At 38.1% G+C, this 209,306-nt stretch overlaps 3 protein-coding genes and 1 long non-coding RNA gene across 13 annotated transcripts; 2 read left to right on the top strand and 2 right to left on the bottom strand.

The window, feature by feature from the left end:
- Window positions 1–7,787: 7,787 nt before the first annotated feature.
- On the bottom strand, window positions 7,788–12,717 carry LOC5578233. The gene is made up of 2 exons (XM_001663707.2): window positions 12,407–12,717; window positions 7,788–7,932 (listed from the first exon to the last, which is right to left on the bottom strand). The coding sequence occupies exons 1-2, from the start codon at window positions 12,664–12,666 to the stop codon at window positions 7,887–7,889; spliced, it is 306 nt and encodes a 101-aa protein (XP_001663757.1). The 5' UTR covers window positions 12,667–12,717; the 3' UTR covers window positions 7,788–7,886.
- A 141-nt stretch (window positions 12,718–12,858) lies between these two features.
- LOC5578232 (chondroitin sulfate N-acetylgalactosaminyltransferase 1) lies at window positions 12,859–196,392 on the bottom strand. Of its 6 annotated transcripts, none has more exons than XM_021840970.1 (7): window positions 195,599–196,392; window positions 191,426–191,585; window positions 164,592–164,706; window positions 70,925–71,323; window positions 14,653–15,934; window positions 14,432–14,580; window positions 12,859–14,360 (listed from the first exon to the last, which is right to left on the bottom strand). In XM_021840970.1, the coding sequence occupies exons 5-7, from the start codon at window positions 15,839–15,841 to the stop codon at window positions 13,776–13,778; spliced, it is 1,923 nt and encodes a 640-aa protein (XP_021696662.1). In that variant the 5' UTR covers window positions 15,842–15,934; window positions 70,925–71,323; window positions 164,592–164,706; window positions 191,426–191,585; window positions 195,599–196,392; the 3' UTR covers window positions 12,859–13,775. The 6 variants fall into 6 exon arrangements, with proteins under 6 accessions (XP_021696662.1, XP_021696665.1, XP_021696663.1 ...); XM_021840973.1 differs by having other exon boundaries at window positions 14,653–15,930; XM_021840971.1 differs by having other exon boundaries at window positions 191,426–191,525.
- LOC5578234 (synaptobrevin) lies at window positions 24,501–100,763 on the top strand. Of its 5 annotated transcripts, XR_002499637.1 has the most exons (5): window positions 24,501–24,706; window positions 44,525–44,572; window positions 47,334–47,653; window positions 69,625–69,799; window positions 69,865–70,823. XR_002499637.1 is itself a non-coding variant. In XM_021840976.1 (4 exons), exons 2-4 carry the CDS (start codon window positions 44,544–44,546, stop codon window positions 100,583–100,585), a joined length of 378 nt encoding a protein of 125 aa, XP_021696668.1. In that variant the 5' UTR covers window positions 24,502–24,706; window positions 44,525–44,543; the 3' UTR covers window positions 100,586–100,763. The 5 variants fall into 5 exon arrangements, 4 of the variants coding, with proteins under 4 accessions (XP_021696668.1, XP_001663759.1, XP_021696669.1 ...); XM_021840976.1 differs by lacking the exons at window positions 69,625–69,799; window positions 69,865–70,823 and adding an exon at window positions 100,557–100,763 and having other exon boundaries at window positions 24,502–24,706; XM_001663709.2 differs by lacking the exons at window positions 69,625–69,799; window positions 69,865–70,823 and adding an exon at window positions 100,557–100,763 and having other exon boundaries at window positions 24,503–24,706; window positions 47,367–47,653.
- On the top strand, window positions 47,660–49,258 carry LOC110675594. Its single transcript, XR_002499638.1, has 2 exons — window positions 47,660–48,825; window positions 48,966–49,258. It is a non-coding gene; the product is annotated as an uncharacterized LOC110675594 (long non-coding RNA).
- Window positions 196,393–209,306: the final 12,914 nt, after the last annotated feature.

Genomic DNA, 209,306 nt, shown 5'->3' with positions numbered 1-209,306 from the left:
TATTCGGCTTCAGGGGCCCTGATTTTAGTAAGTAACGACATTTCCAATATTAGCGAACGTTGTTTACTTGGGTGATCAATGTTACCCCATATCAGCTGAATCAAAAAATCACTTAAAACATTTATTTGAACATAATTAAATCTTTCGAAAAACAAAATAAAGTACATAGCTAGGAGCGGTGGGTGCCAGTACTTGTTTTAAAAATATGAAACTTGTAACATTTGTATTGTGAAATGAAAAATTTGAGAAAAACTAAAAGTAAGAGGTTGTTTCCAAGATACGACCGCCAAGTTGACGTTGGATAACGTTAGCTTTTTCTATTTCGCGGCTTGAGACCGTCACGAACTTATGTAAGATTTCTAGGGGAAGAGCACCAATTTTCGACCCAACACTGCTTTTCGACCTTTTCATACGATTTTGGCCTACTTTGTATCAAAATCCGAAAATGGTCACAGAATTCTTGTAGGTCAAAATTAGTGCTGATACTGATAAACATCTAATCATTTTTCACACTATTTCTCGAAAACTTATTCATATAGACTCAAGTCAAAAAAGTGTGCAAACTTACTTTATCGATCCTACTTGTTTCGCAGATGAAATTCTACACGTTTCGCTCTGAACCAACTCGATTTTTCACTTTTAGAACGTTTAATTTCCGAATTTACAAAACGACGAAAGTAAGATTATCAACTTTCGCAACCAAACCACTACTTTCGCTGCCCGGCTGTATGGAGAGACAAAGTGACTTAACCACGAATCAAAACAAAACACTACTTGAGTCGATTTTACACTGCTAGAAAAACGTCGCAAGTAACTGAATAAAACGGCTTATTAATTTGTCATAAAATTCTTGTGTGAAATAATTGGAACTCCACAGTTTTTGAACGCGAGCTCATTGTATACAAAATTTGACAGCTTGTGGTTCTTCTGAATTAATTTCCTCAAAACCGTATGGAAGTTACTTACGTCGATTTGAAAAAGTTATCGAGATTTGTTGCATGTCAAATCTGACCTATTATGGACATTGTGTGAACCAGTCGATGAAAGAAGAAGCATGAGCGGTAACTTTTGCTCTCCAGACAAATATTCCGGTTGAACGTTAGTTCCACGCATGATCCATTAAGATCGGTTGCTTTAGTGCGTTCCGAAGCCAGTTTGAGGTTTAAGTACTTGTCCATGAAGTCCGGTAACTCCATGTTCTCCTCTTTGCTCAAATCGATGTTGAAGTTTCCTGTCACGATGATTGGCATGGTCTCCTTTAGGTATTCGAACAAATTCCGCGCCATGAGGAACTTCTTCTGCTTCTTCGTTCTATCCGGGGAAATGTAAAGATAAACCAGTAGTGTCCGACAATTCATTGTAGTGATCTCGGCAGCGTAGATGTCACCATAATCATCTGACAAACCCAGCTCTACATTATAACTGGTGCAGTGTTTGCGGATCGTGTGCGGCACAGCTGATCCGCAAGTTGCCATTCCAGCATCTGGCCGTGAAATCGCGCAGGACTTCTTGATCAAGACCGATCTGCGATTCCAGAGCTCGGCCATCATGGCCCTGCAGAAAGCGAGCGTGGCCTAACTGGTCGGTTTGTTTGAGGGCACCAACCTGTACGCGATCCACGCCGAGCGTGTCACCATCATGCCGAAGTACATCCAGCTGGCTCGTCGTATCCGTGGCAAACGCGCTTAAATTGCATTGAAGCACAATTTCAAACAACAACTTTTTACAGAGCCACAATTGATTATTTAAATAATTTAGTTATCAATTGTAATTTCGAATGATAAGTTTTCAACGGAGATAAATGGCAAACAAAGTTTTATCTAGGTTCCCGTCGCACAGGTCGGGCGGCGGTAGCATTTTTGCAGTCTTCTCTCTGTGTGTATTTCGATTCGACAATTTCTTACCAAATCAAAACGTCAACAAAGCTGTTGCTGATAAGTTTTAGTTCTTTGTTCGCCAAGTTGATACTGTTCGCTCTAGCATGCGACGACGAGAACGGCATCATTCAATCATCACTAAATGCGAGGCAATGGATTCTTCATTCAAGTGCCGTTCGCGATTTATCCGACTCATGCACACACTGTCGACGATTGTCAGCGCGCGCACAATGGGAATTTTATTTCTTAACACTGTGATTCTCGCGAAGCATTATTTAGCCGTGATAAATGATTGCATGCAAATTACTGACCAAAATCTGAATCAATCACATCCAGTCACCAGTAATGTCGCTCTTCACGGTGGAAAATTCTCACAACTCTTTCAAAATGAAATGGTCGTCCTGAAAAGGACGGTTGGGGCTAGTCACCGTCGATCAAACTGGGTTGTCAATCCATTGTTAGACAGAAACACACCAAAAGATTACCAAAGACGATTAAATCGAAATGCGGTCGGTAATTTTGTGCTTCCTTGTATTCGTTGGTTTTCTCACTCCTCCGACGGCAATTTTCAAGGTTTCTAGACGCGTTCTCCACGAATTTAATGGTCTAGCTGGATGCCCATGGCCATGATGAGCGATAACACGGAACCCGCAGCATTTAGCTTTGATTGGGAATAAACAAGAGCAGAAGCAGCGGAAACGACGAATGTGTAAAATTTATTCCGATAGGAGTCCTTCATCAATTGCTGGTCGACGATTGACTGATGTGCGCGGGGCTCATTGAAGCTCGGTTGGCATTGACTGAAAACGATAGAATAAAGAGGAGTAAGAAGAAGACCGAAAGGGGCGTTTCCCTTTGCATGACGAAAGTGGTTAAGATATCGAGCAATGATGTCTGTGCTAGGACTATACAAGAAAAATGTGCTTTTCTATGGAAAATAAGACATGCTTTGATATTTATCAATTTTTCAAAAGTTTATTTATGAAAATCAATAGCTTTGATTATAGGAGCCGATTCGTAGAAAGATTTCCAATATTCAATGGTTAGCTATTGATAATCAATAGTTTTCTTTAGTATGAAGGAAAATTTCTGGAGCCAAAATGATGAAAATTGTTCTATGAGAATTTCTTTTCAGAAGCATTCTAATATGGCAAGTCTAAGAAGCTGTTGGAAATGACACTCTATTTTACAATCTTTGTTAAATGTAGAGCACTCGCCCCGACGGCACTGCAGCTGCGTCCGCGAATACAGTATCAAATTGTCGTGCCATCAATTATTCATGACAAATTAAATTTTGTTTGAAGCTGTGAGATTGATTGAGAAATATAAGATGTAATAAGGTCGGAAATATTATTCTTTTAACTCTTTTCAACACATTTGATGGCCCTGAAAAGCGCCGATTTGCTTATACGACGAACCAGCTAAATGTTTCAAGACGTGGATGGCGCACAAGACCAGCGGGTTGTGGATCCCCGGGCATAAGTCGATATCTGGAAACGATGCTCACTCTTGAAATCTTGTGCAATTTCACCAATCCGACGCTCGATTAGCAGCAGCTCCTTGGATCAGCAACTCAGAGGGCCTGTGGTATTTCGTTCCTAGCGGGCTTACTTCTTGACCACCGAAGCTGAATTTATCACGAGTCGAAATCTGCAAGCGCGGATAAATTTGCGGTGGCAATGACGATGGCTTGGGCGCTTTTCCGAGCGGCAGTAGTTCGCCGCTCGGAGAAGTTCCAAAGCGATCGTCATCGCAGCCGCAAATCAATCTTGCGTCTTCCTCTTCCGACGACACAAATTGAACTGTGAAGCGGGTGCAAAGGCAAAGCGAAAATGACTCGCCCGACCGTGTTCACAGTCCGACCGCGAAAAGAAGAATGAGGGAAGAAGCAGGGTGCGGTGCGCTTTTATAGTGGGAAGCGGAACCGAAAAATGTGCTTGAACGTGATTGGTTAGATAAGAAAGGGGTCAACGTTTCACGATTTTTCAATAGTTTGTTGCTAATAATCAATAGTGTCTTCAATTTGAATCGACGCGTAGATAAATTTCCAATCGATTCATGGATAAATATTGAAAATCTATCGATAAATGACTGAGTTATTAGCGGTCAAAACCTGACCATTTTTCGTTACATGCTCAATTTTTCGTTTTTCTGAATTGTACCCCCATATGTTGCCGTAAGACGTTATCCAACGTCAAAAAAAATGATCAATGTTACCCCGGATTACGGTATTTGAAGTTGTTAAAATTTAAGAATTTTAGTAGAATATATGCATAGTTTTTGAGATTTTTCTAGGCTGTCCAAAAGATCTATGTTGATATTTTTGAAACTTCTCCCAATCGTACGTAGTTTAAGCAACAAGCGGCTGTATAACTATTTTTTTTGCAATTTCTCATCGTAATAGGCTGATTTTCATCACGCAAACTGTCACGAAACGGCCTACTTTCCTGCACTGAAGTATGCAGTGCGGGAATAGTCATTACGCAACTGAAACCAGTGCTGTAATGATTCATTACGCAACTGTTTTGAGTTGCGCAATGAATCATTACACAACATTTTTTCAAGAATTGTAAAATAATGGTGTATGCATCCCGATATAATTTCTGATACCCTCGAGTGGTCTTCCACGAAATTGCAGAAAATGTTGTACGTAACTCGTTGCGTACGACGTTTACGACTACGAAGAAATTCGTTCTCACTTCTGGTTCTTACATAATCTTACAAAAATCTAGTAAAAAGTTAAAAAAAATTTCATTTCATTGCCGTGAACCCTAACCACTCGGCTATGGAAGGGATACACATGTTTTGGAGTTTGATTTCGTTTCAATTATATCAATATATAAAAAATCTAACATAATGATAAATAATAATTAACCCTGCAGCATCTGGAAGCTTTTCCGACAACGAGTTCAACGGTTTCTATACCACTCAAAAAAGCGTCCAACAACACCCCATCGTTTTCGTCGACGTTCTTAAGACTCCATGAGAACAAAGGAGCCACTTAGCGCAAATATTCCACTTTATGAAAATTAAGCTGCTTTAGCGAAAACTCTTCTTCCCGACTAGAAGTACCTATCTAGGTACTAGAACGAAAGACGAGCAATAAGAATAGGTAAGGTACCTTGGTCACGGTCGTCGAGCAGCAGTTGCCTTCCGATAATGGCCTCTTGGAAGAAGCAATGACAAAGACCTGCCATGATGATTTGTTTGTTGGGGACAAATGTCGATGACATCGTTGCTGAGAACTGTATCGAAAAGAAGTTGGCAATATTCAAGATTCTCGTTCTATAATTTTTGTGTAGCAAAAATTCAGACAAACCTTCAATATTATATATAGTTTGAGATAGGACAAAAATGTTTGAGGATTGGATTTAGATTCAACTCAACATTTCTGGGACACTTAAAAATCTTGCTAATTACTTTTCGATACAGTTCTTGCTGATGAAGAATTGTACTGAGTGTAACTATGAATTGCACGCTTCGATACATCCCACCATCGCGTCAGGAATCGCATCGCTCCTCTATTGGCGTCTGGTTGTGGTGACCGGTGCTGGAAAGGACAATGGCCTTATTTCCGTTTCGCGATATTGCTTGAATTTTTAATGTTACAATAACTTAGCCTCTCATATATGTAGGTGTATGCCTTTTTTCAACGTTATGCTAATTTTCCACCACCGGTCCAATTCGGCAGATTCCTTCTACATTATCTTTCCACCATGCGCAAGTGGGATTTTTTTTTGTTCCGGGAGGCATTTGAATATTTAATTATTTTCATTCGAGAAGACCCGTCGTACGGGCAGTTCGGTTCGACTTTTTACCGTTTTCTGCCAGAACCGTATCTCCGGAAAATTGAAAAGTGCCCACTCTTTTATCACCTGAGTGGTTCGGTCCGGTTCTCTTCGGCAATGCTGATGTAGAGCATGACTCGCCAAAAAAAGTCGTTAAACACAATTTGGATTAAACATATGAGGAGGGATACTGTATCGGTGCAACGACCGTAAATTTGTGTTTCAAGAGAGGGTTTATACTGGGAGAATAGGAGAGTTTCAATTATTTTAAATAATGAAATAATAATATACATTGGCCCTTAGGATACCGGGTAAAAATTAAAATTCAAGAATAACTGTAATTTTATTTTTTCTGTTATTGCTATTCATTCGGTATTTATTTAGTTCTTTGTTAGTAGGGGAAACTGTGTAAACTTGATCCCTCTCTATTTTCTTGAAATATTAAGCAGTATTATTCCAAGTCATTTTCTGCAATACTTTGTTTTTACAAAAGACAGAACTGGACACTCATCAGATGCAACAACGGATACTGTTTTTGCAATTTCTCATCGTAATAGAATGTTTTTTATCACACCATGGAACGGCCTACTTTCTTGCACGGAATTATACAGTATCGTAATAATCATTGCGCAACTGAAATCGGTTGCGTTATGATTTTTTTTTTGCAATTTCTCATCGCAATAGGCTGTTTTTTTATCACGCCAATCTGTCATGCAACGGCTTACTTTCTTGCACTGAAGTATGCAGTGCGGGAAATGTTATTACGCAACCGAATCCAGTGCTGTAATGATTCATTACACAACGCTTTCTCATTACGCAACTGTTTTGAGTTCCGTAATGAATCAATACACAACAATTTTTCAGAAATTGTAAAATGATGGTGAATGCATTCTGATATACCTTCTGATACCCTCAAGTGGTTTTCTACGAAATTGCAAAAAATGTTGTATGTGACTCGTTGCAGAACTCGATTTTTACAGCACTTTACGACTCGTGCTGTAAAAATCATCATTCTGCAACTTGTTCCGTAATTGTAGTTTACGCAACAAGTTGCAGAATGGGATCATGCACAAATAACGTCACGCTCCAAGGGGGGGAGGGGGTTGAGCCAAGCGTGACATGCCTTACAAAATTTTCGCAGGACTCATACAAAAAGTGTGACAAAGGGGGGGGGGAGGGGTTCGAAAATGTTGAAATTTAGCGTGACATAATTTGTGTACCATCCCAATGATGATTTTTACAGCACGAGTAGTACATTTATCCAACGAGGCTTGCCGATTTGAATAATTACGGCGAGTGCTGTAAAAATCTAGTTCTGCAACGAGTTACGTACAATGTTTTTTTTTTGCAATTTCGTAGAAGACCACTTGAGGGTACCATAAACCATATCGGAATGCACACACCATTATTTTACAATTTCTGAAAAAATATTGTGTAATGATTTATTACGCAACTCAACACAGTTGCGAAATGAGAAAGCGTTGCGTAATGAATCATTACAGCTCTGGTTTCAATTAGGTAATGTCTATTACCATACTGCATAATTCAGTGCAGGAAAGTAGGCCGTTTCATGACAGATTGGCGTAATGAAAAATAGCCTATTACGATGAGTAATTGTAAAAACTACTATTACGCAACTATTGCACAGACATTTCCAGAAACTACGAAATATTGGTGGATGCATCCTTCTATGATTCCTTATACAATTAAATAGTCAAACTCGTGTTGTAATAGTAGTTTATTGAACAAGTTGCAGAATTATGATTTTTTGCAATTTCTCATCGTAATAGGCTGTTTTTCATCACGCCAATCTGTCATGAAACGGCCTACTTTCCTGCACTGAAGTATGCAGTGCGGGAATTATCATAACGCAACTGAAACCAGTGCTGTAATGATTCATTACGCAGCTGTTTTGAGTTGCGTAATGAATCATTACACAACAATTTTTCAGAAATTGTAAAATGATGGTGAATGCATTCCGATATAATTTCTGATACCCTCAAGAGGTCTTGGTTAAATTTACGACTCGTGCTGTAAAAATCACCATTCTGTAACTTGTTGCGTAAACTTTTATTAATTAATCAGGTTATCTACGATAAAATAATAAAAAAAAATGCAAATCAATGCGGTGCAGAAAGGTGCTCTTTATTAATTACTATATATAGCCGGGTCTTTACTTCTTTATTGGGTTCTTTCATTGATACATATGCATTTCCTTCATTCATTGTGGTGTTTCTACGTGCTGTTGTTCTGTTTCGACATCAGTGCTATTGAAATAAACATAAAAAAATATAAATAATAACTAAAACATTCAGTTGAAATAGGTAATCTATTTATAGTATTTTGTTGAACTAGTATACTAGTATTTCTAACTAAAATTTCTAAAAATTACCAAGAACTCATAAGTGCTTATTTGAGGCTGATATTTTGTACAACTCATATCACTAGGTGAATAGTCAGAAAATCATTCTGATAGAAATTTCATTGCTATTATATAACGAGGCTCTCTCAACTTGGTATTTTTTTTCGAATTTTCTAGAACAATCTTACAGATTTCAGTGAGTTGATCGAAAGTATTTATCATTTGATGACTCTACATGGTATTAACTCCAATTTGTCAAAAATGTCGAATGTGACTGTTATGCAGTTATGGGCAGTATAGTTTGTATCCTTTGGCAGAAACTGGGATTTCGATCCCAACTGTAAGGTCAGTTTTAGCGATCGCGGTCTATTCTACACTGAACAAAACTCCCCGCCATGAATTTAATGATTTTTTGCCTTACCCGAGCCCCATACCGATTTTCAGACAAATTCAATATGATTTTCATCCGCGTGGAAATCATCTGTTAACAAATCACACCGAATGAAAATCATTCAGTCTTGAAATGATTTCTATTCTCCTAAAAGATGTGTAAAGTTGAATGATTCAACTTCTGGGATTTATAAATCATTTTTTTTTAAATGCTTAACTGCATAATAATATGTATTGTTTTGCGGAGTAAAACCAAGGGTGGAGAGCGACTGTCAAATGGGAGTAAAATTGAAAAGAGTTCAGAACCAGTTTTAAGGCTTAAGGTGATTATAGAAAGAAGCCACACCTCAAATTTTCAAGAGCACAAGACTTGAGAACCAAACAGCGCTCCCCGTTAAAAATTTATCCCTTTGGTTATCACCAGCCAGCAAGTAATTTGATTGAATTTCAACGCAAACGGTTTTCAGATTATCCAGTCTTGTGCATATGAAAATTCAAAGTTTGGCTTCGTTTTATAACCACCTTAACGTGGAAAAGTAACTATCAACATTCGCAAAATTACAGGTAATCAATGCACTTGAAAGCTATTATTTGCAAGCAGTTAAATACTACGAGCTACTGCAGTGCGCTGTTGACCTTTTTTATCAGCCAATTCTGCTAAATTCATGAAATAAATATTTTTGAAAAAAAAAACTGGTTACGCCATCACCATTGTTTGGTCGTTATTTAGTATGGTTGTTTACTTTTTATAACCACAGACACGTTGGGGTAGCAAGAAGAAGCCGCGGGTATCTCCCTTGGGTAAAACGTCCCGCTTGAGTTAGGCGTTCATCGTACTCTAAACCAGGGACGAAAAAAATCATGCTCACTATACTCAATTCACTGAATTTATGCTACCATCAGTCTAAACGTACGCGCACAATCATGCTTGCTTATATGACGCATACATCCAAGCGTTTGTTATCTGATCCGAAATATGTACATTTGCAAGGTTCCAATTTGCGCGTAACTTCAACGTGGCATTACGTTTGCTATGGTGTTATGAAATAGGGCTAAGCGTTTTGCCTCCACGAGTTGATTGAAGTTGAGGTCCTTCAATAAGTTCTTTAAGAACAAATTTAACATATTGTTTGCACGTAATACAAAGTATTCCAGTGCACAAGTTGGCTCTCGGCGATAGTTTCAGAAATTTGGTTTTTTATCGACCTAAAAAATGACCTCGAAAATCGCATAAAATTGCAACGAAAACAGCGAAAAACGTACCAATGAAAATACATACCGAGGTGAGGAAGAAGCCCTTTAGTGTGCGTGACAACTGTGTACGGTGCAGAATGTTTCACAACTACAACCAAGTGAGCTCCCATAAGAAGCCGTGTAAATTAGTGACGTAGTTATTTTTGTTTACGCATTTTCTCTTTAATAATACATAGGCATTGCTTCTTCTTCCACACCTTATTTAGTATATATTCTCATTGGTTTTATACGTTTTTTATACGATTTTCTAGGTAGGATTCCATAAAGTTCTCCAGGAGGAATCTCCAGAGGAGGGAATCAATGGAAAATTCCTGGAGGAGGATTACCTCAAATAGCTCTTAAAATAATGTCTGGAGCGATTCTTTGGGAGGGGTTTTGAAGAAATTTCTGTGGGAATTGGTTAAAGAATAACAGGAAAAATCCACATAGAAAATCCAGGAAGAACTTTTGTAGGATTTGAATGAATCATTGTGAGTTTTCCTGCCAGAACTATTGTTGGAATCTTGAGAAAGTCTCCAACAGTAACTACTGCAGAAAACGGTGGAAGAATTACTGGAAGAATCTCCTTGGGAAATTCTAAGCTTTCCTCGAAAAATTATTGGAGGAGTTCCTGCTCAAAACCCTGCAAGAACGAGTGAATGAATTTCTAGAGGAATTGTTAGCGGATCCTTGGATGACCCCAATTTGTACTCTTGAAGAAATCTTGAACAAAACACTTTACAAGTTTCTAAAGCTTTTCCTCGAAAAATCTGAGTTCTTGCGGAAATTTCATCTTGTTTAAGAGAACCCAAAAATAAATCTTTTATAAGATTTTCGCCGGAATTTGAATTAAAAAAATTGAAATTTAAAACTTCGGTAAGGTTTATTCGGAATACACAGTTTTTTTTTTCAAAAATATTTCAATTACATATTTTTTTCAATAAAATTCTCAATTTACCTTTCTTTAGCTTTGGCCAATTAACACGGTAAAGAAGCAACAACAAGATATAGATCTAAAATTTCCTGATTTCCAAAAAACGATAGTCATCTTTCGTTCATTGCACTAAACCTGTAGCCCACTTAGTGAAAGACTTTCACTAATCGTCACTAATCTAACATAGAATAAAAGAAAAACAGAGTTGCCAACATTGATAAATTGCCTCTTATGTCAGAAAATGACGTTTGCCTTCGTTTTAGGTGGGCTATAGCCCAACTAACGGGAGCCCAATCAAAACGTGGCCCACTTGAAGATAGTGCAACGAACGAAATTCGACTGTATAACGAGCTTCTGCTCGGGTATGCACTCTATAGTTTAAGAATCTTTTATAGAAATCCTGATAGGTTGACTCGAGAAAACTGGATGAATTCCTGGAAAAATCCCAGGAGCAATTTCTACTGTAAACACACTGTTGTCATCTCGCGTCATACAGAATCTAGAGAAGAATTAAAAAAAAACAGATGGAATTTAAGAATATCATATCATTTTCTCAAAACATGTAACTACTGAAATCCAACCCAGTGATTCATGTATCGTATGAGAATGTGCTTTAAAAATCACATATTCATACGTCAAATATCAGATTTTTCCCATTTCTCCTGGAATTCCAAAAGTAATTCCTCAAGAACATTGATCAGGAATTCCTGCAGAGATTCTTTCTTTCAAAAATGTCGTAAGAAATACCTAAAGAATTTTCTTAAAGGAATCCTTGAGAAAATTTACCAGAGATTTCACCGAAAATTTTTTGAACAGATTTTACAGTAATTCCTCAAAATATACCTCCAGAGAAGCCCCCAAGAATTCCACCAGAAAATCTCCAGCATTATCCTTTGATTATCTCTCAGTACTTTTTTAGGTTCTATCTCAGAAATCAAAAACTCTTCATAGATTCTCTTTGAAAAAATATCTAGATAAATTCTTTGACGATATTTAAGTGGAGTTCCGAAAAGAATATCTGGTAAAATCCTTGGAGAAATTGGAGAAGCTTTAGAAGAACTCCTGGAAAAGTCCATTGACAAAATTTGAGGAAGACAGTTCTCTGGAGGAATTATTGAAATAATTTTCTGGAGAAATTGCAGAGAGTCTACTGGAGGAATCCCTGGCGAAATTACTGGTGAGACTCTGAGAGAAATCCCAGGGGTGATTCTCGTTCGAATCTCTCAAGTGGTATTCTTGAAGGAATTTCTGGGAAATATTTGATTTTAATTCTTGGTTAAATCTTTGAAGAAATTCGTGAAAGAAATACTGGAATGCATGTATAAGTTCTCTAAATTATGACAGCTATCCAGCTTATTACGAGCGCCAATAGGCTTGCTTTCTGGTAGGTATCGGTCGATTTGACGTTTGGCTTGCGTCCGATCAATAGGCCTTTTCATGTGACAGGTCCGTCTATGCATTTGTTTACATCGGTGGAGGACCGGTGCAAACACGAGGCTGTCATTTCCATAGAAGAACTGTCAAAGAGCTTCCCGATCAGCTGATTTGAAACGTCTTGTGAATAGGCCTATAGTCCATTTTACGAAACGACAACATTGATGATATTGCTGTTACTTTTAAACGATACGCAACCGCCTACTGTCAAGTTCTCATTCTTAAATGTGCGATCAGCTGATCCGAAACGGCTCGTAAAATGGACTTTATAAAACGACCCAAGCCAAACGTCAGATTGACCGATCCCTACCAAAAAGCGAGCCTGTTTGCGGCAGCCATTAGCGCTTTTAAAAAGCTGGATAGTTGAATACAACACTTGGATTCTTACTTTGATTCATGTACTTCCGCATGACTTTCGGAAAGGCCCGCTTCAGGCTTGGGATCTTTCGGTTTCGGTCTGTTTTGTATCGGTCCTTCTGGTTTGTCGGGATCCGGTCCCTCAAGCTCCCCCAATGAGCTAACTTTTGCTGGTTTTTTGAACTCGGGACTTTCGATTTCCGTCAGTTTGAGTTCGTCGTCGTTTGCTGTCGCGACTAGAATTAGGGATGCAACCACAAATGCTACGAGGAAAAGCGCCTTGGATGACATTGTGAACGATATTTTGCTTCTCTTCACGAACTCTGTACTTACAATGATGATTTCAGTGGACCAAGTATCGCAATTATATAGCTAGTTCAGAAGATGCAGCTTGATTACGACGAAGAGATCGTGACTCACGAAACAGGAAAAATGGATGTCATCAACAATGGAAATGAATCGTTTTGGTCGTAAACTTTCTAATACTGCAAAAGTAATTAGTATTTTAATTTTTTATTAGCCCTCCACGACTTCGTACATATTGACACTTTGATAAATAATTCCAATGGTAAGGAAATCAAATTTTCTCACAACCAAATGTAACCAAAGGTCATTTATATGTTAACAATCTCTTCCAAACTCCTCGATCATAATTCCTCTCTCATTCGATGCTGATTCAGCTTTTTGGCAATGGAACTAATGAATGCAGCTACGGTTCGCTTCAGGTCGCTGAAAAGTCATTCTCGCTTACAAACCAATTACAAACTAGATAACGCTCGTACCGATAAAAATTATTCCAACTCTAATGACACTATTTGGCGGATGATCTTCAAACGAACGCGTTTGTCATCGCTCTATTTACTCGGCCAACGATCATTTCCGGCCCATTCCACTATCATTTGCGTACGGGTCAGAGATAATCGTTTTACGCATGACACTGGTAATAAAATTCTTGCGTTTCTATATGTGGAGGTGTCAGGGAAAAATTATTTAATTGCCTTCTGATATTTACTGAGCGCGCTCAGTGACCGTAAACTTTTTACTTCCCGTCCATCTGGTTCTATTCAAAAAGTTGAGCATTCTGCTAGGTTCTTATTCGTTCCTCAATTTGATCTAAAAGTCTTTATTTCAATTGGAATCCTAATGACTAGGAAGGGGAAATATTATTGTTCTATTTATGTACAGTTGGTTTCTTTTGAAAACTCAATGTCAACTAAAGATCGTTGCGATCGGTGAAGATCAGAAGTTTTGACTATGTCGTTTTACGAACATCAGGAATTTAGTTTTAAACCTATGTCGCGCTTCACCTACATTACTAGCTGCAACTTTTGGTCCTACTAAGATGGTCTAACCTAGAATTCAATGCGCCAAATGCTTTCCTGATGCTGTATCATGAAAGATCATGTATTTTTCTTATTGTGATCTGTCGTTGTAAGCTTCTTGTCCGAGTCTTTACTCGTTTTATTGCCACCGCCGCTACCACTTTTACTAACTTTATGACCCACCTTGCTCGAGTTCCCGAGCTTCATTCCACTCAATATCTTACCCTCGTTTGCCACGATATCGTCCCGGAAGGCCAGGAATCCCAACTGCGCATGGGACGCTTCATTCAACGCTCTCGATCGGATACAAGCTCGGTACTGATCGACAGAAAGCTTTTGTCCCGCCGACACACCTGTACAAATCTTCGGATGCCAGATGTGAAATATACCCGGATCCGTCGCCCGGATAACTTTGATGTGAGATCGTACGTACTTCCGGTACAGCATCACGTCTTCACCTCCCCAACCGATAATCTCCTCATCGAAACCTCGCACCTTGAGAAAATCGGACCGATACTGGCAAGTCATGCCATAGCCAAAATCTCGCCAGAAGCCGGAGTCCTTCGAGATGAGCAGCTGATCCGTTTCCGGAGGCACTTCCTTGCCCTGCAACGTGTACACCACATGAGGATTGTACAAGCTGAACACCACCGGGTAGTAAACCTGTCAGTTACGACAAAAGAAAAACATTTCTCAATGTCAAGCTCATTGTTGATAAGATTGAAATTGCAAACCTTCCGGTTCGGTTTGGCGTTCCAACGGCATCTATCTAAGAATTTAGCGCTAAATACTATATCTACATCACACATGAACAGCAGCACGTCCTTGTCCTTATTTACATTGCTGCTCCACACCTTTTCAGCACCAACTCGCAGGGCTTTAGCTGTCGAATAAAAGAACAAACAAACACAGGTCACCATCCCGACATTCCAAACCAATCCGCCAAACAACTCACCCCTCGAGAACGTTTCGTTCAACGCCAGCAGCTTCAAATTGGACGAATTCCCACCAGAGTTCTTCATGCCGATCACCCGGCTCATGATCGACCGCGCCTCCGACAAGCCGTCCTCGCCGAAGTAGATCACCGTTAGGTGCACCCGCTTGTCGTGCTTCAGCGCGATCTTGACGTATTTGTCCATAAAACTCTGGAACGTCGACGTTCGCCCGGACAAAGGCAATATGATATGGATCAGTTCCTTTTCCTGCTGCTTCGGAAAGGCCTCCATCTGGATCGTCTGCAGCGGTGCGAACGGTCGCATCACGATCAGCTTGGTCGTACCATGGTTGCCGTGATCATGATGTTGCCCACTGGATGACGCACTCTTGTTGACTTCCTTCGTGCGAAAGTAGAGCTCGTATTGCGTTCCCGTGGTGGGCTCATTCCGGTAGATACCCTCCGTAAAGTCATCCAGTGTATACTTCATCATGTTTGTGGTTATATTCCGATTCAGCGTCTCGATCGCTTTATTCAACGCCCCTAGAATATCCCTACGCTTATACCCAATTGGCTTCTCAACTACGCGTTTCCCCAACCCCAACTCGATCGGGTAAACCCGGCTGAACGTGAAGTGATTGAACGGGATCAACTCATACTCGTTGTTCAATGGAAGCCCATGAAGGATCTCCGCCGATCCGACCTGACGTCGAATGAACGCCGAACAATCGTGAATGGTAGGCGTTTGCGGAGAATTCAATATTCCACCGCTGGTTAACCCAGTCCCATTTGGAAGCAGCTCAACCGGTTGAACATTCTTCAGCTGCAAGATCTGCAGCTTGAGTGCCTTGATCTCAGCCGTAAGCTTCGCTACCTCTTTGAGATTTTCCTCTTCGCGTTGTTGCAACATCTGCAGATACCCATTTTGCTGTTCATCATTCGTGAAACGACTTGCCGCAGGTAGCGCAGCGGAAGACTCTCGAGCCCCAGAGTTGGGCCCAGCAGCGTACTCTTCATCGCCACCGACGAAAGCTTGCGGAGCACCGCTACGTTCTCCAAGGGAAGCACTGCCTCCGTTGGAAAATCCGTTTTCTGTGGCGATGAGTCCGCCGAGGCCGCACCGGGTCAGCGCCAGCAGGGAGACCAACGTGACCGACGAAATTAGCAGTAGCAGTCGTGCCAATAGCTTTGAGCCTGCCATACGAACCATGCTGTCGTCGTTCCTTCGGTGGTTACCGCTGCGAGGTTCATCGAGTAAGGACGAATGACACAAGGGGAGGCATGCGAGAATGAGGCAAGCTATCTGAAAAGAAGAGAGAAATCGTATGTTTGTAAATACAAAAGTTCGTTCGTATGGTAATTTGGCAAAAAGAAAAAACCTTTAAAATTAATTTAAGTTGTTTTCGTACATTTTTGTATTGTATCTCCAGGATACATGTTCGTTGAATCAAGTTCTGTCTAGTAAAGAGCAAATGATTTTGAATATTTCCGAATGCTGCGCTAGTAAGCATTAAATATCCAAGATATCAGGTGCAAACACAAACACATGTTTTAATTGTACCATTTACTAGGAAAAGGAAGTTTAATCTGCAAGTGTTAAAGCTTGGAGGACTGAAAAATCATCTAGGTAAGTAATAAAGATGGGCAAAAAGAATCGGAGTCGTCCAAAAGATCCGAATCACTCAGAAGAACGAGTGATCCATGGCTCTTTTTTTGGTGAAAGTCGGTTCTTTAATCAGCTCGGATCAGACCGTAAAAAGAAAGAAACGATTCTTTTCCCCTAGAATTTATTATAGCGCTTGACACGTGTCTTGTTTTGTACGCCACAGTACGCATGGAAACACAGTTTGTTGCAGCTCCGCATTCTCAACATACAAACGGTTCATTCACAAATTTCATAACGCCAAAAATCACCATTTTTGAAACCGACTCATTCCCTCATAACACTTTTTGTATGAATATTCTACAAATTTTGTATGAGCCGTAACTTCGTTGGAACACCCACCCACCCCCTTCAGCGTTATGAAATTTGTGAATAAGCCTATAGCCAAACAACTAATGTGGCCCTTTGCGGCTGTCCATTTATTACGTTAAACATTTTTCTGGGTTTTTTAACAACCCCCGGCTCCTCAGATAAGATTTTTTTACATGAAAATTAATAATAAATCATATGGCGCGTAAGAAATCTCAGACAATCCCAAAATACATAGTTCGATGCATCTGGTTTTGATTTCTGACATTTACCATGTATGGATGTGTTGGTCAGAAATTGCAACAATTTCTATGCAGACTGAGCGGACCAAGTGTCGAAAAGCAATAAACTGATTGATTATTGCATCTTTTAAGTCGATTCTTGAGTCTGATAGAAATTTTTGGTAGCTATATGGTGGTAGTGGTTATCACGGTCAATGGTATGCGTGCCCTACCCAAGTAACCATCCCAAGTAACCATAAGCACTAATAATAAGCCCTTAATCAGCATCATAGATGCGTACATGCATTATAATAGCACCACAAATGCTTACACACCTTATAACAGCACTTCCGCTGCATAGAAACCCTATTACAGCATCATTAATGCTTCTAAGCCTGATGCATATAGGCTTTAAATAAGCACTATATTGGCTTTATATTCGAATACAGAGCATGTTTAAATGCCATCCAGTGTTTTGACAGATATACCTCGTGCTTTGTGTTTGCATATAGTGGTAAGACGGAGTCAAACATAAATCTTCTCACTACTACAATTGCAGGTTTTATGACGGGGAAAAGTGATGAATTAAATTGGTCACTTTTCTTTCCAATACTATTCATCTTATGTGGCCGTAGGAGCAAAGGAGCAGGACAAAAACTCAACAATACGGGTGTCGCAGGTTCGAGACGCAAAATGAGGAATTTCATTATCATAAAACGAGGATCAAAATGTGGCAATTGCAAATCCTCAAAAGGATGAAAACTACCAAAACGAATATGTCTGATACGGAGAAGTACTATCTGTATCATTTTATTACATTTTTTGCATACTTTTAGAGGTTTCCGTTTTCATTCATTCATTTATTTACCTCGTGTACCAGCTGCTTGGCCGCATACGCGAAAGCTCTCTGGCTGCGTAGGCGAAAGCACAAAATATTCGCCCTGAAAACCTGGCGAAAACAACTGACGTTTCTCACGTGGTCTTATATCAGCATTAGTGGTGCAGAGAAGCACGGTTATATCTTGGCACTATAAAGGCACGCTATTTCGCCTTTTCTGGCATTATAATAGCATTATATGCGTATATAAAACTGGCATGCATCAAATGATTACCCTATATGCGCATATAATGCTGTAAACGTGCCGCTTTATAGTGCTTACTGGTTACTTGGGTAGTGTAGATGTGGTTGTGGACCTTAGAGGAAAACAATATGCACTCTGCCTAGGAAAACACCCACAACTTGGGTGTAAATATTTCAAATAGGATAATATTTCCATGTGCATTTTGACGAGTCTGGAAAGCGTGTGCAATAAACTGATGCAAATTTTGAAATGTTTGCTCCCCTATGCTTAAACGATTTTATTTATGGTAAATAGCATCCTCCCAAAGTTTGAAGTGATTCGGAAGAAATTTAACTGTGCACACGCCATTTGAAGTTTATATGGAGATTACTATGGAAAACGCCAACTTTTTGTGTTCAGGCCTCTATCTCTTCGACATAATACTTTATGGAAAAGTGAACAACCTCTGCTCATGTGAAATCCTTTCAGCTACAACTTTGCTGAAGACCACATTTTGATAGGACTTAAGAATAAATTGCTATTCTTAATCCTAAACTGGGTTTGCATTTTGCATGCTTAACAAACTGCTCGGCAGGCAACAGTGGTGCTCCTGGCGGGTAGAATAGATCAAAGTAATCCAGGCTACTATGTTCTACAGCAAAACAGCAGTGTTGCTCTGAAAGTAATTGAATGATCATCTCAGCATGGTTTAGACTTTGTTATCACTAATAACAAATTTTCCTTACGTCCCACCAAAATGTGGTCTTCGGCAAAGTTGTAGCTGGGAAGATTTCACATGAGTAGAGTTTGGTCACTTTTCCATAAATTATTATTACAAGCGGTTAGAGGACTGAACACATAAGGTTGGTCTTTTCCATAGTAATTTCCACAGAAACTTCATATGGCCTGTGCACAAACAAATTTCTTCCAAATCACATCAAATTTTGGGAGAATGATTTTCATCATAATTAACACCGTTTAAGCATAGGGGAGCAAAAACTTCAAAATTTGCATCAGTCTAGTGTGCAAGTTTCGGTGAGGAAAACAAAAACAAACTGTGTATGATGAGCGTATGCAAGTGTTCGTGTGTTCAAATGTCACTAAGCTCTATGGGAGATCCTAGAACGCGCCTTTCTTACAAGTATATTTTCACTTGGTCCGCTCTAATTGAACTCATATTTGTAACCAGTGGTGTGTCTGTCTGTCAGAGGTTTTTGAGATTTTCGCGATTCAGTGTGATTCGTGTTTTGTTATGTTTTAAAAACCAAGAAGGCGTTTGAATATTTGTAGGGGAAGGGGTGGTAAAATGAACACCTTAAGGAAATCATCTTATTTCTGATAGAAAAACGAGGAATTTGTGTAGTTTTATCGCACAACATTGGAAATAGGGATGTAATCTATAGCAGCGACATGGATTCAGACTAAATAGCTAAATTTTCACAGATTTTCATCGCTATCAAAAAGCGATGCAAATGTTCATTTTACCTGCACTATGTGGGTAAAATGAACAGCACTTGATGGTAAAATGAACACCACGCAAAAGACCTGAGCAAAACAAATATTTCTGAAAATTTCAATTGCCCCACCTAAAATACATCCATTAATGATTGTAACCCATTCAAAAAGAATTATAAAGGTATCAGATTTGACATCATATCGTAACGATATTCACCTCCCTGAAAAACTTCAAGCCTTCCGAGCTTAAAGTTACGTCAGTTCTAATTTTCAAACGTGGTTTTCAAAAATCTTAGTTTTCGTTGATATTTTCACTTCAATTGACCTCCGTATCAACTCGAACACTCAGATTTATGCTCTAAATTGTCCGTGCGTGATAAAAATATATCGAAATTTGTTTTTCTTGGTAAAAGGAACGGTGTTCATTTTACCACCCCTGTTCATTTTACCACCACTTCCCCTAAGCATCACCAACCATCGACCACTGGACAGCATGCAGCCAAATAGAAGTAAATTCCGCTACTCACCACCAGGCATCGCTGGACGATCAGAATGGGTAGCCATTGGGAGTGGTGTAGAAGGAGAATAGAGGTAATAAACTATAGAGGAAGAATGTCGCTGGCGTCACTGTCGGAACATCTCTTGCTGGCGGAGATAGGCGGGGCTATAAATGTCAACGCGAAAATGTATGCAGTTTGACATTTATGTACCCGACATGTTTTTGAGCGAGAACAAAGGGAACACCAGCGACATTCGTCCTCTATAGTTTTCTATCTCTATTAGAAGGAGCCATGATGGGGCGAATTTTTCATACTGCGGGAAACTCTAGGTCGAGGGTGCTGAAAAGGACATCACCATTGCTCTGGATCATTATCGAGCCATAAGTTAAACGAGATAGACATCTGTGACAAAATTAGAAACTCGAACCCAAGCCAGAGCAAGAATTTTAAGGAGGTAGACAGTGGGATAGTGGGGGACCGAAATCCGTACAGGCTCAAAATTTGTACACTTCATACAAATAGTAGGCGTTTTGTATAAAGTGGACGGATTTAGATTCATTTCTTAGGTGTACGGATTTTGATCCCGCACGGTAGACGTGAAAAACTCCGGAACATCCAGGTAATAGTCCTTCGACCAGAGCCCATTCGCACCCATCATTAAAACACCCCCAATTTATCCTCCAAATACCCGCAGGACCCTTGGTTTTACCCTTAGTGACCTTGGAATGACATTGGCCGTTTCCTTGCCGTAGATCGTAGGCTGGAGTGCGAGAAGTAGATTCGAAGACCTTGAGTGGTTCTACACACCAAATTTTCATTTCACCTTCCAGCAAAATGAATTGCTGAAACGGCTTCAGCAAACAACATTTTACTGTATAATCAGTAATATCGATAGTGTTTGCTGAATAGTCCAGCAAATGATAAAATTACTGAAACAATCAGCAAAGCATGTGTCAAACACTTACATTTTTTCTCGATGAATTTCTCAAGCAGTATTCGCAATCAATGCATACTCATAATGCTGTGTTTTTCCCATGAAATATTAAAAATAATCTTTAATTCGGAAGTTCTTAGCGTCAGGTAAGCATCACAATACATTTTTGATGAAAACTACGACATAATTGTGGCGTCATTGCTTTCAGATGAATCCGGTGAAATATCAGGGGAACTCCTGCGGCTTTGTTGACAACCAAAGGCAAACGTTTTATAAGCGAACAAATAATCAATTATGAGAATAAAGTGCATATAATGTCTCGTATGAGGTGTAAAAAGGTCACCTGTGCTTTTATTTTTAAATTTTCTTTCGAAAAATAGTCCAAATGGAGTAGAAAAAACAAGCTTATATATTTACTGATTGATCAGCAATAGCTATGATCCGCGTGATGAAGAAATTGCTGAAAGCCAGCAATCGAACTGTCAAAATACATTGCTGTAAGTTCAGCAATGTTTCACATTGCTGGATGAATTGCTGGATTTACAGCACAAAAAAAATCAGCAAAATTTTGCTGGCTACCAGCAATACAAATTTGGTGTGTACCACCTCGAAGCACGCTGCAGTACTCGTACGTCACGCTCGAGTCTGCAAACGGGCGAGAAAATGCTTTGGGCCGCGTCGGTGACCGCCATTTTGTTAGTTGCGACGCTGTCCGAGGAGAGTGAAGGAAGGATAAGAGGAACAGGAAGCCAGTGGTGAGAGGAGTCGCGGTCGTAGTTCATCCGAAAAGAGGAGTGAGTCAGCGGCGACAAGGGAAGGACGGGAGGTGAAGTTGATGAACGGAGAAGGGGCCCCGACACCAGAAGAAGGGAAAGTACACACCAAATTTGTATTGCTGGTAGCCAGCAAAATTTTGCTGATTTTTTTGTGCTGTAAATCCAGCAATTCATCCAGCAATGTGAAACATTGCTGAACTTACAGCAATGTATTTTGACAGTTCGATTGCTGGCTTTCAGCAATTTCTTCATCACGCGGATCATAGCTATTGCTGATCAATCAGTAAATGTATAAGCTTGTTTTTTCTACTCCATTTGGACTATTTTTCGAAAGAAAATTTAAAATAAAAGCACAGGTGACCTTTTTACACCTCATACGAGACATTATATGCACTTTATTCTCATAATTGATTATTTGTTCGCTTATAAAACGTTTGCCTTTGGTTGTCAACAAAGCCGCAGGAGTTCCCCTGATATTTCACCGGATTCATCTGAAAGCAATGACGCCACAATTATGTCGTAGTTTTCATCAAAATGTATTGTGATGCTTACCTGACGCTAAGAACTTCCGAATTAAAGATTATTTTTAATATTTCATGGGAAAAACACAGCATTATGAGTATGCATTGATTGCGAATACTGCTTGAGAAATTCATCGAGAAAAAATGTAAGTGTTTGACACATGCTTTGCTGATTGTTTCAGTAATTTTATCATTTGCTGGACTATTCAGCAAACACTATCGATATTACTGATTATACAGTAAAATGTTGTTTGCTGAAGCCGTTTCAGCAATTCATTTTGCTGGAAGGTGAAATGAAAATTTGGTGTGTAGGAGAGGAGGCTGTAAGGAAGTGGAAGGAAATTAAGGTACCTGTGTGAAAGAAAGTAAATAAAGTGGGTTTAAGGTGACACGGGAGACCGTGTTATTTTCCCTATCTTTTGTCTCACTCTAACAATTATCATCAAAACTTTGCCGAAGCAAATCTCGAGTTTTAGTGAACCGATGAAGCTGAATGGGTTATACGTTTCATATGCTCAATGGGTTATACATAATACATATGAGCAATTCTCGCGCAACGTTTCTAAAGGACCTATCTAACTTTGAGAGGCTCTTTTGTTTACTTTCTCTTTCATTCACATTAACTTTTTCTGTTGCGTTTTTTGTATGAAACGCTAGTCAAGAAAAATCACCTTTTTATCTATAGTGAAAAACTTCCCAAAATCTTTAGTATTCCACTGTTATAATCGAATGATAACGAGAGAATCTCTCATTTGTACATAGGGCCTTTAGTAATGTTCAGCGAGAATTCTCGCTGAAACCAGCCGCCATCGGCACCCATCGTTAAAATTCCAAATTTATGTCACTGATCGCTAGTATATGCTAAAACTGAAAGGGTGGTCGTTTCGGTTTTCTCAAATTGATGGACCCCTCGTACTCCAGCTAGCTAAACAGTTTGCGAAAAACCCCATTTTTTGATAAATCTTTGGTATTTATTCACGCGATATGTCCTATATTTCCCTTAGAACACAAAGCAAACTTAGTGGCATCGTATAAACTATAAAGGAAGAATATAGCTTTCATTTGAGACTTGAAAAATTTGATCAATCATTTTTAATTTGGCCGCCATCTTGAATTTTGTTAGAAAAATCGTTTTTTCACCATTAGCGCACCACTCGTTTAGAATTCTTAGGTCACCATCAGAAAGCTGAGAAAAAACGGAGTTAGATAGGCTACAAACATTAGGGAGGTGGTATTTACCCTATGAAATGAACGATTCTCAAAATCATGTTCTACGATTTTGACGAATATGGCGAGTCCAAACAATAAAAACATATTTTTTTTAAATTAATTAACTCATTACGCGTGGTAAAGATGGACAAATTATGGGTGAAATTATGAAAAAAAATCCACGTGCTCGGCTGGTATATGAACCCAGGACTCTTGTATGCTAGGCGAGCGCTTTACCAACTAAGCTACCGAGCCACTTGGTGCCCCAATAACTGAGTTGGTCACAAGTTTAGAATTCAAATCCCTACAGACCACGCGGACCCCTTTCATAACCAATATCCATCCATCTCATGTTCCTACACACGCGGAGCGAGCGACTGCGATTTATTTAGTGTTGAAACTGTTTGCCTATCGTACCTACATCGCTTCCACAACAACTGTATTGTGGAAGAGTAAAGATGTGGGAAGGCTATAGGCGTTGATATATCAACGTGTCGTTCTCACTCAAGTGACGTTGGGTGGAAATTCCTTATAAAATATCCGTACAATATCTCAATTTCAAGGATCATATAACAAAAAGTTATGAAATTTACCCCCGGTATACGGTATTCATGCTAGCGTTGGGCAAATTTGTCTAGAACATCGATGTTACTGAATCGATTCATATTTGAACTGTCGAATCGATTCACCGATTTAATCGAATCGTTTGCATCGATGTTTTTGAATCGATTCGAATCGAATGCAAATTGAAATTCATAAAGTATGAAATTAGACCAAATGCATTTGCATTTGATTTCAACATGTTTCAATCAAATCAATTTTGAAAATCAATCGAACAGATTTACTACTTCAAGGCTAGTTCAAAATTTGAATTCTCTTCCACCAGCTCATAAAAAAATATTTATCGAATACATAAAAATGAATCGAATAAAAAAATCGAATGAAGAGAATCGATTCACCCGATTTCAGGTGATCCAAACATCGATTCAAAATCGCCCAACGCTAATTCATGCATCTTAGGCTTCGAATAGAAATTTGACCGTGCGCGGAAACAACGTGTTAGTTCAACCTGTTGCATACCAGCCAGGCGTTTGCTGAGTTTATTGTCGTGCGCCGAAAAGACTGCAACTGCGCAAGCGCAAAATGCGCAGGTCTTTCTCGCTCGCCCAACCGGTACAACCGGTTCCGCTTTGCGTCGTCATTTCAGTCCGTATCTGTCAAAACAAACCCGATTCACATCAAGAAAAGACTCCTCCCGTCCCGTCAAAGTGCAGCAGCAGCAGGAAGAAAAAGTGCCAGTCTCAGCAGAATATCCGTCGGAAATTTCGTGTTTTCCGGAGAAAAATCCAGTGTGTGCGTCCCGCGGCCAGTACCACCTGAAACCAGCGCAGTAATTGTTGCATTTAGCTGAGCTTCAGCCCCTGCGGTAAGTTTCGTGCTCTTTGTGGGTGGCTCTGCGGGAGGGAGAAATTCAGCACAGCCGATTGAGTCACTGCTTCTAAAGCTGTTTTTACGTGTCACTAAATACCGTTCGAATTCCCAATAAATTCCCGTCCCATCGCTGTTGCCCCGATACGTCTTCCGCCAGAGATGTGATGGGAGTCATGTGTGTTAGTATATAGATAGGAGAAAAAATGCCGTAACTAGAATTTTGATCGGGAGTTCGATATCAACATTGTTGCTTCCACAAATTGCATTGCGTTGCATGGGAGGTAAAACGGGTAAAACACAAATCGACGGGAAGTGCAACAGGTCAGTTTGGATGCATCGGAATGCGTCATCAATTACCTGTAGCATAAGCTCGCGTATTGTTTACATCAGTGTTTCCCAACCGGTGGTACGCGGGCCCCTAGAGAGCCGCGAAGCCATCACGAGTCGAAATTTACGACAAAAAGTGATGATTTTTGACGAAAACAGTAAGTCAGTGGCTCCCAAATTTTTCGTCGTGGAGTTCTCAACAAAGTTTTTTATATATTTTGAAAATTTGTTATTTACTGGTACAACATGACAATTTGATCCAAGCCAAAAATTATCGTAATGTGCATAAAAATCCTAAAAATGAAATGAAAATTATGAATAATAGTATGTTTCTGTGTTTTTTAGGTAACACTCACTATCATTCTGACTTTGTTGAACTAAATTACAATTTGTTAAAAACATTTTACATTTCATCTGCCATCAGTTCAGAATTTTCACAGATGAATTGAATTCACCTCCTCATTAGAAAAAAAAAACTTTTAATTAATTTAACTTAACTTATAATAATAATATAACGTATTTATCGTAGGAATAGAAGATTGTAATTGATAATTTTATTCGACATTTGTTCCAATGTTTTAACATTGCATATTCTGTGTAATTCATTAGTAGTATACCAGGGAGGAAGCTTCAGAATCATTTTCAAAATTTTATTCTGAATCCTCTGCAGCTTTCTTCCTGGTATTACAACAGCTAGTACATATTGGTACAGCATACAACATGGCTGGCCTGAAAATTTGTTTGAAGATCAAAAGCTTGTTCTTAAGACAAAGTCTCGATTTCCTATTAATAATGGGATAAAGATATTTTACATATTTGTTACATTTTGCTTAAATTCCCTCAATATGAATTTGAAAGCTATTTTTTTATTTAGCATGAGCCCTAGGTACTTAACTTCAAGTGACCAATTTATTGGAACCCCTCTCATCGTGACAACATGTCCACTTGAAGGTTTCAAACGAAGAGCTTTTTGTTTATGTGGAAATATTATAAGTTGAGTTTTGGAAGCATTTGGAAATTTTCCATTTTGACAATTATGAAGAAAAAAATATCCAAATTTTTGTCCTTAAGCGGAGAGACCTGTCTATTTCGCAAACAAATATTTCTGACATCCTTGAGGTAACTCCGGTATGTCAGATGTGAAAATATTGTATAATATTGGTCCCAAAATGCTGCCTTGAGGAACACCAGCCTTAACAGGAAGTTTTTCAGACTCGGTGTTCGAATAATTAACCTGAAGTGTACGATTTTAGAAATAACTTTGGACTAATCTAACAATGTGTGTTGCAAATTTTAAGCTCTTTTAATTTTATAATCAAACCTTCATGCACAGCACTGTCGAGTGCCTTTTATATATCCTGAAGAGCAGAGGCGCGTCCACGTTTGAATCCATGGGTAGGACAAACGTTGGCAAATATTTTGTGCACAATGAAGCTAAGAATAATTTCAACTCTGAACTGTAAATTCAAAGTTTCTATGTTTGAGGAGCTCAAACGCAAAAGGGTGTAAGTGACATTTTGGTCGATTTTGAGTTGATGAAATTCTACTGTTACTGTACAAAAAATTTGTTCAAGATCCCACAAGAATTCAATCCTGATTTTCCTAATGAGAACCACAGAAATGGAATTTTTCCAACGATTATTTCAGAAACCTTCTGAAGAGTGTTGTTGAAAGGCTTCAGAAATCATTCCTCCAAAAATTATTTGATAATTCCTAGTCAAAACATCTTCTAAACATCAATCAATAACTTCTCCAGAAATTTCTACCAATTTCCTTTAAAGTTGTCTATTACAATTTATATAAGACTGCAAGTAGGGATTTCCCTTAAGATACCTTCAGCAACTGTTCCAGATATTCCTTCTTAGATTTCTACAGAAATTCTTCCAGTAATTCTTTGAGTTTTTCTCAAGTAAGTCTCGAACGATTTTTGTCACGAATTCTTCTAGGAATGTCTCCAGGAAAATGCCAAGGAAATTTCCCGAAAATATAAATCCGTGAGATATTTCTAAAGAAAATCCTAGAGTAATCTCTGATAAAACTTGGTAAGTTTCAAAGTCACCATTAATGAGCAAGGATCATGAAATACCTCCCTAGAAATAACTTCCTAGATAATCTAAAAAAAATCAATCGAATCTCGGGATAGTATTCCGCAGAATTTTCTAAAGGAATTTCTCGAAAACCAATGGACAGAATGTCTTAGAAATTTGTGTAGGAATGATCGAAGGAATAATTGGAAAAAATTTCTGTAGTATAAACTGGTGTGAAAACTTAAATAATTTTGAAGAGTGCATGAGAATGTTTCGTATTGAAGTAATGTTTACTAAAACTGCAGGATTACTACCTTAGATAAATGCTGGAAAAAAAATGTTCAAACCCCTCAGGGAATTACAGATTTCTGGGTGGAAACGTAGATGAAATTTTGAAGGAATCCACATGAGAGGAATTTAACGATCTCCTAGAGAATTTGGTAGAAGGATTAGCGAAAAAACATCTGGAGGAAGTTCTAAAATAGTTTTGGAAAAACAATCAAAGTAATACCTGAGGAAGTTACTGGAGGTAGTAGCTTTAGAGTGCTCAAGGATTCCCTAAAGCAAATTCTGAAGAAATTCTTCTAAGCGTCCTTTTGACAAATCGCTTGAAGAATTTCTGGTAAAATTGGTAGAGAAAACTCTAGAAAAATGTCTATAGAAATTCCTGTGGGAGACCCTCAAAGTGTTCTTAATTAAATCACTATGATAATTCATGAAGTTTTTCCTCTGGGAATCTGAGACGAAATTCTTCAAGAGCTTGTTGAACCAGTTATAGTCTCTAAAGGTTTCTTCGGAGCCTGTACAATTCAATGCAAGCAGGATAAGTAAATAAGAGACTTTAGAGACCATTTTGGTTACAATATATACTTTAGAGACCTTCCACTAAAAATTGGTACTTGCATTAAAATAGAGACCAAGTCTCTATAAAGAATCCTACTACCAGTCCTGTCTTTAGGATTCATTGTATCAACTTTCGTTATCCTTCATATTAAAAAATATTTAAATCCTTTTTAAATCAATTTTTTTAAACAAATTTGACAAAAACAGACCAAACTGCTTTTATTTAACAATTAGGTTGTTTAGCGATGAAAAATTCACGTTTTTTTGTAGCTTGATCGAAGAAGCACATTTTCCCATGTGTAACACTATTTTATTGCGCTTTATTATCTTAATTTTGATATAGTAAATGATTAAGAAAGGTTTCATTCCGTCGACTCAATGACATTTCAATTTACATAATGACAGTTCGTCCCGAAGTAAACTTTGCCGAGGGGTGATTCAAACGCTATTTCCATACTAAGTTCAAACGTGTTTTGAAAATAGTTCCAGGGCACGGAAAATTATGAAACTTTGGATTTTGGCTTAGTTTTTAACGTAGAATCAGAATATGCAAAAAACAGGATACCCCTAAACAAGCCAATTAGTGAGGTTGTTCTAATTTCCTCATCTATTTCTAAAATGGATAAACAGCAAATATTCTGTGAATTTATATAGTTTTTTTTTCTTTGCACAGCAATAACTCGTCTAATTGCAAAAGTATTCAGGAGAAACTAAAAATGTTTCATCGAGTCATATATTACGCAGGAATTTCTTCAACAATACTCAAAACAAAATTTCAAAAAATCGTCATAATCTGCTCTAAATATGTTAAGGAATCAAATCATTTTTCATGAATTTACTACGAACTACTTCCATAAGTTTCTATGGATTAAGCCAAGAACTTGTAGAGAGTTAGAGACTGTTATGCCATCAATTTTTCAATATGGGACTACACTAATTTTATATTTTCCACAACATTTTCAAACAAGGTGTGGTAATTTTATGTGCATAGTAAAATATTTATCAAAACATGAATGTTTCAATAAAAAAGAGATGGCACGAAAATCAATATGGAATAGTTGTGCTCTTGCGCTGATCTTGATTTTTTTTTTTTGTAGAATCGTGGGTAGGACAATCCTTTGACTGTCCTACCCAGGCATTTTTGTGCGTAGTACATGTCCTACCCACTTCCCGCGCCACTGCTGAAGAGCAAGACTAGTGTTCAGATTTTTTGGGACGAACCAAATTCGTTACACTTAAAAGTTAATGAGTGGTCGAATGTCCGAAACGACGAACAGTTCATTGGCAAAAATTGAATTTTCGTTGATGTGGGCCATCATTCTGATCAAAATGACTTATTCAAAATGTGTACTGATTGAGGAAAGGATTTTTGTCCGGTTTTTTTAATCGGTACACCCTTGGCATTTGACCGACTGAATGTAAAAAAAATATAAGTATTTAATAGAGATGGTCGGGGTCGGGTTTGAAAATTTTTATTTTTTCGGTTTCGGGTTCGGGACGGGTTTGAAGGTTAAAAATATATCGGGTACGGGTCGGGTTCGGGCTTGAAAAAAGTCGGATTTAGCTGGGTTTGGATAAGGTGGGATAATTGTTCACAAAGTAACAACCGGAAAGCTTTCCTTTGCATCAGAACGATGAATTTATCACCTTTTCGAATTCGAGTTCTCGGGTTTTTCTTACAAAACTTTTTTCGGGTTTCGGGTCGGTTCGGGTTTGAACAGCGAAAATTTTTCGGGTTCGGGTTGGGTCCGGGTTTGCTTTTAAATTTTTGTCTCGGGTTCGGGTCGGGTCCGGGTTTGAAGGAATAAAATAAGTCGGGTTCGGGTTTGAAAAATATGAATCTCTAGTATTTAACACTTGGGGGCGGGGGAACGCCATTTGGCATAAAGTCATTTGGCATAAAGCCGTTTGGCATAAAATAACTTGGCATAATGGTCGTTTGGCATAATATTCATTTGGCATAATGGACATTTGGCATAATCATTGAAAACTGAGTTTCTAATTTGTTGGCGTTACCATTGCTAATATTCTCGTATATGATTTTCCCTTCTTTTAGTCATAGGCTGTTCTTTCTCATTACGTTAATAAACTAGTGGTTTGCATTGTAACTACTAACATTTTCATTAACAATTTTTCCTTCTTTCCTACGTTGGCGTTATGACTACTAACTTTTTCATCGACGATTTTCCCTTCTTTTGATTACCAGATCTTCTGTTAAGTAGCACTAATTTAAATTTATATTTTTTTCTTTCATGCCAAACGTCCATTATGCCAAATGACCACTATGCGAAATGACCATTATGCCAAAACGACTTTATGTCAAATGGCTTTATGCCAAAATGACTTTATGCCAAATGACTTTATGCCAAACGGGGTAGCCCCCTTGGGGGCCTTCCTTAGCCGAGTGGTTAGAGTACGCGGCTACAAAAGCAAAGCCATGCTGAAGGTGTCTGTTGCCATGTGAAGGTTCTTTGACTTCCCTGGGCATAGAGTATCATGGTACCTGCCACACGATATACGAATGCGAAAATGGCATCTTAGGCAAAAAAAAAGCTCTCAGTTAATAACTGTGGAAGTGCTCATAAGAACACTAAACTGAGAAGCAGGCTCTCACCTAGTGAGGACGTTAATGTCAATAAGAAGAAGAAGAAGAAGAAGAACACTATGATTCAGTACATCAATTTAAGATTCTTTCCTTAGTTTTTTGAAAACTGACAAAATTTTCTACAGGCCGCGGAATGGTTCAGTTATCTCAAAGAGGGCCGCTGTTCTGAAAAGGTTGGGAACCATTGGTTTACACAGTTCTTTCTATGTGTTTCGTTTGATGTAGAACAAAATTGAAACTCCGGGTATGGTAGAACTATGAGAACGTCGAGACTAGACGAGCTTTCCGTTTGTAGGATGAGTCACCCCGAGCGCGCTAAAGTGGGTAAGCCGTGATTGTGGGTCGATGTTAATTAAGTCTTGTCTCTCATGTGCGTTACTTGCTTAGATAGGAAAGACTGTCTAAAGCAACTACCGGAATGTTGCTAATCATCTCACCAATTGCAAAAGCGATATCTACCTATAGCTCCCATGTGAGGCGCTTTTCAACCGCCGTGTAATCGTCTTGATGTATTGCTCGTGGACATGGAAATGTCTTATTTTTTCCGTCACCTCGGAATGTGCAATCTATTGGCAGCAAGAAACATATGGGATCAACCTTATGGGGGTGCAATTTTTTACGGCCTCAAGGGCAGGCAAGTTCAACGAACTGGAACGCATTGCAAGTAAAACTTCGACTCGACCGATTGGATTAGTTCAGAAGCGCGACGTTGAATGTCATCGGCCGTGGCTTTAACAAATATGAAGTCATAATAATAAGCCCTATTTATTTAAATATTGCTACTAACTATTTCTGGTTTTCTATTAGAAGTCATTTCGAGGTTTCAAACTTTTTGACTCACGGAGCACTTAGAACTTCAACATTGTCCTTTTTCACGACTTCGTTTGATTCGTTTAATTCCAACGAAAACCGCGTAGTAGGATTTGTGTTGGTCATATTTTATGTAAGTTAAACTCAAATTAATCCCATTTCTAAAAGATATGCTTTCTTCGGGACTTCATCTCAGGTTTAAATTGTGACAGTTCGGCATCAAAATGGAATATTAGTCGATTTTTGACAAACATTTCAAATTTCTATTAGTGGGAACGCCAGAAGATCGTCATTGTTTTTGAAATTTTCCAAATTTTGTTCTCGGTTCGGACAACTGAGCGAGTGTTCTGTAGCGTAGTTGTCCAAATTTGTCTAATATTCTTTAGCAACTGTGTCTTTCTTGTCATCCACCATAAAGTTCTTTCTAAAAAAAGTTAGGGTCAGGCGGGGCAAGATGAGCACCCTAAGGATAAGCACGATTTAAGTCTACTTAAACGTTCTTATTTTGTGTAAAATTGGTAACCATCCTTATCTTTTACATTATTAACACGTTAAAAAATAGCTTTTTTATCATCGATCAAAAAAACTGCGGGGCAAGATGGGCACCCCCATAAAAAGATGCAATTTACTAAAGAAAACCATTATTTTTCAATGCTGGGAATATCCCAAGACATTATCTTTAATATCTGATGGTATTTATCTTCAACTAGCTTAGTTTTTTAAAAAATTTTATCAAAAAATAAATAACTTTTCATAAATTGCTACGATTTTATTAAAACAAGATTAAATTTGTTGTTTGTTTACATATTTTTTAGAAAAATTGTTTTGTGCAAAGAGGATACCGTAAGTCAAGCCCACAGCTAAATGTGGTTCTATAATTTCACACTTTTACTTAATTTTGAACATGGTGCTCATCTTACCCCAAGGGTGCAAATTTATTAATATAATCAAAACAATTGAAATATTTTTTTTAAATTTGATAAAGGTTTTGCTCCTGATTATCCACAGAAGATTATTCTATAACTATACGGCCAAAAACGTATGAGTTAATTTGTTTACCCAACGAAAATATTACTTTCAAATGAACAAATCTTATATGAAAAGGTAAATTTTTGGACTTCTATGTATTTTTGACAATATTTATGTTGTGCTGTTGATTTTTCAGCTGAAATTTATGGCCATCATATCAATTTAATAGTATTCATCAGAACCCCAAATAATTTATTGAAAAAAAATCGGTAGGAACGACACAAACTAGAGGTGCCCATCTTGCCCCTGGTGCTCATCTTGCCCCGGGTGCTCATCTTGCCCCACATTCCCCTACATGAAATCGGGCTCTTTTGGATAAACATACTAATTGTCGCAAATGCTGAAAAATCTATTTTATGCTGATTTTCGCCTAATTCCCTCAAATTTCGCGACACACAGAGAAGCTTACGAACGCATAGAATGGTGGAGGTTTTCTTCAAGGAAATTCATAGTAGATTTCTTCTTATACTCTTATAGCTGGCCGAATACATTTATATTCGATTGGAATTAGAAGGTTTTCTAGAAAGCAAGAATTATTTCTATAATTTAACAAAAATGGACGGTTAGATCTGGGTTACTTATGGACAGATTTAATGAATTTTTACAGGCTCGAGATATAACTTGATTGTCAAATTATAAGTTTGAATAATGTTTTAATTTACGAGTTCAGTAGAAATAGAGCATAGTAATTTTACGACAATTTTTTTTTATTGAAATGACTGTGACGTTATTTTTTACATTTCCAGAAAAAAAAAATAGTTCTCGATATTTTTTTTTTTCAAGCCATCATTACTATTTGTAGGTACAGGCGACAACTTTTATTGCGACGAATCTCCACAAAACGACCCTTTAAATTCCCATGCTAACTTTAACTTTAACATATACAACCTATGAACACTTTATTATAAAATTGGCTTTTCAAACATAGGTAGTTCATTACAAGTACTTGCAACGTTTCGCGCTCGTTTTATTATTTTAGTACACATGGTCGGTGTTCAGACATAGTTGGTAGTTCGACTGCAGTTCCTTGTTGATAATAGATTGGCTTTTCAGTCTTGACAAAATTTAAAAAAATAAAAAGCTGTTACAGTCAAACCTCCACGAGTCGTTATCTGAAGGGACCATCGACTCATGGAAACATCGAGTCGTGGAAACAAATTCCTTGGAAAACTGTTTGAGGGGACCATCACAGCAACCATGAAATTTTGTTTTCAGTATGGTTCCATGAGTCGATATCGAGTCATGGAACATCGACTCATGGAGGTTTCACTGTATTTTTTTTTGTAACCAAGCACGATCTACTGATAGTCGGGTTTTATTTGCTGAGATCCCAGTAAATTTGTTTGCCGACTACTCGGCTGTGCGGATGTCGGTTAAAATTAGCCGAGATTCGGCATTCTGAATTAAGTGTGTGTTGTGTGTATTATAATACATTTTTATCGTGGCAATGTTACTTTTATGTAATTTTCAAACAAAATGGGTGATTCGTCTCTTCAAGTGTCTTTTTTTCTACTTATTCATGGATCGCATCACCAAAGGTAACTTCCAAATCTCTTCCCTCCCTCACTAATCAACACACTTCCCGTGATGATTGTAAAGATGCAGAGGTATTCTCGGTCTTTAGAAGCAATAATCATTACTGTTAGACCTTGGTTAGCCTTGGTAAACATTCTTATGCATTCTTTGTCTAAATATATTAATTCTTGTATTGGTCGTTAAACTAGCAATAGATGTTTTATTTTTCAAAGAGGATGGAAATGGAGAAAGGAACGCCGTGAAGAAGTTGACCTGTCATAGTTGCGGCAAAAGAGGACATAAGTAAAAGAATTGTTACGCAGCATCAGATTCGAAATTTGGAAAGAAGAATCAAAGACCTATTGATAAATCGAAGAAGGAGAACCCCTATGCTTTCGTGCTGGATGATTCCCGCGACCAGAAGAAGGAATAGATTTTTGATTCAGGTGCTTAATCGCATGTTTGCTGCAAATGTGGTTTCTTCGAAAACATGGAACCTACACTCGTCAGAGCGTATTCATGGCCAACGGGAAAGAACGCATCTGATCTGTTACAGCTCACAGCGTGGACAAACATGGATATCGAACAGCTATGACGCTATCTGACTTTTTTTTGTACCAGGACCAGGCTTGGGAACTGTGACCACTGTTTACCACAGTTCATTGATTCTGCCAGTCGACCAAAACACAAAGCAGCAGCAGCATCAATACCATCAGGCGTTGCGCTGCCAACGGTTCACACACTGCTTGAATGTTTTTGTCTTTCCTCTATGATCGTTTTCGGGCAGCCATCTCGAGGCGAATTTAAAAAAAAAAAAATAATTAATTCAATCGCTAATATTTCGCTTGTATTTTCAACTAATTGAAATCTATTAGCGCTAATAGCAAGAGCACAATCATTCCGTTGCGATACATATAAACAAGTTCAATTCCATGCTGCCTTTATCGAGCAAAAATGCAAAACCCCCGAAAACCGGAAAAATCGTGTCACCACTGTGCTCGAGTCATTTCGCATTCGGGTTTGAAAAAAAACGTTAGGAAGAAGAAGATTACAGTTTTGAAGAGCCGTGACATTTTTTTGTTTTGAACGGTTAGGGTAACGGTCGTATTTTGGACCCCCTAAGGAAGTGATTTTAGTTTTTTGTCCCAATTAGTTAATTGCACAGTGTAACCACGTCAAAGAACATACCAAAATGTAGAGAAAAACTTCTACGAGATAAAAATGCCCATACGGTCATGTCCAACCCAAAAAACGTCGAAAATAATTGAATTGTGAAGCACTGTTTTTCATTATTTTGGACACACCAATACATTTTGGACCCTCAAAGTATATATTTTGGACCTCCGGCATTTTTTATCGTTTGGCGACTAAGTCCATGACACTGTATGTATAATATGCTAGCCCGTAGTCTAATCAATCGAGTGACAATAGAAAACCGAAGAAATTCTACGCTTTTGGTTCAGAATTTTGAAAAAAGTTTTGTTTACATTTGAAAAATTTCTGACGGCTTCAATTTATGTGTGTAACGTGTTGTAACGGTTGCATGGATGACCCGATTAAATTAAATTAATTTAAGATAAAATAAACACATTTTGGATGTACAAACGGTTGATGCAAGTGCGGTATAGTCCTCTCTTTCCAAATGGCATTCGCATTGAGTTGATCTTCCGATTTAAACTGGGAAATTTGCAAGAAAATGGCTCAGGGAGTCCAAAATATATAGGGGTTCAAAATGATTGTGCTACTCTTTTCCGAATGTCGTTTCCCCGAATGTTGGTTCCCCGAACGCCAGTTCCCCGAATGCCATTTCCCCGAATGACCCAGTTCTCCGAAAAGTGGTACTGTTCGAATAGGAGCTCTAATAGTTTTTAGTTCACTTACCTGAAATGTAAAAAGTTATGACAATTATGATTGCCAAAAACTGTTCGGGGAAGTGGGTTATTCGGGGAAACGGGATATTCGGGGAACAGGCATTCGGGGAACCGACATTCGGGGAAAAGTAGCACAACCGTCCAAAATATATTGGTTTCCTTTGGATTTTGATGGTCGTGTAGAAAAATGTAAATGTCGAGGTGGTAAATGTTTGCTACAGTACATTTCCCATCCCTGACCAGGACTGGAGATGAATTTACTACCCGTGAGTGAGCTGATTCTGTGAAGGGAGCGGACGTACGTTTGGATAAGCAAGGTTGTCGGATAATGGATGTCAAAGATGTAGCAGCTGTAGCAGTCAAACGTGACGGTCTGTATCGTTTGAAGGAGCGCGGTGAGAAGGTAATGGTCATGGGCCATTCACACACCAAGAACTGCCAACATACATGGCACAAGCGCTTCGGACATCGTGACGGAGTGGCAGTGCAGAATATCATCGATCAAAAATTGGCGAATTGACTGACTGCGGCGTCAGGACTGTGAATTTTGTCTCGTGTGAAAACAGACAGGAACCCTTTCCCCAAATCGACGGAGAGGAAAACTTCTGATGTTCTGGACCTGATACACACAGACGTATGCAGCCCGATTGAAACCAAGGCACTAAGCGGATTTAAGTATTTCATCGCACACGATCATAGCAGATACTGTGGTCTGTATTTTATTAGGAACAAGTAGGAGGTTGTTCAAAAGATTCAACGATATGTCAAGATGGTTCAAACGCAATTCAATCGAACACCAAAGGCAATTCAATTGGACAACGGTGGGAGTATTGGGGCCCAAATAGCCGTAGCGGTAAACGCGCAGCTATTTAGCAAGATCAAGCTGAGGGTCGTGGGTTCGAATCCCACCGGTCGAGGATCTTTTCGGGTTGGAAATTTTCTCGACTTCCCAGGGCATATAGTATCTTCGTACCTGCCACACGATATACGCATGCAAAAATGGTCATTGGCATAGTAAGCTCTCAATTAATAACTGTGGAAGTGCTCATAAGAACATTAAGCTGAGAAGCAGGCTCTGTCCCAGTTGGGACGGTAACGCCAGAAAAGAAGAAGAAGAAGGGAGTATACAAGCGAGATTTTGCAACAAATTCATCGACAGAATGGAATATTACCGCAGTGCACAACAAGCTATTCACCTCAATCGAATGGAGTTGCAGAAATATTCAATATTTTATTTCAGAAATATTCAATCGAAATGGCAAGATGCATGCTGGTGAATGCGGACCTGGATGATCGATTCTAGGCATAGGGAGCTGGTTCCTATTCTTGGCACTCTTCGGCAGTGGGGGTTTTTGAAAGCTATAGAACTCATACTTGGCCACAATATGCGTTGCACTGACGCCTTCCTTATTGCATCGTTTCTGATAATTCGGTCGAGAAAAACCCCCCAATGTCAAAGTGAATCATGCAAGTGCCCAAGTGGTTCTGCACCCTATTTGTAAAATGTTTTACCATCGATGTCAGTTGAGTCGATGCCTCATGAAGTATGGACTGGAAGAAAATCGGAAAAGGATTACCTGATTGTCTTCGGATGTCCAGCTTTTGTTCACATTCCGATGCAACAGAGGAAGAAGCTTAGTTCGGTATCAAGAAAATTGACGTTCGATCGATATCGATACGGATCATAAAGGATGGCGATTTTTGGACACGATGTCACTGAAAGTGGTAATTAGCAGGGACGCACAATTCGTCGAACTTTCAAACATCGAAGATCAAGAGTCGGATCCACATCGTGACATCGTGTCGTATTAGCGATTGCGGTTTCAATTTTCGAAAAAAAAAAAGGGTCGACAATCCGACTGTAGCTGATTGGAACGAAGCCAAACGAGTAGAAAGATATACCTAAACGCCACGAAAGACTTGAAGTTACATCTTGGAACTACGCCGAGCCTTTGAAATGTTATGTAGATGCTGACTGGGCTGGTGATCGCAACGACCGAAAATCTAACTCCGACTATCTGATATTCTTTGGAGGTGAACTCGTATCATAGGGAGCCAGAAAACAGAACTGTGTGGCACTATCATCAACTGAGGAGGATTTCGTAGCGTTAGCTGATTCCTGTCAAGATCTGCTGTGGTTGAGAAAGTTATTGGTTGATTTTGGAGAAACTATAGAACCTATCAAAATACTGGAAGGCAATCAGAGTTAGATACATCAACTGGATTGCAAAAAGATTGAGAGAAGGTCGAAGCATATTGACACCAAGTATGCATTTATTAAGTATTTGAAGAAGCAAAATATAATTTCTGTGCTGTATTGTCCAACCGCTGAGCAAATAGTTGACGTGACGACGAACCCGCGTTGAAGAATTAAGCTTCAGCATTGCTGGACGAATGCTGGGCTAAAATAATCAAGATACAGTATTGGACAAAACATTTGCAACTTTTTCGATTTTCCATACAAAATGACCAAAATGCTAGGTTATATCTCAGTCATTTATAGACCGATTTGAATGAAATTTTGACAGAACATCAGACATAACTTGAATTTTAACATATATTTTTGAGTAATTTTTCCAATCACAAGTTCAAAAGCAGTATTTTTTTTTCAATTTTTTGACGATTTTTTATAAATGACATAACTAAACATATTGAAGGAATAGCTTCATGGTATCTTCAGCAAAGTTGTAGATTTTAACGAGGTGAACAAGTTTGCTGAAGTCAGTTTTTGTGTAGGGCTATCAGATATTGAGATAAATAGTTTTGAATTTTTCGTTGAAAATTACACTTTAGGTAAACCGTTATAATTTATAAACCCGTGATTGGAAAAATCACTCAAAAATATATGTTAAAATTGAAGTTATATCTGATGTTCTTTGAAAATTTCATTCAAATCGGACGATAAATAACTGAGATCTAGCTTACCAAAGTTGGTCATTTTGTATGGAAAATCGAAAAAGTTGCAAATGTTTTGTCCGATACTGTATACCACCTGTGAGGAGGAGTGTTAGACTTATTCATCCTTATGTATTCTATTTCGAAATATATTAGCAACACGTGTTTTATTGTCAACTATAAGAATTAAACACTAACATTCCTTCCCCATCCCAACCTACTGTAAGGGATTGGCCGGCTACGGTATTGGTGAGAGCTGCTAAAATGTGCATTTCGAGAGTAAACGGAAAGTCCCATCCCTTATTCATTTGGATCGAAGTGCAACTTACTAGCACCGATCAATCACGGAGTAGCAACCCTTTATTGATGTGCTTGAATTAATAAACCACAAGTTCAGCACCCATGAATGTATTCATAATTTTGATAATATTCGTGATATATTCTCAATTTTGTCAACGTCACATGTTCCTCAGATTTTTTATTCGGCGAGGATAAGTATCCCGACAAAACCTTCACACTCTGAAAGTTTCAAAATATGCTGTCAGCTAAAATTGGATTTCTTAAATTTTAAGGATTGTTTTCCGTACTTAATTCAAGAAAACCCTATTATGCAGCTAAACTATGGATATTTTGACACCGTGTGTATAATACTCATATGGTGAATATAATTTAAAGCACCTATAAATTTTATAGAGCTTAAATCTATAGAACAAACCAGAGGTCTTGAATGAAAATTTGATCGAATGCTGGCCACCAACAAGTCTCCAAACAATCAAATTTTCAGCATGATCGGTTGTCTTTTTTCTCTAAATTTGTGCTTTTGAAAATCCTAGACATGCATTGGCTTGGTATAATTGAAAACATATTTAGAAGCAAATACACTAAGGTCTTTTTTACACGGTCCCCCGTGCCGTGCAAAAAAAAATCCGTGCAAAAAAAAACCGTGCTAATTTGTGTAAAAATAAACCGTGTTAATTCCGAAATCCGTGTAAATAAGGAGAAAAAACCGTGTTAAATCCGAATTACGTGCAAAAAAGTACCGTGTAAATTCCGAAAGGCGTGTCAAAAAAACCGTGTAAGAAAAAATTTTAGTGTAGTTGAGATATTTAGCGTTGGTACAAATTTTCGTAACTGTCGCGGAGCACCGGCCAAGGCTTTGCGAAGCACCAAGTACTCCGCAGAGCACGATATGAAAACCGCTGGTCTATGCTATTGTGTATTACTTTCTGAATGAGATAACATAAAGTTAGACGAAAAAATGATTCATTCTTCATTACGACGTTCAAATCATCACGTCATTCATAGCGATATCTCCATATAATGACGTTCCCTTGCAATGTTGCTATAACAAGCTTCAACAGTATACTCATATCGTTTACTTTCAAGGTTGTATAAATATAACTATTAATAACATGTTTGAATTCAAGTTATATTTGAAGAGCTGCGAATATTTCATTCAAATTCCATCAATAACTGGCATCTAACCTTTCAATGATAATAATTCCGCAGAGAAGATCAAATAAATACTCCAAAATTGTAAATATAAATGAAGCATATCTGTGACAAAAGGTCGAAGAACAAAAAAGAATGACAAAAGATCGAAAATCCGTTTTCAAAGATGGCAAATCATTTTCCTCTTTTTGTCCAGAAACTAAATGAAGTTATATGAATCAGGATCTCTACAGCCTGTGTGGCTTACAACTACAACGTGGGCTCTGTTGTATACGTATCGATCGTAACAGCAAACTAATTATCCGTAGTGTTCCTAATGGACTACACACTTAAACGGTTTCGCCGAGAACCCAACAGCTGATATCTCGGTAATAATTTGACGATTCTCGGTAAAACTTTTGCCGAGATCTCGGTAAACGTTTACCGAATCTCGGTAACGTTCGCCGAGATCTCGGCAAAAAATTCGGATTGCCGAAATCTCGGTAAAATAAGTACCGAGATTCGGCGTTAACAATTACCGAATTCTCAGCTGTTGGGTTCTCGGCGAAAAGTTTTAATGAGGTCGGTGAAATAATTTAAGTGTGTATCAGCAGGATGCTCAGGTGCATGTAAGCCTTGCCTGTATCAGTATACATATATGTGAGGAAAGACGAAAAGACAAATTGACTAATATGGGCTTATCTAGTGAAGCGTGCTGAGGTAGGTCAAGCTGCTGATGATGTGATGCGATGTGTATCTATCTTCATTCCGGTCTATTTTTCTTGCAAAGGCCTCTAGAGTAACGATAGAGGCTTGGAGAACGAATGGATCCTAGGAACAGTGAGGGAGTTGAGTGGGGTGGTAGAGAGAGACATTGTTTTACTTTAGATAAGACATGTTTGTGAACTAATTGTACCCGAGTTGGTTCAAGTACCCACTATAGTGGGTAGCCGTAAGAATCTGATACACTTTGTACGACTATTTTTCTTTATTCGATATGGAAGCTGAAATGCAAAATTTGAATTCGCGCAGATCCTATTGAATCTCAGACAATCGATCCGATTGACGAGGTGAAGCGAAACAAAATGTCTTCATGAAGCGCAATTTCCATAATTAATTCGATTGATTTAGCACCCAGCAGAAGCGAGCAGCTTCGCAATTGATGAGCATCGAAACGTGCGCACGCCGTCTGTGTCCGGATAGAGCGCGTGTAGTAGGTACAACAAATGAATGTAGACATTCAGCCGAGGCATCCTAACACAAATGCCCATCACGTAACAATTTACGCCAACGAAACAAATTCATTATATTGGTTGCTCCTTGGTCGTTAGCGGAACAATACCGCAAGGGCTAACGACGGGGTGATGCCTACATATGTCTGGAAATTGAGTCACGTTTCGGATGCTGTATTTTCATTTCTCTTCCAGTTCCAAATCCTGAACGGATCCAAACACGTCTTAGCCGATCGACCGAGTTAATGACTTCCGTTTACACTCAGCACACGTGGTTGCATCGTAAATCAGCAACGACGAAGGCTCATATTCTGGCAAAATTGTTGGACATTTTCCGCGTTTGGAATATGGGTTCGGCGCAACTCATATTCCTAATCACCGCCATGAGGTTTCTCTTAAGGACCGAAAGCATCGGAAACGATGACGGATTGCTTTTACCATCTTGAAATTCACCATTTCTGAAGTACTTCAATTTTAACGTAAAATATGAATAATACAGATGTTTGAGACACGTGATATGTATCACTGAAGGACTTCAAATGCTGCTGTTGTTTGTCTGCTTTTTTGTGCATAATACCTACTTCTATAATACGACTTCATAATGCTTAAGCATTATGGTGCATGCCACCAGGAAGCCAACAGCGATAGAGAACAAAAATGAGTGATGATTCGAACACATTTTGCTTGGGATTTCATAAGCTGGAATACAACCAAGCAATCCTGGAAAGAACTTGAGGCGATGAATTACGTCCAAAACCTTAAAACACCATTCCTGTCAAAATATACAAGCTTGAACCCTTAAGAGGCCTTATTTGTAACAAATTTCCATCTCCGTATTTACGTGAGACATAAAAGCTTTTTATCTGAAATACAGAACAAGGTTATCCGGAAGCCTCGGAGTTATAAATAACCCGCCCCATACACGTACTCCATTCGCATTCAATTTGCCGCGCCAATTTGATGCTTTGTTCGCACACTTGACTCAAAATGATTTCCTCTTATATTTTTTTTTGGGAAAGGAACGTGTACCGGGGAAAACACGAATGCATTAAAAGGTTCTACCGAAAGCACAACCGTGTGTCTGGCGAAACGAGCATCCCATTCTCACGCCATCTCTCATCACACGACGATCCTTCAATCAGTCACTTCCTCCCAAGCACGAACAGATAGGATGGCACTCAGCTGGTGACTTTGTAAAGAATGCGTGCACGCGCTTCGTCCATCTCGGTATAGGATTTTTCCACTGCTGCCTACTACACTCAAGAGGAAGGAAAATTGATTCGCTTTATGTTTCATTTTCCGCCCAAGCCATGGGTGCTGGTTGTTATTCTATGGCCGATCCATCTCTCGGTAGGTTTGACGGGGGCTTTCGATATTATGAGACTGGATGTGCTTTTTCGTTATTTCCGGAGCAAAACTGCCAAGGTATACGCAACGCATTCTTTGAGTGTCATTTGACTAAAGTGCTCCGACAGTGACGAGTAACGAGCATCGGTAACAAGCGCTACTCCGATCACGGTTAAAGTAGGATGAAAAAATTGATGTTCATTTGATACTTTTTTCTGAAATTTCATACAAATTAAGGTAAAAACGAATCAAACAACAATTTTCAAGAGCACAAATGGTCGGGGTTCTGCTAAACCGCACCAAGTGCCAAAATCTTTGTTCCGAGATATTTTACTTTAAAGTATTTTCCTGTACTAGTTTATCGCGGACGATAATTTTAATCTTTTTATCGCTCACATGCGATTACCAGTGTTCAATAAGTACACCGAAATCAAATATACTAGTAAATCATCCAAAATTAACGATGTAATTGAATTTCAATAAACAATATGAAGCACTCAGTTCACTCTGGCTGAACAAAAATTGAAAAATATGGTTCTTGGTTCGGTATGGTTGGATGTGTTTCACAGTTTTCAACAACACAAGCAAAATTGGAGACAAATGATGCTTATCATCACCGTGCATGTAGGAATTCATGTCACAAGTGTTTATGGGAAGGAAATGTATGTATTGAATCAAGGTTCTCACGTGTTCATACATAAATCCTAATAATCGAAGAAAACCATGAATTCGCTCTGCTAAAGCGCACAAAGCTGCTCCCATTTGGTGCACCTTTGCGATCAACTTCACAGTTCAATACGTGAAGTGTTCACCAGGAATGACCATCATTTCAGATGTACATTGACCTGCTGGTGTTTTACTGCAATATAAAAATAACCACAGAATCTAAAAGTTGTTTGATTTCCATCACCATCAGATAGAACATCAGAAAAAATGTTTCATCGGGATTCGAACTCGTGCCTTCTGAGTGGTAATCTAGTGTGCTACCACTAGGTCATCTTCACTTCTTGAAGGAATGATGATAAACTTGAATCAAGTAATGTGCACTTTGTCTGACGGGGTTTTATGGCGAAAATGCCATTTTCCTAACAACTAAAGCGTACCAAGTCCATCTGAGTTGTTCACACAGTATCAGATTAAATTATTTCATTATTATTTAATTACGGCTTCTGTGTGGATTGATAAACGTGTTACGTGTTACGTGTGTTGTAAATGCCTTTACTTCACGTATAAATGTGATTTTCAAATAAACAGTACTTAGTGCGGTGTGGCTGGATAAAATTTCAAAGAAAATAGATCAACGCCACCGAAACAATATTTAATTTTAATAAATCAATTGCTGCCCAATTTCACTGGCCTCTGTTTCTATGAGTTGCTTGGAATGGATAAATAAATGGATAAATTGTAAGAATATAGAAGGAAATTGGAAAAACATAGCTTTATATCTGGAAAATGAATTCCCTCTGATGACGTGCGTTGGTTTATGGTTCACTCTGGCTGAACAAAATTATAGTTTTCCTTCCAAACAAAATTTATGATCTAAGATTACAAGGGATTGTTCAAACCACTCGATATTTTTATGGTAGAGAGGTTATGATTATTTAAGTCCTTTGGTGTGAAAAACTCAATTTGGGAAAAAATGGCACTTGGTGCGGTTTAGCAGAACCCCGACCAAATAAAGATAACATGATAGTGATTGGTCACCACAAGCAAGCGATCAATCAGATTAAATAATTGTGTCGTTCTTCAGACGTGTGCTTCGAAGATTTAAGGTGTAACGTCGATTTATCTTCAATTCTTCACCTTAATTTTTTTTCCATATTTCAGAACCTAATCGTACGTTAACACTTTAATAATAAATACCTTTATTTTTTATTGCAGAAATCCATAATCATCCAAAATGTCTGCTCCTGAGGGATCATCAAATGGGTGAGTATTTTACTAATATGCGTATCAGTATGATTAATTGTGTGTTTTGAAAGCAGTTAGTTGAGTAGGTCAGAAATGCACATGTTTTTCAATTTACATTTACAACGCTAAGGTTTCTATAATGCCTATGAGGAGACAGGAGTCACTGTAACTGGCAGAACAAATTATCCTTATCAGTCGCAAGGACGTGGCCAACACAACTCTTTGACGTTTGAGCGGTGCCGAATTCACTCGTTGCCATGGTCACGTAAATAACACGGCACCGCTCAAACGTCAAACAGTGAACTCGTGCATAGGTCCATCGCTGGCAATGTTCCGACAACTGTTCGAGTGTGACGGCCATTCGCTCTTCTACTTTCGACAGCAATCTCGTTCGCACGTTTCCGTTTCCTTCCGACTTAAGACCGCAAACAAACATTAAGCATTTAAACTGCTCTTCCGACATTTTGCTCAGTTCGATCCAAGGTGTGTACATTGAGCTTTCGCCGAGCGGTGTCACGAACACGTGCGCAGATTTGCTGGTTGAAAATACTGCGGTTTGATTTTGCTGGAAACAGCTGATCTTTGTTTAAATTTTCCACCAGCACTCTTTAAGGCGAAGTAGGCCGTCATTGAAATTTGTACGCACCGTTGATGATTGTTGCTAATTCGTCCCACGATTTCGAATCAAAGAAAATCAGTTGGTTTTGCACTGACACAGCTGAAAAAGTATCAGCATACTTTATGTATGTTGGCGCGTACAGTGATACTTTGTCAAGTCAATATAAACTATCAAGAATAAGTTTTATCACTTTGAAATTGCACGCAGCTAAGTCATCATTGCTGCCAAAACGAATGACAGGCTACTTCGCCTTAAGTAGTGTTGGTGACATGTAATGTGTATGTACACGAGCGCAGCAACCACTATTGTACTCTGTAGCTAGAGTGAACCCGCCTTGGTTCGAACACAACACCCTCAACACAGTTCTTGTTGATTCGACAGGCAAATGAGATAGAGTCTTCCATCGGTTGTTTTGCGGTTTGCAAACACCGATATCGTTTTGCTCACGATGGACTCGACTGCACCGAAAAGCGTTTTCAGTTTTTGAACGGTCTCGTAGAATAAAACATCTTTCGGAACCTTTGATAAGATAAAACTCACATAGCGCTACTGTTCCGCACCTCCTAATTTGCGCATGAGCACATGAACCTTTGCCTCGCCGTCGAGACGAGCAGCGTCTTTCTAAAAAGGTCATCATACCTGGCGTACCAAGCAGCGAACGTGACATTCCCCTCCGGTTCGTACCGGAACTCTTTGTTATTGTTCGCCAGCGAATCAAGAATGACCTTAGGATTAACCTGCACTCGAATTGATGACAGTGCTTGATGAAAGAGTGTTTCTACTGCTGCATGAATTCTTGCTGTTCCTTCTTGAATTGATGTGCGAGCACAATCCCTTCGCATTCTGTTGCTGGAAGAGATTGGCAAAAATCGCTTCGGTTAATGTCGACTGCTGATTGTGGAGGAGGATGACTGTCGACGTTTTGCTGCGGATGGTGATTTTGCTGTGTTCCGGGAAGTTACGATTCCCTGCAGGTGGTTGCTGACCACGTTGTCCGTTGACTCCTGCTGTATCATTCTCAGATTTGTGGTTCTTCATCCATACTGAGAAGTCGTATTTCCCGCGTTGGTGGTAATTATGTGTCCCGTGTTGCCACTATTTCGGTCACGCGAATCCGAGGTGGTTATTCGGAATGAGAAAGATTAAACGCGACACCTCACGTATTTTCAGCAATTTCTCTTAAAATTTCTGAAAAATTTACTTGACATTTATCTGGACCTTGAGACATTCTTGAGAAATATCTAAAAAAAATACTGTAGGAATTCCCGAAAAAATAAATAAAAGCGATCTCTTGAATGCTTGCTGAAAGTATTCTGAGAGAAATCCCTAGTTAAAATCTTATAGAAACCCTGAAAAACAACTTAATACGATATCTATAGAAATCCCTGGAGGCATTTCTGGAGAAATCTGGAAATCGACAGAATAAACAGTGGATGAAATTCTGAAGGACATGGTCCCTTTTCGGTATCTTCTTGGATCTTTTTTATGTATATATTTTTTTGCATTCTATAGGTCTCGTAAGTTCCTTTTTTTCAAGGCACTCAAACTTTACCTGCTCTACGCTTGCTGTAGTATAGGTAATAGTTAATATACATATTTTCCGGTTTTCGAATTGCCAGAAATGCTACAGTAACATCGTAATAATCCAAAAGAACATAACCAAAGGGAGTCTTTTTTTGCAGATTGTCTTACTAAAATTAATTACATTTGGAGTTTTTCCAATGATTATGGGAATACAACTTCCTCCATCTTTGACTACGCTCATTCATCAAAGTTTGAATGATGTTCTATATCTAACGAAACTGATTCCCAACTAGAAAGTAGTTTTTAAATACTTATTCTGACCTACTCAACAGCTAGTGTAGTTAGTCTTGATGCCCGCTATGAAGTTCTGTAACTAACCATTACCTCACAAGCTATATAGTAGGAAACGTTGCAACTCAACTGTCACCATGTTCCTCTGCACATCGCCTTCCAACTTTGTATAGCCTAGCAGTATGTAGTTGCATTCATCCGAGTTCAATCTACAGCGCACTTGTGTGTAACTATGTTGTTTGTTTAGAACTAGTTTAGAATAGAGTTTTAAAGTTTTAACACGTTTTTCTCAATCATAACCCGCCTCGCACCACCGCTCGTTGGTATCATCTCTAATATGTAAAGTTTTCCTAAATTACCGCCCCCGCCGACCGGTAGCACCCAGCCCGCGGCCAGCAGCGCCAACGGAGCGGCGGCCAACCGACTAAAGCAAACCCAAGCCCAGGTGGACGAAGTGGTCGGCATCATGCGCGTCAACGTCGAGAAGGTACTCGAGCGGGATCAGAAACTTTCCGAACTGGACCAACGGGCAGACGCACTGCAGCACGGAGCGTCCCAGTTCGAGCAGCAGGCCGGCAAGCTCAAGCGGAAGCAGTGGTGGGCCAACATGAAGATGATGATCATCATGGGCATCATCGGAGTGGTCCTGCTAATTATCATCATCCGTGAGTATCCCCTTTACAATTTTTTCCTATGGATGAACTACCCATTGTTCTATGTAGCAACGGTAGGAGCAACTAATGGAGAAGCGACATCCTAATTATATGCACGTTGTTCATACTAACCTACTAAAGCTACCCGTAATGGTCAACATGTAATCCGAGTAAAACAGCACAGCTAGTTTCCATTAATTATGCCACCCGTATTTTTATATGCTCGCTGCGCAGATTACCGCCACTCACAGATGCTGCAAAGTGGAAAAGCTAATTTAAATGCTCGCTTCCATACCAGATTGCTATCCTTATTTTTTTTTTCTCGCACTCCAATGTCTAAATCTGTGAAACAGTCCGTAAATCATTATCACGCAGCTTTTTCACCGGCGCTGAAGAATCAGCGTTCCGTCGAATGTTTCAATTTGCGAATAGCAACGGACCAAACGAGAAAAGTTTAACCTTTCCTCAAACGAAGTTTTTCGTTGTTTGTTTATACGTTTTTTCCCGCATCCTGTAAGCACCACACAGAGTTTTGATTAGCCGAAATCGTGAACTCAATTCATTAGCACCTATGAACGTGATTTTTTTAATGGTTTCTTCGGAAGAAAATGTTCTAAAAATACAGCGCAAATATTCTTGGTAAATGTGAGTTCGCAACTTAGACATAGGCAGCGCTGTAAAATTAAACTTTCTTAAATGACGATTCAGGGGTATTGAAGTTAAAACTATAATGAGATTTATTGTTTCCTTCTATTTTTCGGATCAATTTGGACAAAAAAAAAAATGAATGTTTTTCTCATGTGAACCACAAAATGTTTCGTAAAACGGTGTATAATTCACTGTGGCTACATTTTGAGATATGGCCAAAACCCTTCAACCCTATGCGCTAATGGTGCTACTGAATAAAGTTCACGATTTCGGTCAATCTTCAAACTCTGTGCACCCGTTCCCCCGTTCCGTATTGCATCACTGTGTCGTCATCGGCACCAACCAACAACGGCAACGTGAACGCTTGGCCCCGGCTAGCTAGTGCCAGTAGGAGTAATTCATGCCCGGCTTAATTACATGTTAACGTTGTTTGGAACCAGTTTGTTTTCCTTCTGTTTTGCGTCGGTTTGGGGGGGTTTGCAGGAGGGGAGTTTCCTCTTCCGCTTTTCTAGTGCTCGGAACATCCGGTTCTGGCGGTAGGTACAAGATTCATTTACATTTTAATTAATTTGAATTCATTTAGAAACATTTTTTCTCCCGCTTGTGCCTTGTGCTTGTGTGCTTCTGCTTGGATGTCCTGTCTGCTGTGTCTGTGTGTCCGCGGCATTCCCGTTAGGAGGATGAAGGAAAAATATATGTTGGCTCTTCCGGCTAGCAAAGTGTGCACTGCGAATCGGGTCACATTAACGGAGCGAAGCAGCAGCCATTTATTTTCATGCACAATCTGAAGGATTATCTTGCACCCGTGGAAGTGCTCTGCTTGTTAGGATTAAACGAGGACGTAGGTACGGGTTGAGCTCGGTGCCGCAGTACGGTTGCGAAATATTTTAATTTGTTTTGCCCTCCGTATCAACCACCGGCCGATTCTGGTGTTGGTTCAGGTGGGATAAATATCGATAGGAGCAGAATTAAAAATTCATGGAACATCCATGAATAATATTAAACCTCTTCGAAGCTGTAAAACATCTATAAGGATGGATCAGAAATCGTTTGACTGATGGGGTGAAGCTAATCACAAATGGCCTCCAAGGTCTATAAGTTCTATAATTATTTTGAAAGAAAAAATGCTCTGAATAAAAAGTGCTACAAAAATTGTCTAGATTCATTTAAATCGTAAAAAATGTTTTGATTGTAAATCATAGCTATTTAATTTTCAATCGATAGTTACATTTTTGGATCAATAAATTAGTTAACAACAATTAAGACCAATTGAATAGCCTTCAGATTTGTCGGAACGAATCAAATTCGTTACACGTAAAAGTTGATGATTGGTTTGATGTTCATGTCGAAATCCGAATTGTTTATTATCAAAAAAATAATTTTCGTTGATGTGAACTATCGTTCTTATTATAATATTTACTGATCGAGAAAAATAAGCTGATTGAACGATAGCTTCTCCTGAGAATAGTCGAAAACGTTCTCTTGATTGATTTTTTTTTCTTAGGAAAAATGTTTATTTTTAATTGTTGGCAAAATTTGCCATATAATTTTTATATCAGAATCGCGAGTAAATTGCCTTTTTCTCACATTTTTAAGAGGAACCAACATTCTCGTTGTATATAGTCCTACAGGGTTACCCAATAATCGGACGACAATACAAGAATTTGTATATAGATTGAACACATTTAACACACTATAAAACCTAATTTTGGATCATTCTTTTGAATTGCGTAAGATTCTCAAGGTGTCCACGTCGTTGTAGCTCTCGTTGTAGGTCCGGCATAAACGAGATAAAGGCGCAGATTTACCCAAGTTTGTTCTTGACCTGGGAACGTAGAATAGATCCACGTGGCGAAGACCTTTTGTTGGAAAGCGATATTGGAGATCGTTGGTAAGGCTGCAGTGGATAGATCCATGCACTAGTCGGTGAAGCGTAGACATGTCAAGAACGCGCCGTCGGTCACATAATGATGTCATCTGCAGACGGCTAATCCTAGTCTGATAAGGCTCGTATGGAAAATGAAATTTTCTGTATACAAAACGAGTGAACGTATGCTGCACTGCTTCAATACGTTCTACATACTGCAAATAGCATGGGTTCCATGATGGTGATCAGTATTCTAGAATTGGGCGTACGATACGGTTAAAAAGTGATATCATAGGATCAAGTTGGTTGAAGCTTCTGCATATCCTCATCACGAACCCAGACAACCTTGCCGCTTTTCGTACAACCATGTCAACGTGTGGACTAAACAGTTTAAGATAGCCGTCTACCCCTTCACATTTTGGATGCAATGCTTCTTGTTTCAACAATGGAATTAGATAACTTTTAAATCTTTATTTTTAATGGAAGGTCTCTAAAGTCCCTTTTTTAACCAAAATGGGTGCCAAAGCTACTATTTTCCTTCTTCTTGCAGTGATTCGAAATACCAAACCACAAATTTCCATAGGAATAACTCTGAAAATTCTTCAAAATACTACACCAGTATGTTTCCACCAATTTTACTTTTCCATCGATTTTCCCAGTAACTAATCTAGCAGAATTTTCGATTCCCACAGCAGTTCTTTAAAACCCCCAACGGTTAATTTATTCCTTAGCAAATTCATACAAGTGTTATCTCAGAAATTGCTCCAAAAATTCAACCAGTAACTAAGTATATGTGGAAATCTATTAAGAACTTTTTTAGGAACTTCCCAAAAAATTTTACCACAGATTCATCATTTAGTTCGTTTAAAAATTGCTATAAAAATTTCTCCAATGATGTTACAAACCAAATTTTTATTCTTCATTTATTTATTGTTCTTTTTTTATTTGAGGATTCACACCGGCGAATACTACATCATTATTCTGCCCATTTCTACAAAAGTTTCTATACGGATGTTCCTAAAAAAATCTGCAGGATTTTTATCCAGTGATTCAAGTGATTATTTGATTGAGATTTTCTCGATTTAGCAATACAATCTGGGTGAAATTATGAAAAAAAATCCACGTACTCGACTGGGATTCGAACCCAGAACTCTCGTATGCTAGACGAGCGCTTTACCAACTAAGCTACCGAGCCACTTTACCTCGCGTAATGAGTTAATTAATTTAAAAACCATGCGGATTGGATTACCGAACAGCTAAATATAAGCGTCAATTTAATAAGATCTGGACAGTTTTTTTTCAGTAATTTTTACAATAACATTCTTAGAATTTCCTCGACAATTCCCTTGAGAAATCTCTGGAAAAATTCTTTGAGAACTTCCTTGAAAAATTTCTTAAGGAATATCTTCTGGACATTCAGTAATAAGCATAGGAGGTATCTCTGGAGTAATTTATGAAGGTATCCTCTGAGAAATTCTTGGTTGAACTGTTGGACAAATTGAACAACAATTCTGAATTTATGGAAATGCCCTAAATGGAAATATTGGATGAAATCCTAGCGAAATCGTTTGAAATCGTTGAAAAATTTGGAGGAGGTATATTCGAAATAATTCCTGAAAAAAATCATGGTAGAGTCTCTGAAGTATTTTCTGAGGATACCCCTTAATAATCGAGGTTAAAATCTTGGAGGTACACTCCCGTGCAAAAGTTTGGGTTCACCCCCTCAAAAACATGCAAAAGTGTTCTGTCCATATCTCTGTGATTACACGTCCAATTGAAACTCTTCAAGCCGCATTCGAAAAGCAAAGAGTTATTCTTACTTCGTATGTATTTTTTCAAAAACATTTTTTGAATTTTGTATACTAATTTTTTACTTAAAGTTGTGACATTTTACAAAAAACACACTGAAAAATCATATTTAATTTCCTCAGGATTGGGTCGACCAAAATTTTAAATCAAAGTGTCATTAGAATCGTAATCTTATATTCTTTGAAGAGACCCCACGAAATTTTGGCGGAAAAATCTGGAAAGTATTCAAAATCAATGAAACACTCAGTCAAGTCATCGTGCAAAAGTTTGGGTTCACCCCTCAGTATGATGCAAATCGTGCAAAAGTTTGGGTTCACCTGAGCCGCACGCCCATCATTTATGTCAATATCTCTGCTATTTTTCAACCGATTTTAATAGTTTAAAGCTTTTTTGAGCGCAAATAATGGCGCGTACATGATTGGTTTGAGATTTCACAGATTTAGGTAAGTTCAGGTGAACCCAAACTTTTGCACGATACACCATACTGAGGGGTGACCCCAAACTTTTGCACGATGACTTGACTGACTGTTTCATTGATTTTGAATACTTTTCAGATTTTTCCGCCAAAATTTCGTGACGTCTCTTCAAAGAATATAAGTTTACGATTCTAATGACACTTTGATTTAAAATTTTGGTCGACCCAATCCTGAGGAAATTAAATATGATTTTTCAGTGTGTTTTTAGAAAAATTTCACAACTTTAAGTAAAAATTTAGTATACAAAGTTCAAATAATGTTTTTGGAAAAATACATACGAAGTAAGAATAACTCTTTGCCTTTCGAATGCGACTTAAAGAGTTTCAATTGGACAAGTAATCACAGAGATATGGACAGAACACTTTTGCATGTTTTTGAGGGGGTGAACCCAAACTTATGCACGGGAGTGTATGTTGAACTAATTTCATGGAAAATTCCTTAAGAAGGCCGGAAAACAATACATTGATTCTTTGGGCAAATACCAGAATTAGTTTTTAATAAAATTCTTATCAAATGTACTGGAAAAAAAGCATATTCGGACATATCATATCATACTCAAGCTGCAATTCATGCTTATAAATGTTGAATATAAAGCTAATATTAATGTATAGGTAATTAGACCGATTATAGGGAAGTTCAGCGCTCACCAGCTTATGAACGAAAACGACCTTAGATTGATTGATTTCGCCGCCTCCAAAAACATGGCCATACGTAGTACCTACTTCCAGCACAGCCTCCCGTATCGGTACACCTGGAAATCACCCCAACATACTGAATCGCAAATCGACCATGTTTTTGATTAATGGAAGACACTTCTCGGACATTATCGACGTCAAAACCTATCGCGGCGCAAAGATCGATTCGGACCACTACCTTGTTCGGTACCGACGCCCGCCACGGTACAATCTAGAACGATTACGCGCAAAGCCTTGAAGCAGCGTTGCCGGAAGAGGGAGAGCTCACCGAAGCCCCTCTTGGGGACTGCTGGAGTAGTGTCAAAGCAGCCATTAACAACGCAGCGGAGGGTGCCATTGGGTTTGTGAAAGGAAATCGACGGAACGGTTGGTTCGACGAGGAGTGTCAAACGGTTTTGGGCGAGAAGAATGCAGCGCAGGCGATTATTCTGCAGCAAGGTACCTGTCAAGAGTTCCTATAAACATTTGATCAGTATTGATTTAACAGATTTCCGTTTTAGGATTTTTTGAGCAATTACATCAGAAAATTCTCCTGGAGTTCCACCAAGAAATGGTTCAAGCGTTCTTCCAAGTATTTCTGTAGGAGTTCCACCAGAGATTATACAAGGAATTCAAAGAATTTCTCGAGTTGAAGTTTTTTGGGTTTCTCCTTAACTGCCCATAAATGCATGTCAGTCCCATGTTTGCTGGGTTTCCTATGCACATGGGACAGTTATGCGTTTATGGGCAGTTAACATCTTAAATTAAAAATCTCATCAAGCAATTTGTCCAGCATTTTAAATGGATTCTACAATGAATTATTCTAGCAATCCTGTCTATGATACCTTCAAATTGTTTTCGAAGTTACTGCAAGAATTTGTCTAGAGATTCCTTCATAAATTAGTCCAGCAATTTTCCATTAATTCTGTCAGAGGACTTTTTTAGGAAAAAAAACAGTTCATGGCATGTTTTAGGAACTGCTCAAAAAACATTAAACAAATAAGCAGGTATTCGTAAAAACCCTGAAAACAATCCTCTCGGAGTATCTCCAGCAATTTTATTATCAATTTATGCAGGAGTTTCTCCAAGGGTTTATCCAAGTACCACACATTATTTGAAATTCTTCTTTTTTTTTATTTTTTTCTTTCTTTAGATTTTTTCACGGATTTTTATATTACAAAAATTTATTTAGGGATTCCTCCAAAACTTATCAAATGCCCCGAAGAATTTTCTCAGAACAACGCAAATAGTTCTACCAGGTATTCGTTCAGCAACTTTTCAATGAAAAATCCTTCATATATGGGTTTTGATGAACTTGTCTAATGATTTCTTCTCTTATACATTTAAAAAAAAAATACTGGAAAATTTATTATGATTTTTTTTTTACTATGAATTCCTCTTAGTAAAATTCTTCAATTTCCATCATTGTCTCCTTCATATGTTTTTCCAGGACTCCTGCAGAGAACCATACATTTGGTCGAAATTGGTCACAATGCACTAAAAATGTTCGTGGACTGCTCCTCTTTAATTATTTTTAAGATTCCTGAAAAACCTCATCTTGGTATTGCTTTTAAAGTTTTAAAATCCTTGAATTGATTTTTTCCCCGGAGTACGTTAATTTATTTCTTTAAGGATTATTCTTGGGGTTTCTAGCTCACTTTGAAATAGGTTTTGTTTTAATAGGACCGTAAATATACAGGAAAACAATATTTCACAGAAAACGGGGGTGAAGAACGTTGAATTCAGAAAAGCAGTATAGGGGCAATGGGGGCTATATGAACATACGGGGCAATATGAGCCACCCCGGTTTTGACCTCAAAAACAGTGTTTCAATGTCTAGTGTCATTATGATCTGCTAAAGGATGCCTCAAATAGCCACCACAATGAAAACCGTAAGAATATTCGTTTGAATACTTAAGATATTTACAAAAATGTACAAATTAGTCCTTCGTCATGAAAAGCTTATAATTTTTAAAGGTTTTAAATAAGCCCATAAGAAAATTATATTTATAATTCTGGTAAATTTTACCAATCCATTGAAACTTCTGATCATAATGAACAGTTCGTAAGCGAAATTAAATTTGTTCGTAAACGAAATTATTGAAAAACAATATATTATTTTCAATATGTAGGGGCGGGGCAAAAATAGCCATCTAGATTTAAACAAAACAAACGATGTTTTGAACATAAAAATGCATTGCCTAAATATACCAGATTATTTTTTTACTGCATAGTCATCTTTATGCACCATTACAAGTGGAATACTTTGCTAGGAAATACATTGAACCAAGTATCGCAATTTAGTACTAGTATAACATGGTCGATTTACTATGTACCATCAGTGTACCAGTATCCGCTCATGCCCCTATTTCCGCTCACTAGTATAAACATTGATTTTTCGTGTCAAAAACCATCATTTTTCGCACGGATATATTCTAGCAATACTAACCACTTTCAAACGAAGTCGTCTGACATTATTTTCATTTGATAAAATCCTTCTTTATATTGAAAACACAAGACCTTGTGAGCGGTTATTGGAACACTAGGTATTTTTGTGTGTTCCAATAACCGCTCATGCAAAAAATTAAACAAAATTTCAAAGAAATGTCGATTTTGGTATACAGCCTTCTTTATTGTAGTAGTAGCTATGGTTTGACCATAAAAAATATCAGGAAAAATAACGAAATTTGAAATAATAGCATTTTTTAGTAAGTTCGTCCCGAACTCTGTTCACCGTGAGCGGAAATAGGAACACTTAGATGCAATAACAAATGCAATTAAATATTTTTTTATGAACGTTTTTCAAATTCTTTTTATCTTGCCGCTGATAACCTATACTTGGAGCAACATTGTGACATGAAAATAGTTTTGATCGACTCAATAGTTATTTTATAATAAACATTTGGACACATAACTTCCCTTAAATGAGCGGAATCTGGTGCGCTGATGGTATTATGTATCTTAAAAAAATAAGCCGCCAGAATCAATAATTTCAAGCAAAGCTAATACAATTTTCTTTCCAATAATGTACTCTTCACCACTAACTCTTCTCTATAGGGGGAGATCCCCCAGTACCGGACACTTAAGCCACTAAATTCATAATTCGAAAAATATTGATTTGATGGGCTCGTGTTACCCATTTATGATAAATATTGTCATTTTTATAGTGTACAAAAATAAATTTGAAAATATAAATATGAATTTTGACATTGAGTTTTGATGATGTATTTTAGTACCAAATTGATCGATGTTGAAAGGTGGCACCCAATACCGGACACGATCTGGAAATGCCTCGAATTCTGTAAATTTGAACATCATTGAATGTGTACACTATAGAAATAGTTTATAATTACCAATTCAATGCAATTGCAACATTTACAAAAATAATTTCGAGTTTTTCTTAGTTTGCATGATGCCTATCAAAAACCTCTTTCATATATGATGAAAAATAGCACATTTTACGACGTTGTTATGAATGTTCATTCTTCTTAATTTTATTGCATGTTTGATACCATGGTCGACGGAACCCATGAAAAATAAAAGTATTTTGAGACACCGATGCAATAATTACAAAGATATCATATAACAAATCAAGCTGTCCGAAACTGAGGGACAGGAGGTGCTTAACCAAAATTGTAATTTGTCCATATTTACTTCAATTATGGTACAAAATACATTCATACTATCAAATTAGGATTGTGTTCGATCATGCTTGTGGGATCCAAGGTATTTTTTCATATTCAAAATAATTACTAAATAGACTCAAAATTAAGAAGATACGTCAATTTTTTAAAGATTTTCAAACTTTTCTACTTTTTTAAAAAGGGATGCATATTTCAAGGATGTGTTATTCTACGCAAACATTAGTCTACACAATAGCTTTCTTTTCTACTAATACACCATCTTGATTGGACCATGATTTTTAAATGTTTCGACTTTGTCCGGTATTGGGTGCTGTCCGGCACTGGGGGATCTCCCCCTACTGTTTTAAATAAAAAATCATTCGATTGAATGAGGTGGCTCATATTGCCCCGTAGGGTGGCTCATAATGCCCCATATGGTTGGTGACCACGTAGAAAAACATGGCTTTCCAAAAAGTTCTTGAAATAATTTGCAAGTTGATGTTAACATTAATTATCAACGTAACATGGAAGATAACATTTTATAATACAAGTCACTTGCATTTAAACCACAATTTCTGCTGTTTTTCTATGCATTCCATGACGTTTTCCTTAGGCGGCCCATATTGCCCCGATCACCCCTACTTCATAATCACACGACGCGACGCGAGATAGGAGACAACATTTATGGTTCTTACAAACATCAAAACATATAAATTACTTAAAAAAAAGTAATTTATATGTCCTTTTAACGTTTGTAAGAACCATGAGTGTTGTGTCCTGTCTCGCGTCGCGTCGTGTGATTGTGATATAGTTCTTACGTTGCACAAAACTCAAAATAATGAGCAGTCTACTTCACAAATACAAACATTCGATCAATTATCATAGGATTCTTAACAACTTGAATTTCTTTGATGGAGAATAACTTTTTTTCTTTCGTGTCGTTCTTTTTCTAGTCACCTAATCAAACTTTAAGCTAGCTGTCTTGATTGACTGACGAAATCGATTCCGCATACGAGTCACATTTTTCACAAATCCAATTTTCTTCCCCCTTCTTCCCCATCAGTAAGAATAGGCTTCTTTTGACTGACGCCTGGTTTTCCTGCCATTTCCTGTCAGTATTCAGCTCCCTTTCGCTCGAAGACAACACCCGAACAAACAAATTAGGTCAGAAAAACAATATGCCTGCCTGGTTCCGATTCCGAATAGAGCGAAAAAGGGAAAACCGCCCTTTTCACCGCCCAAATCCTTCCTCTGGTGCTTGTGAGATGACCTCCCAGATGTACCATCATCATCATCTTCGTCATCTGCATTTCAGTGTAGGCCCTACTGAGAACCAAGAACACAAGTTTTCTTTCAACCCAAACCTCCTCAGAACAGGGAGTGGTGGTAGAAGAAAAAACAACCAAACTAAAAGTAACTTTATTTATTCACTTTCATCGATTCGAGACGTTGCTTTTTTCCACCAGTTTGTCCTGGAACCAGGCCGAGCCTGCTGATTCGAAGCGAGAGATGAAGATGAAGGTATAGTCCAAGTCGGTTGGAGTGGGTAAAGCCATCGCTTCACAGAGGTCCAGCTTTTCAAAAAGCTGGCAACACAAAATCGTTCCTCACGGAGATATCTAGTTCAAACGCGTTTTCAAGAATCGATTAGAGAAAATTGTTGAAAAAGATAAGAGCCTTCAAATGTATTAAAAACAGCAATTTTGTTAGAATTTTCTACTAGAATCAAGAACTGTGACTAAAAATAGTGTCTTTAACCCTAAATCATGCTTCAAAACACTTTCCATGGCTATCAATGGTAAACTCCCGTACTCGATGTTTCGCATCTCGATATCAAATTAGAGAACCAAAGTAAAAGTTGGATCTCATGGCTAACTTGATGATCCCTTAGATCCCAATTCTCGCATACTCTGAGATAACGCCCTAAAAGCCATTGGTAGCTACGTGTGTAGCTCGTTGTTTCTGAGTAAAAGAAAGAATAAGCATTCAAACCAACATCACGGGCAGGTAGATAATGATCCTTTCTTCCCCATAGCGTTGTTGAATAGCATGAAAATCCATTCAAATGCTCAGAAACTACGAGCTACACACATGGTTACCAATGGCTTTTAGGGCGAGATCAGAAGTTAAGCGAGAATTGTACTAGTTTTGTGTTCTGTAACTCGATACCTTCCTAACTAGATGGTCCCTTCAATATCAAGTTATGGGGAGTTGACTGAATTGAGAATGCGGGTCACGATTTTTTTTAATCTGCGCCACTGTTCGCCTGGTGTCACAATTTATAATTCTCTTCCACAGCAGAAGAACACTGGCAAACAATAATGAGGATGGAAGGAAGCCGGGTTATTGGGTGGCTGACTGCCTTCCGCCTCGATGTGTCGTTGCCAATTCCGTTGAAACCTCTGTTGAAAACAGGGAATTACGACGGGTGGGGAGTGGATTGGTGGAAGCTTCCGAACAATTCGGTTTGTATTTTCCTTCGTTTTTCTTGTTTGCAAATTTCCACAACGATTTATGCGAAAAGGTTTGGTATTCTTTTTGAATTGTTACTTCTGTGTTACTGGTTATAATGGCATAACTGTTCCTAAAGAAATAAATAGTCTCCAAACGTCTTTATAACATTTTGAGTTTGACGAACGTAGTTTGAAGCATATTGAATGTTACTACATTTCAAACTAAATTTTGCTCTAGCGGATATTTTAATCATAATCTGACAATTCTGTTCGAACTGTTCGATTCTCTCTTAAATACACAAAACAATCTAACACTTAAGGGTCACCAAGGGGCCAAGCTTTCAAGGATAAAAAATACAAATCTTATTCAAATGAGTGATATTTGAAGAATAAGAATTTAAACAGCGTTTTACATATCTAAACAAATATTCAAATCACCTTTAAGCTTTACCCTTTCGGGAATCCACATGGGACAGTTGTGCCCTGGTAGAAAGCATACAATTCTGATTTGGGCCTCTTCTCTTCCGTTATTTATTAACATCCAGCACGGAACGGGTTTTGCTTCCATTCCAGGCGAAGGCAGCAGTAATTTATTGTGTTTCGAAATCGGTTTGGAGCTTTCTTTTTTCCACTGTTACCACTGAACGAACAAACCGTGGCCCACCCCCTCTCCCCCAGTCCTGCATTGTATCCCGGGGCAATTTTTCATTGTTTTTATCCGTTCGTTTGCAGATACGGGAAAAAGCGATTCCTATTTGGAAGGTCGGCTTATATTCCTTGCTAGGTTTGTTGGCTCGGTTGGCCTAAATTATGATCTAGGTTGAAGTAATGCTGCAATCATTGATTATGTGATGGTAAAGTGGATTTATTACACCGGATCATTTCTCTTTCACCTTTTTGATGTAGGAAAAGGTCTACTTTGATGTTGGACAGGTTTTCTTAACAATTAAAATTAAGCAACTTATTGACAGAAAAAGAAACAATATCTTAAACATTAACTTAATTGGTGAACTTTTGATATTAGTCCAATAATAATAATAATATTAATCCAATTGTTTAGAAGATATCTGTTGAATTTTATAGAAGTTGACTTATTGGATTAACCTTCCTAATGCATTGAAAAAGAGTTACACATTATCCATTAGGGACAAAAATGACCCATAGCTTTGAAACGCTTTTAACAATCCATTTTTGATCCGGTTTTGGTTTTTTTAAATGAGAGATATGGAACATCCTACATTATGGAAGCTTTTGAAGAAGCATGTCCTGTGTGGTCTGTGAAGACTACGAAAGGGACCCCATGGTGAAATTCCGATCTGACTAGACTCAGAAAACAATGTAGAAAGAGTTAGAGCAGACGCCGTTCAGCTAGATCAGAGTTGTTCAAGTCGGCTCGCAAGGCTTACAAGAAAGCTCTTCGTTCTGCTGAACGATCCGGCTAGAAAAACCTTTGTACAAATGTTTGTGAAGTCAGTCGGCTAAACAAAATCCTTGCAAAATCAAAGGATTTCCAAGTGAACGAATTTTGCTTACCTAATGGTGACTTTACTTCTTCTGATGAACAAGTTTTAAAATGTTTATTCAATACACATTTTCCCGGATAGCATCTACGGATGACTACTGAATCGATTCAATGGGCACTTAATAGTTTTGCTCCTTTCAAATCTCCAGGAGCGGATGGGATTTATCTGTTCTGTTCCGAAAGGGATTTAAGTTTATCAAACATGTTTTGGAGAAACTACTTGTAAGCAGTTTTGCTACCGGGTACATTCCCAGAACCTGGCGTGATATTACTGTAAAGTTTATCCCGAAAGGAGGACGCGCGTCGTGTAAAGAAGCGAAGAGTTTTAGACCAATCAGTCTGACCTCTTTTCTTCTGAAATGTCAGGAAAGCATTATCCGTGATAATTAATTGGCAAACATGCCTCTTCATGTGAAACAACATGCTTACCAAGCTGAAAAGTCTACTGTGACTCTTTTACACAACGATGTATACGATATCGAGAAAACATTCGCTCAGAAGCAATCCTGCTTGGGTGTTTTCTTGGATATTGCCAGATTGGAAGCCGCACGAAACCATGGGCTACCTACAATGATTACCAATTGGATTCAACAAATGCTCAAAAACAGACATCTCTTCTTGACATTGCGTCAACCAGCGATTCGAAAATTGAGTGTTTGCGGATGCACCCAAAGGGAAGTCTTGTCACCACTTTTGTAGAATCTCGCGGTTCTCCAACTTATGGATTTGCCGACGAGAGTTGGTGTCGCCAATATGGTCTTTCGGCCAAATAAAACATCTATTGTTCTTTTTACGGAAAGACGAAACCGAGATGGAATTCGACCTTTACGTCTTTTTGGCACTGAGATTAATGTAACTGATCAGAAGCATGAAACTGAATCCAGAAGCCTGATTCTTCAGGACATTCTGTTATTCTTAACCCGCTGTTGTAATGAGCTATAGGCTCTCTTTACGCTTAAGCGTTTTGCAGAGCCCTTTTTAGGGCGCTATTCGAACCCATTGTGGTATGGAGCTACATGCTCTCATCTAGTCCGTTGTCTGGACCAAAGGACAAATCGTCCACTAGAAGCGTGGGTGTAGGTGTCTTTTCTTTTGTTTGTCCAGAGATTACTTCAGGATTAAAAAAAACTTCTCTAGGGAAGGAGTTTCTAGAGGAATCTCTAAAAAATCGCAGAAGAAATTCTGGATGAATTATTTTTTAGTTTGATGAAATCATGGACGAATCTCTGCAGGAATTTTTAGAGGATTTTCTAGAGAAATTCTCGAAGAATTCCCCGGAGGAATTTTTGAAGGCCCAACGAATCTCTGGAGAAATTGTAAGGGGAATCCCTGGAAGATTACCTGAAAAAATCCTTAGAATAATTTATGTATCGATTTTCTTGAATGCATGTTTGAGAGAATTCCTAAAGGAAACTCTTGAGGAATTCTTATAGGAATTCATGAAGTTATTTCTTGCAGAATGGATGAATTTCTCTATAGCAAAAGCATAAGCATAGATGACCATACAATTCGTAGTTGCTACTTCGTGATTCACCAGAACTATCGAAATTTCACAGAGATTTAATGAACGGGGATTAGGATTAGCTCATCATTCTCAATGTGCACAAATCAAGAGCTCAAATTTTAAAAGTCAATAACGGCGCCGGCCACATCCTTACGGTCATCGGGGGAAGAGAAGGAATGTTAGCTCGACAACCGTTGTTACTAGAGACCGAGATCACCTCTGCATCTCCACAGTTGTCATGGAAAGGATATTGGGTTAGTGGGATAAGGTAGAGATCTGGGAGTCACCAATGGTTGGTGATGCGATCCATGATAGTATCACACCTAACCGGATTCGCGAAATAATTCGATAATCGCATTGTACGCCGAACTTCGTCACTGGCCCACGCAACAGCAAGCAACGCGATCAATAGATCAAACACTACTAACGATCCGCTGCGCTTTTTCATTTCACTGAGCGAACGACGCGCGACATGTTTGATCCTGCTCTCATCGCCCGCCCCCATAGAAGCAAGCGACAATGTCGAAGGATCCAACAGTCTCCCTAGATGAATTTCTCCAGGAGAATTTCTAGAGCGATCCTGGAAGAAATCTCAGGAATAATTCCTAGAAGAATCCCGAGAAGACTACTAGAGGAAATTTTAGAGAAATAACTGAAGAAATATCTGGAGTAATCCTTGAAGAAATCGTCGTACTGTAACTTGGAGAAAGCCTTGAAGATATCTCTGCTTAAATCCCTGTAGCGATATTCTTGGAGGAATCTTTAGAGGAGTCCCCGATCAGATAGAAGAAACAAGATTATAACAGAATGTGTTGCTCTGATCTGGTGTTATAAAATATATACCGTATATATTTACACCAAATGAATATAGAATATAAGAAATCTTATTGAAATTATAGCAAAATTATTACAGAACGTGTTCAAGACATGTCATAACATAACCAAATTATGCTTTTTTATACTGTTCATAACTTTAGATGAATAACATCAATAAACTCACAAATGCAATGTCAAAACCATAACAAATGTTGTAATGAATCTGTTACAAAAAGTGTGACAAGGTAAGAACAAAGCCATCTTGATGACAAAATTATATCAACTTCTGTTGTTTGTACCAACGTTTGTTACAATATATTATAATCTTGTTATGTGGTTCTGGTCAAGCTTCTGAAAGAATTTTTTGTGGGAATATCAGGAGGAGTCCCAGAACTAATCTCTGGAAAAGTTCTCTGAGGAGTCCTTCAAGAAATTCCTTGAGAAATCCTAGTAAAGATTTTACTGGAGGAATCACTGGAGACATTCCGGCAGAAACTCTTGGCGAAATCACAATCCTGGGATAATCCTTCGAGGAATCCCTGGAGAAACTCCTGGCAAAATTCCTGAAAGCCCTATCAGAGCCGATCTGCTAGCGAACAAAATTTCTTCCTGATGGAATCTCAGGAAAACTGCTTGTGGAATCCCTGGAGAAATCGCTGTAAGGATTACAGTAGAGATTATCATGGATATTGTGGCTCCTACAGCACCCAACAAGACATTATCGTACACTATCAGAACGCCGGTGGTATTAACAGCGATGTGGACGAGTTTTGCGTTGCTGTGTCGGATAACGTTTACGACATCATTGTAATCACGGAGACGTGGTTGGACTCCCGCACTCTATCTCGTCAGGTATTTGGTAATGATTATGAGGTATTTCGTTGCGATCGCAATGCCAATAACAGCCGCAAAGCAAAAGGTGGAGGCGTGTTAGTTGCGGTAAGATCTACATTCCAAGCTAGAGAGCTCGAGAATGAAGCTTGGAGGAGCTTAGAGCAGGTGTGGACGTCGATAAAGCTAGGTGATCTTACGTTATTTCTGTGCGCCTTGTACATTCCACCTGATCGTGTACGCGATCGAGCCCTTGTCGAAACTTATTGTCAGTCAGTTCTTTCTGTTATTGAAATGGCTAATGCAACCGATGAACTCATCGTGATCGGCGACTTCTACCTACCTGGCATATCATGGAAAACGTCACATAGCGGCTTTCTTTTTCCGGATGTGGATCACTTGGTTATACATGCCAACGCCTCGTTTCTCCTGGATAATTACAGTTCAACTACTCTCTCTCAAATCAACCACGTCACCAATCAAAATCAACGCAGTTTAGACCTCTGCTTTGTGAGTGCTCAGGATACAGCCCCGTTTTTATGTGAAGCTCCTTCTCCTCTAGTAAAAACAGCTCTTCATCATCCTCCTCTGCAGCTTTCCATCAAAACTACGCTGTTACATGACTTTAATATATCGCCCGCCGCAGTGTCATACGATTTTCGCAAAGCTGACCACCGTAACATCGCCAACTTGCTCTCCAGTTTCAATTGGGACGACATTCTCGGCAATTCTGATATCGATACAGCTGCACAGACTTTTTCTAACGTTTTGAATTACGTCATTGACCGACACGTCCCTAAAAAAGTCTCATCATCCTCCATCTCGTTCCCCTTGGCAAACGAATGAACTGCGTCGTCTGAAATCGAGAAAAAGAGCAGCCCTTAGGAAGTACACGAAGCATCGAACAACATCTCTTCGTCGTAGCTATGTCCAAATCAATCACGAATATAAACGAGTGGCGAAGCGATGTTTTCTGCAGTATCAGCAAGGAATACAGAGAAAACTTAAAGCATGTCCTAAGCAATTTTGGAAATTCGTGAACGAACAACGTCGTGAAGCTGGCCTGCCGTCCTCCATGATGCTCAATGGCAACGTAGCTTCCACCCCGAATGACATTTGTCAACATTTTGCACGAAAATTTGCTAGCGTCCTTACCGAAGATAGATTGACTGAGGACGATATTAGTGTTCCTCTTCTCAGTGAAAACATGGACGCTATCGATATTGACAGAAACGTGATTGCTAGAGCATGCTCAAAGCTAAAAAAATCCTTCAATCCTGGGCTCCATGGTATTCCTTCAGCGTTCCTTAAAGAGCATTTAGACAGTTTGCTGACTCCACTGCTCCTTGTTTTCAGCTGTCAGTGACCGTCGGTATCTTCCCGTCATGTTGGAAGCTAGCGTATATGTTTCCTGTTCACAAAAAAGGGAATAAGCGGGACTGCAACAATTATCGCGGGATTACCTCATTAAGTGCTATCGCCAAACTGTTCGAGCTGATTATCATGGAGCCCCTGTTTTCGCACTGTAAGCCGTACATTAGTACCGATCAGCATGGTTTCTTGGCTGACCGATCCACGGCTACTAACCTCTTATGCCTAACATCGTATATCACGAACAGCATGTCTGAACGTGCGCAAACAGACGTTATTTATACGGATTTGACAGCTGTTTTCGACAAATTAAATCACAGCATAGCCATTGCAAAGATAGATAGGCTGGGAATCAACGGCAGCCTTTTACAGTGGCTTCAATCGTACCTGACCGGTCGTTATCGGTTCGTCGATTTGGGAGACTGACAGTTACCTACTTTTGCTGTCTCATCTGGAATCCCTCAGGGAAGTCACCTGGGACCTCTGTTATTCCTGATTTACTTCAACGATGTCAACCTGGTGATCAAAGGACCACGGCTTTCTTACGCAGATGACCTGAAGCTTTTTCTTCGAATCCGCTCAACTGATGACTGCAGATTTCTTCAACTTCAACTGAACGCTTTTGCTAACTGGTGCCATTTAAACCAGATGGATGTTAACCCTTTAAAATACTCGGTGATATCGTTCTCACGCAAAAAAGAGACAATTGTCCATAAGTATGCCTTATTTGGTCAAGACATGGAGCGTGTTAACCAAATTAACCCTCTCTTTCCCATGGTAGCTCCAGAGCTCCACTAGTTTTCGACGAACTGGAGACAACCCGAATTAGATGAATACTTAGTGATAGTTACTAGAATTTGTTTATATACTCATCAGATTAATCCAAAAGTAAACTAACTGTTTCAATATTAAAACTATTGATAAACAATCAATTTACTATTGATAAACAATCAATTTACTATTGATAAACAATCAATTTACTATTGAAAAACAACCAAAAACTTTTTTACCGAATTCGAAAAATTAAGACCATTTGCAACATTGTTTGTTCAAGTACTTTTGATAAAAACACTTTTTTTGTAAAGAAATAGTCGATCAAAGTCGTGGGAAAGAGAGGGTTAAGGACCTGGGAGTTATCTTGGATATTCAACTCTCCTTTAAGCAGCACATCTCGTTCGTCGTTGACAAAGCTTCCAAAATTCTAGGACTTATCTTTAGAATTTCTAAACATTTCTCGGATATCTACTGTCTTATATCGCTCTACTGCTCCCTGTCTCGTTCCGTCTTAGAGTACTGCTCGATAGTTTGGACGCCTCACTACAACAATGGAGTTGAGAGAGTTGAATCCGTTCAAAGGAGATTTTTGAGATTTGCACTACGAAGACACCGCTAGCGCATGACGGCTCACCATAGTAGCATGTCCGAAAGAACTTGAAACTATTGAGAACCAGAGCTACAAAGCCCTGATAAAGGTGGATGGTTGTGATGGCTATGACCGTGGTCATCATGTAAAGAACAAATGGACATTGCTGTATCGTGTCAGCACCGAGAAGGTAGCCCCTCTAACACGATGTAGGTGGCGCAACCCTGGTTAGGTGGCCTATCGAAGACTCTTTACCAACCAAGAAAGGCAAAAGTAGAGCAAACGGATTGATTTTACCACGAAACCACGAAATTTGAACCGTCGTTATACACATATGTATGAACTGTTAAAAATGTTATACGCCTGTTCCTTTTAAAATAGGTTTCAGGTTCTCTTGTGCCCTTGTACCCAGAATGGCCATACTCGCATTCCAAGGTTCCATTATAGAGTTCCATATCTTTCATATAAAGCTAAAAGAACAAAAATCGGTTCAAAAATGAATTTTTGAGAGCGTTTCAAAGTCATGGGTCATTTTTGATCCTTAATTCATAATGTGTCACATTCTTTGTAGCGCCGCTCTTAGAGGTCGCTGTAAGCTCCTTTTCCAGGGTGTCCATCCATCCAGGAAATCCGGGAAAAGCGAGAAAAATCCTGAAATTTGGAGAAAACACCGGCAAAAAAACTAATTTCAAATATAAGAATATCTGTTTATTTTAATTTCAAGAACTATGGGCGAAACTAGACAATTTTTAGGAGGTGCACGACTGCCTGACATTGACAACTCGTGCTTCGTATTATGACAAACATTTTAAATGAAAACGTTGCAGAAATCCTAATGAAATCGAGGTGTTAATTGACCAGTTTCTTGAAAATGGTAAGGTAGTTTAGAGGTTGCTAATAAGGTTTTTAATGAATTTTATAAACGATGCTTAATTGATTTTTTTCAAAACCCTTAGCAGATTCGTAGAGTAGAGTAAAAAGCTGAACCAAAAAAAAATGGAAAATTTCTTAGGAGATAGCCTGAAATCCTGAATAGATTCATTAGGAATTTCGTTTGCCGGATTTCTGGAATAAGTGATGATACTGATGCTTGGCGAAGTTTTGTCTAAATTACTTGTTTAACCCCTCTACTGGCAGCTTCATTTTTTAACCACAAAGAAATATTCAAGCAGCGATGACTTTTTTGTTATTCGATATTTTGCCCCATTTTTTCACAAGCCCTAAAAAAACTCTTTTTTATGAATATGTGTCGATATTGATCATTGGGCATCTGCTTCCGGAGATATTCAGAAATTTCTTTGGGTACCGACGTTTTACCATAATTCACGTACCGTTTTGACTCATATTCCGAACACTTAAGACCAACAGTGACTTCAAATGCATCTGATGGGCATAAATTTGCAGATATTTGTGAATATTTTAATTTCTTCACAAAGTTTAACTGTTAGCTGTTGGGTTTACAGTTGAAATTGTTCATTTTAACTTTTTTAGTATTGTTTTTACGTAAAAGAATGGAACAGCATTTTGATTCAAATGCCGAACACTGTGTTCATTCTGTCTCATATTCCGAACAGCACGATTTAATTATATTCAAATGAATAATTTCGCAAATAAATTCATCTGAGCTAGTTCTAGTGGTCTCGAACTACAGAATCATCACTACTCCTGAGGTATAAAAACGATTGGGAGACGTTAAAATTGAATGGTAATTGACTGTCATTTCTTAGAAGAGGAATTAAATGTTTTTGGTCTGTTAAAAAGATCTCACCTTGGATTCAACAAGGCGTTCACAAGATCTAGAATTTCTCCAGGAATCAATTTTTGGGGATGGAGGTCTTTAATATAAGGACTGTGACGAACTAAACTTGGAAAATTCAAAGTCCTGTATTTTTTTCTTAGCCTAATTTACACCCTTCAAATGTTATTGAAGTTTGAGTATATGCTTCAAAATTATTGTATCATGAAAGAAAGTTATTTGCACTTTCTATTCCATGTTTGACTAAACGTAGAATCCAATTACGATAAATGACATACTTTCGGCGCACCTTTGAATAAATGGTTTTATCTGTTACTTTAATTTTTCTTCCTTTTGCGTATTTCAGGTTTTTGCATTATCGCTCTTGTGGTTCTGTATGATATTTATTTATGTCAATTTGGCGAATTTTGTAACGTAATTTTATGTCAATTTGGCGAAGTATTTTTTCATGGTCTAACCTAAAGCCAATGCTAAAAATAACTTCATTTACACGATTGACAATTACTTATTAAATGGAACAAACACATGCATTGGGTTTAAAGTTATCGTAGTTTGAATTAAGTTCGTCACAGTCCTAGTGTTTATTTCAACAAAAAGTTCATATGCCATTTTCTAAATATCTTTGAGCCGTTTGAGCTCACATATTTTTAAAATTTAATCAAAAATTTATGAATAACTTAGATCAAGTTCTCCAAATTTGACCATTTTAAATGAAAAAAAAAACGAAATATATCTAGTCGCAGGATCTTTGTGTCATCTGCTGCTAATTTTTAGACATCCGGAAAAAATCCGGGAATCGGAAAACTGATTTTGAATGGACACCCTGCTTTTCTTTCGTTTTCAGAAGTTAGGAAAAATCAGAAAAATTAAGATTTCTATCTCTTTTCTCCACAAAGTTTCAGCTCGTTTATGGTGCTGATTGGCCAAAAATGACCCCAATGCACAAGAAAGGTTAAGCGATTCAAATCAAGATTCCCTACGTCATTCTTCCAGTAATTTCTCAAGAAAACCTTTGTCAATTCCTTCAATTTTTAAAAATTCGCTCCAGTATATTTTTTTCTTAAGATACTCATGAACTTAAGTATTCTTGTTCTCCACGATTTTCATATGTGCCGTTTTGGGCTGCTTTGCTTTACGTATAACTATCTGCATAGGATGATGTCTTAAGTATTTATGCATTAAGGCAATTGTTACAATTACAAAAAGTTTTAATATTCACATTTCAATGACCTTCTTCCAAATATAACCCCGTTTGTTTTTCTGGTTCTAGTGGTAATTGTCACTCAAACTAACTGACCCTCAAACTAACAGACCCAAAACCAGGATCACGAGGTCTTGGCCTTGGACCACACGCACATACAAACAGATGTGAACACATTTGCTCGCATGATTTTACTAAGACTGCTAACACACATGTGAGGCTAACCCAACCCTAACCCCACCCGGTAGATAGTCAATCGATCTCACTCGGAGCCCATTCGATTGCTGACCATTTTTCTTGTAATTTCAGTTTCCATCGTCTATTAAACCCAGTTGCTTCGACGTCCCCCCAAATACGCACACACCCGCACACATAAATACACACTTACTCGTAGCAGAAGTATCCGATCTTTTTCGCCAGTAAAAAAAAAAGACGAAGACGAAGAATAACAAGTTTCGGATCACGCATCGGAAAAAAGGGGAGAAAGCTTGCCCGGCAGAAAATCGCGCAATCCAATTTATTTTTTCTTCGAAGCCAGTGCCCCGAACTGGCGGTCCGTGAATCCATCTGAACCGCCCCTATCGTCGCCGTGGTTGGGCCCATTATGATAGGTGACCATTATCCTTCGGCGAGAAGAAAGGAACTTTTGGAAGTGTGCGATGAAAGATTATCACAGAACGATAGCATTAATAGACGTCCGTGCAAAAAATGGCGTAATCCATTGTTAGAGCTTTTTTTCTCTTTTGAAGCTTAGAAGGGGGCAATTTCTTTCTCCGATTATGATAGGAAAAAATAGGGTTAGCACAAAAAGGTGATTCATCTCTCGCATTCTTTGCTGTTTAGAAAAAGAAATCGTTCTACCCGAACTCGAAAGCAATAAAAGTAAACTAGGTCTCGAAGGTTAGGACGACCTTGACTCCTGGCAAAGAAGTAAGAAAGTTGCAAGAAGTTGTTTTTGGATTAGATTAGATAAACGAAATTCTTTATCTGTTTCTGGGTCAGGACTGTGAAACTTTACTCCACAATAGAAATTTTAAATATACAAATGAGAAATGAAAGCATCACCTTATTATTTAGTTAACGGTTTCAATTGTAACAAGGTAACAGGACGACACGTCAAATATTTTTCCCGGAATAATGAAATTTAGCATGAGACGGAGAGGATGGTATTTGCTATTATCTAGACTTTTATGTAATTGTTATCAATCTATAAAACTATTATATTAAACGAAAATCTTTAATATATTAAAGGATACTAATTTACAATGTATTAGAAAAGTGCTTTTGTGATTTGTCTTCGCTCGCTTCTGCCCATCTGTGAAAATTGTCTTACGCATTAGAGCTTTGTAAATAGGTGCTTCAAACATACCCGAAAGCCTTCAGTCAGAAATGGTGGTAAGTATTTTCTTGTTGGTGAATCCGACGCATCAATTTATCCAAAGCAAGCTCGATCCGGCTTCATTTGATGGGATGCTTGATGGCAGTGCGACGCTTATTTTTCAACTTTCTCAGCGGAAACGGTTCGTTCCATATTGAGCATTTCTATGTTTGCTTAGCACTTCACCGATAGGTGTAAAATCACATCACGCTGCAAGCTCATAAAACTCTAAATATTACAACCGGAAAGCAATCACTTTTACCGCTAGCAGCTGACGAGTTTCCTCACTATTTATTATTATCGAGGTTTATTTCCCACTTTTATTCAGAAGCTATTCCGGCCTTGGTTTGGCGTTCAACTTTCACTTATATGGTCGCACAGACGAACATCCTGGAATGAAAAGAAAAAGAATGATTTTAAAATATTTATTTATTCATAACACTTTGCAGAGAATTGCTATAATTGGTATTTAATTACACAGTTTGACCCCTGTCTCTATGGGCATGACATAATTTGTACACCCTATCTGCGTCAGGACGTTTTTCATTTAGCATGTTTTGATAACAAATATCTAGTTTCATCAAGACCCTACACAGTATATTTATGTGCCATATCATGTTTTGAACATGAATTTCATTATAGAGAGTTGTACAAAGATTTGTATGGAACTGTCTCTTCTGTGTACTGTTTTTAAAAATAAAGAAAAATGTTGAGCGATATAAGTAACTGAAATCAATAATTTCAATGAAAGAGTAAGGTGGGGCAAAAGTTCGACCTTAGGCGGAATAATCAATATTATTTAGGGAAAAAAATGATGAAAAATTATAAATAGGGTAATTCGCCGATTGTTGCACAGTCAAAATGCTCGCTATTTGTTGAACACGCCATAAGGAATACACGAACTGTTCAAGAAAAGGCGACGTTTTTTTTTTAAATATTAGGCGAATTGCCCTACCACCGGCGTACTTTTAATCTAAGGGCTACAATTTTGCTGAACAAACTTATGTCAGAATATTTATTACACTAGTTGGCTGGCAAAAGTTCGCTGACTGAAATACAAAATATTGATATTTTTGCGACAGAAATACTTTGCATAACCATAACTGCATGCTCGGCCCATGGTACAGCAGCACCTGAAACTAAATTCCACCACGTAATTACAAGCTTAATTTAATTTCTCAAATGCTTTTGAAACTGAACAACAGAAATTTCACGCCCCGTTTCCACATTGGTAAAACTCCATAAACCGAGCTGTAATTCTTCATTAATCTTTACAATTTATGACGAAACTTTTCCACGCCCACACGAGTATTCCACTGATTGTACAGTTTTTTGACGTTAACTTCCGACAATTCCGCGGCAATCATCTTGTACGGTACAGTTGAAGTGTCGCTTGCTCGCAATAAAGCACGATAACAATCCTGGGGTAATTTCGTCAATCATAAAAAAAAAAATCCATTCCGAATGGTACGTTCGCTCCCACATCATGGCCCCCTATCCTGCAAGGAGGGTCGAGCTATTTTTAGGGCACTCGGCTTTAGGCCTCGCCGTTTGAGTCCCAAATGATTCAATTTAACGCCATCCGGGTGGAAGGGGATGGATGATTCTGGTTGCGGTGGCTAAAGTTCAACTTTTCCGGTGCGGCGGTGACCGACTGGAGACGAACCATCACTCACTGTCTAATAAACGTCGCACGTAGCTTGGTTGGTTGGTTGGACGGTTTTCGCCCTGTTACTTGCAAGGACCTGGATATCATATCGCCTCAGGCAATGATGAATCGGATGGCGATGTGGGGGTGCGACTAAACGCACCACATAATATAATATATGCTTGCGGAGGAATGCTGGACATTGCTTGTATGGCATGCTAAAAGGAGATTCTACTCATATTGTTTCTCTTTTAGCAAAAGTAAAGGAAAGGATTTCCTCCAAAATCCGTAAAGGTTTGCTTAGAAATCCTTTCCCTCTAAATGCTGGGCAGATTTCCCCTCGAAACACAGAAAGGATTTCCCTCTAAAGCTTGAGAAGATTTCCCTCGAAATCGTGAGAGGATTGCCCCTCGAAATCCTGGAAGGGTTACCCTCAAAATCCTGAGAGGATTTCGTTCAAAACCCTGAGATGAATTCTCAGGAGAAGATTTCCCTCGAAATCCTGAAAAAAAATTCTCTCTAAATCCTGAGAGGATTTTCCTCTAAATCTTCAAAGGATTCTCATAGAGATCATGAGAGGATTTTCCTCGAAACCTCGAGAGGATTTCCCTCAAAATCCTGAGAGATTTTTCATCTAAATCTTCAGCATGGAATTCTCTCAAAACCCTGAGAGAATTTTCTTAAAAATCATCTGGGGATTTCCCACAAAATTCTAGGAGGATTTCCCTAGAAATTCTTAAAGGATTTTCCCCGATACTCTGAGAGGTTTTTTTGAAAGTATTTCCCTCGAAATCCTAATTGATTTCCTTCGAAATACTGAGAGGACTTTCCAAGAAATCATGGGAGGATTTTCATAAAAATCCTCAGAGGATTTTCCTCGAAATCCTGGGAAGGATTTGTCTCCAAACCTTGAAAGGATAACCCTCCAAATCTTGAGAGGATTTCCTTCGAAATTCTAAGAGGATTTTCCTCGAAATTTTGAAAGGATTTCTCTCAGAATCTTAAGAGAAATTTTCCCAAAATTCTAAGAGGATTTCCCTCGAAATCCTGAGATAATTTGTTTCTAAATTTTGAGAAAGGATTTGTATCGAATTTTCCTCGAAATTCTTAGAGGATTTCCTTTGAAATCCTAAGAGGACTTCCCTAGAAATGCTGAGAGGATTTCCCTTGAAATCCTGAGTTAATTTACCTCAATATCCTGAGAGGATTTTCTTCAAAATTTCGAAATTTTAAATTCTTAGAGGATTTCCCTTTAAATCCTGAGAGTATTTCTCCCAAAATCCTCCCTAATCCTAAGAAGATTTCCCTCGAAATCCTGAGAAAGTTTTCTCTCGAAATCCTTGGAGGATTTTATTCGAAATCCTGAGTTGATTTTCTTCAAAATACTGAGTGGATTTCCCTCGAAAACTTCAAAGTATTTCTCTCGAACTCCTGACAGGATTTCTTTCGAAATTTTGAAAAGATTTCCGTTGAAATCCTCACAGGGTTACCCTCGAATCTCTTTGAGGTGTTCCATGGAAACCCTGAGAGGATTTCTCTCGAAATCCTTAGAGTATTTTCTGCGAAATCCTCAATTCCATGGAAACCCTGAAAGGATTTCCCTCGCAATCCTCAGAGGATTTCATTCGAAATCCAGAGAGGATTTCCCTCGAAATCCTGACAGGATTTTCTTAGAGGATTTCCCTCGAAATGCTTCGAGAATTTCCTTCGAAATTCTGAGATGATATCTCTCGAAATCCTGAGAGGATTTCCCTCGCAAACCTGAGAGGATTTTCCTCGAAATCCTGAGAGGATTTCCTTTGAAATTCTTAGAGGATTTACCTCGATATCCTGAGAGGATTTCCTTTAAACTCCTTAGAGGTTTATCCTCCAAAATCTTTAAAAATATCTCTCGTAACCCTGAGAGTATTTCCTTCAAAAACCTGAGAGGATTTCTCACGAAATCCTTAGAGGATTTTCCTCAAAATCCTTTGACGATTTCCCTCGAAATCCTGAGAAGGTTTTCTCTCCAAATCCTTGGAGGATTTTATTCGAAATCCTGAGTTGATTTTCTTCAAAATACTGAGTTTCCCACAAAATCATTAGAGGATTTCCCTTGAAAATCTCAAAGTGTTTCTCTCGAAATCCTGAGAGGATTTCTTTCGAAATTTTGAAAGGATTTGCGTTGAAATCCTCACAGGGTACCCTCGAAACTCTTTGAGGTGTTCCATGGAAACCCTGAGAGGATTTCTCTCGAAATCCTTAGAGTATTTTCTGCGAAATCCTTAGAGGATTTCCAACAAAATCTTTAGAGGGTTTTCTACAAAATCCTTCGAGGAGTTTTCTACAAAATCCTCACAGGCTTTCCCGCGAAATGCTTCGAGAATTTCCTTAGAAATCCTGAGATGACGTCCCTCGAAATCCTGAGAGGATTTCTCTTGAAATGCTGACAGGATTTCCATCAAAATCCTGAGAGGATTTCATACGATAACCAGAGAGGATTACCCTCGAAATCCTGACAAAATTTCCTTAGAGGATTTCCATTGAAACCCTGACAGGATTTTCTTAGAGGATTTCCCTCGAAACGCTTTGAGAACTTCCTTCGAAATCCTGAGAGGGTTTCCATTAAAATTGATAGAGTATTTCGTTCGAAATCGTTAGACGATTTTCCTCAAAATCCTGTGAAAGATTTCCCTTGCAATCCAGAGTAAATTTCCTTCAAAATACTGATTGGATTTTCCTCGAAATCCTTAGAGGATTTCCCTCTAGCTCCTGAGAGGATTTCCCTCGAAACTCTTTGAGGAACTCCCTGGAAATCCTGAGAAGATTTCCCTCGAAATCCTGAGACGATTACTCTCGACACCTGTGAGGATGTTCCTCAAAATTCTGAAAAGATTTTCCTCGCTATCCTGAAAGAAGTTCCCTCGAAATCCTGAAAGGATTTTCCACGAAAGTCTGAGAAGATTTCCCTCGAAATCCTGAGATATATTTTTCTAAAAATCTTGAGAGGGTTTTTCTCGAATACCTGAGAGGATTTTCCTCGAAATCCTGTCAATTTTTTATTTTTTGAAATACTGAGACGATTTCCCTCAAAATTCTGAGAGGATTTCTCTCGAAATCCTGAGATGATATCCCTCGAATTACTTCGAGGATTTCCCTCCCAATCCTGAGAGGATTTTCCTCGAAATCCTACGAGGATTTTACTCGAAATCCTTCGAGGATTTTCCTCGAAATCCTTCGAAGATTGTCCGCGAAATCCTTAGAGGATTTCCTTTGAAATGTGGAAAGGATTTCTCTCGAAATCGTTACTTGATTTCCCTCGGAATTCTGAAAGGAGTTCCCTCAAAATTCTTAGAGGATTTCCCTCGAAATCGTTAAACGGTTTTCCTCAAAACCCTATGACAGATTTCTCTTGACATCCAGTGTTCATTTCCTTCAAAATACTGATTGGATTTTTCTCGAACTCTTGAGAGGGTTTTCCTCGAAATCCTGTCGTTTTTCTCGAAATCCTTAGAGGATATCCTTTGCAATCCTGAGAGGATTTTCCCCGAAAATCTGAGAGGATTTTCCTCGAAATCCTGAGAGGATTTTCCTCGAAATCCTGATAGGATTTCATTTGAAAGCTGGAGAGGATTTCCTTTGAAATCTGGAGAGGATTTCTCTCGAAATCCTGAGTTGATTTCCCTCGAAATCCTGAGAGGAGTTCCCTCAAAATCCTGAGAAGATTTCCCTCGAAATCCTGAGACGATTACTCTCGATATCCTGTGAGGATGTTCCTCAAAGTTCTGATAAGATTTTTCTCGTTATCCTGAAAGAAGTTTCCTCGAAATCCTAAGAGAATTTTCCACGAAATTCTGAGAGGATTTCCCGCGAAATCCTGAGATAGATTTTTCTCAAAAACCTGAGAGGATTTTTCTCGAACTCCTAAGAGAATTTCCCTCGAAATCCTGTCAATTTTTTTTTTCGAAATACTGAGACGATTCCCCTCAAAATTCTGAGAGGATTTCCTTCGAAATCCTGAGAGGATTTCCCTTGAAATCCTGAGAAGAAATCCCTCGAAATCCTAGAATGATTTCCCTCGAAATCCTAAGATTATTTCCCTTGAAATACTAAGATGATTCTCTCGAAATCCTGAGAGAAGTTCCCTCGAAATTCTGAAAGGTTTTCCGTCAAAATGCTTAGAGGATTTTCCTCGAAATCCTGACGGGATTTTTCTCAACATCCTGAGAGGATTTCCTTAAAATCCTGAGACGGTTTGCCTCAAAATCCTGAAAGAATTTTCCTTGAAATCCTGAGAGGATTTCCCCCGAAATCCAAAAAAGAATTCCCTCATTTCCCTCGAAATCCTGATGGGATTATCCTCAAACCTCTTTTTCAGGGTATCCATCCATTCGGGAAAAGTGTGACAAACCCAGGAAATACAAATGATCTGGAAACATACGGGAAACTGTAGAACTGTAGAATTTCCCTGGTGTAAATTTGCATTTCAACCATACGAATACCAGGTTGTTTCAAATCTAAGCACTATTGGTGAAACTAGACTGTCTGACAGCTCGCACCTCTCACTTGGCTTTTGGTTTGGCTATGTTTCAGAATGACTGTACCATGAGAAAAAGTTGTTTGCACCTAGGTACTTAGTCTTTGTCAGATTTTTCTTACTAATCTACCAATTTTTTGTGATATACTTTGCAGACTTCTGGCGGCACGATGTTGCGCAGATTCAAAGGAGAGCAATTTTGAGATCCTTGAAAAATTTCTAGAATAGTAACTACAGATTTCGGGAATGATTCTTGGTGGCATCATAGCAAACTCTTGGTGAGATCTTTGCAGGAATGCTAAGAAGAATTCAGGGGACAATTGAACATCGAAAGATTAATGAAAACAAAATAAATAGATTGCTAAAAAGGTTTTTAGTGGTTTCATAAAAGATCCTTGGCTGATATTTCTTAAAATTCTACCGGATTCCAAAAGGATTACAAAATTCAGAGGCGAAAAGGTATTCGACCATTTTCTTGGGAGATCTAAGTAGTCCCCTACTGAAATCTTAGACAGTTTCATTATGAATTCCGTTTGTCGGATTCCTGAAGCTGATTAGCGACTGGTTTTGGTCGAAGGTAGAGTAAGATGCATCCGGAGGGATTTTATGTGGATTTCTGCAGATTCACAGCATTTTTTTCCCAGTAGTTCTTAACGTATTTCTTATGAAATCCTTATTGAGCTCATAGCGTGTTCATTGATGAATGAGCCAAGGACACGATCCTTTAGGCATTATTGAGTAGATTTTTCTCTAGCTCTTGACAAAACTCTTGGCAAATCCTAAATGGATTCCTAAAAAGTTAAAAGAGCATCTTTGAAAATAATAGTCAGTATAAGAAAACAAGCGATTTTTTTTCTCGAGATATCGTTTTAATTAACCATTTAAATTTCAGACAATTCAGACCGAGAAAACTCCCCATGCCAAAGTGAATCATGGATGTAGCTCTGCACCCAATTACTTACAAATCAGATGCTATTTGGTAATTTTAAAACATGTTTTTAGAATTACTGTTATAAGGGAATGTTTCATAATAAGGTTTATCACTACTAGTCTATTCGAATAACTTAAATTGTTATTTTTGCACAGTTAATTAATTGTCAAGTTCTAGGCAATTCCAGCCCAAATGAGTTTGCTGTTCTTCTTCTTTCTGGCATTACGTCCCCACTGGGACAGAGCCTGCTTCTCAGCTTAGTGTTCTTATGAGCACTTCCACAGTTATTAACTGAGAGCTTACTGTGCCAATGACCATTTTTGCATGCGTATATCGTGTGGCAGGTACGAAGGTACTCTATGCCCTGGGAAGTCGAGAAAATTTCCAACCCGAAAAGATCCTCGACCGGTGGGATTCGAACCCACGACCCTCAGCTTGGTCTTGCTGAATAGCTGCGCGTTTACCGCTACGGCTATCTGGGCCCCTTGCTGTTATAAGGTTTTGAAGTTTACATGTACACGACGAAACACGTGTCAAATGTACAAATTGAAATTGCGAAAAGAAACCATGTGCTCCGGTGGGAATCAAACCCGCGACTGTCTATTCGCTAGATAGGCGCTTCTACCTACAAGCTGCAGAGCCCCTTGAGAGACCCCGAGGCTCGGAGGCGAACTGAACCCGATTCAGATGTATGAGATGTACATTTGACAAATACGTCGTCGTGTAGCGAGAGCGATGTTATTTTTAGACATCAGCAACGAGACCAATCGCTACGTTGAGGGCCTTCATGAGGAAATGCTTAAAATAATTTCTGTACCATTATCTGACGGGCTTCATCAAGGGACTTTTTAAGCAAATTGATAGAGATTGTTCGAAAAATTTTCTTGTTTTGTTGAATAATAACTACTAATCCCGGGAATGGTTTTTCCGAGGGATTTCCAGTAGGTACTCAGTAGAAACTTGTAAAGGAGTTTGTTTGTATCATATCCATGATGAATAAGTAACGGCAATTTCGACTGGATCTTGAATACTACTTTCGGATGGCTTTCTCAGTCTGGAAGTCGAAAAACGATGTTTTTTACATTCCCGACGTTTCGGCCGATGGGTTTTGGCCTTTTACACCCCTTTAAAAAGGCCAAAATCCATCGGCCGAAACATCAGGAATGTAAAAAATATCGTTTTTCGACTTCCAAACTGAGAAAGCCATCCGAAAGTAGTACTTGTAGGAGAGTTCTTGGGGAAAGCACTGAAAGAGTACGTAGGAGTTCTGAGAGGAATCTCTTAAAATCACATAGTTGATTATCTGAAAAGTTCGTAAAAGAATCGTATGGAATAATTTCGTGAGTTCTTTGCAAGAACTCTTGAGAGTTTTTTTACTGGATTAAACAAGGAATGAATATACGTAGTGTAAATTGAAATCTACAAATATCACTGATACGAAACGATATGTCACAAACAACTAAACTCAATACTCAACTCAATCTATGCAAATTACAAAATTGTGATTATTGCGACTGTTAAAAACAGGATTGATTCGGGCACCGTTCTTTCAGCAGGGCAAATAAAAAAACTGATTTGCCGCATGCTACAAAGCTATAAAATACTTTATTGAGTATTTTAATATATATAAAACATACAAAACACTTATAATTACGGTGATTTCTGCACATTGGAACAGAACTAATTTCATGCGCCCGATCTGTCTCTTGTTTTCACTAATTATCTTATGTGACTTGTTTGACAGAACGGGGCATGACAGAGAAACATAAAGTACGAACAATAGACATCAACAAAAATTACTCCGACACTGCACAGGGGTTCACAAGCTATATTCTCACGTAACAGCGAGCGACATTACTTCTGTGAAACAAGCTAGCCAAGCCACCCCGGATTATATACCGTTTTACGACACATGGTTACCAACAGTGCTGTAAACAATCGACACTTTGTGCGACGTTCGTTTCGTTACCTTGGTCAGCAATCATTTTATTTCTTTTCACAAGATCTCAAAAAACTCTTCTGGTTTGAGATTTATTCTTGAAGGAATCTGAAAATTACGATATGAGGTTTTCCAGAGTTTCTAAGATTTTTATTTGTCCAGAAAAAATAATAAAAGTGACGTAACTCGCGGATCGGTTCAGTAGTGTGTGATCCTTTGACTGCGACGCTTGCTCCTGCGGGGGCGGGTGATGCGGTCAGGATCGATCGTATTACGCGCGTAGTGCAGTGAAAAAGTGTATAGTGTATTGTGGTAATCCCAGCGCGGCAACGGAAAATACAGCTTTTCATCCTGGTAAAATCGTTCTCTATTATTACATGCTCACTTATTACAAATTGAAACTAAATACGTGCCAGGGTCGAAAATTTAATTTTAGATTCGGGCAAGTGTAAAAACATTTCATATATTCATTTAATATTTGGTTGTTTTTATGCGGGGCTTACTGTAAATGAAAATTACCTCAACATGTGTGTGTATTTACTGCCATTCTTGAAATGGGTTGTTGGAATTTTAGTAGAGCTATCACCTATACAGCTATAACCTTTCATCTCCTGGGCTATAATTGACTGCAGATATAAAGATATCGTAGGGTTCAAAATAAATACAAGCATACAATTTTCTTCCATAAAAGCACTGCCAGTCAGTGGAAGGTGGATTGCACAACACACACACACACCTCCGGATCCAGATGACTAATTATCAATATTGACACATCTTCTTAGACTAGAAGAGTTTTTTGATGACTTGTGAAAAAATGGTGCAAAAATATCGAGAAACAAAAAAGTTATCGCGTTTTGAATATATTTTTAGCCGTAAAAATGAGGCTATCGGTAGAGAGGTTAATCGACATGAATAGTTTAATTTTGCTTGTTATGTCGAATGTGACACTCATACAGTGAAAGCAGCGCTGTTTACGGAAAATGACAGCAATAAACAAAACCGTAATGTTTCCTAGCGAAGCTATCGCAGTCAATGTCATATACAACAGGTCCGGCTCTTAGTATGTGTTTGCTTGTATTAGTCACGAAAAAGATGTAAACAAACGATCAGCTGATGGTGACGACAAGGCTGCGAAAAATTTTGTTCGCAGTTTCCTCAACGTGACGTCATCTTCGGCTGCTTCGTGAACTTTCGGCTCGCCGAAGTTGGCATTGCACAACTACCACTTCAAAACTGATGTTATCACAAATACTGATTTGATGTTCGCCCGCACCTCTAAATACCCCACATCGTATCGCAGTCAGAGGCATTCAATTGACATTTCCCTTTCCGACATTCGTTTGATTGCTGGTGTTGTGAATATTTAAGGGAAGCGATGCGGAATAAGCGAAAATGTTGTTGATTACCGTGATTGCTTACAACTAGAGGGTCTTGTCCCTAGGATCCGGGGAAATCCCGCAGGGTGTCCATCTATCCGGGAAGTCCGGGAAAAGCGGGAAAAATACGGGAAATACCCGGGAAATTGTAGAAGACGCCGAGAAAAGCACTCTGGGCGAAACTAGAAAATTTTGTAAGGAAGGCACTATTGCTTTACAATTCACATTTTTTATCATGACTGACATCATGATTTTATGTGAGTTTTCTTTTTTTCTATCTTTATTAACGAGATTTTTAGTCCTGGGCTACATCATTTCGGGATCAAAGGCTTTACTTCACTTCCAACGGAAGTCGTCATTATAAATTTTACGCTATTAGTTACTACCTCGGGGATGGGATTTGATCCCAGATCTTTGGCGTGAGAAGCATGTGTACTAACCCCAGGTCCGTCCCTAATTTTGTCAGTTGATAGTTTTAGCAAAATCTTGTAAACAAATCTTTAGTTTTTACAATATTAACCGGTTTCTTGTTAGATCTTTTGTAAATTTTTGGCTGAAAACATTGAGCATATTCATGCGAAGTCATATATCTTTGATTGGATCTTTTAAAATGTTCTAGAAAGGTACTTCAAGATTTCTGGCAAGGTTCTTGGTAAGATGCTTGATAAGTTTTCATTAATGTTCATAGCAAATTCTTGATAATATTTTGTTAAGAATCCTAACGGAAATCAAGACGATAATTGATCAAATTCTTGAAAGTTTTTCGGAAAATGACCCAAAAATAAATTTTCATAAGAGATTTTTAGTGAATTCTCTAAAAGATTTTTTCATGAAGTTCTTAGAAGATGCTTAGCAGTTGGTAAAAAACTGAGTTTAATTTTTTTTCTCGTGAAATTTCTTAGAGAGCTGAGTGGTTTCTTACTGAAGTCCTGGACAGTTTTATGAATGATTCTTCATTGGTGGATTCCTAGAGAAGCTAATACTGATTTTTTGGTGAAATTACTAGCTTAATTAGTCCACAGTCCTTGAGATCCCTGACGAGATTTCTTATGGTTTCTGTAGATTTACCGAATTCTTACTGTTTTCCATAACGAATTGCTTGTGAGATCTATTATGAATTCATGGTGGGGACATTCTTCGAAAAATCTTTGATGGATTCCTGCTTAGATGCTTGTTTGGATTTATATGTTTTTTTAAGCTAGCTAGCCATTGGCAAGTTTTACCAGGACTTAGATACCAGCCATAGACCATGTCACACTTTGTTTCAAAATGTTACCGGATTTCCTATGATTTCTAATATATGCATGGCATCCTCCACTCTTTTGAATGAAAGTATTGAAGGTTATTTTACTATGCTCAAAGGTTTCTAAATATACAAGTGATTTTTTTTTTTGGTAAGAAAAGTGAATTGATATTTCTAAAACATCAAAGACCTAATCCAAAGGTACCTTCAGCAAACTTTCAGTTCTTTAAAGTTTGGTAAAATTTGTTGCTTGGTCTATAATTTTTTTCAATAAAGTGTCTCTATTTGTTTGTACAATAGTATTTCGAAATTGAAGTTGTTTTGAGCATTTAATTTAAAAAAAAATCCTTAATAATTTTTGGTCCTCCAAATTTGTCCAGTTTATATGAAAAAACTGAACAGTTTTAAATGTTTTGATTGATTCTTCATACTCAATATTTAACATCCAGTAGCAAGCAGCTGTAGAATTTGCAAAAGAGGTAGAGGTTTAAGGTCTACTCCCTTTGTTACAATATTTATGAAACTGCAGTTAGCATTTTCTTATAGTTAATATTTCAGGAACTTGGAATTATTTTTCATTATTGGACAATCTACATACTGACTAATGCATAAAGTTTCTTTAAGTGGAAACTAAAAGTAATATCCATTTGAAGATGCTACGGATTTCAACGTAGTTTGAAAACGAATATTTTGAAGGTTCAAACAAATATCAAAACTTCCTATACATATGTTAGGGAAATATAAAGTTATAAGGACCATGATGTCATCCGGTTTTAAATTTTTAGGCACCCGGGAAAAATCCTGGAATTTGAAAACTGATATTGAATGGACACCCTGATCCCGGGACCAGGAAATCCCGAATTCCGGGATATTTTCGAATATCCCGGGATTTCCCGAAATTGCATGTTGAACTAGAAAGTGCTGTTGTATCATTTTAAAATAATGGCACAAAACAAGCGGCATGCTTTTTCGGTGACTGTTGATGCAAAAATGTATTTTAGTTATTGCATTTAGGTTACTCAATAAGAGTTTTTATTGAGATTTAAGGCCACTTATGCTTACACTCGTTTTTCTCTGGTTTGTTAGTTGCGTAATTTTCAATAAACAATAAGAGGTTTCTCTACGGTTTATTCCATTTGTCAACAATTGATTTGATTGTTGTTTTTTTTTTATCTTCCCGTAACCGTAATTTTCCCGGTGTGTCTTACACTTTTTCTGGTCTAACATGCCTAACGTGGCTTTAACGTCTAACGTGGTTGTTGTGCCAGTAATTTAAAAGCATGAATATTCCATATGATACAACAATGTGAATAAATTGCATAATCGTCAGAGTAGATTTGAAAAGTTTTTTTTGGTAAAATTTGAGAGTTATTGGTATTACCTTTACCTACCTACCTGATTTTCGTTTTAAATTAACTTTAATAAATGACCATTGACTTCGTCTGCAGATAGGTACAATATTGATGAACGAAATCTTAGATAGCATTGTTTTTTACTATAAGAATTCAACTTAACTTTCAAAAACATGTTCGGTTATTATGAAACTAGTCTATAAAACTTAACATTGCTATAAAATCCGCTCTGACTGCTCTATAGTCGTTTTGGAAGCATTTGATTTTTGTCCCGGGATCCCGGGATTTTTTCGAGTCCGGGAAACAAGACCCTCTACTCACAACACTGGGCAAGTTGCCAATCATTTAGTGTTCGTTACATGGATACGAAAACATTCATAGAAACGTCAAAATTTGCTCAGAAAATAATAGAAAATTTGTTTCGACCTGTAAGAATTTTTCAAATTTCCATACAAATAAGGCTGAAATCGTATGGATGGGAAAATTGATGCTCTTCCTCTACAACGTTGAAGTTACAAACCAAATTTGACTCAATTTTGAGAAACACCAACGTGGGTGAATAACGAACCTAAAAATATTGAAATAAGAAAAAAAAGCTTTGTCTAGCAAATCGCAGCTCCCAAAATTGAAAACACCATGGATTTTGAAAACTCTGAACACAATTTATCACTCAAGACGTTCCGCACCTTTTCCCTCATGGTATAAGCTTTCATCGTCAAATAAAGCCTCCTGCCACCATGGCGGCAGTAAAACAAAAACAGCTTCAGAGTAGGTGAACAAAAATTCACCACAAGAGCGCAGGCCATGAGCCATACTGTGGAAGTGGAAGCGTGTGAGGAGACACGAGGCTGGGCAGAAAACTCCCAACAGCCGGTTTCAGGAAAATGAAAAATGACTTTTCCTAGCTTTCCATCCATCCCTGGTAACAGCAGCATCCCCAAAGCCGGGGCACACAGTTGATGATGAGCCAAGGAAAACGAGACAAGTCGTCGGTTGCGCGTTTTAGCACTAACACTCGTGGTTGGGCTTACTGGGAGATTCTGTACCAGGGTCTGTCCAACCTTTTTGAGACCGCGGGCCAATTCTGGTGTGGCTGGCCAAATTCCGACGATACGGACAAAAGTTGATCAGTAAAAAAAATATGTGAAAGAAATCCAAAAAAAGAGAAATATTGTTTGCTTAAGATTACACAGCGTAACAAAAATGACATTTTTGCGTGTCTCAAGGATCAAATCATGTGTCTCTAGTAGATTTTGGGTTGCTGAATCTGATGCCGTTCTCAGAAATGTTCCAGCACGTCACAATTTTTAGCTACACGTCGCCAAAGTTGTATGAAACACAGATTTTATCGATATTTACATGAAATTTAAGGTATGATTTATCAAACTTTTGTGTGATATAAGCTACCAATCATGCTAAATAGGACTTGAGCTTTCAATTTAGATACAATTTAGTTTAAATTTCACGATAAAATTTAGTTTAAATCGATTTTTTCCAACAAGTTTACAGTCTTTATAAGGTACCGTGGGGTAAGTGGATACAGAAAAATCAATCATTAACTTCATTGTTGTGTACAGCTAACGTGAATAATGTAATTCAAATTTTTTTTCTGTGGATAACAAATGAGGGACTATTATACTTCAAATCGTCATTTATTTTTATTTTTCTGATTGTTATGTATTGAGTAAGAGAGACTTAAAAATTTGCGCCAAATAATCCACTTGTCCCACCATGGTGGGGTAAGTGGATCACCAATTAAAAATATCTGTTCTCGAAACAAATGTGGTGTGATTATGTATAATAAAAATGATATTACTCTCGTTCTTGTTATTAGTGCTAGTAATGTTACATTATAATACTTTAAAATTAAAAAAAGTTCCTTTATTTAATCAAAATATAATAAAAAGTATGTATATATTAGTTCATACTAAGTGTAACAAAAAAAACATTGACTCTAGAAAAAATTGGAGAAAATTCATCCATTTATACGCATAAGTTAAACAGAAGTATTGTTGGATTATTCCTAACGATATTTTCGAAAAACACTCTTAGTTTAAAAATATTAGTTACTCTTACTTTGGAATAACAAACTGAAATACTTCTATTTTATTTCTGAACATATGTGTATCATCTGTCTAGAACAATTTCTATGGTCAAATAAGGTACGATACTAAGCGTTCAATTGGAAAATTAGTATATTTTGCTCTTTTACAACTCAACTTAGATAAAACACGACAAGTTTCGTGTACATTTTGAAATTATTATTCTTTTAATTTTTTTTATATGCCGGAAAGGTTAAAAAAAACTTTTAGGTGGATTAATTCAATTTTTCTGTGGTCAATTTGACAAATTCAAGCTGGGAATGGAAGAAAATAAAGGAAAACAACATTTGCGGATATTAAAGCTTAATAAAATTCTCGTAAGCAGTCTGCCAATAAATGATAATAATTCTTGATCCACTTACCCCACCCCATTAAAAAGTAGGGGTAAGTGTACCATGTCCAATATATTTGTATTTATTTATAAAAATCACATATTTTTCATTGTGATTCATTCAATTAGAACTGGTGTGCTCAGCATGTGTCGAAAAAATAATAGAATTCGATTTAAGACAGAGATACAATGGATTTTTGATTGATGGAAAACAATTTTGAAATTAATTACTTTTTGCAGTTTACAAGTTTGCTTGTGTTGGTGTACGTGTAGTTTCAGTTTTGCAATAGTATTAGTGCGGGCATAAGAATATAACCTAACACGAAGCAATGGTGCGAAAACATTCAACATATTCAAGCATTTATGCTTTATATTGACAAATGATCCACTTACCCCACTGATACACTTCCCCCACTGTACCTTATAAAATTCTGCGTTTCTCTTATATGGCAAAATACAATATTTTTGTGAACCACCAAAAAATAACATTTTACCATCGAAAATATTATGAACTTTGTTGATAATTGTTGTTCTATACATGAAGTTTGAATTCTGTGACAAATTAAGCAAATAAATTACCGTACAAGCTGGCAAACTTGCATGCAAGTTGGCTGAAACAGTCAAATTTTGCATTTTCAACAGTCAATATTTCGAAAACTAGACGTGTCATGATATTTCTGAAAACGGCAATGGACTCAATTTAGTAAACAGCGGTATTTTGGTCTTTCTGGACTTAATTTAGTAAACAGCGGTATTTTGGTGCTTGAGACAAAAACGTGTTCCGCAGTGTTATCTAAGAACCTCTCTCAGGAATCTTTAAATAGCTTTCCAAGATTCCAAGAAAATCCAGTGATTGAAGTTGTGAAAATTGTGCCTAGAATTCAACCGGAATATTTCCATAGATAATACATGAAATGACTTACAATATTATCCAGAATTTTCAAAGAATCCTTCTCAAAATGCAATCAGATATTCGCCTCGGATTTTAGAGAATTCTGCTGAAAACTCTGTGAAAATCCATCCCTACATTATGTGATTGTTTTACCAAGTTTTCCGTTTTTATGTCCAGGATTTTTCGAGAATGTTTCCCAAGATTTTGTAAGCATCCTGTCATTAGTTCTGGGTTAATCCTTTCCTAAATTGCGTAAAATGCATGTACTATGATATCAATTTCATGATGCAGTAACCTTTTTCCAAGATCTTCAAACTCAATAGTCTTCCAAACCCTTCGCGGGTGTGGCCCGCGAGCCGTACCTTGGACAACCCTGTTCTACACGCTTCAGTGCACTGCTCGGACAAACGAGATCCGACCAGTAGTCGTTGCGGTAATGCTGATGCTTGGTTTATGACCAAGGTCGCAAGGTTGATGATGCCCAGCAGCAGGAAAATTATCAACTTCAGGCGCGTATGTAATGAAGGGGTCTTGTTTGGTATGAAGCTTAAGTCCCATCTTTTCAGTTGACATGCCCTTTTGTCGGCACGGAAACCGCGGAGTGAAGGTTACTTTAGAATGATATATGGCTGTTGTTGAACACATGGCATCCGATGTAACAAGTCGACAGTAAATTTACAAACTCATCAGTTACCCGTGCCGACTTGTGGTTTGCTGGACGTAGTTGTTAACAACATGAGTTGTTCGAAAATGGTCGCGGTATTCGTTTATTCATGTATTTAGTTAAACATCATTATAACGATAACACAAATTCGTAGGTAGTACAGTCCTAGACGGTTGTATGAGCACTCTTAGAAAATATCATGTAAAATTAAGTTCATCAAGATGCACATAAAAGAAGCGAACCAAATGACGCCTTTCTACGTCCGTTCTTAAAATTACATGACGCGCAAAAACCAAAAAAAAAAATACACATCATGACATAGAAGTAAGATCAAGGACTTACTTTTACATCATGACGTGTAGTCTCTCTGAACCTCTGTCACATAATGTGTTATGTATAATGCACGATGGGTTGGGTTAAGAATGAAGCATAAATAAAGAAAATAAAAACTCACCAATAACTAAATGTCACCCTCTTGTAATAAATCCATGTATTCGCTGCACACTAATGAATAAAATTTGCAGTATTGCACTAATATTTCCGACCACAGAACAGTTATCAACACTTCCAAATCTAGAATCTTCTCACATGAAATGGCTTCGGAAATAACAACTGCACCATGACTCTGTTAGCAATTTTTGCCTTGCATCAAACATTTTCACAACTCAAATCAATTATTTTACCTAATTCACTCAAACATCCTGCGAAGCTGCTTTCTGTGTCACACGACGAGCAATCCAGAGGAAACAAACTTTCCATTCCCATTTCGTATCCTTCCGGCAAACTTAATCCCCTGAGCATTCTCTAACCACTCGCGCACCGGTAAAACAAACTGCACTTTTTGTTTTTTACATAAGAAGCACTCGAATATTGATTACTTTTCGATAAACGACATCTTTTAGAAAATAAAACGCACGAGTACGTCTTATCGCGGCCATGATTCAAAACAAACTTGACGGTTGGAATGACGCCATCAACAAAGTTGAAAATCACGTAAATTCACGTTCCAATACACTTAAATTAAAGTGTAACGATATACTTTTATGGTATGAAATATCTGAATTTACATTCATGCCATTAATTTCTTATTGTGCTGCAAAAATAGGTAATGAGATATTTAGATTGCCTAATACATCAATGGAAACGTAAAATTTAGTCATTTTTGAGTTTAGGTCGCAAAATAATAAATCAAAATAAGTTTTACGTCTTCTGTAAATCTCATTATTTTTAATAGTGAGGGTTTGCTCCTTCCCGTCCGTTACCAAAGTCAAAGGTTTGAGACAAACCCTTGAATCTTAGACAAGATTGACGGATACTCCAAAAGTTGAGAGCTGTCCTTGCCACGTCCTTGCGAATGCTGAGGAATGGGAAGGAATGGTAAATTGAACACCTACTTAAGATAGATGCAGAGAACTCTACGACCTTTCATAGGTGCTACGGGATATTGTGGAATATTAATGGAATGGGAAAGGCCATAGGATACGTTTGGTAGACGTTCTGTCAGCTGCCTTATTGTTCTTGAGAGTGATTTCAAAGTAAAGTTTAAAGGTTCCTCCGTTGTCAGGACTAATCTCCTGCGTTCGCTGCACTAATCAGGTGTTTATCAAAATGCTGCTTCCATCTTTCGATCACCCCTTAAGGCTCACATCGTCAGCCCTGTACATCTGTAACACGCTTGTATCAGGTAAGATGTGAAACGTATTATTAAGAAACGGAAAAATACACTTATTGAAACTGAAATTTGGTTTCCCTTTCGATGAAACGGCAGAAAAATCCAGTTTTTGGACCTTCTAATCTGAAACAAGGACACCTTAAAAGCTGCCCGTTAAACTTATAATTTTCCTGAGTGAATGTCATTCCAATTATAGCTACACTAGTGCAAATCGTAGCATCAACAACTAGCTTCTTTCTTCGGCGACATCATCCTTCATCAAAGCACATCATCAACTCTCATTCCCTCTCTCGGGAAAATTCCACAGCACCAACCACGTCACCATTCAGATTTTTCAATGAATATAAAATTATTCCCCGGATGGATGCCTGTGCTTGGAACCGTGGCCCCGTCAATGTCGTTTACAGTCATCGAGAATGTACGTACCTACATTCAGTATATGTAGTCGTCTCTGGTGGATTAAATTGACAGCATCTGACGAGATGATGCAACATGACGAAAGACTTGCCTTCTACTGTGTCTGAGGGAATGCTTGTCACCGCCACTATTGGTCATTATGAACTGAGTTGGAAAATGCAATTCGTCGCGGCAATTTTGCTTCGTATTCAAAGCCGATTAAAGTGCATTTGAAGTTCTATTCCAAGAGAAGATGGGAACAATATTCATTATTTCTTTGAAATAGGGATTATTTCTTTGAAATACCATTGCACTAGAGTTGTTATCCTTTGACAGATACGCGTATTTCGACCTCAACTGTAAGGCCATCTTCAGTGTCGTGTACTAGGCTCGACTTCTTCCGCAAAAAAAAGGTCAGTTAGCGGGCGTCTAGTTGAATAAGCTGTCCAATTTACGTGAGCAAGATATAAAATGAATGCTGTAGGACGCGTAGCGTCTCCCTGCGGAATTCTGTATAATGCAAGCCTTTTTTGATCTACCGAAAGCGACTGGAGCATGTGATGGATTGCTCCTATTTCAGATTTCCAGGTGCAGTACAATTTGTGAGAATTCTGCTCGAAAGAGTGGAATGGATTTAATCTGCTCGTACGTCGTACCAAACTACCGGCTTCGGCAACTGAACTAGTACCTAAGCTAAATACTCTGTCCACGACATCGTCGTTCGCTCGCTGCTTAATCCTCATAAGAGGGAATATAGTGCAAATTGCGTATTATAGAGTATAGAATCACTGCATCCCAGTTTTCTAAAACTGAAAAACTTTTGAGTTTCGATCCTCGAAAAGGACCCCAAAGGAGAAGTAGAACTTTCCAATATGAGTTGGAAAGATTCGGAGGCATTTTGAACTTTCTTCCCCAGCGTATACCTACTTGAACTGCAAAATTGGAATGCAGAACAGCAAAGGATTCCATGTCCCGCTCGGGAATTAGAAACGGATGACCTAATATCGCACTTAGGAGAGACAAAAGGTGGTATTTCTAGTACAGGGTTTCCCAACCGGTAGTCCGCGGATCCCATTATTATCAAATTAGCGATTTCCGGCTCTTCACATATTTTAAAAATTGTAACGTTTATGTGTCTTCAAACTGGCGTAACATTCTGTATTGTGTATTTATTACAAGCCTGATATTCTTTCTTCACTGGCCTTGCCTGATAACTTAGATCATACCTGGAAGTATCTATGCGAAAATCCTGACATTTCTTGCAAGATTCGCTAAAAAAAATTGTCGTCAGCTTTGTGTTAAAATATTATTTACTCTTTCAACTCAAATTAAAGTGTTCTCAAATCTATAAGCAGGATTTTAGAGTAAATTATCGAATCATATCTGCAGTAATGAATATTGGTAGGTTTCGGCGAAAATTCCGTCCAAGTTTTCTAATAGTTTATGGTGAAATTTGTAATTGTCGATGGTTGGCTCATGAGAAAATCAGTTCTTTGCAGAGCTGATTCTTTTTTTGAATTTTTTTTTTTAAAGAAAAATACTATCCAGAGCTACTTGGATTACTGGTAAAATCCTCTAAAATATTTTTGAAAATCTCGTGAGATGATTCATATAGAAATTTTCAACAAACTCCTGAAAATACCATTGATGAGTTAACGGAGAGATTTTTGTTGGAATTTTCCCAAGATACCCAGACAACCAGAAATCGCATGAAAGTTCACGTTATAACTCGTTTATTCATACTAATTACATCAAACTCGCAAAACACCGTGGATAAACTCGTCAGATTGATGAGTTTTCTCGCTTAAAACACTTTTTTTCTGAGTTCATTTGTACATTTTGCTTCGTTCCGTACACTCGTACAAAGTAAATCGAATCAATCCGTAGCAGCTGTCAAATCAACATTTATTATCATATGTTAAGTCGCATAAGATTACAAGTTAGTTCGGTAGAATATGTATACACTCGCAATGCATGTTATTATTCGTCACATAATAGATGCACGCATATCGCCTCCACTTTTGTACGTAGAAGGCCTTTTCGCGACATATTATAAGTGAAATTTTGCACATACAAAGCCTCCAGGTGATTTCGTTATACGTACATTTTGGTTGTCTGGGTATGTTTTGGAGGTTAACTGAGAAGCTGCCAATAATGTACTGATGGTACTTTTTTAAACACCATTTACCTTTCATCCTTGATTTCAGTCACTAGGGAAACTGGGGGTAAAATGAACACCATAAGCAATTTTCATGTTTTCTTGCTCATGAAGCTGTCAGATTATTTTTTAATTGCTCAGAATTGAAGAAGGATGTTTATGAAATGGAACAAGTTGAAATATTGTGATGAAAAAAGAAATTTATCAGCATTATTATAATTTTGAAAATTTCTTTCCACAGAGTCAATGTTCCAAACATGTGGGTAAAATGAACATGTAACGGGGATTATATGAACATATACTTGGGGCTAAAATGAACATACAATGGGGGTAATATGAACATATACTGGGGGTAAAATAAACACCGTTCAAATTGAACGGGTTGCGGCATGATTCTCGGTATCTGGTACATGATCAATGCATATCTCACAGACATTCCGGAATCGATGGAACGTTTAGCCGCGACCATTTGGATGGCTGTCCATGTCTATCTTTATATTTCCTCCGGAAAACTCTCGGCATTTGAAATAAAATCCGGTAGTATTCGTCCTGTCATGGTGTTCATATTACCCCCATCTCAAGTGGTTCATTTTACCCCCGAATAATCATGTTACAGAGAGCGACAAGTGAGAGATACTCTCATTTTTTTCCGAATTCCTGCTGCCAAATATAGCTGTTGATTTACTCTGAGAACTTGATAATTTTCAACTAAACTTGTTTTTTATACTTGTTTTTTTTTTAATTATGAATCGTGGTTTACGGCTAACCAGCCGAGTGGAAGTTTAACATCTACCGAAAAGCTAAACATTACATATAATTTGCAATTGGATCCAATTGCAAATTATATGTAATGTTTAGCTTTTCGGTAGTTGTTTTTTATCCTATTGATCTTTTTGATGCTACATGAATTTATTCGCGGAAATCTCACAAAATATTGTTTTTTTTTTCAGTCTTCAGTTTTCTTCTCAATTTGAGCTTTATTAAGTTTATTTGAGTTCGTTTTCAAGAGCTTAGATTTTAACCTTTCGGATGTCGCGCGAATTTTTGTAACGCAAGTAGTCGCGCGTTGTACTTTGTACACCACCCTTCGTTTTGCGAATATCCCAGGAGTCTGACCACTTAGAAAGATGACGTCTTCGGCAAAATTGTTCTGTGGCTCAAGGGCTATCATTATTTTAGCATATAAATCACAACTGTTGATCAAAGTACAACAGCGCGACAGCCCGAAGGTTAAGATCATTTATTTTAAGGTCCGCGCGATGTTTGTAGACCTTCGAACGGGGCCACAACTCCAAGAAGGTTGGGAATCACTGTTCTAGTATTTATTGCTTAAAATCAATGCGAAAACTTTGATCAGCAATACTGTCCATAACTGCATAACAGTCACATTCGACATTTTTGAAAAAATGGAGTAAATACCATTCAATCAGCTTACTATCATCTGTGAGATTGTTCTAGAAAATTCGAAAAAAAATACCAAGTTTGGTTTGTGCCATAAAATGCACATTTATTGTTCCATTTACCCAATGCCTACTTTTGTCGAATGTTACAAATATGCAGTTATGGGCAGAATAGTGCTTGAATCCAACTTCCAAAAAACTTCAAACATATTCATGAGCATTCTGTAAATTACTCCTACGAAGATCCCTAGAAGATTATGTCTTGTAATTTATTCTAACATGATTTCTTGTAGGCATGACATAATCTATGCAAGAATCCCTAGAATGATTCTTGGAGAAATGTTATAGATTCCTATGTAAATGTTATGATTCCTATTATAGAAAATTCTTAAATGGTAGATGAACATTTTTGAGTGATTGTCTTGAAAACTAATAAATTTGTCACAAAATCAATGGAACGGGTTGGATGAATTTTAAGGCTTTTCCATAAGAGGCGCTTCTGAGATTAAGCTGAGGCATTTTGCTCAGTTAACTGAAGCGGTACTCTTTTTTTATGAGGTGACCAATTTGGACGATTCGCACAAACAGCTCCATACAAGGACAGGCAACATTTTTAAGAAGCCACACACTTAATTTAAAATGCCGAATCTAATCAGAATCCTTCCAGGATAAATAAATATTCACAACAAAATCCTCTCTAAATCCTTCCAGTATTCTGATAAGAATCCTTCCTGAATTGTTATCAGAAATCTTCTTGGATTTTTATCAGAATTCATCCTGGATTTTCATCATAATTCTTCCAAAATTTAAATTGAATCTATCCACGATTATTTTCAAATTTTCTAAGATTTTCATTAGAAACATAGCAGAGATCTCATCTGAAATGTCGGGATTCTCAAAATATTCTTTCAAAAAGCTCATTATAATATTTCCATGATACTCGTCAGAATCCTACCAGGATCGTCAGAAACTTTCCAGCAGTCTTCCCATGAACCGAACCGATGTGCAACTTTGTATCAAACCGAACTCGGTACATGTGTACTTCGGTTTAAACTTGGGTTCAAACTTGGGTTCAAATAATGGCACAAAGCAGGCAGACAGAGAACGGTTGAAATCCACGCGGATAAATTACTACGATCCTATATGGAACTTCTTTGTTCAAATCGCAAGACCCTTGAGGCTTGAATAAATGTTTCATTTAAGCAGATCAATTGAGATCAATACTTTTAATAACATTTAGCGGTAACTTTATGAAAAAACCAAGGATTTTACTATATCAAACAACATGACACGATAAGTAGAAATTGATAAGCGTGGACATCAACAATTTTCTGTCTGTCATCGTTCTGAACCTCGGATGCAACCGAAGATTTGCACCAAAGTTTGAACCGCGGTTGCAATTGAGGTACAAATGGACCGGTTTTCGAACCGACGTGTGCACCGATGTTCACTTTACACATGTTTGGGTTTAGGTTCAGTTTCGAGCGTTTCGGTTTGCACACGAAAACAGAGTACGAGGAGAGTACAAAACCGCCTGAACCAACGTGTTTGACTGGCAGGAAGACTGCCTTCCAGTATTGTCATCAGAAACTGTCCAAGATTTTGTCAGAAACCTTCTAAGGTTCTTATCAGAAACCTTTAAGGGATTTCATCATAAACCTTCCAAGGAACTTATCAGAAACCTTCCAAGGATTATATTAGAAGCCTTCTATGATTCTTATCAAAATCCATTAGAATACTTTAAGGATTCTTATTGAAATCGTTTAAGCGTTCTCACAAGGATCCTTTCAGTATAACAGGATTATCAAATAAAAAATCTATGATTTCCGAAACCAAAAAGTGGAACTTTGTTACTTAACTTGAGTTGTGGCATAATAGACCGTATCCTAAATACTCTTATTTAGCTTGTGATATATTTATCTTTAGGAAACAGTTATGTTTTAAATTTCTTATGATGAGAGTATCCTTCAAATTTGCGTTTTTGTGCCACAAGATAATTCTTTCTTAGAAATATTTGTAATCCGGAACTAGATACCGGAGTTACTTAACAAAACTTAAAATGGCCCCTATTCGTCTAAAATATCCCAATTTTACCTCAAAAAGGTTTCATTAGATGAAACAATGTCATTGCGCATAATATCTTTCTGTGAAATTGAACATTTTCGGACCAAAAACGGGTTTCCGAAAGTGGACTTCAAGTGGTCACCTGTATTCAAAATGAGCAGAAAGGCTTCCGATGGTCATCTTTTGTCGAACAAATATGATATTACTTAACACAGTATGGAAATCAACGTTTGATTTGGATTGGTTATCCGGGAAGAATTAGAAAGGTGACGTCTTGGGCAAAGTTGCTCAGTATCACAAGGGCTAACATTATTTGAACCAATAGACATATAAGAAATTAGACCGCTATTGTCGCTGCAAATCTTGTGACCAACATCTAGTATGCGAGATTTTGAGGTGGTACTCAAAGTGTCAAATTTTCTCCAATAAAACCATAGTAACCTACTTTGCAAATCAACAAACATACTTTGCCACAGTACTATCGCACGCACGTTGCGTTCTCGCACAACAATTGGGTGAAACTTTTATTGTCAATCAGAAAATGTCATAATGCTTAGCGTTCGATTCACGTTGAGCCCTGTGCTACCCTTTTATTCTACAAATAGAAAATCACATAATATTTCTAATAAATTTACGATTTGTCACTGTTTGATTGTAAATGCACTGCTGGTCCGCAATATTTAAGGTACCTATCATCTAGTTTGATTCAAACGCAATCAGAACGGCTCCCTTCTGTACGTTGGAACCCTCGGGATTGGAGACGGCCTTCACAATTCCATCACTGGCTGCCTTCAGAACGTGTTCCATCTTCATGACAATCAGCACGGCGAGCGAAGTACCGGCCTTTACCGAATTCCCCGGCTTAACGTCAATTGACGGATCCGGCGTTGGCTCCCTGTATGGCACTGTCGGCCGTCACGGGGACCGTTTTCACTGAAAACAAGGTTTCCATGTGCAGATCGATGAAACCGGTGTGGACATCCGCCACTTGAAAGGGACCATGTCTGGCCAGGTCAATCAGGAAGTTGATGTTCATTTGAAGTCCAACGAATTGATAGTTATGCAGCTGTATAATTAGAAGCTTCGGACAATTCACCCTCCAAACGTCCAACTTGGCAATCATCGGATCGTAATGAATGAACACTTCGTTATGATGGTTTTTGGCAGGCACCGGGGTGAAGATGCATTTCAAGAGACCAGTTTCAGGAAGGAATTTTCCAGCTGGACCTTCGGTGTAGGTTCTGGCCTCGAATGAATAACCAGTTTTGCAAATTTGATCTGGTTTAACTTGAATTGGTCATCTCGAATGATAAACACGTGATAGAAAACAAAACAATCAGGTTGACACTTTGAGTACCAGTGGATTGTGTCTGGGGAAAATCAAGGTTACTGTGGGTGATTCATCTCCATCACAGTCAATGTATGGAGGTAACAGCGCCCCTAGCGTTCTAAATCTAATATTTCTATTTTTGAACCCAAATTTTGGAGATTTTGGCACCATGCGGCGCTAGTGAGCATGGAATTTGTGTTTTGCAGATAGCCCAGTAGCCTGACCACTTAGAAAGATGGCGTCTTCGGCAAAGTTGTTCAATAGCGCAAGGGCTAACATTATTTGAGCCAAAAGTTTAGAGATTTTCTCGCCAGGTGACGCTAGTGAGCGCGAAACTTTTGTTTTGCGGATAGCTGGTAGCGTATTTCCGTGTCAGAATGTCGCATGTCAGCCCTTGAGCTATTGAACAACTCTTCCGAAGACTACAACCTTCAAAAACATCAGGATCTAAGAATATCACTTGTTACATATTTTGCATTCTTATCCCTCATGGTTCATATATTGCAAGGTTGAAAAAACGCCCCTTCCGGCCAAGTTAATGATGATCCACAACTCCTCAAAGTAGATCGTACTGAGTATTGAAACTCCGTCGAAGAAGTACTGTGCTATCTCTTAACGCATACGAGATATTCAAAACTATCCCAAAATGGATGGAATCCCATAAGCCCTGGGTCTCCTATAACGCGGATTCCTATAACGCCCCCTCAACCATGTGTCTAATAGGAGACCTGACTGTACTTAGACTTCCAGACTCCGGTATCTGAAAATGTCAAGTGGTCAAATAATTATCGTCGTTCAAAAATGTATCACATGAGGTTAAAATACTTTATATACATACTATATTCATATACTTTCACATAAATACATTCAAAATGTATTGAAATTTTATCAAGAATCACTGGTGGAATAGAAGGTGTACACTACATTTCTGACCGTGTATCCGGAATGTCATTGGATGTATTTGGAGATGCAACTAATCCCCTACGCAATACTGTTAAAATTTTGAGAATTGATCAATTGAGTCAAAAGATATAAACAAATGAGTGCTAAAAAGTCATCCTCGCCTTTTAAGGGGTAACCAAGATTTGCACGACCGAGTAATCGGCAAATAATTTTCAAGAGATCTTAGGAATTTATTTTTCACTCTTAATCTATCACACTTGAACTATTCATTCATAGCAAACCCTAGAACCAGACACGAATAAGAAACCGTTTATCTACGCTCTCCATTCTTCCACCATTACGCGTTTTCTTACACCTGATACCGTCTGCTAACCAAAATGCGTACCTCTCTATCTACCATACAAATTATCTTACCCCTATATCTTCCCGCATGAACTGTCGAGGGGTTTATCCGGTCTACTGTGGGTCAGTTATAAATAGGTCTGCATTCTGACGTGGGTGGCGCCAGTATGTATTACCTAAAATAGAAGATCACCAGCCCTTATACACTGAGGGTGTTTGTTAGTCCCAAGCAGTCATCTGGTTGGTACCTTGTATAAATGCAGCTGATCTGGCGACACTGGAGTAGCAACCACGGGCGGCCAATCAAGCTCAAACTCAATTTATCTAGGGATGTCCCTAGATTCTTGTTAGAAGGATTGGTACTGGAGTCCCTAGAATTGTTGCTCGGGAAATCCACATAATACTCCTAGAATAAATGTATTCAAACATCATGTATTTAAACATTTGAAACCCATCTAATCTTCCCATTATAAGCACGCAACCTACGATAGCACAGTTGATGTGCATCTTAATGCCGTTACAGTTGCCCCAGGGTGGGCTTCATATCATCCGTTGTTGATACACTTGATTTCCCAATGATTGCAATATCTTCAGACGGAAGCTTTATAGCTTCAGATGGGCTCATCATTTGCTCCTCCTGCAGGGTAGTTTCGATCTGCGTCATCATCATGATCATTAGACACGCATCGTTTCCAGCCCCGCCGAGGACCGTGGCAGAAGATATAGAGGGTAGATGTACCAGTTATAGCTATAGTATCAATTATGGCAAGCTCTCAGGAACACTCAACTCATTTTCAACAACAAATTTATGGGTTTGTATGGTAAAAACCCTTCAACCGATGAATTTGTGTTGTCTATTGAGAACAATAGTCTTCAGTGGCAGGATGGTGAACTAGAAACAAAGATATGCAATCAAAAGAAGGAGATATTTGGTCAATCTCGGCTATACACATATTGCCAAAAATGCTGAGGATGGTAAGCCAATTAAATAAAGAAAGATACATATCAGATGACCAGTTTGTTCACCACCCTGAAATAAATAAAGGTATGACATGATGCTTCAAACTTTTCGGGGAAACGGGAAATTAGGGAAACTGGTATTCGAAAAACTGGCGTAACAAAACCTCCATAATCATGCACACGTTTTATAAACGCAGTCAAATACTGATTTTCGTCATTACCGTTGACGTATTTATTGCATCCACATTTGGTACCCCTACCCTAGTTGTTTACTCTGCAGTCGATGTGGAACAAACTAGTCCTGCTCCTCTGTAGTTTGAAATTGAATTCTACACGCCTGGTTAGACTCTGAGGTGCCTGATAGTAACAGCAACATCTCTCTTCATCAACTGCAATGATGGCGGCGGTCGGTGGAATCAGCTGCAGTTTGCCATTTTCGGAGTTCATCAGTGGCATAGCATAGAAGTCGGTGAGGCGTAATGGAAGCTTAAATTTCATTTTCACCCGTCTATCTGTTATGGTGAGTGGCTGCCGGGCTGTTGGCCGATGAAGAACTTTCATTCAACGACCAATCTAGTTCACTCACAGACAAACAGTTGTTGCAATCTGAACCTTAAATCTGATGAGTTCTGCATTTTTTTTTCTTCGGGAAGCTGTTCTTCTCCTAAAGTTATCAAGAACAATAAACCAAATCATTACGCAAACTAATTACTTTTAAAAATAAAAATGGTTGCAAAAACAGGGCTGAGGACCAATGGTCTTCACTTATTCGCTAACATCACCACTCACACATATCACTAATGGTAGAATGAAAATCGAGAAACACAAAAAACTGTGGTATGAATGTCACCTGACACGATGACATTTTCATAAATCATACATTGTGCATAGATTTCAGAAATGCCCGTTGCTTGTTATGTCGTATGTGACAGACATGCAATGAAAGCAGCTCTTATTACGAAAAATAATAGAAATAAACAAATGCAACGAAAACGTGTCGACTACCGTGATTGCTTACAACACTGGTTACAATCGTTGAGGATGAACACTTTGTCTGTTTGTCTGTATTTATGCTCGCAATGGAAACCTTTCATCGGCAAAAGATACTCTATCATACACGTCCGCTACATTGTTTTCAATTTTCCAGCGTTGTAATTTATCGTAATTCTCATATCTTCATACGGATAAGTATTTTATTATTATGCTTGTTGAGAATAAGTTATGCACGGATTATATTCCGAATGGTAAACTGTCCCTCTTCACCCATTTATCCCATGATTATATGAAATCCCATGAAACATGAGATATTTATGCGAAGAGCGGCAGTAGAACATTTGACTGAAACGAAAAACCCACCAAAGACTTATCAAAATATTTCACCATAAACTTCTGCTTTCATTTCAGTTTGGCTCGTCCCCAATGATTCGAACTAGGTGAACTGTGGAAACCCGCAATGTTTTGCAATATATGAGTTTTATTCGTTATCGAACAATAAGCAAAGATTTTACTTCAAACTAGTATATAACTATTTCATTAATCCGGAGGACAGTTACACAATTTATGTGAAATATTATGGATATATATTTTGTAATACAGTAAGTTATTCGAAGACATTCGTAGTTTGTATTGACGTGAAAGAAACACCATATAGGTAAGTAAATGATAGGTCGACTATAATTCGATCTCGATATTCCGGCGCCTTTTTAAGCCTAGTGGTAAAGTCCGCGGTTAACAAGCAAAGCCATGCTGAATGTGTCTAGGTTCGATTCCCGGTCGGTCCAGGATCTTTTCGTAATGGAAATTTCCTTAACTTCCCTGACTATAGAGTCATCGTCCTTGCCACACGATATACGAATGCAAAAATGGCAACTTTGGCAAAGAAAGCTCTCGTTTAATAACTGTGGAAGTGCTCAAAGGAACACAAAACTAAAAAGCAGGTTCTGTTCTAGTGAGGACGTTATGACAAGAAGAAGAAGAAGAAGACTGTTGTGACAAACAGGGTAGGCAGTTTGACAGCACATAACATTAAATGTTAAATTTTTAGCATCATTCAACTTATGATAAGCATGTATTCATGGGAGTATCACAACTATTTGTAAAACACACTCTGAAACCTGAACTATATTCTCGATTACAGTTAGTCAACCACAACTGCCGCGATTCGTTCCCAAAAAAATATGGAACCGTTGCCTGACTCGTCTATGTCGAATTTACCTCAAGCGAAGAATCCCAAAAAACGGAAAACCTGCCAGCCACTCAACTGACACACTGACTTGCCTGGGGCTCTCCGTTAGCTATGTACGATTTGGGCAGGCAGGGCTTCAGGCGGAGTCCGATGGCCAGCAGGAGAGGCTATGAAATATTAAAATTAATTCAGCTAAAAGCTGCGACCCGTGGCTTGCCGAAGGAAATGAGTAAAATGCAAAACTTTTTTTCCCGTTGGATTTCCTTACGTTTTCCGCACTACTACGGGAATGGTTGTTATTTCACTGAAGAAATGATTTTTTAATAGAGGATCATTTGCAATTCATATTCAATTCGAAAAAACCAAAGTAAGGGGTCTATTTTGTAAATCGAGCAGATTCATGTGACTCGTCTGAAGTCATTGTCGATCAAAGTAAGCATGCATATTTCAGATGTCACCCGTCGACTCCCATAGTAATCCAGTCACATGGAGTGACAACTGTCGAAAAACTCGAGTGACAGAGCTGGGTCGAGCGAATTTTTCGGTCGACAGTGACTCCACTCGAGTCTTTTTGATCGACTCGACTTATAAAATAGACCCCTAAATTTTATTTATGTGATAAATAGATGTAGGTGTGTATCACTCGGACGATACAATCGGATATATCAAAATAAAAATTCAGAAAAGGAAATTAAAAAAAATACGAACAGAAAGAACACAAAACCAGCGCTAGTTGGATTTTCCTGAATTTCCGGCGGATTTTAAAGTCATTTGAGCAATTCTCGCTGAAACCAGGCCGCCATCGGCACCCATCGTTAGAATTCCAATTTTATATCACTGATCGCTAGCTTTCGATAAAACTTCAGGGTGGTCCTTTTTGTTTTCTCAAATTGGTGGACCCCTCGTACGCCAGCTAGCTAAACAGTTTGCGAAAAAGCCCATTTTTTGATAAATCTTGGGTATTTCTTCACGTGATATGTCTCATGTTTCCCTTGGAACACATACCAAACTTAATGGCATCGTATAGAGAAAGGATATAGCTTTCATTTGAAGTTAAAAAAAATCCGGCGGCCATTTTGAATTTGGCCGCCATCTTGAATTTTGATAGAAAAATCGTTTTTTCACCATTAGCGCACCGCTCGTTTTGAATTCTGAGATCACCATCAGAAAGCTGAGGAAAAATTGCGTAAGATAGGCTACAGAAACTAGGTGTGCAATGGTATTTACCCTATGAAATGAACGATTTTCTAAAACATGTTCCACGATTTTGACGTATATGGCGAGTGCAATCAATGCAAACATCATTTTTTGTACAACAAAGATACAAGTTTTCAATAGTTGGTGTATTTTTCGAGTCAGATGAAGAATAGGAGTATTATTTAGAGTGATAAAATCTGGCGGCCATCTTGGATTTTGACGCCATCTTGATTTTGACTAGTAGAATGAATTTTTCACCTTGATAGCACTCAGCATGCCGAATTTAGAGGTTACCAATAAAAACAAGGTTACGTATACTCTTCTTCTTATTATTCTTCATTTTCCTGACGTTACGTCCCTAGTGGAACCGAGCCTGATACTCAGCTTTATTAGTTATAAATACAGGTTATTAAATAGGAATTTTCTTTTATAATACGATTTTTAATAACAGAATATTTCTTCGACATATCTTTGAATTCAGTTATTATGAATAAATAAATTTAATGAATAAAAACCGTCCAAAAACATTGATTGAAATAAACAAATTTTTTTTTACCATATGCTTTTTTGTCATCGAATGAAGTTTATAAATTGTGCGTTGGGACATTAGTAAGTTTTGTGGTAATATCTGTAGTTTTAACGTAAAACATTTCCAAAAGTGCATTAATTTAGAATGGAAATCTTAAATTTTTAAGCAAAAAAAAATCCTTGATTTTCTGAATCATAAAGTATTGTTTTTACTAACACCCAACATGCATGTGAAAAATAGCGAAATTGAAAGGTGAGAAGCAGGCTTTGTTCTAATGTGGACGTAATGCCGAAACTCAGGTGAATCATTTTGAGTTTGGAAAATCTGGTGGCCATCTTGGATTTCGACGCCATCTTAGTTTTTAGCAGTAGAATGATTTTTTACCATCTCAGCGCTCTTCATGTTTAATTAATTAAAGATCTCCGTTAAAAAACAAACAGATTCTTTATTTCTTATCTTATATTAGCTGTTCAACAGATTGTTCATTTCTATCAATGGTTTTAGACCAAATAAATGAAAGAATTAATGCTATTTTTCAACTCGCAGATATGCAGAACAATCATTCAGGTGGCAAATAAGCGTTAAAAAATTCTACTTGTTAATTTATTTTTGAAGCTTAGGGGCTGGCTCTATTTCAGTAGGGACGTAACGTCAGGAAAAAGAAGAACAAGAAGAATAGTAAGTGTAACGGTGGCATTAAAATTCAACATGTTGAGTGTTATCAAGGTGAAAACTCATTCTACTACTTAAAACCAAGATGGCGTCAAAATCAAAGATGGCCGCCAGATTTTTTCACTCAAAATAATACTCCTATTCTTCATCTGACTCGAAAAATACACCAACTATTGAAAACTTGTATCTTTGTTGTACCAAAAATGATGTTTGCATTGATTGCACTCGCCATGTACGTCAAAATCGTGGAACATGTTTTAGAAAATCGTTCATTTCATAGGGTAAATACCATTGCACACCTAGTTTCTGTAGCCTATCTTACGCAATTTTTCCTCAGCTTTCTGATGGTGATCTCAGAATTCAAAACGAGCGGTGCGCTAATGGTGAAAAAACGATTTTTCTATCAAAATTCAAGATGGCGGCCAAATTCAAAATGGCCGCCGGATTTTTTTTAACTTCAAATGAAAGCTATATCCTTTCTCTATACGATGCCATTAAGTTTGGTATGTGTTCCAAGGGAAATATGAGACATATCACGTGAAGAAATACCCAAGATTTATCAAAAAATGGGGTTTTTTTGCGAACTGTTTAGCTAGCTGGCGTACGAGGGGTCCACCAATTTGAGAAAACAAAAAGGACCACCCTTAAGTTTTATCGAAAGCTAGCGATCAGAGACATAAAATTGGAATTCTAACGATGGGTGCCGATGGCGGCCTGGTTTCAGCGAGAATTGCTCTTTGCAAGTACGGTGAAAAACTCACAACTCCAAAAAGGAAAATAGGAATCAATTCCGTTAAAGCAAGCCAATGAATGTCAGGACTTTAAGATAATCATTTTAGAGAACGGGGACGGAACAATGTCACGTAAAACGCTCAAGTTGGAGCACGTCCCATCAACGGGATTAGCAGGGGCCTTGGTGGTGATGGTGGTAGTGGGAGAAGCGACATGACACGCACTTTGGCCAAATGTTCGATGGAGAAAAGACACGTGGGATTCCAACTAAATGGAACTGCCGCACTGGGAGGTTTGATATCGAGTGGAGTCGACAGTTTATATTTAGTGAAACGAACGTCGTTGATTGTGGTTCTTCTTCTATCTGGCGTTACGTCCCAACTGGGACAGCCTGCATCTCAGTTTAGTGTTCTTATGAGCACCTAAACAGTTAAAGAATTGAGAGCTTTCTCAATTCTTGACCAGGGGGGTCACACGATAGGCAGGTATGATGATACTCTATGCCCTGGAAGGTCGAGAAAATTTACGAAAAGATCCTTGACCAACGAAATTTTAACCCACCACCCTCAGCTTGGTATTGCTGAATAGCTGCGCGTTTATCGGTACGGCTATTTCGGCTCCTGATAGTGGATAAAGGAGTATTCTAGTCTGAAGCTTTCAGTTATTCCTCTACATGGATCCACGTGTATAGTATTTATTTTTTCAGGATCCATGTGAAAACAGTAGAATCACTGGCAAACGACCTCATGAGCAAAGGGCATAGTGGTACAAAATGCACTTATGACGTAAAATAGCCTAGTTTACATTTTAATGAAATTAATAATATGTACAGAAATTAGAAGGTATCGGTGAATTTATATTCAAACAAAAAAATTTGCAATCTACTACAGATGACACAAACAAAGATTTTTGGCATTCCTGAGGTTACTCAGGTAAGTCAGATGAGAGATTATTGTATAATATTGATCCCAAAATGCTGCTTTAAGGAACACCAGCTCTTACAGGAGGTCTATCAGGCTTGAAGTTCTGATAATTAACCTGAAGTGTGCGAGTTGACAGATATTTTAGGATTATTTGAACAATGTATGTTGGAAAATTAAAGTTTTTTGATTTCACAATCAAGTCTTCATGCCAAACAGTGTTGAATGCTTTTTCTACCCGGGCAGACGGAAAAATCAAAATCACATCTCGAAACGAACAAATTATGATCGCATAGCTCAATTTGATATTGAAAAGATGTTCGAAAATTTTATAAATCCCAGCGCTAAAGCTCAACATCTGAAAATATGTAAACAAGATCAAAATTAGTTTTTCGACATGAAACAAAACACATTCAACATCAAAATGGTGAGACTGAACAGTGTGACGTCAGGACAACCTCTAGGAGCAACAAGTAATCTCAGAAAGCGAAGAAAATCAAGCTCTTTTTTCTTTGTACTTTCATCTGATTGGCATAGCTGATTGGTTAGTATCTCTGTTCATAGATTCGATTCTGGTTGCTGCCTTTTTGATTATTTTTTTTCTTCGTCATCTCTTAATTTTTTTCTTCGCCATATCTTAATAAGATATTGTTCAATACTTCTCCATATTATTTTTTGATATTATTTTTGATCTTTTATCTCTTATCTCCAACAAACCAATAGCTGATTATGATCGTCAGTAATTATTTTAAAACAACAAAATGTGATCTTGGTCAGCTTTTTCCACCTGCTCGGGTATGTTTGAAAGAGCAAGACCAGTAGAAAAGCTTTCAGATTTGTTGGAATGAATCAAATTTGTTATACGTAAAAGTTGATGGGTGGTCAAATGTCCATATCGGAATACAAACTGTTCATTGGCAAAAATTGAATTATCGTTTATGTGGACCATCATTCTGTTCAAAATGACCTTTTCAAATAGTTTACTGATAGAGGAAAGCAAACTGATTGGAGATAGCTAGAAGCATTTGCAGGATTTTTATCTGCTTTGAAATTGGTACAACCTTGGCATTTTTACATTTGTCAAGAAAATATGCCAGCTGAAAACATTTTTCTAGAAACATCAACTAAGAATGATAAGCTACTTTCAGGAAGTTTCATGATGAGGATGTGATAAATTTTATTATCAATATGGGGCTTTTATATTTTTGAAACTTTAATAATAGTTCTCACTTCTTCCAAATCAGCCCCTCAAGAAATTTTCGAAAACGATCTCTAGTTGGAGAATGCTGAGTAACTTGATTTTCAGTTGTTGAAAAATTAATCCCTTTTAAATTTAGTATAAAAATACTCAACTTTTCTGTGAAACTTTGATTTTTATTTCTCTGTAAAATGCGATTAAGCTTAAGTTAGCATTTTTACTCTTCTAACCCTACTCCTATTCTAGCTAGCAAACGGGGAAACGTTTCCCAGAATGAAGAGGACAAAGATGGTTAATATTTGAATAGCCTATCTTCAATGAGCTTCATTAAGCAGATAGAGACGCAATGGTCTGCGATATGTTGCTGTCCCACCTCCCTTGTGAGTACCCCTAATGTGGGTGGCAAGGGTACGATGAAAAACTGAAATCGACGGGCTCCTCCTTGGGTCGGTTGGTCTACCGTCTGACACAGGGCGCTTTATGAAAATTTGATGCAGGTCTGCGATAGGGTCACCACCCAGGGTTCGCACTCTTTAGTATCGCTCATTAATGATTCAAATTATATACCTTCGCGGCAAGGGAGCTCAGCATGTTGGGACACAAAGAAAATAGAAATGTACTTTGGGAAATTGTTTCAGATTTTTTATGATAATTTGATTAACTTTGTCAAATTTAAAATTTGAATACGACGTGATACCTTATTCCTTAATTCGATGAGTATTTCCCGTTATGTGTTTCGTTAACGCCGACCTTATTTGGTACTGAAAAAGCCTGGAGAATTTATCTCTACATAATTTATTTGTTTGGCCGCAAGATTGTTCTTCTTTCTTGTCTTAAATTCGAATTGCCTTATGCAAACCTTGTTATGGAATTATAATTTTGGCTGGTATAACAGCCTCTACTTGTATTACATGCTTGTTCGAACGTCGAACGATAGTTTCAGTACTTAATAGTTTACTTAGGACCAAAACCGGATAGAGTGCCAAAGAACTCCCACCTAAATCCGCATTCAAGCAATTATTATCTCAGAATTCCGGCGTTGGGCTACTATACCGATTTAATTGCTACTGAATACCAAATTGATGAATTCTATACCAAATTATTTAAAATACTTACTACCTGAACAAAATCGACAATAGTCCTGCATAAGAGGTAAAATACCAAACTTTATATCACTTGCGAAGGAAGTCGTCATTATAACATTTTGTCATAAGGGACTATCTCGGGGATGGGATTCGATCCCAAGTTCTTGTCGTGAGAGACGTGTGTTCTAACCACTACACCAGGTTTGTCCCAGGTACATGATGGATTTTCATATAAACGAGAATTTTTCTATAGTAGTTCAATACCTCAAGCAGTCCTCAATAGCTTAAGTATTTTTAAACAATAGGCATTTAGTCCGAATTTCAAATTGTGGTATTCCTAACATAGTATCCGTCCTATTAAGGAGGAATTATGCACGGTGTTGAAATTTCGATCGTATTTCAGTGTCCACAACATATTGTCGTATTTTGCAATGTGCAGTGTAGAAACTATCCTTAATTTAAAGATTTGTGAAGAAACACAGTGAATTTTAAAATAAAACTCATTTTTTTACATGAATTTGAAGCTGATGCCTATTATTGTGGTAGTGCAATCCTACTATTGCGATATACCAATAAACATAAATGTTGTTACATTCAACATACATTCCATGCCACACAATGTTCGAGCATTCAATTTATGCTCCCTCCATGTTAATAACACTGCACGGTTCCGTCAGTTTGTGTGACATTGGACATATCTTGTAACACTTAAATGTTTTGTGCCAGTCTAATAATATTCCTTTTTGTTCGTAACCAAAAGATCAGCAAGCTTCAAGAGTAGCTTTTGTGCCCAAAAGAGTAAAGCTTAAGTAAGTGTTGCGCAAGGTGCATAACCAAAGGCGAATGAACTGGACGCTTAGGAAACAATCGATAAGTTATGGAATTTTCCGCAAATTAACTTGTACCTGGTCCTTTGAAATTCGAAAACCCACCAATCGGGAAAAGCGATTCAGTGGAAAGTTTTTAGATTATTTTGAGTCCTCCAGAGCTGACCAATAAAAAAGATCGTACAAAAAAGACTGTACACGATTAGGTGGAAATTACGTCGTAGCTTTAAGGCTCGAACAAGTTTATTGTGCGCTTTCCATTTTATTCTGGTGGAGTCAGTTAAAGTGAACGGATCATTTTCCGAAGTAGTAAGCTTTTCTTTAAAAGTGAAAGTCTTTGTTCGAAAGTGAACTTATCGTTAATTTGTGAGCTTTGAATTCGAACTCGAAGTAAGTTCGCGAGTTTTCCATAATTATTCGAATAAGTTATTTAATCGAGTGGTTCAGTATTTTGAATTTTCAGAGTTTAAATAGTTTGACCGGTAAATTGAATAAAGTGAATAATTTATTGTGATTAGTCAGGTAAGCCTTTAGTGAAGAATTATTATGAGATTCATGTTAGTGAGAATTTATCACGTTGAATAGGCAGCGTCAAGCCCATCCAACGTGGGCAGCTTGTCCAGGCTGGTGCAAATTGTCCCTGGATTGTCCTGAGTCACTTCGAGTCCACGTGATCGGGAATCGCCCACGTGTTCCAATAGGTGTTCCGACTACGGAGTTCCTTCCTGTGTCTAGCCGAAGACTGTTCCGACTAGTGGGCCATTGTGGGTGGAAAATCTCGTCCAACAAGCGTTCCCCCGAATCGATAAGCTCAGACGTGAGCTTGTGCCCAAGTGTGTGCTCGAGTCGCCGATCTGTAATCGAGTAGAATTATCGACGATTGGACTCGTTTCGCCAAAGCGTGAGGCGTAGAGCAACAACAACCCGCTCTAACTCCACCAACCGCCAGGGACGCCTCTACCCTGAAGATCGTGCCCACGCGCGAGTCTACCGTATAGCACACGTTCCAATTAGAATCCGACGAAGCTCTCCTGCCGTCGAGGGACGATCAAGCCATCGCCGTTGGAGCACCACGCCGATGCAGTTAAGGTCAGATCCACACTAGCTTTTGAACAGATTGATTGTATCCGCAAATTGTATATATAGAATAAGCTAAATGAGTTAAATGCGTGACGTCACCAGACAAGTTACTAGGTTTTATTTGAATGTTCACAATAAATTGAGAGCTTGCATACGTTTTGAATAGGTCCTATGCAAATAACTCTCTAAATTCATTTTTTTTAATAAATTCGTTTAAATTGACTTTGTTTCATAATATTTATTTCGAGTTCGGATTGAAAACGACTCTACCATTCTTTTACGTTTATTTTTTTGTAAATATCTAGATTTGTTGGTTCCTTAAGTTAAGACTTTTTCTGCCGCTCAGTTCTGGTTGACTTTTTCTTTTCTTTTTGGTTTAGTTTCCGGTTTTCAGTTGGTTTGTAGTTAAATTTCCGTTCATTTGTCCTTTCGTGTGTGCCATTTTGGAGAGTTTTTGCTTCTGCATTGAACTATTTGCGACCTGCCCTGAGAAGGGTGGTCTCATGCCGGGCTTAGACAGAGTGACGGTCCTTCGGAAGTCGAAGGTGGCGCTAAAGCCGTTGCTTGAGGAGCAGAGAAGAACGTTACATTTTGGCGCCCAACGTGGGGCCTTCGAAAAGCAATAGTTTCACATTTCCAATTAAATTAATTATTTTTCTTTGACTGGCTTTGTACATATTAAATTGAATTCATTGCTTAATTGAACTCTTACATAGTATATTCAGTTACTTTTCAACCTATTCTGTCAATTTCATTTTGTTTCTTCAGTACCTGCGCGGCTAGGTTTAATTTTGATTGATAATTTCGGTAATTAGTGATTAAGTTCGGTCGGTTATTAGTTTTGGTTTTCGGTTATTAGTGTCGGTTTTCGGTTATAAGTATTATCGGTTTTGTGTAAAATTTTCAGTGAATTGTGTTTAAATTTGTTAAAAAAAAAAATCTTTAATTTAATTTTTTTTCTTTTGAATTGAATTTTGGTTTGTTTGACAATGGAGTGGTATAAAATAAACGCGTGTTACTTGGACGAAAGTGAACTTAATTATGAACTTTTGTTACGTGACTATTCTACGCGAGGATCGCTCGAAGAACGTAGACGAGATCTCCGTGCGTTACTTCGTGATCCACAATCGGAACGATTAGTGCGAGTAACGGAGCACATGATGGTTGATGACCTCTGCACAGTACCAAGGAAGTTGAAGGAGATTGCGGACATCCTGTTTCGTGGATCTGATCCTTCATGCCTTTCTCGCTTGGTGCACTACCATCAAAGGATTCGACGCTACCAGCCCCGTACTCGTCGTCAGCAAGAAGATGTGCAGTACTTGCTCGATCTGATTGCCAGGATAACCATGCATTACTATGGCCTTAACTTCGACGATACCGTGCGTTCAGTACCAATTGCTGAATCCACAGTTCAGGTACCTCGGTCAGACGAAAATACCGTAGGTGCACCGTCCAGTGTGATCATTGGACCTCAATCCATTTCCGAAAATACCGCAGTTGAACATGAGATTACACAGCGTAATCGAGAGTCTCCCTGGTTGATGACCTGGAATGAGGCAGAAGAAGCGGTTGGAGGAAACATGGAACGATCGGATGATACGACGGGTGTGATACCAGCACTTGTTGAAAATCTTTTGAATTTTCGGAACCAGGATCGAACACAGACCACCGGAGCGGTTCCGCGTCAAGCTAATCCACCGGATGCCTCCCCAGAGCAGTGTGGTAATCCTTCCACAATAGCACATGGAGATGGTCCTACCTTTGACCATGCACCGAATGTCCACGGAGTGGAGACTGGAGCCGTAACTGAACCAAACGTGTTCCGTCCTACAATTCCATTGCGGGGAATGTCGGCGACCATCGATCGTTCAAGGTCTGGTTTGTCAACGCCAGTTCCGAACCCTATCCGGTCTAGTCCGGTATCGAATGCCGTACCTGAAAATATAAATTTGCAGAATAATGAGTATGTCCATGTATCCGAGATTTCAACGTACGTCCAGAGATGCTTCGATCAGTTGGTTCGTCAGAGGTTCTCAACGGTTCGGTTGGACCCAGCCGTTGATGCACTTTCGAATAACCTGGCCGAAATGAATTTACATCCTAGGACTCAAGCTCTACGTGACAATCGGAATACCAGCGTAAATCAGACATTCAGATTCCCTGATCCTTCGCCTCCGTTGCAGTTATCTGGTCCTACTTTGGAACATCGTAGTACCCCTGTTCCAAATCCAAGTGGCTGGAATACGATGAATTCCACTAACCGACCAAGAAGTGATTTCCGATCTGCAGCTAACTCAGGTGTAGGAAACGTCACGTTTGCTCCGATGAATCAGATGAATTCTGGCAGATCGTCTGCTAGCGGTTACCCCAGACGTTTGCCGCATCAGCAGTGCAGCATAATCGAGAAGTGGCCGAAGTTCACTGGCGATACCAATTCGGTCCCTGTCACGGATTTCCTGCGACAAATAGACATTTTGTGTAGATCGTATGATATTACAAAACCAGAGTTACGAATGCACGCCCACCTACTTTTCAAAGATGGCGCGTATGTGTGGTGCACAACGTATGAGGAAAAGTTTACGTCGTGGGAAATTTTAGAATCTTATCTTAAGATGCGGTATGACAATCCCAACCGGGATCGCATAATTCGCGAAGAAATGCGTGCAAGAAAACAAAGACCTACGGAGTTATTCAGCGCCTATCTTACGGAGATGAAAATGCTAGCCCAAAGAATGATGAAAAAGATGACTGAAGCTGAGAAGTTTGAAGTCATTGTGGAAAATATGAAGCAATCGTACAAACGTCGACTTGCGTTAGAACCAATTCACTCGATTGAGCATCTGGCGCAATTATGCTTCAAATTTGACGCTCTCGAGTCGAATTTGTACTCAACTGCAGCACATTCGAGGCCAGCAATCAATCAACTAGATTGTGACGAGAATTACGAAGATGAACAACGTGAACTTGAGGAGACGGAAGAATTGAACGCTCTTAAGGCGAGACTCAATAAACGGTTTCCAGTGACCAAGCAAACCCCCGGAGATAACAAGGATAAAACTAAGCAAGCGATGTGTTGGAATTGTCAAGGCGTTGGTCACATGTGGCGAGAATGCGATAGAAGAAAGACTATCTTCTGTCACATCTGTGGATTAGCCGATACTACGGCCTATAGGTGTCCAAACAAACACGAGTTAGGCCAGAAAGAAGAATTGCCAAAAAACGAGTAGGCGTGGGCAATTCTGGGAATCCATGCCCTCAACGCAGCGATCCAGAGGTTCCCAAACCCTTCTATAACATCTTCAATAATGTTCATCAAATCAACACAAAGTTTCATCGTTGTCCACACTTGAAAGTCAAGATACTCTCAGAAGAAATCGAAGGCCTTGCAGATACTGGCGCAAGCCTAACGATAATTAGTTCGGTTGACTTAGTTAACAAATTAGGTTTGAAAATTCATCCGATAGCTGTTAAAATCTCGACAGCTGACGGTACAGCATACCGATGTCTAGGCTTCGTCAATGCACCTTTCACATATCAGGACAAAACTCATGTGATTCAGACAGTTATTGTTCCAGAAGTTTCAAAATGCTTGATATTGGGCGTGGACTTCTTGAATAAATTTGGATTTCGACTTCTTCCTCCATCTCCAGCAACAGTAGCAGGAGGTCAAGATGAAACAAGTAGTTCAAACACCATGCCATTTGCAGATGACTACTTTGGAGATCGCAGTAAAGAAGTTTGCTTCCAGATCGTGCCTAGTTCGGATAATAATTTGTCAGATCCTACGGAAAACATCGATGAGAGTTTGGAGATGCCAACCGTAGAATTACCACAGAAGACCTTTGAAACCTTAGATGACCTAAGTACAGAACATCTCCTTTCGGACATGGAAAGAAAAGCCTTGTTTGAAGCGATCAAGCAGTTACCAGAAACTCATGAAGGCAGCTTGGGTAGGACGCAGTTGATACAGCACCGTATTGATCTGTTACCAGATGCCAAATCCAAACGTATTGCATATTATCGCTGGTCACCTAATGTCGAAAGTGTCATCGATGCCGAAGTGGAACGAATGGAAAAGTTAGGAGTTATTGAGGAGTGCCATGGTCCAGTTGATTTCCTCAATCCGCTTTTACCCATAAAAAAGGCAAACGGTAAATGGCGTATATGCCTGGACTCCCGCAGGCTGAATCAATGTACCAAGAAAGATGACTTTCCATTCCCGAACATGATGGGAATTCTCCAGAGAATTCCCAAATCAAAATACTTTTCGGTGATTGACTTGTCGGAGTCATACTACCAAGTGCCGCTCGAGACTTCAGCGAAGGACAAGACTGCGTTCCGTACGAACAAAGGTTTATACCGATATACTGTCATGCCATTCGGGTTGACAAACGCTCCAGCAACCATGGCCCGATTGATGACGCGTGTATTAGGTCATGATTTAGAGCCATATGTATACGTTTATTTGGACGATATTATTATCGTGTCCAACAGTATCGACGAGCATATAAGGCTTATTCAGATCGTGGCAGGGAGACTACGTAGAGCAGGATTAACGATAAACCTCCAAAAAAGCAAGTTCTGCCAAAAGAAGATCAAATATCTAGGCTACGTATTATCGGAAGAAGGTCTGTCCATGGACGTAAGCAAAATTCAACCGGTTCTCGATTACCCAGCTCCGAAAACGGTTAAAGATATTCGCCGGTTATTAGGACTTGCCGGATTTTATCAGAAATTCTTGCCAAACTATTCGGAGATTACAACCCCTATTACGAATCTGCTGAGAAAGGGAATGAAAAAGTTTCAGTGGACTGAAGAGGCAGACGCTGCTCTCCAAAAACTTAAAACGGCCTTAGTATCTGCTCCCATATTGGCAAATGCAGATTTTTCATTGCCATTCATAATTGAGACTGACAGCTCTGACTTGGCTGTAGGCGCAGTGCTAGCTCAAGTTCATGACGGAGTACGCAAACCTATTGCGTACTACTCCAAAAAACTTTCGAGTACTCAGCGACGCTATAGTGCCACAGAGCGTGAATGCCTAGCAGTTCTCTTGAGCATTGAAAACTTTAAACATTTCATTGAAGGGTCGCAATTCATCATCCAAACTGACGCGATGAGTCTAACGTTCCTAAAGACTATGTCCATCGAGAGTAAGTCTCCAAGAATTGCTCGATGGGCGTTAAAACTCTCAAAATACGACATGCTCTTGCAGTATAAGAAAGGGAGCGACAACGTACCTGCCGATGTACTCTCTCGTGCAGTTAACACTATTGATGTGACATCTAGTTCGGACCCGTACATCACCCAACTAATTAAGATGGTTCAAACCGTACCCAAACGTTATCCCGATTTTCGTATATCAGACGGAAAGGTCTATAAGTATATAATTGGGTCAACTGTATCTGAAGATCCATCCTTCCGCTGGAAATACGTTGTTCCAGTTGTTGAAAGGAGAGAAATCATCAGAAGAATTCACAGCGAAGCCCACCTAGGGTTCGTCAAGACACTTTCCAAAATTCGCGAAAGGCATTATTGGCCACGCTTAGCTTCAGACGTTAAGCGGTTTTGCAGCCAATGCGAGATATGTCGTGAGTCAAAAACACCCAACATTAACGTTCAACCAATCTGCGGAAAGCCCAAGCATTGCTCTCGCCCTTGGGAACTAATATCAATGGACTTCTTAGGCCCATATCCAAGGTCCAAGAGAGGTAATGTTTGGTTGCTTGTGGTTAGCGACTTTTTCTCAAAATTCGTCATGGTACAATGCTTGCGTTCTGCGACAGCTGCGTCCACTTGCAATTTCGTTGAGAATATGATTTTCAATGTATTTGGCGCACCATCAATTTGCATTACAGATAATGCAACAGTTTTCAAATCTGAGCTGTTCCAGAAAATGTTGCAAAGATTCTCCGTGACCCATTGGCCCCTGTCCGTCTACCACCCCAGCCCTAATCCGGCTGAGCGTGTCAATAGAGTCATCGTGACAGCCATAAGATGCTCGTTGAACAGAGAAAAAGATCACCGCGATTGGGATAAGGATGTACACCAAATCGCGAAAGCTATACGGACTAATGTTCACGAAAGTACGGGTTTCAGCCCCTACTTCCTTAATTTTGGGCGAAATATGATAAGTTCTGGTAGTGAGTACGAAGCCCTGCGAGAAAGCGAATCACCTAAAAGTCCCCAAGAAGTCAGCAAAGACATGGAACTTCTTTACAGCAAAGTTAAGGAAAACTTGCTTAAGGCGTACCAAAAGTACAGCCATCCATATAACTTGCGTGCTAATCGGAAACACCAGTTCGAGAAAGGAGACGTGGTGTACAAGAAGACCATGTATCTCTCAGACAAGTCTCGAAATTTCGTAGGCAAGTTTGCTAACAAATTCGAGAAAGTTCGCGTGAAAGAAGTCGTTGGTACGAACACCTACGTCTTAGAACGTCTGGATGGCCAACGAATAGCAGGAAGCTATCACGGGTCATTCTTGAAACGAGCGTAATACGTAAAGCTATGTCGGTCCTTCGCGAAAAGGTACATAAACAACGAAACTATTACTGAAAATACTCAATGAGGTTCCTAAACTACGTCCAATGTTCGAGATGTCAGCTAGTTCTGTTTCCTCACATTGTCGACTAAAAATATTCTGTCCAAAAACACAAGCTATGACTGCATTACGGCCGCGTAATGCATATACTACTTCAAATCTAAAATACACATCTGTGGTGCAACGATGCAGTCCGATCTGAGACGTCCTAGTGTTCCCTCGATCGTTGACGAACTGATAAGCAACTTTAAAACAACAAGCTATGACGGTGCATCCTAATAGGCACATAAACCAAAAGTTTGCAATGAAACACTCTTTGAGGTGAAAAATACATATTGCCGATGTTCGAGAAGTCATCCTAAAGGTTTCCTCACATCGTAGACCACTTTTAGGCAGTAGACTAAGTCAAACAAACCTAGAATAGAAATCCAATTAGAATTTTGTTTATCTCGTTCCGTTTATATTCGTGTTGAGCTGTGTTGCATTGCTTGCAACTTATATAGGTCAATGATGCACTTCGTTGACCTTGACCCAAATCGAATAATTTCACTTTGTTTACAAATTGCAATAGCCCGGAATCACAAAATCTGTTCAATATTTCCAATCTTTAACCATAGATTTCATCCACAATTCACTTTATAGTTAGCATAAAATCGTTTCACAGTAGTTTCCGTCGTCGAATCGCAGTTAAAATCATTAATTTTGAAGAAATTAGGTAGAATTAGTTTACCTCTATCCCATCAGCACAGCTCGCGTTCGTTTTTTGTGTTGATCGATTTCGTGTTTCGTTTTTGACAGATCGTCAAAAAGCTTTCGTGTTAGAACCCGGTACTGAAAGTTCGGGATATGTGTGAAGCGTTTGTCGAGATGTTTATGCGTTCGTGATTCGTGTTTTTGCTATGACATTTTGAAATGAATGATTGCGGTTAATTAATTAATGAGTGATTTCGCGTATGATAAGTTATTAAGTAATCATGTATATTTTCAGACCATTGTTCTGAAGTACGTTGGTTATTCGGAAGAAAATATGCTCAGACATTTCTGAGGGTAATTCGGTTTTAGTCAGTAATTCGTTAGTTGAAGATGCTCAGACATTTCTGAGGTAAATTCGGTTTTAGGTATTAGTTTTCTCAGACGTCTCTGAGGTCATTTCGGTTAAGATAAGTTGGTTGAATGAGTACGGTTGTTTGTAAAGCATGTGAGAGTTCAATATGGCATAGCAGGACCAATCATTTGTTTGTATTTGTTTAGTTTACTGGTTCTGAATTCTTGTATGTTCTTCGATGTAGTTTGAATTAAATTAGAGTTTGATGTTTAATCTGTGAAATTAATAAAAATTTTGAAATTAATTTCAAAATTTTTATTATTATTAGTGTAGGCGAATATGTAACACTTAAATGTTTTGTGCCAGTCTAATAATATTCCTTTTTGTTCGTAACCAAAAGATCAGCAAGCTTCAAGAGTAGCTTTTGTGCCCAAAAGAGTAAAGCTTAAGTAAGTGTTGCGCAAGGTGCATAACCAAAGGCGAATGAACTGGACGCTTAGGAAACAATCGATAAGTTATGGAATTTTCCGCAAATTAACTTGTACCTGGTCCTTTGAAATTCGAAAACCCACCAATCGGGAAAAGCGATTCAGTGGAAAGTTTTTAGATTATTTTGAGTCCTCCAGAGCTGACCAATAAAAAAGATCGTACAAAAAAGACTGTACACGATTAGGTGGAAATTACGTCGTAGCTTTAAGGCTCGAACAAGTTTATTGTGCGCTTTCCATTTTATTCTGGTGGAGTCAGTTAAAGTGAACGGATCATTTTCCGAAGTAGTAAGCTTTTCTTTAAAAGTGAAAGTCTTTGTTCGAAAGTGAACTTATCGTTAATTTGTGAGCTTTGAATTCGAACTCGAAGTAAGTTCGCGAGTTTTCCATAATTATTCGAATAAGTTATTTAATCGAGTGGTTCAGTATTTTGAATTTTCAGAGTTTAAATAGTTTGACCGGTAAATTGAATAAAGTGAATAATTTATTGTGATTAGTCAGGTAAGCCTTTAGTGAAGAATTATTATGAGATTCATGTTAGTGAGAATTTATCACGTTGAATAGGCAGCGTCAAGCCCATCCAACGTGGGCAGCTTGTCCAGGCTGGTGCAAATTGTCCCTGGATTGTCCTGAGTCACTTCGAGTCCACGTGATCGGGAATCGCCCACGTGTTCCAATAGGTGTTCCGACTACGGAGTTCCTTCCTGTGTCTAGCCGAAGACTGTTCCGACTAGTGGGCCATTGTGGGTGGAAAATCTCGTCCAACAAGCGTTCCCCCGAATCGATAAGCTCAGACGTGAGCTTGTGCCCAAGTGTGTGCTCGAGTCGCCGATCTGTAATCGAGTAGAATTATCGACGATTGGACTCGTTTCGCCAAAGCGTGAGGCGTAGAGCAACAACAACCCGCTCTAACTCCACCAACCGCCAGGGACGCCTCTACCCTGAAGATCGTGCCCACGCGCGAGTCTACCGTATAGCACACGTTCCAATTAGAATCCGACGAAGCTCTCCTGCCGTCGAGGGACGATCAAGCCATCGCCGTTGGAGCACCACGCCGATGCAGTTAAGGTCAGATCCACACTAGCTTTTGAACAGATTGATTGTATCCGCAAATTGTATATATAGAATAAGCTAAATGAGTTAAATGCGTGACGTCACCAGACAAGTTACTAGGTTTTATTTGAATGTTCACAATAAATTGAGAGCTTGCATACGTTTTGAATAGGTCCTATGCAAATAACTCTCTAAATTCATTTTTTTTAATAAATTCGTTTAAATTGACTTTGTTTCATAATATTTATTTCGAGTTCGGATTGAAAACGACTCTACCATTCTTTTACGTTTATTTTTTTGTAAATATCTAGATTTGTTGGTTCCTTAAGTTAAGACTTTTTCTGCCGCTCAGTTCTGGTTGACTTTTTCTTTTCTTTTTGGTTTAGTTTCCGGTTTTCAGTTGGTTTGTAGTTAAATTTCCGTTCATTTGTCCTTTCGTGTGTGCCATTTTGGAGAGTTTTTGCTTCTGCATTGAACTATTTGCGACCTGCCCTGAGAAGGGTGGTCTCATGCCGGGCTTAGACAGAGTGACGGTCCTTCGGAAGTCGAAGGTGGCGCTAAAGCCGTTGCTTGAGGAGCAGAGAAGAACGTTACAATCTACAAAGAAAACTAATGTCAACTTCATGTCACGATTCCAAACAACACCAACAGAACCAACAAACCAATAGAACTAAATGTTTTTTTTCCTGTTTCGTCTCCCTGTTCATAGTGGTTGGACATTGCTAATGTAAATAGACTTCCCAGACAACCATTTTCACTATCTAACTGAATTTAAAAAATTGCTGTGCAGTGATCATCTTGTTTCTTTGTACTAAATTGGTGTGAAATTTGCAAAAAAGTAACACGTCTTCTCGGTGAGAATCGAACGCCCTATCTAGAGAACAGGGAGTCGTGAGTTCGATTCTCACCAAGAAGACGTGTAGAGTAAAGTGAGGCAAAAGTTCGAGTGGGGCAAGAGTTTCTTTTTAAGATTTCTAGCTCATTTCAAAACAAAACTTAAAAATGTCTTAGTGGTTCGAATGCTATTCAAGTACGAGACTTTTGCTCCAAATATCATAAAATTCGATTGAGATTTGGGAAAGTTATGGCTATTTGTTGTTTTTTGACGTGAAAATTGTAATTTTTGGTCGAACTTTTATTGCATAACACCATATTAAGATACATTTTTTTTTTCGATTTTTTATGTTAGGGCGTTTCTAGGCCTATCATAAGGATGCTTTGACGTGTATAAGTTTTTGCATAAATGCTTGGAAACAAAATATGGCCCATAGTGGGACAAAAGTTCGAATCAACGGGGAAAAAGTTCAACCCATATATAAACTCATGGAAAAATTATCAAATTGCCTAAAATCCTCATATTATCCTTATGTTAAGCGAAATTTGCTCGATCGTGCGAAAAATGTCACCAAAATTTTACATTTCACTTTGTTTTTCAAAAAACTGCTATTTTTGGGTAAATTACAATTGACCCTGATTTGGGCAATTTTTTTTTAGAAAATTTAGTGTGTATTGTTCTGCAAACATCAGTTTATGGCTGGTATAAAGTATGTCTGTCATAAAAGTATCTATATTTTGTGTTTAAGTCAGCAAACTTTTGCCCCACACTAGATTAGAACTCATGCCCCACCGGTGGAGCAAAAGCTCGTTTTAGACAATTAATTTTAACATGTATTTTTGGTGAGCCTTGAAAACAGTTTGATGAAATTGAAAATTATTATTGATACGATGTGGTCAAAGTTAGTATCGTTTTGTCTCAAATTCCGAACAGACTCATATTCCGAACACTCGCTTTTTGTATGGAGATTTGGTTGAAATGTTTCGCTGAAATATGTCACCAAATAACAATGAAATGGCAGTCGATTGCAATTCAATTTTATCGTCTTCAATATAATTTTTATCGCGGGAGTAGTGATGGTTCTCTAGTTTGAGACCAGTAGAATCAGCTCAGATAAATTTATTTGCAAAATTATTCATTTGAATACGATTTATTCGTGCTGTTCGAAATTTGAATCAAGGTGTTCGAAATATGAAACAGAATCAACACAGTGTTCGGCATTTGAATCAAAATGTTGTTCCATACTTTCACGTAAAAACAATACTAAAACTAATTAAATTAACATTATTATCAGTACACCCACCAGCTAACAGTTAGGCTTTGTGAAGAAATTAAAATTTACACAAATATCAACTAATTTATGCCAATCAGATGCATTTGAAGTCACTGCTGGCCTTAAGTGTTCGGAATATGAGTCAAAACGGTAATTACTCTTGAATTTGATGCTCACTTCAAAAACATGGCTACTTAGCAGTGGGCTGGTTAGAACAAACTAGAACTACCTATGAGCCTTTGTACGTGCCAGAATTTTTTTTTTCGACTTTTACTGTGCGCCGTGTGTTGGTGCTGTCTCACTCTCTCTAACGGGCAGCTTGAAATCAGGGCGCACAGTAAAAGTCTAACGTTTTATAGTATACATAGGCTCATTGTTTTTATTTTGCCTTCCATTGCTTTGACAGTATGATAGAACATAAGCCATTTTACGAGGCATTTCGGAACAGCTGATCGCCTAGGCGAAAACTTAAATGGAGAAAATTTTTTAAAATATTTCTGATCACAAAAGTGTCTTTTTATGAGCAACATGGGTAACGAAGAGGTAACTGATACAACAACTAGGTGTAATGTTGCAGTAACGAATATTTTTGTATCTCTATTTGTTATTATCTCCATTTCCACGTTTGGTAAGATGAGGCGTTGTTAAAAATTACGCTGGATTTAATCCCAGGTCTCCTGTCAATTGACGCCGTTGCGGCGATCAGCTGTTCCGAAACGTCCCGTAAAATGTCTCGCTTATTGTAAACGAGCAGTATAAATTAGACCCAGTTGGCAAAGGTCTAGTCCTAGTCAGTCTGAAATAAATCATGAATTCAAACGTATCCAGTCATGTAAAATTAATTTCTCCCGCTACTTTGTTACCGCTTGAACAGGCATTGTACAACAATTATGTAACGCATGAAGGCCTCTCCCCCTTCTCGGTCTCGGTTACCGTTATGTTACAAATTTTCAAGATTGAAAGAATTAAACAGATTTCTCCAAATTTTTCCTAATTTTGCTGAAAAAATCATTTTCTTCATTGACTTTATGAGTTCACAAATAAATTCAAATATTTTTACATGCTTTTGAAAATAATATGGTTGTTTTTCAAAAGTGTGAATAAAACAAAAATATGAAATTTTATCGAAAAATATTATGTAATTCAAATGTTTGCCAGGTAGGGGGACTGGGGGTAGTTTGCCCACGTTAAGGAAAACAGCGATGTTATATATAAAAGCATTATCTTAAGATCTTTATTTAATGATGATCGGATAAACTAACATTTTTACTATCAAATAGTAGAAACAGCTATCCATTTTAGCTTTTCTGGGTTTTATAAATCAATTTAAAAAAAAATGCTTTCTTAACTGCATATGTATTGTTTTGCGGGGTAAAACGCCCTGCTTTAGTTCGGCGTTAGCTATGCTGTAAACGTACGCACATTCCCTGTCGAGCTTTTGGACGAGTCGAACGCATTGTTCCGTTCATCATCACGCGAGTCTCAAACAAGTGGAGTTTTATTTTTTCATTCCTCACGCCGAGGGTGTTTTTTTTTTATATCATTTGCCATTCCTGCTTGTGAGAAGTATCTGCCGCAAGGTGATTCCTGCCGACGACGGGAAGCGAGCTGGCTTTGGCGATGCCATTGCAGCATCGTTCATCTTTAACCCAAGACGATCATCGAAATCAATCATCGTCATCATTTGGTCGCCAATAACAACGACGACGACAACGGCGACAAAGGCGCATCGGCTGCTGTAGTGATTTGTGCATCAACAAAACCTACCTACTCCGGACGGATAAGTAGCCTTCGCTATTCATTGTCTTTCGCCTTGTTTTTCCCATCCACCATCTATCACGTGCTAGTTGTTTTCGGGTCCATATCAGTGGTTGCCAACTTGCGGCCCACGGCCCACTTGAATTAGCTTAAAAGTTTTTTTTTTTTTATTTTTTTTTTATTATTATTTTTCTTTATTATTATTATTATTGTTTGGATTAATTCTCTAGTAATAATTATCAACCCTTTCTTTTTTTTTTTTTTGTACATATTAGGTTAGTTGTTGTATTATTATTAGCATTATTTTTTGCTTCTGTGGTCCACTACGTACTGATCCATTGCAATGGACGTAACAGATGACGGCGGGGGGCCGAAAAGATCCGATATCTCCGATGATGATGTTGAATCAATAGAATCTCCCTCGTTTGAAGAATTAAGTCCAACCATCCCTGGAAAGCTTCAAGAATCGATGGATACTTCCGTTAATGACACCGCATTGCTTCCCTCCACCTCAGGGGCAAACAATACTGGTTTCACAACACACCCCATAGTCAATCCTCCACATTCCCAGACAAATGATTCTTCTATCACTCTTTCCACTGTGACCCCCCGCCCAAAAGCCTATCCACCCGGATCTAAGGGTCCCTTTCTGGTTTTTTTTCGGCCCAAAGGCAAACCGTTAAACAAAATTCAAATTCAGAAGGATCTGGCAAAGTCGTTTCGAGACATTGTCGAGGTGTCTTCGCCCAGCCGTAATAAACTGCGAGTCACCGTCAGTGACCGCGAACAAGCCAACAGAATTGCTGCCTACGAGCTTTTTTTAAGGGAGTACCATGTCTATGTCCCTAGTCTAGAGGTCGAGTGCTCAGGAGTAGTCACCGAGCCGTTTTTGACATGTGCAGACATCAGATCTGGTACTGGAGGTTTTAAAAATCGTGCCGTTCCTCCAGTACAGATAATTGATGTCAAACAAATGAACCACGTGTCATCTGATGGCACCAAAAGTCCTTCAAATTCGTTTCGAGTGACTTTTTCTGGGTCAGCCCTTCCGGACGTCCTCGTGATTGGGCTTCTTCGTTTACCTGTCCGTCTCTATAAACCGACGGTTATGCATTGCGAAAAATGCCAGCAATTAGGGCACACCGCAACGTACTGCTGTAACAAACCTCGTTGCAGCACGTGCGGAGAGCAGCATGTGGAGGGCCCTTGTCCAAAGGAACCAAAATGTACCTGTTGTGGACAAGCTCCACATGAACTAGTCGCATGCCCGAAGTTCATAGAGCGGGAGAAACACACAATTCGCTCCTTGCAACAGCGGTCAAAGCGATCTTACGCAGAAATACTGAAGAAGATCGCTCCGGCCATTGATCCACCAGCCCAATCCATTAACAGCAATAACCTCTTCACTTCCCTGCCTATTGATGATCAGGGCTCTGGCTCTGAGGATGGGGAAGAGTATACTGTCATTAATACAGGAACCAAGAGGAAGCGAGCCATTGCAAAACGGCTCAAGCAACGCCAGCAAGCTTCTCCAAACGAAGCTGTTAGACAGGTTCTCCAACCATCCCTGGAAAAATCAAGAAGGGACAGAAGCCCCGCTAAAGTTCAACCTCCTGGTTTTAGATTATCAGCTGGAGACTTTCCGTCACTTCCGGGAACATCTAAAACCCCAGATGTCCCAATTTTTCACTCAGAAAGCCAGGAAAATCGAAAACAATATGTCGATGCTTCTGGAAAAATGACTCTTTCTGGGATAGTGGATATCATCTTCGAAACGTTAGAAGTCTCACCCGCTATAAAAAGCCTTATCAGTATGATTCTTCCTTTGGTAAAACCCCTTCTGAAGCGACTGGCTTCAAATTGGCCGATTCTTGATTCGTTCATATCCTTCGATGGCTAATTTAACCAACGAGGTCGGGGATATGATCGAAGTGCTACAGTGGAATTGTAGAAGCATTATTAAAAACATAGACGCGTTCAAATTTTTAGTTCACAGTACGCGCTGTGACATATTTGCTCTTTGTGAAACATGGCTAACTTCTGAAAAAGATGTCCCATTCCACGATTTTAATATTATTCGTCTGGATCGAGGGGATGGGTATGGAGGAGTGCTTTTGGGGATCAATAAGCTCCACTCCTTTTATAGAATTGATTTCCCCCCGATGGTAGGCACTGAAGTAGTTGCTTGTCATGTTACTATACGAGGTAAAAGTTTCAGCATAGCCAGCGTGTACATACCGCCCAATGCCAGAGTATCCCGCAGAGATCTTTCGGCCGTATGCTGTGCTATGCCTGCGCCATGGTTGATTCTAGGAGATTTCAATTCTCACGGTACAGCCTGGGGGTCACCGAGGGATGACAACCGCGCTTCCATGATATATGATCTTTGTGACTACTTCAACTTGACAATTTTGAACACTGGGGAAGCAACACGAATAAAACCTCCAGATCCTCCAAGCATTTTAGACCTCTCAATCTGTTCGAGTTCACTATCATTGGATTGCACGTGGAAAGTAATTCAAGATCCCCATGGTAGTGATCACCTGCCTATCAGAATTTCAGTTACCAATAATTCGAATCCAATTCATCAGATAAACCTCGCGTATGATCTCACCAAGCACATTGACTGGGAAAAGTACGCCAAGGGGGTTTACGAGGGCGAACAGCTAGTTGATGTTCTTCCTCCGTTGGAAGAATGTCAATTTCTCTCCGCGTTAATTATTCAGAGTGCTCTTCAAGCCCAGCGTCGCCCTTTTCCAGGATCTTCAGTACGAAGCCGGCCACCCACTCTTTGGTGGGACGACGAGTGTACGAAGGTCTATCGCGATAAATCCGCCGCGTTCAAAAACTTTCGCAAACGCGGTACACTAGAAAATTACGAGCGGTTTACTAAACTCGAGCGAAAATTTAAAAGCCTCGTAAAGGCAAAAAAACGCGGATATTGGCGTAATTTTGTTAACGGGTTATCGCGCGAAACGTCAATGAGAACACTTTGGACCGTCGGGAAAAGAATGCGGAACGCTTCTACGGTCAATGAGGATCGCGAAAGCTCTCCTCGGTGGATCTTCGACTTCGCCAAGAAGGTTTGCCCGGATTCCGTTCCAACGCAACGACCTATTAGAGACGTTCATACCGACAGAAACGACATGGACGAACCGTTTACGATGGTTGAATTCTCACTTGCTCTCCTCTCATGCAACAACTCTGCCCCAGGCATGGATGGAATAAAATTTAGCATGCTTAAAAACCTCCCAGACGTCATTAAGAGGCGCATGTTGAATCTTTTCAATCGAATTTTGGAGGGCAACATTGTTCCGGATGACTGGAGACAAGTGAGAGTGATAGCCATCAAAAAACCCGGAAAACCCGCGTCGGATTATAACTCGTATCGACCTATCGCGATGTTATCATGCATTCGAAAGCTGTTGGAGAAAATGATTCTCTTTCGGCTTGACAAGTGGGTTGAATCGAACGGCCTTCTATCAGATACGCAATTTGGTTTCCGCAGAGGTAAAGGAACGAACGACTGTCTTGCGTTGCTTTCTTCAGAAATTCAACTGGCCTATGCTCAAAAGGAACAAATGGGTTCAGTCTTCTTGGATATTAAAGGGGCTTTCGATTCAGTATGTATAGATGTCCTTTCAGACAAACTCCACGAATGTGGTCTTTCCCCAATTTTGAATAACTACTTGCATAACTTGTTGTCTGAGAAACGTATGAGCTTTTCTCACGGAACCTCAACAACTTCACGAATTAGCTACATGGGTCTCCCCCAGGGCTCATGCTTGAGCCCCCTGCTTTATAATTTTTATGTAAGAGATATTGATAATTGTCTCGTGGAAAATTGCTCGCTAAGACAGCTTGCAGATGATGCCGTTGTTTCTGTAATAGGACCAGGGGCGGATGATCTGCAAAGACCGTTGCAAGATACTTTAGACAATTTGTCTACGTGGGCTGTAAAGCTGGGTATCGAATTCTCTCCGGAGAAAACTGAGTTAGTTGTCTTTTCTAGGAAGCGTGACCCAGTAGAGATCAAGCTTCAATTCATGGGTAAGGAACTAACTCAAGGCCTTTCGCACATGTATCTAGGGATCTGGTTCGACTCTAAATGCACCTGGGGAAAGCACATCAAGTATCTGCATCAGAAGTGCCAGCAACGAATCAACTTTATGCGTACACTCACAGGAACATGGTGGGGAGCTCACCCGGAAGATCTGATAAAGTTATATCGTACAACAATACTTTCGGTCCTCGAATACGGTAGCTTTTGTTTCCAATCCGCGGCGAAAACTCACATCTTGAAGCTGCAGCGTATTCAGTATCGCTGTATTCGAATCGCTTTAGGATGCATGAACTCGACTCATACTATGAGTTTAGAAGTATTAGCAGGAGTTCTTCCTTTATCAGACCGTTTTGCGGAATTGTCGCTCCGGTTCCTCATCCGCTGTGAGGTGTTAAACCCATTGGTAATTGAAAATTTTGAAAAGCTAATCGAACGAAATCCTCAAACAAAATTCATGACACTGTACTACTGGTACATGACTCTGGAGATTAACCCTTCCTCGAATTTACCCCACGGTTGTTGCTTCCCAGTCTTCTCCAATTCAACTGTAGCTTTTGATCTGACCATGAAGCGTGAAATCCATGGAATTCCAGAACCACTCCGTTCGGAGTATATACCATTAATTTTCGCAGACAAGTTCGGCCAAGTCAGCAGCGACAGAACGTTTTACACAGACGGGTCAAAAATAAATGATTCCACTGGCTTTGGTGTATTTAATGAATTTCATAGCGCCGCCCATAAACTTCAAAATCCTTGTTCCGTATATGTCGCTGAATTAGCGGCGATACACTACGCATTAGAGCGAATAGCCTCTCTTCCCTCTGATCAATACTTCATTTTCACGGATAGTCTCAGCTCCATAGAGGCTATTCGTTCAATGAGGCCGGTAAAGCACTCGTCGTATTTCTTACGAGAAATACGATCTATTTTGAGTGCTCTATCGAATCACAACATCACCTTGGTTTGGGTCCCTTCTCATTGCTCGATTCCGGGCAATGAGAAAGCGGACTCACTCGCCAAGGTGGGCGCTATGGAAGGTAATATTTACGAACGGCGTATTACCTTCAATGAATTTTTCACAATTGCTCGCCAGCAAGCCATGATCAGTTGGCAACAAAAATGGAATGAAGGGGATCTGGGCAGGTGGTTACATTCTATTCTCCCACAGGTATCGAATAGACCGTGGTTTAAGGGGTTGGACATGAGCCGAGATTTTATCAAGGTAATGTGTCGTCTGATGTCCAATCACTACTCCCTGGGCTCACACTTTTATCGAATAGGCCTCGCAGACAGCAATCGATGTGGTTGCGGCGCAGGTTACCAAGACATCAATCATGTCGTGTGGTATTGTCCCGAATACGAAATTGCCAGAACCAATTTATGTGCATCCCTCAGGGCCCAAGGAAAACCAGATAAGGAAGACATTAGAGATGTTTTGGGTAGGCTAGACTTCGATTACATGTTCCTCCTCTTCAAATTTTTGAAGGATATTGACGTTTTTGTTTGATCACCCATGTCTGTCGTTCCGTTTGTCCACCTTGCTTTCCTTGAAACCGTTTTGTTGTATCGTTACAGGTCGTTTAAGTCCGCCCCATGATTGACGAACAGCACCATACCGCCACTTTGCTGCTAACTGTGATCAATCAAACCTTTAAATCCCATCCTTACCCAAAAAATAATTGTATTCCCTAACCTCGACCAAACCGCGAGTTTTTCGGTTCCCCAAAACTAACATAGATATTTAAGAAGCAAACAAGATTTTGTAAACCAAATCAAATGAATTCGGCTCCGTTATGCCTGACGGCGCTTGAGCCTATCAAATAAACGAATAAGTAAAAAAAAAAAAAACGTACGCACACTATCATGCTTGTTTATAGGTTGCATACATCCGGGCGTTTGTTCAGATGTTATTGTTCAATAATAGTATACATGCTGATGCGAAAAATGCACATTTGTAAGGTTCCAAATTGCCCGTAACTTCAATATGGCATTACGCTTGGTAGAATTTGAATTCAAACGGCTGTTTTGGTGTTATGAAATAGGGGTGGGCGTTTTGCCCCCAAAGTTGATTAAAGTTTAGGTCCTTCAATAAGCTTTTTAAGGACATATTCAACATATATTTTGCATGTTATACAAACTACGACAGTGTACAAGTTGGCTCTCGGCGCCAGTTTCAGAAATTTGGTTATTTATCGACCTAAAATTTGACCTTGAAGATCGCACAAAATTGCAACGAAAATAGCGAAAAACGTTTTTTACGATTTTCTTGAGAAAAACACATAAAAATATATTAAGAGAAGCATTTTTATCCATTTTCTATAATCTAGGATGAAAAAAAGTATTCTAAACCACACCGTTCGTCCAAATCGAGGGTGGCGCGTTTTGCCCCCTATGGGCATATTACCCCCAGTTCCCCTAAGCGTTAATGAGGTAATGAACACCATTTGACTATTGTCGGCAACCATAATTAAAACGGTAGATTCACTGAATTTTTCTAGTGACACACTCCAATGAATACATATACATGATTCTTTGCACATGAATACTGGCAGAGCGCAAAAAAATCTCCAAATAAATGTGATTGAAATATCCTTTAAACCGTTGAATACTTAAATGTTGTCCAGTGTTGATATTGGATTCTTTAAACCTTCCACACAACCCAAGAATGGAAGAAGGAAATCAAAGAAGGCCAGAAAACATGCAACCTGTCAGTGAGTTGTCTCCTCTCTATTAAATTTTAAGTTGCGAATAATAAAACAACAGATTAGCTCACTGTTCTTATGGGAAAGACTGCCGAAGAAAACGGTACGATCGAGAATAGTCTCACTGACATGAGAAATTCAAATCCTTGTAAAAAGCTCCCAGAAAGTTTTTGATATCTCTGTCGATTGGAATTAGGTAACTCATAAATGTAAACAGACAAACTCGTTATTTGTGAAATTTTTACATACTTTTCCGTATTATTTTGAATTTAATTATTATTTCACAAGTACATTTTGTGTTATTTAATTTATTAAATGCAGTTTGAATGGTTCGTCACTACATGTGTCGGCATTACCATTAACTCATAATTTCCACAGTAAACAAAACATATACATTTCTTTGGCTTGTTTTTAACATGTGAAAAAATCTTTGAAATGTTTGAAGGGTGTCAACATATATATAATTTCTATTAGAACCAGAAATTAGATGTTTTTAAATTGAGATTGCATGAGTCGCATCACTTACCAAGGTGAATCCTGATCATGTGGCTTTATATCCCTTCCCACTAGCACAAAATCCTTCCCGTGACAACCGTGGAGATGCAGAGATGATCTCGGTTTATAGTAACAACGGATGTCACACTAGTATTCCTTCCCTTTCCCGATGACCGTAAGGACGTGGTCGGCGCTATTTTTGACTTCACAATGTTTTAGACTGTCAAAAGTGTACACTGAGGATGGTAAGCTTTTCCCAAGCTTCGTCTGTTGGTTCCTTGTGCAACTTTGATTGTTCTGGTCAGTTGCTACTCCAACTACGAATTGTACGGTCATCAATGCTTATGCTTATTAACTTAGCCATTTTTTATTTAAGGTATTGGAACACCAAGTCACGATTATTAGTCACTCCTTAGATCAATCAACTGATTGCAGTGGTCAAATGGAAATTACCCATATTAGTGGGTAATCCATAATAGTGAGACTATTGTAATATACTGAATTCCACCAGGATTGATTGGAAGACAATGGCACACGACGTAAAGTGGGTGGCAGTTTTTAATAGGAAACCTGGTTGCATTTAGAATTATTAAGACATTAGGATCATGTTAAATAAGAACAAATGTAAAACTAAAAAACATTTTTCTCGAAAATCATCGAAAAAAGTATGTGTTTCTACTGTTGTTTTATTTCGCTTTTACTTTGTTTTATTTATAAATTTCTTTCGAGAAAACTGCTTTTTTTGTTCAGTTTTAATATTTGTCCATATTTTACTTGAGCCTTTAATTTATTATTGTGATGCGAATTGTTCTAGTCGTTTGTGGGCATTATCATGAGCACCCATGCTTCATAGCAAGTAAGTAAATTAGCAGCCCTGCTGTTGGTGCATATCTACTGTACCTAGTCGATGCAAATGGTTTATGTGGAATGTGTTTTTGGCAAATATTTTCCGTTGCTCCTCGGGAATGAACTGACGTAATGAGAGCATACAATGGTGCCGGTATGCTAATGCAAGATGGCAGGTAAGTGTGCATGTATGGTTGGATACAGTATTCAGATTCTCTTCGTTTGCACTACGGTGCCAAGCGGTAATGAGGCTTTGGGATACGTAGTAAATGGGTGTGGGCGTATGTGTTTAGTAAGCATGTGGAGCATTGCATGTTGGGATGTAAACGTTAGGTTAAGCCTTTGGGCTGCTTTTGATCGAGTTGAGTAAGCAGTTGATGGAAAGGCGTTCGTCCAAAAGGCGCATCCATATGTAACATTTATGCCGAATTTGTGCACTGACTATACATACTTCGCTAACACATTCGTTGCATGGAAGCATTAACTGTAACGTTCACTATATTTTCAAATTTGAGCTCATGCATATGACGGAACGCATTGCCATATACATTTTGAACACTGTTTCGAACTGAATTCATAAATCATGATAACGATTTTGTATTGAGTGTGAGTCTGAAAATCGTCGTTTCCATTAACCTCCTTCTCGAAAGGTGACTCATAACTGGTTTCATTCAAAACATGCTTTGAGCACTTGCTTCAAAAGCATCGTTCCATACAAAATTCGTTGGATACACTGATTGTCATTCATCTTTGCGTTTTCTCTGCGATGGTAACGGCTACATCCCATCATCTTCCGGTGGCTTCCACCAAAGCAACAATATGAGTTGGAAAAGCATTTTCATGTCGAATACCACCCACTCGCAAATGAAAATGTTTTGGATGATGTGTGTCATGTCTCGAGAACATGCTGCCTTTGCAATATCTACATCGGTGTGGAAGGCTGCGATACTTTCATGCTTCAAAACGGACAACTAAACGTCGACTAATATACGACTCAGCATGTGTGATAACCAAAAGCCGGCTTTCTTTCTGGATTTTTTTCCAGGTTCACGAGCGTAGTATTTCTTTTTTTTCCGTAGCAAAAAGATTGGAACTAATAAACTGCAAGTTGTCCAAATCTCTTACATATCATGTTGATATTTTTTGAGTCGCAAAATTATGATATCTACTGCAATGTTAAAAGTATCGTAATCTCGGGTAAAATTGATCGTTTCACACAGTTTTTCAGGTCTTTTTTCTATCACGTTGGCGATGACAAACATCTTAATGCAGGGAAACAAGTAGGTATGACGGTGAACTTCATTCATGTAAAGAGATCTTTATGCACATGAATGTAATTTTAGTGCTAAAAATCATCTGTAAATTTCAAAATCGGGGGATTTGATTTTGTGGTGAAATTGATCATTTCTCAAAGCGATCATTTTTCATTTCGAAAACAACTCTACATGCTTAATACGGACAGCAAGAGTTCGAATATGCTTGCCAAATTCTTAGTAATACGATGTTTATGGAAATAATATAATAATAATAAGAAATAATAATTGAATTTCAAGAATATTGCATTTTTAATAGTCAATATCTCAAAAACAAGATGCGCTATGATATTTTTGAAAAGGGCAATTGATTCACTACACTTCTGATTTAAGACTACAAGGAGCTGTTAGAACTTCCAATTATATCATCTTCTCTTCGACAAAGGATTGTCTAGGAGTCGTTCTGAATTTCATCATCTTTCACGTCTTCTCCGGCCATTCTTCGAGACTTATTCATAACGATTTTGAACTTTTCCGTGTGGCGTTTAGAATTTAACTAGCGAGTCATAAGGACTTCTTCCAAATGATCTTCAGATATTTACCCAAATCGTATCTGGATTTGACCCAAAACATATTAAAACTTCTTCCGCAATTCACAAACTTCTGGGCTTCTGTCTTCTTGTCTTCTGGTATTTTGACCTTCTGGTCTTCTGGTCTTCTGATCTTTTGGCCTTCTAGCCTCTGGTCTTATGTTATCTGATTTTCTGAGCTTCTGGTCTCTGACCTTCTGGTTTTCTGGTCTTCTGGTTTTTGATCAACTGGTCTTTTGATCATCTGGTCTTTTGATTTTCTGGTCTCTGATTTTCTATTCATCTGGTTTTCTAGTCATTTGGTCTTCTGATCTGCTGGTCTTCTTGTCTTTTGGTCTTTTGGTCTCTGGTCTTCTGTTCTCTGGTTTTTGGTCATCTGGTCTTCTGATCATCTGGTCTCTGGTCTCCTGTTGTTCTGGTCTTTTGATTTTCTGATTTGCTGGTCTTCTTTCTTCTTCTTCTTGGCATTAACGTCCTCACTGGGACAGAGCCTGCTTCTCAGCTTAGTGTTCTTATGAGCACTTCCACAGTTAGCTGAGAGCTTTCTTTGCCGAAATTGCCATTTTCGCATTCGTTCCTTCGTCAGTACTGCGGAAGATGGAAACCAACCAGCCCCCACTTTGAGGGAGGTTAAGGATGCCATTCAGCAGCTCAAGAACAATAAAGCTGCTGGTAAGGATGGTATCGGAGCTGAACTCATAAAGATGGGTCCGGAAAGACTGGCCATTTGTCTGCACCGGCTGATAGGCACAATCTGGGAAACAGAACAGCTACCGGAGGAGTGGAAGGAAGGGGTAATCTGTCCCATCTACAAGAAAGGCGACAAGTTAGATTGTGAGAATTTTCGAGCGATCACCATCCTAAATGCGGCCTACAAAGTATTATCCCAGACCATCTTCCGTCGTCTGTCACCCGTAGTAAACGAGTTCGTGGGAAGTTATCAAGCCGGCTTCGTTGACGGCCGATCGACAACGGACCAGATCTTTACTGTACGGCAAATCCTCCAAAAATGTCGTGAATACCAGGTCCCAACGCATCACCTTTTCATCGATTTCAAGGCGGCATACGACAGTATCGACCGCGTAGAGCTATGGAAAATCATGGACGAGAACAGCTTTCCCGGGAAGCTCACGAGACTGATAAGAGTGACGATGGAAGGTGTGCAAAATTGTGTGAAGGTTTCAGGCGAACACTCCAGTTCGTTTGGATCCCAACGGGGACTACGACAAGGTGATGGACTTTCGTGCCTGTTGTTCAATATTGCGCTAGAAGGTGTTATGCGGAGAGCCGGGCTTAACAGCCGGGGTACGATTTTTACGAGATCCAGTCAATTTGTCTGCTTCGCGGATGATATGGACATCGTCGGCCGAACATTTGAAACAGTGGCAGACCTGTACACCCGCCTGAAACGCGAGGCAGCAAAAGTTGGACTGGTGGTGAATGCGGCCAAGACAAAGTACATGCTAGCTGGTGGGGCCGAGCGCGACAGGGCTCGCCTAGGTAGCAGTGTTACGATAGACGGGGATACGTTCGAGGTGGTCGACGAGTTCGTCTACCTTGGATCCTTGCTGACGGCTGACAATAACGTTAGCCGTGAAATACGGAGGCGCATCATCAGTGGAAGTCGGGCCTACTATGGCCTCCAGAAGAAGCTGCGGTCAAAAAAGATTCACGCCCGCACCAAATGTACCATGTACAAAACGCTCATAAGGCCGGTAGTCCTCTACGGGCATGAAACGTGGACGATGCTCGAGGAGGACCTGCAAGCACTTGGAGTCTTCGAACGTCGGGTGCTTAGGACGATCTTCGGCGGTGTGCAGGAGAACGGTGTGTGGCGGCGAAGGATGAATCACGAGCTCGCCCAACTCTACGGTGAACCCAGTATCCAGAAGGTGGCCAAAGCTGGAAGGATACGATGGGCAGGGCATGTTGCAAGAATGCCGGACAGCAACCCTGCAAAGATGGTGTTCGCTTCGGATCCTGTTGGTACAAGAAGGCGTGGAGCGCAGCGAGCTAGGTGGATCAAGTGCGTATCGATTTGGCGAGCGTGGGGCAGAACCGAGGATGGAGAGATGCGGCCACGAACCGAGTATTGTGGCGTGAAATTGTTGATTCAGTGTTATCTGTGTAGATGTTAACTAAATAAATGAATGAATGCATTCGTTATATCGTGTGCCAGGTACGATTACACTATATGCCCAGGGAAGTCAAGGAAATTTCCATTACGAAAAGATCCTGGACCGGACGGGAATTGAACCCAGACACCCTCAGCATGGCTTTGCTTTGTAGCCGCGGACTCTAACCACTCGGCTAAGGAAGGCCCTATTTGCTGGTCTTCTAGTCTTCTTGTTTTCTTGTCTCATAGCCTTCTAGTCTTCAAGTCTTATAGCTTTCTTCTCTTCTAATCTTCTGGTATCTGATCTTCTACTCTTCTGGTTTTCTGGTCTTCTGGACTTCTGATCTTCTGATCTTCTGGCCTTCTAAAAAATATTTTTACTGCAATTTCAAGAAGTTGTCGAAAGGTATATTTGGAGCTAGGCTGTGTTGTGAATCTTTACAGAATTAATTTAAATGTCTAAAATTAATCATCAGAAATGCTACGAGAAGCAAACTATGTAGCATTTTTTTTCAGAAATCGTATGGACTTACAATTAGGCATTTCAAATTTACTACAGAACAGACGTTTTTCTGAATAATCTGGTATATTCCGAGGAGTCTTCCAGACATATAAAATAATTTACACAACTTTTTCAGACCGAGAAGAAGTTCTCGGAGAGGTCTTCGGGACTTAAAAAAACGGTCAGGATTTCCGAGAGAAGTCGTTAGGACTTCTGTGACAAGTTGTTATGACTCCCACGAGAAGTCATTAGTATTATTGCGCGAAGTCATCAATTGCAAAAAGCCGCCATGACTTCTGCAAGAAGTTGTCAGAGCTCCTGTGAAAAGCCAGCATATGTTTTAAGACAAACAGGACGCGGGAAGTCCTCAAGACATCTATGAGAAGTCCTCAAGACTTCTACGAAAAGTCCTCAAGACTTCTAAACAAAGACATCAAAACTTCTACGAGAAGTCCCCCAGACTTCTAAAAAGAAGTAGTCAAGACTTTTATGAGAGATAATCAAAACTTTTACGAGAAGTCCTCAAGATTTTTAGGAAAAGTCATCAAGACTTCTACGAGAAATCATCAAGACTTCTACAAGAAGTCATCAAGACTTCTGCAATGACTTCTGCAAGAAATCATCAAGTCATCGGAGAAGATTTGATGACTTCTCGGAGACGTCCTGATGGCTTCTCGAAGAAATCCTTCCATTTTATCGGAGAAATCCTTCTGACTTCTCGTAGAAATCCTAATGACTTCTCGAAGAAGTCTTGATGATTTTTTGAAGAGGTCCTGCAGGCTTTTCGGAGAAGTGCTTATGACTTCTCGGAAAAGTCCTGATGAGCTCTCGGAGAAATCCTGAAGACTTCTCGGAGAAGTACTGAAGACTTCTCAGAGAAGTCCCAATGAATTCTCGGAGAAGTCCCAATGACTTTTCGGAGAAGTCTTGATGAGCTGTCGGAGAAGTCCTGATGAGCTCTCGGAGAAGTTCTGATGACTTCTTGGAAAAGTCCCAATGACTTCTGGGAGAAGTCCCAATGACTTCTGGGAGAAGTCCTGATTAGCTCTCGGAGAAGTTCTAATGACTTATCGGAGAAGCCCTGATGACTTCTCGGAGAAATCCTTGTGACTTTTCAAAGAAGTCCTACTCACTTCTCGGAGAAGTCCTGCTCACTTTTAGGAAAAGTCCTGATGACTTCTCGGAGAAGTTCTGATGACTTCTTGGAGAAGTTCTGTTGACCTCCTGGAGAAGTTCAGAGCCTTCCCACAGAAGTACTGATGATTTCTCGTAGAACTTCTGATGACTTCTCGGAGAAGTCCTGATGACTTCTGGGAGAAGATCTCAGGAATTGCCAAAGCTTCCACGAGAAGTCACAATAACTACTAGAAGTCGTCGGAACTACTGTGAGAGTTCGTCACGATTTCTCTTGCTGGTCGTCTCTCATCTCATCGGCCATCTCTCAGATGTTGCGAGAACATCTCGGAGAAGTTGACACAACTTTTCCAAGAGGTTGCCAGATCTACATCCCGAATTTTTGAGGTATTTTCAAAAAATCTTCTAGCTTTTTCATCCATTAAATTTCCAGGACTTTTCCGAGAAGTTCTTTGTACTTCTTCGAGAATAATTAGGATACCTTCGAGAAGTTGTTAGAACATCTGTTTTCGCCGTGACTTTTCCAAAACATCATCATGACTACTGCAAAAAATCTTCAAGAAGTATTCAAAATTCTAACGGCAATATTCATCTTCATGTTTCAAGAACTAAATATTCACGAAAACATATGAGATTTCGCGTTTAAGTCATTTGGACTCGAACACATGTCTGTAATGATTAAAGTTGTTCAAATTTCTTTTAAAAATGTTCTACGTATTCCAAAAAATATGTTGGTGAGGTTCGATATAAGAGTCTTGCACAGAAAATCTACGCCAACTCTAAGACGTCAAATAATAAACGAAATATAAACTCACCGTATTCAAGGCTTGCAGCGCCTCGTTCAACCATAAATCGAGTTGACAGCCGTATTTTTTAGCTTGAGACAAAAAAAATGAATTACACCATTAGAAATAAAACATTTTGTTTATTTCAATATTTATCGTTAATAATTACCAAAATTTATTTTTTTCTGAACTTTTTAATTTCCGACAATTTTTCCTTAATAGAAAGTAGACAAGTCACTACTCATCCCTCAAGCAATATTCACCCACAGACAAACAGACGTCACACTTTCATCATTGTCCATCGACCACATTTTTAACGGTCGATTCAAACATATGGTAGATGGCTAATCCACCACTCGCAGCGCTTGCATCGTTTTTGTTCGTGTTTGACGTTTACACACTACCGCCATCTGTTGGCCTGTCGGCCAAACACACCGATTTTAGCATTGGGCGTACATGTCCTCGTGACTATGATTTTGATCCAGATTTGTTCTAAGTGTTACGTCTGTTTGTCTGTGATTCACCTTTCTCCTTTTCCTGTCAGTCAGCGAGTGTGCACTCGCCTTAAAGGTTCATTCAATTTCACGCATCCTGTAGCCTGTCCCCTTGAGCTTCCGATTACCCCAATCGTGTCTAAATATAACACAACAACGGCCGGAAGCCTGTTCTCCCATTCTTTTTGCAACTTCACTTCACCCGACGAAAGCGTCAAAATCTTGTGGAACCAGACTGACAGAGAATGGCTGAATGGAAATCACAAAAAGGATACAGCTTGGCAGCAAGATGTGCCCCGCCGTAGGCGTGGGACTTTTTGTTCCAAGAATCCCGGAGCTTAACGGAGGCGACGTTGACGATAAGAGCACAGACAAACAGACGTTACACTCTCACCGATGTCCATCGACCACCTTTTTAACGGCCGATTCAAATATATGGTAGGTGGCCAATCCACCACCCGCTGCGCTCGCATCGTTTTTGTTCGCGTTTGACGTTTACACACTATCGCCATCTGTTGGTCCATCGGCCAAACACACCGATTTAAGCATTGGGCGAACATGTCATCGTGACTATGATTTTGATCGGGATTTGTTCGAAGTGTTACGTCTGTTTGTCTGTGATAAGAGCATAGGGTAAATTTTGCACGATTCAATAGTTTTCCCTTTTTTGGGAAAGATCTATCCAGCAGTGTCCAAAACCGGATTATTCACGGTTGATGAGTTTTGTTTCGATCGATGACTAGCTGATTTCACTTATGTGGCGTATGTCGTCGGACAGTGCTGTCCGATTTAAGCTTTTGAAACGGTGTGAAAATGATTGTAGCTTTGTCTTGGTGTGAAAATGATTACTAGGAGGGAATAGTATATTTTAAAACTTTCGACATATAAGGCTCGTGGGAAAAGTGATCTCCTGAAGATCTTTTTCCTAAATTATAAAATTAAGTTTCTTTATAAAGACGGCTAAAACATAATAAATCTTTGAGCTGTTTAGGGATACCTAAATAAATGAAAACCAAATTTTGCATCATACCATTTAGTTCCACTAGAGTTTATATCCTTTGACAGATACGCGACCTCTACTGTAAAACCGTTTTCAGTGTCGTGTACTAGACTCGACTTGAAGAAATCAATCGTATTCACTCATCATGTACTTAAACTAGGTATAACAAATGCTGAAGAAGAGTACATCTCGGAATCGATCAAATGGCACTATGCGAAATCGGACAAACTGATGACGAAGTGCTATTCCCTATATTTAAAATTGGCTCAGGAATATCCGTAAGGATTGCCATTATTCCTGACCAAGGTTAAGTGAGTGGAAGCAGACAAGAAGAACAGACTACACAGGAAGAATCAGTCAATCTACGATCCAAGACGACGGAAGGTAATCGCGTTCCTACTCCGGTGGTAGAATCCATTGAAGATTTTAACCGTTCGGCACAGCAGTTCACAGTGGAACAATTGACAAACCTTAACAAGGCGTTTGGATATGCGGTTACTACGAAGCCATGTTCATCGTAGACATGGAAACAGCAATTACCCATACCGTACTTTGCGTCATTCGGATGTTCATTGCAGTGCTGCTTCCACCTTTTGATCACTTCGTGTTCGTCCATCAAGACGAATCCGTCTTTATTCCTGTACATTTTGGCTACCAGCAATAAGCAACGCATCAGCTGCTGTAAAAACTTCCGCGTTCCTTGTGCTTCTGCGGCGATCTTCAGGTGTAGCGACGATACAGGAGATTGCGCTAGAAATAGGTGTTAGGAGAAGACGGGGTAAGAGCGCCCGCCGGGGTAAGACGAACCACCTTCAGTTTGGCATGAAAATGGCGGTTTTCTTAAAAGTTTATCTAGCACTTTCCAAAAATACAAGATTTTTAACATTTCGAATCATTGAGGGTGATATTTATATTAAATTTTTCATACCATTTTTTTGCTCGTCGATTTTTTTTTTTTTTTTTTTTTTTTATTGGGAGTAGTTTCATTTATTTATTTATTTATTCATTTTCTTATGCATCCTTTTGGGTTAGGGAAAAGCTTTTGGGAGGGGGCTTTCAAACTCCCTCCGAAAAGCGTAAAAACCCTACCATCTTTTCTTTTTACAAAATACACAAATATAGATACATAATTAACTAATCCTATTTGCACCAACCAGTGAGCAGATAGCTCTTTGAAGATGGTGCACAATTCACATTTCAGCGCGATTTTCTAATTACACTAATTTATAAGGTTAAATAATAGTTAAATTAAAATAATTAGGTGATACATAATTTCACGGTGAATTCAGGAACTCAAGCATGTTGGAATACGTATTTTTATTTCAGTTGGCCTTTCACAATAATTTAGATGTCGATTGTCTCCGAAGGGTCATGAAAATAAAGAGAAAAAATAGGTTCAATTCATAATTATATTCATAATTCTAATTGATTCTAGTTAAATTTATAAAAGGAAACAATCAATGTTTTGTTTGAAATACAATCTCAACTGGGACTTAAACGTATAATAGCTACGAGAGCTCTTGATCGAGCTAGGTAGCTCATTGTACAATTTACTTCCAAAGTATGTAATTTTCTTACGACCAAACTCAGTTCGAGGACACGGGAGACTAAAATTCCCCTCCTGTCGAGATGCTCTTGTAGATTGTATTCTTGAAAGTGTATAGTTGTGGTGTAAAGGTATATTCGTAGATATCTTGTGCATTTGTTGTATTATTTGGAATGCGTGAAGGGCTTTTAAAGGCAAAACAGATGTACAATTGTCACTGTACAAAAGATTTGTAGGGTACAAAATGGGTTTTTTGAAAACTATCTTGAGACATCTGTTTTGAATAACTTGTAACTCTCGCAAATTGGATTTACTTGAATTACCCCAGTTTGCAACAAGATATGAAAGACGCGAGTGAATCAATGCAAAATATATATTTTTCAAGCAAACAGAAGGCAGAAATGCAGAGACCTTCCTTAAAATACCGCATAATGAACTAACTTTCTTCTTGAGCATCTCAACATGGGGTTTCCAACTCAGAGTAGAATCAATAACAAGGCCTAGGAAAATGTATTCAGTAACTTCATCTAATACTTGCCCTTGGACAACTACAGGATCATGATGTGGAATTCGTCGCCTTGGTGAATGAATCAGCATATATTTAGTTTTCTTTAGGTTCATCGATAATACGTTTGACTTGAAGTACTCCAGTAGCATCGTTACGTCTTGCCGCATGTTATGTAGAATTGTTTCATGGTCAAATCCTTTGTAGAAGATGCATGTATCGTCAGCAAATAGCCGAAGTTCTCCAATCAGACGAAGTCCCGCCAAGTCATTTATAAACAACAGAAACATAATTGGTCCCAAATTACTTCCTTGTGGAACTCCTATACGAATCGACTGCATGTCACTTTTGTGGGCACCAATAGACACATATTGCTTTCTGTTCATAAGGTAACTTTCAAATAATTTTCGTACAGAGCCTCTGATACCATAAGCTTCCATTTTTGCAATGATTAAACCGTGGTCAATTGTGTCAAATGCTTTCTTTAAATCAATGAACAAAGTGCCTGCAAACTGTTTGCCATCCAGAGTATCATAGATGCGATCTACTAAATCACACGATGCAGTAAGAGTACTGGATCCTTCTCTAAAGCCATATTGATGCTCGAACAAGATGTTGTAGCGAGTTAAGTATTTCATTGTCCTTGACACTATTAGCTTTTCCAGAATTTTGTCGATGATCGATAGTGTAGCTATTGGACGGTAATTATTCAAATCCTTGTGGCTTCCACTTTTGAAAACCGGTATAACTCTTGCTATTTTTAAGGAATCTGGGTATTGACCCGTTTCAATTATTTCATTGAATATACCAACAATCATTGGAACAAAAACATCGAAATGAAATTTTATGAAACTCACTGGTATGTTGTCGTATCCAGCTGATTTTTTTGGATCTAGTTTGTTAATAAGGTCAATTACTTTATTGCTCGTAGTAGGACTTAAAAACATAGAGTTCTGATGATTTTCTATAGTGTGCATTCTTAAAATGTTACGATCGCTTCCGATTTCTGATGCTAAGTTTGCTCCAATACTGGTGAAATGATCGTTAAAAATACTACAAATCTCTTTTGCATCATTTATTGTGCGACCATCTTTCTCAATTTCAAATGAATTTTCTTGTTTTGATTTTCTTCCCAATGTTTCATTTATCAGTTTCCACGTAGATTTCTGATCATTTCTCCGCAACAAATTCTGGTAAAATTCTCTTTTGCTATAAGCTTTTTTCTTGCTAAGTAATTTCGATACATGTTCAAGCAATTCTGCTGTTCTTGAATCTTGCGGATTTTGGCGTTTCTTTTTGAACAATTTTTCTTTTTGTTTAATAAGGCACCATGTATCCATTGACATCCACGGGCAGTGACTTTTCACTTTTGCCTTTACTTCTACTGTTTTTGAACTTTGTACAAAACTAGAGTTATAAGAATCGAACAAATACATCAGTTTATCATTGGCGGTTAGATTTTGAGGCATTCTGTCTATACAGTCCCGAAATATTTCTCCTAGTATACGATGGTTTACGATTTGCTTCTGTAGAAGCATAGAAGAAGATTTACAATGTACGTTAAATGAGGAAAATATCATTGAATGGTCGCTGAAATCACAACAACTGTTTCATTTATTAAACCACTGGCAAGTCACCCACAAGAATACTATTACACCCTTTAGGTGTATTTGATAGCATATTTTCAATTTCGAAAAGACATCTCCTCACATCGAAGCTTGGAGGTCTGTATATTGCATGAATATCTATAGGCACTCCTTGTGTACTAATATGGCAATGAATATGGTGAAATCCATCCACAACAATATTACGACAAACATCAATATTCAGTTCACTTCGCACAAATACAGCCAAACCACCGTTAGACTCAGTTCTGCATGAAAATATTCCCTTATAACCGCTAATTCTGTACAATGCTACGCAATCCTTCCTAATCCATGTCTCGCACAGCACAATAATATCAATTCTCTTAGAATACCTGTGCAGAATATCTTGGAAACTATCAAATTTCGCAAGGTCATTGATTCCTCTTATATTTAGCTGAGTAATACTAAATGATTTACTTCCAGAAACATACCGTTTTATTAGCCAATCATCGACACATTCAAATAACTGATTACAAGCCATTGAGCTTCTTCAAACAAGTGACACAAAAAGAAACAATACATTTCAACGACGTTTAGCGGCTGGTTCAGGCATTGGAGATGAAGAGTTATTTCTTGCCAGACGTTTCTGGTTCTCCTTCTTGATTCTTTTCAGATCCATGTCAGAGCGAATAACTTCGACCTTTGCCGACTCGTTCTTCTTCATGAGGATTGCGCCATTGCGCCCAGGCCATACATATTTGAAACCAGACATATCTTGGATATCACGTGCATTTTTGAGTAGTTTGATTCCATAACTCGTCAGTTCGTCACGTAAAACGACCGTTTTTTCAATGTCATGAAATGCAGAATTAACTTGGTTTAGCATTAATTTACCATGGTGTTTCTTCTTGCTGAACAAAATCTCTTTTTCCACCTCACTATTGAAAACAATTTTAATCGGGGCAGCAAACTTAGGGTCGTAATGATCATCGCGCTTTGCAAGACGTTTTGCTTCGACAATAGCACCTAACTCAAACTCACATCCCAAAGCAGCAGCAACATCACGGACAATTTGTTTTGGTTCTTCATCTTTCTTCATTGGAATTCCAAGCAAAACAGCATTCCTTGTAATAGCAGTACGATTGATCCGATCAAATTCCATCTCCAAACTGCTCACTCTGGTATTCAACGCCTTATCGTTTTCATACAATGCTGCCACATCTGATCTTAATGTTCCCTGCTCAGATTTCAATGATGTAACCTCTGTGAATAGATCATCCAATTTTTCCGATAAGAAGTTTTGGAACTTCTCGATATCACCAATGGTACTTTTCAAGCTTAACAGCTCTCTTTTAGTTTCCCTTACTTCGGACAAGACGGTTTGTACTTCCCGCAAAACTTGTGACTCAGTTGAAGAGATTCTACATTCCCTATGATGAAACTCCTGGCATTGGAGTGAGCAGAAGTATGGACGATCGCGAATCTTCCGAGCAGCATTGCCTATGATATTTTTGCATTTTAAATGCTCACTCTTATGACAGTACGTGCATTCTATCATTCTTCTCATATCGTTTTCTTCCTTGTGGCATACCACACATATTGCAGATGTATCGGACATGATGAGTGACTGATATTCACTGTCCACACCAACGTACATAGGCTATACAGTGCACTCAATTGAAATATTTCACTTTATGTGGATGAGGTAATCGAATTCGATACAATGAAACAAAATTGATGCTATTAAATCGAAAACGACTCGCAATACACTTTGCGATTTTCTAGCAAATAAGCTTATAGAACTCAAGGATAACAGTTTCTAAAGAGTCTTGGCTACTGAATTCACTAATTAAGCACCGACTTGTTAATTATCCGATTCTATAACAACCGAAAAAAATAGGTTTTACTTGGCGGTATATCACTTTCGCACTCATATATTGAATTTGATTTGAGATTTGAGATTTGAGAATTGAGATGCTCTCTTAAGGATTTCGGAAGGGATTTTTTTTGTAAAAACAACGTCCATGCTTTAACAGAATCGTGAAATATGCTCCAGTAAAGTGAAATATGAATTGTAAATATTTAGCTTTGAAATAAGGCCTTAGTAGTGAAAATTGCGCAAGCGGGGTAAATCCGACTACTGTTGATGGGGTAAGACCGCCACCCCTAATTTATACCAAAAAAAATGTCTAAAACATTTAAAAGTTGTAACTATGTTGTACTTTACTATTCAAGTGAAATAAAATCAATTTTATTAAAAATACAAGCCCAATACGCATATTTTCCAAAAATATGGGTTTTTCAAGGTACTAATAAGTATAAAACAATGTTTTTTTTTAAATAAATTAACACTAAAAATTATTCAATATCCACGTTAATCAATGTAGGATTCATAAAACATTATACTCTTTAGAATCACAGGGAACTGATATTTTTTTTCGGAAAATTGTATACGAAAATCGTAGTGGTCGCTTTTACCCCGTGGGTGGGCGGTTTTACCCCGTCGCTAAAAATAATCGTGATCACATCACTTTTTCAAACTTCGAGAAATAAATAAATTTTTATAAATTTTTTACCCCGTCTTCCCCTACAAATTGTCGAATTCTTGAAAGTGGCGAATTCCATCATTCAAAGGCCGTTCTCGTTTGTCGAGAAACTGTTAGGGCTAACTGAAGCGCATGAACTACGTCATTGAACTGCGGATATTTATGCTAATCGCGATAGCTGCTTCAATGAGCCCATCTTCGACGCATTGGAGTGTTCTAGCTTTACTACTATATAATAGGACAGCTAGTCAGTCCCAACTGGTAATCCGCAACATTGTTGCAATCAGAAAACAAAGCTTTGGCACAAGAGCTGATGACATGCAAATAGGGTAATTGCTAGTCATCCAACGATGGAAAGAAAAACCACCCATCACGACCCATGACCGAAAGAAAGAGAAACTCGGCTGCATAGATGATTGGATGATGAAATATGCAGAACAGGACGGTTTTCAAAGGACGCTATTTCTTTACAAGTTTGTAACATAAAAAAAAGATGGAAACTGTCAGCCCACCTCAAACATCCTACCGCTGTAAACAGGAGAGTATCGATTTGCCTCGGAGACCACTCATAATGACGGGCTTTGTTCTCCCATGGTTATAATGAACTTGCCAGCTCCATGAAGTACACTTCACTTCTCCGGATACGGATTCCAATCAGACCCATTAGATAGCATTTCTTCTGTAGTTTCCTCAATCGCCACCCCCTCTAACATAAAGCCATCCCCATAAAGGGGCACCAATCACCGTCTCGGTCGCAGCCTTCCCGATCAGAATCATGTAATAATGTGACAATCACTCGCGATCCTGCTATGAAAATTATATGGCAGAATTTGCAGAAAGAAATGGAAATAAAATTTCTCGATTGGACCCTGGCTCAAAGCCCTTTTGGAAATTATCTAAAATTTTTAAAAAACCTCAGAAGCCAATACCAGCATAGAAAGAGGAAAACAAATTATTACTAACTAATTGCGAAAAAGCTCAAAAACTTGCTATGCAGTTTGAATGCGCGCTCAATTTTAATTTAGGATTTACTAGTCCAATTGAAAATCAAGTTACTCAGGACTTCGAAAATATTCTCAATCAAGAAAACTTTTTCGAAAATTGCTGGGAGATTGATTTGGAAGAGTGAGAACGAATATTAAAAAATTAAAAGATATGAAAGCTCCTGGCAATGATGGAATTTTCTACATCCTCATCAAGAAACTTCCAGAGAGTCGCTTATCATTCTTAGTTGATACATTTAACAAATATTTTCAAATAGCATATTCTGACAAATGAAAAAATGCAAAGGTTGTACCGATTTTGCAACCAGACAAAAATCCTTCTAGCTATCAAAAAGTTTCTAGCTATCGTCCAATCAGTTTGCTTTCCTTCATCAGTAAACTTTTTGAAAAGGTCATTTTGAACCGAATGATGGCCCACATCAACGAAAATTCAATGTTTGCCAATGAATAGTTTGGATTCGGCCATGGACATTCGACTACTCATCAACTTTTTTTTATCTTTATTATAGAGGTTTTCAGCTTTCGCAGCTGGTTCGCCTCTTCGAACGTTTAAAGCTAATTTTTATATCTCGTTGAACAATTTGGTTTCTTCCAAAAACATCAACAATTTCTCCTCTTCATTTACATCATTGCTTAACACGGTTCTTATACTATCTTGTAGGTTCGAATTATCACGTATATCAGCATATTTTTGACAGTTTAGTAAAAAGTGTTCAACAGTCAGAGGGACTGAGCAGGTTTCACTAGTTGTTTTAGTTGAATTGGAAATATTGTGTGCCCTATTCTTAAACGAGATAAGATTTTCTGTTCTTTTCGATTTTTTCTGTCTGACCATTCTGACACAGTATTTTTGATTTTGCTCAGAAATTCACCATTGTTGGGTTTCCATCTTCGAAACCATGCATTCTGTAATACATTCTGAATTACTAATTTCATATCTGCCCTAGGTATTCCGAGATTCCATTTGGTCCATGTATGCCCGATGTTTGTCTGCTTCCTCTTTTCCTCTAACGCCACTGTGTCCTGGGACCCAGCAAAGAGTCGTGATGGGTAGAATAGAGTTTTCTATAGCCTGGACGATCCCATCGTCGATTTCCGACTCGGTGGAGTGTGGCAATTTTGGGGAAGTCAATATTCGTATATTGTTGCAACAACTTTCTTGTCTCATCGAGGATAAAAATGACTCTTTGTGAGCCGTATGTTTTTTCGATAAAGCTTATCGCTCTGTTGCTTGATGCTGCAGTTAGGGTCAGAGTCGGAGAGCTTGGAAGTAGACCAGAGGTGAGACGTATAATTTTGTTGTAAGTAGGGCTAAACATTTGGATCATAAGCGTTGCTGAACGGATTGTAATTTCTAGGCCGTACAGTAACTTGCTGATTATTATGCTCCGACCAATATTCATTAGTGTCCTCCGGTTGTTAGTTGAGTGCCTTCCGCTTATAGCTTTGATTAGGCGTATTCTGCTTTCGCTGTCTTTTTTCACGAAGGAAAAATGCGAAACAAAGTTGCATTTTCTGTCGACGACAACTCCTAGGATTTTTGCTTCTTTTTTGAACGCAACCTCACATCCATCGACAATAACTGGGTTTGTCCAAGGGTGATGTTTAAAGTTACAAACATGTGAAATTACACAATTTTCTGCAGCCATCTTGAAGCCACAGGAACTTGCCCACTTCGAGACTTTACGCACCGCTGATTGGAGTTTTCGCCGTATAAGTTTGGGACTTCTACCAACAACGACAAGAATTATGTCATCGGCGTACACGAAGATAAATATACCATCGGGGAGATCGTTGAAGACGGAGTTCATAGCCAGCAAAAAGAAAGAGACGGTTAGTACGGGTCCTTGCGGTACACCTGATTCCTCGATGAATTTTTCTGACAAAGTGTTCCCGATGATCACTTGAAAAGTTCGTCTGTCCAGAAAGCCTTTAATGAATTTCCCCATGTTTCCTACGATGCCCCAGTTGATGAGCTGGTGCAATACTGAGGGTTGCCAGACCCTGTTGTAGGCCTTAGAGGGGTCTAATGCGAGTTTACCCCATTAGGCATAAGGACGTTAGGCATAAGGACGTTAGGCATAAGTATGTTAGGCATAATGGACTTTAGACATAAAGACATTAGGCATAATGGATGTTAGGCATAAAATACGTTAGGCATAATGGACGTTTGGCATAAAATAATTTGCCGTGTGTATCATTCAAAACTCTTCTCATATCGAAAATTGTTCGGGTCCATTTACGAATTCCATTACGTTGATGGAGGTGCTAGCAAGCAAGTGTTATTTATTTCTAGAGATGTTAAGTTTTATATTTTTGTTATATTTTTTTACATAATTGCATTAATTCTAAAGAAGGGAAATCTTCTATGTAATTATTAGTACTTATAATGTAAATGGTCAACTTGAAGACAACAATCTAGAGTCACCATCAAAAATTCATGGTATGATAGGTATAATACATAATTCAGCATTTAGCATGGCGTGCTAAATGGAAATATTTGCACTTGCAATTCCAATAACTATTAGAACAGCAAGAATCCACAAAACAGCATATCATTGAAAGAAGGTCCATATCTTACAGTCATTAGATTGACCGTATAAGTATAAAGAATACCCTATGATTCAAATAAGGGAAAATGTATGATGGAAGTATTAAGAGCAATAGTGACATACATTTTTGAATAAGTATGCCTTGAAAGAACAGTTTAATTGTAAAAGAAGAAAAATGTTCTGATTGAAACATTAGCAGCACTAACTCCAACAATTTTCTCGACAGTATAACTATCAAGAACAGCCTTCAATTTAAAGAAGGGATAATCTCTGATGAAAAATTTGCCAATGTGTACAACCAAACACAAAAGATGAGCAGCAGTTACAGCGTCGTTCATGTTCTTGGCATTACGCCCCAACCCAAGCTCTTAGCTTAGTATTCTAGGAGTACTTCCACCATTATCAACCAAATGTTTGCTATGTCAAAGTGGCCATTTTGCATTCCAATTTGTGCGTTTACGTTTATACTTCATGGCCTAGGATCCTGGATCGACTTGAAACCGAACTAAAATACCTTCAGAATGGCTTTACTCTATGGTCACCGAAGTTACCACAAAGCTAATGAAGGCAATTGCCAGCATTTTCATGCTAATCATTTATTCAAGTTTTGTCCTAGAAATTGGCCTCCAATGATTCACAGCTATGGGACGACAGCAAAGCAATCGTATTTCAAACGACACACTTTTGTTCTTTGAAGCCCTCCACAATCACCAAAAAAAGTCAGCTCACTTGTCACACAAACAATTTAATTCTTTTTTATTTGGGGAATTATGCCTATCTTCCATTATGCCAAACATCTATTATGCCAAACGTCCTTTATGCCTATCGTATTTACGCCTATCGTCCTTATGCCTAACGCCGTGCACCCGTCTAATGCAGCTATATCAACATGTAGTCCGTTGGAGAGAGCGTCATGTAATACCTGTCCGAACGATGCCAAGTAGAATCCCGTGCCACGTCCTTTGAGGAATCCGTGCTGTCGAAAGTCTAGGAGTTGTTTTTCTTGGAGAACTGTTGTTAGTCGGCGATTAACCATGCGTTCCAAAACTTTTGAGATGCAGCTAGTTAATGCAATCGGTCTAAAGTCTTGGGGGTTAGTTGACGTCGCCTGTTTTTTGGGATCGGAACAACGAGACTGTGACGCCAGTCCGGGGGAAAACTTCCGGCTTTCCAGATAGCATTAAACATTTCTAATAACGCAATCTTACCTCGTAATGGCAGACGTTTTAGTAACGGATAACTTATCCCGTCTGGCCCAGCCGATTTTCCGTTGCTGACATCCAAAGAGAAAAGAAGTTCTTCCAGAGTGAAAGGCTGGTTGAAGTCGTTATTTTCCTCATCGTTCGGAACGATAATTTTTGATAGCGTGCAGTTCTTATCTTCTTGGAATTTTAGGAAACTATCGTCATACTCAACAAGTGATGGAATCTTGGCGAAGTATTTTCCAATGTTGTTAGCAACGAACGTTGTGTTACGAGATATGATATCATCTTGGCAAAAAGCAATCCCTCTCAATTTTCTTCGACCAGATAGTGCATTGATTCGCCTCCACATTTCACTCGTTGAAACACAATCGAAACCATCAAGGAATTTCTCCCAAGACCTCTGTTTTGCTTCTCTGATTGTCTTTCTACACTCGTTTCGAAGCCGTCTGTACTCGGCATGAATTGCATCATTATTGGGGTGGTCCCTGAGAATACGTTTCACCGCCCTCAGAGCTTTCTACGGGCTTTCACTGCAGTTTTCACTCCATCGCACCACCAGTGTGAAGCTTTTCTTCCGGGTCTACTGCTCGTCTTCGGGATTTGCTTCGTTGCAGCATCAACTATGATGTTGGATAGTTCTTCAAGCTGATATTCGCGTTTGGGATCTATTAGAAATGTGATGGTTTGTTCATATCCTTCCCAGTTTGCTTCGTTGAGTTTCCATTTTGGACGAAAGGGTTGTCTCCGGAAAGGGGTGAATTTCAATTGGGAAGTGATCACTTCCCATTGGATCCGAGTGAATGTACCAATTTAGAGAGACATGTTTTGAATTGCCCACATTTTTCGGGGCATCTAGAACCAACTGTAGAATGGCCATGGCAGCCGATGGTTCTGAAAATGCTTCCAGAAGCGTCATCTTTGAAAATATTGAAGTTTGATGCCCTTTTGGCGAATTTACGCCAGCGCGCCTCTCTAATGTTGATCTCTATAGACGGATTGTGTCCCCGTCGATAGAAACGCTTTGTAATGACAGTTTGATATTGTTTTGAGCCATCCATTGTGCAGGCCATAGTGAATTCAAAGGTGCAAATACTAATCATTTCCAGTGAATTTATTGAATTATCAAATTATATTTTTTACCATCATTCAAAGGTAGTATTCATGCAGATTTAAAATAAATTGTTATACTAAATACTAGTGCTATTTAATAGGAGTCTACTCGCCGAAAGGCAATCATGCACACCTGAAGTGATTGATAAAACTTATGAACTATTGTGGTAAAAGTTAGATTAATTTAAAATCATGCAATTATTTAAAGTTAACTTAAATATTACAGTACGATTGTTACGACGATTGATAGTACGGCTAGCGAACAGACTACGAAAGAATCTGTATTGGAACTGGTTCTCCAACTCAACATTAGACTGGTTCAAATACTGAAAAGACTGGACTCGACATAAAATCGGGACTAAACGTAAGTGAACTAAGACAACTTTAGGTAACAAATAACAAAAATGACAGACATATTGAACCTTATATTAAGCAAACGTCACACTATATAATGAACACAAAGATGAATTTGTTAAAAATCAATAATTTTCCACAGGAAAATAATAATTATCCGGATTGGAACCAAACTTCAGTCTCCGGTTGTTTCATTTCCGGGATTATTACCGTTTTGATTCATATTACGGACACTTAAGGACTCAGTGCAATATAACCCAGCATAGAGCATACAAAATAAATCATTCTGTATGATTCCTTAACGCTATCGAGCGTCGGAAGCCCTTCACTTTCGAACGGTGGGTGAAGAATACGCTTCCGCAACTTCAATCATTTTAAATAAATCATAATTTGTGGCCTTTTCATGATTCTTGTTCCGGACGCTTCCTCACTTTTGCCTCATATTTCGGACACTTTGAATCGAATTCCGGACAGCTCATGATAATCATTAATGGAACAGTCAAATCATCAATCGAAATCGTTAAACCACCAAAGAGACATCTAGTTGGGCATTATAAATTTTCAAAGATATTTATGGAAAAAGTTTACTAAAACGAGCCTTGAAATTGAGAACTTTTGAACAGCAAAAACTGAAACATTTCGCGTGAAATGTTTCCCATACAAAGTAGAGTGTCCGGAATTTGAAGCTGTCCGTAATATGAATCAAAACGGTATTACGGAACCCCCGAATACGGTTGGCAATTTCCAACATGCCCATATTGATATGGTTCCAGATATGTTCCTAATTGGTCACTTCCCCCAGGGCACCTGGAACCTACTATAGAGTGTTCAGTGCATCTAATGGTTCTGAAATTGCTGCTGGAAACATCATTTTGAAGATTTATGTCGCTTGCATATAGCTCCGAATAATATTTACATGATTGGTAATACTAACATGGCTGACCATATTTTCCGGAACCAGTTTTACGGAAATGGTCATATTTCTGAAGTTTTTCAACGAATCTTATTGCGTTCCGTGGCATTCAACTTCCTATTAGTTCTAGTTTCTAGGAAAATTGTAAACATCTATACAACTTCACACCGCAAAAAATACAAGCGACAGAAAAAATGCCATTTGGACATGACCTCGGAAAATCCAGAATATAATCGGTGGCCGGTGGCGAATATTCATGTCCAAGCAAGTTCTTGAAACTAGACCAAGTTTGCCGTCGACTGCTTCCGGATGCATCGAATTTCATCAATTTTTCATACAGTTATAAGCATTTGAATTTAGCCAAAATTTTGCCTATCTCAATCATTTTGCCTATCCCCTGTAGAAAAAATAGTACTGAAATGTACTGTTTTAGAGGCATTGAACAGTACCGTTTTTAATTTTAGCACTGAAAAGTATTGTTTTAAAGAAAAACTTCCAAGAGCAGAGAAAATACGTGTACGCACAGCACGGATGTACGATGCGCACTAATGCGTTTATGAATGATAATCAACGGTACATGTTTTATACCAGGACTGTAAAAGGATGTTCCATATTCTTGTTTAATTTGGTAGAAATTTTGTTAGAGTTTTTGTTATTTTAACTACTAACGGTACATGTTTTATGAAAACTGGCGATAGAAAAAAAAACTCATAGCAGAATAACACATTCTGTTACAATCATGTTTCTCCCATCTGGTCGGGTTAGCAGATCCGAGATTCATCCGAGTAATAACAACATTCTCCTCGCATTTACAACCATCGACAATCGTCGTCCTCATCGTCATCATCATCATAATCATCATGAGCGCCACCCCATGAAGAGCATAAAGCTCAGTCAATGGTGACGACAACGACAACGTCCAGGACAGAAGCAGGGACGGATCCGAAAAAAAGTCGGTCCTTCCGGTTCGTCCTTTTTCTGTTTTACGATCCACTCATTCATTTTCTACTCCATAGACTACGGACGGATATGGTTCTATGCCATTTCCCATTTCTGTACAAGGCAGCTTCTCGTGGAGTTTCGGTTGCACATTCGGGTTCATCGGTTCAGTGTGGAGTCAGCAGTTTTTAATAAACTTACAACAAAGAAGGATTTCCATGAAAAAGATTCCCCCCATAGACGCGTACGGTAATGATGGAATGGAGTGCGACATGTCTCCGGAAACCAAAGTGATTTTGCAAGGGAAACGTGATTTGCTTGAAACGAATGATTCAGTTCGAAACTTTTCTTTTATATTTTTAGGGATCAATCAAATGGAAAAGCCTATCGGTAATGAATCATGGAAAGGGTTTCCATTGTACTTCTGTGTCGTTGACGGAAGCTCGGTTGAGTTTCTGAATACAATACGTGTTATTCGTGGCTTTTTTTTTATCATTTCTGTTTTGTAAAAGAAAATTTGACAATAGATTCTGTTATTATAATTTTATTTATCAATACCGTGTACCTGGTTGATCTAGAATTGAAGTACTTCCATATCACAAAGAAAGGATACTGTCGTGTTTTACCAAAACCATTAAAGATTGCCAATTGATTCTAAAACAACATAAAGCTGGAAAAACAATACATTTTTTTACATATCACGTCAAAACTAAATGTTTATTAAAGTTATCTCTCAAGAGTTTAACAAAAAAGATCTAAATAGGTAATGTTGAAGTCTTGGGAATAGCAAAAGTAATGTTTTCTGTCAATGTAACATGGAAACATTTGCTTCAAACCACCTTCCCAGATATGAATTCAAGAATCTCAATGTCTCACACAAAACTCCAAAAGAGTATCATGATGCATCTTATCGACCGAAGCACAAGTGTTTATCGCCAACATAATCCTTATCGAAGTACACCTACAAACATTTGAAAACAGCGAGGCATCATTTTTCTGTAGGTTTTCTCGATCCTACATTCACAGACCATCCTCATACATATTGAAACAGTGCAACTTAAGCAGATTTTGTTTCCCATTTCACTGTACTCAAATCAGGACAGAGCAGGAAGCGAGCTGTTCATAAATAAGTAAGACCGAAAAAATAACTGCGAGACGAAAAATAAAAACTTTTCCATTCGGAAGTACACTATAATGGATACACTCGCTCGTCCGCCAAGATGACTCATTAATACATTCAACGAACATGCAACATTTCCGCTCGCTTTTCAATTATTCATTAATTCTTAAAAAAAAAAAACATCAAAAGCTTCTCTCCGTGCCATCATTTATCCCGGCGCAAATAACCAGCTGGATCCTAGAACCTTTCCATATTCACTTCACTTGGATAGTGTCTCACCTTGTTGAAGTTTGAAGCAACTAGAGCCCAGCACTCGCCCGTTTCTCGATGGAGTGATGGAACAGCTTCTTTGGCCTATTCTTCTGCTTCTTGGGGCTCTGGAAAGCGTTTCTATGTATACAGTACATCCTACACATAAGTGAAAGTGCTACGACGTTAAGCGTCATGCAAAAGTGTGTGCGCGAAAAAAAAGAGGAGACGGGAAATCAACTTTGCATAAAAATGCGGAAAATATCGACAAAGTTTTCACTTCCTTAGTTGATGTGACGCTCGCTTTCTCCGTTGCAATGTTGCTATTCTTCATCCACTTCAGTGATCATCTTTGTACAAGTTTTTTTTTCTTGGCTATTTTGCTAGTTATAGTGTTACTACTGAGTGCTTTATGTTTCGTGTATTTTGCTGGGTTGGAATCACCTTAACACTTGCACGTTTAGAAGAAGTTACACAAAATTGAGTACGATTTGCATAAAATCAAGTTTTTCAGGGCCAACACATTTATTATTTATTTATTTGGTTTTACATCAATTGCTTGACAAAACATCGCCAACAATATTTCGCCAATTCACTCGGTTCATGTCCGCTTCTCTCCATCCTCGTTCCACGCTCTCCAGGTCATGGTGCACCTGGTCAATCCACCTAGCTCGCTGCGCCCCACGCCTTCTTGTTCCGACCGGATTCTCAGTTAACATAATCTTTTCAAGGCTGTTGTCGGGTATTCTTGCAACATGCCCTGCCCAGCGTATCATTCCAGCTTTAGCCACCTTCAAGATACTGGCTTCGCCGTAGAGTTAAGCCAGCTCGAGGTTTATTCTTCACCGCCACACGCCGTTCTCCTGCACGCCGCCGTAGATCGTCCTTAACATTTGGCGTTCGGAAACCTCAAGAGCTTGCAAGTCCTCCTCGAGCATCGTCCACGTCTCATGCCCGTAGAGAACTATACCGGTCTGCCACCATTTCAAATTTTCTCCCAGTGATGTCCATCACCCTGTCGTAGTCCCCGCCGAGACTCGAACGAACTGGAGTGTACGCCCAAGATCTTCACGCAGTTTTCCACACCGTCCATCGTTGCTCTAATCAATCTTGTGAGCTTCCCGGGAAAGCTATTCTCGTCCATGATCTTCCATAGCTCTACACGATCAATACTGTCGTATGCTGCCTTGAAATCGATGAACAAATGGTGCGTAAAGATCTGCTATTCACGGAATTTCTGGAGGATTTGCCGCACGGAGAAGATCTGGTCCGTTGTCGAGCGGCCGTCGATGAAACCTGCTTGATAACTTCCCACGAACTCGTTTGCTATAGGTGATAGACGACGAAAGAGAATCTGGGATAGCATTTTTTAGGATAGTGATTGCACGATAGTTTTCACACTCCAGTTTGTCGCCCTTTTTGTAGATAGGGCATATAACGCCTTGATTCCACCCAGACAACCAGAATAAACGTATAACGAAAACACTTTTTGCGTTATGCGATGCTTATATGGGCAAAGTTTCACGTATAAGATGTTGCGAAAAGGCCTTATGCGTACAAAAGTGGAGGCGATATGCGTGCATATTTTATATGATGAAACACATCATGCACTGCGAGTGGGTTGAATTTATTGCGAGCTAATCCGTACTCTTATGCGACTTAATTTATGATAACAAAGTTGATTTGACAGCTGCTACGGATTGATCCGACTTACATTGTACGAGTATACGGGACGAAACGAAATAACTTATAAAAACGCGTTTTATGCGAGGAAACTCATCGATCAAACGATTTCATCCAACATGTAGTGCGGGAGTGATGAAATTTGTATGAATAAACGACTTTACTTGTTCACTGTTATGCGATTTCTGGTTGTCTGGGCACTCCTCCGGTAGCTGTTCCGTTTCCCAGATTCTGACTATCAGCTGATGTAGACAAGCGCCCAACCTGTCCGGGCCCATCTTGATGAGTTCGGTTCCGATACCATTCTTGCAGCGGCCTTGTTGTTTTTGAACTGTTGAATGGCATACTTAACTTCCCCTATCGTGGGAGCTGATTCCACCTTTCAATCACCTCGCGTCCGTCCGTCAAGATGCTCCCATCCTTATCCCGGCACATTTCAGCTCGTGGCACGAAGCCTGTGTGGGATGTGTTGAGCTTCTGATAGAACTTCCGCGTTTCTTGATAACGGTACAGCAACTCCATCTCTTGGCATTCCACCTCTTCCGGGTGGCGCTGTTTGTCCTGGAAAAAGCGGGTTTGCTGTTTTCGCTTCAGTCTGTATCGTTCCACGTTTTGCCGCGTACCAGCATTGCAGCCCGCGCTGTATTATTCTCCTCCAAAACCTACTGGCACTCCTCGTCGAACTAATCGTTTCTTGATCTCCGTTCCACGTATCCGCGCCGTTAATGGCTGATTTGACTGTCCTCAAGCAGTTCTCAAGAGGGGCCCTATCGAGCTCGCCATCATCCGGCAACGCTGCCTCAAGATGCTGCGCATACGCATTGGCGACATCCGGTTGTTTCAGTCGCACTAGATTGTACCGAGGCGGGCGTCCATAAGCGTACATCGTTGTTGACGAATAGTTTTGGGCGCAGTTTCACCATCACCAGGTAGTGGTCGGAGTCAATGTTAGCGCCATGATAGGTTCTGACTTCGGTTATGTCGGAGAAGTGCCGTTCATCGTGGTCGATTTGCGATTCTGTCTGCTGAGGTGATCTCCAGGTGTACCAATACGGGAGGCTGTGCTGGAAATAGGTGTCTGTCAGTCGTAGGCCGTTCTCGTTTATCAGCTGGTGGGCGCTGAACTTTCCAATCGTCTGTCTGAACTCCTCCTCCTGGCCAACCTGATCGTTCAAATCTCCTATGATGATCTTGACGTCGTGGCTTGGGCAGCGGTCGTACTCGCGTTCGAGCTGCGCGTAAAATGCGTCCTTGTCATCATCAGCGCTTCCGGAGTGTGGGCTATGCACGTTGATTATGCTGAAGTTAAAGAATCGGCCTTTGATTCTTTACTTGCACATTCGTTCATTGATCGGCCACCACCCGATCACGCGCCTGTTCCCAGCTCGCGTGTGATGCCGCAGCTCTGGTAGATGGTATGTTTACCTCTGAACGTTTGCACCATTGCACTATGGTCCAGGAATCAGTTTTACGCGGACACAACAATCAGTTTTACGCAGACAAAAACGGTCATCTACAAAGTTGTTTGTATTAGTTGAGCCCTTTGTTTGGTTTTATTGAAAATTAGGGTGGACCACATTTTCATAGAAATGATTAAACTAACTTTCTTATTTGAAGAAATTATATTATACATACTTCAGCAAAGTTGTAAACCATTCAATTTCAAGCAACTTTGCCAAAAAAAGTTTTTTTGTATCTCTTAAATTGACCGATTTAGAGCTTATTTCCTACGGTGACATAGGGTGGTCCGAACAAAACTGGTTTTCTGGCTCTAGAGTTTTCAATTCAAGTTTCTCATCAAAGTAGTCTATGAAACACTTTTAGAACTTTGAAAAATCGTAATTTGGTGAGTGAGGAAACTCGCTATCTCCTTCCGTTTATGAGTTATTGTTGTTTTTCTCTCAAAAACATGCCTATTTTGATTGTGAATTTCTCTGATTGGGGCAAACAGAAAAAATATCTTTTGACGGCGTTCAAAAACCAAAATAAAATTGTATATTATATCAAAAAATTGCAGATGTGTTATTTTTGTAACTCTAATAAAACGTCTTGAAAGTCAAACATTTTTTATCACAAAAACTTTAATAACTTTTGAACTAAAATAGATATTGACAATCTATTTGCGTTTTGTTAAGTTCTAAAAGTCGTTCATAGACGATTTTGACGAGAAAATAATATTAAAAAAACTAGAGGTAAAAAAATTATTTTTGTTGGACCACCCTGCGATGATTAGGAAAAAATGCTCTAGATTGGTCAAATTTTGAGCTACACAAAAACTTTTTTTGGCAAAGTTGATCAAAATTTCAAGTTCTACCGCTTTGCCTAAGAGCATATACCAGTATTTTTGCAAATAAAAAAGTTGATTATATGATATGTGTGATATTGTGGACCACCCTAGTTTTAAATGACACAGTATGAAAGCTTACATTTTTAGAAATAATTTTGTAGAAGATCATTTTTGTCTAAAATTTCATTTTCATGCTCAAAATGCAAAATAATAAAGAAATACAAACCATGAAAATCTTCAAAATAGTTTTAGAGCCCTATCTTTCTTATTTCAGATTTCTTGTCAAAGCGGTCTATGAACGACTTTAAGAACTTAACAAAACGCAAATTTTCATGCAAAAATATTGATGATATCTATTTTAATTCAAAAGTTATTAAAGTTGTTCTGTTTAAAATCCTTTGTTCTTCAAGGCATTTTATTAGAGTTATAAAAATAACACATCTGTAATTTTTTGATATAATATACAATTTTATTTTGTCTTTTGAATGCCGTCAATAGATATTGTTTATGTTTGCCCCAATCAGAGAAATTCACAATCAAAGTAGGCATGTTTTTGAGAGAAAAACAACAATAACTCCTAAACGGAAGGAGATAGCTAGTTTCTTCACTCACCAAATTACGATTTTTCAAAGTTCTAAAAGTGTTTCATAGACTACTTTGATGAGAAATTTGAATTGAAGACTCTAGAGCCAGAAAACCAGTTTTGTTCGGACCACCCTATGTCACCGTAGGAAAATAGCTCTAAATCGGTCAATTTAAGAGATATAAAAAAGCTTTTTTTGGCAAAGTTGCTTGAAATTGAATGGTCTATAACTTTGCTGAAGCATGTATAATATAATTTCTACAAATAAGAAAGTGAGTTACACAATTTCTATGAAAATGTGGTCCACCCTATTTTTCGATAACACCAAACAAAGGGCTTAACTAATACAAACAACTTTGTATAAGACCGTTTTTGTCTAATGTTTCATTCTAAAGCTCAAAATGCATCTTTCCGCGTAAAACTGATTCCTGGACCAATGTGCATTGATCCTGTCCAGCACACCTCCTGCAGCGCTACGATACCGAAACCGCGAGTCTACAGTACTTCGGAGAGTATGCGAGTACGTCCGATGAAGTTGGGAGATTTGCAGTTCCACGTACCGAGTTTCCAATCGCTAGTTCATTTCCGTCGCTGTGGTCTTTTCCGATTGTTTCGGTTCGTATTCTCTCGTTGACGTTCCTGTTCTGATGTGTTTTTACGGTTGGCTTGCAGGGCCTGACACCAACCCCCTAGATTTCCGGAGCACTATTGCTCCTAAATGTTCGGAGAACCATAGTGCGCAGTTTAGCTTAGAGTCCTGCTCTGGCACTCGGACAATGATCAGTCGCCCCTGACATGGGGAACAGACGCTTTTGTGAGCCGCTCCTAACATGGAGTACAGACGCTCCAGGTTTGCAGAAGCAAAAGCAAAAGCAATCCCCCCCCCCTTTCCCTGTCAGCATACGACCACCCGAGCAACACACATGTTATAATAGTGTATTATCAACTTATATATGACTAATTTTGGTCATATATCAGTGGATAATACACTATTATAACATGTGTGTTGCTAGAACAAAGACCGGGGTTGGTTACCCGATCTTCCCCAAGGTTACTCGTACCCCGGCCAGTACCACGAGGAGGTAGGAATAGGAGTTGCTGGGCAAGAGGCTAAGGACCGCACAAAAGGGTTTATTTTATTCCTGCAGGTACGTGAGGTACCAATGGTACGCCATGCCCAGCCATTTACCGTGCCACCCATGGACCGTAGGAGAGGTTAAAAAGACTGCGAGACGAAAAACCGTAAGGCTGCTGGGAAGCACGAAATCCCGGTTAAGCTTCTCAAGCACGAAGTTGAGCAGCTTTACCAGTCGATCTACCGAGTACTTCTGAAGGTATGGCAAGACGAAAAAATGCCCACCGGCTGGTTGGATGGCCTAATACGCTCAATCTACAAGAAAGGGCACATACTGGAGTGCGAAAATCACAGAGGGATTACTCTGCTGAATTCGGCGTACTGCCGCGTATCCTGTAAATACTGTCGCGGATCCAGATGAACAGACTGAGACCGCTAGAGCAATCCTTCATCGGCGAATAGCAACTTGGTTTTCGTGAGGGCTGCTCGACAACAGATCAGATGTTTACCTTGCGAATGATCATAGATAAATTCCGGGAATACAACTTGCATACTCACCATCTGATTTCAAGGCAGCGTACGATTCAGTGAAAAAATGAGCTGTGTCAGATAATGCATGAACTTGGTTCTCCGACGAAACTAATTAGGCTGATACATGCTACGCTGGAATGTTCGAAATTACGTGTTCGAAATGCAGACGAGGTATCAACCTCATTTGTAATATTAGACGGATTGAAGCAGGGGACGCACTTCAAATTTACTGTTCTGTACTGTACATTGGACCCGAGGGTGCTATTAGAGGCTATGTCGTGCAGGTATCAGAAGGCCGGCTCCAGAGGCACGTTCTCCACCAGCTCCCCACCAGTAAATGTCGTACAGAGAAAAGGCACTGGCATAACATGGTTGCACGTACCTCTTGGCCTTACAGACGGTATTGACCTTATTGGAATTGATCGCAGGTCAGTGACGGAGGCCTTCTTGCCTCTGAAGAGGGACAGCGAGGATAGGCCTGACCATTAATTCTACCAAAACGAAGTACATGGTTGTAGGTAGAGATAGAGGTATGCCTAGTGATGTAGAAGCTAAGGTAGTGTTTGAAGGGGATATGATTGAAGTTGTTGAAAAGTGTGTTTATCTGGAACTTGTGACGTGTGACACTGACGTTTCCCGTGGTGTCAAAAGACGCGTTGCGGCTGTGAATAGGGCACTTAATCAGCTTATCAACTTGTAAACGTTGGCGACTTCATGGAAGACCACGAATACGCTTGGAATGCAGTGGAAAAGGACCTGGCAACCCTAAACGTTCGGGGCAAGTAGGTGTCGTAAAATTTGAGAAAATGAAGAAGAAATCAACACCAAATTGAATTTCATCATGTTTTTACACAGGTGTGTATTTTTATCCCGAAAGTTTGACCTAGGTGTAATAATCAAGATATTCTGAAAATCTATAACAACTGAAAAAAAAAAATCAACGCCACACAGTGAACCTTCAAAATATTGGCTTCAATTTTTCTGAACAAACTTGCCTAAAATATTTACTCAAATTTCTAAAATAATATTCAAAGATAATATAAAGATTGTAGGCAATTTGAAAGTTTTTCCATGAGATAAAACATGGCATGCACTTTTTCCCCGCTGATTCGAACTTATGCCCCAATAATGGGTTTCCAAACATTTAAAGGCAAACTTATACACTTTAAAATTTCCTTCACGGAGCTCCCCTGACCGTTATTATCAGAAAAAATCTCGATCAAATCTGTGTTAAACAGTCGTTCTCTATAGCTAAGCTGCATGCCTGGGCAATATTTAAATAAAAATGTAGGGCTCGTGTTAAAGTTACGCCCTTTTGATTTTATTAGTCTATAAAAGCAATGGAAATCTGAGATATTTAACATTTCAGTCGTCGCGCTGTTGTATTTTGTACAACGACGCTGAAAAAACCTCGCTTTTCGTTCACATCAGCAGCGCGGTGGTTTTGGCGCTGGAAAACCACGCGACGACTGGAAGGTTAAATAGGTATTCAGCGACCGTAATTATTAAAAGAAATAGACCAGCAAAATTTGATTCAAAGTTGTTATATTAGTTATTTGTAATTTCTGGGTTATGTTTTGAATGAGATGTAACCCTTTAAAACACTAATCTTATATATATTAATTAGGCATGATTATACCGTTAAGCATGTTCAAATGTTTTCAATGGTACATTGTACATGCCACCAAAGCCTTTAGCAATGAACTGATTAAGGCATTAAGGAGCCAATTTTGTTTTGAGATTTTCCGCTCATCTACTATTTTACCTGTGGGTTTCCCGGTCTTTTCAATCATACACACTCAAACAGAGTGTGAGCGGTCGGTAAATAAATTTACCGAAACAGATCTGTAATTCACAGAAATACCGAAGTTTCGGTAATCGAATGAATTTTTGACAGTGTGTTGACAGTGTGTCAGGAGTGAAATTACAGAACTCCGGTGATCTATGGTTGAGCTGTCAAAAAAAATCACTGAACCGTCTGTGAATCACCAGTATTACCGGAAACTGTAAAATGTTTAACTGAAGTTTCGGTAAACTGACCCATAGATCACCGAAATCAGTAATGTGGCAAAAGTGTCAAACTAATAATGTTTTTTCGTCGTCATGGTGAAAATGTTGGCAAGCCCATGTTATACCGAAAAAAATGTGTTATAAGGATTAACCAAAGACGGAAATACGATAGAGGTGAGAAAAGATAGCTTGAAAGTGATGTTTATATGAACTAACGTTATTCTTTGTGGCAGGATTACAATGACCGCTACTTCTCCGCAATGCTCCCGCAGCCCAGCACGAGTCACCGTTGAATTATTTCATGGATAGATTTATGTTGCTAGATCATGATTATATCATTAGAAGATTAAAAAAATAAACGTGAAAACGTGAGTTATATGTTTACCTTGTTATTTTTCCTAATAGCAATTTGGTTATCCGGAGGAACAAACCCATGCACCGTATTTACAGATCTACGGTAAACGTTCACCGAAAGCTCGGTAGTTTTGACAGCTGAGGTGCGAAACGCAAATTACCGAAAGGTCAGTAATCTATTCGTTTACCGAATCGATTACCGACCGTTCAGCTGTTGAGATTTCGGTAATGAGATTACCGAAGTCGGTGATTTGATCTAAGTGTGTACAAACACGTAAGAATCCTGAATAAATACAATAGTGAAAGAGTTGTATAAATCAATCAACCCATTCTCCAGCCTTCACGATCTGGCTCACATACACGAGTTGGCTTCACGAGGAAGCCTAAATACTTGAAATACGCTTAAGAAAAGTAAAAAGTATCCGTTATTATTTGGTTTTATCAAATTTTACACTTTGCATTATTTTCTTCCATTTTGTATCGATGCTTTCTACGTCGACAATTTCATTTTTTTCCATACACTGCTATCCATAATCGAAAACTAAAGTCCAAAAGCATTCTATGACGTACATTTTTGCTTCGATATATAACAAACAATTACACGTAAAATAACACAGCGGAACAAAAATGACATTTTTGCGTGTCTCAAGGATAAAATTATGTGTCTCTAGTAGATTTGTGGTTGCTGTATCTGATGCCGTTCTCAGAAATGTTTCGGCACGTCCCAATTTTTAGCTACAGGTCGCCAAAGCTGTAGGAAACATTGTTTTCATTGATGTTCACATGAAATTTTAGATATGATTTATCAAACTTTTTGTGATTTAATCCACTAAACATGCGAAATATGATTTGAATTTTCATTTCAGATATAATTTGGTTTAAATTGCACGATTAAATTTAGATTAAATCCATTTTTCTACATGCTTGCAGTCTGTATACAAAATACTTCATTTCTCTTATATGGCAAAATACAGTACTTTTCGAAACCATCAAAAATAACTTTTGAGCATCGCAAGTATTATGAACTTTATTGGTAATAATAGTTGTACATATGAAGTTTGAATTATGTGGCAAAGTAAGCGAATAAATTACCATACAAGCTAGCAAACTTGCACGCAAGTTTACTGATATAGTCAAATTTTGCATTTTCAACAGTCGATTTCTCAAAAAATAGACGTGCCATGATATTTTTGAAACGGTAATGGATTCATTTGAAAACATTTTGAACATATGGAAAGCGCTTGAACAAAAAATGTTGCCAAACGATCTAAATATTTCAAAACCAGTTTAAACATTTGAAGTTGTTGTTCAATAGTTAATTGATTGTTCATCAATAGAATAAAATCTTTTTCTAGCAGGTACTGCATGGTAGGCATCAGTTGCGGTTTGTCTCAAGTTCGTCGGAAATCAATGGAGCTCTGAAGCCACCATGGGAAAAATCGGTCCAGAAAAGTTTTTCCCTTTCCATGGAAAAAAAAAATCACAGACACAATCTAATCTTTTCGAACGCATTGAAAGTTCGATTCGTATTTTATTTCAACTCCAGTCAGTGTGATGATTGTTATGTTAACCCACGTTCTCATACTTCACCAGAAAAATCTTATGCTCGTCAGTGAAAGTTTTCCACACAAACAAAAACACTCTTGTTTCGGTTCTTTCGGTTGAACTTTTCCGGGACCGCAGGCTGTTTTGCACCTGTTTATCAAGACCAATATCCGTTCCTCAAACTCCATCCTCAAAACTCAGACATAATCTTTGCCGAAGCTTTCGAATCACAGCCTCTGCACAGAATATGATAAGCTTTAATGTGTTTGCTCCTGAAATACATATCTGCACAATTCAAGGAGGGGTACATCGTAATAAGCGAGATACACATTTCTTACCTTTTTGCCGACAGGTTTTTCGTCCTTCAGTTATTCCATTATACACTGTCGTCTGTGAATTGTCGTCGCTAATGCTCACCACTTTTCTTCACAATTCCATCGGCCCTGGGTAAATCTGTTGAAGGAAGCATAAAAAGTAATTGTTGCCATTATCATTATTAAATATGACGACATGTCAGTTAGCTATGTACAGTAATCTGTGTTTATTCTGTAACCCAACTTAACTTTGTCCCAAAAACCACGCTGTCTTTGAAAGAAGATCCTCGATCATATTGTTTTCCCTTTTTATCACCTAGAGAGTCTAAGAGCATCTAAGCTTTCATTTGGTCGGCGTTAAGTCAGAGGGGACCAAGTACAAAACTTGGGAAAATTGGATTATTCTCTCATTAGATGCGAAATTACCTTACCTCCGTATCACTTTGATCAGATTTTAAGATGGCTGTAAACTGCGAGAGATATGTGACAAATTTACTTTGGATGATCAATAAAAATCTATAAAAGTGTGCAGTCAGAGTGGACCAAGTGCTTATTACCATATCATCGAAAATAATCAGCTCGCTGAGGACTGCGAGGAAATGAAAAACATTTCAAGAGATTTGTCAGATTTCTCGACATCGAATGATTCTTCTACTTATCCATCAATAGAAATTTATAATTATAACTTAATTCGATGCATTTGATTTTGTTTTTTTACCATTTACCATATTTGGATGGGCGGTCAGAAATTGCAACAATTTCTGTGCAGACAGAGTGGACCAAGTGTTAAAAAGCAATAAACTAATTGATTATAGCATTTTTGAGTGAATTTCAGAGTCCGATAGAAGTTTATGGTAGTTCTATGGTGTATGTATGGAATGTGCTGGAACCCGCTTATTGGACCAGTATATTTTGGTTGGTACTCAAGATTTTCGATTGGTCCACTCTGACTGAACGCATATTTGAATATATCTGGCCTTCAATACTCTGACCCTGCAAAACCTTAATTTTCAAGCTATCGTAATGCCACTGATATCGGTATTGACGATATGGATCATTGAAGAATTTACGATACTGATGTCGAAGGGTCTTGATAATCTGTTTTTCTTAGAAATATGCACCCAGTTTGACCATGCAAGCATTGAATGATTGTTATTTTCCTAGAAATTGTTCAGTCAGAGTGAACCAACTCACTGAACGGTGGTCTTTAGTTCAGTCAGAGTGGACCAAGTACACATAGTCCATCAAAAAATCGTTCTATGAGTGGTTTGGATTATGATTTTTCATGATTATCGCATCACATTATATTGCTTGAAGGTAACACAAAGATGTGTAGAAATATTGAACCAAAATTTAAACGAGTTCTAAAATTACAGAGCGTTAGACTTTAAACCCACTTTTCTCAAAATATGAAAAATGTCACTTGGTCCACTCTGACTTAACGCCGACCATTTGATGACTGGACTGCACACTTTGCAGTGCACTGATGAAAGAAATACACAATATAAATATCAATAGTTGATTGTATTTTAATTTTGTCATTCTTTCTGATCGGGGAAAGCAGTAATACAACAAGACCATGCTGAGAGTTCTAGTCGAGGATCTTTTTAGGGTTGGAAATTTTCTGGACTCCCCAGGGCATCTAGAGTATCTTCGAAGCCGCCTCAAAAAGGGTGACTTGACAAAGAAAGCTCTCAGTTAGTAACTAAGTGCTTATTGAATAGAAGCTGAGAAGAAAGCTGAGGCCCAGTTGGCACGAAATTACAGAAGAAAAGATGTTAATCGTCAGTCAATAGGTGACTTTGTCTATAACTGTGAAAAACTCGCTCATGTGATATACAACAATAGGGAAAACTCACAAAGAAAAGAAGATAAAAATCATAAGAAAATGTTCCATCACACATAAGAAAATAATTTTCCCTTCCAGGAGAAGGAGAGATGCGAGTGGCAGTAAGGCGAAAAATGGAAACCCAATAAAAATATTTCGCATTGCTTCGCGCAAGGGCCTTCGTCGGATCACGGCATGTCCTTATGCGTGGGTATATTGCGTTTCGTTGCCCTTGGACTACACACTGGGGTGTTACAAAAAAGAAGAAAAACTTCCAATACATTCTACTGTGGGCAGAGTGGAACAGTTTTTTGTATTGAACTTCGTCGAATGGGCAGGGAGTCATTCGATGAATGTCATTCGCTTTTAACTTCTTTTCAAAGGAGCATTCATTCCACCGAAAAAGGACATGTGAACGATTAGATTTAATCTGTTTTATGTTATTCGATTTTGATTTCAGTGTCCGCTCTGGGCTGGTTTCCCCCGTCCTTTTTGCTTCGGAGGATAAAGTCGAAAGTGAGAGTTCTGTTTGACCCTTCGACCTTGACGCTTGCTCCTAAGCAGTGCGTCAAGAAAGCCCGAGCAGTTTTTTTTTTCCTTTTCGGGTCGCGCGCGCCTATTTTTTTTTCCTGAGTGCTTTTTTATAGCCGAGCAAACTAGTGAAGCTGAAAGTGGATTGTGGCTGCTCAGTCAAGGATAACGGATCAATTGGTGAGCTCGTTTCATGCTACTTTTTTTAATCTATAAAATATGTATGACTTGCACATTCAATCGTTACAATGGTGGGATGTAAATATGATTTTTCAACAAACTATGGATGGTTCGTCACTGTAAGTGTCGACACAAACTCTGATTCATGATTTATTTGTTCAACAAACTTTGAATGGTTCGTCACCTCAAGTGTCTGCATAATTTTCCTCTACATAGAAATTGTTCATATCAAATGAAAATATTATATTTACATATAAGCATGTATATATCTCACAAATCATTGTTTATCATGGTCTAATCGCTTATCAAAGTGAATCCTGTGACCCAACGATCCTCCCCATTAACAAACATCCCTCCCAGTGACCTTTGTGGAGATGCAGAGGCAAACACGGTCTCTAAATAGCAAAGGTTACACACTAACATTCCTTCCCCCAATCCCACCTGACTGCAAGGACGTGGCCGGCGCCGTTATTGACCCTGTATAAATAGAGGCACTGAATTATGCACACTGAAGAAGATTCTGGCCAATCCCAGCCAAACTTCTAGTTGATTCTTTGTGCATTTTCACTGACTTCGGTCAATCACGGAATAGCAACCATTGATATGTGTAGTCAGTCTAAGCTAAGCTAAGCTAAGCTAAGCGGAGGATAAAGTCGAAAGTGAAAAAGTTGGCAATCTTTTCGATTCGCTTAATATTATGAAAGTTTCGATATAATAACTAGACAACATACAACCCATATCTACTGGCGCAGTGCCAAGGCAAAGGTCAATCCTGGAGCGAACCGAAAGATAAACGACACCATTAGCAGTTTCCGTTGACACCTATATCCTCTTGCCCGCCATTTATTGGCGTGGATGATGGGGACCGATTTAATGAAGTAAACTTTTCGTTTTTGCTTTTTATAGCCCAAAAGAAGGATTCAGCACTTTCCGGACGCTTTCACATACAAGCGGCCAATATTCAAGTGCGATATCGGCATCAACGGTGGTGAGAATTAGGGTTAAGTGGCTCAAATTCGGCTCTGTTTACAGTTTAATAAACTTTATAATATTTTCAGTATTTACGGGAGACAAAATATTTTGAATCATCGCATTGTTAGTATAATATGATTCCTCACAAGAGATTATTGCTACTCCACTTTTGGCGAAAAATTAGTACAGAAATTGAAAGACAAAGATTTCAAAGTATTCATTTTACACTGTAAAGTTTCATGACACTATACCAGTATTCTCTTATGGTTCATTCGCAAATTTCATATCGCAAAAAATAGTTATTTACGCAACAAGTTGCAAAATAATGATTTTTTCAGCACGAGTCGTACATTTATCCAACGAGGCTTGTCGAGTTGGATAATTACGACGAGTGCTGAAAAAATCGAGTTTTGCAACGAGTTGCATGCAACATTTTTTGAAATTTCCGTTGAAGTTGGATTATTTCTAGAAAAAATAACACATTTCAATAGAATCCACATGAAAATCCGTGGGAAGTAACAGCTTACTGTTTTTCAATCACGTAGGCTGTGATATGGGAATCACGTATAGGCTGGAATGACCGTCACAAATTTGCCTAGGTACTATATTTTTGTTCACCTAATTCTGTTTACACGAAAGATAGAATGAAAATCACTTTTCAGAAAGTAAATTGCCTCCCCTATGTCTGCTAGAAGATCCGATTCCAGCTCAGAATCTCTCACCTGAATCGGATTTTGATCTTACGACGGATGTAGAATCTGAAGCTAGTTGATTAATGGTGGTAAGCTCCCTCGAAGTTAATACGCCAATCGCGTATTAACTTCGATGGAGCTTACCACCATAAGTGTTTGAGAAGTCCAGAGTAATTCAACTAGGGACGTTCCGATATTGCGAAGTATCGATATTTGATTCGATACGATTATCGAATTAAAGTATCGATACCACCGATATATTGATTCAAAATATCGATATATCGGAATATCATATGATATATTTCAATGGAGCAAAATTCCTATATCATTTAGTGACCTACCGTTTAGTTTCCTACAACTCGATAAAAAATATTTGAACACTAAAGATTGTTGCTGTTTTGACCGACAATTACATAAACATCTTCTGTTAACATACAGTCTAGTACAATACAGAAATAGCTTTGGGTTTTTCTCGAAATCTAATTTATTTCTTGCATTTAAACAAGAAATAAATAAAATTTTAAAACCTCTACAAATGTTTTTCACTTATATCATGTAGAGGTCTTTGTAACTCTCGTCCACCCTTTCAGAGAATGTCAGATCGTCAAACAATTTGTATGTACGCAGATTTTGCGTAACAGTTTTCTGCAGGGTGTTAACACTTCAGTCGTCGCGCTGTTGGATTTTGTACAACAATGGTTAAAAACCTCGCTTATCGTACACAGCATCAGCGTGGTGGTTCTGACGGTGACAAATCGCGCAACGGCTTAAGGGTTAATAGGTATGCGGTCAATTACCCTTTTCTTCCCCTTATGCAGCGGTCTAGGGCTGTACCACCTACGAATGTTTATCGCCTTTGTAAGTGCTAATTTTAAAACCTTACAATTGTTTTCCATATATTAGTTCACGATATATCGGAAAAAATATCGATATCACCGATATATTGAATAGGAAATATCGACACCAAAATATCGAATATCGAAAGCAAAATATCGATATTCCGATATATCGGAAGTATCGGAACGTCCCTAAATTCAACGAATGGTGTATGGACGCACTCAGATATTATTTTGGCAACTTCGAAAACAGAACTGAAAAGTGCCACTTTTCAGCTGAAAAGTAGCACTTTTTAGAACCGTTTTCAGTGCTGAAAAGTAGTACTTTTCAGCAGTGGTGCATTTTGAACTGAACGCGAGCCAAAAGTGAACGGAGCCCGAGCCAAATTTGCACTTGAACGTAGTAGTCAATGAACTTACGAGCAAGAGCTTGCCGTTGCTCAAGAACGGCCCGTTCAGTTCAGAATAATGATTGGAGTTTCCCCTTGAGAAATGAATCTATCAATTGCCGTAATTTATTATGAATATAGAAATCATACAACCCTCGATATAATGAATATCAATAACACAACATTGACCTAGATTTTGTCGTAAATCAGTCAAAACTGATCGCGTTCATTTTTCGGCTCGCTGCGTTCAACAAAATGAACTGGAACGCGAACTGAACGCGTTCAAATGCATCACTGCTTTTCAGCATTGTTTTATGTGGTAGGAAAAGTAGGCCGTTATGTGGTTCGTTCTGTTAATGAAGAGTAGGCTGATATGCAGCGGAATTGCAAATAAAAAACTTTTTGACACCCACTCACCCCCTCATAACGCATTTTGTTTAAAATTTTGTAAAAAGCTGTACCATCGTAAAAAAACACTCACACCCCTCGGCATTATGAGATGAGTAAATGGGCCCTTATACTGCGCTATCTTGCTCTAACAAATAAACTGTAGTTTAAATGTAAACTGGAACTCTTTATGAGCTAAAACATTCCTTGATTTTCTGAGCCATAAAGTATTGTTTTGACGACCACCCAACATATATGTGAAAAAATAGGGTAATTGATCGGCTGAGAAGCAGGATTTGTCCCAATGTGGGCGTAATACCAATACTCAGGGGTATAATTTTAAGGTTAAAAAAACTGACGGCCATCTTGGAATTTAACGCCATCTTGGTATTAAACAGTTGAATGCATTTTTTACCATCTTAGCGCTCATCATGTTGAATTATGAGGCCTTCGTTGAAAACCCAATCAGATTATTTTATTCTTATCTTATCTTATCTCAGCTGTTCAATTGATTGTTCGATCGACGGTTTTAGATCGAATAAATGAATAAATGAATGCTATTTCTGAACTCGAAGATATGCTGAAGAATCATTCCGGTACCAAATGTGCATTTTTAATGAAAATTCCTATGTAATTACCTGTTTTTATAACTTATTAAGCTGAGAAGCAGGCTTTGTTCCAGTACGGACGTAACTCCAGGAAAAAGAAGAACAAAAAGAGTAAGCGTTACTGTAGCCTTAAAATTTAACAAGTGCTAACAAGGTGCAAAACTCATTCTACTACTTAAACCAAGATCGCATTCAAATCCAAGATGGCTGCCAGATTTTTTCTCCTAAATTCATCACTCTTCTTCATTACTCGACTCGAAGAAAACACCAACGTTTGAAAACTTGTTTCTTTGTTGTATTGCTGCAGGGAAGATGTACCAATAGTGGAGGTACTGAGCGCGATTGAACTTCATTTAACTCTCTGTCTGTTTTTTTAGGGTCAATATGACCCCAGAGAACTTTGAAGGGATGTAACTTTTTTGTTAGTGAATCTATTTGTGAGTTTTTTCACACTATGGTGCGTATCTACGAGTTGTTTGTTTCGCACATATTTTTTTCCTCAAATATCTTGTAAAATGAATTGACGTCAATCCACATGGTTATTAAATTAATTAACTCATTATGATGGATAAATTATGGGTGAAATTATGAAAAATAAATCCTCGTGGTCGGCTGGTATTTGAACCCAGGGCTCTTGTATGCTAAACGAGCGCTTTACCAACTAAGCTACCGAGCCACTTAGTGACCCAATAACTCAGTTGGTTACAAGTTTAGAATTCAAATCCCCACAAAATAGTTTTCTGAAATTATAAAATTGGGAGATCACAAAATAATGTTCTCTGTGATAGCTCCATCATACGGTGGAATTCCCAACTAATGAATATGTAACACAGTAGTCCTATCCCTGTTGCAAATCTTAACCGAGGAAAGTGTAGTTTTATGTAAAACTGTTTCTGAGATATAGGCGTTCAATGTTTCCAAATTTTACGTTCTTTTTTTCCTTTTTTCACTATAATTCCGCTCCGCCAAGACACCCCCCCTCTTTTGAATTTTCTTCTATTTTTAAGTAATGTTATTTTCAAAACAGCAGAAAAATCGTTAATCGATTGAAATTCTGAAGTTATAACGATTTGAAATTATGGGTCAATTTTACCCCCAGCACAGACAGATGGTTAACCGTTTAAATTCAAGAAGCGCAATAAATGTATATATTAATGCAGGCATTGCACATTGGTCCCAAAGCCATATCTAGGAAGACAAAAATGATTGCGCCTAAACCGTCTTTTTTATATATATGGTGTCTTCGGCAAAGTTTCTCCATATTTTTCAGACATTTTTTTCAGAGATGTGAAATTAGGGTGACCCACATGGTTTACGAGATCAGCACATAAACTTTTTTGCTGATGCATTTAGGACTACACAATGTTCTACAATGTTTTAGAACAACCGATTTGAAGCAACTTTGCCGAAGAACCCAAATTTCTATCTCTTATGGTTCGCGAGTTATGATTTTTGTTCAACAAAAAAGTTAGGGTGGTACTGAAAAATCAGTTTTTTCTTGATAACTTTTTATACGATAATTATGGTTACAGAGTTATCAGAAATTTTCATCGAAAAAATGGTTGTTTTTAAATGCCGATATCTCCGAAAGGCGCAAACGGATTTTCAATCTTTTGTCGGCATTAGAAAGATTATTTCTTTCTCTGTTTATGGTGAAAAAACTGTGAGGACGTTTTTTGTTTGAAAAGATTGACAAAATTTTGAAAATAATATGTTTTTAACCGAAAATGGTCTATAACTTGAAAAATATTCGAGATAGCTCTTTGGTGCCTTCAGCAAAAATGTGCAAAATTGAAAGTTCTGATAGTGCTTCATACAAAGTATTCATGAAAAATCATTGCTTTAAGATATATTCACCATAAACCGAATTTTGTATGGTAAAGAAAGCGAAAAAAAGAGATATTTGCTGGAACGACCGGAATAACTGTATGTATGTCATTGAAAATTTAAAATATATGTAATGAAAAAAGATCTCTCACAGTAAGCGAAATGTTTGGAGTTAGGGAAAGTTAGTTGGTGAAGCAGACTTTTAACAGTGATCTATGGAACATTGATCCATAAACGATGTCTTGTTATTTCACGCGACATAATGTTTGTCCAGCTAACCTATGCCGTGGTTGGTTATAAATTGCTACCGCTTCGGCTTACTAAGCAGAAGGTCCTGCGTTCAATACCGGTTCCGTTTATTATATTATCAACCCCAAACGATAACAAAACGTATACTTTGAAGAATTCCTTCAAATTACCAAAACCTTACTTTCCGTGATAGCCTCCCATTGAAATATAGAAGTATCTGCAATTATTCTATCTGGGTATCCAACTTATCCCATTCTATTCAATCAAATCCAATAAATCTACCACAACGAATTAGTCAGGGCAGCATTCGCCTGTTGAAGAATGCATGAATCTTGAACAAAAGCCAGATATAAATCCCAAATATCTGACTAAGGTATCGAACCAGAAGGTAGGCCTTGATCACTTGAAAACTGCTTCAGCAAATAATTTTCCTTTTTTCAACTCCTTAGATTCCGCTTACTGTGATCGATATCAATAAATGTGTTTTCAATTTTAAATGACATACATACAGTTATTTCGATTGTTCTAGCAAATATCTCTTTTTTCGCTTTCTTTACCATATACAATTCGGTTTATGGTGAATATATGTGTAAGCGTTAATTTTTTATGAATACTTTGTATGAAGCACTATCAAAACTTTCAATTTTGCACATTTTTGCTGAAGGCACCAAAGAGCTATCTCGAATATTTTTCAAGTTATAGACAATTTTCGGTTAAAAACATATTATTTTCAAAATTTTGTCAATCTTTTCAAACAAAAAACGTCCTCACAGTTTTTTCACCATAAACAGAGAGAGAAATAATCTTTCTAATGCCGATAAAAAACTGAAAATCCGTTTGCGCCTTTCGGAGATATCGGTATTTGAAAACAACCATTTTTTCGAAGAAAATTTCTGATAACTCTGTAACCATAAGAGATAGAACAGTAGTTTCTTCGGCAAAAAGTTGCGCAATCAAAAGTTCTAAAAGTGCTCGGAACAAAGTTTTTGCGAGAAATTATCGTATAAAAAGTTATCAAGAAAAAACTGATTTTTCAGTACCACCCTAACTTTTTTGTTAAAAAAAAATCATAACTCGCGAACCATAAGAGATAGAAATTTGGGTTCTTCGGCAAAGTTGCTCCAAATCGGTTGTTCTAAAACATTGTAGAACATTGTGTAGTCCTAAATGCGGCAGCAAAAAAGTTTATGTGCTGATCTCGTAAACCATGTGGGCCACCCTAATTTCACATCTCTGAAAAAAATGTATGAAAAATATGGAGAAACTTTGCTGAAGACACCATATATCTAAAATTGACGGTTTAGGCGCAATCATTTTTGTCTTCCTAGATATGGCTTTGGGACCAATGTGCATTGCAATCTTATCTGAGCGTAGTGATCAACTTCGCATGTTGAAAAGATATTATCCCTAATCCAAGAGCACATTGACATGATTCAATCTTTCATCTTGAACATAAAATGATAATACTGACAGTCGATAAACGTACTTTCGTAAGGTACAAATTTTATGTGGATAATCGTTGAATATGATTGTAAATAAAAACTTTTTATTCACTTATTGATGAGCTGGACCGGTCCCTGAAAATAAGCCAGTGTCTTTTTCATATTCCAAGAATTCAAGTCGAGAAGGTCAGATGAATTCACCTGCATTCAAAATTTCTCCAAAACGGTTGACGGTTTTAGATAATATTTTCTATTTCTCAGCTTGTAGCTCATTTAATTGATTTTTCGCACATTTCTGCAAGCTTCTAATCTAATTGGATTCATATTGTACTTTCCTTTAATTGATTCTGAGTGAGCGTGAACTACAATTCAATTGTTGAATAAAAGTTGGATCGGACGATTGTAATGATCGTAATTATATAACTTATCGTTTTTGTGCGCTTATTATTGAAAAAATGTGAAAGGAGCATTAATTCGATCATTTAATTCCTCCCCAAACCAACCGCCGTTTCGAGGTAAACAAATGTCTTGAAATATGATAGAATTTATTTCAAAATACGAATATAAGGGATTGCAAGTTCGGTAACACAGCGTAACAAAAATGACATTTTTGCGTGTCTCAAGGATCAAATTATGTGTCTCTAGTAGATTTGGGGTTGCTTAATCTGGTGCCATTCTCAGAAATGTTCCAGCACGTCACAATTTTTAGCTACAGGTCGCCAAAGTTGTATAAAACACTGGTTTTATTAATGTTAACATGAAATTTAAAGTACAATTTATCAAACTTTTTTATAATCTAATCCACCAAACATGCAAAATAGAACTTGAACTTCCATTTCAGACACAATTTGATTGAAATTGCGCGATTAAATTTCGATTAAACCGAATTTTTCAACATGCTTGCAGTCTCCATACAAAATTCTTCGTTTCTTCTATATGGAAAAATACAACAATTCTCTAAACCATCAAAAAATAACTTTTCCGCGTCGAAAGTATTACAAACTTTGATGATAAGTATTGTTATACATATAAAGTTTGAATTCTGTGGCAAATTAAGCCAATATATTACCTTACAAGCTGGCAAACTTGCATGCAAGTTGGCTGAAATAGTCATTTTTTGCATTTTCAACAGTCAATATCTCAAAAACTAGAATTTTTGGAATGCAATTTTTTGCCCTTTTTTCCGGCTTTTCTTTACGAATTTTCCCAACGGTGGAAAATTTTGTGGAAAACTTTTTCCAGTTCATATTTTTTTTGAATTTTTGAGAAAATTTGTTCTTGAGTTATGATTTTTCAAAGAAAAGTCTTATATGGCACATCTGGACATTTTTCACAAATTTGGCCATAACTCAAAAACGAAAAAAAAGTGCATTCCAAAAATGTCAGTGATTAAAGCTTGTATAATTACCTCCTCGAAAATATTTTTTTGAAAATTTTCCACGAGTTCGGGCATAGTTTTTTCGGCTTTTCTTTACGAATTTTCCCAACGGTGGAAAATTTTGTGGAAAACTTTTTCCAGTTCATATTTTTTTTGGATTTTTGAGAAAATTTGCTTAAATTTTCATATGAAAACTTTGTTTCTACGATGCTTTGTTCTTGAGTTATGATTTTTCAAAGTAAGTAGTGTTAAGGGAAAACAAAAAATTTCCACCTGAGTTTTCCGGAAAAATAGGCGACCCTGAATTTTTCTCAATTTTTTTTTATTCATATATCCATGAGCCCTGCCTGTAGAAAAAAATTCATGAAAATCTGAGACCCTTCGGCCCAAACCCGTACGGTAATAAAAAAACATCCCCATTTGTGTCAGTGAATCATCAATTTGTTTTCGGCGAGAAGTAACGTACAAATAAATTGCCAGATTGTCCGGACGTTTCGGTCGTTTTACTGGCCTACGACCATCTTCTGCGGACTTATTTTTTAACATTTAGAACACATCAAAAACATAAAATTAACACCTTACAATCTTCTAATTTTTGTATTTTTGTCTTGTTAAAGTCGAAAATATGTCCTATAGTGTGTTGTGACAATCCTGTACCAGATATGTTTTTTGTTTTTACATTATACTTATGTTGATTTAGACGTTTACACAAATATTGACTTGTTTCACCAACGTACGATTTTTCACATGCACCACAAGGAATCTCATATACAACATTTATGTTTTTGTCTTTAGATATTTTGTCTTTAGTTTTTGTAAATAGTACATCTTTAATTTTGTCAATTGGTTTATAAGCCACCTTGAAGTCGTGTTGTCTTAGATATCTAGATAGCTTTTCACCTAGTCCTTCAATATATGGTATCGTTATAAAATTGTTCGTAGCGTTTTCCTTGTCTTGTAGTGTATTGTACATTTTGTGTAGTCTCTCCCTAATATCTTTTTCTACAAGGAAACACGGTTAGTTGTTTCCTGTGAGAATTTGTTTAACCGTTTTCAACGTGTTTACCCGATACTTAGCATGAGTTAACTTTAAGGCTCTATCTACTAGTGCTATTATTGTATTGTTTTTGTGTATGAAAGGACTAACAGAGGTAAAATCTAAATATCTACCGTCTGCATCTTTCGGAAACCACTCCGTTGTGATCGTGTTGTCTTCGCGCCGCAGAATCATGTCCAGAAATTTCAGTTTTCCTTCTACTTCTAATTCAATAGTGAACTGCAGCCGTTGATGGAAGCCATTGAACACGTTCAAAATTGCCTCCACTTCCTCCTTTCGCGCACACAATAAACAATCATCCACGTACTGCTTGAAGAAACGAGGTACAATTCCCCGAGTACGCAGCTTCTCCAACGCATCTTTCTCTATTCGCTCTAGTACGATGTTTGCTACCACCGGTGATATTGGCGGACCAAATTTCTGCTTATAAAATTTCCCCTTGTACTGGAAATAGGTAGAGTCCAGTACAATCTTTACGATCTCGGTTAAACTTTCCTCATCCAGCTTGCTGTGCTCTTCTATTTCTTCCTAAATGTTAAAAAATATATTTCAGAGTCCGCAGAAGATGGTCGTAGGCCAGTAAAACGACCGAAACGTCCGGACAATCTGGCAATTTATTTGTACGTTACTTCTCACCGAAAACAAATCCATGATTTACTGACACATCAAGTCACGGCGATTGAACCATTGATATAATTGTTTACATGTGCAAAAATTCATAACAATCGGTTCAGTTGTTATTAAGGTGGCATCGAAACAAGAAGAAAATCGCCGGAGAATTTGGCGCGCCGTCATGGAAAATCCGACTACGAGCATGAGATCGAAAGAAAACTGGGAATCATCCATACAACTGTCTCTCGGGTGGTAAAATCTTTTAAGGAGTCCCAGACGACCGAGCGGCGGGCTGGAAGTGGATGAAAATCGAAGACAGCTGACCCTGTGAAGGCTCGGCAGGTATTGGATTATTTCAAGCGTAGTCCGAACCTTTCGATTCGCGACGCGGCTGTGAAGACCAAGTGTTCCGCCTGATTCGTTCAGCAAACCATGAAACGAGCTGGGCTTCGTACAGTGGCCCAATTTCATATTCGTACAGGATACTGATTCCACATCAAGTTAGTAAAAAACTATTAAATGAAGTATTGAGCTACAAATACTTTATCCACATTGAAGGTAATAGGTGTCATCTATTGTTTGCCTATCACAAAATGATTCCATTTACATTCATCTTTGGATTAATAGAAAAGTATTGAATTGATGTCTAAAATTCACCCAATTCCATATTCGTACACCTACCAAAATTCAAACGCACAACGTTCAAAACTAAATTTAGAAGCTCTATTTGATTACTGAAGTGCTTTATTATGATGTTCAGATGTAGTGAAATACATTTGGACAATTTATTAGTAGACATATATAAAATTTAGGTAAAATTATGAGAAATGCCAGTTTTCCAATGATTTTTGCTATAAAATCCAATAATTCGAAAAATTACGTTTATTTTTGTAATTGGATCCAATCTATAGATTATACTCGTAAGCTCTGATAGAAATTTAGTTGAAATATATATAGTTTACAGAAATCATAAACAGTTTTTATCCCTTTTGAGTTCAGAAAATTGTTGTGCCATAAGTTAAAAACTCTTCTAAAATGATATTTTTAATCAATGTAAACCAAATTTTCATTCTAAACAACAGGTAAATGTTAATTTCGAATTTGTCTGTAAAAATGATTTGAACTACGAACTTCGTTTTACAATAACGTACCCTAAACTACGCTGTACATACCTCCACATAATTGATGTCATCGTAATATTCAATTATCTTTGAAATAATATTTAAATTCTATTCAAAATAGCACCCTATTTTGCAATTTATTGATTTTATAAGAAAAATACAAAATAACTTGAATGAGCAGAAAGCATTGATACACTATTTAATAGAATATATCCTGTTGTTTTCATCATTTTAAAAACACGTTTGTGTTGCGGTTATGGCAATAATATTTATTCTATAAATCTCTATAATCATGTTTGGTAGTAAAATGTAAATTAAAAATGATAATTACGCAATGTTTTGATAGGAACATTAACTATGGATTATGTTTATACATTTAGGAGTCAAACATAAAGAAATTGACTAAAATTTTTGGTTTTGGATTTGTTATAAATATTATATTACCTAAGATTCAAAAGTATAAGTTGTCGATATCCACTCTTAGCTACTCTAAAACTGATTATAATTTTTTGAAACTTGTGCAATATTCGCAATTATCATTCTTAAGGAAGTGATGATGAAAAAAATGCAATTTATTGTTCGACTTACCGAATATTTTAGCAAAAAACATGGGAAAATTGGTATTTTTCTTAAATTTACTTAAGTTTCATATATATCCGTTTATAAATATTCCAAATGTATTCTACTGCATCTGAACAACACAACGAAGAGCTTAAGTAGTCATCTAGTCCATTAAAAATTAGTTTTGAATGCTGTATATTTCTTTTTTGTTAGGTGTACGAATGTGGAATTGGGTCAATTCTAGACACAATCTCAATACTTTTCCATTATTCCAAAGATTTAAGCAAATGAATACAGTTTGTCTTTGCCAAACAATAGATGACACCTATAACCTTCATTATTGATAAAGTATATCGAAGTCCATGCACCATTTGATAGTTTTATACCAACTTGATATGAAAACAGTGCCCCGTACGAAAATGAAATTGGGCCACTGTATATTCAAGGTCCGGAAAATACGGCGGCCAAATCCCGCGCAAGGAAGCTGTATCGAGAGTGGTTAACGAAACCGAAATGTGTGGTTATGGATGACGAAACCTACATCAAGGCAGAAGCAAAGCAGTTACCGGGACTGGAGTTCTACGTTGCCAAATCACAGTTTGATATTCCGGAAGACATAAAGAAGAGAAAAATTGCTCTGGCATATGATCATATGCCAATATGCGGTAAACAGAGTAAACCATACGGATACCATCAATAGAAAAATTTACCGCACCGAGTGCCTCCAGACATTATTTTGGCCGGATCTGGCATCATGCCGTTACGTGCGATCGACATTGGATTGGTACAGAGACAATAACGTTGTTTTTGTGCCAAAATCCACCAACCTTTCAAATACACCACAAATTCGTCTGGTGGAAAGATTTTGGGCTATAATGAAGGCCAAAGTTCTAAAATCAACCAAGTTGTTTAAAAACGAGCTGGAATTGAAGAATGCATAGATGAAAGTGACCAAAAAGGTTGGCTCCACCATTGCACAAAATGTAAAGGAATTAAGGGAGAAAAATGGGCTTTCAGCGAAAAAAGGACATTGAATAAAGTAATTATGCCGAAACATAATCCAAATTATATCCATAGTATTAGTTCGTTCCCTGAAAGTTTCAATAAATTCCGACTTAAAATAAATTTTTGGCGAACACTTTTCTCTGGTGGATTTTTTTAGAGTACAGGTCTTAATAAGTTAGGATGAACTTTTCGCGCTTCTTAGGTTGCACAGCAGTATTATTGTATGTTGCAATGTATCCATTATATTATGTAATATGTCAAATTGTTTCTATAACTCCCTTGTAAATATGTGTTCATTCGTTCTACCCCAACGTTTTATAAAAAAAATCAATGTTTCGCGCTAAAAGGAACTAAAAAATAAAGTATAAAAAATATATGATTTTAAAAATACTGTAAACTACTGTGAAAAGCTACAATTTTCTTGTAAAACTGTGCCATTTCTCTAAAGTGCGATTGAGCTTAAGTTGGCATCTTGAACCATCTTCCCCTACTCGACTTCCAATTGAATTTTGCGAGCAAGCATTCCATCGAAATGGCAGCTTGTGTGACAATTTCGGCAGCAATGATGATGGTTTCACATTTAATGACCCCGAGAGATGGGCACGAATTGCGCAAACAGATGTGAAATTCCTCTCAAAGAACGGAAGCTGCTGCATTACAGGGGGTTTCCGGGATTTATGTCCAATTAAATGGTTGATGAGCTACGGGTTTAGTGTCGCACGGGGTCACAATCGTTTCGAGGCGTGCTCTTTTGTGCATGTGCGTTTTAGGAAACACTTTATCTTCATCCGGAAGGCGAAATTAATTGTCGGGAATCTCTTTTATTACACACAGTTAGGGACGAGAGTGTATGCAAGCAATGTGTGATCGTATGTAATAGAATTCTTCATTGTTGCCTGTAATAAATTTCAATTGTAACGAATGTTTATTGCAAGTGTGGTTGTAAATGGTTATTGGAAGCCGGTAATATTAGGACAGCAAAGTATGATTCCGGGTTTTTTTTTTCAACTGAGGGCATTTATTGTAGTTGTACCATATCAGATGATTAACATTCAACATTAGCATTTGGAGTCGTCCAGATATACTTGATGCGGAAGAGAATTTCTGTGAAATGATTTGAAGTTCATAATTAGAAAAAAAAAACAATTGTATCTTCTTTTTTTGGGGGAAATCACAAGCGTACCTAAAACGAGCCGTAAACGTATGTTTGCTGAAAAATACACACTAAATTTTCATAAGAAAATGTACAAAACAGGGTTATTTGCAATATACCCAAGCATAGCAGTTTATCGCCAAACTTAGTAAAAAGTGAATTTCGAATACTTTTTTTTCGCACGATCAGGCATATTTCGCTAAAATTAATGGTAAAATTTACATTTTAAGCAATTTGCAATTGTTTCCGCGAGATAAAATATGGGTCGAACTTTTGCCTTGTTGAATCGCCAAACTATGGGCCAAAAATTGTTTCCAAGCCTTTATGCAAAAACTAATACGCCTCAAAGCATCTTCATGACAGGCTTAAAAACGCGCTTACATAAAAAATCGAATAAGATTTTATTTTTATTTTGTTCCATGCAATGGAACTTCGTCCAAAACTTACAATTTTTACGTTTCAAAAACAACAAATATTCATGACTTATCCATATCTTAATCGGTTTATATAATATTTAGAGTGAAAGTTTCTTACTTGAATAACATTCAAACCACCATGACATTTATAACATTTGTTCTGAATTGAGCTATAAAACTCAAAAAAAAAAAAAAAAAATCTTTACCCTCTCTAACCTTTGCCCCACTTTACTCTACGCTCGAGTATCACTTGCAGACTTCTTCAGTTATATAGATCGATTTATATCGAGGTTTAGAGATATAGATATTTCTAGCTCTTTGGATTAAAATATTCGAGGATCACTGGATAAAAAAGTAGTCACCCTAGAAGCAATCTCTCTATCTTAAGCTGATTACCCACTGGTAGTTTTCCTGATAATTCTACCAGATAATGATAAGTTGATATTCTTACACGCAAGCAAACCAATGAACATACACAAAAGTTTTCAGTTCTCGTTAACGTCTCCGAAATCCGACCCACTCAGAGGGAATTAGTTTCCCATGTCGTTTGGAGCTCGGAGAGTTGGACCAGTCCCAACGTCCCTGCTTACAACCTCACCTCACCCGAAAACCAATTTCTCCTTCAATTAGTTTCCGTTTCAAGCACCGACAACTTGCCAAGTTCAATGCTTTCCCCCTCAATGTCCCCATTTGTTTCCGTTCCGCTCGCAAATCTAATTACTACTTGCCCCGATAAAGCAGAGCGATTATGTAGTGTTCGATGCTTGTGGTCCCTTTCCGGTTCACTGGTTCTGTTTCCTTCGCACATTCAAGTTATAGTAATCTACCAGCAGCTCTGTCAGCCCATGATTTGGGTAGGATTTGAACAATCGTTTGACAAAATTGACACACTTGTATTCAAGGATTTTCACGGGCAGGAAATATTGTACCAAAAGGAATGGTAGTGACTAAATGTCCTCAAAATTGGAGCTTAAGAGATCCCATGCCGGAAAAGAAACTAAAAAGAAACCGAAAAGGGATCGGAAAGACAAGAACCATGAAAAAAGACCAATCCAAGAGATAAGAGTTCTACAAGGATTTATCGAACTATCCAACCAGGCATTTCAATAAGGATATTTCTGGAATTTCTTGTAAAATTTTAGGATCTAATCATTTATGCATGCAAAATATGACTTCCGTCAGTCGCTCAAAAAAGTTGATTGTAAAACTAAAGCTAGGCAAGATAGAATATCGCTGCCTTCGGCAAATTTCTTTAGTTTGACGCTACCACTTGGTCAGTGGACAAATAAAACTTTGAAAACATCCTCAACCCTCCAGTGGCCATCGGATTGTGTCCTTGGGAACCTCGACGAAATCTCGAGAACAAATATCTCAGGATCCCGATTTTTTAGCAAGATGGTATCTTCGGCAAAGTTGTTTAGTAGGTCAAGGACTAACATGTGATAGGCCAACAAGCTTGAAGTTCTGCCACCAGATGGCGCTAGTGAGCATGCAATATTTTGATAGCGTAGTGTTTTAGTGCAAGAAAAGTCGAGTATGAATACCTAGAGGTATCTCTGGAGCCTTTGGAATTCATAAAGTAAGTTGACTTTGGCGACCACTTTGGTGAAAAGAGATTAAAAATCCAACCATTAAAAATAGAAACTTTTGAGTGACTTGCAAAATTGAAATTGTCACCTAGTCTCTAAACAGAAACCGATTGCCTGCCCTGTATACAATTTCAAAAGCTCTCAATTCACCAGAAAGTCTAGTGTGGAAGCACAGGGATAAACTAGCGGAACAGCTCTCACGTGACATTGACTTCGTTCTGTGTGTGCGCTCCCAGATATTTCTTCCCCATCTAAAATTGTATGAAGTGAGACCGGCGATATCATCAAAATCTATTTTTGCTTTGACTCTGAACCTGCTGCTTTATTGAGGTGCCGCAGTGCGCTGTAAACTTTGACTATTTTCAGCCATATTTGTTTCCAGGTCGTTCGGCGAGGGTTGTTGTTCGTGTACAGCTTGGCCTATTTTGGAATTGAATATATGTATGATGTAGTGCCCTTTTCTTTGAACTTAAAAGCTGCACTTTTGGGATTTGTAGTAGGTGAAGGAAGGGTATTGTGACTAAGTCACCTTTTAAGGGTGTAGGTATTTATGATAAGAAATGTTTTGTTTACTGCATGGATCCGGATAGTATGACCAAAACTAATATTGTATTTCATGCAATAAAAATCTATTCAACAATACTTCTCAACATCAAAAACAAAAATACAAAAAAAAAAAACTTCCACTCCGACTAGCAATTCATGCAAATGAATGTGTTTCTAGTGGCTTTTTTGTGTGTACTATAGCAGCGTGCTCGATTTTGCGCTTAGAAGTCACCTATACCTGATACCTTCAGGGATACTACTTGCCGTAAACAGTTTTACCTGAGTTCATTCTCAGCAAAACGAACACTACAAAGGTGAATTAGGGAAAGTGTACCAGTTATGGCCATAGTGGTTCCCTATTTGGCCATATGTGAAATTTCGATAGTTTTCACATTTCAAATCTTTTTGAATGTTTCAACATCAAGATATATCTCTAATATAACTACTACAACACACAAAAATTTTCAAAATTGAAGGAGATTCGAGTAATCATGTATGGCGAAATAGGGAATCACTTTGTCCACAACTGGTACACTTACCCTATAGCGTATTATCCAAAACTAAATAAAAAACAAATGGATGGCCCAATGTGCATGCAAAGCACGGTAAAAGAGGTCGTTGAAACATTTTAATAAGTAGTACGCATGACTCCAACACACTTCTTTACCAACAGAAAGTCTTATTTAACACCTATACTCCCAACCCCCCTCAGAGAGTCGGAAGTGCCAATTTGACTATGCATATCTTTCTAGTTTTCGAAGCGATTTTCAAACCATTTTCAGCAATGGAACTGGACACTATTCAAGATTGATGTTCATCTTTGGGTTTTTGAAATATATGCGTCTACCCAAAGTTATTGAGCAAAAGGCACTTCCTAGTTCTTTGAAAAACGCATTTATTTCGCAAATTCAACAATAAAGTAAAATTTAAAGCGATGCTCTAGTTTTAACAATATTAATTTGCTTGATTGAGTGTAGTGAACATGTTTGAGCAGAAATTGAAATTTTTGATTACACTTAAAATTTCTTGTAATTAAAGTATAACGAAAAACCCTAGTTTTTGCACCCGTTTGCCTATAATTCACAATGCAAAGCTATGACATATAGTTTTTTCGACATGAAATTGAATGCGAAAGTCAAGTGAACATGTTTTAGTAAAAAAATATTTCCGATAACACTCAAAATTTATTTTACCGAAAACCGTATTTCTTGAGCTTTTTCGTCTGTTAATCAAAACTGAAGGCTATGACATGTAGTTTTTTGGACACGAAGTTGCTTGCAGAGGTCAAATGAAAACTTTAGAGAAGAAAAATATTTTTTGACTTCACTGAAAATTGTTTTAACTCACAAAACAACATTAACAACTCATTTCCCGTGTATGTTCGTTTGTTAATAAAAACTCAAGGTTATGACATGTAGTTTTTCGGCCTGAATTTACTTGTAGAAGTGAAGTGAACATTTTTAAGTAGAAATTGAAATTGTTGGTTACACTCAAAATTTCTTTTCTCGAAATATTACGAAAAGCCCTATTTTTTATACCCGATTGCCTGTAACTCTAAATTCGATGACATATAGTTTTTCCGACATGAATTTGATTGTGAAAGTCAAATTAACATGCTTGATTAAAAAATCGAATTTCCGAATCGTATTTCTTGAGCCTTTTTGTGAGTAAATTATAATTGAAGGCTATGACATGAAGTTTTTTTTGACATGAATTAACTTGCAGTCAAATGAATATTGTAGAGTAGAAAGATATTTTTTGACTACACTCAACATTGATTTCACTACAAAACAACATAAACAACTTATTTCCTGAGTTTGTTCATCTGTAAATTAAAACTCAAGGCTACGACATGTAGTTTTTTCGGCATGAATTAACTTGTAGAAGTCAACTGAACAATTTTAAGTAGGAATTGAAATTTTTGATCACACTCAAAATTTTTTTTGACTAAAATATTTCGAAAAACCCTATTTTTTGGACCCGATTGCCTGTAACTCAAAATGCAAAGCGATGACATATAGTTTTTTCGACGTGAAGTTTATTGTGAAAGTCAAGTGAACATGTCTTAGAAAAAAATAATTTCCGAAAACACTCAAAATTTATTTTACCCAGAAACCAAACGAAAAACGTAATTCTTGAGCTTTTGTGTTTGTAAATTAGAATTGAAGGCTATTAGGGAAAGTGTACCAGTTATGGCCATAGTGGTTCCCTATTTGACCATATGCAAAATTTGAATAACTTTCACATTTTAAATCTTTTTGAATGTTTTTACATCAAGATATATGTTAAATCTGACTACTACAACACACAAATATTTTCAAAATTTGAAGACATTAAAGTAATCACGTATGGCGAAATAGGGAACCACTATGCCCATAACTGGTACACCTACCCTACATGTAGTTATTTCGACACACACTAACTTGCGTAGATCAAATGAAAACTGCAGAGTAGAAAAATCAATTTTTGACAAAAAAAACTTAAACAACTTATTTACCGAGTTTGTTTGCCTGTTAATAAAAACTCATGGTTATGACATATAGTTTTTTCGACCTGAACTTACTTGTAGAAGTCAAGTGCAAATTTTTAAGCACACGGAAAAAATCGTTACCGGATTCATGAACAAAAAGTCATGAATTCATAAAATTTTATGTTTCATGATATCATGACCTAAAGTTGACTATGCAGAACCGGGCAAAGTTTGACTTCGAGCGAAGATTTTGATTGACAAGATCGTCGGCTATTTTAACTGTTCTAAAGTGATGCATTCCCCACGTCTCATAACAGAGCAGCTCACAAAAGTCCTTCGGCGGCCGGATGTTCCAGTTCCACTTTTAACATCCGCGTCGTTAAAAAGTGTTCCATCACTCATGTAATCCACCAGCATTTCGTGAGCCCAGGGATCATTTTCCAATTCAATTGATGCTCGAACCTAATCACCGAATGTTCGCATTCCTGCTGAAGATGTGGCACTCGTTATGTTGAAGTTTTTGGAATGTTTTCACTGTTTATTACGAAACTACCGGCACGAAAACCGTAACTATTTTGATCTTCATTTTATTTGTTTACCAATGGCAACTATAAACTGGGATCTTAATTGACGTATAATGTCTGTTTTCATGAAATGAGTTCATGATTCAAGGATCCTGCTTCAACCATGACTCAACTTGCCACTTTTCAGCACCAAAATCGGAATCATAAATGACAGGCATCTAAATACATGAAAAGTGCTCATGTTTTCATGAACCGTGTTCATGATATCGGATCCTGCTTCATGATTTCATGACCGAAATTGCCACTTTTCGCATCAAAAACAAAATCCATGAATAGGGTAATTGGCCTATTATTGCGGTATTCCCTATTATTGCGGTATAAGAACTAAGCCCTCATTATTAATCGAAAATTCTATTTTCTATGGATATTATTGATGATGATGAAAGCTTATAGTATTCCCAAAGGAATCTATGACAAAAGGTCGAAAGACAAAAGGTCGAAAGGACAAAAGGTCGAAAGACAAAAGGTCGAAAAGACAAAAGGCCGAAGAACAAAAAAGAAGGGACAAAAGGTCGAAAATCTTTTTTCAAAGAAGGAAAAATTTCCCTCCATGTAAATCGTTTTCGACCTTTTGTCCTTTCGACCTTTTGTCTTTCGACCTTTTGTCCTTTCGACCTTCTGTCTTTCGACCTTTTGTCCATAAACCATCAAGAAAAGCCTATATTTTTAACCAGTCTCTCTATCTACGGGCGGGTTTTCATGAGCTTGAATTTTTAAGTTTAGAACCAAAACAATTATATGTAGCGGGTAGATCAGTTCAGTATGGATGTAGTTACATGATAGATATTGAATTTTACATAAAAGTTCTATATTTTTGAGAAAAAGCATATATATACCGCAATAATAGGACAATGAAAATAGCTTTTTGCCTATTATTGCGGTATCTGTGAATCTCATTCAAAAATTCGATATTTCAATAGTCACTTTAAATGTAATTGCTGGAAATATTAATTATATTATTAGGATACTAATTAGGGACATAATTTCGAGTTATTCATACATCTATTTAGTCAAACAAAAGGTTTATGTTTATTTTTACCCTGTAGTTCCTCTTATTTACAAATATTTTGCAAATAAACACAATGTTTTTCCAAAAAAATACGTAAACTGACTGAAAATCGGAACACATGCCAAAAACACTTTGATAACTAAGATATAAGATGATCGCAAGGAAGCAATCCTTTAAAATTGTGTTGCTAGTGAAAAATATTTTTAAAAGTCTCAAAATTGTAGGTTATATTTAAGTCAACCAATTCATTTCTTATATAGTGACTAGTGGTCTCAGATGGAAGAACCTTGTCTAATCACTTTAACATTGTTCACCTACAACGAAAGAGGAGACGAAACCGGTAGAAAATCATTCGATTCTGTGGATTTATTTTTGGATCGTGACATAAAGTAATGAATTAGTTTCCCTCATAGATATGTCCAAAGTCACACAAACTGACAGTACCGTGCAGTGTCATTAACATGGAGGGAGCATAATTTCAAAAATGATGATGGGAGTATGATTCCAAAAATTACTTTTTTACTTCACTATACTCCAGATAAAGGATAGCTTTAACACTTAACATTGCAAAATACTATAATATTTAGATTTTGGACACTGCAATACGATTTTAATTTCAACACCGTGCTTAAGTCCTCCATAATAGGACGGTACCCTAGTGCTTATGCCCGACCAACCAGTCTTCATAATTCTTTATAGATCTTTGACCAACGATGGCGATCGCCAACGGTTCAAAACGAATCTATATCGATCGCTATCGAAAATCACTGACTGGTTGCCCGGGTGATGATGAACATCAATCTTGAATAGTGTCCGGTTCCATTGTTGATTTTTTTTTAAATCGTTTCGAAAACGACAGAGGTATGCATGTTCAAAGTTGCACTTCCATTTTTTTTGGACCCTTGGTAGTCGGCGTAAGTTTTCACCCCCTTGGTAGAAGAAGAGTTAATGGTATTATGTTTGTTCTTGATTTCTTATCTGAACAATTCCAAAAAAATAATGGAGTTGCTACAAATAGTGAAGTTACTATCATCATTCGTAGGCACATCAAACATCAGCGTTTATCGTTATTTGAAACCAAAGTTTTCGAAAGTGCTGTTCAGCATTTTATATGTGGCTTCGTTGTATCTAAGCCTTAATGTTTTCTGAGCACAAAAGTATATTTTTGAGATTTTTTACAAATCTATTGTGATACTATAAATCACAAAAATAAAATTTTGCTCATTGAAAAAAGGGATAACATAATTTACCAAACATAATTACCATAAATAAACACTTTTTATCATAAATTTGATTGAACTCGGTAATCGTATACAGTTTGTTTTCAAATTGCAAAGGAGGCCATGATGCGAGAATGAACACTATATTTTATTAAGAAACAGTTTGCCGTTCGTCAATGCTATGTTGTCTAGATACTTTTTTTTTCAAAATTTTAAAATATTGTTTTAAGGATAATAGAGATAGAGTAAGGTGGGGCAAAAGTTCGACCTTAGTGGTATAATCAAAGTTTCCAGGAAAACAATAGCAGTTAAAACAAAACAAATACCATATAGTGAACCTTCAACATATTGGCTATAATTTTGCTGAACAAACTTATGTCAAAATATTTACCCATTTTTAGTTATAACAGTTTCAAAATTGATTGTCTTATTCGAACTTTTGCCCCACCGGTGGGGCAAGAGTTCGAATCTAGTGTGGGGCAAAAGTTCGCTGGCTAAAACACAAAATATCGATCATTTTATGACAGACATACTTTACACCAGCCGTTAACTTAAGTTTGACGAAAAATACACACTAAATTTTCATCAAAAAATTGCCCAAAACTGGGTTAATTGTAATATACCAAAAAATAGCAGTTTTTCGCAAAACTTAGTGGAAATGTAAAATTTTAGTGACAGTTTTCACACGATCAGACAAATTTAACTAAATTTGAAGATAATATGTGGTTTTTAGGCAATTTGCAATTTTTTCCGTGATTTTATGTATGGGTCGAACCTTTGCCCCGCTGATTCGAACTTTTGCCCCACTATGGGCCAAAAATTGTTTTCAAGCATTTTCGCAAAAACTAATACACCTCAAAGCAACCTTATGATAGGCCTAGAAACGCCCTTACATAAAATATTGAAAAAGATTTTATCTTCAATTGGTTCCATGCAACGAAAGTTTGACCAAAAATTACAATATTCACGTCGAAAAACAACAAATAGCCATAACTTTTCCAAATCTCAATCGATTTTTATGATATTTGGATTGAAAGTCTCTTACTTGAATAGCATTTGAACCGCCATGACATTTATAAGATTTGTTTTGAATTGAGCTAGAAATCTCAAAAAGAAACTCTTACCCCACTCGAACTTTTGCCCCACTTTATTCTAATTAATTTAATAAACATTCGGATTTGTAGTCAATTTTGAAAGACTGAAAATGAAATAATCTTAAGGCTAAGTAGCCCGTCATTCGTTTTGGCAACAATGATGACTTTTCAGCTTGCATTTCAAAGTGATAAAACTCAGTATTGATAGTTTATATTTACTTGAAAATGTATCACTGTACGCGCTAACATGCATAAAGTATGCTGATACTTTTTCAGCTGTGTCAGTGCAAAATCAACTGATTTTCTTTGATTCGAAATCGTGAGATGAATTAGCAACAATCATCAATGCCCCGTACAAATTTCAATGACGGCCTACTTCGCCTTAACAGTCCTCAAAAATACCAACAATTGAATATTGTTTTTACAAAAAATAATTTTTAGATCGACGATGTACTGATTTTTTCGCAATAAGTTTGTCAATATCTGAATTCTTAAATATAATATTACAGAAAATTCATAAATACTGTTCAATTGGCCTCCGGTTCACTTTACCAGTAGCAACAATTATATGTTTGTTATCAACTGTTAAAAACAGTGAATCAATTGTCATCCAACACGCAGCAACAAAGACATTGTCATCTCCTATTCTTGTTGCAACAATTTTATTCCGCAACATCAGTTTATCATCACTTGAACAGAATATGACAATGATCGCTCACAACGTGCGCAGCGATTTTCTGGGCTTCGCATTGCAATTTTTGAGAACTTTCTCCGTGTTGGTAAACATTGTCACATTATCGAACAGCATCCATAAAACAAATTTGGTTTTGTGTTTAAAATAACAGAGTTGAAAAGGTTGCAATAATGTTACGCCTTGTGATTGTCATGACAATTTCGCTTTTGATTGTATCCCAATCCGTAAAAGTAGGGACAAACAGTTGTGAGCGAGCATGCCTTGTTGTTTATTTTTCGTCTGTTATGATGACAATTTGATTCACTGGTTAAAAATGAAAAGAAAATTAAACAGATCGTTTTCTATACCCTTCAAAGAACGAGCATCCCAATTTAAAATAAAGAAAAACTAATTCACTGATTAACTTACCGCACAGCACATTCAATCAAGGCTTGCTTGTTTCAGCCGGCCGTAGAACGCATTTATTAACATCTATTCAGCTGCCGTTACACTTTACCAACAACAGGATCTATTCAAAACCACGGCAGATTTAAAATCCACATTCACAAGTGTGTGCAAGATAATCAAACTGGAAAAAATATTAAGTCACACACGCCTCAAATATGTTAATTTGGACTCCCATAGGCTACTGTGAAACTCGGAGCGGAATCAGTGAACTATAAGGGGAGATATTGTCTAAACGAGACCAAAGTTTGTGTGGAGAAAATCAACTAAATCTATGGGAAAACAGTTCCAATGACATTTTCGAGCATTGATGGCACAGTAGTAGATGTATTTCTTTTATTATTCATTTAAAGATGCACCTGTAGAAGAGACCTTAGCGAACTGGAAGTCTTTGATAAGATATACCTAGGGAAACTAAAATTCGGGTTTCACCGGGGTAGGACGACCAGCAATACAGGGCAGGGAATCTTAAAATCAATAGAGAAAGAAATTCATCGAGTACAGCGCCATCTTCTTCTTTCTGGCGTTACGTCCCCACTGGAACAGAGCCTGCTTCTCAGATTAGTGTTCTTATGAGCACTTCCACAGTTATTAACTGAGAGCTTTCTTTGCCGATTGACCATTTTTGCATGTGTATATCGTGTGGCAGGTACGAAGATACTCTATGCCCTGGGAAGTCGAGAAAATTTCCAATCCGAAAAGATCCTCGACCGGTGGGATTCGAACCCACGACCCTCAGCTTGGTCTTGCGCGTTTACCGCTACGGCTATCTGGGCCCATCTGTGCTCAAAATTTATTATACCTAATAGAATCTTGCCTGGGATCAACACGATTTTGTGGGAATGCTGTTAAGGAATTTGTAAAAATCAGAGACATTCCCACATTACAAACCATGGACAGTACCACCGTTTTCAAAGTCTATTTGTCCAAGGAAGTCCAAAAAATTTCAAATTAATGAAATCCTAGACAGCAAATTGGAAGTGACTGTTTTCATGCATGAAAGAGCATGTTACTGCAACTTTAGCAATTTCTCCCGCCCAAATAACGGCTATATCATGTTTAAACTTTAATTTGAAAATTGGGTTTAAGCTGAAAACTTAATCGATTGATCACTAGCTGGTGGTGACCAATCGATTAAGTTTTCAGCTTAAACGGGTGTTTGGTTCTCCAGATCCGTGCTCTTGACAAATTGAACTTTGGCTTCGATTCATCTGCACTAGACTTATGCAAATTTTGAAATTTTTGCTCCCCTATGCTTAAACGGTGTCAATAATGAACAAAATCATTCTCCCAAAATTTGAAGTGATTCGGAAAAAATTTGGCTGTGCACACGCCATTTGAAGTTTATATGGAAATTACTATGGAAAAGGCAAACCTTTTGTGTTCAGTCCTATAGCTGCTCGTCATAATAATATATGGAAAAATGTGTACACTCTTCCTATGTAAAATCTTCCTAGCTACAACTTTGCCGAATAGGGTAACAGTCGTCGACCCCCCAAGGAAGTGATTTTGATTGTTTGTCACAATTAACTACGCTGTGCATAACCAAGTCAAAAAACATGCTACAATGTTGAGAAAAACTTCCTTTACGAGATAAAAATGCCCACACGGTCATGTAGGATCCAACATACGTCGAAAATAATATAATTGTGAAGCACTGTTTTTCATTATTTTGGACACACTAATACATTTTGGACCCTCAAAGTATATATTTTGGACCGCCAGCATTTATTATCGATTGGGGACAAAGTCCACGATACTGGTTGTATAATATGCTTGCCCATAGTCTAATTAATCGATAGACAATGGATAAGCGAGGAAACTCTACGCTTTTAGTCCAGATATTTGAAAAAAGTTTTTGTTTACATTTGAAAAATTTCTGACGGCTTCAATTTCTGTGTGTAACGTGTTGTAACGGTTGCATGGATGGACCGATTGATTTTAATTAATTTCAGATAAAATAAATACATTTTCCATGTACACACGGTTGATGCGAGTGCGAAATAGTCCTATCTTTCTAAATAACTTGCGAATTGAGTTGGCCTTTTGATTTAATCTAGGAAATTTGTAGGAAAACGGCTCAGGGGGTCCAAAATATATAGAGGTCCAAAATATATTGGTTACCCTACCACCAGGGCCATCGCTCTTGCAGCAACATGATTTCAACACTAATCATAGATATATCGAGCATCCGATAAACTGTTTGTCGTAGGACAAAGGGTTTGTCGGATATTGTAACAAGTTGCGATTAATGTGAATCAATTTAAAATTCACGGATAAACTTTCTAACATTCCATGCACGATTGACTTTAGGATCAAAAATGGTATGCTAGAAGTAATAACGCAGAGTGAAAGCATGACAATCTTCCAAAATTTATGAATTCGGTTTGCGAACAATTGATCGTTAGCACGCATGCCGAGCGATTCATTTCTCGCGGAGCGAAGTTTGTTGTGATGGCTTGACGACTAAGGGTTTATCGTTGTTGCTATGATCGCATGACAAAGAACAACCACGATGCATCATTTGTTTTATCATGATCACTAGAATCTTGATTCCAAAGTCTAAACCATGCTGAGATGATCATTCAATTACATTCAGAGCAACACTGCTGTTTTGCTGTAGAACGTAGTAGCCTGGATTACTTTGATCTATTCTTCCCGCCCTGAATAGTTGATGAAGCTTACTGAAGGCAAACCCACTTTATGATGATAAATATCAATTTTTCCTGAGGTCCAATCAAAATGTGGTCTTCGGCAAAGTTGTAGCTGGAAGAATTTGACATGAGAGGAGTTTGTTCAGTTTCCCATAAAATATTATGACGAAGAGATAGAGGGCTGAACACAAAAGATTGACGTTTTTCATAGTAATCTCCATATAAACTTCGTTTGGTGTGTGCACAGTCAAATTTCTTCCAAATCACTTCAAATTTTGGGAGAATGATTTTCTTCATTATTGACACCGTTTAAGCATAGGGGAGCAAAAATTTCAAAATTTGCATCACTCTAATCTTCACCTTAAAATATGAAGTATTATTTGGCATTCCAATGAACATATTTGACTGCGTAGATGTGAATTAATGTGTTAAATGATATAATCTCGAAGTAATACTATATAAAACCCCGTGGGACCATATTTTAGAACGTAGCCATTGAAAGTATCAAGTATTACTGGGCGTTCAAATGAAAATATTTCATTGCGTAGAAATGAATTGATTTGTCGCATGATATGGTTTCTAAGTAACATAAAAACGACCCAGTGGAATTATAATCCGGAATTACCGGTACACACTTAGATTAAATTACTGGGGTCGGTAAAATTTTACTGGGTTTTGGAACTAACGAAAAAGTCAGTAAAATGAAAACTGTCGCCATGCGTAATTGAAAAGCAAATTTCGCCATGTTTTATTTTTATCGATATATGATAAAAAAAAGAAAGCTCTCTGCAAAATTTCAGTGAAAAATCTCTGTTTTTCGATTTCTGACATTTATTTTTAGTTTACTGACTTTTTCGGTAGTTCCAAAACCCAGTTATTTTCACCGAACAGATTGAGTGTGTACCGGTTCTAGCCAGGACCAATCTAAACTGAGCATTTTGTTACAAAAATAACTAAGATAAACAATTGAAAACCGAAAAAATGTTCAACCAACCGCTTCAACTTCAAAGTTATTTCAAGTTATTTGATCCAGCGGTCTCCAAATTGCAGCCATTTTCAAATTTAAGGTACGCTTTTGAGGGTTAATAAAAGATTCTATGTACAACGAAAAAATTTTTGAAATCATGTAATATCGTTAAAATGCTAGAGGTGAACTTTTAGCGTTTTACTAAGATGTTAAGAAAACTCATCATCAAACACAATTTAGATAAAGTTGGTCAAACAAAGTTTTTCAAGTAAAATGGTTACAAGAACTACATCATTTCATCAGTTTTACTTCATTTTATCAACAAACTAATAATTTGTAAGAATTGGATGAATGTAACGTTGCAATCTGCAATCTACATTGTTTCTTGGGTTCAAGAAAGTTGACGAATTCAAACTCAAACTTTCACAGTAGCCTCTGAAGATCCAAATTAACAATTTTGGGAGGTGTAATTTAAAATTTTTACAGTTTGATTTTTCTCATATAAAAATGGCCCACCTTTGTGTGCACTCTTCCGTAGGAATAGAACCGCCCATCCAAACGTTATAAACATCACACGTGGGATCACCAAAAAAAAACAGCTCACTCTCCCACCGTCGATTTTCCTTATCCTCCGAAACGTTCCACCAGAAAACAGCACAAAATAGAACGAACTTTGTTGCAATCAATATTTTCCGGGAGGCCTTTCCTTCCCATGCAGCTGCCAATCTGTGCGTTTTTTTTCACATGTGTAATTTTTATCCTCTCTCGACGCCAAATACACGCCACTAAAACTCTGCACTGCCCCTAGCAAGCGGAAAACCACATGGGGAACAAATACAAAGTATCACTTCTGTTACACGATTCGACAAATGCCTCCTCAAGTGCCATCGTTAGGAAGTTCACTTACTGCGGCAAAACACTTGCACAAAGCTCTCCTTCTGCCTCACGCCGCTGCTCCAGAACCGCAACACTAGGGGCCTACTACCCTACTCTTCATTCACCAACCACCGATCCATTCATTCATCGGACAAGGACCAACAGGAAATGTAAACGATGATAATCGGGAAAACCACACCAGGGCTTCTTTTCCTAGGAAACACACACTTCCTCACTCCACTCCCCGCCACACTACGGTACGGGAAAGTCCTTCGTCCTGCGGATCGTTGCTCCAATCACCGACTATGACAATTTCCAAAATGCAAATGTCACTCTGATGGTTTGTATAGGTCCTTCCCCAGGATTCAGGAGTCCAAGCGCGACGAAAACCAACCGAACCGAAACGGGTGAAAAGTCAACGAAGACTGAATGCCGATGGAGCCAATGCGGGACTTTTTCTAGTGTCCTTTGCCCATTCGAGGGGAGCTTTCATCGGGAGCTTTTTCCTCCGCTCTCCGGAGAGAAAGGACCAACAGCGGATGTTGTTCTCCGAGATTGAGGGAGTCTATTTCCGCTCGCTCTCCTCGTGCGAGCAAAATGGTAACCGAGAGAGAAGCTGCGAAGGACGAGCGTTGTGTTGGTGGGGAGTCATTAGTTTTGAAGGTTGCAGGAAACTCGATGTCAGCTGATTTTCAATGCGGAAGTACGTGTTGATCAGCTGTTGCTAGCAACTGTGAAGGTGTGCGGTTTGGAGGACTGTTCAATCCACCAAAGTTCATAGTCCACCAGAACAAATTTAAAAACCAAATTTTTTAAAAAAGATATTGCTTTTTAAATAAGTGCATTAATATTTGATAAAATGTAATTTGATCCTACTAGTAAAATAATGAGCTCATTCATTTATTATTCTGTTGAGATTGTTATGTTAGATACAGGCACCCCAGACAGGTGAATCAACCATTATTTATGTCACAAGTAACAAAATTATAATCAATGTTATCACAAAACATCACAGAATCGTTTTAACAGTTATGCTACACATAATGTTTAGCAGAGCGTTAACGATTAATTTTAAAAATAATCATGATTAATGATACAAGATTATTAATAATCGAAAATGCCAATCATAAATCACAAAAAAAATAGGAGTCGATCATCAATCACTAATTATAATGATTGTAATATCATAATCTTGATCACAAATCAAACATGTAATCAATGAACAACAAATCAACAAGTTTTACAACACTGCCGAACTTTCCCGCGAATTTTCTATAAGGTTCAATGCGGATCTGCTTTAGATACATTTGTTTACTTGATCTAAATATTAAAGTATATAAGCGTTCCATTCTATACATTATATACCATAGAATTACTCATGAGCCTAAGTTTACTTCTCTTCTTGATGGACTTATCTACCCGCAGAGCTCGTGGGATAACGTGGAACATGGAAAAAGTCACAAGAAAACTTATAAACGCGAAACACCTATCAAGAAAAGCATCAGATTGTCTGTTTTGTGATCAGTTCAACTGAGTATAATGCAGCCCACCGACGCTCAGACGGTTTGACCAACATTGACTCCGCCCCCCAGGTTGATGCTCATGTTGGTGCTATGTTTGACCGTGTGTGATGCTGCTCGACGAACCAAATTGACAGTTTGTGAAACCGATTTGACGAGTTTGATTTTGCTCAAACCACCGGTGGGCGGAGCCAAATGTTTGACGAACCGATCGTACCGTCTGTAGGGATGTTGCACGAACATCGACGTCATCATGTCAAATTGAAGCTTCGACCGATACAGATGGGTGGAAAGTCAAAATACGTGAATTTAAGTAGCTTCCATAGTGATCTATCAAATGCGCGCTCTTGAGTTGCTTCTATATAGATAGTAAAATCACAGAGAACAGACGTTTGTCTTTATTCGTCAGCGTGTGTAAAGCTTTGTACTGGTCATTTCAAAGTATATCGTTATGCTCCTGTTACGCGGCGCTGTGATCTGAATATAGGAGCTTCAATTTTGCCGCTTTTTACAGTTTGGCGCTAGTGTCACCATCAAAAATTGCCACTTGTCGCTAGCGTTGCTTTGTGTGCCAATGTATGTTGACGTTCACTAGTGCCATCGTGTGGTCGAAACGAGTTTGTATGTCGCGCTGTCTGCGTTGGCGGCGCTGATGATTGACTCTAACCTTTACACATGATTTTGATGAAATTTTGTTCGAGGCTCCATGTCTGTTCTCTGTGGTAAAATATCGTTTCCAACTATTTCTAACCGTTTTCTTTAGCAAATTCATCAAGGATTCTTTAACTATTCCTGACCCAATTTCTCCAGAAATATCTTCAGAGAATCCATCAGCAGTTTTACCAGTGGTTCAAAAAAAAAATCCATCCATGGATTGTATTTGGATTTGTACTACAGGGATTCCATCATGAATTTTACCAGGTACTTCTCCAGGTAATTACCTAATATCTTTAGGAATTCTTTCAAAACTCCTTCATGATTCCACCAGGAGTTCCTCCAGCAATCCAATCAAGATTCTGTCTAGTGATTTAACATGAAATTTCTGTAAGAATTTCTTACAAATTCCTACCGAAAGTTTAACTGAAATTCCTCATGGGATTCTATCAGGAGTTCCTACAAAGCACACTGGGCCAGGAGCAGAATTTAGAAAGACAAAACCTCTAGCGCTTTAGGAGTGCATTTTTTCGAGTTGGTGTCAAAGAAGAATTGTCTTGAATTTGTTTGTTCTTCAATTTGATGATAAAAGTTAGTTGGAAATTTTGTCGCATAGGTGGCGCTGCGATGCAAACTTTTTTGTTTTGCATCCTAGAGCTTTCGCGTCTTCGGCAATGTTTTAGAACGTGTAAAAATACGACAAGTTGTCGAAGACACCAAAGTTCTAGGACTTCAAATAACAAAGTTATGGTAAAAAATGTGTAAATCACATAAATTTTACGTTTTTTTCTACTTTTTACCTCAAAATCGTAAATTATTTTTTTTTAACAACCATGCGTCGTTTAATTTCTATGACATGCATGTACTGTATGAAAAAAATCTTATTATTATATAAATATTTAAATTTTTGACCAAATTATTGTAAAAACATCATAATTTTTAACATAACTTTACTCAAAAAGTTGCAAGTTTTTGCAAAAACTTATCAATGTACCGAAATACGCTATATTTCATCTACCAAATGTCAAAGTTTGCCAGATGTATATTTTGATATATTTGAGATATCTTAATTCAAAATAGCCATCTCTTCATATAAATAGAATGGACTTATTATTAATTTTATCATTATTCTACAAGATTTTTGACACATTGCGTCAGTTAAGATTTGTTAATCAAATACTTTTATTTTGATACTAGTGATTTGTAAATTGTGATTTATGTCAGAGAGAACTGTCTCGACGCGGTCATAACAAGATGTAAAAAATGAATTATAGCAGGCCATAGCGATGTTCTAATTAGACAGTTGCTGGAGATGGCATAAGAGCCACACAACAATATGAAAATATCTAGATACTGTAACATCTGACTAATAAAAAGTATTTGATTAATAAAACTTGACTGACGCAATGTGTCTAACAATCTTGTAGTACAATGATAAAATTGATAATAAGTCTATTCTATTTATATGAAAACGGTTGTTATTTTGAATTCAGATATCTCAAATATATCAAAATATACATCCGGCAAACTTTGACATTTGGTAGATGAAATATAGCGTATTTGGGATCATTGATAAGTTTTTGCAAAAATTTGCAACTTTTTGAGTAAAGTTATGTTAAAAATTATCATATTTTTTTTTGTTTAAAAATAAGATTTTTTTTTCATAAAGTATATGCATGTTATCGAAATTAAGTGAAGCATGGTTGTTAAAATGAAACATTTTACGATTTTGACGTAAAAAGTAGAAAAAACGTAAAATTTAAGTGATTTACACATTTTTTACCATAACTTTGTTATTTGAAGTCCTAGAACTTTGGTGTCTTCGACAACTTGTCGTATTTTTACACGTTCTAAAACATTGCCGAAGACGCGAAAGCTCTAGGACGCAAAACAAAAAAAAATTGCATCGCAGCGCCACCTATGCGGCGAAATTTCCAACTAACATTTATCATCAAATTGAAGAACAAACAAATTCAAGATAAGTCTCCTCTGACACCAACCCGGAAAAATGCACTCCTAAAGCGCTAGAGGTTTTATCTGGCTAAATTCTGCTCCTGGCCCAGTGTGCAAAGATTCCATCAGTGATTCCTCTGAGAATGATGAGTTCTTCTTCTTCTTATTGGCGTTACGTCTTCACTGGGACAGAGCCTGCTTCTCAACTTCAAGTTCTACTCTAGAGTTTCTACAATTTTTAACTGAGAGCTTCCTTTGCCAAAGTTGTCATTTTCGCATTCATATATCGTGTGGCAGGTACGATGATACTCTATGTCCTGGGAAGTCAAGGAAATTTCCATTACTAAAAGATTCTGGACCGACCGGAAATTTAACCCAGAAACCTTCAGCATGGTTTTGCTTTGTAGCCGCGGACTCTGACCACTCCACAATGGTCGGGCTCCATATAAAGGGGCGGCCAAAACTACCAAAAACTGTTTTGAGATTTTCATGATTTTGTTTATTTTAAAATATACCTCATGTGTTATATTATTATGATCCTTAACTGAAATTGAACTAAAATTTAAATTTCTATGACTTTTATGACGGCAAACCGGCTGAAGTCAAAAAATTGAAAAATGTGACTATAAAATAAACCACAAAATTTATAATTTAGGAATGCAATATTTCCGCAAAGTTACCCACTATCTGAAAGCTTATGGTTCAACACTTTTATCGAGCATGAGGATGGAAAAAAATATTTGGTTGAAGTTTTAATACTATTCAATATTACACTTTAGTAATTTTGATGATTTTGAACATGAAAAACAACTCTTGTCGCGTCATGTCGCCACCATTTCGAATATTGCACATCAAAAAGCATCCTTAGATCTCACAAAAAACCTTTAAAATTTTTGCAGAAATTTGCTGATTTGCAAGTTAGAGCTATTTGAATAATTCAATATTTTACATATATTTTGACGATATTTTTCATACGAAGTTTATTTAAAATATATTTAACCACTATTCATACACATTTTGATCAAACTCGATCAAATATAAACAAAATTTGTCCTTTCAGTCCAGTTTGATAAAAATTTTAATTTTAAAAAAAGCTTTTTTTCAAAGTTACGTAATTTGTGAATAACCACTTCTGAAACAACAAAAACGCCAAAGAACATATTCAGATTACATATTTCATCGATTAAGGCGATAAAAATAGTTTTGGCCAAACTTCACTTTTTTCCGACCATTGTGCACTCGGCTAAGGAAGGCCTCTAGAATAAGGAGTTATTCTAGGGAATTAAACACAATTTCATCCAGGCATTCCATCAGGAGAACTTCTATAGATTCAATCATAAATTTCACGAAGGTTTCATTTAGCAGTTCCTTCAGGGTTTTTATCAGGACTAGCTCTAGGGATTCTAGTTCCTCTAGGAATACCATCAAGAATTCTTCTGGGGGTATCATCAGATGTTCGGCTAGGGATTCAATCAGGAATTCTTTCAGGGATTCCATCTGGGATTCGTCCAGAGATTCGATCAGGAATTCTTTCAGGGATTGCACCTAGAACTGAACTAGGGAGTTCATCAGAAGTTTCTCAAGGGATTCTATCAGGAGACATTTCAGAGATTCCACCTGGAATTCCTCCATGGACTCTGTCCGTCGTTGCTCTAGTTCTAGGAGTTCTTCTCGGGATTTCAACAGGAATTCCTTCAATGATTCCATACAGAGTTCCTTCAAGGATATCTTTAAAAATTCTTCCAAGGATTCCTTCAGGAGTTCCCCCAAGGATTTCATCGGGGGCTCCTGTATCTATATTATCTGTATTTATGTATCCGCATCTGGATTCTATCGGGAGTACCTTTAGAGCTTTCATCAGAGTTCTTCTGGAGATTTCATCAGGAGTTCCTCCAGGGATTCCATCAAGAGTTCCTTCTGAGATTTCACCCGGAATTTTTCAAGAGATTAAATCAAATGTTCCTCGAGGAATTCCATCAATGTTTCTTCTAGAAATGTTATAAGGAGTTCCTCTAGGGTTTCTATCAGGAGTTCTATCTGGAAACTTATCAGGATTTCTACCAGAGATTTTATCAGGAGTTCCTAAAGGGATTCCATCAGAAGTTCCTCCAATGCTTAGGAGTTTTTTCAAGAATTTTTATAGATAGGAGGAGGGATACCTATTAGAGTGGTTCAAAAAATCGTTTTTGCTCCACACCGCTCATTCGATTCTAGATCAAATTCTGAGTGTCCTCCCAAAATTTGAGCTCATTCGGATGAAAACTGAGACTGCACAAGCCCTTTAAAGTTTATATGGGAATTACTTTGGGAAAAGCAAGCAATTCATTCAGTCGGTCATAGTGTTTGCCCATGTGCTCTTGAGGATTAGTGCTACGTTGATACTGTGAGATACATTCATTAGCTATAACTTTGCCGAAGACCGTTTTCAAATCGGACGTCTCAGTAATTAGTTATTTATTTATATCCAGTCACAAATTCTTCAACAGTGCTCATTTCACTTCTGAACAGGCAACATTGCGGCATCTGGCGCGAAAGATAGCACGCACATATCATGGCTACTATGTTTTACTGCATATATCCAGTGATGCCTGCAGAATTGCCCAATTATTATAGCCAAAGTTTTACAACTCATACAAAAATCAATAACTAATTACTGGGGCGTCCGATTTAAAAATAGTCTTCGGCAAAGTTGTAGTTGATAAATGTATCTCACAGTATCACGTAGCACTAATCCTCAAGAGCACATGGGCAAACACTATGACCGATTGAATTAATTGCTTGCTTTTCCCATTGTAATTCCCATATAAACTTTAAAGGGCTTGTGCAGTCTCAGTTTTCATCCGAATGAGCTCAAATTTTGGGAGGACACTCAGAATTTGATCTAGAATCGAATGAGCGGTGTGGAGCAAAAACGATTTTTTGAACCACTCTAATACCTATAGCCCAAGTAACAATTTAGATTCTAACTGGTTTTATTTATTTTTATGATAGTTTTATCGTAGATTTGCATATTCTTCTAGGTTTTATAGTAATTTTCACCCAGTAGAAATGACCTTGAACCGTTTTTGGTTTTAAATACTTCTTCAAGAACACTTCTGATGTATCACATAAAACTTCAAGAAACAAACAAACAAGAAAGAAACACAAACAAACATCGTGTGTTGTTATGTAAATGGTTATCAGTGCTGCAAGATTGCTCAGTATTTCGGAGGTGAAGAATAGGGTAGTTCTTTCAATCCAACTCTTCTCCTGAAAGGCTACCAACCCGTCCAACTCGTTCAACGAACTTCTGCAGCAAAGAAGGGCCCATGGGTTTCGTTAGGGCGTCCGCCACCATCTCAGCAGTCGGACAGTAGATAAGCTGCACTATCTTCCGCTCCGCTCGCAAAGCACTCGAATATAGTGGCCTTTTGTAAATATTGATACCGTCCGGATTTTGATTCGTCACGGTAAGCAGTTGTTTCCCAAATTGGAGGTCGCCATCTTGGATTCCAAAATGGCGTGTCGGACATAAATATTCTTCATCACCTTGTCGTGTCCGTTCCGAAAATACCCATATTGCATGAATATCCAAAATTTTTCCAAAGCGGGGATCGCCATCTTTGATTCCAAAAAGGCGGCAGACATCGATTTTCGTCATTCCCTCCTCGTGCCCGTTCCGAAAATATCCATATTGCATGGGTTTTCAACAATTCACTCCAACTGGAGGTATTTGATCCGTTCAAAATAATCATGGAAATGCCTTCAATGACCTTCGGACAGACTCCACGAAACATCCGCATAAATCCGGAACCGACCATCCGACTGAGGGTCCCAGTACAGGTCACGAAGTTTGAACAGTGTTGTGATGTTGTGTCAAAGTTTAATTGAAATCGGCTGAAAATTATGGAAAGACTCTGATTTTCATCACGCATACATGATTATATAAACAGGTCAGGGAGGTGAAGATTAAAAAAAATCTTCCATGGGGTTGTTCTTCGTATGGTCGATCTATCAATCACACAGGATAGCTTAACGAATTTCACATTCAATTTACATGCAGTGTCAGATTAAGCCATAACATACTTGTTGCACATTTTCCTTTAATTAAATACTGTTGTGTCTATAGAAAGATATAGTAAAATTTACAAATACCATCCCTGTCTATTTGGTCTAATTATTGAATGACTTATATAAACTGACAACTCTGCTGCTCCAATCTTTAATTAATTTATTCAAAATTTAGCATTTTAAGTCAAGTGTTCACTATATTTAGGTTTTTTTTATATAATTTAAATTGAGCTCTATGTTTTACAAATTAAACATTTGATATATATTACACATTACAATAACTCATTGCCAGGAAGTGTTAAAAAGGGCAAATTAAATATGTAATAATTTGTAGGCGCACGAAGTGCATTACAATGACCTAATTAATTTGATAACTTTGAAAACTCAAGCCCACTTGTAAATTTACCAATGCTCTCACTTATCATCTCTTTTTCTAGAATTTCTAGGCAAGTCTGTAGAATCTGTCCACCAGTTTCTCCTGAAATATTTGAAAGCATGCGAAAATTACTAGTCCGGCAATACTGCTATATATTAGCAAATTTTCCCACGTGCTTCAATGGAGTTCTCTGTGTTGTTATACACATATAGAGACACACTCTCCATGACGCTGAATCTGGGTCAGCATCACTGTGTGTTGGAAACGAAATGGGAGAAAAAGCTCCATTAGGAGTTTTTCCATCCGCTACCAGGTGGAATCGTTGTACTTGTCGTTGATAAGCGGTATGCATGAACAGTAGAATGACACTCCATTTTCAGAAAGCTCCCTGATATCCGCATTTGGAGACATGCAAAAATGACGTCCATTGCTGGGTGGAGATCTACGATACCGTAGTGAATCGTAATCCAGACGGGACCAATATCCGGACACTCAATCGGTACATATTGATTTAACGATAAAATTAAATAAAAATCTAGTTGTATTCGCTTGTATCTTTACATTTAAACAAATTTCATAATTTTACAATAATTTCCCATCTAGTAAAGCTTTGAAATGAAAAGAATAAAAATGAAAACAAATTCGCAACTTCAGTTTTGCATTTTTCCTGCATTGTTCAAGTTCTTGTTGTGAAGTTTCCGATAAACATTTCAGAATTTGTTCATTCGCGAATGTGTGAATAAATATTAGTTTTACTGCTTATGTGGTTCAAAATAGTGACTGATTTTAAACTATATTGCGGGGAAAAAAGTGATTTGGTGTAAACATTAACTAATTCAAAAGCAAAAAGACGCTGTCCGGGTTTGTGAGCCAGTGGTTCTCTAGCCGGTCACACATTGATATCCCAATATATTTGCTGTATATTGTACTATTTGTGAAGCATAGTTGAGGAAAACTGAAAGCTATGGTGGCTATCAATGCAACCGAAGATAAGGCAATTAGATTGCGCAGAAAAACTTCCTAAAATCACGATTCTTTTAGAGACGCTGCAGCTTATTCTTAGCTTCGGACCACAAACAAGGAATGGAGGTAAAAAATGTTCTAATTAAACATAAAGTTATCCATTATACTATATTACAAAGCAAACGTATAAATAACATTACCGGAATAACCATTTTCTAGTTGAATTCAATGCATTTTATATAGATATGGTCCATTCAAATTGAGATGTCCGGATTTTGATTCATTAGTGTCCGGCATATTGATTCATGTGTCCGGGCTTAGACATGCTACATTATTTTCACGATTAACGTACTATTTTGCTAATTTTAACTAAAACATTCTTTGTTTTCATGAAGATATGAGCCTAAACTAATTGTATGAAAATCACACTATAATCATATGAGCAAATAAGGTAGTGAAAATTGAGCTGGAACATTTGGTGCCTCTCAAGCGTCCGGATATTGATGCAGCACGGTAGTGTTCCTCAGGTTTGGCGCTTGCTTAGATTGACTGTTTTACGGATGTTGACATTTGATCACGAATGGGATTTATCATGTACAGTGTGGTCCGCGGCTACAAAGCAAAGCCATGCTGAAGGTGTCTGGGTTCGATTCCCGGTCGGTCCAGGATCTTTTCGTAATGGAAACTTCCTTGACTTATCATCGTACCTGCCACACGATATACACACTCAATCTGTTCGGTAAAAATAACTGGGTTTTTGAACTACCGAAAAAGTCAGTAAACTAAAAAAAATGTTAGAAATCGAAAAACAGAGATTTTTTACTGAAATTTTGAAGAGAGCTTTCTTTTTATATGATATATCGATGAAAAATAAAACATGGTGAAATTCGCTTTTCAATTACGCGTGGCGACAGTCCTCATTTTACTGATTTTTTCGGTTGTTCCAAAACCCAGTAAAATTTTACCGACCCCAGTAATTTAATCTAAGTGTGTACGAATGCGAAAATGGCAACTTTGGCAAAGAAAGCTCTCAGTGAGTAACTATGGAAGTGCTTATAAGAACACTAAGCTGAGAAGCAGGCTCTTTCCCAGTGAGGACGTTAATGCCAAGAAGAAGAAGAAGTAGAAGAATGCACAGTGTGGTTGCTAGAGTTTTTTATTACCGTAAACCGGGGGCATATTGATCACTGATGTGAATTTGATCAGGTCGGTACCAAAATGTATTTCCTTTCAACGATGCCTAATACTTCTTCGGCATCACAGACATTTCATGTTTTCTAGTTTATAATGATGATATTTAACTATTTCATATTTATTAGGGCCGGTTTGCATAGAAATATTCACAATTTTTGAAGGTGTTAATAATAATGTTGGAAATGACGGTACTAAACAATCCGCTGGTGCTAAGACTGCATGCAAACTTTGAGTATCAAAAATGTTGTGTAAGCTTCAGTGTGAACTGCTGAACTCATTTTTGAAATCGTATAGCATTACAAGAATAGATTGTTGCTCATAAAACCGTTTGATGTTGAATAACGTGCTTATTTCAAGTGATCAATTTCACCCCAATGTGTCATTTTCAATTTTTGATATTAAAACTAATTTTATGAAATGTTAAATTTAATTTCATAAAAAATCGATTACATAAACTGATAGAGATCAATGAAGTACTGATTTTACCGAGATAATTTTGGCAATATTTGAATTCTAAAGGATAACATGACAAAAAATTGTAAAATAGTGATCAATTTGCCCCCGGATTACGGTACTACTGTTTAATTGTTTATAAAATAATAAAAATAATAATAATAAAACCATATAATTAATTCATTACTAAGGCGGCATCCACAAATTACGTAACGCTCTAGGGGGAGGGGGGAGTAGGCTCAAGCGTTACGGCTCATTCAAAAATTTAAAAATTCTCATACAAAAAGCGTTACGGACTGAGTGGAGGGGGTCGAAAATTTTTAATTTTAGCTTTACGTAATAAATGGACGCTGCCTAATCACTGTTCCTATATTCTCTTTTTCTCTCCTGCTTATCTGTTGCATGCTTATGAGCATCACTAATATAATGCATGAGCATGCACAATAAGAATAATTTCAGGATTGCAAGCAGTAAACGAATACCTGGATAGAATAGCTTCGAAAAGGGTGCTCAAAATAGAATATTTCTGGTCAGGGAATTATTATTATCATCAAGGGTAAGTAAAATATTTCCATTATTAACTCCTATATCACACAAACAAATGAACTTATTATATCAAATATATTTATATAAATCAACATCGTTAATCAGTGCAAAAACAGATAAAGTTTGTAAAGTTATCACCATCGATTGAATTGCGCTCTTTATCGTAATGAATAATCAGTATCAAAATCTCCTAAAGCGTCGCATCGTGCCATCAGCAGCCCTTAGCATCACTATCATATTGTTATTATTTTGTTGTTTATAAAATTTCTAGAGAGCGATCAGCTTATTCTTTCTTACTTGTACAATGGCCGGCCTAGGATAGGTGTACCAGTTATGGACATAGTGGTTCCCTAATTCGCCATACGGGATTACTTGAATGTTTACACATGTTGAAAGATTTTGTGTGTTTTAGTAGTAAGATTTAAGATATATCTTGATGTTTAAACATTCCAAAAGTTTTAAAATGTGAAATTTATCGAAATTTTCCGTATGGCCAAATAGGGAACCACTATGGCCCATGGTGTTCAAGCGGTCCGCATAGACTATTACGGCCATTACCTATCCCTTCCCTCGGCTTTGCACTGACTTGCGCTCTCATTGCCCCACCAAACGCTGCAAAATGAAAATGAAAGTTTCACGTATAAGATGTCGCGAAAAGGCCTTATGCGTACAAAAGTGGAGGCGATATACGTGCATATTTTATATGATGGAAATTACCATGCTTTGTGAGTGTATAGATTTTCTAGCGATTTAGTATGTACTCTTATGCGACTTAATTTATGATAACAAAGTTTATTTGACAGCTGCTGCGGATTATTCCGACCAATTTTGTAGGAGTATACGGGACGAAACAAAATGTACATATAAACTCATAAAATAGCCGTTAAGTATTCGCTGGGTAGTGAGAGCTTAATTTTTTTTTGCTTCCTTTCAGGCCGATACAGGTTAATGTCTAACTAGCACAACAAATTATATATTCCAATGTCGATTGGAGGCAAATTAGGGCAAATGTAATTTAATTTTACAACACAATCGGCCAACCACGGTTTCGTTTTTACACTTACATAGGCCGAGTTTATCGATGTAATTTAGATGGCAACGTTAGTACGCAATTTGTCAGACCGTTAAAATCCAAACATCTCATCATGAGGCAATCATTAGTCAATGTGATCGCGCCAAGATGGATTTCGAATTGTAATTCAATAGATTCTCATATTATCGAATGTTTCTAATACTATTTCAACTGTTTTATAGATTGGTACTTTTTTTCCTTCTCTCGTCAGGATCGAGCATCACATTTAACAACGTTCTTCAGAGTATTTCCATGGACAACTCTACAGTTAAGCGCAGTTCGGAAAATTTGATCAATGACACCATTTGGTACCCTACGGCAGATACCTACGAGCGTCACAATGTTGTCTTAAGACCATGGACAACCAGATTTATTATCATGGATAGTGACGTATCTGAGATCATTATTGACAACTTGGATTTGAAAGGCACTGCTGTTACAATGAGCATGTTGGTAACAAATACTTCTATCAGAAGCCTCCCGTCCAACATTAACAAGTTGGTCCAACTGGTAGACATTAGATGGACGTTAAATGAACTCGGTACATTAGACTTGGATGCTTTGAGT

This window comes from Aedes aegypti, chromosome 2, assembly GCF_002204515.2.
Source record: "Aedes aegypti strain LVP_AGWG chromosome 2, AaegL5.0 Primary Assembly, whole genome shotgun sequence".
Lineage (NCBI taxonomy): Eukaryota > Metazoa > Arthropoda > Insecta > Diptera > Culicidae > Aedes > Aedes aegypti.
The sequence above is the reverse complement of the archived record's forward strand: the minus strand, read 5'-3'. Positions and strand labels throughout refer to the sequence as shown.

Excerpts from the sequence above, each read along its gene's own strand:
- LOC5578234 (XM_021840976.1), top strand. The coding sequence starts at position 44,544 with ATGTCTGCTCCTGAGGGATCATCAAATGG. Across the intron at positions 44,573-47,333 it reads CCTGAGGGATCATCAAATGG|TTTTCCTAAATTACCGCCCC; the intron begins GTGAGTATTTTA and ends TAATATGTAAAG. Across the intron at positions 47,654-100,556 it reads CCTGCTAATTATCATCATCC|TTTGGCTCGTCCCCAATGAT; the intron begins GTGAGTATCCCC and ends CTTTCATTTCAG.
- LOC5578233 (XM_001663707.2), bottom strand. The coding sequence starts at position 12,666 with ATGTCATCCAAGGCGCTTTTCCTCGTAGCATTTGTGGTTGCATCCCTA. Across the intron at positions 7,933-12,406 it reads GCGGAAGTACATGAATCAAA|CACTGATGTCGAAACAGAAC; the intron begins GTAAGAATCCAA and ends TTATTTCAATAG.
- LOC5578232 (XM_021840970.1), bottom strand. The coding sequence starts at position 15,841 with ATGGTTCGTATGGCAGGCTCAAAGCTATTGGCACGACTGCTACTGCTA. Across the intron at positions 14,581-14,652 it reads GAACGAAACGTTCTCGAGGG|CTAAAGCCCTGCGAGTTGGT; the intron begins GTGAGTTGTTTG and ends TTTATTCGACAG. Across the intron at positions 14,361-14,431 it reads ACGCCAAACCGAACCGGAAG|GTTTACTACCCGGTGGTGTT; the intron begins GTTTGCAATTTC and ends CGTAACTGACAG.